Source organism: Microcaecilia unicolor, chromosome 1, assembly GCF_901765095.1.
Source record: "Microcaecilia unicolor chromosome 1, aMicUni1.1, whole genome shotgun sequence".
Classification (NCBI taxonomy): domain Eukaryota; kingdom Metazoa; phylum Chordata; class Amphibia; order Gymnophiona; family Siphonopidae; genus Microcaecilia; species Microcaecilia unicolor.
Genome location: NC_044031.1, coordinates 169872796 through 170095010, shown reverse-complemented (window position 1 = coordinate 170095010; position 222215 = coordinate 169872796). Strand labels below are relative to the sequence as shown.

The 222215-nt window shown below is 43.1% G+C and overlaps 1 protein-coding gene across 1 annotated transcript; it reads right to left on the bottom strand.

Annotated features, from left to right (window-relative positions):
• Positions 1 to 6548: 6548 nt before the first annotated feature.
• On the bottom strand, positions 6549 to 221713 carry TAX1BP1 (Tax1 binding protein 1). Its single transcript, XM_030202462.1, is given in 18 exon segments — positions 6549 to 7691; positions 8490 to 8575; positions 23688 to 23836; positions 27905 to 28088; positions 58808 to 58903; positions 76336 to 76461; positions 79597 to 79691; positions 86414 to 86483; positions 114791 to 114940; positions 115646 to 115900; positions 123934 to 124119; positions 135284 to 135374; positions 140636 to 140784; positions 154214 to 154372; positions 156659 to 156846; positions 166983 to 167085; positions 201033 to 201213; positions 221594 to 221713. Coding segments are annotated over 17 exon segments (2475 nt in total). The 5' UTR covers positions 201207 to 201213; positions 221594 to 221713; the 3' UTR covers positions 6549 to 7477.
• Between the last annotated feature and the right edge of the window lie 502 nt (positions 221714 to 222215).

Below are 222215 nucleotides of genomic sequence, written 5' to 3'. Positions count from 1 at the left end.
GCTCCATTTCCTAGGAGGAAGATTCACGCCACAGAACCTTTGTTTACACATTTCCAACCTTGTTCTCTCACCCATTTTCTGCTTCCCTCTGGGCAGAAGGGAATGCAATTTTGACATTGTGATGGTAAAAAAAAAAAATGTCTTGCCTTCAATGACATCTTCATACATTAAAAACCATTTGGGATATTACAGTCCAGTCCTAAACTACAGTAGTAGGTGGGTGTGTCTGTTACGATTTATTTACTTAATCTCACATCTTACTGTAGGTGCTTCAGGTGAGTTACAAAGCAAATACACCAACAAAATGCTAGTGTATCTGCTTAAAAAAAGATAAACATTAACTTAAAGGGCATCTCTTTCATTTCCTCACAATGTCCATCAGTCAAAAAATGTCCACCAATTCAACTCAATTTTAAACAGTCCTACTCCTGCCTGGGAAAATCTAGGCTTTTCAATGCTCAGAGAGCAAGTCTGGGTGACTCTCTGGCTTGGGATGTGGTTTTATAATAATTTTTTTTATGAATGCGTAAAATAAATGAGCTTGCTGTTGGAAAAACATGATCAATTAAGACACATGATGGTGTGTACCAAGTTACCCCTTTTAATATACAAAGCAAATCTTCAGGGGAGAATAAGAAGTCTGCTGGCACTTTGATAGGTCTGCTTGTAATTTCCACAACTACAGGTTTAAGAGCTCATCGTTTTAGGGCCTATCCAACCACCCAGCTACAATATGCTCCAAAAAGAAAGCTTTTAAACCCCCATTTTGATATATGTTATTTGTATACCGCCAAATCCCACCCGATGGTAGTTCAAAGTTAAAGCATTACTGAGAATTAAGCATAAAATTTCTTGAATAGAAATGGCTTTAGTTCTTTTCTAAAAGAACTATAAGTAATAGCATGTGACATAGCAGGTAATGAAAGCAAAAACTGTACAGCTTGAAAACAAAATGAGTTCTCTAAAATTTTCTTAAAGCTAATCCCCACAAATGATGGAAATAAAAGGAGAAACAGATCTCTGGCTATAGAAGACCTTCTAAGAAAAGGTAAAACAACCAAATTTAACAGATAGACTGGGGACAAGCCATTAAACATTTTAAACATAAAACAAGTTAAAAAAAATTCTGTCCTGTGCAGTAAAGCCAGTGTAAAGAAATCAGGGCAGGGTTCACTCTATCAAACCTTTTCATATGAAAAGTAAGTATAGCGGCTATTATTCTGAAGAATCTGAAGCTTGGTGCATAATTTAACTAATAGAATACAGACTATTACAGTAGTTTAAATGAGTTAATGCCAATGCTTGGACCAGAATCGAAAAGTGGTTATCAAAATAAGGACGTGCATTACGTAGCTGTCGAAGTTTAAAAACTGTCTTAATGTGGTTGACTTGAGGGGAGGGGGCAAGAGAGAGAGAGGAGTCCAAAATAAAACCCAGCACCTTAGATGTTTGCTCCACTTTTAACAAAAGATCATTAGTAATCATAAGTGTGTTTGGAATAGAGACAATAGAAGTATCTATCCAAAGAAGTTTAGTTTTATCCTTGTTTAATTTAAATCCATGGATAGAATTAAAGTATCTAATAGTGGATATACAGGAGGCAATATTAGATACCATAGTAGAATGACTATCAGCCACGGGACTCAGCAACAGCATGTCATCTGCATATGAATAAAACTTAACTTTCAAAGATGAAAAACCTAAATAAAAATATGCCATATAGACGTTAAACAGAATGGGAGATAAGGCGAGCCCTGTGGGACTCCACAAGGTAGGATCCAACTCTCTGAAAAGGCTTCCTTTATCTTCATAGTATAATATCTATTGGAAAGAAATTCTGACAGCCAAGACAGGACTTAATTTAAAAAGAAGAATCCCAAAAGCAGCCATCATATCAAACTGTAGCAAAACAAGAGAGACATCCTTTGATAAAAGGTATCTAGCATCAGATACCAATGCTAGTAAAGTCATCTCTGTGCTGTAGTATGCTCTAAAACCAAACTGAGAGGGGCTTAAACATTGATAAAAATCTAGAAACTGGGAAAGCTGTTCAACCACTATGGTCTCTGTCATCTTCGATAATAACAGAATACTAGCCTCTGGTCTATAGCACAAAGGTAAAAGGAGTCAATATTATCCCTCCCATACTTACTGAATTCCAACCCAAGTCCAGGAGTCTATTCAGAAATTTTATAGTTCAATCTAGCACCTAATCCGGAGGATCCTTCATAAAATATGATGGGCATCCATCCAGAAGACAAGCTGATACTGAAAATCTAACTAATAAAGATTTCATTTTATCCATTTCTATATAAGGAAAGGTGGTCCATAACCTGTCTGCAGCTGATCTGATCTCTGAAAAATAAATTTGCTAAACATTAGCTGATGGACTACATTCCTGACTTCCTGGACTGCATTCCAGTAGCTTTACGATTTTTATTTTTTATTTTATTTGTAGCATTTGTATCCCACATTTTCCCACCTATTTGCAGGCTCAATGTGGCTTACATTATGCCGTGATGGTGATGGTGATGGCGATCGCCATTTCCGGTTACAGAATTTCAAATGGTAATACATTTAGGTGTATACATACATGGTAAAGAGGATTGCATTATGGCATTGTATAGAGGTTTCTAAGTGATAAAATGAGTTGTAGCATAAGTTAAACAGTCAAGTGACAAGAGTTCGGCCTTGTCTAGTTCGTGTAAAGTCTATTTATTTTGTATTTAAGAAGGAACATTATGGTAAGCCTTCTTGAACAGGTTCGTTTTCAGTAGTCTACGGAAGATTGTTAGGTCATGTATTGATTTTATGGCCTTCGGTAATGCGTTCCATAGCTGCGTGCATACATAGGAGAAGCTGGATGCGTATGTGGATTTATATTTTAGTCCTTTGCAACTGGGATAATGGACATTGAGGAATGTTCCTGATGATCTTTTTGCGTTCCTAGTAGGCAAGTCTATGAGGTCTGACATATAGGTCGGGGCTTCCCCGTGTACGATTTTGTGGACCAGGGTGCAAACTTTGAACGCAATTAGTTCTCTTAAAGGGAGCCAGTGTAGTTTTTCTCTTAGGGGTTTGGCGCTTTCGTATTTCGCTTTCCCAAATATGTGATGATGAGGGTGAATTATCCAACTGAGAAGCAAAAGGTTTTTTTTTTTCTACACGAGTGGTTTAATTTATAAGCATTATGGGTCTTCTTGCATTCATTCTATGAATCTAAAAGGCTCTCCTGTTTGGTGTACATTACAGAGATGCCCAAGAGTTGTATACCACAGGCCACAAAGACACTTCTTAAGGAATTCTAAAATCATATGAAAGCCCTCATTAGAGGGCCCATTTATGACTCTGGCAAGAAAAGTTCTTCCAGTCTCATCAGCTGAAGGCACCATGAGACAAAGATACACATGCTCAGTATGGTCAGCTGGTGGGTTCTGTCTCTGAACAAACTTTCTTATTCATGCTTTTGTCTCTTTGCAAAAACAGAAGTGGAGTGGCCATGCTATCTCCTCCTGGAAAATTTGTATAGTTTTCCTCTCTTGGGTTTCAGATTTCAGGAATCAATTTATATTTCAAATATGCAAGCAACCAACATTCTTGTCTGCTGTGCTATTTTAATATTTATTTTGCCAAAATTATGATGTCAAACATCTACTTATACTTATGTTTTCCTTCTTATTGTTCCTGAGGTCATGAAATACTGCAAGCACTTGCTGTAATGTTTTCAGGCGGTGGCCCATAAACAAAATGGAAGCAATAGGATGTTTGCTTACCATGAGTATTAAGAGCCTGTTCAGGACCTGTTCCTTTTGGACTAGTGCTAGAACCACAGTGAGAGGGTTACATACAACTGTAATTCAGACAATTATGTGGTAGAAATTAGCACCATCTACTCTTCACTTGGAGAGAGGAGAACGGGAGAATCAATGGAAGAGTCTGCAGTGTCCTAATTTATACAACTTCTTTTTGGAGACTTGCCTGAATACTGAAGAACAATCTGCCTCAAAAGACACGTTTTTGGGGCAGGCAAGACAAAGTTGAAGCCGAATGGATAAGCAAATGCATTAGGAACAGCTGATTCGTTTTCTACAACAGCAGCTGAAAATGTAGATAGCCTTAATGTTAAGACTTGTGGGGTACGGCAACAGCCTTGGAAACCTGTCTGACATACAATTGATAAGAATGGTGAAATGGAGTCACATTGGCCAAGCAGCTCTGCTACATAGGATAGTGATTTTATGTTTGGACTTCATACCCTAGTACAGTTGGGCAAACCAGAATCTGGAGCTGTAAAACTCAACTAGTCCAGGCCTATGAGTCACTCATATCAGCAGGCAGCAAATATCTACCAATTCTACTAGACATTATAGAACACAACTTCAACTTTTCAATCCTGGATAGGGGAAGAAGCTAGCAACAAACTCATCTCCAAGATGCAGCTGACCTAGGAAAGAATGACTTTGCCCAGGTAGCAGTTGATAAGATGGTGGACCAGTGGCCAGGGTGGCACTGTACTACCCCTTCTAGTGTACGGGTAGTCCAACAGCATTTAGCTATGGAGATTTACAAACCATCAACTTAACTGGAAAACACAGTAGGGGTCTGGTTAATAGATTTGATAGCCTACAGGAACCAACTAAACTAGTATTAAAAAAAATAAAAGCTTAAATCAATGAAGATCACAAAACAAATAATTCTCAAAACAAATGAGTTGTGACAGTTTTAAATTTATTCCAGAGATCACAATTTGCTCTTTCGCTGGCTTGTCTTATGGAGAGCATAGCAGATAAAGAATAGCCTATGTAGATGATGCCATGGGGAATCAGATGGATGGAAGAGTTTCTAATAACTTGGGCCCATACAAAGACCTGTAAATAAAGCTGCAGTCTTATTATAACCTAACACTTAGTTGGTCTCCCACTTTTGTGAATTAGTTTAGGGAGGGATATGCTAGGTTTTACACTGCCTATATTTATAGCCCAATCATTAAAACTAGATCTGTTATTTGAAGCCCCTAAACCTGATAGTCTACACTGAAAACACTATTTTCCTGCTATTTCTTAAGATAGAAATTGTTTCTATTGTATTTTTGCTGCCACAAAGCATTAATTTCCCTACAAAAGAGCTAATGCCATACAGGAGAAAAACAGAACAGACAAGGTAAGTTGTGGTTCATCTAAACTGGTTCATTTGCCTGTCAATCATTCTGTAACCAGCTGGGGAACAGGATAGGAAATCAAATAGTAATAGGTACAATCAGTTAAAAGAACAGTTTCTATTGCTGACAAATGCTGACATCAATGGCTCTTTCCATATACACAAATCTACGGGTACATCAACATTCACACAGCTGGAAGTGACCAAAAGTAGGTAAATTAATACTCAAACAATAGTTGATAACAGCAGCTATACTCTCTTCAATCAAGTTAAATCAAAATGAGGAGCTCAGTGCACCAGATGATGTTCTCCAAATAGAAAAGCAAATCGCAGGCTGTAGAAGCTGTGAAATGAGAATATATAGTTCTGAGCACGCAAATTCCCCTGATGAAGCTTTTAAGTGAAACAGGAACTCTGTCAGGATTTGTGAAGATAAGTAGTGCTTTTGAACATATCATACATTGATTTTTTGAATTCACTAGCCGTACGTATCATTTACTTTTTGGATAAAGTGGAGGTGTTTTTTTCAAGAAAGTTACACAGAATCATTGTACTTTGCATGAGAGATTGAAAGTGCACAAGATGTTTGAGGTATTTTCCTCCTTTTTTGCACTTTTTATTCATTCATTTCTACCTGTTAGTGTGTTACTACTGATACATTGGATGAAACCCTGAATTTGATTATATCGTGTTACACCGGTGGACAGATAGCAGAAATAGGTCTAGAAATGGTAACAAAACCCATGCTCCTATAAAGTCCTTTTCTGTTTCTTCTGAAATGTTTGATCATTTTAGTTTTCAATGTTTTTAATTTCTGAACAGTTCTGATGTTTATTTCTGTATCCCGATTGCACAATTATTGCTTCAGTGATCTTGATCAATAAAAATATTCCCCCCTTGTGGCGTTACCAAGTTCTGGGTAACGTTTTTATATAGGTTTTGTCTTATGGTTTAGAGGAGCATACAGAATGAAAACGTTGGAGCATGATGAACACATCGGGATAATTCCACAATAAGCTACCAACCTGTAAAAACAGATTCTAGTTCTTAAGCTGCTAATGGAACTTCGGTCTTCGGTCTTTTCCAGTAATCTCATCTAATCTATTTTGTTAAAAGAGGAGAAAACAGACTATTAAAACAGCTACAATTAACAAAAAATCTAGGATGAAGGTAAAAAAATTATTACAAGCACAAAGAACAATAGAAGCTAAACATCTTCACAAAGAAAGGATCTCCATTCCAAAAGAGAAGAGTGTATAAATAGCAGAAAGAATAATTATCTTCCAACGTAATGGAAAGAATTATAAGCTGGTACACAGAAGAAAAACAGACCTTTGGAGAAGATGACAGGATTCAGTAAGCAATACAGAAAATACACTCAGACACTTAAATCACTGGTTTGTCTTTAATGCAGCAGGTCTACATTCAATCAAAAATAAAATCCAACCTTTTGCTCACATAATAGAGATTTTAAACAAATATTCAAAAGAATGTGTGATACACAGCCATCAGGTAGAAGAGATGCAGAAGACTGAGAAACTTTATTCAAACAAAGAAACAGTCATCCCACTGTGCAATTCAGTATGAAGTCGGCAATATAGGCTGATAATGCATTTGTCAATGTTTTGCATCAAGCACAAAAGCAGCTCAGTGATTTTAAATACTTTTCCTGGTATTTGTCAGGATAGCAATTTCTCATAAGTCCACACAAAATTATTATATTTTAGGTTTCATATACCATAAAGAAAATAAACCAAAGACCCTTAATAAACTGAATTAAAGCATACTATACTTTTAAAGATCTGTACTAAAATGTAAGTAATCTTGTAATATATGCAGTTGGGCTGTTGAAATGGATTATACATTCGTATACAGAACTGATTACTTGACTTTCTGGAGTTGCAGAGAGCTATAAACTAACTTACTACACAAGAAAAGGATGAGAAACTCCTTTTATTACTTAAGTGTTCACACTTATTATGCTTCAGTCAATCAACAGGGTTGACAGAATTCTGCACAATTTTGTTGAAACCCACAGCATTGATAAACTGAATGTTGGTGATGTTTTTCACAGCTGTAACGTTAAAAATATGCCTCTAATCTTATTCATGGAATTTACAGATCCAGCAGAATAAATACAGATACACGCATAAGAAATGAAATCTCCAAATGTTAATTTATAAGAGACTTAAGTGTTACCTGCTGAACAAGCCAGAGACTTATCCTAACTCCAATTATAGTGCAGTGCATTCTAAACTAAAATCTCTTTTAATCAGAAAACTGAATTACATTTGCTTGTAAGCTATTTGCAAGGAATTTTTCACTGAGCAGAATAATTAAAATTTAACACGTGACTATCAAAATGTGTCTGAACATGCCTCTCAAAGACTTGCTGATCGTAGTCAGGAGCGAACTGTTCATGGCACATTGGGCACACTTTCCAGTGACTCTCAACATGTTCTTCAAACTTGCTCTGATCGTAGTTAGGTGGAAACATCACCTCACAAAGTGGACACTTCTTCTGCAGCTCAAAACTAGAAATTAAAAAAAAAAAGTATGAGAATTTTACAACTGAAAATGAACTAAGCAACTTTAAAAGGAATGGATTAAACATTCACAGTGAGTTGCAACTGTTTAACAACGGAGGAAAAAAGAAACTGGGCCATATTGATGGGTCAGTATGGGGAATTCAGGCTTGATTCCCAAACCTGACTTCTGCTCCAGAAGTCAGGGATCTCAGTGATCATGTGACAGCAACATCGAATGACTGCATCTGTGTTGACAGCCCTAAAGTCTTTGCACCTGTGTCAAAGGACTGTTGTGGCAATGACTAGGCTCGATGGGAAGGGGCTAAATGGAAGAAGAAAGAGAAACTCCCGAAGAGTTGCAGGTACAGGTTGATGCTACTTTAGCTTCTGTAGACACTGCTCCTTCTGGGAAGTGTGAGAGGTTTTTTTTTTTGTTTTGTTTTTGGGAGGGGGGTTGAGTTTGCAGTTCTGAAGTATCTCAGTATAAGTGGGGAGCCACTACTCATAAATGCTTGATTTTGAGAAGTCTCAACAGGTTTATAAAAGACAAAGCTTATTGTTCAATACTAGGCTGCCAATTTTATTTTATTCAAATTCCAGGAAAAAAAACAAAACAAAACATTCTGTTATAGTAACAACTAAAAACCATTGGTAGAATAGAAAAAAATATATACCACCAACCCTTTTCGGGATCTAAGAATCATCAAAAAAAAAAAGTGGATTTCTCTTTTTCTAAAAGTAAGAGAATGCAACATGAGCAGTTTTTTTTTGTTTTTTAGTTACAATAAACAATGTGCAAATTACCTAGAATCAAAGCAGAAACCTGTACCACGCTCCTGTAAGAGGAAACTCTGAGGATCCTGGGCCACAAGTACATTCTCAGATGGGTCCTAGATAAAGAAGAAGCTCTGATCAAACAAAGAAAATTAAAATTCCTCAAAAAACAAAAATTTACTCTCTCTCCCCAACTGCTCTGCTGTTTTTCATGGGTTACACATTAGCTCTTATTAAAACGCAAAATGTTTGCAGATTGTCCTTTTCCCTAAGCCTGAACACATATACCATATATACTCGACTATAAGTTGAGCTTATGAATAAGTTCAGGTCAGTTTTGTGCCAAAACTGGGGTGACTTGTGTATACAAGTTGAGGCCATAAACAAAGGAAAGAATAACACCTTCCTCTACACACACACACTGAGTAGTGAATGCATAGGAAGTGCTGTACAGATAGTCCATGATGTTTCATTCACTGTCTTATCAGTGTTGGAAAGTGTGTGGATGTGTGGGTACCTACATACATGTCTGGTAAGGCAGACCAATTCTTCTGGGATAAATTTACACTTTTTTTAAAACTAAATTATCAGGGATGCAAGTAGAAAGTGTGCCACAACTTTACTATTGCAATGTATGCCCCAGAGGCTTAGAAGGAATACATATTCCTTGTTGGCGAGCTGTGCAGCTGCAGCAAGGTGTGAAATAGCACATGTAGGAGCCCACAGTGGGCTCCCTCATCCTGAGGATCTGAAATATTTACATTTTAGTTGAGTAATTGAGATGTGGAGGAATCAACTTGGGAACTTTTATAGAGTATGGGACTCCTTTCTGAGATGGGCCCAGAAGCAGCTGGACTGTGCCACCACAGCAGGAATATGCATTACCTAAATTTGGTATGTGCACATTTGCTGAGCAACCTGGTGGGGTTGGGGGGGGGGGGTATTGTGATTTGATATACCACCTCTCTGTGGTACAATCAAAGCAGTTTACATTTATAAAATACAAGTACTTTTCTCTGTCCCTAGTGGGCTCACAATCTAAATTTTTGTAGGCTCTTTAGCAGCTTATGCAATGTTATACATCATTTCTGGAAGGACAGTGTTTAGTGAGATAAATACTGAGTTACCTAGGTATATCATCTGGGGTGAAACTTGTACCCAACATATCAACTAAAAATACCTGTGTGCTTTTAAAGTTAAGCTGAATGTCCGCACAGTGCATGCCCTCTCTAGTGCCCCCCCCCCCCCCCATGGTACAAGTGGCATCACAATCTTTACCTTTAATTCACAACTGTTCCTTACAGCACCAGCAGTGCAGAGATACACCGCTTGAGGTCCTGTTCCAGAGCATGCCCTCTTACTCATCCAGCCCCCTTTGACAACTTCCTGTTACAGCATGGGCGGGATAGTTGAGAATTGAAGGTACATGGCTGGGGGGGGGGGGGGGGGGGGGGATTGTGATGCCATTTGTGCCACCGAGAGGGATGTGTGTGGGGGAAGGGGGTTACTGTTCTGGGGGGATTTTGCTTCTATGGGTGTTACCCATAGATAAGACAACCCCAGGTTTTTGAGAGTTTTTAACCTACATTTCTTGACTTATAGTCGAGTATATATGGTACTCATGTAATCAATAAGCACTTATTTTTAATACTTTATTATGGGAAATACAGATCTCATACAGGGAGGGGGCCGGCTCCAAAGAAGAAATCTAAAATGAACTGCAAGTATATGTAAAGCAACATTTTATAAAGACTGAAATTCAAAATCAAGATAATAGATTGTCAAGACAAGCTCTTAAACCGTCAATCTGAATTTCATCAAGAAACAAATACACACAGATTTGGACATAAAAGCTCATTTCCCCAACAGCCAAGCATCTTACAAATACCACACTGCAGTCAGCCATATCAACTAAATTGCCTTGATGGGCTACTTCTTTTCATCAACTCTGTCAGTGTTACTCTTATTTCATAAAGGGCAACAGTAAATAAACAGCTTCAACAGACACTGTGCTGCTTGAAGCCTCCTACCCTTAGTTACAGCCAAGCACATCTGCCACTAAACCAAAACAGACCAGTGATTTGAACTTGCTGATAGACAAGTGTTCTAAAACCTAATGCTTAGTTCCAACATATATTTTTTTTAAAGGAATTTTTTTGTCTTATTTTAATAAATTTATAATACAAGAAAGTTACTATATAGAAATGACCAAAGCTAAGGCCAATGAAAACATGAGGCTGATGACTCACCAAATGGTACTACTTACAAGGTTAAAAAACTGCATTAAAGAAGCAACGAGGGAAATGCGATTAGCAAAAGCACAGGAAGAAGAAAAGATGGCTAAAGAAATTGAAGAGGTGAAAAGATTTTTTTCAGATATGTTGGGGAAAGGAGGAAGACTAGAAATGGAATGGTTAGACTGAAAGCTGCCGACTCCCGTTATGTAGAAAGAGATGAGGAGAAAGCAGATGTGCTAAATAAATACCTCTGTTCTGTGTTCACGGAGGAAAATCCTGGAGAAGGGCCATGGCTTGCTGCCAGGGGTATAAATAGGAATGGAGTACATGTTGCACCGTTCACAGAAGAAAATGTTTATGTACAGCTAGAAAAACTGAAGCAGACAAAGCCATAGGGCTGGATGGGATACATGCAAGAATATTAAGGGAAAGAAATCCTGGCAGTGTATTGAATTCAGTGCCCTTGTAATAAAGTATATATAGGGCAAACGTCATGTTCTTTTAAAATCTGAATGATGGAATACAAGAGTACCATTGTTACACAAAAGAATACATGTTTGGTGAATCATTGCAGACAATTTCATCGTGATTTTCATTTTTTGAAATGTATGATTTTAGATCATGTGACACCGCATAAGAGAGGTGGAGACAGACGGAAACGCCTGATACAATTAGAGCAGTAGTGGATTCACAAACGAAACACTTTTGAACCTAATGGTATAAATGGTAAAGTTGAATGGCACCACTTTTTTTTTTTTTGTTACATTTGTACCCCGCATTTTCTCATTCATAGCAGGTTCAATGCGGCTTACATATTATATACAGGTACTTATTTGTACCTGGGGCAATGGAGGGTTAAGTGACTTGCCCAGAGTCACAAGGAGCTGCCTGTGCCTGCAGTGGGAATCAAACCCAGTTCCCCAGGACCAAAGTCCACCACGCTAACCACTAGGCCACTCCTCCACTTGATACAAGTGCTGTGACCCCCGCCTTCTTTGATGATTGGTAGATTCTCTGTTGACATCTGTTTGAAATTTTGGGCACCATCTTTGAGACTTTAGCCCATATGCAACAGCGAAGCAGTGCTGAGCAAGTTAAAGTTAAAGTATGTATTAATATGATAATTAGTGTGCGCTTGGAATATGTTAAAAAAAAATTTTTTTTAAGGTGTTCCAATTCATTCCGCTATTCTCTGACGCAGTGAAACGCTGGCCATCATCGGTGGCAGATTTGATTTTTCCAACGTTGTATAGAAGAGGGGCATTTATACACTAAGCTATGTGCTGTTTCTTTAACATTTTCTAAAAAAAGTATTTAAAAGTTGTTGAAAGTTATAATAAATTATCACTGGAGGCTTTTTATGCCCATGATTGCATCTAAACCCAGGATTGACCGAATGATAAAATGATCGGGGTTTTGCAGAGGATTCTTCCTCCATGTGATTTTGCACTACTGTAGTTAATATATACTTGTTTTGAGTTTGGTGAGGATTTTTTGATGTTTCAGTGATAGTAAATATCACATCAGAACATGCCAGGGAGGGTAAGTTTGTAGTTGAAACGGATGGCTGCTTCATCGAACAGCTGATTTAGGAGATGCTATTGAAGGGGAGAAGATGAGCTGGGAAGAGTGTGTTGTCCATGGTTTTTCACCATTACCCCATCTCTTCAACAGAGGCAACAGGGCGATGGGAAAAGAGATGGATGGCTGGAAAGAAATAAAATACAGCAGACACAAGTTCATACAAATAATGTTTAATCCAGCAAATTAAAATTAATTTGCCACAAAATTTTCACACACTGCAATAAAAGATCTTCTTCTTCTAGACTGATACGTGTGTGTCAAGTCACCATGCTAGATGCAGAATTTTCATGGCAGCCATCTGTGTTTTTGCATGTATAAGCAAGAGATTTAAAGGGAGTTGCCCAAGGTGTTATTTGAAATAAGCTCTCTTATACAGTACATATTTCTATGAATGCTGAAATACAGTTCTTGGAACCAAAGCTTAGCGGTGATTAGATGGCAACACCAGTAATTGAGAAACAAAGCCATTCTAGGCAGACTTCTACAGTCTGTGCCCTGACAAGGACAAATCAAGATAAAGTATATATATGTAGTATCAAATCATACCTTATGCTATGAGTTCATCTTGTTGGGCAGACTGGATGGACCATACAGGTCTTTATCTTCCGTCATCTACTATGTTACTATGTTCAATGCATTGTGTTAAACATTACAGGGTGTACCTTGCAGTGTAGTAAAATGGGGCAAACTGATAATTTTCTGCCATACTTTACCATGTTTTATGTTTTAAATGATAGCAGTTTGTCAGATAGCAAAGATCTGTTTGTTATGAAACTACTTTTTTTTTTTTGTTACATTTGTACCCCGCGCTTTTCCACTCATGGCAGGCTCAATGCGGCTTACATGGGGCAATGGAGGGTTAAGTGACTTGCCCAGAGTCACAAGGAGCTGCCTGTGCCTGAAGTGGGAATCGAACTTCAGTTCTGAAACTGACTCTGGAGTAGCAGCATTAAGGGGGGAAGTTATCAGTGTGGGCTACCGTTGACCCAACTTGTAGTAAAACAACCCGACTTATTTCAGCAAACAGTCTAATTGAACAAAATGGTATCCTGAGCTAAAATAACCTGACTTAACAGTAGCCCACATGGATAACTTCTCCCCCATATTACAATACTGTGAAAGTTATGCATGTAATTTTGTTAACTGTGGCCATAGGTGCCTGGTATAAGAGGATTGGGGAGGCTAAGCCCACCCAGCCACAAACAGACCTGACAATCCTTCTCAGGTTATCATGCAACATTGCGCAGCACAACACAACAGGAAAGACAGAGCAAGAATCCATTAGTGCTGCAGCCTGTGAAACCTATCATCTTCGGATTTCTGTACCGCCGTGTTCCCCCCCCCCCCCCCCCCCCACACACACAATGCAGCAGTCCGCACTCTAATGATCATGGTAGGCCTGCCTTGGGGACTCGGCCTTCCAACCATGACAAGTCCCACCTCCTCTGACACAACTTCCTGCTTCCATGAGGGCGGGATGCCTCACAGGAAGAAGTCTGAGTCCTTGAGGCAGGTCTGCTGCAATCGTTAGGTCATAGACTGCTACCAGAAGAATGCACATTGCAGCATGAAGACATCCAAGATAAATGTAGGACCGCTTCTTTGGGGGAGGGGGAGGAAAGAGTAGGACTAGAGAGAGACTGGAACTGGGAAGCCTGGGGCGGGGGGCAAGAAAGGAGACAGGGAAAGATGCTGGATGGAATGGACACTGACCTTGCGGGGAGGGATGCAAGTGCTGGTCTGATGGCCCAGAGTGGAGAAGGGACAGGAAAAAAGGCTGGACTAGGAGAGAAGAGACAGGAAAAGATGCTGGATGGAATGGAAGAGAGGGACAGACAGAAGAGGTGCTGAACTTAGTTGGGAAAGTGGACTCAGGTGGACTAGCAGGGGAAAGGGAAAGCGAGACACACACACACACAAACTGGAGTAGGGAAGGGGAACAGAGGGGAAAAGATGCTAGATAGAAAAGAGGGGGAGACACACTGAATGCAGGAGGGAGAAATACTGGACTATGAAGGGGTGGTAGTAATTGAGAGGGAGAGATACCGGCCCCAGAGTAGGGGATGCAGGAGAAAGAGTAGAGTCACAGAAACAGAGAAGAGATGCTGGGCATGGAGGGAGCATAGGGTCAGGGACACAGAAGGGCAATACTGCTGGATATGGGAGGGAATAGGGACACGGGCAAATTGCTGATCACAGGGAGAGGGAGGGACAGGGGGGAATGCAGGGCAGATCAAGGTAGGCACACAGAGGGGGAAATGCTGAACACAGGAGAGGATAGGGACACACTAAGAGGGCAGATTCTGAACATGGAGGAAGGGATAGGGACAGGGACAGAGAAGGAAGATATGGAACAGGACAGAGACGCAGAGGGAACATATGGAACAGGACAGAGACGCAGAGGGAAGATGAATGGTTGACAGAGAGAAAGGAAATGTCAAATGGATAGAAAACCCAAGACAGGAGAAAACAGAAAAGCAGGAAAGAGACCCTGGGACTAAAGCGAATAGAAAAATGAAATGCTCAGACAACCAAGATAGAAAAAAGTATTTTATTTAGAATTTATTAATTGGAATAGGTTAGCTTTGGGAAATGTAGACAAAACAAGAAGAACAAAGTCCACATAAAGTAATCAATATTAAAATAAAAAACAGGGAGGATGACAGTCAGGGTAATCCGAGGATGAGTGCCCAAAACTTCTAGTTGAAAAAAATGTGCTTTATTAATACACACAAGTCCATAAAGCTACAATCATGTGGTCATAAAGTGCAAACATCCAATGACTGCAGAACAGGGACTCAATTACATAAGTATAAAGTGCAAACATCCAATGACTGCAGAACAGGGACTCAATTACATAAGTATTGCCATACTGGGACAGACCAAAGGTCCATCAAGCCCAGCATCCTGTTTCCAACAGTAGCCAATCCAGGTCACAAATACCTGGCAAGATCCCAAAAAAGTACAAAACATACTGCTTATCCCAGAAATAGTGGATTTTCCCCAAGTCCAATTTAATAATGGTCTATGGACTTTTCCTTTAGGAAGCAGTCCAAACCTTTTTTAAACTCTGCTAAGCTAACCGCCTTTACCACATTCTCTGGCAACGAATTCCAGAGTTTAATTACACGTTGCGTGAAGAAACGTTTTCTCCGATTCGTTTTAAATTTACTACTTTGAAGCTTCATTGCAAGCTCCCCTATTCCTAGTATTTTTGGAAAGCATAAACAGACGCTTCACGTCTACCCGTTTCACTCCACTCATTATTTTATAGACCTATCATATCTCCCCCTCTGCCATCTTTCCTCCAAGCTGAAGAGATCAAAGACTTGTCATGGCTGTATTTCAGCAAAAATGTCAGAGTTAAGATTCATATAATCCAATTGAAAATCTCGATGTCACATTTTCATGAACTTCAATAGAGTAAGTGAAGGTAATTGCACTGTTTTGCGACTGTCACAGTGCCAGGGGGAACACCATGTGTGAGTGTTGACGATGCTGGGCCCTGCCTCTGCCGTGTTGAGTCTTTGCTCTCCTATTAGACCACTGTTTTGCAATCACTGGATGTTTGCACTTTGAAATGTAGTAAACATTAATAAAGTACATTTTTTCAACTAGAAGTACAAGGTTCTTTGCACTCATCCTTGGACTACTCTGACTCTTTCTAGGTCATCCTCGCTGTTTTGTTATATTAGCTTTTGGAAATGTGCATTCTAATCTTTTGGATTTCAGTTTCTGTATCTGTAGTATTGCTGTATGAAGTGTGATTTCATGACGTTTCCCAGTTCAGTGTTTTTGCTTTCATATTGTTGATAGTCTGTCTGTGTTTTGTGTATGTGACCAAGGTGCTGTATTCTGCTAGCATGTATGTATGTATGTATGTAGAGATCTTGTTGGAGTCCTGTTTTCTGATTGGGTGGTGTATTGGTATATTAGGGCCCGCCCAGTGTAATATTTACAGTGCTGCCTTTCCATGTATGAGGGTTGTTGCTCTTTGAGTCCTAGGAGTTAGTGCTGTTATGGTACAGTAAGGTTCTGAGTGTGTGTTTGCCCAAGTTTGTGCAGTGTTTTGCAGTGGAGAGATTATGTGTTGGCCTTACTGAGGTGACATCAACACTAATTTAATTTTAGTTTGTCATAATATCAGACATGGTTTTAGAATATTTTGCAGGATCTGATGCTGAATTGTTCCATACATATGTTTGTGGTTTAGTGTTGGTAAGTGCTTGAAAAATTTGACTTTAAAATATGATGTCATTTATGATATATAAATCCATTTTTACATGCACATGAAGCCATTACTTGTCAATAACCAGCAGCCCTTCCTTAGGACTCGGTCTAATCTCCACCATGACACATTGTGTACACTGAATGTACTGCAAGATAAACTTAACTTGCTAGCCTTCAATCTCACTAATTAGGGTGGTACTTTTCACTGTTTGGGATGGACCACCCTTAGCATCTTTGCACTCTAGTCCAGCATCTTCCTTCCCGCCCCTTTTACTTACTCTTTTTTTCTGCATGTTGTCAGACAATTATGGATATAGGACCTGCCCCTGGCTCCACCCCCTTTAGACTCATCAAACAGCTGGGCCACTGAACGCCTGTGACTGTGACACATACTCATGACTACCCAAATTATGTATGTAGAATAAACAACAGTATCCCCAGTTTTCCACAACCATGTTGCCTCAACTGCTACAGAAAACCCTGACTGCTCAGGTCTGCCACCATCCTGCCTCTGTTCTCTTATTCAGTACTCTTTAGTTCTCCTGGTGCTCTACCCTTATTGGATGACTCCTCCGCCCTTCCCTATCTGGCTGCAGCTCTCAAGCCCTTTTCACTGCTGTTTTTGGAAACAGGTGGTGGTAGCTACAATCCGTATTTATAATGTTTAGAAGAGAAAAAAAAGGGAGAACTGAGGCATGTACAGAGGAAGAGAAAAGGGCCTGTCGACAGAGTGTGGACAAGTGAAGAGAACATGGAGGAAAACAGGAAGCAAATGAAGGGTAGAAAGAAGGGAGAAAACACACAGGGAAAAGGAGACTGGGAGGGAGAGAGAAAAAGATGGTGTGGAGGAAAGGTGCTATTGAAACAGTGAGGCATGCAAGGGGAAAGAAAATGTAATGAAAACCCAAAATACTAAAAAGAAAAACAATGGAATTAGATAATTACGCACAAGAAAGGCTGAAAAACATTTTTCATATTAAATAATGTACACTACACAGAAATGTATGCAAATGTGCCCAGAAAAGTTTAAAGCTATATCACAGAATCTACCCTTAATCTGCAGAAGGATCCCAGGAATCTTTGTTTAAAAAAAAAAAAAACCTCTATCCACTTAAGAGTTTTCTTTTTTTTTTTTTTTTTAACCAAGATTCCTGGGATCCTTCTGCGGATTAAGGGTAGATTCTGTGATATAGCTTCCCTATGAAATAGAGGCATGTTCTTCATCCCAACTTCTATTTGCCTGTGGGCTCTCATTGTAGTATCCTGTACTGTTTTGAAAAATTGTGTGGTCAGGTTACAGACGATGCTTAGACAATCTTATATTTGTTCCATGCTCAACCTGAAACTCAGGTTTAAAATCAGATTCGTTTATTCAAGAAAGTAACCTCAAAGAGGACAGCAGCACTTTGGAAAAAAGAATATACAGGAAACCGAATAAAAATCTGGACTCATTCAGAACCATCCTCTATACATGCCGTGCTTATTTTCTATCAAAAGTATGAACCACCCACGAAGGCTTGCATTACAAGCCAAGGTAAAAGATCAGGGAAAACAATACTGCTGAGTTAATCCAGCTCAAATCTCAACATGCTTTTCAGATATTCTAAAATCTTCAAAACTGTCCAATACAATTTGACATGTCAAGTGCCTTTGATATGGTAGACCACGAAATCCTATTACACATTCTCGAATACTTTGGCATCGGAGGTAATGTTCTAAACTGGTTCAAGGGGTTCTTAACCTCACGTTCAGATCAAGTCACATCAAACTCAACTACGTCAGCTGCATGGACACCTGATTGTGGAGTACCGCAAGGATCCCCCCTCTCACCAACTATTTTCAATCTAATGATGACCCCCCTGGCAAAACTTTTATCTAACCATAACCTTAATCCACATATATATGCCGATGATGTAACGATATATATTCCATTCAAAAAAGACATCAATGAAATCTCTAACGAAATCAGCCAAAGTCTACACATCATGAACACCTGGGCAGATGCATTCCGACTGAAACTGAATACAGAAAAAACTAAATGCCTCATACTTACCTCCCAATACAACACGAATAAATTTACCACCATCAACACACCTAAACTAAATCTGCCAATCTCAGAAACGTTAAAAATCCTTGGAGTCACTATCGACCGCCATCTAACTCTTGAGACTCATGCGAACACCACAACAAAAAAAATGTTCTACTCCATGTGGAAACTGAAAAGAATTAAACCATTCTTTCCAAGATCTGTCTTCCGCAGTCTAGTGCAATCACTCGTACTCAGTCACCTGGACTATTGCAACTCATTATACGCAGGATGCAAGGAACAAATACTGAAGAAACTTCAAACAGTCCAGAATACAGCAGCCAGACTAATCTTCGGAAAACCAAAATACGAAAGTGCAAAACCCTTACGGGAGAAACTACACTGGCTACCACTCAAGGAACGCATCACTTTTAAAGTATGCACCTTAGTCCACAAAATCATTCACGGTGAAGCCCCTGCATACATGTCCGACCTAATTGACCTGCCACCCAGAAACGCTAAAAGATCGTCCCAAACCTTCCTCAATCTCCATTTCCCTAAGTGCAAAGGCATAAAATACAAAGTACTGCACGGATCAACTTTCACATACATGAGCACACAATTCTGGAATACACTACCACGCAGCCTGAAAACGACCTACGAACTGACCGACTTCCGCAAACTACTAAAGACTTATCTCTTCGAGAAAATCTACGGCAAGGATCAAAACACATGAAGCCCATACAATCTCAGACACGCACCAATACACGCACCAATACACTCTCTGAAATCTCTTCTCCTGCGCTCTCACCATTCTTAAACCCTACCCACAGATAAAATTGTCAGACCTCCCTGTTCCCTCGATACTGTTTTGTCCCCCTCTCAACTCACCACTGTTTTATATTCCACTGTTCTATCCCCTAATAATATCCTGAATTTACTCTGTCTTATATAACTCTTCACAATGTAACCCATAATAGTACTGCAACCAATTGCACTTCCATCATTTACAATGTATTGTAAGCCACACTGAGCCCGCAAATAGGTGGGAAAATGTGGGATACAAATGCAAATAAATAAATAAATAAAAATACCTTCTGCATACAATATTACACTCGCCAATTAGTTTTCATTTTCTTATCGGCCAGCTTTCTTTTAAAAAATATTTTCCTATGTCTTAAAATTCCTCTACATATGAAAAGCAGATGAGAAACAAAGTAAATCTTCCTGAAGAGAAACAGAGTCACTCAAGGTTAGCTTTTTTATCTGAGCATATTAAAAAGTCCTTCCATCTCATTACAAAATCTAAGCTGTGTCAGCAAATGAGCACAAGACTCTAGCATACTTTCTCTTGGGTTTGCAGAAGGACAAAGCACATAGATCAGAAAGAACACTCTGCTAATTAAACTGCAGCAGATGACTAGAGAAGAGAAGGGCTTGTCATGTGTAAATGGCTGCGCCAAGAGTGGTCAGATTAGAAATGCAGAATGTGAAGTAAAGGTGAATAACATCAGTAAGCTAATACTCTAGACCTTAAATCCGCAGCAAAAGTTCTGACAGCTTTCCTAATTATTCTTCACATAACAGACATAGTGGGCCAGAAGGCAGGAGGAAGGGATACATTTTTCTCCATTACTGGTGCTGAGCACCAGGGCTAAAATCATTCCTGTCTGAACACTGATCAGTTTCTGCAAAGGTTAATAGCAATTAAATGCAGCAAACTAGACTAAATGAGAAACAGGTCATGATACCACTGTACTTGCAAAGAGCACAATACTTTACAGATAAGTACTTCTCATCAACTGCTTCTCAAGGCACTAAGACCAAGGACCACGCACTGAGAAACTGACATAAAAGCAGCAAAACCAACTTCTGACATTAAAGTGCAATTTAGAAAATAAATCCATTTTAACAGAATCAAATAGAACTTAAAGTTCTGCAAGAACCAGGTTGCCATTAAAATTTCTGTCTTAATGCCAAGAGACTAGCATTGCTTTTTTTTCATTGCTATGTAAAACAGAAAATTAAGAACGCCGACATATCTGAGAGGGTATGAAACCCTACATTGAAAATGATCAAGCATGACCAATTTCACTTCTCTCCAATCTGGCTGTGAAGAAAAACTAAAAACGAAGGACTTCTTTTACAAAGCAGCGCTACCGATTAGTGTGCACTGAATACGAAGAAGCCCTTGAGAACTGAATAGGCTTCTTTGCCTTCAGCACGCAGCTAAACGGTAGCACTGCTTTATAAAAGGAACTCCAGCCCCCTTCCCCAGCCTTCATCCAGATTCTCTCCCCCTCCTCCCGCTTTTACCTCTACAGCAGAGCTCCTGCAGTCCTTCCTTGGCACTCCTTTATCACTGACCCGCTCCCCGCTTTTACCTCTACAGCAGGACTCCTTTTCACCTTCCTCGGCGCTTCTGGTCTCCCCCTGCATGGTCAGGCTCTGCAGATACTCGAGCCGCACGGTGCAGGAAGTTGGGAAAAGTCTTGCGATTTCAAGTCCAGCAAGACTTTCAACTTTCTGCACTGTGGCAGCTTAAGTATCTACAGAGTCCAGCCGTGCAAAGGAGTAAAGGAGCCCTGCTTTTGAAGTAAAAGCGGGTTGCGGGTCAGCATGTCTGCGTAAAACAAAATTGGCCCACGTTAAAATACACAGCCTACATTAAAATATTAACATGATAATAGCGTTATTAACATGTTAATTGCCCACCCCTATTTAAAAGCCAAGATACTTTTCTGTAGCGAGTGGATGATGTCATCCAGTAGCCCGGTGCAGACACTATCATAATGCACTGTCACTTTAAGACTGTGCATTCCCACCAGACATTCAAGCATGGGACAAGCAGTGCAGTACTAAAAATAAGAAAACAACTTCAAGGGGAGGCGTGAGGGATTGAGAATATTTGCCTGCTGTCCTGCTACAGGTAAGTAACTTAGAGTCGAAAAAGGATCTAACCTCATTGGTTCTTTGGACAATAACTCTAGAACAGGGAACCAGATTTGACAAGGCCAGTAAGGAGCAATTAGAATCATGGTCCCTTGTCTCAACGCAGTTTGAGAAGGGTTTTCCCTATGAGAGGTAGTGGGAGAAAGGCATATAGAAGGTCCGTTCCCCTGTGCAGCAAGAAGGTATCTGGGGCTATATGGTTGGAAGCGTATATCCTGGAACAAAAGCAGGGACATTTGTTGTTCTCAGAAGCGAAGAGGTCTACCGCTGGAGTTCCCCGCTGCTGGAACATTTGATGTACTACAGAGATGCTGAGGGACCATTCGTGAGGCTGAAGGACTCAATTTGTATGCCACAGTATTCTACTGGCTAGGAAAACAGCTCTTAGAAAGAGGTTTTGAGAAGCTTTCCATATCTGTATGGCAAGCCGACAGAGATGTTAGGAACCTGTTCCCCCTTGTTTGTTCAGGTAATACATTGCAACCTGGTTGTGAATGAGTACTGTATTACCTGATCAACAATGCAGTCTTGAGAAGTCTTTAGAGCATTCCAGACTACTCACAATTCCATGAGGTTGATATGATGTTGTTTCTCCTGTGGGAGACCAAGAACCTTGGGGGGGGGGGGGGGGGGGGGGGGGGGGAGGACCATCGATATGAGCGCCCCAACCTACCATGGAAGCATCTGTGGCGAGGATCTTATGATGTGGACGGGGGTGAAATAGAAGACCCCGGGTGAGATCTGGGTTACCATCCACTACTTTACAGAGTGATATAGCTGTGAAGTGACACAAATATGAGCTCAAAGCAATCCATGGCTTGGGACCACTGAGAGGAGTGTGTCCACCAAGGAATTCGGAAATGGAGTCGAGCCAATAATGTTACATGGATTGTTGAAGCCATGTGATCGAGTAGGCAGAGCATCTGATGAGCAGATGGGTGGATCTGGACACCTGAGTAGTGAGATGCAATATGTTTGCTCTCGGTTGAGGAAGGAAGGCCTGGCCCCGAGTAGTATCGAGGAGAGTCCCTATGAGCTCTAGTCTGAACCAGCTGAAGATGTGATTTGAGGTAATTGATCACAACCCCGAGGAGTTCTAGGAGCTTTATGGTTGATAGAATGGAGGTGTGCCCCGACTCCCAGGAGACTGCCTTGATTAACCAGTTATCCAGGTAGGGGAAGAAGAGTATGCCCCACCTGTGAAGTTTTGCAGCTACCACTATCAGGCCTTCATGAAGACTCGAGGAACCAAAGCCAAGCCAAACAGTAAGACCTTGTATTGGTAGTGCAGAGTCCTACAGCAGAAACGGAGGAACTTTCTGTGTGTAGGAAGAATAAGTATGTGTGTGTATGCCTCCTTGAGATCTAAAGAGCAAAGTGAATCGTTGAGTTTTATCATGGGGTGATCCCAGGAAAACCATGCTAAATTCTTCTTTGCATAGAAACTTGTTTAAGTCTCCCAGATCGAGAATTGGTCATACTCCACCCATCTTTTTTGGTATGAGAAAATATCTGGAAAAGAACCCTTGACCCCTGTCTGGCAGAAGAACTGCTTCTACTGTATTCTGCAGAAGGAGGGCAGAGAGCTCTTCTTGAGGTTTGCTGGAAGGAGTTGAAATGAGACTTTCTTGGTAGATGGAGGACTTTTTTCCCCAACGTAGAGCATAACCGTGCTGTATGATACTTAGCAACCATGGTTGGAGGTTATGAGTGGCCACCTCTGATGAAAGAGGATGACTCTTCTCAGCAATAGGTCACTTGGCATGGACAACTAATGGTGGCAATGCTCTCTAGGAAGGAGTCAAAAACTGGGTTGTTGTTTAGACTGAAGAATCAGAGATTTTTTGACCCTGCCTTTCTTATATGTCATCATATGATGCTGTTTCTTGATTTAAAACACACAGACAAAAAATTAAAATGCTATGCTCATTTATAAATTGTAAGTTATTCAGCTTTAAACTCATGGTTTCTAAGTAGCAAACCCCCTTTGGTGATTTATATATTATTTCAATGAGTAATCTGAAGCATAAAGAAAGACCAAACTATTTTTTTTTCATGAAATGCACACTTCCAAACTTTTAGAAATGCTGAGTGCATTAGGAACTTTATAAGCAGAATGAACATAAGCATGCCAAATTCAGATACTCACTTGTAAATAAAGCAGACAAGGAGGAAAAGAAATGGAAAAACCCAGCTTACATTGTTTTCATCAGGATCTTCCAGACCATCAGGCAGGCTGAGATTGCGAGCAGGCTGACTGCGCACTACATTTTCTTCCAGCCCCCAAGAGGCTGTTCTTACAGGTGGCCTCTGAATCTCATCTGGGTAAACAGCACCATCTGCACCATCTGAATTCAAAGAGGACCAGAAAACACAGAGTCTTTACAAAAAACATAAATGAAGTCTGTGTTTCAGAATTTTAAACAGTCACTCTGCCATCTCTATTACTAAAAATATTCATACTACTATCTATTATTAAATATGCTAGATTTCCAAATGCCTTCAGCCAAGCAATCTTGATCTTTACAGCATGGAGTGGAGGAGTGGCCTAGTGGTTAGCGTGGTGGACTTTGGTCCTGGGGAACTGGGTTCGATTCCCACTGCAGGCACAGGCAGCTCCTTGTGACTCTGGGCAAGTCACTTAACCCTCCATTGCCCCAGGTACAAATAAGTACCTGTATATAATATGTAAGCCGCATTGAGCCTGCCATAAGTGGGAAAGCGCGGGGTACAAATGTAGGGAGAAAAAAAAACAGGAAAGTGTAGTTACTGCAGACACACACAGCCTGCCAACACATATATGGCATCTGGATGCATGGGAGCCCCAGTAAGAGAAGGTGGTTTATTATTATACAATTTTACTTTTATGCATTACATCTTGGGCGGTTTACATTTTTCTTTCTATACAGTGGATAGCAGGCCACCTCAGCAATTACCAGGCATGAACTTATTTAAAGCAATTAAAAACTATCAGAGACAAATTTATAATTGGTGGTCCAGTCAACTCCTATAAGATTTCAAAGATGAGACCTTCAGTAATGGAAAACATATAACAAATGTACTTCCTATATATTTATATTTTAAAGAATCACAGACTATTTCAGGCAGTGGGACACTAGAGAATGTTTGATTATACATTATATACACACACTTTTTTCTAACTTAAATATTTTCCTTTATTGTGCTAAGATTTTGTAATGTAATCTGAACTTTGTGTAGTTACAGAACACTAAAGACATACTCTGTTTAAAACCAGAGACTCAGATGTAATATGAAGATATCACATAGCTAACAATGTAATCTAAATACCTAACCCCCCCCCCCCCCCCCTTACACACACACAAAAAAAAAAAAAGAAATAGAGGTGATTGATGCTGTATCTAGATTTTATTTATCTGCTTTAAACAAAATATTGGCCTTATTAGTTTGCATCTCATTGCAGATCTTGACCTAATGAGAACAGAAGAGTTAACATGCATGATGCAACATTCAGACACTGCTGAAAGGCAGAAAGCATCAATGTCCATGCTAAAAATAGAACTACTGTACTAGCTTGCAATTTGACATCTGTACAATAATGCAAACTGCTGCTGGATTGTAGGTACTTCAACTTTTCAATTTTCATAGTTACTAACAGGATTGAAATATTCACGTAAGAGAAACAACAGAACATTTGTTTACTGTATTTTTGGTAGACTTTTTTTGTTTAACGTATATATCCATATAGCATTTTTAACCAAAGTAATACATAATCACAGGACAGCTTTGATGTGAAGGGTACATCAAGCTCAAAGCTGGAATTCCAAATTCAGAAACAGAGGAAGATAAAGTGACTTGTCCAAGGTCACATACTCAGAAGCAGACATGAATCAAACTCATGCTTCAGGACATCTGGTAAACCTTTGCCTAATACTGTAGCCACTACACTAGAAATAAAAATACTGAAAAAGTATCTGTTCTGTCCTCCGACAGCCTTGCACTAGTTCGTAATGTGATCCTAAAATGTGTTTAATGCCTTTACTGTTAGTCTCATGTCTAAGGACTTTCATGGTTGCAGTTCTCACTGCAAGATTACGTGAGCAATGCATTGTGTGTAATGTAGTTCGCAGGTAAACGCAGTCACACTTGCCTATTTGTATAAGAACTGTTACCACTGGTTTGTGTCTCTGCCTAGACCTCCTCTCTTTCTCAGCCAAGCTTGGCTTCTTTGTCTAACTGCTGTCATTTCCTGCTCATTCTTACTAACTCTGTCCTGAGAGGTCAGCTAGGCATGACCTTTCCCTCCAATCGATGGCTGTCCTCCTGGACCACCCTTGCCACCCTAAAGCAGGCTCTGTCCCGATTGGTCTTTAACTCCTCCTCACTGGGCTTGTGAGCCTTCTTGACCCCCCCCCCCCCCACGAAGCATTCACCATCTTGCTTCTGACCAGTACTTGTCCTGCTCCCTACTCCCTGGAACAAACCTGTTTTTTACCTTGACTATATCTCCTCCCTAATGAGATATTGCACATTCCAGGCTCCCAGGTTTGAACCACTTCTATCTGCTCAACTATTTCTCACCTGCAGTAAAGCTACCTCTCTTCAAATCTCACCTCCAACCACTGAAACAGCTCCCAGAACTGCGGAGTTTCTGTGTCCTGGGGCAGCACTTCTGAACACCTGACTGTGAGTAAATTATCTGTGATTTATTCAATAAAAGAGACTTCATAAAAATAATAGAGACTCCAGGTGTGACTGCTGTGCCAAGGTTATACTCTAAGATATCATGACCTTACAAGTAATAAGTCTATGAGAGTCTTAATAGTATCTATACCTGTGTCTTATGTTAAATTTTGTAATATGCATCTCTAAGACCTCTATGCAATTTAAGCCACACTTGCTTGGTTTATAGCTCCCCTTAAATAAAACTAAGGGCTTGATTAATGAAAGCTAAATTGGTGGCCTAATTCAAATTATGTTTATGCGTATTTTCAAAGTACTCAGACTTACATAGTAACCTATGGAAAACTCTAAGTCTCTAACATACAGATGATCAGAAGCAAACGCCAGCACTAGAAGCTGTTAGCGCCACAGTAGCACCTGCGTTTGCTACCGCCCCATGATCAGAGTCCCCGAGCGCGTGAAACATGCTTGCAGGCTCTGAACGCAACTAGCATGCAAAACAGAGGTCTTAGCACAAATAGCATGTAAATGCATGCTAAAATTATTCATCCCCAATGATCAGCGACCAGAGCCCCAAAGATTGGCTTGCTGGTTGCGGCAAACCCTACGCCAGTTCCGAGCTAGCGTTAAGGTTTGCAGACCATTGGGGAGGAATGGTGAGCCCTGTGCAGCATACATTTCCATGCTAGCAGGCCCCCATTCCCCCCAACGAAGCAACCCTCCTAGGAACCGACGACCCCTTCCCCCAGGCAACAGGAGGTCCTGCGGACCTCAGGTCCACCGGTACCCCCGCCAACACAGTTCAGGGAGGGCTGGAGATCCAGTGGGTCTCCAGCCCCCCTACCCCCTCCCCCAGCATTAGCAAGGGGTCCCTGGTGGTCCAGTGGGCTGCTGTCAATCCCCTTGAGTTGGAGGAGGGAGGTAGCCTGCCTCCCTCCTCTTCCTTTGACGTCGCCCGCAAAACGGCGGAGCCCAGCCCTGCCCAGTTTATCCTGGGATGCGCTGGGCGGGGGTTGGGGGACTGAAGACACACTGGATCTCCAGCCCTCCCTGAACCTGTGTCGGGAGAGGGGGACCGGAAGCCCTCCCTGCCCATCTTCAAGTCCTTACTCAAAGCCCATCTCTTCTCCCTTGCCTTTGGCGCCTAACCACCTTCCCCTTTCATGTTACATTCACTGACTACATAGTTTGTAACCTCTAGATTGTAAGCTATTTAGTTATAACCTTTAGATTGTAAGCTACCTACACTGACTACATAGTTTGTAACCTTTAGATTGTAAGCACTCCTGAGCAGGGACTGTCCTTCCCCATGTGAAACTTGTACAGCGCTGCGTAACCCTGGCAGCGCTATAGAAATGCTAAGTAGTAGTAGTAGTACCTCCAGCCCCTATTTTGCCTTGCTCAGAGCAGGGGTAGTTGGGGACTGGTGGTCCCATGGATCTCCAAGCCCCTGTGTTTAACAGGTCTGGGCTTTTGACAGCCTAGACCTGTCAAACAAATGCGGGAGGATTGTGCCTGAGCATATGCTCAGGTACAATCCTCCTGCACTTTTACCCCATGATCAGAGATAATTGCGTGCTTAAATTTGCATGTCATTTTCTCTCATCTTAGGTCCAGTAACGCCCCGCACTGTTCCAGTGCTATTTTTAGAGCACTGTTTGGAACAGCACGGGGCTTTTGATCATTTGCTTGTAAGTGCTTTGAAAACGAGCCCCTTAAGATCCTACAGGTAAGTCAAAATCAGTGTTACCAACCTCTTGTCTCCTGAGCTGCATAGGGGTTGCCATACTGCAGTACAGGAAGTCTACTGGGCACCACAGGAAGTGTTCCTTTCTCCTCTGTAAAAGGGTCCAGTATATTGAATGTTGGAGGTGGATCCTGGCAACTCTGCCCTTCAGTAACTCTTTCTTCTATAGTTGTCAGTCTTCTTTCCAGTTCCTCAAGAAAAGTGAAGAAAATGTAAATGTGCAAACAACTATGAAAAAAGAATCTGTGGAAATTTCTTTTCTGCAAAATCTTAAAATGTTGGAAAAATTGTTTAACACAAATTCAACTCTATTCTTAAGTAATAAGTAGGAAACTCAGTAACACATTCTTGGCTCAGATTTCTGCACCTCATGACTGCTGTGGATATGAGCTTCAGAGATAGGTAAATCATCCATGTATATGGGACGGTGAAATGACAATGAGAAAAACAATAGATTTAAGACAGGAAAGCAACAAATAGTCATAAATGAAAAACCACTGTGTCCCCACTGAAAAATGTCTCTGCTGCAGGCAGGATTTTCAGGGAGGTCACTTAGGGGCCCTTTTACTAAGTTGCAGAAAAAGGCCCTGCACTAGCAGTGGGGGAGTTTTTGTTGCGCAGTGAGGCCCTTTTAACCGAAGGGTAAAAAGGCTGAAAAACAGCATGCCTATGTGGTAAGATTGCTCTTACCCGTGGCCATGCGGGGGGGGGGGGGGGGGGGGGGGAGAGAGGGGAAGCACTTACCACCACTCGCTGAGGTGGCAATAAGGGCTCTCGTGCTAACCTGGCAGTAACTGGTTAGCGCGCAGCGCTATCCAGTTATCGCTTGGTAACCCCCTGCAGAAATATTTTTTGAATATTTCCACTAGTGCTGGAAATGCCACACTGGGGTTGGAACTATTGCCAGCACCCACATTGGACCGGTGGTAGCTGCAGATTAGCATGCGGTAAGCTCATGATGGGCTTACCGCTGCTTAGTAAAAGGGGCCCTAAGACAACAGGGCTGGGCCTGCCAGCCTGGAGAGTGGATATGGGAAGAGCCGGCCCTGGTGGGTTGGGACAGGAGTTAATAATAGAGGATGCATTAAGAAAATTCTGGTCTTTGGTTGCCCTCCCCCACTGAAACCCAAGCAGCAAGAGGGAGGGGGGGGGGGAGTCCTGGACACTAAAAGGAGGACTTCTGCAAGATCCAGTGGATGAAGCCCTTGCTATAGGGCAAAGTGTCTGTAGGAAGTTCCCAACTTGGGAACAAGAAAGTGCCCAGCGGTAAAGACACCCTACCCTGGGTAGGAAAAGTGAAAGCAAAGGAGCATCACTTCCGGCAGGACATTCAACAGATGTTCGGAGGGGAATCCTGAACCACGATGGGACAGAAGTAAAAGATGAAATCGTGCTGCTGATGTATGACGACTGTTCGTGTTATTTTTGGAAAGTAAAGGAGACTGTGTCTGAAGTTATATAAGTACATAAGTAATGCCATACTGGGAAAAGACCAAGGGTCCATCGAGCCCAGCATCCTGTCCACGACAGCGGCCAATCCAGGCCAAGGGCACCTGGCAAGCTTCCCAAACGTACAAACATTCTATACATGTTATTCCTGGAATTTTGGATTTTTCCAAGTCCGTTTAGTAGCGGTTTATGGACTTGTCCTTTAGGAAACCATCCAACCCCTTTTTAAACTCTGCTAAGCTAACCGCCTTCACCACTTTCTCCAGCAACGAATTCCAGAGTTTAATTACACGTTGGGTGAAGAAATATTTTCTCCGATTTGGAACTACTATTTGCCCTGACTGTACATATCAATTTACGCTTTGAACTGTTTTCCAGTTGTTAAGTAAATACCAGTTTGAAGTTTAAGCCAACAACAGCTGTTTTTTCTTTGAATGAGTATGGACTTGAGAGTACCCAGAGAAGATTACCCTTCGGACTACCGGGATTTTGCCCAGCCACAGCCTGCATCCAGATTGCTTGAAGCCCCCATCTGTTTTATGACCCCCTGGTCCCAGGTACATGGCTTGGGTGGGCTTAGCCAGTGGCCCTGAGGTGTGAAGCAAAGGGTTATACCATGGTACCTCAACTTCACAGCACCCCAATCCACATGGTATGTGATGATGGATTTGGTTCTAACTTAAGTGAAAGAAGAGTGGCTTGATTAAAATAAAAATGTCATCCCATATCTGTGTAAAGCAAAACATTTGATTTGTGTTGCTTATGAGAACTTCCTATCAATAGAATAAGACTTCTGGAAAACTGTGAGCTTGCCAATTATTTGTAAAGGTTTTTTATTTTTTCCTTCTATTTTGCATCTATGAGAAAAGTCTTTGGTACGAATGTACACTTTTGATTCTTGGTAACTATGCCTACTGTTGAAATGTCTTAATTTTAGTTCAGGTCTAAGATGCTACCAAGATAGGACAATGAGTTACATACAGCAGAAGGACCATAGTTCATACTGCCTAAATCTTTGCTTAGTGTTTTTAAAGTCAATTCAGGTACAGCTTATGCCATAGAACCTTTCATTCAATGTTTGGTTCCCACCCACCAGAGTCTCTCTTTGATTTATAGGCTGTAGTTATCAACACGGGCTACCATTAAGATGCGTTATTTTACCATTAACTCATGCTATTTTAGCACAGGACCCATTTTATGCAATGAAACCTAGTTACTAATAATTGGGGTTAACAATAAAGTAACATCTCAATAGTAGGCCACACTGCTAACTTCCCCTCTTAATTCAGCATCTTCATTGACAATTTTTAGGTCCTTGCAGTTCATATTGATGCAAACAAATAAACAGAACACAACATATCTAATAGCTTAAGGGACTAAGTATCCCTACTCCCTTAGCAACTTTAAATAACTAACCAACCTAAAATTGCAGACATAAAGGGAGCTTTTTAGTCTTTAGTAACGAATGCCACATGTATGATTATCTCCCTGTTGGCGTGATTATCTCCCTGTTGGCGAGAGGTTGATGTGTGCACTTGGTGTAAAGAGTTCTTAGCTATCAGGGAATGAGTGTGATCTCTGGAGGCCAGAGTAGTAGACTTGAAGGAAGTACAGAAGACAGAGTGTAGGCTTTTAAGTTGAAATCTAGTGCTCCCCATTCTCTATACAGGACCAAAGAGGCAGCAGAGCTCCAGTCTCAATGTATGGATGAGACAATGGTGCAAGGAAGAGGGATTTAGATTTATTAGGAACTGGGCAAGATTCTGGGGAGGGATATTCTGAAAAGAAGGGCTCTGCCTTAACTTGGGTGGAACCAGACTGCTGACACTAATGTTTAAAAATGAGATAGGACAGCTTTTAAATTTGAACCAGAAAAAAGCAGACAGTCACGCAACAGCACATGGTCCAGAGTGAGGTATCTTTGAAAGATACCATCAAAACAGGAAGTTAGAACATCCTGATAAAGAGGCTACAATGAAGGCAAAACTAGCCAAGATGCCTTTTAACAGAGGAGAGAGTTTAAATTGCAAATTATCCTTTTCAGCTAAGTAGGTTACACATGTAAACAAGAAACATATTAAACCATCTGTATACAAAAAAAGATGGGAGAGTCAGAATATATTCACAAAATAAAGAGTAGTGGGCCCAAATAACTGTCAAAGTAACAGACTGCTTGATGGTGGATGTTTGGTGCTGAGATAGGGGTAGGTGTAATTTTTATGAACATCTCTTAAATTTAGCCTAAGGCAAGGTTTTTGAAGAGCTCTAATTTCAAAGCACTTTTGATTTTAGAGTGCCTTTGCCAGGTTCTATGCAGCTTTGCTTGATGTAGTTTCTGTTAGTTCCAGCTTTTTATTAAAGTTCTTTTATTTTTGAAGCAGGCTGTTAGGTTTCTATAGTGTCATTTTAATTGTCTTTCCCGATGGTTTTGCATCCTGATTCTAAATTCGGGGAGGAGGTGCATATCTGGTGGCAGGATTACAAATTCCATAATGGGCAACATGAGCAGGACTCCGTCCTCTACCGGGAATTTGCAAAAGCTGTGTTACAAGGCCACAAAATCAGCTATGATAGTCACTGTAAGAAGGTAAGAGACCGCTTGGAACAGTCCTTACAGCGGTTGCATAGAAAGTTTGGCCGCACTCATGACCAGGTTGACTGTCAACAGCTGTTAGAAGTCCAGACAGCTTTGAATGAACTTCTCCGTGAAGGGGTGAGTAAATCTTTGAATTATTTTCAATATTGACTACACAAATTCCTTTATTGCCAAGTTACTGTCTCATAGTCAAGGATCTCGACTGACACTTTGAGATGGAACAGGTCATCAGATCAGGAGAGACTAGCCTATTAGTAAAATATTCGAGACCTACTACAAGCGTGTATATGCACGACTGGCTGAAGAGGGTCTTCCAGGTAAGTTATATCTCTCTGGGCTATCTTTTTCTTTCCTGCAGGCATCAGACCTGGCCCGCTTGAATGGCCCAACGCAGGAGGTGGAGTCGTAAGACACTATCAACCATACTCCCTTGTTGAAAGCTCCTGGATCTGACGGGTTTAGGGCAGAGTTCTATAAGTTCATGAGAAAGGCAGCGGTGAAGCCTCTCACTAATATGTTTAATGTCATAGTTGATGTGGAGGCATCCTCCCCCCCCCCCCCAATTGCGTAACCAGGCAAAGATTATAGTACTTCCCAAACCAGGGAGGGATCAGTCTTTACCTGAATCATACCGACTGATTTTGCTGCTAAATTTTGAACCAAGTTATTGGCCAAAATTATGGCAAACAGATTAGCCAAGGTGTTGCCTGAGTTGCTTCATGAGTCTCAAGTAGGTTTTGTCCAATGCTGCTCCATCATTAAAAATCTGTACAAGATACTTTTCATTGGAGCAGACAGCGCGGGATAAGGGTGTATCTTTATTGGTTAGCTTCGACGCAGAGAAAGTGTTTGACAAGGTACGGTGGGATTTCATGTATGCTACATTAGAAGCCTATGACTTCCAGGGCCAATTTGTATCGGCGATACGGCCACTATAGTCTGATCCTTGTGCATTAGTTTCAGCAGATATTCCTATTTTACGAGGTACTCGGCAAGGCTGCCCACTCTCCCCACTGCTTTTTGTGTTGACATTGGACCCTCTGTTGAGAGACCTTCACGAGAGACCAGACATTCGAGGGATTCAGATCAGTGCAGTCTGTTTTAAGGTGGCAGCCTTTGCGGATGATATCTTGGTCCACCTGTCACAACCCAGGGAATTTCTAGATATGCTATTGGAACGTTTTTGGGAATATGGTGATTATGCAGGGTTTAGCCTTACTTAAACCAAATCAGAGGCACTGGCATCCTCAGAACAGGCACGCAACCTCTGGGGAACTCAGTTTCCCCTCCGTTGGGCAGAGAGCTCCTTTAAATACCTAGGCATTCTCTTACCCATGGATGTTTCCATTTTATATTCTATCACTCATGGATGCTTCTATATTATATTCTATCACTGTTGCACGAATGATGGAAGCGGCATGCTCACAACTAGAGAGGTGGTGGGATTTACCTCTGTCCCTCTTGGGCCACATTCACTTTATTTGTATGATTATATTTCCCAGGTAGTTCTATTCGAGGCAGATTCTTCCCCGCAGTCTGAAACGTAAGGATTTGGATTGTTTATACCGTAGCATCAGTCACTTCTGTTGGTGGGGTAGGAGGCCGAGGATCACGTTACCTGATGCTAGGGTCCACCTTGGGGGTCAGTGCTGAAGAAAAAGATCTGGGTGTCGTTGTAGATAATATGATGAAATCTTCTACTCAGTGTGTGGTGGCGGCCAAAAAAGCAAACAGGATGCTATGAATTATTAGGAAAGGAATGGTAAATAAGACTGAAAATACTATAATGCATTTGTGTTGCTCCATGGTGCATCCACACCTTGAGTATTGTGCTCAGTTCTGGTCACAGTATTTCAAAAAAGATATAGCGAAATTAGAAAAGGTTCAAAGAACAGGGACTAAAATGATAAAGGGGATGGAACTCCTCTCGTATGAGGAAAGGCTAAAGAGGTTAGGGCTCTTCAGCTTGGAAAAGAGACGGATGAGGGGAGATATGATTGAGGTCTACAAAATCCTGAGTGGTGTAGAACGAATAGAAGTAAATCAATTTTTTACTCGTTCCAAAAGTACAGAGGACACTCGAGGAAGTTCCTGCCAATCTCTGGTTTCGCAAAAACACAAAAAGTGAAGCACTTAAATACAGCTTGCATTTTTTGTAAGGCAATTAAAAACCAAAAAATTGCATACTGAACCAAATACTGTATACTGAATACAAATTATTTATTTGCATGTACATTAAAGCACTAACAGTACTAAAAGAAAACTGCATAGAAAACAGTGAAGGAAAAAAACAGCATTATATATCAACAACTGCAGGACAGGGAATAGTTCGTACCTCCTGCACAATAGAAGACAATGAAGACGTTGACCTCGAGAGGTTTGCATCTCCTGCAAAGTTGAAAACGATGAAGATGGCAAAGCTGGAAGATTAACCTCTGTAGCCTGGCTTTCACAACATGCTGACTGGAAGAACTGTGTCAGCTTTGTCTGCTTGGCTTTCCTCCTTAAGTCCTTAAGCATCTCAGTGTAAGGGGCAAATACAGAGTTTACAACATGCTTAAATTTTAGACTTCCGAATCTAGCATGAGATCATGTTCCTCCATGCTGCTGAACACTGTATCCAACTTTCACGCCCATTCTGTAATTTTTGCTGCTGTGAAGCACAGAATTTTTGAAGTCTTAGGCTGATCTTCCTCTTCATTGTCATCATCGCTGCCTCCGATGCCTTGTTGTGCCATCTTGTCTAGGTCTTCATTGGTGGGTTCTATTGTAGTCTCAGCCAAAATTTCATCCACATCTTCTTGTATCATGTTCTCAATGCCCATTCCACTGATTCTTCATGCAAAGTGCATCATGTTTTCCACACCTTTTTTCACGCTCTCTGCAACACCTTCAAAAGCCCTCTAAGTTTGTTATGCAGTTAGGCTATGTTCTTTTCCCAACAATGCTTTATAGTAGCCTGCGTTACGCTGTCCCAGACTATGCCAACATAGACAATTATGTTGTGTATCATCATAGTCTTTCAGGAAGCAATCATGGCCGTTTCACTGTCAGCATCTAAAGCTTCAAAGGCTTTGAAGTAAAGCTCCTGCATGTAGTGGCACTTGAAAGCCTTTATAATTCCATGATAGAGGAGCTGGATAACAGAAGCACTGTTTGGGGCATAAAAAAGGACTTCTACATTTGAGTGAGCATTTTCAAGGACTTTGTTACAGTGTACTGGGGCATTATTAAAAATAAACAAAACCTGAAAGGTTAGGATTTTGCAGTGGAGACAGCGTTCAACTTCTGAGATGAAACAGTTGTTGAACCAATCCCAGAATATTTCAGATGTCATCCAAGCTTTGTGGTTCCATCTGCAATGGAGTTCTTCCTTTAAGTGCACAAGAATTTTGTGTTCTGTAGACCATGAGAGGCTTGCATTTGAAATCACCCTCGGCACTGGCACACAATAGAAGGGTAGCATGGTCTTTAAATGATTTAAAGACAGGGGCTTTGGCTGCCATTTTCATTATATATGTCCATGTCTCAGTCTGTTTGCAAAACAAGCCAGTTTCACTGATGTTGAATAACTGTTCTGACACATAATCCTTTTCTTCTATCATAGCAAGTATTTTAAAAATTCTTCGGCAGTTTCATTGTTGGCAGAACCTGCCTCGCTGGAAAGCTTTACATTTTTAAGTGCATAACACCCTTTAAAATACACAAACCAGCTAGAACTAGCAGAAACAGGTTTCAGGTTTTCCTGGCTTTATATGACGTGTTTACTAATTTCTTTGGCTGTCATCCTCACAACAATGTCAACCACTGTGCTTTTTTATCATCCACCATTTGCTTAATCCACAAATTTAGCCACTTTTTCATTGACTGATCATGAACCACAGATGATGTTTTAGCACTTTCCAGCGCAGCCTCAAGACCAAACCAGCGAATATCTTCTTCCTTTAGCTGAATGTGTTGGCTTGTTCGTCAGGGCCAACAGCAATAACAGACATGCCAGAATGAAGCTTATCTAAAACACGTATTTTATCATTAAGACATATCACAGATTTCTTGCGCTTATGAATGCTAGCTTGAGACTCGTTTGTAGGCTGCGTATGTGCCATTTTCAGCTCCAATATATACACCAGTAGTAAAGCTGACCACTTCCTCTGCAAACTAGTGCCACCAGTGACTCCATTCCTTTTAGATCAGATATAAATGCCAGCAGAGTGAAAATGAAAGAATGAATTGTTGTAAAATGCACATGTCCATGAACAGCCAAAAATGGTGTGAAAGTCGAAAATGAAAGAACTTGTTTTAAAATGCACATGTTCACGAATAGCAGGGAACGAACAGCAAAAGGCAATTTGTTGGTTAGATATAGATGCCCACGAATGTGGAAAACTGCAAATCTTGAACACACGAATACCGAGAATGCACTGTATTGTGAGCAATTCTGGTCATCACATCTAAAAAGAGATATAGTGGAATTAGAAAGGTACAGAGGGGCAACCAAAATGATAGTGTGGATGGAACAACTGTATAAGAGAGGTTAGGGCTCTTCAACTTGCAGAACAAACAGTTGAGGGGAGATATGATAGAGGCCTATAAAATAGTAAGTGGAGTGGAATGGATAAACGCAAATTGTTTACTCTTAAAAAAATACAAAAATATGCCATGAAGTTACAAAGTAGTGCACTTAAAACAAATAGGAGAAAATATGCTTTCACTCAATGCAAACTTTGAAACTCGCTGCCAGAGAATGTGGTAAAAGCAGTTAGCTGAGTTTAAAGAAAGGTTTCGACAAGTTCCTGGAGAACATGTCCATAAACCATTAAGGTAGATGTGAGGAAACCTAACGTTTATCCCTGGGGGAATATAACAGTCTAGCTACTTTTTGGGATCCTTCCAGGTACTTGTGACCTGGATTGACCACTGCGGGAAACAGGACACTGGGCTTGATGGACCTTTGGTCTGACCCTGTAGAATTCCCAGGTAAATGGAGAAAAATACATCTTTTCTCTATCTTATTTCCTCCTCATCAATATGACTGCCCCACGGCACAGAAGCAGATTACAATAGTATGACTAGTATGATTTAAGTGAGTTGGTGTCAGAATCCAGTATGGACACAGCAGTTTTTAACTTTGTTTGTCAGTCTGAATTGTATTGTTTGTTCACTTATAAAAATAATCTTTCACACAATAGGACAACCTTGACCAGTATATAAATATTTAAAATTACATTATGCTACTAGGAGACAGAATGTGTGTCACACTAATAAAATGAACTGCATCTCAGAAGGAATGTTTTTGAGACACTTCAGTCATCTTTCTCTCTCTGCCACTATCAGCATTACAATAAAATACTCATTGATTCTGTTAACTAGATTTCATTTGTATGACAGTACAAGCAACAATTTCTAGATAATTTTATAGAGGCAACTTTTATAGTTCTGAATTATTAGACACATCTTTGTTTACTGAAACACAGGTTCATCGCTCATCAAAAATACTCTTGCTGTTTATTTTACTTAGTAAACAAAGTAAATATTCCACATTCTTTTGTAATGTTTCCGCTTTAAGCTCTGGACACTGATCAGCAGTTTATACAGAAGAACAGCATGAACAGTTTTAATAAGAAAGAATTCCTTCTATGTTTGGCAGTAATTCAGGGTCATTCATTTAGTCCAACCACTCCACATATCAGAATGATTCTCTAAACTCAGTTACTATCTGAGGCAAAATGAGGCTCAGTACTACCTTGAGAGATCATTACTTATCTGCAAGTTATTCTCCCAAGGTAGTACTTTCATGAATTCACATGACTCATTCGTATGAGACCATGGAAAATAGTTATGGAGATAAATGGGTCCTTTTCTCATTAATAGAAAGTAATAAGGAGCATTTTCGATATGTTGTCAATCTGATTTTGGATATTTTGTGAAAAATCTCCAAAAACCCAGTAGCAAATGCGGCCATTTTCAAACAGAAAAATATCCAACATTTTGTTTAGAAAATGGACATTTGCTAGACATTGCTGTGATCAGTGTGTATTTTTTTTTTTCACAAATGGTTCTAAAAGATAAAAGGCCAAGGGAAAACCACACAAAACTAGCCATTGGGATGTATGGGGGGTAGACTGGCCACACAGACATCCCAGCAGAACAGTGGGCACTGCAGTGGAATTCACAAGAAATGTCCCAGGTACACATCTCACTATTACCCCCTTATATTGTATGGTGAACCTTACAAAACTCACCAAAAACCTACTGTACCCAACTGTACACCACTACAGTAGCCCTTATGCCTGCAGGTGTCACCTCTATATAGTTAAAATAGGTATTTAGTGCTTTTTTTTTTAGAGGACTCACACATTCCACCACAAGTGTACTACTTAAGTAGGATATGGGCCTAGGTCCCCTTCTCTACAGTCCACTGAACTGACCACTAGGCTGCTCCTAGGAACTTTGCTGATCTAATAGAAATGGCCATCATATCTGAAGCTGTCATAAAGCCTGGTATGTACTGTCACATCTTAGGGAGCTGGGAGGGGGTCAATGACGACAGGGGGAGCAAGGGGGCTTATGCTTTAATTCCTTCAGTGGTCATTTAGAGCACCTTTTGGTCATTTAGTTGTGATCAAAACAGGTCTAGCCAAAAACATCTTCATTTTGGCCCTAGACATTTCCATTTTGTTCCATTATTGCAGAAAAACATCTATTTTTTTGTGCCACCCATGTCCTGCCCAAAACTCGCCCCCTTGAAATTAGACAAACTATGAAGCAAAACATCTAAAATCGAGATGTTGAAAATTGCAACTTGGATGTTTTTGAGAGAAAGAAATGTCCTTCTGCCACCTTATGAATTTTTTTCAAAATTGTTGTATTGAAAATGAGCCCCAGGATGCCTCTTATCCAACTACTTTCTTCTGTAGTGCTACTAGATGTATACAGCACTTTACAAGTCTCATCAACAGGCCAGTGGTAGAGTGGCTTGATGCCATGCAGGCAATAACTTAGAAGTGCTACTTAAATGAATTGGGACGAACACATTGTTGGCTCCCATCCATAAAGAGAATATCCCCATCTCAGCCAGCATCACTTGTCATTCATTATTTAGAACAGTACTTCTTTGACTCAAGTGTCTGGGTGTGTTTTGATCAATGGCATCTTGTTTCTAAGAAACTACAAGTAGAAGAAAAAATAAAAAATGAGGAACCACTCATATAAAAGTTCTGTTCAAGAGGCCAGGCCTCCAATTTTATCAGTCTACGTCCACTAGCTGTTGCAAGATGCCAGGATAGATCAATCATGGAACTGATCTGCAATCATGAACTACTCCGCCTTTTTGTCTACTACCATTCAGATCTTTTCAGCCCTACTCGGAAGAGACTGAATACAGAGAATTATAGGACAAAGGGTATATTTAGATTAGGAACAGAACACGGGAACAACAGGCTGAAAGAGATTACTAGTTAGCCCTCGGTACAGTATCCATTTTTTTCATCTGATTGTTCCCACTGCTTGTTACCAGTTTTGTCTAACTTCCTGAATACTCACAGATGAATAAACACATTTTATAACTTTGATGTTTAATGAATCACAAAGTAAAACCAAACATTTCTCAGCTATGGTTTTCTTTCCAGCCATGCTAATTATATTTAAAAGTACTGAACAAATCTACATGAAAACTGTTTTGAAAACTACAGCACCAAACTAGGTTTTCCTTTCTCCAATCTTCCAGATCCGCCTTTCCTCAAAAAAGTATTCTGAGCCAAGGGAGTGCAATCAAACAACAGTCTGCACTGGAGACAAGAACAGTGCATGAGAACCAGTGTACCTGAATGTAACTCACCTTGAGCTACTACTGAAAAAGGTGTGAACACAATCCAAATAAATAATAATCTACTATAATAAAACGCGCCCTCAACGTTCTGAGGACAAAGGTTCTCAACTCACAGCACAACGATAAAGGGTTCGTAAGTTCATGGTGGTGAAGCCATCCCACTATGACTTTGTGCCCCGCCCTCGCGTCAAACGTCATGGTGGAGGAGTGGCCTAGTGGTTAGGGTGGTGGACTTTGGTCCTGGGGAACTGAGGAACTGAGTTCAATTCCCACTTCAGGCACAGGCAGCTCCTTGTGACTGGGCAAGTCACTTAACCCTCCATTGCCCCATGTAAGCCGCATTGAGCCTGCCATGAGTGGGAAAGTGCGGGGTACAAAAATAAATAAAATAAATAAATGACGTCAAACGAACCCTTTAACGTTGTGCTGTGACTTCAGAACCTTTGCCCACAAAACGTTAAGGGTGACAACGAACGAAACGCAAACAAGCAGGGGAGGTGTTTCCCTACACTTCCCCCTGGATGTCCAACAATGCCCCCCCCCGCGCCGCCCCCCCCCCAAATCCACCCACGAGAAACCACAAAAAAAAAGAAGCCCCGCTTCCACATACTGGAGGTGCAACAACCAACCCCAAGCCGCCCCCTCCCCCACCAACCCACCCACGAAAAACCAGGCAACAAAATAAGCCCCGCAACAACATGAAGATGAAGCAACACCCACCCCCACCCCTACCCACCCACTGACGCGTAGCTTGGACGCCGGGGAACCCAAAACCCCGTAAGAACAAGTCCTGTCTTCTGACTCCGGCGTGATCTTCAGCATTACTAGCCTCTGCAGGCAGGGCTTCTGTGCGTCTGACGTCCTGCACGTGCAGGACGTCAGACGCACAGAACCCCGTCCTGCACAGGCTACCAATGCTGAAGATCACGTCGGAGTCAGCACAGCAAACAGAGGACTTCTGCTGGCGGAATTTTGGGTCCCCCGCAAGCAAAACTACGAGACGGTAGGGTGGGATGGCGGCGGGAGGGGGGGAGCATCGCGCGGAGGAGAACACTCCGAGGAAAACCTTGCTAGCGCCCGTTTCATATGTGTCACAAACGGGCCTTTTTTTTTTTACTAGTAATAAATAATAATATCTCAAAATATGAGGATTTTTTAAAAAGATTGCTGTGCCAGTCTGATCTCATTCATTCCCCTTTCAAACATCTTTGCTGCCAAACAGGAATCTGACAAGGGGGTTTTTCATACAAGGACTATTGTCCTTTCTTAGGTGTTATAATCTCAAACAAAATTATCATTTTTACTACATTTTCAGTGGAACTTTTATTAAGCAGAGTTAATATTTTAGTTAAGACCTTAAAGGAAACTAATCTTTGCTCAAACTTATCTTGTGTGAGCCAAGAAATGAGAGGATGCAACAGAGATACACAGAACAGCTGTTTTATGTCAGAAGCAAGGAGTTCACCCAGTATCAACAAAGATTAAACTGATTTAGAAGTGCAACCATGGACATTTTAATTTAACTGAAGCAAACTACGCGGCTCTGAGAAATCTATCCTCTCAATGAACTGTACACAGCAGTCCATCCTCTTAGAGGCTGTTCTCTTAACAAGGTGACATCCAAGCAAGGGTATGGTTTTATCATCTTTGTTCTTTCTTCCAGTAAAAACACATTACATTAGTTCTTGCTAAGCATCATTAAGAGGTAAAATTTGGCTGAAAGATATTTCATGAGGTGGAAATGTTATTAGCAAAAAGAAGGAGCAGACCTAAAACTGTAGCTTGCTACATGAACCACATAAAAGCTTCTAATGTAAATATCTATAAATGTGTTTGGCCCTTGTCCAAAGGGGAATCATATGTACTATCTCTGCTAACCAGGGACCATGATTTAAAAGGTTAAGTACACTCTAGTAAACAGCTTTTCAATTTATATCCCATTATCAATGTTTGTTTATAAGTTAAAATAACTATCTAGGAAACAGGAGAGACAATGGTAGAAAGATAAATCAGGCTCTAATAGGTTGCTTTGGAGGAAAACCATATCAGAATGAAAAAGGAAATTAAAGGATGTCAAAATAAAATATTATAACAATTTGATCATTAAGGATATATCAGAATTGAAAAAACTATTTCTTAGATATTAATGATAAGTACATAAGTATTGCCATACTGGGAAAGACCAAAGGTCCATCGAGCCCAGCATCCTGTTTCCAGGTCACAAATACCCGGCAAGATCCTAAAAATGTACAGAACATTTTATACTGCTTATCCCAGAAATAGTGGATTTTCCCCAAGTCCATTTAATAACGGTCTATGGACTTTTCCTTTAGGAAGCCGTCCAAACCTTTTTTAAACTCCGCTAAGCTAACTGCCTTTACCACATTCTCTGGCAACGAATTCCAGAGTTTAATTACACGTTGAGTGAAGAAACATTTTCTCCAATTCGTTTTAAATTTACTACATTGTAGCTTCATCGCATACCCCCTAGTTCTAATATTTTTGGAAAGCGTAAACAGACGCTTCACATCTACCCGTTCAACTCCACTCGCTATTTTATAGACCTCTATCATATCTCCCCTCCGCCACCTTTTCTCCAAGCTGAAAAGCCCTAGCCACTTTAGCCTTTCCTCATAGGGAAGTCGTCCCATCCCCTTTATCATTTTCGTCACCCTTCTCTGCACCTTTTCTAATTCCACTATATCTTTTTTGAGATGCGGCAACCAGAATTGAACACAATATTCGAGGTGTGGTCGCACCATGGAGCGATACAAAGGCATTATAACATCCTCATTTTTGTTTTCCAATCCTTTCCTAATAATACATAACATTCTATTTGCTTTCTTAGCCACAGTAGCTCACTGATCAGAAGACATATCACCTACTGAACAATTAAGAACTTACTTACTTAGGGAAAAAACGGATTAGATCAGAAGTAATTTTGCATCAGAACAGTAAGGGCCCGATACTTATATGAAGCATTTGCAGTACTCTGGAATTATAGTGGATAATTGTTGGTTAAGATTTCCATTAGGTTAAATGATCTGACATGGAAATACAAATGAATAGATTTGCAATATCTTACAGTCTCCTAGATCACTGTCTTTATGTATTTTATGAAAACTACCCCTCTTAATTTTAAACAAAAGTTAATTGAATGGCTAAGAGCTTCACTTGCATTGGGCAGGTTTCCTGGGTCTATGGGAGATATTATTCTCACCCTTGGTGTCCAATTACAGACTGGTTGCGTCTATTCCTTTTTTGGCAAGGTTGATGGAAGGTTTGGTTTCTCTACAGTTAAGGGATCATCTGGACAAATTTGATATTCTACATAGTTTGCAATCAGGATTTCAAAGTAATTTTAGCACAGAGTAATTAGGAGCATGGTTATCTGTAATTACATGTTTGCTAGCTACAGGTCAACAGGCACTTGTTTTACAACTCCATTTATCAAGTGCTTTTGACCTGGTAGACCATGCTTTACTAACGCATCTAATACTGATATTGGTCTAACCAAGAGAGTGTTGTCCTAGTTTCAGGGCTGACAATGCAATCTTATAGAGTTAAAATGGATGGCTTCTTCTCTGGTAACTGGTATGCAAGATGTGGTGTACCACAGGGATCTCCATTATCACCTATTTTATTTAACATTCTGTTGGTCTCTCTAGGGAGGCTACTTGAATCTGAAGATTTTAAAACTTTTAAATACACTGATGATATTACTATCATAATTCCCGTCCCTTCAAGCTTAGCAAATGTGGTTCCTAGGGCTCAACACTATTTAATTAATTGCTAAATGGATATCAGACAGTTTACTAAAACTAGACAAGGATAACACAAGGATAACACTACATTTCTTCTGCAAGCAGTAGTAGTAGTATAGGATGAAAAGACAAGATTGATTGCATTGTTATTGAGAAGGCCAGTTAAAAATTACAATCCACCTTGAAAATACTAGAAATAATTTTAGACTGAAATCTAACATCAGAATCATATCTACATCAACTAATAAGAAATTGTCTCTGGATAATAAGAAAACAGATAGAACATTTTTGACAAAAGAACATTTTAGATTGTGCAGGCCTTGATTTTCTCTAAATTAGAATACTGCAATAGTATGTATACAGGATGTACAAAGACCCTGTTAAAAAAATGCACAGTGCATAATGCTGCACTTAGATTGATTTACTTTGCAAGCTCAGCTTCATTGGTTGCCTATAGAGGTCACAGCATTATTTAAATTATACAGCATGATTTTCGATATTCGACAAGGAATAGCTCCCGTTTATATAGTTCATTTAGTTCATTTTTTAAATGTACCTTACGCAAACATTCTTTATGATGTTTGAACGAACTGTTTTCCAGATCTTAAAAGGATAAGATCAAAAGACTTTTTAATTCTCTCTTATCAGGCAGCTAAAGCTTGGAATACACTATCAGAGAATTTAAGAAAGGATATTTTATGCTATTTAGGAAACTGTTAAAAACTACTCTTTTCTTGTGAATAGGTCACTTCTAAATTGCTGTAATCTAGATTTTATTTGCAGAAGTCTTTTTGTTTTGTGTTTTGTATTTTTTAAATATGGTTTTAGGCATTTTACCTAGTTTCTTTTGTTTTTGACCTGCTTTGAACTCATTGGGTATTAGCAGCATACAAGAACAGATTGAAATGTAAAGTAAATGCTACCAAACAAAATATGCCAGAGAGGCTCATTTGTAGCCCTCTCTAAAACATACAATTATATCATTTTAATTTATTTACATACTTTTGTGGTCTTCAGGGTGTGTTTTTGAATTACAATCCAAATTAACACCTTGTCTTAAAGGGGAAAAACTACCACCACAGCCTTTTTCACAGTCATTGTGACATTCTCATTTTTAAACAAATAAAAATGCAGACATAAAAGGTTTATTTATGTTGCCTTAAAAAAGAAATGCCTATGAACAAAAACAATATTTCTTCCAAAAGGCAGGGGGGAAAAGAATGGTCTTCTGTACAATAGCGTTTTATTTTCTTACTTGTGCACAATTTCTTTTTTGTGTGTATAAACTAACCATACATATTTCTCGCTCTGAACAAGAAGTTACATCATTTCCCTCAGTCATTATATGATGTGAATTGTGGAAAAAAAAATCTTACTTCCAAAACTTGGTCCTGGAGAAAATTGGATTAACCCTGCAAGCTGTCCTACTTTATAAAGCATTCATAGAAAAAGAAATAGTTCTGTGTGATGCATTGAAGGGAGAGGACGTGTACCTTTTCTCTCCGGGATTCTCGTGTGCTCCCATCCCCCTTACCGAGGAGTGGTTTATTTATTTGTAAGGGATTCAACGCTCCTCTCACAACTACTTGGAATGTTGTGTTCAGTTCTGGAGGCTGTATCTATGTAAAACGACTGGAAGCGGAGCAAAGAAAAGCTACAAAAGTGGTATGGGATCTGCGTTGCAAACCGTACGAGGAGAGACTTGCTGATCTGAACATGTATACCTTGGAGGAAAGGAGAAACAGGGGTGACGTGATACAGACGTTCAAATATTTGAAAGGTATTAATTCGCAAATAAACCTTTTCTGTAGATGGGAAGGTGGTAGAACTAGAGGACATGAATTGAGGTTGAAGGGGGGCAGACTCAGGAGTAATGTCAGGAAGTAATTTTTTTCATGGAGAGGGTGGTGGATACATGGAATACCCTTCCGTGGGAGGTGGAGATGAAAACTGTAATGGAATTCAAACATGCATGGGATAAACACAAAGGAATCCTGTTTAGAAGGAATGGATCCACGAAATCTTAGCAGAGATTGGGTGGTGACGCCGGTAATTGGGAAGCAAAACTGGTGCTGGGCAGACTTCTAGGGTCTATGCTCTGATCGTGACTGAATAGATATGGATGGGCTTGTGTGTAAATTTTAAGGGGCTTCGACATTAGCTTCAGAACTTTTAGTACAAGAACAGTGCTGGGCAGACTTCTACAGTCTGTGCCCAGAGAATGGCAAGGATAAATCAAACTCGGGTATACATATAAAGTATCGCATACCATGTACAATGAGTTTATCTTGTTAGGCAGACTGGATGGACCGTACAGGTCTTTATCTGCCGTCATTTACTATGTTACTATGTAGATGAGATTTCAAGACTACACTGTTTCACAATAAACTAGTCGCTATCCAAATAGAATAAACTACTTCAGAACTGTAATGATTTCATTATATCATGGCTGTGAAGGTGAAGGTGAAGCCAGAGTCAGAAGCAATTTTGGGTAGAGTCAGAGATGTAAAAATGTACCGACTTCAAAATAAAAACTTACAACATTATAAGATATGGTAAAGTTATTTTAGATATATCTATCAAACATATAAACGGCGAGTGACCGTACTCACTCGCAAATGCGCAGTAGAAACTTCCCTGTCTGTCCTGCCCCTGCGTCAATACGTGATGACGGGGGGGGGGGGGGGGGGGGGGGGACAGAGAGGGAAACTGCGCGAAGGGGAGGGAACCGCCGAGGTCGCCACCGCAAACCCCCCCCTGAGGTTGCCGCCACTGGTACCCCCCCCCCCCCCGGAGTCGCCGCTGCCGCCACCCCTCACCCGGCCGTCTCTTCACTATTCAACTTCCATCTCCGCAGCAGGCAGATCAGCTGAGCTGCCGTTGGCCTTCCTTCCCTGCCTGTGTCCCGCCCTCGCTGACGTTACGCAGCTGATCTCTGCCTGCTGCGGAGACGTAAGATGAATAGCGAAGAGATGGGCCGGGTGGAGGGGCGACCCACCAGCCCGTTTTAACGGGCTCAACTGCTAGTACATACATATAATCTATCTATCCACCTAAATATTTGTTCTGGATCTAAAGTACTTTAGATACAAAAAAAAATGTAAAGCCTAATATCAATGGGAGTAGAAATTGGAGCTGGAGTCAGACAGTAGAAAAACAGTTATTCAAGTCAAAGAGCTGGTGTACCGACTCCACAGCCCTGTTTTCCCATCATTCAACCAGGCAAGTGGCTGGCTATTTCTAGGATTCAGAGGTGAGGGTGCATGGGGGTAGGCCAGCTACTACTTCAATAGAAAATTTTTTTTAACAAACTAACTTAGAAATCTGTGCAGGAACACCAGCTTCCGAGGCTACTCAATCTCTGCAAAGACAGAGGGGGGCCTTCTGAATGTCTACAAAAGGTGGAAAAAATGGACAGCAACAGGATATGCATTCCTGATAACGTATCCTTACAACCTGTCATAATAATTTAATTTGCAGAAAAGATTTTAAAACATATCGCTCATGAAGGCAAATCTGTTAGACTTTAAAGACAGTAGGTTACTATAGTATATTGATATTTCTGTCATGTAAAACAAACTTTTCTTTTAAAGCAGATAAGTCTGCTGTCCATTATTTTAGGAAGAATTATGCCATTTTCTTACATCATATTCTACCTCTTTTTCAAAACATATTGTTGGATATATTTTTTTTATTTTAAATGTTTCTAAAATTCTATTGTGGTTTTTAAAATTATATAGAAAAGTACACAAAGGGCACACAGCACATGAAATCTGTTTACTTGAATCTAGTGTGGGACATGTGTGCAGTAATACCAATTAACTGAATCATCTGCTCAACATATTTTCATATGTAATTGAGTGAACTCTGAAAAACAGAAAGTGAGAAATTTAACTACCCGAGTTACCCACAACCACAAGAAAGTGACTGATGTGGTGGCGAAGCGTAAAAACACCACCAGTGTCCCAGCTAAGCTAACACAGAGGCCCGATGCAGTAACACTGCTGTGCACTGAGCTATAGCGTGTGGCTTTATCACAAGTGTAAAGAAAAAAAATTTTGCTCCCCAATGCATTACGCAAATAGTATATAAATAAGCTGTGCACAAAAATGTACACTAACATGGGCAAGCACACCAGACATATGCACATACAGGTCTGTAAAACAGCAGGTATACCTTGCACATAAAAACATCTTATCTGCACTCAGAGTTGCATGTGTGCTGGAATGCTTTTCTATGCATATAATTTTACAATACCAAAATTATTTATGCACAGAATAGGATTCCAGAACAAATGCAGATGGCTGTAACGCATATCTGGGTGCCGATACAATATTTGCAACACCAACATTATTTGTCAGTATGTAGGGATCTGCATTCACATACATTATGGGCATGTACTGGAATGCTATTTCATATATAACATTTTTATTGTACAGATTTCTCGACAGTCCAGCACTTTACTTTGTCCCAGCACACTTCCTTCCCCCCCCCCCCCCCCCCCCCCCCCTCAGTGCCTCATCCCTGCGAGTTTTCTTTGACCCATTTCCTTCGAAGAAACCAGAAATAAATGTTGCAGGACCTATATACTCACAGAAAAGAGAAGAAATTGGCATGAAATCCTCACTAACGCTGACTGTGGAGAACAAACTAAACATGCAGTCCTCCTCAGACCTTGCATTAAAGCTCCAGCACTAGAAAACCCTGCACTCAACCTTTTGGTCTTCTGTGCACATCTCTGTATTAATAGCTAATGTCTTCATTACTGTGGGATTTAAATGAGCTGTGCACTGATTAAGCATACAGCGCCCACAGTAGTGCACAAAATTGTGCACAAAGCCTGGTGCACTTTATTGCATCAGTCCCACAGATGGTAACGATTCCCTAAGAAGCCCAAGTGGGGATGTTTCATATACAACTGATGAATGCATTAAACAACTTAAGAGTCAGATTTAAAAAAAAAAACACAAAAGGTGTAAAGAGCGAAAGAGCAAAAAGAAAACACACAAAAGGTGCGAAGAGCAGAAAAAACACAACAGGCGTGAAGAGCAAAAAAAACACAACAGGCGTGAAGAGCAAAAAAAACACAAAAGGCGTGAACAGCAAAAAAAAAATAAAAAAAACACAAAAGGTGTGAAGAGCAGTCACCAGGCAGCAAACTCATAAAACAGTGGCTGGAATTCCTAAAGTTTCAAAAAGGTACGAAAGAGGTACCACTGCCCAACAGAACCACCCACAAAATTGTACAAATAGTAGAGACACTGGATATTTCTCCTGTGTTTTTATACCATGCATTAAAATGAGCTGCAAATGGTATATCCTGTGGCTCCGTGCAACAGCACATCTTTCAAAGATCTTCCTAAACTCCAGCTAGAATTTTAGAAGCTGGGTCTACAGCTGGTTTCCTTTATTATTTCATGGCCTGTTTTAAATTAACACTGTTCTTTAGAAACTTTATTTTAGGTCCTGTCATTTTCTGGGCAGTTTCAAACTCAATGAGAATTCTATCTTTGCCACAACTATGTGGCTTTTAATATAACAATATTCTAGCTAGAAGCTTTCCCTTTAAGACTTTGCATTTTCCTCCCAGTATAATTATTTCTGAGGGCAAGATTTACAATCTAACTTTGTTCATACAAAAATCGCTTCTTAATATTTTAGTTATAAAATGTGTGGCAGTAAACATATTTTAAGAAAAACTTACACTCTACTCACAGGGTAAAACTAAGACACTAAGCAAGATTTAAACATTCCAACTAAAACATGACAAAGCATTACACAGCTAGTTGTAAGGATTGTTCCAGGAACTTTGTTGAAAGACAAAACACCTTGAAATAATTCTAGGCTTCCTACAGAAATTTCCATACTCAAATCTTTAAAGAAATTAGAAAAAAAAAAAGCACAACCCCTACTACAGGATTTAGTCAAAGTTATGTATGTCATCATGCACTAACCACTAGGTATGGAGGGATCTGTATCAGATATATAAAGAGATTTTCACCACTAACTCTATGGGGAAAGCTTAGCACATCTAGTCTTTAAAATGACTCATCAGATATCTCTCAGGGTATTAACTGACCAGTAATTCTAACACCCATACAGAACAGCAAAATTGTCACATCGGACCATAGACTATTGCTATGATATGTTAACAGAGGGTCTTCACTAAGAGAGCTCCCCTAATATGAAATCAGTAAAAGCATACATAAAAACAAAGTGAAACCGATGTTCAAAGGGTTTAGGCTCCTAACTTTGAAAGTCAGGCTCTTAAATTGTTCTTTGAATACCTATGTTCCTAGTTTTAATATGGTCCTAAAATTAGGTGTGATGGGTGACAAAAAGGTGGGGGAAAGAAAGTTATGAGCTTAGTATTGACAATCAGTACTAGGCATCAAAATAAGGTTCCTAAATCTAGGGAAATTAAAAGCAGGTGTACACTTACAAGCATAACTTTTAGGATCCTAAATTTAGGTGAAATTTCAGATGGAAAATTAAGAACCTAAAAGGTCCATGGAGTGATGCGGAAGGAGCAATCCCCACTGACTCCTGCCCCAGAAGCTGTCTCTTAAAATGGTATTGCATGACCCCCTAATGGCAGTAATGTAACCAAAATAAATAAATAAAATTCTCACAAAAAGAGGAAGGGAAAGCCTTAAAGTCGCTTCAAACACAGATTTTAAAGACCTAAAGCAGTCTAAAAAGACTACATCATTAGCAAAAACCTTCCCAAAAAAACCAGTGTCTACATTACATAAGTATTGCCACACTGGGACAGACCAAAAGCCCAGCATCCTGTTTCCAACAGTGGCCAATCCAGGCCACAAATACCTGGCAAGTTCCCAAAAAAGTTCAACACATTTTATGCTGCTTATCCCAGAAATACTCTCAAACAATAAATGGCCAGGTACCACCTATATGCAATTGAACAATACACAACTTCATTAATTGACAGCACTGTGTTACAGGTTCCACCACTACTAGGTTGTGTATTATCCCAGAAATAAGCAGTGGATTTTCCCCAAGTCAATTTAATAATGGTCTATGGACTTTTCCTTTAGGAAGCCATCCAGACCTTTTTTAAACCCCACTAAGCTAACCACCTTTACCACTTTCTCTGGCAACAAATTCCAGAGTTTAATTACACAAAATGACTTATCTCAGAACGAACATGTAGCATTCAAAACGCATCTGGTGGAAGTCTTAGGATGCGGACATGCCCCCGGGCCAGTGTTGGCTAACGTTTTGTAAAAACTGCTTCAGGGTTCTAGTAGGCAAAAAGATTCCATAACTTGACAATTGAAAGGTCTGTACAGATTACTATTTGTTTTTGCTTAAATATTATAGTAGAACATAAAATGTGTAATAATCAAAAGTTTCATTCAACCTTTATTTCAGTTTTGATTATAGGAGTGTAATCTCTTCCCATCCACTTTCACTCTCCCAGTTCTACTTCCCATTCAACCCAAGGTCAGGTTGTATCTCAACATTATCTTCTAAGTGAATAACTTTTCCCTCTGCTAATTCAAATGCAAACCAAAATGAAGAAAGAAATGCAAACGCTTGCAAGGCAAGCATAGGGGCTGCTGGGCAAGCATATGTCTCAATAAGAGCATGTTTGAATCAACAGGGATCAGGTGCAGCACTAAGTGGCATTTTCAAGTTTGGGAATGGAGGGTGGAACGCTGCCCCTACTGCAACCACACATCACCACTAACTGATATTCCCAAGGAAGGCTTTTCTTCAGCCTTTAGGGACGTTTAAGGCACTTGAGACCCTGGGCACACCATCTGGAAGGCAACAACCCACACCTTTAAAAATAAGGGGAGGTGGGGAGATAAGGAAGAACAAAAAATATAGGTTCTATAACTTTCCTCCTCAAGTCCAAACATAAAATAACTTGTGTGGTTGCTACTTAGTCTACTGACAAAACAGTTCCATAAAACAGAGCTTAGCCACAAAGTAAGACTACAAGCTTACTCACTATCCAGCTTATTTTCGAAGGAGATGGCCGGCGATCTCCTGAACCCAGCCAAATCAGTATAATCGAAAGCTGATCTTGGCCGGAGCCTTCTGCTTTCTGTCGCGGAGCCGGCCAAACTTCAAGGGGGCGTGTCGGTAGGGTAGCGAAGGCGGGACGGGGGCATGCTCACGAGATGGCCGGTAATGGAAAAAAGAAAACCAGCCCTGACGAGCATTTTGCCGGCTTCACTTGGTCCCTATTTTTCAGGACCAAGCTTCAAAAAGGTTAAAGCTGTACAAAAACTCAACATGGAGCCATCTTCTCACCACATCACTCTCTTCATGACTTTCTTTCATTGCACTCGTGCACCTTTTAAAGGCGCCCCGCTTATGGCTTTAACCCAAGTCCCTGATGAAAGATTTCTTGAAACCCGCAGTCGGGCATTTCCAGGGGAAGCCGGTCTAATGGTCGAAGTAATTCACGATCAGATGAATGTGAAGTGATAGTCATCAAAAATATTTTTCAGATAAGTTTATTTTGTTTCATTTATTTGTGTAGTAGCACTAAGCACATTAATTATAGCACAACTGTAAAAATATGAGAGCAGCCCGATGAAAGAGGTGCTATGTCACTTGGCAATAAAACTATGTTGCCTAAAAAATAGCGGTTTTTGCTGAGGGCACTCTTAAAAAAGTTTATATTATTTTCTAGACAAAATCATCTTTAAAAATTTAGACACATTCGTAGTGCACATGTGTGGGCTGATATCACTGAGAAATGTGTTTTAGTAGCAGCAATTAGTCTTGGTTCCTACCTGTTGTTTGACATTGTGAGCCATATGTCCCTCTACGGCCAGCTCAGCTTAAGCATAAGTGAAGGAAATGCAATCTGACAGCCAATTAGAAATGGAGCGATTCCCGATTGCGACCCCCCCATCCTGTTAGGATCAAAAGAAATAAAAAGTTGAGCGGACTGCCTGCGGGGCCTGGTCCGCAACATGTAGTAGGCCAATGCTCGCTTGCAATCGAAGGTGTGCAAGCTGCGATCACCAGGATGGGCATGAGGTCGGGAAAAGAACATTTGCAAGACAATCGACTAATTCAGATGGAACTCAGACACCACTTTTGGCAAGAACTTAGGAAGCATGTGGACTATTCTGTTGTGATGAAAGTTAAGGTGCATCCACCACTAAGGCCAAAAGCTCACTGACTGTACGAGCTGAAGTAACAGCCACCAAGAAAACGTACTTCCAGGTCGTACTTCAGATGGCAGGAATTCAGTGGCTCAAAAGGAGCTTTCATCAGCTGGGTGAGAATGATGTTGAGATCCCATGACACTGGTGGAGGTTTGACAGGGAGGTTTGACAAAAGCAAACCTCTTATGAACAACTAGAGGCCGTCCAGAGATGGACTTACCTTCTACACGTTGATGATACATGCTAATTGCACTAAGGTGAACCCTTACAGAGTTGGTCTTCAGACCAGACTCGGTGTAGAAGATATTCAAGCAGGGTCTGTGTACGGCAAGCAAGGGGATCTAGGGTCTTACTCTCACAGCAGACAGCAAACCTCCTCCATTTGAAAGAATAGCAACTCTTAGTGAAGAATCTTTCCTGCAAGTCATCAAGACCTGAGACACACCCTCTGAAAGACCCAAGGAAGCAAATTCTAGGCTCTCAAAATCTAAGCTGTGAAAGCCATAGACTGGAAGTTGGGATGTAGAAGAGACCCCTTGTTCTGTGTGCCGAGAGTCAGAAAATACTCCAATCTCCACGGATTTTCAGAGGATAACTCCAGAAGTAGAAGGAACCATATCTGACAGGATAGTATAGCACAATCAGAACCATTGTTCCGCAGTCTTGCTTGAGTTTCAATCGAGCTTTCCCCACTAGAGGTATGGGAGGATATGTATACAGATGACCTGTCTCCCAATTGAGGAGGAAGGCATCTGACGCTAGGCTGTCGCGGGCCTGAAGCCTGGAAGAGAACTGAGGGACCTTGTGATTGATCTGAGTGGCATAAAGATCTACCAAGGGGATGCCCCATGCTTGGAAGATCTTGCAGGCTATGTCCATATTGACAGACCACACGTGCAGTTGCATTATCCTGCTCAGTCTGTCGGCCAGGGTATTGTTTTTGCCTGCCAGACAAGTGGCTCGAAGGAACATGCCATGGTTGTGCGCCCAATGCCACATCCAGATGGCCTCCTGACAGAGGGTGTTATCCGGTGCCCCTCTTCCAAACAGACAACCTGTTTGGAAGAGCACAATTTGATGATATAAACAATGTCTGAAAGCCTTTCAAGCGTTCCACATCACCCGGAGCTCCAGGAGATCGATCTGAAGTTTCATTTCCTGGGTGGACCAAACACCCTGGGCGTGAAGCCCATCTACATGCCCCCCCCCCCCCCCATCCCAGGAGAGATGCATCCATTGTCAGCACATTTTCTGGCTGAGAAATTTGGCATGGAAGTCCCAGAGTCAATTTGGATCGGATGGTCCACCACCGAAGGGAGCGTACAAGCTCCAGGGACACTTGGATGAAATCTTCCAGGCTCCCCGTGGCTTGATACCACTGAGAAACCAGGGTCCACTGAGCTGTGATCTCATGTTAAAATGTATCATGGGTGTAACATACACTGTGGAAGCCATGTGGCCCAACAATATCAACATCTGTCAAGCTATGACCTGTTGAAAGGCTCGAACCCTGGAAGCAAGTGTGACAAGAGTGTCCGCTCTCATCTCCAGAAGGTAGGCTCGAACCTTGAGTGTATCGAGCAGGGCTCCTATGAACTCCAATCGCTGGACAAGGCAATATTTGGAACTTGGGGTAGTTTAAAACGAACCCTAGTAACTCGAGCAGCAAATAGTCATCCGCATGAACTCTCAGCCAACTGTCGAGATATGAGAGCATATGGACTCTCTGTCTGCGTAGCGATGCTGGAACTATCACTAGACATTTGGAGAAGAACTGGGAGCTGATGCGAGGCCAAAACGCAATACACGGTACTGAAAGTGATGTGTTCCCAGTCGAAATCGAAGATACTTTCAAAGGGCTGGAAATATCAGGATGTGAGTATATGTATCCTTTAAGTCCAGAGAGCATAGCCAATAGTTTTCCTGAATCAATGGGAGAAGGGTGCCCAGGGAATCCATCCTGAACTTTTCTCGGACTAGAAATTTGTTCAGGGCCCTTAGATCTAGGATGGGATGCATTCCCTCATTTTCTTTTCCACAAAGAAGTACCTGGAATAGAATTCCTGCCCTTCCTCCCTTGGTGGAACAGGCTTGACCACATGGGCCTTCAGAAGGGCTGAGAGTTTCTCTGCAAGTACATGCCTGTGCTGAGAGCTAAACGAATGCACTCTCGTTGGGCAATTTGGCGGTTTTAGATACCAATTGAGTGTGTATCTGAGACGGACTATTTGAAGAACCCACCTGTCAGAGGTTATAAGGGGCCATCTTCCTTGAAAAAATATCAGCCTCCCCCCTGACCGGCAAGTCGTTGGGGACGGGCACTCTTACTGTGGCTATGTTCTGCTAGAGCCAGTCAAAAGCTCGTCCCTTGCTTTGCTGGGGAGAACCAGGGTCCTTAGGTGCACGCTATTGACGTGAACGAGTGCACTGGTATGGAGCCTGAACAGGCTGGCAAAAAGAGGGGTTGTATTTACACCTCTGATAGTAATAGGTATTCCTCCTTGTATTGCCAAAAGTCCTCCTAGCTGAGGAGGTAGATGCAGAAAGTGCTCGGAAGGAGAGAGAAGAGCTGGTATCAGTATGTTTCTTGATTTGGTCAGTGACCTCCTCAACCTTCTCTCCAAAAAGATTCTCTCTCCCCCCTCCCAACATGGGGCATCCACCAACCTCTGCTGAACAGAATGTTCCAAGTCAGAAACACACAGCCATGAGAGTCTGCGCACTGCTATACTTTGGGCAGAAATCCTGGATGCCATATCAAAGGTGTAGTAAGTGCCCCTGGCCAAGAACTTTTGACACCCCTTCTGCTGCCTGACCAACTGGCACTCAGCCTGGCTGCGTCTCAGCCAGGTCCAACAACTTGTGCACCAAGTTTCGCAAGTAGACGCTCGTGAAGAGCTGGTAGGACTGTATTCGAGAAATGAGCAATGAAGCCTGGAACATCTCTCTCCCAAAAGAATCCAGGGTTCTAGCTTCTCTACCTGGGGGCGCCAAGGCATAGTCCCTGGAACTCCTGGTTCTTTTGAGAGCGGATTCCACCACAATGGAATTGTGAGACAACTGAGGCTTACCAAAACCAGGTGTACTGTGGATCAAGTACTCAGTATCAATCTTCTTGGGCATGACCAGGACAAACAGAGGACTCCCAGTTCCTAACAAGGACTTCCTGGAGTACCTCATGGAGGACAGTCACAGACTCCCTAGGATGAGATATGTAGTCCAGGACCTTGAGCATCTTAGCCCTGGGCTCGTCCTCCACTTCCAAGGAAACGGAATGGCATCAGCCATTTCCTTGACAAAAGAAGGGAAGGAAAGGCTCTCCAGAGACTTTCTCCTTTCAGGTGAAGGGGAGGGTCCAGAGGGAATTCCACAGGACTCATCCGAGGAAAAGTGTCTTGGATCTTCCTCGGAATCCCATGAGCACTCCTCTTCAGTGTAAAGATAATACACCCTGGTGCGAGTGTCGAGACCGAACCTGCCTCAACGTAGAGGAGCCATGTCCTTGAGAACTATCGTTGAAAAGTTGGTTCCTGCCTCGACTCTGCCGAAGCTTCCTCCACAGACATCAAGGGAGTGCCGGCTTGGGTGGCAGTCAACACTGGAGCCACATGCGGCGTCAGTGTCGGAGACCACACCGCAGGCTGAGTGCCAAGCAGGGACACAATGGGAGACAGGTAGGCACAAGCACCCCTGATGCTGATGCACACCATTGCAGAAGGCCACCCAGCAAGGCCTGGATGCACTCGAGGGCCAACACACTGGGAATGGCTGGGGTGCCAGTTCAGGCGCAGGTTGAAGAGTTGCCAGGGTCAATGAGAGAGCTGAGTCTTTGGCTGCTAAGAGATCGATGCACTGGTACCTCCTGTATGGAGGGAGAACGATCCTTCCGGGGCTGATGTTTCTCGGGTGCTGAATTATTCGACACCCCGGAGTTCCTGGCACCATGCAAAGGGCAATCAATGTCGATGCTTCTTGGCCTTTGCCTGAAGCTTTTCATCAAAGCTCCTTGGTGCCAAGAACAATGTCAAATCCACACGTTGCCTCGCGTCAGGTCCGACAATGGACAGTCCCAGGGACCCTGCACAGCAGGACGCCTCAAGGCAGGTGGTGACCCACTCAAAACTTCACTGCTCCCAGTGTCCAAAGGTCTAGCAGCAGCCATGCTTACCAATGCTCCCTATGTCGATGCAATGCTCGACGTCAATGCTGACATCGAGGAACCGGACATGGCTCCAAAAATCCTCTGAGCCTCTCTGGAAACCTGGGTCCTCTTCATATGAAGGCAGAGAACTCAGTTAGTTGGGCTATGGTCGGGCCCGAGACACTGAAGACTCCAAGAATGGGTGTCTTTCCTAGAGATCGTCCAATTGCACCGGGTACAGTATTTAAAGCCACTGGGAACCTTTGTGGATATAGAAGGAAAAACTTCCTCAGCTACATTAAATGAAGCGATGGTGCCTGAAAAAGAGGCAAGGCATGCAATAAGGAAGGGAAAATTCCTGTCCGAAGTCAAGGTCTAAAAACAGCCGAATGACGACAAAAAGAAAAAGGAAACTTAAAACCAGTCAAAATAAACTATAATATAAAGGAAAAGGCAAAACAAAGCGGGGTTCCACAAACAGAAACACAAAAAAAGGACGAAAAAAATTGCTGAAAGGCACAAAACAGCTCTTTGGACCGAGTGAAGTGAGAAGATGGTGTAAAAAACAAAAAAACACAACACACCACCCTCTCCTCACCACAGTAGAAAAAGAACTGAGGAGACCGCGCTCCAGCGGCAGGCGGGAAGGCATTTGCGCGTAAGCTGGAGTGTATCTCGCGCTCCTCAAAGCTCTACTTATGCTAATCATCGCCCACTTGTGAGAACAGATAAGCCTGCTTGTCCTCTGAGAATTTATTTTACAGAGACTTGATATACCACAATGTAATGACATCTATGTGGTTTACAAAGTAAAAGGCTGAAGTGAGAAGAGGAAATAGAAGGAGAAGAGAAGACAACAGGCAGGGCTATAGTGGACTGTCCAAAGGTGTCTAGGAAAAGGTGAGTTTTGAATCTGCAGTAGAAAGATTCTTGTCCGAGGTTAGGGCAAGAAAATTCAGTGCTTAGGACCGCTTTAGCAAAAAGTGGAGTCATGGGAGATGTCCAAATGCAAGGGAAAAGGGGAAGGGAAGTGAAAAAGTCCAATGTGTGAGGAGCGGAGGAGTGGGCTGATGTAATCATAGGGGACATGGCCCTTGAACACCAAGATCAAGATCTTGAATTTTATATGGGCGAAAATGGAGAGCCAGAATTCAGATTGTAGAAGTGACTGAATCAGTTGTAGGCATTTCAGAGCATGACCTGCATAGAAGGAGTTGCAGTAGTCTAGGTGAGTAATGACCAGGCTGAGATGAAAAGAGAGGGAGAAAGTGTCTAACAGCAAAGACCTGATAAAGGGAAAAGGGAAGGGAAATGGGACCATATACCGCCTTTGAGGTTTTTGCAACTACATTCAAAGTGGTTTACATATATTCAGGTACTTATTTTGTACCAGGGGCAACGGAGGGTTAAGTGACTTGCCCAGAGTCACAAGGAGCTGCAGTGGGAATCGAACTCAGTTCCCCAGGATCAAAGTCCACTGCACTAACCACTAGGCTACTCCTCCACTCTGGACTGGAGTACCGAGTCGATTTTTAGAATTGAAAGTGAATGTAAAATTTTAATGGAATAGCTTAAGGACAGAGGTTGTCCAAATCATTTATCCCAGACTCTGCACAAAGTCCTCAGCTGGGGTCAAACATCAGAGCATCTTCCAAGATCATCACAATCACTGGTTCTAAATCTGGCTACTAGATGTTGCCATGGTATTTAGACTGGGTGTTCCTCCCTTAAGAGCTATGAACACTACCCTCCACTGCATCTCCAGTCCTGGCCAGCCCAGTGAGCAATACTTTCTTCACTTGGCAGTGTGCAGAACTGCTACAGAGGCAATAAACCAGCTCATCTCTATTCTAGTCAGATTTTTTTAAATTCAACAACTATTATGTTTTACATCTGACTTTTTAAATTTATGCTCACATTTCACATAAAATCCACCCATTAATCCAGAATGTACACATTCAGTGAACTAGCACATACCTTATTTTTGTCCTCCACTTGTTCTTTCTCAATGATAAGTTTTTCCAACTTCAACTTCAGCTCCTGCATTTCCCTTTCCAGATCTGCTAAATGGATCTTCAGAAAAGACATTAATTAGGAGAGCGCAATTGTCACATAAAAATACTACTTCTTTCAGAGGCCATTCAAAAATAAAATACTTATACCACTTGTGAAATGCTGCAAGATACTGCAATTAAGGGGGACAGTCAGCTGGTCTCATTGTGGGCTTGCCTCCCTTTTCAGAAGCAGCTTGTTCTCGTTCTCTGTACACATCTTTCGGACTCAGTGTCTCTATTTTAGAATTCACCAGCTACATTTTATTGCTACTATTTTTTGCGATACTTCTCATTTAAAACAGGTTTCCAATAACTTGTATGTGGGTCACAAACAAAGCAAACAAGCGTGCAGTTAAAACTGGACAACAAATTGAAACATTTTTGTTGTGTGTTAAGAGGCCATTTCATCTGTTTTTTCAACAGTATGGCATTCAGTATATACAATTTAGCTTTGGGCCTTTGCTATACACATCATTCTGAATACATAAAAATCCCAATCACTACATCTAGTTTTCTTACATTTCATTCAAATAGAACTTTCACTTGGCAGAAGAGTAATTTTCAACAAAATCCCATCAATTTACATATTACAGTGCCTATAGCGCTGCACATTTTACATGAGGTTAGAAGGGACATCAAAACTAGCAATAATATTGCAGGCATTAATTTTACAGTAGCTCCAAAGCTAAGTTGCTTTTCTTTATTTTTCGCATATCACATTATTGGGCTAACAGTTGACAAGTGCCTTGCACCAAAATTTTAATGCTTCATTATCGGAGGTATTTTTATGCCAATGACTGAAACATACACTTTCTGTAGTGATAAGACAATAAGGGTAAGCAGGGTTCTGAGGCTTTTTCCTCCTATTTTAGAATAATCTGCTGCAACATCTACTGCGTATTAAGTATAAACTGGCTAACTGAAGAAGAGTTTGTGTATGAGACTGTAATAGTCTCTTCTTTCCTCTATTTTTTGAAGTCAGATCCACATCATGACGGTCTTCCAACACTAGAGGTAGGATCATGTTTCTTCCCTGCTTTTGACTACCTGATTTTCAATCTGAATGAGAATAATTTTGTTGACCAACTAATACTTGAATGCCTTTAGAATGTCCCATATTGCTCTTAGCTCCAGGAAATTTATGTGGTGAGGTCTGTAAGTTTCTCAGGATCATAATCCTTGAGTGTGGAGTCCATTTATACGAGCTCCCGAGCCTAGTTTCACTGCAACTGTCATTAACAGAATTTAAAAATAGGAAATCTGGAAGGGGACTCTTTCTGCCAGATTGGATAGAACTGCCCACCATGGCAGAGCGTCTCAGAGAAGTGTGTGACAGAACTGACAACTTTTTAAGCTCCTTTTTCCTGTATTTACTGGTAGATAATGATCATACAGTTTGTCTCAAATACAGGCATGCCAAGGGTGTGACATACATTGTTGATGCCATATGGCACAACATCCTCAAAATTTGCCCAGATGACACCTACTGACTCATTTGAACTTCCTGCAATATGGATACCAAGTTGGTCATCTTGTTGTAGAAGAAAGACAGCTGACCAAGTCATGTCTAGCAGGAATCCTATGAAGTCCAATGAATCTGAGATACCTCCTATGATGGGGATATAGCTCTACGTGGGGGAAAGCATCTTTCGAGGAGGTAGTTAGTCTCCTTTTTGTAGATATAAAATGAAGGAGCCTTGGGAAACCATCCTGAACTTTTCTCTGACTAGTTATTTGCTCAGAGCCCTTAGGTCTAGAATGGGATTAAAATCCCCCTCATCCCCCCCTTCTGACCAGGAAACACTTGGAATAAAACCCTGTCCTCTTTCCCCTGGTATAACAGGTTCTATAGCATTAGCTTCTATGCGGGAATAGAATGCCTTTGTAAGTATTTCCTGATGCAGAGAGTTTGACCATGATGTTATCAGTGGGCAATTTGGAGGCAAGCTGAATAGATGATGCTATCCCACCCAGATAACTTTTAGAACTCATTGATCAGAGGTTATAAGGGACCAGCATTTTATAAAGAAGACTTCTCCAACCAGTAGGCTGTCCAAAGGACATGGGAATTCCGGGTATGTTCTCATGGAGGCTGTCAAAACACCATCTCCAGTCTTGGCTACAGAGCTGACTAGGAGTTTTGGGTCTGCTGGCCAGGGTGAGAAACCTGTGTTGTCTGGGATGAACAGGAGGGAGTAGGATACCTACATTTTTAAGAGTAGTATCATCTCCGTTTCCCTCCACTTTGATACCTCCTAGAAGAGAAGACCAGGTTGAAAGTGGGCCTGGAGATTCACTATACTGTTTAATTAGTATAACAGACTCTTGCACCTTACCTCTGAAGATATTCTCTGCAAGGCAAGCTTTGCTGCACTTCATATTTTAGATCTGAAGTTTGGAGTCAGGTGAATCTCTGGGAGCAATACCCATTGCAGAAGCTCAGTGTAGTATTGAATATATCACAGGTGGTAGGGACCGTGCATTTTTCATACTCCTTCACTTTAGTAATGAGCACAGTTCTTTGGCCTTCTCTCTAAAATGTTGGCAAACTGTACCTACCTTACACAATGTCTCACACAAGCAGCACTTCTGATTTCTAGCACAGAAAAAAAAAAAAGACTGACTACATTGTCAGTGAGGCGGGAGAAGTACACAGAGCATCACGTGTTAAAATTTTTAACAACAAGCTAGAGAGAGGACAGCTCCATACAGACAATTTAAGGAAGACTTAACCATGTCTGAAAATATTTTCTCCAATGTCCCAGCCTCCCTCCACGTGTGTGTGTGGGGGGGGGGGGGGGGGGTGAGGGTAAGGCAAGAAATGAACCTTGGAGCTTCTGGCTCTTTTGAGAGCAGATTTGACCACCATGGAATAATGAAGAAGCTGTTGCTTCTCAAAGCTGGAAGCACTTGAAGTTCTAGTACAGAGACCAAGTGATGCTCAATTTCCACAGTGATGCTCAGTTTACACACTGTAAGAGCTAGCACTTTGAGAGTAGGATGAATAAGGCAGGTCTTATTCTATGTTATTAATGATGAATATACTGGAAACCTGCACAGTGGTCAGACTGCACACAATTTTAGCAAAGGAAAGAAGATGTGGTGATGACAATCACTGCATCAGACCTCTGAAGAAGTTGTGTAGAAATTTTTTTTTGATTGGCAGAGGAAACAAGTATAGAGCCGAGGCCAGTCCCAGGGAATTACTAAAGCAGGCTTGCCCACCCTTTTTCTATCAGTGGTCACATTTTATCTTTTATAATATTTAGAGGACCAAAATATGCACTATCGTATTTTGCCCCATGTTTTGTCAAACAGTGGCAAAATAAGACAGTGCATCATCCTTTCCCCAAGTTTCACCCAGTCTCTTCACTCATGTAACACCCCTCCCCCTCACCAGCCTTCACTCAGTTTCTTTTCCCTCACCTGACTTTGGCTGAGAGAAGAACAGCAGGGTTCCTGCTTCCCCACAATGACTTGGCTCTCTGCAAGCTTGAGCCACGTGCTGCTGGACATTTGGGTTGGACTCGTGGTTTTAAGTCTCACAAGACTTGAAAATATGAGAACAACCCAAACTTCTGCCACCACATGGCTCATGCTTTCAGAAAACTGAATCAAGGCAAGGAAGCAGGAATCCTGCTGTAAGCACCACAAGAACTGCCAAGCTTTTGAGGGTCAGAAAAAAAGCACTTGGGTGAGCTTGGTTATGGCCCACAGGCAATAGGTTGGACAAGCCTGTGCTACAGCATTCTTCACCAGAAAATCTGTGTATGGTCAGCCTGAACAGTAATGCAGCAGAGCTCTGCTAGCAAACAGATGTATCTGAGATGTTCCCCAAGCTCAGAAGATAGGGTACAGGACCACATGGGTGACTGAAAGACTCTGAGGTCTGGGTCACAATCCTGGATACTTTGGAAGGCGGGGGGAGTGAAGCTCTTTGTATTTGGATGCAATTTGCTAAAGGAAAAAAATAAATGCAAGATCTTTGCTGCTTCTCTGAGTAAGGTGGGAACAAAGTAGGCTGCCTATACAGTGTTGGAGGAATCTGTTGTCAGGAGACATATTCCAGTTGAATGAAGGGGACATCTAGAGTGAGGTGGTTGTCAGATATCCACCACTGCAGCATAGTTCATAACCAAGACAATGGAGGAAGCAAGGGGGATAGAGGTTGTGTACACGGGATCCATTAAAATGATTCCATTGAGGTTCTCTCATTTTCAGACAAGTAAACAAAACTATATGCACTGCAGAAAATATTTGATCTAAGATTTGAAAGCAAGCCCTGACTTTGTTTTTCATAAAAGTCTGTATATTGCAAACACGGGGCATCAATGGTTAGCACAGTGGGCTGAGAACCTGGGGACCTGGGTTTGATTCCCACTGTGGTTCCTTGTGATATTGGGCAGGTCACTTAACCCTTCATTGCCCCAGGTACAAAAACGTAAGATTATGAGCCCACTAGAGACAGAGAAAGTACCTGAATATAATTAAAATATGTCAACTGGTTTGGTTGTACCACAGAAAAGCACTATATCAAACTCATGACCCTTTATCAAGGAGTGCATTATGTCCAGTGGCAAAAATGCCTTTGTATTGTGTGTACATTGGACTCCTATGAATGAAATTCTGTGTGTAGTAAGTTTGATTCCTGGATGTTGATGAAACATCCTGGACTCTGGAGTAGGCAACTGTCTCATTCCTAAGAGTAAGGCAAATTTCTCTGAGTTTGCTGCTAGAAAACCATCATTGAGGTAGGCCTTGTTTGTGAAGATACGTTATCACAGTCACCAGGCATCAGAGGAAAACTCAAGCCTAAAGGGAGAAGCTTGTACCTATAGTGGTGCTTGCAGGGCAGAAACTGAAGATATTGTCTGAAGCAGGGATGGATAAGGATGTGAACATAAAAAAATCTTTTAATCAATGGCTATTCACTTGATGCCTCTTATCATATTCTGGATTTTGTTATAGTCACAATATCAAATTAATCCAGTGATCAACAATAATCCAAGAGCATGGTGTAAAGATCTCATAAGTGTCAAGCTGTGGTGTTACACTTTTGCCACTGAGAATTACACACCAACCTTGTCACTGATCTGCACCACCTCCCTACCACTTTTCAACTAACTTTAACCTTGTTTGAAATACAGCAAAAGTTTTACTCATCTTTAACACTGGCATTTTTCCTCCAGTGTCGGCTTTGGGGAATTTAGATCCAACATGGCACATGTTTCGCTGATCGCTTTTTCAAGGATATCCCCTTATATTAGCCCTCACTATTACCCTTGAAAAAGCAATCACCAAAACATGTGCCATGTTGGATCTAAATGCCCCTAAGCTGACACTGGAGGAAAAACGCCAATGTTAAAGATGAGTAAAAATTTTGCTATATTTCAAACAAGTTTAACGTTAGTAGAAAAGTGATAGGGAGGCGGTGCAGACCACAGACGAGGTAGGTGTGTAATTCGCAGTGACAAAAGTGTAACACCACAGCATGACACTTCTGAGGTCTTTACATCACACTCTTGGATTAGATTAATTGGGTATTGTGACTATAAAAATCTTTTGACATCCATGGTGCACAGCAGTCTTCCCTTATGCAGTAAAGGTAAAAAGGGAGGCGTGATCATTTTTGAATTTCCCTATGTAGAGAAAACAAATGTTGAGATTCCTAGGGTGCAGGATGGGGAGTAAGCTTCCTGTCCTCTTGAGAATCACCTGGAATAGAAGCCTTGGTTCTGTCCATTGATCAACACTGGTTCTATCGCACTGAAGTATAACATAAAATTGGCCTCTTTCTGTGACTGATGGGTGCTGTCATGAAACAGAAGAGACAATCCTAATGATCAACTTGGTTTTTCATAAAATACTCAGGTGGCAGCCTGCCCATATTAATCTGAAGATCTAGAAATTGATGGTGAAGTGCCAAGAGAAGAAGCAATCTTGACCTTGTACAATTAAGGAAAGATGTAGGTTTTGAAGAAACACTTGATGGGGATAAGTTGCTTGAGTCAAAAAGAAGCTGTTGCTTCAAATGAGCAGCTGTGGTCTGGTTTAGCTGGCTCCTGTCACACTGATACACAGGACAATAAATTTGTTGTGGCTGCCTCTGAAATGGATAGAAGAAGACTCTTATATTAATATCTTCATGGATACTGGGAAGTACTGATACAGCTCAGAGAAGATGAAGTGACAGGATGAAATACATATGCGCAGTAAGTTGGAAAAATGGTCAGTTATATCAATAGTCTCCTTTACTTACTCTCCATATAAGGCGTCATCAGTATATGGTACAAATATTCACATATAAACTGGAGGAACATAATGAAGCTAGGCACCAGGTGACTAACACAGAAACTGAAAATCTTGAAGATGTACCATAAACACCACATGCAGCTGGACCTGCTACAGGCATTTCGTTTTAATAGTTTTTCTGATAAAGAACCACATTTACTACTTCATTTAGGGAAGATGGTCTACAAGCCCATACTGTATTCAGCCACCATAGTACAATATATAGGTACCATCATTCCTTGACGAAATCAAGGACAGCTCTATGGAATAGCCGATACAGGAGCCAACAAGAGGAGGAAAAATTCTAGACCTAGTCATTAGCGTATGACAGAGGTAATGGTGCTGGGGCCGCTCGATAACACTGATCATAACATGATCAGATTTGATATTGGATTTGGAGTAAGTACACACAGGAAATCCAATACATTAGCATTTAACTTTCAAAAAGGAGACTGTGATAAAATCAAAAGAAAGTTGGGGAAAAAAAAAAAAAAGAGGAGCAGCTGCCCAGGCCAAATATATTCCGTGTATTAAAAAAGGAGGACGGAAGGAGGACCAAATGACAGCCAGCATAGTTAAAAAGTGAGGTGAAGGAAGTTATTAGAGCTAAAAGAAAATTCTTCAGAAAATGGAAGGATCCGACTGAAAATAATAAGCAGCATAAGGAATTGCAAGTAAAAATGCAAAACGCTGACAGAGAAGCCAACGAGGGACTTAAGACTGTATTGGAGACAAAAAACACATAGTAAACATTTTTTTAGGTATATTAAAAGCGAGAAGCCAGCAAAAGAATCAGTTGGACAGTTAGATGACCGAAGGGAAAAAAGGGCACTCAGGGAATACAAAGCCATAGAGGAGACATTAAATGAATTCTTTACTTCAGTCTTCACCGAGGAAGACTTGGGAGAGATACTGGTGCCAGAAATGGTATTCAAAGAGATACTGAATGAAATCTCTATGAACCTGGAGGATGTAATGGGGCAATTTGACAAACTGAAGGGTAGCAAATCTGCTAAACCAGACGGTATTCAACCCAGAGTACTGATAGAATTGAAAAATGAACTTGCAGAACTATTGTTAGTAATATGTAATTTAATCATTAACATCAAGCATGGTACTGGAAGATTGGAGGGTGGCCAATGTAGTGCCAATTTTTAAAAAAAGGTTCCAGAACAGATGCAGGAAATTATAAACCACTGAGCTCGACACTGGTGTAAGGCAAAATGGTAGAGACTATTAAAAAGAAAAAAATTACAGCGCATATTCAAAAGCATAGATTAATGAGACAAAGCCTACATGGATTTAGTGTAGGGAAATCTTGCCTCACCAATTGGTTACATTTCTTTGAAGGGGTGAACAAATGTGGATAAAGGTGAGCTGGTCACTATTGTGTATCTGGATATTCAAAAGGCATTTGAAAAAGTACCTCATGAAAGACTGCAGAGGAAACTGGAGAGTCATGGGATAAGAGATATTGTCCTATTGTGGATTAAAAACTGGTTAAAAGATAGAAAACAAGAAGTACGGTTAAATGGTCAGTATTCTAAATGCAGAAGGGTAGATAGTGGGGTTCCCCAGGGATATGTGCTGGGACCGCTGTTTTTAACATATTTATAAATGATCTAGAGATGGGAGTAACTAGTGAGGTAATTAAATCTGCTGACGACATGAAGTTATTAAATCGCAAGACGATTGTAAAAATTACTTTATGGGACTGAGATACTGGCCTTCTAAATGGCAGACATTTAATGTGAACAAGTGCAAAGTGATGCAATTACGAAAGAGGAACCTGAGTTATAGCTATGTAAGGCGAAGATACTTACCTTTAGAGGTATTCTCCAAGAGCAGCAGGCTTTATATTCTCACAAGTGGGTGATGCCAATCCGAGTCGCCCGGTTCAGCATTTTACCAAAGCTAAAAAAAAAGAGAGCTTTGTAGAGTGCAAACTGCGCTCCAGCGAGCATGCGCAAGTGCCTTCTCGCCCGTCAGGCGAACACAGTCTCCTCAGTTTAATACTATAGCAAAAAATAAAAATAAAGGTAACAAAGGAGACAACTCCAAGGGGAGGTGGGAAAGATTCTGAGAATATGAAGCCTGCTGTCCTCGGAGAATACCTGCTACAGGTAAGTATCTTAGTTTTCCCCGAGGATAAGCAGGTATATTTAGTGTCCAGGCTCACTAAAAACAACAAGCATTGCTCAACTGGGCCTCGCAACAGCAAGCACATCATGTAGATTAACCTGAAACTATATAAAATCTGAATGAGTGTGCAGCCTGTAACAGAATAAAACAGGCCTAGGAGGGTGGAGTTGGATTCTAGACCCCAAACAGATTCTGCAACACTGCCCGAACTGACTTTCACGTCGGGTATCCTGCTCAAAGCAGCAGTGTGATCTGAATGTGTGGACTGAAAACCACATCACAGCATCGCAAATTTCTCAAGTGCACTACCAACGCAGCCATGGCTTTGACATTGTGAGCCATGATATGACCCTCTAGGTCCAGCCCAGCCTGGGCATAAGTGAAGGAAATGCAATCTGCCAGCAAAATTGAATTACTGCATTTCCCAATGGCGACCCCCATCCTGTTGCGATCAAAAGAAACAAAAAGCTAGGTGGACTGTCTGTGGGGCCATGTCCGCTCTATGTTGTAGGCCAATGCTCTCTTGCAATCGAAGGTGTGCAAGCTGCTTTCAGCAGGATGGGCATGAGGTTGGGGAAAGAATGTTGGCAAGCCAATCGACTGGTTCAGATGGAACTCAGAGACCACTTTCAACAGGAACTTAGGGTGCGTGAGGAGGACTACACAGTTGTGACGAAACTTAGCATAAGGTGCATCCACCACTAAAGCCTGAAGCTCACCGACACTATGAACTGAAGTAACAGCCAGCAAGAAAATGACCTTCCAGGTCAAGTACTTCAGAAGGCACAAGTACTTCAGTGGCTCAAAAGGAGCTTTCATCAGCTGGTGAGAACGACGTTGAGATCCCATGACACTAGTGGAGGTCTGAGAGGGGGCTTTGACAAAAGCAAACCTCTCATGAAGCGAGAAACTAGAGGCCATCCAGAGATGGGCTTACCTTCTACACGGTGAAGATAAGCACTAATTGCACTAAGGTGACCCCTTATGGATTTGGTCTTGAGACCAGACTCTGATAGGTGTAGAAGGTATTCAAGCAGGTTCTGTGTAGAGCAAGTAAGGAGATCTAAGGCATTGCTCTCAGACAAGATGACAAACCTCCTCCATATAAGAAAGTAACACCTCTTAGTGGAATCTTTCCTAGAAGCCAGTAAGATCCTGCAGCCACCCTGCGAAAGACCTAAGGAAGCAAATTCTAGGCTCTCAACATCCAAGCTGCGAAAGCCAGAGACTGAAGGGTGGGATGTAGAAGAGACCCTTCATCCTGTGTGATAAGTCAGAAAACACTCCAATCTCCATGGTTTTTCAGAGGATAATTCCAGAAGAAGAGGGAACCATATCTGCCACTGCTAGTACGGCACGATCAGACTCATGATTCCGCAGTCTTGCTTGAGTTTCAACAAAGTTTTTCCCACTAGAGGTATAAAAGAATGTACATACAGAAGACCCGTCCCTCAACTGAAGGGAAAGGCATCTGATGCTAGGCTGTTATGGAATAGAACTGAGGGGCCTTGTGGTTGATCTGAGTGGCAAAAACATCCACAGAGGGGGTGCCCCACACTCGGAATATCTTGCGGACTACGTCTATGTTGAGAGACACTTGTGAGGTTGCATTATCCTGCTCAGTCTGTCAACCAGATAGGTGGCGTGAAGAAACATGCCATGGTGGAGAGCCCAATGCCATACCCGGACAGCATCCTGTCACAGAAGATCCGGAGCTCCCCTGCTTGTTGTATAATACATTGCAACCTGTCTGTTTGGATGAGAAATATTTTGTGAGATAGCCGATCTTTGAAGCCTTTAGAGCATTCCAGATCGACCGTAGCTCCAGGAAATTGATCAGATTCATTTCCTGAGAGGACAAAGCTCCTTGAGTATGAAGCCCATCTACATGAGCTCCCCTTCCTCAGAGAGATACATCCATCATCAACATTTTTGTGGCTGAGGAATTTGTAATGGAAGTCCCAGAATCAAACTAGATCGAATTGGCCACCATTCAAGGGAGCAATACAAGCTCTGGGGACACTCAGATGACATCTTCCAGACTTCCCTTAGCTTGATACCACTGAGAAGCTAGGGTCCATTGAGCCGATCTCATGTGAAGATGTGTCATGGGTGTAGCGTACACTGTGCAAGCCATGTGGCCCAACAATCTCAACATCTGCCAAGCTGTGACATGCTGAGAGGTTCGAACCTTGGACACAAGTGCAACTAGATTGTCCACTGCCGTGTCCGTGAGGAAGGCTCAAACCCTCTAAGTATCAAGCAGGGTGCCGATGAACTCCAATCTCTGAACAGGGGGAAGATGGGACTTGGGGTAGTTTAAAATGAACCCTAGTAGTTCGAGCACCCGAATAGTCATCTGCATGGACTCCAGAGCGTCGTCCAGAGAGGTACTCTTCACCAGTCAAATCATCTAGATATGAGAACACATGGACTCCCAGTGTTCCCAGCTGAAATCGAAGATACTTCCAGTGGGCTGGAAGTATTGGGATGCAATTATATGCATCCTTTAAGTCCAGAGAGCATAGTGAATCATCTTTCTAAATCATTGTGAGAAGGGTGCCCAGGGAAAACAGTTTGAACTTTTCTCGGACTAGGAATTTATTCAGGACCCTTAGGTCTAGAATGGGATGCAATCCCCTGTTTTCTATTGCACAAGGAAGTACCTGGAATAGAATCCCTGTCCTTCTTCCCCTGGTGGAATGGGTTTGACCGCACGGGCCATCAGAAAGGTGGAAAGTTCCTCTGCAAGTACCTGCCTCTGCTGACAGCTGAATGAATGAGCTTTCAGGGGCAATTTGGAGATCTGAGATGCAAATTCAGGGCGTACAGGAGACAGACTATTTGAAGAACCCACTGGATGGAGGTTATAAGAGGCCACCTTGGGTGAAAAAAATTTTAACCTTCCCCCGACAGGTCATCCGAGACTGATACTTTTACCCCGTCCCTTGTTTTGCCTGGGGAGCAGCAGGGTTCACACTGTTGATGTGAACGAGCATTCTGGGGTTGAGCCTGAATAGGCTGGCGAGCCGCAGGATTGTACCTACACCTAGGATAGTAGTAGAAACTGCTCCTGCGCTTGCCAAAAGTCCTCCTATCTGAGGAGGATGCAGAAGGCGCCCAGCAGGAGAGGGAAGAGATAGAACCACTGGAGTTGACACAGGAGTAGGATCTTGGATGTTTGGAAACAGGTGCATCGTCACCTCCTGTATGGAGGGAGCACGATCCTCCCGGTGCCAACGAGAACAATGTTGCATCCTCATGTCGCCTCGGGGTCAGGTCCGATAATGGCTGGTCCTGGGGACCCTGACCATCAGGAGGCCTCGAGACTGGTGGATACCTAGTATTCATTTATGAACTAATTAACTTTCGTAAGTCTCTGAAGACCTATCTCTTCAAAAAGGCATACCACAATGATCAATAACTGTAAATGTAACATCACCACTTTACCTTATATTCTGAACTGCTCTCTTCCGATATCTATTTGCTTAATTCTATTATGTCATCCATGTCATTTATGTAACTCCTATTGTTATCTTTTACTCTGGTATGGCGAACACCATAACGGAACATTGTAAGCCACATTGAGCCTGCAAATAGGTGGGAAAATGTGGGATACAAGTACAACAAATAAATAAATAAAATAAAACCACCAATGTGATACCCACCCCCCGATTGGAACCTTAATTTGCTTTTCATCCTTTATGTCTTCTCCACTGGAACTATGAATTCAGTGCACTTCAGTTCCTCACTTGTAAAAAAAAAAATCTTTCTAGTAACCTTAACATCTGTAAGAAGAATCAGCCCACTAGGGGCAAAGTACTTGCATATAATATAGGTAAACTGCTTTGGTTGTAGTAACAAACAAAAAAAAAAAAAGAGGAAAAAACCTCACGGATATCGGACAAAAAACCAATGTGAGGTCCAAAGAAAGGAATCCAAATAAACAAATCCTTGAGAACTATACATGAGTAGCAACCATGTGAAATAAAGTGAGTTTATCATCAAGGAATTGTTTCCTTGGATTCCTTTCTTTGGACCTCACTCTTTTTTGTTTCTTAACTACTTCTTGGTTGTACCACAGAAGGTGGTATATCAAATACATAACATGAAAATTCAACCAGTGGTCTGTTATCCTCCATATACTAAACTCTTTGCTTCCAAAGTTATGCTTCACACTCATCTGAAATTTGTGCCAAAAGTTGTATCTTTCACTTGAATCAGGAAATCTGCCAGTATTTTTTTCCAAAACCTCACTCACATGCTTCACAGCAAAAATTACATACTCTAGATTGTCGTCTAACATTGCTTCATTAATTAGACTGTACAAAGAACTTTCACTGTTCTTTTCAAAAAGATACTGGGAGAAGAATCAATTGATTAAACAATCTTGAAGAACTGAATAAAGAATTTGAAACTGTACTTATCGAAAGACAGAAAGTAATGCCGTAAAGAAATTTGATACAGTATACACAGAGCTTTGAAGAAAACTTGCTCTTGTACTGGTAACCAATGTAACTTCATCAAGCAGCTTGAAACACTAGTATATCTATTTTGAAAATTAATCATGCAGCTATATTGTGAATAAACTGTAATTTATGTAGCTATTGGGATCATATCCCCAGATACAATACATTACATTACAACAAGACCAGAACACCAGATTCCACATCAAAGAACAAAGTCCTACCATGCATCCAATCATCAGAACACGGTCTTATTAGTAGCCCACAGTGAATTGAACCCAAAATGAATACCCTCAAACTACTCCTAATAACCTACTCCTAACACTGATCCACTTAACACTATCCACCCTGCTTGCAGAAATTAACACTATACCTATATTACACAATCATCAAAGATTGATCATACCTCATCAAACTGACAACAACTTAAACAAAGGAAGAACATCAACATGCAGACAACCACAACAGAAGGGAAAGAAGGGCCCAAACAAACTCACCTTAACAAAAAAAAACGACAACTAATAAAAGTCCACACAACACCAAACGAAGAAGACCCATACCAAACAATTCTAGTGGGCTATATCAACGCCAGATGCGCTGTAAACAAAAAAGCAATACTAATAAACTGGATGTCAGAAAATCTTGACCTACTTTTTATCAATGAAACCTGGATCCATGACCAAAAAGACCCTATAATCCTAGACCTGTGCCCTCCAGGATACAAAATCACACATTGGACCAGAAAAGAAAGAGGCGGAGGCATAGCACTAATCTATCGATCCAACTTTACCACCGAAACCATTGCCGAGTCCATAACACCTCGACTTGAAATTACCTCAATCAGAATCCACAACAAAACCCTACGCAATCATTTGAATTGTGTCCTGTTTTACAGACCTCCAGGTAACTGGAACGAAAGCCAGACCAACTTCATGGACTTCATTTCAAACACATGTGTAACCAACTCCAATATACTAGTATTAGGAGACATCACCCTTCACCTAGAAGACTCAACACACGAGAATGTAAGGAATTCCTCCAATTATGGGATCTCAAATGGCCACAAATGCAAGCAACCCACGTCAAAGGGCATACACTCGATCTCATCTCACACAAACTTTCATCAGACCAAAACTTAATAACAACAGATATTAAATGGACAGAAATACCCTGGACCAATCACTACAAACTAAACTTATCCCTACACTTGCAGAAGAGGGGTTTACACCAAATACAAGAACACACATCCTACAGCACAAGAGGTCAAGTAGACACAAAAACATTCTGGCAACTGATATACAATAACGATTGGACAGCACAAACGGACTCCATGTACTACCTCTTAGAATGGGATAAAGATGCAGAAGCATACTAGATAAAATAGCACCCTTTCGAACAAGAATCTCACATAAGCATAGCTCAATACCATGGTTCAACGATGAACTGAAAAAGCTAAAAACACAATCCAGGAAACTCGAACGAGCATGGAAAAAAACAAAAGATGAACCTACACTCAATGCATGGAAATAAATACAAAGAAAATACAAATACACAATAAGACAGACCAAAAGATCATACTATAAAACTAAAATAGGGACAGATTACAAAGACACGAAGAAATTATACCAACTCATGAACAAACTCCTAGACACCAACCTGGTCACTACAACGAATACAGACATCCCATCTGCTGATAAACTTGCCAAGTATTTCAATGAAAAAATTGTAAACCTACGTAACACACTACCTCAAGACAACACTGAAAACTTCCTTAATGAGTTGGACCCAACCTTTGGAGAATACCCGGCTGACCGAACCTGGTCAAACTTTGCCCTCCTTACCGCTGAAACAGTTACCCAGGCAATTAGCAGGTTCTCCAACACTCACTGTAAACTAGAAACCTGCCCCAGCTATCTAATGAAATCCCCCACTGACTGCTTCATAACAAACCTTACATCCCACCTAAATTACATGCTTCAGCAAGGTCTCTTCCTTAAGGAAAATGGCAATATCCTACTCACCCCGAAATCAAAAGAGACCAAGAAAAATACAAATGAAATCACTAACTACCGTCCAGTAGCATCTACCCCGTTGGTAGTCAAATTGATGGAAAGCATGGTAACCAAACAACGTACAGATTATATAAACAAATTCTCAATATTACATGAATCGCAGTCAGGATTTCGTACCCTCCACAGCACAGAAACAGTACTACTCACTCTCCTAGCCAAATTCAAGCCAGAAATAGCAATAGGCAATATACATCCTTCTCCTTCAATTCGACATGTCTAGGTCATTCGACATGGTAAACCATAATATACTAATAAGATTACTAGACAACTTCGGGATTGGTGGAAATATACTTAGCTGGATCAAGGGTTTCCTAACCACAAGAACATATCAAGTAAAATCAAAATAAAACATATCACCATGGAAAGCAGAATGTGGAGTACCACAAGGATCACCGCTATCACCGATCCTCTTCAACCTAATGATGACCCCACTAGCCAAGTCCTTATCCAACCAAGGCCTTAACCCTTTCATCTATGCGGACGATGTCACAATATACATTCCTTACAAAACTAAACTGACAGAAATCACCAACAAAATCAAGCTCAGCTTGAACATCATGGACTCATGGGCAAATGCATTTCAACTAAAACTCAATAAAAAAAAAACTCATTGCCTCATCCTCTCATCCCAGCACAACGCAGACAACCCCACAACTATCAACACCCCAGATTACACCCTCCCCATCTCAGAAAATCCTCGGTGTTACAATGGACTGCAACCTAACACTAGAGAGCCAAGTGAAATCCACAACAAAGAAAATGTTCCACTCAATGTGGAAACTCAAACGTGTGAAACAATTCTTCCCAAGGGAAACATTTCACAACCTGATACAATCAATGGTACTAAGCCACGTCGATTACTGCAATGAAATCTATGCGGGATGCAAAGAACAAAACTTAAAGAAACTTCAGACTGCTCAAAACACAGCAGCTAGGCTTATATTTTGAAAAACGTGATACAAAAGCGCAAAAACCCTCCGCGAAAAACTACACTGGCTCCCAATCAAAGAACGCATTGCTTTCAAATCTGCACTCTGGTTCACAAAAGCGCAAAACCCCTCCACGAAAAACTACACTGGCTCCCAATCAAAGAATGCATTGCTTTCAAAATCTGCACTCTGGGTCACAAAATTATCTACGGTGAAGCCCCGGGATACATGACAGACTTGATCGACCTACCAACTAGAAACACATGCGAATCAACACGAACATATCTGAATCTGCACTATCCAAGCTGCAAAGAACTTAAGTACATATCAGCTTACACATCCAGCTTTTCCTACATAAGCACACAACTGTGGAGCGCATTACCAAAAGCCTTGAAAACGACATATGACCACCTAAACTTCCGGAAAACATTAAGAACTAACCTGTTTAAAAAGGCATACCCTACCGATCCAACTTAAATGCCTGATCTCTGCAACACAACAAAACTAAAGTACAGAATGGACATAACACAACTCTTCCACTGTACGATTCCCTAATGTGGCTATGCCACATGAACTTTATCTTACCACAACATCACTTTGTATTTGTTCATACCGGTACTATGTAAGCCACATTGAGCCTACAAATAGGTGGAAAAATGTGGGATACAAATGTAACAAATAAAATAAATAAAAACAATTGATTTGAGGAAGTATCACAGTCTGAACTAGAAGAGCAAATATTTACTCCGTAAAGAATGATCTTATCAACTTCAATTGCCTTAATTTAAACATGGTCTTCCTCCAAAGAGAATTAACATGTGGGCCACGCGTCAGAGAGGAATCTAAAATCACTTCAACTACCCGAGATTCGGTTTCTATTGGTAAAGTTCTCTCTTCTGATAACCTGATAGAAGAAATTACCATATCAGATTTGTTAAACCAATCAGACTTTTGTCTTATTAGATCAATTTCAATCTATTTGACAAGGACCATTCCAGAAAAGAGGAGGTCAGCTGAATACCATTAAGTGATCTCTATGAATTTCTGAGTACTTCTTTGGATTCATCTTAATATCTTCAAAGTCCAACAAGATGCTTCCTATGCAGATAAAGGGACATGTGGTACAGAAGATGGCAGCCCAGGTTGTGACAGATGTCCAGAGAAGGCAGACAGATTGAGAATGTGTATTCTGGAAGTTTCTTCCACACTGTGGGCATGAATGAACTACAAAAAAGTAAACCAACCAAGAACACAAGATGCAGAAACATTTCAAATGGGATAGCTTTGTTTTTGTGTCTAATCAACAGAGTGGAATAAACAAAACTGAGCAGCTGAGCCACTGTGTATGGGAAGGGCCACAGATGCACAGAACTTTACATCCCAGTGAAGACTGATGACTTCATCCACTTGTGTGCTAGCTTGTCAAAAAAAAAATGTTTGACACATATAGTACTAAACATGGTCAGTGGCTTCCCACAGTGAAACTGGTAAATTTATTGATAAAAACATAGATACTCAAATAGCTGCGATATCTGGTAACAGCAGACATACTTTATATTGGTCTTCTGCAGTAGTTAGCTGTAGTTTCATACTGTCATTGACTTTCAGCTGCTCCTTCCACTTCAGCTCTACCTTGGCCAACTCTTCAGCATATGCGCTGCATTTTGTTTTCTCATCCTAGAACACAAGGGATAGAAATAAGTTTATGTTTGAACAATTTTTATTGAAAATAAACCATAATAAAACAACCAAACACATAGAACGTTCTTACTATTATAAATACAAAATTCATTTCCATCCACACTCACTCAAAACACACATTTAGAATCGTACCCACAAATATATAGTAATCCAAATACTCTCCCCCCCATCATCCACCACATTCAAAATAAGTACAATAAAGGTCAGCTACAGAAGGTCTGGATTCTTATGATCCTCTGAGCCTATACTAAAAAAAAAAAAAAAAGGAAAGAAAAGAAAAGTATTCTTCACCCCTCCTTTCACCCAATCCTTGGTTGATTGAAAGGAGCTTCTGATTCATTCAGCAGGCGCTGACGACATTGATTTTCCTCTCTATAGCTGTTAGGGAGCAAACTACGTCCTCGTAGGCTAATTGCCTGTATGTATGAATCCCTAATCAGCATAAATTGCTTTTTACGTTTGGGCAAACCCCTAAAATCTCTAGCTTCCTGCATAGCCAATAAGTGCATGAAAGACTCCAAAGGAAATTAGAGAGAGAGAGAGAGAGAGAGAGAGAGAGAGAGAGAGAGAGAGAGATGCTTTTCTTCTCCTCCCCCCCCCCCCCCCACACTTCAAAAGGGGGAAGTCATATTCTTATGTATACTCTATAGAGATCTGGCCCTATTGGCATTGTGAGCAGCAGTAGTATCGTCACTTAACTGTTACCGATTTATTCAGATCAGTTTTATTTCTGGGTCTCTACTTTATAAGATTAATCCTTTGAATTAGGCCTACAACCAAACACACTACACATCAGATTAAAAACAAAAATCCTAAACCTTGAAAGGGATAAGCTAAATCATTGTATATCCCAATAATAGGCAAGGAAGTACACTGAACTAGACCCACAGAGTAAATTTGAACAAGTTCTTAGATCTTACAGTAAAACTACCTGCTTCCTGTAACTTACAGAACAAAACTTACAGAAGGAAAAAAATAGGGTTGGGACTTTGGTAGGCCTTTTTCTTTTTATTCACAGGTACAAAAAGCTTCTACGCTTGAAGTATGGCAAAAAAAAACAAACAAAAAAAACCAACATTGTGCCCCTAAAGCTGCTGCTCTCATTACAGCTTCTGCCTCTGTCCAGACTGAATGCTTGGTCAAAGGCAAGGATCTGTTTTCAAGTGATAAAATAATGCACATTGAATCCCTCATGAAAGAAGTACAAGAACTAAGAGAGGAGGTGGCAAGACTAAGAAGCATCTGACAGCTAGAAATTCATCCCTGAGATAAATGTCAATCTTTTTGGGAATGACAGGGACTGACAGAGGGGACTCCCAGTTCTTGATGAGGACTTCCTTGAGCACCTCTGGAGAGGTGCAGTCACAGCCTCCTTAGGAGGAGATGTTTAGGCTAGGACATCGAGCATCATGGTCCTGGGCTCATCCTCTACTTTGAAAGGAAATGGAATGGCATCAGCATTTCCCTTACAAAAGATGGAAAGGAAAGGAAAAGCTCTCGAGTGGAGGGTTCAGAGGGAATCCCATAGGACATGTCTGAAGAAAAGTACCTGGGATCCTCCTCTGAATCTCAAGAGTGCTCCTCTTCAATGTCACACAATATCTCCTGATGGGATTGTCAAGACCGAACCTGTCTTGGTGCCAAGGATCCATGTCCCCAAGAGTGGCATCGAGGTCGACTCTCGTCTCAACTCTGGTGAAGTTTCCTCCACCACCATCGAGGGAGTGCCGGCTTGGGTGGAGTAGGGTAGGTGCAAGCACACCCAATACCGATTAACACCGCTGCATAAGGCCATCCAGCAGCACACGGAGCAAGGCCCGGATGCACTCATTGACACCGGGAAAAGATGGGATGTCGGCTGAGGTGCAAATTGCAGAACCGCTGGGGATCAATGCAAGAGCTAGAAGACAGGAACATCGGTATCTCCTGTATGGAGGGGCGGCAGTCCTCCTGGCATCAACGCTTCTCAGGTGCCGGCTCCTTCAATGCTCCAGAGCTCCCGGCAGCATTCGTTGTGGGTGATCGATGACTATGCTTCTTGGCCATCGCCCAAAGTGTGTCACCGAGGCTCCTCGGTGCCAACGAGGACAACGTTGAATTCTCAAGTTGCCTCAGTGTCAGGTCTGACGATACACGGTCCCGGGGGCCCTGCACAGCAGGAGGCCTCGAGGCAGGTGTAGACCCACTTGATGCTTCACTGCTCCCAGTATCTAAGGATCTAGTAGCAGAAAATGACTGATGCTCCCAATGCTGGTGTGATGCTTGACATCGATGCCGACATCTCCGACCTCAATGCCGAGGGACTGGACTTTCCTCCAAAAAGCCTCTCTCGTTGAGCCCTTTGAAAACCTGGGTCCTCTTCTTCATGAAAAGACACAGCAGGGCTATGGTCGGGCCCCAGACAAAGGAGACACCAAGAATGGGTGTCTTTTCTCGAGATAGTCTGATTGCAAAGAATGGGTGTCTTTTCCCGAGATAGTGTGATTGCAAAGGGTACAGCGCTTGAAGCCACTGGGAATCTTCATGGACATGGACGGAAAAAACATAGTCGTCTAAATTAAATGGTACAATGGTGCCTGAAAAGAGGATATGACACAGTAAAAAGTAAAGAGAAAGAACCGGCCAAAGTTAAGGCCTGAAAGCTGCCCATTGACAGAAAAACAATAAAACTTACAAAAAGGGCAAAACAAAACTAAAGAAATTAAAGGAAAGGAAAATAGGTTTAAAAAAATAGGAGTCCAATTGTAAGGATGGAAAAAACAGCCGGAAAACACAAAAAACAGCTAAGACTGAGCGAATGAGGAGAGGACAAGAAAAACAACTTTTCACATGGAAAAGAAGAACTGAGGAATCCGCATTTGTGTGATGGGATGGAAGGCGCTCGTGCTCCACAAAGTACTCATTTTTAGCTTTGGCAAACAACGGACCAGGCAACACGGATTGGTGTCACCCACTTGGAGAACATAGAAGCCTGCTTGTCCTTGGAGAATGTGGAATATAAATTTTGCAAATAAAATTAATAACCAATGGGACACTGATACCAGGGTACAAATTATACTGCAATGATATCTTGTGAAAATAGATCACTAGTTAGAGTAATTATTTACTTACTAGCAACTTCTGCTTGCACTTCATGTACATCTCCTTCTTTTCACAAATTTCCTTATTCATTTCACGAACTACTTCTTCTATCATTACCTTGGAAACTGCATCAGACAAAAACAGAACTATAATTTCTACAGATAACTCATATAAATCAAGTCGCTTTCTTGAGTATGATCCAAAGTCAAGGAAAACAATCAGGCCCATTCAAAAAAAATGGATCCCATAGAAATGAAATGGGGGGGGGGGGGGGGCCCTCTTCAGAAAACAATGCTCTCAGGTTTCATTTCTGGCTGAATTCTTTTTCTTTTCATGCTGACAGGAATAGTTTTACAAATCAGGCCACAGGTATTCTAACACTGTACTATTTTTGTTAGCAAAAAACATATGAATTCTGCAGTCAAAAATTTGATATTTTTATAGCATGTCTTCACTAAAAAACACATTCATATACAGTAACCTCTAGAATAGTTATAAAATCAGCACATACGGAAAAGGGCTTGTTATATTGTTAAGATACTGAAAAGTATGCTATTACAACTAGTTAACCACAACCGTTATAAGATCAAGCCATCTGACTTCTCTAAAGCTCCTTTAGATTTCAATTTTTTGGGGCAGGTAACAGAAGGATATCTGGCAGTGGCAATCCATATTCATTGTGTGTTAAAGTTCAGTTTTAAGGTGAATTCATATATAAAACAATGCTTAATTTCAAATTTTCTCTTCATCTACAGTGAAGTTGCTATGTATAACAGTTCTCTGCAGACAGCAGTTGTCACACACACAGGTCATTTGACTGTGTTCAATGCAAATTGACAGATTCTAGAAAGGGCAAAAGATTTTCACTATCCATGCACTGCAGTTCCTACACTGGAAAGAAAGCAACTTTAAAAGGATGGCATATTTGTGTGATAAATACCATATTCAAAAAATACCTATTACAGTAAGTGTCCTTTTATGATATCAAGGAGTTCACTGAATCATATTTCAAAATCCTTAGTTAATGGTTTAACTTCAATAAAAGGGGGCATAGCAACGAGATCCTTCAGCAGGTATATTTCTAATGGGAAATAATTTTCATGTATATTTTTTTAAACATTTCAAACCAACTGATGTCACCTACATAGCCCTTTTCCAGCCTTTGCACTCTTTCAGAAGCTTTTGAGAAGCCTCATCTTGTATGTATATCACTTTCTGCCTATTGCTGTCACATGGGGACCACTCAGTCTATTATAGCTGAGAATAAAATACAACTCCTTTGGGAGGCGGTTGGGTATGTGAGGACTTATATCCTGCTGTTCAAAGAGAACACTTGATACAGGCAAGTAACTTGGATTTCACCAAAGACAAGCAGGTTAGCAATTCCTCACAGATGGCACACTCTAGTTACGGGTTGCCTACAACAGAAATGGGAAATAATACAAAGGTGCAATGTTCCCTATTTGCTGTGCAGGACTTCACCATCTACATTCCTGCCAGAGGTGGTGCTGTTTTATTATATTTTCAAATAACAAAGTCTGTCCGTAGTAACTGAAAACACTCTATTGAAGCACTACCAGCCCCCAGCAAAAATACAATTGGAGGACTCCTGTGCAGCTTAGAACAAACATTGCAAAGGTGCTGCAATGAGCAGATACAAAAATATTTTTGATGGCAACTAGTCCTTTATACTTTTCCCTCTTCTTTTTTTAAGTAGAGATCTAGAAATTAAGAAAATAGAGGGTATGGAGTTATATTCCTAATCCTCAAAGAGATTCTGTTAGATGGACTTGTCAGACCTACTGTCACACTGGGAATCCTTTTCCAGGTAGGAGTAAGATGTGAATGTATGTCCATGTTGCAGCTCTGCAAATTTTCTCTATTGATGCTTTCCTCAAGGGGGATTATCAACACAGCAACAGCTCTGATATTATGAGCCTTGGCATGTCCTCAATAGTCAAAACTGCCTGCATTTGGTAACAGCAGTTCCCAATTTACTGGGGGTCAAAAGAAAAAAAAAAGTTGGGGGAGGGGACTTTCCAAGGGATTTAGTTCACTTAAAGTAGAAGGTTAAGGCTCTTTTACAATCCAATCTTTGTGGGCATATGGCCATGGGAAAAATATTGGTAGCATGGCTTCCGTGACTAAAGTGGAAAACCAACATCACCTTGTGAAGGAACTTTGAATAAGTGAGCACAACCACCCTGTTGTTGAAAAACTTAGTGCAGGATGGATAAGTCACTAGGATCTTGACACTCACAGAATCTGCAAGCTAAAGTTACCACCACCACCACCACCAAAAAACAGGACCTTCGAAGTCAGGTATGTCAGATCACAGAAATCTAGTGGCTCAAAAGTAGCTTTCATCAAATGAATTAAGATACTGAGGACCCAAGATGCTACAGATAGCATGATGAAAGACTTCATTAGAAGCAAGCCCCACATAAAGGGGGCCTTTTATTAAAGCTTAGTGTGCTCTAGATGCCAAGAAGACCATTTTTTAAGAGCGCAATTAAGCTTTAGTAAAATGGCCCCAAAATAAACTACTAGAGGCTGGACAAAGATGGGTTTACTCTCTCTATGATGGTGATACGTGCCAGTTGCTGGGTTTATAATAATAAAACTTCTCACAAATAAGATAGCTACAAAACGATCATGCAAATATGTGATAAATATATTTTGTAAATTTCACATAAAAGTACTTCAAAATGTCACAGAAATAAATGAAAATGATAAATGTGAACACTAGACAATATGCTCAAAAACAATTACTATACAAACATTTGACAAATTTAAGTTATTTGGACTGACAGTTTAAAGTGCACGTTCAAAATGTCCACCACCTGCTGTGATGTATGCACGAAGATGATTATGCCACTGCTTAACAATGTCATCAATGAGGGCTGTTCCAAGTACTTCCACTCCTCCAGGATATGTTTCAAAATATCTTTATTATTTGAAGTTTACAAAGAACACTAATCATACTAAGTATTTCATTAATTAATCATTTTATAGTGCTATCATAAGCCTATTTGTGAGCTAAGTTTTATTATCGTATACCCATATATTTATTTCTTGGAGAGAGAAAATAAGTGTCCCTTTATTTTGAAATATGGTGTAAAAGGAACTGTGGCCTCCAAACTGAATATGTGACATATCTTAAGTATCTCTGTCATTTTCTAGCGCAACAGCAGCTTATTATGATCATGTTTATTTCTATTTTCTATACTGCCTTTCAATAAATGTCAATGCGATAAATTAAATCGTTAAAAGAAAGGAACTTCATTGTAACGAGAGGAACGCAAGAGGCAAGTGAAAGATTACTACCACAGAAACATCAAAAGTTTGTGTCTCGCAGGCCACGCCTAACAAACAGACAGTGTTCAAGGCTTCACCTGGATTAGATCCCAAAGAAGAAATTCTACAACTGGACACTTCCAACTAAGCACCCAGAGGGATCTGTTCTATAATGGAAAGTAGGCACTTAAGTTCTGCTATAGAATACTAAGTGTAACTCGGTATTACTGTCTCTAACATTTAGGCACTCACACTTATGTCAACCGTAGACCTGGTATAAGCGTGAACACCTAAGTGTAGCAGGGATGCATGTAACTTACAGGATTCTGCACGTTTCACACCTAAATGGGAGCTCCACCTCTGTCTTTATATATGTTCCTTACAAATACACACAAGGTTAAGTTAAGCAGAAACTATCCTAAGTCCCAACTAAAATTAAAACTGTAATTGTAAGCCATCACTATAAGCCTCAACTGCACTGTAAAATGTAAAGCAATACTGTAACTGTAAACCAGAATGTAATTTGTAAACTACTTTGAACTGAAACTTGTTTTTGGATAACAGTGGAATACAAGAATGCACAAATAAAATAAATTAATTAAGCAGGTATTTGCAGAATAGCACTTACATGCTAGTATTCTAAACATTTACATGTGTAAATGTGAACACCTAGGCCAGTGATTACCAAACCTGGTCTGGGGGAACCCCAACCAGTCAGAATATTCACAATGAATATGTATGAAATACATTTACATACCAAGGAAGAAGTGCATGCAAATCGGGTTTCATGAATATTTATTGTGGATATCTTGAAAATCTTACTAGCTGGGGTTCCTCCAGGGGGGCAGGTTTGGGAATCACTAAACTGGGTTACAGAATTGCCCCATATACACCAAACCATCTGACCAATAAGATACAGGGGCTGATGCAGAAAGTCATGTAATACAGCCAGCTCAGTATGCAGCTTCTATTGCGAAATTAGCGAAAAAAATAAATAAAATAAAATGCAGTATGCCATATGCAATGAGCGAGCAAATTACTGCCTCGTTAAAAACCAAGCCATACTGGGTCAGACCAATGGTCCATCAAGCCCAGTATTCTGCTTCCAATCAATTCAGGTCACAAGTAACTGTCAGAATCCCAGGTAGTAGCAACATTCCATGCTACTGATCCCAGGGACAAGCAGTGACTTTCTCCATGTCTATTCTCAATAGCAGTCTATGGACCTTTACTCCAGCAACTTGTCCAAACCTTTTTTAAAACCAGATACACTAGCCACTGATACTACATCCTCTGGCAACAAGTTCCAGAGCTTAACTATTCATCGAGTAAAAATAATTTCCTCCTGCTCATTTTAAAAGTAGTATCATGTAGCTTCTTTAAGTGTCCCCGAGTCTTTATACTTTTTTAAAGAGTAAAAAAAAAACAATTTACGTTTACCCATTCTACACCACTCAGTATTTTGTAGACCTCTATCATACCCCCCCCCCCCCAGCTGTCTTTTCCAAGCTGAACAGTCCTAACCTCAAGCCTTTCCTCATATGAGAGGAGTTCTATACCCTTAATCATTTTGGTCATCCTTCTTTGAACCTTTTCTAAGTCTGCTATATTATTTTTAATAAGAACCAGAATTGCACACAATACCCAAGATGAGGTCGCACCATGGAGCAATACAGAGGCATTATTAAAGTATTCTCAGTCGTATTTAACATCCCTTTCTTAATAATTCCTAGCATTCTTTTTTTTTTGCCCGCTAACACGCACTGAGCAGCTCACTTCAAAAACTCACCCTTCCTGTAGGGTGTGAGTGACAACAGCTCATGCACTGACAGCTAGAGTGTCAATTTAAGAAAAATTATTTTAAAAGCAGGCTATGGCCAATCTGCATCAGCTCCCTTCCATCCCCTCCCCTCGAACTGATGCATGACAATGGATACCCACTATCCCCCTTCGACCAGACCCTCCCCTCCAATATATAAAAGAAATTTCCCTGATGTCTAGATACTCACCCCTCCCTCCCTCCCTTCCATCCCTCCTTCGCCCCAACTGTAAGAAAAGATCTCATGTTTCTCTCCTTAAACCCTCCCCCCCAGGCTCTCCAAACACCCTTACCTTTGAAAGAGGTAGGAGCGATGCCCACTTGCTCCCATCTTAGTGCCACCATTTCTGAAAATGGCAGCGCCTGACCCCACAACTGAGTGGTGTGTCTGCCAAATAAAGGAGTGAACCATGTGGAGTCTGGTGCCACCATTTTCAAAGATGGCAGTGCCAAGGCAGAAGTGAGTGGGCAAGCCTCATGCTTCTTTCAAAGCTATGGGGATTTGAAGGATCTGGGGAGGTGTCAGGGTGGAGGATGCCACTAGACACCAGGGATTTATTTATTTTACATTCTATTTATTTTACTGTTTCCGGGGGGCAGGGGGGGGAGATGGGTGCTACTGGACAACAGGAATTTTTTTTAAATAACCAGGAAAGGAGGTGTGGGAGAGGCGGCACCAGACTACCACGGTTGGGGGGGGGGGGGGTATTAGCTTTTCTGCTCCACGCAGAAAGGGGTGGCAAAGCCCTTCTATTCAACTTCAGACCTGGCAGCAATTTTCTTACATTGTGCTGGCATTGTGCTCCCTTCAAAACTTCTCTGCATTAGGGTGAAATTGCTAATATTCTATTCACCATTGATTTAAATATGCTGTGCAACCTTGCGAGCTAACTTCTGCACCTGACCCATTAATGTGTCACAGGCCTACATATACCTTGTAGTACATGCACAATGCTACCCAAAAGTTTTCTGCATCAGCTCCATAAGTAGCTATACCTCTTTTGTTTAACAATGCTAATCCCAGGGGAATCCTTGATTTAAGCCACCTTCAATTAGACACTGGTACTGTTGAACTGTCTACATTAAAAAAATATATTTTATCTTTATATAGGCTCTATCCCCAAGATTACAGACACAATAGAATGTAATTGTTAAAGGTATCAAAGGTAGATAAAACAACCATTAGAACACCCCCCCCCCCCCCCCCCCCCCCCCCCCCCCCCCAAAAAAAAAATAAATAAATAAACCAAAAGCAAGCTTTTACCATTCTGCTCCTGACAAACAGTCTGTATCATTCAGGGACTTCTTGAAATGTCTCACAATCACCTATCAACAAGGTATGACAACAGCCTTTGATTTTTTCCCGTGTTCCAGTGAAGAGAGCCATTCAAATGAAAAACAGTAAGTTTTAACTGCTTACTGGAACTTTATAAATAATTTACGAATGTCAGTGGAAATCTCTATAGTGGTATGCCACTATTAATCTGCTTTTCTCTTGTGTCAACATATATTGTCCTCTCTATCATAAAATTTTTATTTGTGTCTATTTGCAAGGAAGCAATTTCTTTAAAAAGATGTTTGCTGTACCCTTGCACTTCATTTAGCCATAAATTTCTGTGAAATTTACTAAATATGTCTTGACACTTTTATAGCCCCGCCTATACTATTTGCAGTACATTACAAGAACTTTTTGCTGAAATCTAGTCCAGAAACAAACAAATTGGTTAATACCTGGAGATTGTTGTGTATCAGCAGCCACTGATGGATTGGTGTCATTGTTTGTTGAGGGGTCCGCCACTTTCTGAATAAGAAAATTTAAATATATTAGGGATGCTAATTAAAATTACATGATCCCTAAATCAACACTTCTACATATCATATGTGGAATATGAAAGGAACTGATGAAGAAGGTGTCTATATTGGTGAGGTGGGTCCCTGCAGTCCATGCATGAACAGTTGTCTCTGTAATTTCATGGACCTGCAATCTTTTCTTTTGGGATGGAAACAGGGAGATAGTGAAAGGTTATGTTCATTTTATTTTTCACCCTGCAAGTTCCTACTTGCCAAACCTCAAGCTTGGCTTGGTAAGAAATATTAAGATATCCACAGCATAAGGCTGTCAGCACTCAGAGACTTAATACATCGCTTATATGACATGGTCAACTGACAAGCCAAGAGTAACAATTACTCAAAAAGAAACCATTCAGCCCTTAAAAAAAAAACCCCATCTGAAACCTGCAGTTAAAGAATGTGAATAAACGATATGATTTACTTATAGAAGATCATTTCAATAGAATATTTAAAATATACCTATTTAGAAATTCAAATTTAGTTATTCTGGAATTGATGTGCATTTCTTTTAATTTTAGTTTTTACCAGCTCACATGGATATTTACCCAGTTACATCAATGATAATTCTTACTATTTGTAGCATACAAAATAATATATCTAGTTATTTCAATATTAATAAACATCTCATACTTACCCTCTCAGTTCCACACCCAGTTTATATAACAGCATGCTCCTATTTACACACTCACTAGCATGCTCCTACTTCTAAGACTTTTACCAAAGTTATCATCTACCAGTTATGCCCATTTTCCCTACGAATCCCAAACTAGTGTAAAATGGTTTGCCCCTTCACAACTTTAATTTAGTAATGGGCATTCCACATTTCATCACTGGAAGGAAAATAGAGGGGGATATACAGTTTTAGTATTGTTTCTTATGTCCATCAGGTGTTTTCTGTGGACAGCACCACTGATCAAGCACAGAAGTGGGTGACACTGAGCACAGAATGCAACAACTCTCCCTGAGCACTGTGCAAAGGCCCTTCCTGTGCATGCTAGTCTCCTCTGCACCACAGTTATTTCCATAGCTTTAAGAAGGAATTCACTTCTCAAGAAGTGGAAGGGATTATATGCCTGATTGTTTCTGTTGTCTACAGAAAACACGTGTTACAGGTAAGAAACAAAGACGACATTTCCATCAAGAAGTAGGGTTGAATCAGGCACATAAGTGCGTGATTCCCAAGCTCAAGGCTGCTCATTCATCTATGAAATGTCTGTGCAGGATCATCCTCATTATAAAGAAAGATACAAAACCTGACAACATAGGAGCCAGCTCTGTAGGTGCTTGAGCACCCCTAATACTGAGAAAATTCCCTGTATGTGTCCAGGGAGAGGTTATTTCCATTGGACTTAGCACTCCCAATAATTTTGAAATGTTGGCTCCTATGCCTGTCAATGATACAAAGACAAATTGGCCTGCACAGATCAACCAAATACCTTCTCACTTATTGTGGACTAGTCTAAGCAATAAATGTGAAGTGATGGCATGATCAAGTTGCTGCTTCACATATGACATCTAATAAAGCAGATTTCATGAAAACCTTAGTAGAAGCAGCGATTCCAATCTGATGAGGTTACACTTTACTGGATAATTGGAGTACCATCTTGGTTTAACTACCTTTGACAGCGCAGGATAAGTACAAAGAATTATGTTACTGTATATGATACGGAGATGACTTAGGCCTTTAGTTCAGCTATTTTATTCTTCTAACCAAAATAACTGCTATGGGAAAGCACTTTCCAGGTAACATGATTAAAGGAAACAGACAGCACTAGTTCAAAAATCAGTTTTAAATACAAGACTAAGGTCCCAACAACAAGGACGGTTTCTGCAATGTTTGACATGAAGACAACCCTTGAATGAATCAAGAAATAACTGGACATTGTTAAGCCGAGAGTCTATTGATGGGGACATCATAGACTGAGAGAATGTCAAAATAAACGGAAAATGTCTGTAGACCCAGTTGACAGAGAAGTACAGGTAGTGCAGTAATGGCATCATGAGGACACCAAATAAGGTCATAACTATAAAACACCAGATGGAAAACCACATAAATACATAAATGCACAGAACTACCTTGTAGATAGTTTTCTTGTAGTAACTAATATATCTTACATAAGTGTTGAGCAATGTTTCCTCTAAGCTATGCGGCTGCACTCCTTTTAAGAGGCTGTGCAGCAGCTCTTGCCTGCCACACAGTAGGAGCACCAAGCCTATCTACCTCATGCTGCACCCCCACCCCCATCCCTCTTTTCCCAGACCAGCATCAGCAGTGACAAAACAAAATACATAGGAGGCTCTTGAATAAACTTGAAAGGCTGAAGTTAGGACTCAAAAGTGGTGAACCATCATTTTGCACTTCTTTGCATTAAATTTTAACTGACAAAACATTAGACCAGTGGTTTTCAACCAAGTCCTCAGGGACCACTTGGCCAGTCAGGTTTCAGAATATCTACAATGAATATGCATGACACAGATCTGCATACCAAGAAGGTAGCGCATGCAAATCTCTCTCATCATATTCATTGTGGATATTTGAAAACCTGACTGGTGAAGTGGTCCCCAAGAACTGGGTTAAAAACCGCTGGTCTAATGTTTTGTCAGTTAAAGTTCAATGCAAAGAAATACAGAATGATGCACTTGGGGAATAAAAATCCTAGGGAGCTGTATACATTGGGATGTAAGTGGTTGATATGCACAGAAAGGGACTTGACAATATTCCAAAAGATCTGTTTTACAGATTTTAAAAGGAGAAGCTTAATTATTCTAACTCTGGTTTTCCACCTCTACATAAGATTTACTATCTCCCAGTTCCTAGAAAACATTGAAGCTCTCCAACTGCTAATTTAGTTATGGAGGTTTCTTCTGACAGCTTAAATATAACTCAAATTTTGGATAGGTTTCCACATCAACACTATTGGTAACTTTTGTTTTCTTGCAGGACAAAAAGGCATTATTGCTCCTCTTTTTCAGATTTATGGATTTTTTTTTTAAAGAGAGAAACTTTCTATTTTTCCTGATATATCTAAGTGGACTCAAACACGTAGGAAGAAGTTCTTAGCATATAAGCCTTATGTAGCACCCTTGGGAGCTAGGTTTCAATTGAGATTTCCTTGTGAATGTTTAACTTTCCTGAATTAGTGTTTCATGAACCCTCCTAATTACAATTTTTCTTAGAGGGTACAGGGATTTCATTGTGAACTCCTCTGGCATCTCAAGCCACTTAAAGAACCATCATTGATCATGTTACAGATCAATACTCTATAATTTCTTTGTTAATTATTTTTCTTATTTAGACTAACTTCCTCTGGTTTTATGGGTCGGAATCCCTCCCTTTATGAGGTCTAATCTAATTTGATAATATTTTCTAGATTCCTAGATTGTCTTCCTATAATCATGCTTGACGTGCTTCAAGATTTTCTTGATATATACTGCAAAATTTATTTAAAAAATAAAAATAATTTAGGAAAAGAAAAGGGACCATGAGAGAGACTGTTTGAGGATCTCAAAAATGACAAAATAGTGTGACAAGGTAGTGGCTGGACTGAGAAGTATACTGGACTGCATAAAGAGAGGAATAACTAGCAGAAGAAAGTAGGTATTGATACCATTGTACCAGTCTGGTGAGGCCCCACTTGGAGTATTGTCTTCAATTTTGGCGGCTGTACCTTGCTAAGGACATAAAAAGACGAAGCATTTCAGAGGAAAGTGATGAAAATAGTATGGTGCTTGCGTCAAAAGACGTATGAAAAGAGACTGGAAGAACTGAATATGTAAACCCCAGAAAGAAAGGAGAGATAGGGAAGATATGATACAGATTTTTAAATACTTGAAAGTATTACTACACAAACAGATTTTTTCCAGAGATGGGGAAATGGTAAAACTAGAGGACATGAATTGAGGAGGTGGAGTGCTAGACTTAGGAGTAACAGCAGAAAATACTTTTTCACAGAGAGGATGGCTGACACCTGGAATACCCTCCCTAGGGAGGTGATGGAGACAAAAATGGTGATCGAATTCCAAAAAAGCATGGGATGAACAGAGGATCCCTAATTAGAAAGAGGATGGTATAAAAATATATATATATATATGACTGTATAGAGTGAGGCAAAAAAAAAGTAACCTCCTAAAGCTTTTTGCTATTTTCTCAGCAACCGCTTTGAATTTCAATGAGAAAATTTACATTCTTAGTCATACTTACTACTAGACAACATTTTATTATCTTATGTTGCTGACATTTTAACATTACTACCTAGCGATTTTTACATGTTAAAATGTTAGAACTAAATCACAGTAAAATAATGTCTTTCAAACAACATTAACAACGTGTCAGAATTTCAGTCACTGTGAATGCTCAAAATGTCCACCCCCAGCTTTAACACAGGCTTTCAGTCTCTTTGGTAAGTTTTTTTTTCATTATCAAATTATCTTACAAGTCAAATTATTTGTTACAGAAAAATGGAAGGAAGCAAACAATCCTTCTTAGGCTACTATATCCAAGGAAGGAGTTGCAATTTAACACGGAGGTCAATTAAAGAGGAAAACTCAAAAGACTAAAGTAAGGCTAATAACATGAGAAACCCCACAGTATAACTATATCACTTGCTAAAGCAATCCAGTAATAATTTTCTCCATATCCACGAAAGTCTTCAACTGTTCTGGTTGAAAGTATATTTCATTCCCATATACTTTACTAAACACTTGCAGGGATAAGCTAGCAAAAGTGATGCCCCCAATGACAATATATCTTAATGCAATGGCTAAAAATGCTTTCCTGCAATCTTAAGTCTGTTTAGTCACATCCAGGTAAATCCAGACCTTCTTCCCACACAAAAAAAAGTTTGAGAGTTATGAAAATAACCTCATGACAGCATTAAGATGTTGTTTGAAAACAATGAGGCAATCAGTCACACACTCAGAGTTTTCATTCAAAAAAACTTCCAACAAAGCTGACACATTCAAATTCCCTTGTTGTTCTTTTTGTAACACAGCCTCACTTGGGTCACCAGGAGACTTAAAAGGTATATATTTTATTCAACGAAGGTATAGATTCTGAGGAAAACATCAAAACTTCCAGTCAATACTTTCTGAAGCAATCAACTGGTGAAATCCCAGGGGCTTTAGGGAAGTTCAGTAGACTCAAATTCAATCTGCTCGATCTTTCTATGGATCACACTTTTATCTTTAAGACTAATGAAATATCTTGCAAAGCTTTGACATCGGTCTTAACAGAGCAAATCTGATCCAGTAGCGTAGGAAGGGGGGGTGGGAGGGGCGGTCCGCCCCGGGTGCACGCGCTCAGGAGGGGTGCTGGCCCTGCTGGTTCCCTGCTCCCTCTGCCCCGGAACAAGTTACTTCCTGTTCTGGGGCAGAGAGAACAGGGAACCAGCGGGGCCGATGCAGCTCTGAGTGACGTGCATTCGGGGCGGATCGGCCCTCCTGCAGGTAAGAATGCGGTCCGGGGGGGGGGGGGTGCGCCGCAGAGACCCGCCCCGGGTGCCATTAGCCCTCGCTACGGCACTGATCTGATCAGAAAACTCTTTTCTTGCATCAACCATAGTCTTAAGTTCAAACTTCCTCACTAAAGCAGATATTTCTCCTGTGGATTTTTCAACATTTGCATCCAACTTCTGGAGAACTCTCCAAATGCTCTCCAGCAACAGCACAGTCAAGGGCTCAGCTGATGTTTCCACAGCCAGCCAGTCTCCGATATTACTCCCTTCCTGATTAAATTCAGAAGCAAATCCACCCTCAACATGGAGCTGCCCACAAGCGACTTCCGCAGGGGAAGAATCCATCGTCACTGTCGGTTCAGGAGGCGGAAGTGGTCGAGCAAGTTCCAGAGGCGACAAGTTAACATCCAGCCCAAAAGTGGAGAGTGCTCCTTCACTCACCGCTAATGCCGGGCCCAGCTCTCCAGTTCAAAATATGGGGGTCTTCGTTGCATACCGCATAATCAACTGTTGCACTGGAGAGGCAGTCTGGGTGGCTGAGGGAACTTCTTGGACAACACCCTTTCATTTAGTATATGGCATCTTCAAGGAAAAGAAATAATATTGTCAACAGGTAAGAAGTGTGGCTGCAGCTCAGCCTCACGCCGCCATCTTAGCCACTCCCCCTGCTTTGGTAAGTTCTCAACAGCCTTGTCAACTGGTCCCTGTGGCAAGCTATCCCAGATCATCTGCAGCGCTTCCTTCAGTTTCGCGATTTATGTGGCTTTGGGAACTTGCGACAGGCCTCCAACATTGCTCTCCAGACAAAAGTCTACATCGCTGTGATGTCGTAAACTGGTACCCCTTTTTTCCCCCCCAAATAATGGTAGTTTTACAGTGCAAACATTTTTGAACACACAAAAACTGCTGAGTGGTTACACTGAAAAGTCTGTAACTTCACCATGTTTAAAGATAATCTCATTCCACTCGGCCCATAAACAAATAGTAACAAAATAAAGCTGTACAATTTCACATTGAAATTCCAAGCGATTGCTGAGAAAACAGGAAAAACTCTAGGGGATTACTTTTTTTTTGCCTCACCCTGTATGCATGTTGATGTATTGAGTGGTACTTTGACAGAGACTCTGGCTGTGAGAAACTAAGGCCAGTACCAGGCAGACTTCAACAGTCTGTCCCTCCCCCCCCCCCCCCCCCCCCCCCAATACCTCCCGTATGTGGCAAGACAGATTAGCAAGTGCTGGAGAGGGGTCTGAAAGCAACTCCAATAGTTGAGAGATAAGGCCAGTGCTAGGTGAATTTCTACGGTCTGTGTCCCAAAAATGGCAGACAGAGATCAGGATCAAGTTGAAACATGAATTGATGGGAAGACTGGATGGAGCATTCAGGTATTTATCTGTTGTCATCTACTATGATACCTGACATACTGCTCTTGCTGACTCACAGATCAAAGCAGTTTATAAATAAAATACATAAGAATGAAAACTGAAAAAGAACTACATACAATCAGGAAAGTAACTCCATTCACACAGGGAGTAAGAAAAGCACTATAACAAGAAAGGGACCAGGTAAACAGCTGCACTCCCATAATCTCAAAGGTCAATTGAAACAGGTGGGTCCTTAAGATTTAATTTAAAATTCTGAATAGACGTTTCTGCTCTTAATTGCAAGAGAGGAATATTCCAATTTGATGTGACTAGAAAGAAAAATGCATGCTGCCTTGTAGATTCTAAGCAGGCAATGGCAGGGGAAGAAGGAAGAACCAAATAGTGGTCATTAAGTGATCTTAGACAGCAGAAGAGAACACAGGAAAGGACTACTGATGTCAGGATACTAGGGGGAATCCTCATGAAGAGCCATGAAGGCTAAACGGATTTTAAACTACACACAAAATGAGACAGAAGTCAATGAAGATGAAACAATAATGGACTAACGTAATCAAATCTGTATACATGGCGTAAGAAATGAGCAGTTGTATTTTGTGACAGCAAAACCAGAGAGGGTCCAAACGTACACTGAACATAGCAATACAAAAGAAAGCACAAAAGGGCCCCCAGAACTGGAACAATGGTACAATCTTTAATGGATCTTGTCCATTAAAGATTGTACCATTGTTCCAGTTCTGGGGGCCCTTTTGTGCTTTCTTTTGTATTCTGTTGTATTTTGTACCATCTAAAGGTATTTTAGCTGATAGTGAGACCCCTGCATAGGCTACTCTGCAGTAGTCTAGCTTAGAAAACAAGAATGCATGTATGTATGAAGAATATCACTGTTAAAATAGCCACAGACTACACTGACAAAGAGGGGCATTTTCGATATGACATCTAAGCCTGACTTTGGACGTTTTACACAAAATGTCCAAAATCCGAATAGGAAAGAAGGTCATTTTCGAAAAAGAAACTTTTTTTTTTTTTTTTTTTTTTTTTTAAATACTGTTTCGAACAAGGTTTTGTGAATTGGACATTTTGTTTTTTTGGTCTATTAAAAAAAAAAAGAAGAAGAAAAAAAAGAAAGTGCAAAATGTAGAGATTCAAGTCATTCGGATATAGAAGGATCCAGCAGTTTTAGCAGATTGGTCCCCCAGACATCCCAGGAGAGCAATGGGGCACCCTAGGGGGCACTTGTGTGCACTTCATGAAAATGCTCCCAGGTACACATCTCACCTTTGCTCCCTTACCTTGTCCCCTGAGCCCTCCAAAATTCACCCAAAATACACTATCCCCCACTACAATAGCCCTTATGGGGCACTTATATGTGGGTACAGTAGGGTTTTGGTGACTTTGGGAGGGGGCCACAGTTCCACCACAAGTGTGACAAGTAGAGGGAGATAGGGACCTGGGCCCCTACTTCATAGTGCACTAAACCGACCATTATACTACTCCAGGAACCTACATACTGCTGACATTTAAAATATCTGAGGCTGTCATAGAGGCTGGTAAGACAATTTTAGTCAAGTCATTTAGGGCACCTTTTTCTGCCTTATTCATTCTGAAAACAGGTCTAGACCAGAACGTCTTAGTTTTAGTCCTGGACATTTTGTTTTGTTCCATTATGGATGTAAAACATCCAGTGTTAGGAACACCCTAATCCCAGTTTTTGAAATGCTGACACACCCCCTTGTTATTTGGACGCATGCATAGATCAATGTCTGCAAAATAGGTTTTGAAAATACCGATTTGGATATTTTGAGAAGAAAAATGTCCAAATGGTGCTTTATGTCACTTTCTGGATGTTTTTCTCTTTCGAAAATGAGCCACAAAGTGTACAACAACTGACTTCATAGTATTAGGAATATGAGGTATAAAAGTTCTGAAATAACTACAACCCTAAGATACCTAAATGAGGTAACAGGTTGTATAAAGGGAACCACAGAGGAGGCATTTATTCTGGCCAATAAGCCAACATACAGTTGTCTTAAATTGATTTATTGGTGAGTAGACAGCCAAATGGCCACAGAAGTCAAGCAATTTAATGATGGTGATAAATTTGGATTCTTAAAGGATGTGGATATTAGTAAAATATAGTGCTGCACATCAATCAAAAATTTTAATCGAAAGATTAATTGCCTAAAGTACCTCTCTCACATTTCTTCCTATATAGTGTAATATATAGATATAAATTCTGAAAACTGACATATTTCAATTACTAAACTAAATCTAAAATCACTCATCTTATCCTTGTTGTCTGGTGATTTTATCTTTCTAATCATCTCGTTCCCTATCTCCAGTTCTGCTTCCCTGTGCACAGTTCTGTCTCTGAGTTCTGTTTCCGGGCCTCCTGTCTATTCACAATTTCTTTTTCTGTTTTTCCTCCTCCACTTCCTGCCCTAAATCCATCTTTCACATTCAACTTTCTTCCATTTTTTGTCCTCCTTTTCAAATCTGTTTAGCTTCCATCGCCTCCCTTCCCCCTCCATTCATGTGCACCATCTCTTCCCTTCCCCCTCCATTCATGAGCACCATCTCCTCTCTTCTGTTCCTCTCTTCCCTCTCCCATCTCCTCCCTCCCTTTCCATAAGCACTGTCTCCTCCTCTCTTCTATCCCCTCCACTTCCCCTCCATGGGCATCATCTCTTCCCTTCTCTCTTCCCTCCCCTCCCTCTCCCCGCCACTCTATCACCATTTCTCCTCTCCTCTTCACAGACACCATCTTCCTTTGTTTTTACCATCCCTTATTTCCAGCATCTGTCATTCTCAAACATCTCCCACCCCGATCTGCATCTCTCTCTCTTTCTCCCAGCAAATCTTCCTGTACTGCTGAAACCTACCCACCCACCCCCACCCCCGCGATCCGCACTCTCACGCGCTTCTTCTACTTGACCCTCTCAGCCCTCCAACTTTGCCTTTAGCACTAAAGGCATGCTGCTTCTTTCTATAGAAAGTTGTACAAGTACTTTGGTAGTATTGTGAGGCTGCCTGCAGAGGTAGTGGCAGCCATTTTGTAAAGCCGGCTGCTTGGGTAGGAGCGAGTGGGGTTTGCTCCTGCCCTCATCACCTCAACTGGACCACCAGAGACTTCAGGTAGGCCCAGAGGGAGGGGGCCTATACTGAGCTGGGGGAGGGATGGGAGGGGGTATGGACCTCAATGGGGGGTGGGGGGTTCAGAGGGGAACTTGACAATTTTTTTATTTTCCTATCTGTGCAGATCCCAGCCAATATTCAGTGCCAAGGACCACATAGCTGTCCTAAATTTGCCTGGTTAGCTATATGGATGCCGGCACTGAATACTTTGTTTTGGTGTGGTTTGGAATGAAGCTGCTGTCGAAAAATGCTCAAATGGAGACCATTTGGTGTATTTTAACTTGACGTTGAAGGCTGAATTACTGCAACTGTGTTTTTGGATAGCATTTTTAGATCAAGTGGAGTTTTCTATACAGACCCCTGATCAGCTCACTTTTAACATGGCCATTTTGTGTCGATATTCAACAACATTACCCAGTTAAGTCCCATTGAATATCAGTGGCTAGTTGGCCACAGGTGATTTAAGTGGGCAGGACACATTTACTGCCGCTATGCTCTGCTGGAGCCAGTCAAGAGCTCATCCCTTGCTTTGCCTGGGAGCAGTAGGAGCCTTTGGCACACGCTGTTGACTTGAACAAGCATGCTGGGGTTGAGCCGAGGGATTGTACCTATGCCTTTGATAGTAACAGGCACTCCACCTTAGCTTGACAAAAGTCCTCCTAGTTGAGGAGATAGATGCAGAAGGCGCCTGGCAGGAGAGAGAAAAGATGGTATCTGTATGTTTTTTGATTTGGTCAGCAACCTCCTCAACCTTCTCTCCTCTGCTGAACAGAATGCTCCAATTCACAAAGATCCAGCCACGAGAGTCTACGTATTGCTATACTCTGAGCAGAGATCCTGGATGCCACATCAAAAGTGTCATAAGTGCCCTTGACAAAGAACTTTCAACACCCCTTCTGCTGCTTGGCCAACTGGCATACTGACTCAGCCTGCTCCAGATGGAGCGTTTCAGCCAGGTCCAACAACTTGGGCACCGAGTTTATTCAGGAGATGAGCATTGAAGCCTGGTACATCTTCCTCCCAACAGAATCCAGGGTTCTAGCTTCTCTACCCGGAGGTGCCGAGGAATAGTCTCTGAAGCTCCTGGCCCTTTTGAGAGTGGATTCCACCACCATGGAATTGTGAGGCAACTGAAGCTTATCAAAACCAGGTGTCAATCTTCTTGGGAATCAGCGAGACCGACAGAGGGAACTTCCAGTTCCTAACAAGGACTTCCTGGAGTACCTCATAGACAGAGGCAATCACAGCCTCTCTAGGAGGAGATGTGTAGTCCAGGACCTCGAGCATCTTGGCCCTGGGCTCGTCCTCCACTTCCAAAGGAAATGGGCTAGCATCAGCCATTTTCTTAACAAAAGAAGGGAATGAAAGGCTCTCCAGAGACTTTCTCCTTTCAGGTGGAGGGGAGGGTTCAGAGGGAATTCTATAGGACTCACCCGAGGAAAAGTACCTTGGATTCTCCTCTGAATCCCATGAGCGTTCCTCTTCGGTGTCAGACAACACCTCCTGATGGGAGTGTCGACACCGAACCTGCCTTGATGTGGAGGAAACATGCTCTCAAGAATGGTGTTGAGAAGTTGGTTCCCGCCTCGACTCCGGCGAAGCGTCCTCCATCGACGTCAAGGAAGTGCCGGTTGGGTGTCAGTCAACACCGGAGCCGCATGCGGCATTGGTGTTGTAGGCCACACCACAGGCTGAGGGCCAAGTGGTGCCACAACGGTAGGCAGGACAGGTGCAAGCACCCCCGATGTCAATGCACACCGTTGCAGAAGGCAATCCAGCAGCTCAGGGAGCAAGGCCGGGATGGCCTCATCGAGGGCTGACACTAGGAAAATCTAGGGTGCCGGTTCAGGCTCAGGTTGCAGAGCTGCTTGGGTTGATGCAGGAGCTGGGTCTTCACTGCTGGGAGACCAACGCATCGGCACCTCCTGTATGGAGGGGGAGTGGTCCTCCCAGCGTCGACGCTTCTCGGATGCTGAATCCTTCAACTCCATGGAACTCGTGGCACCATGCATCGAGAGTGACCGATGATGATGCTTCTTGGCCTTCACCCGAAGCATGTCACCAAGGCTCCTCGGTGCTGATGGCGACGTTGAATCCACACTTTGCCTCAGGGTCAGATCTGACAATGGATGGTCCTGGGGGGCCTTGCACAGCAGGAGGCCTCGAGGCAGGTGGAGACCCATTTGATACTTCACTGCTCCCAGTGTGTAAGGGTCTAGCAGCATCCATGCTTACCAACACTCCCGATGCAATACTCAACATCGATGCCGAAGTCAAGGAACCAGACTTTGCTCCAAAAATCCTCTCTCGTTGAGCCTCTCTGGAAACCTAGGTTCTCCTCTTCATGCGAAGAGAGAGAACACAGTTAGAGGGGCTATGGTCAGGCTCAAGACACTGAAGACACCAGGAATGGGTGTCCTTCCCAGAGATTGTCCGAATAAACTGGGTACAGCGCTTAAAGCCACTGGGAACTTTTGTGAACATGGAAGGAAAAAAAAAACTTTCTTGGCTAAATTAAACGAAGCAATGGTGCCTGAAAAAGGGGACAGGCACCGCAAAAAAACGAAAGGAAAATTCCCAGCAGAAGTCAAGGCCTAAAAGCGGCCGAATGACGACGAAAAACAAAAGGAAACTTAAGACCAGGCAAAATCCTACTACATAAGAGTGGCTGACGTGCCACGCATGTGCAGAACAGCGCAGCTGTTCTGCGCATGCGTGGCACGTCACAAATATCTTCCAACGTTGTTAGAGGAGGCAGGAACAGAGCTACGGGTGACCGGCGAGCACTGGGCGAGGATCATCCGACAGCAGCTCCAAGGCGCACTCAGACAGGTCCAGTGAGCTGCTGCAGCTGTGACCCGGGCGCTTTCCTCTGCCACCATCTCCCGGGGCGGCTTTCCTGGGCGGGGGCTTGGCTGGACCCGGCGGGGCTCTGATCGCTTTCTTGCCCGTTTTAATGGGCTCAATGGCTTGTAAATAAGGGAAAGTTTTTAAAAAGGGGGGGGGAGGGGGTTCCACAACTGGGAACACAAGATTAGACGAACAAAAATCCCTGAAAGGCATGAAAAAGCTGTTTACGACCGAGTGCTGTGAGGAGACTGTAAAAAAAACACGCCCTCTCCTCACCGCAGTAGAAAAAGAACTGAGGAGACCATGTTCTTGCGGCGGGCAGGAAGGCACTAGGGAATGCACGGTGGAGCACGTCTTGCGCGCCATAAAGCTTTACTTATACTGGTTATAAGTTCTGGACCGGGCAATATGGGTCGGTGTCACCCACTTGTGAGAACAGATAAGCCTGCTTGTCCTCTGAAAAAGATTAGTTTCAAGTGACCCTTTACAAGGCTGAATTTATAGAGGATCATCTAATATTAGGATCTGCAATATTGCATAATCCATGGCCTCTCAAAATGAACTGAAGTGAGTGAGCTCCTCTCAACTAAATCTCAAAGTTACTTCCCTAGCCTCACCCCCATTGACTTTTCTGCTTCCTCTGAAATCAGTGACCATCCTTTGCTGCTCAGCATATTTTGTTCTCTTGAACTGTACAACTCTTTTCTATCATCTTTCGGAATTTGAAGATTGGGGTTTAAAGGAGGAACTGTAAGTTAGTGATAGGCTGATATCCTTAATACTTTAGCAAGTTTTAAATTACGGAAAAACTCAAAAAACACTAAGATGGAGTCAGCAGTCCAGCAGCGAGAGGGGTGCTATCCAGTCTTTTGCATTGAGTGTCACATGTATGATTATCTCCCAATTGGTGAGGTGTCATATGTGTGTGCCCGATGCAAAGAGCTCCTAGCTCTCAGAGAACGTGTCCGTTCCCTTGAGGCTAGAGTAGCAGACTTGATGGAGCTGAGGGAGACAGAGAGGTACATAGAGGAGACCTACAGGGATGTTGTAGAGAAGTCCCACCTCCAGTCAGGTAGCCCCTGTGCTACCTTGGAGGAGGGAGGTCTCCTAGAAGGAGAGCATCACCCTGGTGAAGTAGGAAGTACTCCTGTAGCCAGGACCTGCCCACCAGGGGATGTATTATCCTTTCGCACCGAGGATATATCTCCAAATGTTGCCCGGGAGGGAAAGGTTAGGACAGCTGTTGTACTTGGTGATTCGATCATTAGGCATATAGATAGCTGGGTGGCTGGTGGACGTGAGGATCGCCTGGTGACTTGCCTGCCTGGTGCGAAGGTGGCGGACCTCACGTGTCACCTAGATAGGATTCTAGATAGTGCTGGGGAGGAGTCCGCTGTCTTGGTACATGTGGGTACCAATGACATAGGAAAATGTGGGAGAGAGGTTCTGGAAGCAAAATTTAGGCTCTTAGGTAGAAAGCTGAAATCCAGATCCTCCAGGGTAGCATTTTCTGAAATGCTACCTGTGCCACGCGCAGGGCCCAAGAGACAGGCAGAGCTCCAGAGTCTCAATGCGTGGATGAGACGATGGTGCAGGGAGGAGGGCTTTAGATTTGTTAGGAACTGGGCAACATTCTGGGGAAGGGGGAGCCTATTCCGAAAGGATGGGCTCCATCTTAACCAGAGTGGGACCAGGCTGCTGGCATCGGCGTTTAAGAAGGAGATAGAGCAGCTTTTAAACTAGAAATGGGGGGAAGGCCGACAGTCGCTCAAAAGAGCATGGTTCGGGATAAGGTATCTTTCAAAGATATCACCATAACAGGGAAGATAGAGTATCCTGATAGTGAGGTAGCAAAAGAGATTGTAGTAGATCGGGTATCTTTAAATAACAATAAAAATCAGACAAAAGATTGCCAATTAATACTGTCAAGTACTAAGCATGATGTACTTAGGAACAACAAACATAGTTTGAAATGTCTATATGCGAATGCCAGGAGCCTAAGAAATAAGATGGGGGAGTTAGAATATATTGCACTAAATGAAAAATTAGATATAATAGGCATCTCTGAGACCTGGTGGAAGGAGGATAACCAGTGGGACACTGTCATACCGGGGTACAAATTATATCGTAGTGATAGGGTGAATCGGATTGGTGGAGGGGTAGCATTGTATATTAACGAGAGCCTTGAATCAAATAGATTGAAAATTCTGCAGGAAGCAAAACACTCCTTGGAATCACTGTGGATTGAAATTCCATGTGCAAAGGGGAAAAGGATAGTGATAGGAGTGTACTACCGTCCGCCTGGCCAGGACGAACAGACGGATGCGGAAATGTTAAAGGAAATCAGGGACGCAAACAAACTGGGCAACACAATAATAATGGGGGATTTCAATTACCCGCATATAGACTGGGGTAATGTAACATCTGTACACGCAAGGGACATAAGATTTCTTGATGAAATCAAGGACAGCTTCATGGAACAGCTAGTTCAGGAGCCGACAAGAGAAGGAAAAATACTAGACTTAGTCCTTAGTGGTGCTCATGATCTAGTGCAGGGGGTAACGATACGAGGGCCGCTTGATAACAGTGATCATAATATGATCGGTTTTGATATTGGCATTGAAGGAAGTGAAACTAGGAAATCAAGTACGCTAGCGTTTAACTATAGAAAAGGTGATTACGACAAAATGAGAAAAATGGTGAAAAAAAGACTGAAAGGAGCAGCTCGCAGAGTAAAAAACTTGCATCAGGCGTGGATGCTGTTTAAAAACGCCATCCTGGAGGTTCAGGACAAATATATTCCACGTATTAGAAAAAAGGGAAAAAAGACTAAACGTCAGCCGGCGTGGCTAAACAGTAAGATAAAGGAAATCATTAGAGCCAAAAAACAATCCTTCAGAAAGTGGAGAAGAGAACCAACTGAAAGTAACAGGATAGATCATAAGGAATGCCAAGCCAAATGCAAAGCGGAGATAAGGAGGGCAAAAAAGGACTTTGAGAAGAAATTAGCGTTGGAAGCAAAAATACATAGTAAAAACTTTTTTAGATACATTAAAAGCAGGAAACCGGCCAAAGAGTCGGTTGGGCCGCTGGACGAAAATGGTGTTAAAGGGGCGATCAAGGAGGACAAAGCCGTAGCGGAGAAATTAAACGAATTCTTTGCTTCGGTCTTCACCGAGGAGGATTTGGGGGGGACACCGGTGCCGGAAAGAATATTTGAAGCGGGGGAATCGGAGAAACTAAACAAATTCTCTGTAACCTTGGAGGATGTAATGGGTCAGTTCAGCAAGCTGAAGAGTAGTAAATCACCGGGACCTGATGGTATTCATCCCAGAGTATTAATAGAACTAAAAAATGAACTTGCGGAGCTACTGTTAGAAATATGCAATCTGTCCCTAAAATCGAGTGTAATACCGGAAGACTGGAGGGTAGCCAATGTTACTCCGATTTTTAAGAAGGGTTCCAGAGGAGATCCGGGAAATTATAGACCGGTGAGTCTGACGTCGGTGCCGGGCAAGATGGTGGAGGCTATTATTAAGAATAAAATTGCAGAGCATATACAAAAACATGGACTGATGAGACAAAGTCAGCACGGATTTAGTGAAGGGAAGTCTTGCCTCACCAATCTAATGCATTTTTTTGAGGGGGTAAGCAAACATGTGGACAATGGGGAGCCGGTTGATATTGTATATCTGGATTTTCAGAAGGCGTTTGACAAAGTGCCGCACGAAAGACTCCTGAAGAAATTGCAGAGTCATGGAATCGGAGGTAGGGTATTATTATGGATTAAGAACTGGTTGAAAGATAGGAAGCAGAGAGTAGGATTGCGTGGCCAGTATTCTCAGTGGAGGAGGGTAGTTAGTGGGGTCCCGCAGGGGTCTGTGCTGGGTCCGTTGCTTTTTAATGTATTTATAAATGACCTAGAGATGGGAATAACTAGTGAGGTAATTAAATTCGCCGATGACACAAAATTATTCAGGGTCGTCAAGTCGCAGGAGGAATGTGAACGATTACAGGAGGACCTTGCGAGACTGGGAGAATGGGCGTGCAAGTGGCAGATGAAGTTCAATGTTGACAAGTGCAAAGTGATGCATGTGGGTAAGAGGAACCCGAATTATAGCTACGTCTTGCAAGGTTCCGCGTTAGGAGTTACGGATCAAGAAAGGGATCTGGGTGTCGTCGTCGATGATACGCTGAAACCTTCTGCTCAGTGTGCTGCTGCGGCTAGGAAAGCGAATAGAATGTTGGGTGTTATTAGGAAGGGTATGGAGTCCAGGTGTGCGGATGTTATAATGCCGTTGTATCGCTCCATGGTGCGACCGCACCTGGAGTATTGTGTTCAGTACTGGTCTCCGTATCTCAAAAAAGATATAGTAGAATTGGAAAAGGTACAGCGAAGGGCGACGAAAATGATAGTGGGGATGGGACGACTTTCCTATGAAGAGAGGCTGAGAAGGCTAGGGCTTTTCAGCTTGGAGAAGAGACGGCTGAGGGGAGATATGATAGAAGTGTATAAAATAATGAGTGGAATGGATCGGGTGGATGTGAAGCGACTGTTCACGCTATCCAAAAATACTAGGACTAGAGGGCATGAGTTGAAGCTACAGTGTGGTAAATTTAAAACGAATCGGAGAAAATTTTTCTTCACCCAACGTGTAATTAGACTCTGGAATTCATTGCCGGAGAACGTGGTACGGGCGGTTAGCTTGACGGAGTTTAAAAAGGGGTTAGATAGATTCCTAAAGGACAAGTCCATAGACCGCTATTAAATGGACTGGAAAAATTCCTCATTTTTAGGTACAACTTGTCTGGAATGTTTTTACGTTTGGGGAGCGTGCCAGGTGCCCTTGACCTGGATTGGCCACTGTCGGTGACAGGATGCTGGGCTAGATGGACCTTTGGTCTTTCCCAGTATGGCACTACTTATGTACTTATGTACTTATCTCTCCACTGCTGCTTGTATGGTGTCCCTGCCAGATCCTTCTTATCCACATTTTCACTGCTACAAATTTCCAAAAGCTTGATTTCATATCTGTACCTTAATAAAATGTATAACCTTTTACTCATTAGGCACTGCACTTCTCTACCAGTCACTGTTCTTACACCCCCATTCCATACATCCTGAACTCTGTACAGATCGCTAGAAAACTAAAAATTGATGACAAGTAAAGCCTGAACAGCTCATCAAGTTTGCCCAAATTACATTTTCAAAGCATAGCTATGAACCCCAGTTAATATCTGTTTTTCCTTTCATTTCTTTGCCTCTAGAGATCCCCCTGGCAGATACCATATTTTCTAGCAACAAATTCCAGAGTTTGATTGCACATTGAGTGAATAAATATTTTCTTTCATTTGTTTTAAATTTACTACTTAGTAGCTTCATTGTGTGCCCCCCTAGCCCTTGTATTTTTGAAAAGAATAAACAAGTGATTCATGTCTATCTATTCCACTCAGTATTTTATAGACCTCTATCATATCTCTTCTCAGTTGTCTCTTCTCCAAGCTAAAGAGCCCTATCCTCTAGCCTTTTCCTTCATCATTTTTGTTGCCCTCCTTTATACCATTTCTAATTCTGCTATATCTTTTTCGAGATGCAGTGACCAAAATTGCACACAATATTCGAGGTGTGGTTACATAGTCTAGTGATACAAAGGAATTATAATATTTTCCGTTTTGTTCTCCATTCCTTTCCTAATAACTCCTAACAATCTGTTTGCTTCCTTAGCTGCTGCTGCTACTGCACACTGAGCAGATGATTTTAATACATCAATGACAACACCTAAATCCTTTTCCTGGGTGGTGACTCCTAATGTGGAACCTTGCATCATGCAACTATAGTTTGGATTCCTTCCCTACATGCACCATTTTACACTTGCTCACATTAAATGTCATATGTCATTTGAATGTCGAGTCTCATAAGGTCCTCTTGCAATTTTTCACACTCTTCTTGTGATTTAACAAATTTGAATAATTTTGTGTCATCTGAAAATTGGATTAACTTCAGTCAATATTCCTGTTTCCAGATCATTTATAAATATGTTACAAAGCAGCAGTTCCAGCACAGATCCCTGGAGCACCCCACTATTTACCAGTACCCCTTCTACACTGAGAATATAGCGAATGCTACATACCTGTAGAAGGTATTCTCCGAGGACAGCAGGCTGATTGTTCTCACTGATGGGTGACGTCCACGGCAGCCCCTCCAATCGGAATCTTCACTAGCAAAGTCCTTTGCTAGCCCTCGCGCGCCCGCGCGCACCGCGCATGCGCGGCCGTCTTCCCGCCCGAAACCGGCTCGAGCCGGCCAGTCCAGTATGTAGCAAGACAAACTCTTAAGGGAAGACACAACTCCAAAGGGGAGGCGGGCGGGTTTGTGAGAACAATCAGCCTGCTGTCCTCGGAGAATACCTTCTACAGGTATGTAGCATTCGCTTTCTCCGAGGACAAGCAGGCTGCTTGTTCTCACTGATGGGGTATCCCTAGCCCCCAGGCTCACTCAAAACAACAACCATGGTCAATTGGGCCTCGCAACGGCGAGGACATAACAGAAATTGACCTAAAAAAATTTACCAACTAACTGAGAGTGTAGCCTGGAACAGAACAAACAGGGCCCTCGGGGGGTGGAGTTGGATCCTAAAGCCCAAACAGGTTCTGAAGAACTGACTGCCCGAACCGACTGTCGCGTCGGGTATCCTGCTGCAGGCAGTAATGGGATGTGAATGTGTGGACAGAAGCCCACGTCGCAGCTTTGCAAATTTCTTCAATGGAGGCTGACTTCAAGTGGGCTACCGACGCAGCCATGGCTCTAACATTATGAGCCGTGACATGACCCTCAAGAGCCAGCCCCGCCTGGGCGTAAGTGAAGGAAATGCAATCTGCTAGCCAATTGGATATGGTGCGTTTCCCTACAGCCACTCCCCTCCTATTGGGATCAAAAGAAACAAACAATTGGGCGGACTGTCTGTGGGGCTGTGTCCGCTCCAGGTAGAAGGCCTATGCTCTCTTGCAGTCCAATGTGTGCAGCTGACGTTCAGCAGGGCAGGAATGAGGACGGGGAAAGAATGTTGGCAAGACAATTGACTGGTTCAGATGGAACTCCGACACGACCTTTGGCAGGAACTTAGGGTGAGTGCGGAGGACTACTCTGTTATGATGAAATTTGGTGTAAGGGGACTGGGCTACCAGGGCCTGAAGCTCACTGACTCTACGAGCTGAAGTAACTGCCACCAAGAAAATGACCTTCCAGGTCAAGTACTTCAGATGGCAGGAATTCAGTGGCTCAAAAGGAGGTTTCATCAGCTGGGTGAGAACGACATTGAGATCCCATGACACTGTAGGAGGCTTGACAGGGGGCTTTGACAAAAGCAAACCTCTCATGAAGCGAACAACTAAAGGCTGTCCTGAGATCGGCTTACCTTCCACTTGGTAATGGTATGCACTGATTGCACTAAGATGAACCCTTACGGAGTTGGTCTTAAGACCAGACTCAGACAAGTGCAGAAGGTATTCAAGCAGGGTCTGTGTAGGACAAGAGCGAGGATCTAGGGCCTTGCTGTCACACCAGACGGCAAACCTCCTCCAATGAAAGAAGTAACTTCTCTTAGTGGAGTCTTTCCTGGAAGCAAGCAAGATACGGGAGACACCCTCTGGCAGACCCAAAGAGGCAAAATCTACGCCCTCAACATCCAGGCCGTGAGAGCCAGGGACCGGAGGTTGGGATGCAGAAGAGCCCCTTCGTCCTGCGTGATGAGGGTCGGAAAACACTCCAATCTCCACGGTTCTTCGGAGGATAACTCCAGAAGAAGAGGGAACCAGATCTGACGCGGCCAAAAAGGAGCAATCAGGATCATGGTGCCTCGGTCTTGCTTGAGTTTCAACAAAGTCTTCCCCACCAGAGGAATGGGAGGATAAGCATACAGCAGGCCCTCCCCCCAATCGAGGAGGAAGGCATCCGACGCCAGTCTGCCGGTGGCCTGAAGCCTGGAACAGAACTGAGGGACTTTGTGGTTTGCTCGAGATGCAAAGAGATCCACCAAGGGGGTGCCCCACGCTTGGAAGATCTGGCGCACCACTCGGGAGCTGAGCGACCACTCGTGAGGTTGCATAATCCTGCTCAACCTGTCGGCCAGACTGTTGTTTACGCCTGCCAGATATGCGGCTTGGAGCACCATGCCGTACCGGCGAGCCCAGGTCCACATGCTGACGGCTTCCTGACACAGGGGGCGAGATCCGGTGCCCCCCTGCTTGTTTACATAGTACATGGCAACCTGGTTGTCTGTCTGAATTTGAATAATTTGGTGGGACAGCCGATCTCTGAAAGCCTTCAGAGCGTTCCAGATCGCTCGTAACTCCAGAAGATTGATCTGTAGATCGCGTTCTTGGAGGGACCAGCTTCCTTGGGTGTGAAGCCCATCGACATGAGCTCCCCATCCCAGGAGAGACGCATCCGTGGTCAGCACTTTTTGTGGCTGAGGAATTTGGAAGGGACGTCCCAGAGTCAAATTGGTCCAAATCGTCCACCAATACAGGGATTCGAGAAAACTCGTGGACAGGTGGATCACGTCCTCTAGACCTCCAGCGGCCTGATACCACTGGGAGGCTAGGGTCCATTGAGCAGATCTCATGTGAAGGCGGGCCATGGGAGTCACATGAACTGTGGAGGCCATATGGCCCAGCAATCTCAACATCTGCCGAGCTGTGATCTGCTGGGACGCCCGCACCCGGGAGACGAGGGACAACAAGTTGTTGGCTCTCGTCTCTGGGAGATAGGCGCGAGTCGTCCGAGAATCCAGCAGGGCTCCTATGAATTCGAGGTTCTGCACTGGAAGAAGATGGGACTTTGGGTAATTTATCACAAACCCCAGTAGCTCCAGAAGGCGAATAGTCATCTGCATGGACTGCAGGGCTCCTGCCTCGGACGTGTTCTTTACCAGCCAATCGTCGAGATATGGGAACACGTGTACTCCCAGCCTGCGAAGTGCCGCTGCTACCACAGCTAGGCACTTTGTGAACACCCTGGGCGCAGAGGCGAGCCCAAAGGGTAGCACACAGTACTGGAAGTGGCGTGTGCCCAACTGAAATCGCAGATACTGTCTGTGAGCTGGCAGTATCGGGATATGTGTGTAGGCATCCTTCAAGTCCAGAGAGCATAGCCAATCGTTTTGCTGAATCATGGGGAGAAGGGTGCCCAGGGAAAGCATCCTGAACTTTTCTTTTACGAGATATTTGTTCAGGGCCCTTAGGTCTAGGATGGGACGCATCCCCCCTGTTTTCTTTTCCACAAGGAAGTACCTGGAATAGAATCCCAGCCCTTCTTGCCCGGATGGCACGGGCTCGACCGCATTGGCGCTGAGAAGGGCGGAGAGTTCCTCTGCAAGTACCCTCTTGTGCTGGAAGCTGTAAGATTGAGCTCCCGGTGGACAATTTGGAGGTTTTGAGGTCAAATTGAGGGTGTACCCCTGCCGGACTATTTGCAGAACCCACTGATCGGAGGTTATGAGAGGCCACCTTCGGTGAAAAGCTTTCAACCTCCCTCCGACTGGCAGGTCGCCCGGCACGGACACTTGGATGTCGGCTATGCTCTGCTGGAGCCAGTCAAAAGCTCGCCCCTTGCTTTTGCTGGGGAGCCGCGGGGCCTTGCTGAGTCGCACGCTGCTGACGAGAGCGAGCGCGCTGGGGCTTAGCCTGGGCCGCAGGCTGTCGGGAAGGAGGATTGTACCTACGCTTGCCAGAAGAGTAGGGAACAGTCTTCCTTCCCCCGAAAAATCGTCTACCTGTAGAGGTAGAAGCTGAAGGCTGCCGGCGGGCGAATTTGTCGAATGCGGTGTCCCGCTGGTGGAGAGACTCTACCACCTGTTCGACTTTTTCACCAAAAATATTGTCCGCACGGCAAGGCGAGTCCGCAATCCGCTGCTGGATTCTATTCTCCAGGTCGGCGGCACGCAGCCATGAGAGCCTGCGCATCACCATACCTTGAGCAGCGGCCCTGGACGCAACATCAAAAGTGTCATAAACTCCTCTGGCCAGGAATTTTCTGCACGCCTTCAGCTGCCTGACCACCTCCTGAAAAGGCTTGGCTTGCTCAGGGGGAAGAGCATCAACCAAGCCCGCCAACTGCCGCACATTGTTCCGCATGTGTATGCTCGTGTAGAGCTGGTAAGACTGGATCTTGGACACGAGCATAGAGGAATGGTAGGCCTTCCTCCCAAAGGAGTCTAAGGTTCTAGCGTCCTTGCCCGGGGGCGCCGAAGCATGTTCCCTAGAACTCTTAGCCTTCTTTAGGGCCAAATCCACAACTCCAGAGTCATGAGGCAACTGAGTGCGCATCAGCTCTGGGTCCCCATGGATCCGGTACTGGGACTCGATCTTCTTGGGAATGTGGGGATTAGTTAATGGCTTGGTCCAGTTCGCAAGCAATGTCTTTTTCAGGACATGGTGCAAGGGAACAGTGGACGCTTCCTTAGGTGGAGAAGGATAGTCCAGGAGCTCAAACATTTCAGCCCTGGGCTCGTCCTCCACAACCACCGGGAAGGGGATGGCCGTAGACATCTCCCGGACAAAGGAAGCAAAAGACAGACTCTCGGGAGGAGAAAGCTGTCTTTCAGGAGAGGGAGTGGGATCAGAAGGAAGACCCTCAGACTCCTCGTCAGAGAAATATCTAGGATCTTCCTCTTCCTCCCACGAGGCCTCACCCTCGGTGTCAGACACAAGTTCACGAACCTGTGTCTGCAACCTCGCCCTGCTCGACTCAGTGGAGCCACGTCCACGATGGGGGCGTCGAGAGGTAGACTCCCTCGCCCGCATCGGCGAAGCTCCCTCCGCCGACGTAGTCGGGGAGCCTTCCTGGGAGGTGGCCGCTGCCGGCACCGCGCGCGGTACCGACGTCGGGGACCTCAACCTGGGCGATGGGCCAGCCGGCGCCACGCTCGACGGTACCGGAGGCGCAAGCACCGCCGGTACCGGAGGGGTAGGGCGCAACAGCTCTCCCAGAATCTCTGGGAGAACGGCCCGGAGGCTCTCGTTTAGAGCGGCTGCAGAGAAAGGCTGTGAGGTCGATGCAGGCGTCGACGTCAGGACCTGTTCCGGGCGAGGAGGCTGTTCCGGGCTGTCCAGAGTGGAGCGCATCGACACCTCTTGGACAGAGGGTGAGCGGTCCTCTCGGTGCCGATGCCTGCTGGGTGCCGAATCCCTCGGCGACCCAGAGCTCTCGGTGCCGACGCGGGGAGGAGACCGGTGTCGATGCTTCTTCGACTTCTTCCGAAGCATGTCACCGGAGCTCCCCGGCACCGACGAGGAGGACGTAGAATCCATCCGTCGCTTCCTCGGGGCCGAGGCCGAAGAAGGTCGGTCTCGGGGGGGCTGTACCGCAGGAGCCCTCAGGGTGGGAGGAGACCCACCCGAAGGCTCACCGCCACCAGCAGGGGAATGGACAGCCCTCACCTGCACTCCTGACGATGCACCACCGTCCGACGACATCAGTAGACGAGGTCCCGGTACCACCGACGTCGATGCAGCTATCCGATGTCTCGGCGCCGATGCAGAGGCCCGATGCCTCGATGCACTCGATGCAAGGGCGGCCGAGGAAGATGGTCTGGACGCTGACGACGTCGATGCACTCGAAGATCCCGGTGCCGATGCCGACGAAGAGCCCGAGAACAAAACGTTCCACTGGGCTAGTCTCGCTACCTGAGTCCGCCTTTGAAGCAGGGAACACAGACTACAGTTCTGAGGGCGGTGCTCGGCCCCCAGACACTGAAGACACGACGAGTGTCGATCAGTGAGCGAGATAACCCGGGCGCACTGGGTGCACTTCTTGAAGCCGCTGGAAGGCTTCGATGTCATGGGCGGAAAAATCACGCCGGCGAAATCAAAGTCCGAAATGACGGAAAAGAGCACCAAAAACTTTAGAGGGAGAAAATCTCGACCGAGGCCGAAAAGAGGCCTACCCCGACGACGAAAGAAAACTTATCAGGGCCAAAAGCTGGAAATACGGGGAGGATTGAAACGAAACCCGGTGGAGGGGTTCCGGAGCACTTCCCGAGTACAAGAAAAGCTTTTCCGAAGAAAAAACACGTTCAACAATATGGACGCGCGAGGTCGACTCTCCGGGGCTCGACACGGCGAAAAATACGACCGTACCGAGTGCGGACAAAAGAAGACTGGCCGGCTCGAGCCGGTTTCGGGCGGGAAGACGGCCGCGCATGCGCGGTGCGCGCGGGCGCGCGAGGGCTAGCAAAGGACTTTGCTAGTGAAGATTCCGATTGGAGGGGCTGCCGTGGACGTCACCCATCAGTGAGAACAAGCAGCCTGCTTGTCCTCGGAGAATGACCATTTAACCCTAATCTATCTTTTAACCAGTTCTTAAAATCTATCAGGTCACTGCCTCCTATCTCAAGACTTTCTAACTTCCTTAGCAGTTGTTTATGAGGTACTTTGTCAAATGCCTTCTGAAAATCCAAATATACAATATCTACTGGTTCACCTTTATCCACCCCTTCAAAGAAATGCAGCAGATTGGTAAGGCAAAATGTCCCTTGGCTAAATCCATGTTGGCTTTGTCCAACCAATCCAACCCTACATATATGCTCAGTAATTTTATTTATAATATTCTTTACCATTTTGCCTGGCACCAACATTTGGCTCACTGGTCTATAATTTTCCAGGTCATCCTTAGAACCATTTTTTTTGCTCAGTTTATTTGCACATTTGAACTATAACAAAGAATATCAAGGAACACAAACAGTTCGTAAACTTAATAAATGGGATAAAAAATAAATAAAAAGTGAAATTGTAGCAAGTGTTGCGTTACATTGGCCACTCTCCAATCTTCCAGTACAACGCTTAATTTTAAGGATAAATTATAAATTGCAGTACTAGTAATAGCTCTGCAAATTCAATTTTTTAGTTCTACCTGTACTCTGGAATGTATGCCATCCAGTCAGGCAATTTGCTATTCTTTAGTTTGTCAAATAGCTCCATTACATCTTTCAGGTTTACAGAGATTTGTTTTAGTTCTGACTCATCACCATTAAACACTATTTGTAGCACAGAGATCTCCCCACATCTTTCTCAACTGAAGCAAAGAATTCATTTAGTAATCTCTCTTCCATGTTCTCCCCGAGGGTCCCTTTTATCCCTCGCTAGTGGCCCAACTGATTCTTTTATCAGCTTCGGCTTCAAATGTACCTTAAAAAGTTTTTGTGTTTTTGCCTCCAATGCATGCCTTCCATATCAGCACTTTACATTTTAGTTGCCATTCCTTATACTGTTTCCTTTCATCTTCAGATGGATTTTTTTTCCAAAACATGTTCTTTCATCTCCAATAGCTTCTTTCACCTCACTTTTTAACCACGCCAGGAATCATTTGGCCTTCCTTTCACCTTTTCTAGTATGTGGAAAATATCTGGTATAGGCTTCCAGGAAGGTATTTTTGAACATCTATGCCTGATGTAAACTTTTGACCACTGAAGCTGTTCCTCTTAAAGTTTGGGTTTTTTTTACCATTTTCCTCATTTTATTATAGTCTCCTTTTTTGAAAGTTAAACGCTAACATAGCAGATTTTCTATTCATACTTTCCAGTTATTAAACCAAATCTGATCAGGTCATGATCACTGTTGTCAAGCGGCCCCAGCAGTTACCTCTTGCACCGTATCACACGATCCACTAAGGACTTGATCTAGAATTGCTCTTCCTCTTGTTGGCTCCCAAACCAGCTACCTCATAAAGCAGTCCTTGATTTCATGCAGGAACTTTACCTCCCTAGCACGCCCTAATATATTAATCCAGTCAATACTGAAGCAACTGAAATCACTCATTATTATTGTGTTACCTAGGGGTCACTTTACTAAAGGCACACTAACAGATTTAGTGCACACTAAATAAGACAACCATTATCTTCCTATGGGCGTTTTATCACTGAGCGCGCTCTGTTAGCGTGCCTTAGTAAAAAGACCCCCTAGTAGTGCACTATCACTATCCTCTTCCCTTTGCACATGGAATTCTATCCATAAAGACTCCAAGGTGTATTCTGTATCTAGCAGAGAATTTAGTCTAATTGAGTGAAGGCCCTCTAACATACAACAAATAACCTTAGATTGTGAGCCCATTATGGACAGAAATGTACCTGTAAAATAGTATATGTAAACCACTTTGACACTAACGGCGGCATAGCAAGTGTGGAATAAACATATAGCACTACCACTCCACCATTTTGATCCATCCTATCACTGCAATATAATTTTGTACCCTGGTACGACAGCATCCAATTAGTTATCTTCCTTCCATTAGGTCTCAGACATGCCTATTATATGTATTTTTTCATTTAGTGCTATATATTCTAATTCTCCCATCTTATTTTAAAGGCTTCTAGTATTTGTATACACATACACTTCAAACAATGTTTTTTTCATCTAATTAACAACTTGCTCAGCAGTTGACTGTGATAAATTGCACTTTTTCAGGTCTGTCTGCTTTTTATTTAAAGGTATCTAGTCTACTAAGGTCATTATTGCAATCTCACTATCAGGATGCCCTACCTTCCTTGTTTTGGTGAAATCCTTCAACGATACCTTGTTTCAAATCATGTGCTTCTGAGCAACTGTTGGCCTTCCCCCAATTTCTAGTTTAAAACTACGCTCTCTCATTTTAAAATGTTGATGCCAGCTGCCTGGTTCCACCCTAGTTAAGGTGGTACCCATCTTTCCAAAATAGGCTCTCCCTTCCCCAGAATGTTGCCCAGTTCCTAACAAATCTAAAACCCACCCCCTCCCTCCCTGCACCGTTTCATCCACACATTGAAACTCCGGACCTTGACAAACTGTGTATTGTAAATTCACTGGAGGACAGCTCCCCTCCAATACCGATTGACCCCAGCACATTTCCCCCACTTCCACCCATCCCTGCCTAACCTCACTCTGTAGCCATGTCTCCTCTGGGTCGATGGAAGCATTAGAGGCAGTGGTTCTGTCTACCAGCCTGCAATGCTCTGAGGAAAGACTGCAAGACTCGGTTATCTCGAGGGCTTCCAATGAGGTACACACATATGCACCCCACTTGCCTCCAAAAGTCCAAAAGACAGATACCAAGTTTCTGACACTAAGCATATTATATAGGTTAAGTTTCCTTTTGGTTAATAGTTGCAAGTTTAAAACTAGAAAAAAAAAAAGGAATTCACAGAATACATCACACATTAAGAGACCAGTTTTTTTTTTATATCACCCACACCAATTACTCCATCAGTCTTTCGTGCTACACAGATTTTCATTTTGCTTGCTAACTTCCAGTCTCTCATTAATATAATAAAAGGGATGACTTTTTTTTTTTTTAAGGATTTCTAGGAGTGTTTCTCTGCAACACAAAACAAAATCAGCTTTTTTTCCCCCTTCTCTCTCTTCCCATAACAAAAAGAAGCCTTAAGATTGTATACAGAAATACTCACAGACTGCTCAGTCAGTTTCATCACTTGTTTTTGGAGCTTTTGACATTCTTTAAATTTTTCCTTGTAATGATCCGCAGCCATCTGAAGTCTGAGTTTGAGATCTTCTACCTCCTTGCGAAGCTCCTGCTCAGTGGTACTATTTACCATTTCCTTTAAAGAAAAGGTCAACTGTGGTTTAAAACAAATATTGGAATGTATCTACTGTAGCTGCACAAAGGACAATATGACTTTTATGTTTCTCATTCAGGAAGACAGATGTTTGTGAACTAAAATTCAAGCCCTTTCATCTCTCCTAAAAGGTACTTACAAAGAGGGCCTTTCCTCTTCCTGGTCAGGCTAAAAACACTTGCAAGAAGCTATCTAGTATGGCAACCGTTAGTACAGAGCTGCTGCTTCTAAACAGGTTTGTAATATGCATGCTGAGCTTGTGGCCTTGCAACTCTCCTAAGACAATGAAGGACATTTTATTTTAATTGTGACTGACAAGTTCCATCACAAGTAGCAGAATATCCTCTATGACAGACATATCTCAAGGAGAACAAGGGAAATATCTCAAAGAAGGCATGTCAGTCACTAGCATCAGTTGCATATCTGCTCTAATTCACAGAGTTGTAGCTTAGGACCTTCTGAAACTTTTTAAGCCCTGTCAAATGAACTAACAAGAAGTTATAACTCGCATAACATTCTACATTATCTCCTCAGATTTATTTTGTGTGAACATGGTGGTACTTTCTACTAGGTTGTACATTTGGCACGCTTTGGATCACTATGACACAGGATGTTCTTCAGTGCTAAGTGCTGGATTTTTGTATGCAGTGCTTGGTAGTTCACCTTTAAATGGCAGACACCACATACCTGTTCATTTTTCACAGCAGTGGTTTGTGCCTTCTGTAACTGAGACTCGCGTAATTTTAGTTCAGTCAGAGCATCGGCTAGCTGCTTCTTCACATTTTCATTTTCTAGTCGGGCATTATGCAGGTCTGCCATGGTCTTATCTCTCACATTTACTGCATCACTGAGTTCTTGTGTCAGCAACACAGTTTCCTGCCTGTTGGCCTGAATCTGATCCTCAGCTTTGCGGAGCTGTTCTTTCAGAAGACCTTGATCCTCCTAACAAAAATTATAAAAACAGGACTAAATTGAACCACCTGTTATGTGCTTACATTCGCTTCCACACACACACACACACATATATATACAAAAAAGCATGCGCACACATAATAGAAGAAGAACAATTTCCTTTGGAACTATGGATCATAAATTCCAGAAACTCAACTTAAGAATGCAATTTTATCTTGTAATGTCAGTTATATGCAATCAGCTGAATGCTTGAACATATAGTTCCAATTACAATATTTGTTCACATCCTTTCAACCATCTGTTTCCTGCTGTTTCTGAACTCTTACCAGTAGTTTTCACCAACTGTTTCACTCTAGGAAACTTGACTTCAGGTCCTACAGAGCTCAACAAATCTTTTGTTGAAAAGAAAAGAATTTCATGCAGAAATCACAACTGACACAAAACAGGTTTACTTTGATCCTATGTTTACATATTACTTTAATGAGAATATACTTTTATTGATATTTGACATGTTTTCATTTTTCCAGAAAAAATTTCAGTTCAGGTTCTTTTTAAATCTTCTTACAGAAACATGCTATTCCTATGCTAGTTCAGATCCATTCATATGCTTTCAATAATAGAATATTAAATTATTTCCAAGAAGGCATATGAATGCATTCTCAATATACTGTATTTTTTATTTTGCAATTTTATATAATTGCATCCCAAAAAGAAACAGTAGTACTTGGGTGAAAGATAAGGAAAGAGAGAGAGATCAGGACATGCAAGTTTGAAAAGGTAGGAACAGAAGAGAGGTAAATGAGAGATCATCAAACATCAGAGTATGCTGCAAACAGTCGGTGCTTAAGCAGAACAGGTATGGAAATAGGAGAGAACTGGCTTGGTGGAGAGGGAACTGATGAAGGTGCACAACTAGGAGTGAAGATAAATAAAACTGGAACAACTAATGAGAACAGAGAACCAAGATAAGGCCAACTCATGTAAGCACCTATAAGCTATATCCTAATCTTAGAATTTGATGGGGCGCTAATAAAAGAAGGCATAGCAATAATAGAGTGGAACTGTAACATTCAAATATCAGAATTCTGTATGGGATATATAAGGAGTCAAAGATACCAAGGCAACTGCTGCAGTACAGACAAGCCAGAAACACAGCTGAAGGAGTAACAGGCATGAAACAATAAAGAGGGATGAATTTGATGATTATTAAGTTGGTGCCAGAGAACGAAGCAAGGAGAGAAGGGTGAACAAAGGGTTGACAATAACATTAAAATTCTTAGTGGAATCATAGGAGAAAAGCATGACAGTATTAAAAGAGTGCAGACTAGGTGGTAGACAGAAAACATCGTTGGACAAATGGAGAAAAGTTCAAAATGTTAATGTACAGACAAACACCCAACAGGGAATGTGCTGAACATTCGTCATCAGGGGTATAACTGCAAAGAGTACAAAAATAAAATAATATCAATACCAAAATATACATAAGTTAAAATTAAAATACCAAAAAGGTCATTTACATAAACCATTTTGATATACCCAAAAAATGTCATACAGCTGCTTGATAAAATTACAGTAGAGCAATGGTCATTTACAACCAAGCAGGATTTTGGACTGGTTTGGCTGGACTCAAGAAAAGAATCAGCAAGAGAGAAATATTTCCTTCCCAATTATCTTCCATACCAGTCCTGAAAGAATGGGATGTACCAAAGCCCCACTAATCTGGGCGGGACCTGACCACCCTTGTTTTGACCCGAAAGTAGTATCATCTCTGGTGAGGACATCCAACCTGTTGTATTTAGAAAAGAAACACGATGATGTCACCACTTTGCAGTTTTCTGCTGTTGAAACCAAGTGAACGTAGGCTCACAATGCTGACATTTCCTTAGCAGAATTGGCCCTCAAGCCCCCAACAAGAAATTAGTCCTTTCAGCAGATCTACTAAGGAAACCACTTCCTTAAGCCACTGTGTAATCGTGGCCTTTGTAGCAGCCTCAACCTTCCTTGTACCAGTAAACAGGTCAATTGGGCCTCGCAACGGCGAGGACATAAAGATTGACCTGAAACCAAAACCAACTAACAGAGTGCAGCCTGGAACAGAATCAAAATGGGCCTAGGGGGGTGGAGTTGGATTCCAAACCCTGAACAGGTCCTGCAGCACCGCCTGCCCAAAACCGACTGTCGCGTCAGGTATCTTGCTGAAGGCAGTAGTGAGATGTGAATGTGTGGACTGATGACCACGTCGCAGCCTTGCAAATCTCTTCAATGGAGGCCAAGTTTAAGTGGGCCACTGACGCAGCCATGGCTCTAACATTTTGCGCCGTGACGTGACCCTGTAGAGTCAGCCCAACTTGGGCATGTGAAAGAAATGCAATCCGCTAGCCAATTGGAGATTGTGCGTTTTCTGATGGCAACTCCCCTCCTGTTGGGATTGAAAGAAACAAACAACTGGGTAGACTGTCTGAAGGGCTTCGTCCGCTCCACGTAAAAAGCCAATGCTCTCTTGCAGTTCAAGGTATGCAAACTGCTTTTGTTAGGGCAGGTATGAGGACGGGGAAAAATGTTGGCAAGACAATTGACTGGTTCAGATGGAACTCCAACACCACCTTTGGCAGGAACTTAGGGTACATGTGGAGGACTACTCTGTTGTGATGAAATTTGATATAAGGTGCATGAACTACCAAGGCCTGAAGCTCACTGACTCTACGAAGTGAAGTAACAGCCACCAAGAAAACAACCTTCCAGGTCAAGTACTTCAGATGGCAGGAAGTCAGTGGCTCAAAGGGAGTTTTCATCAGCTGGGTGAGAATGACGTTGAGATCCCATGACACTGGAGGAGGTTTAACTGGGGGCTTTGACAAAAGGAAACCTCCCATGAAGCGAACAACTAAAGGCTGTCCACAGATAGGCTTACCCTCTACACGGCGATGATAGGCACTAATAGCACTAAGGTGAACTCTTACGGAGTTGGTCTTGAGACCAGACTCTGATAAGTGTAGAAGGTATTCAAGCAGGGTCTGTGTAGGACAAGAAAAAGGATCTAGGGCCTTGCTGTCACACCAGACGGCAAACCTCCTCCATTTGAAAGAGTAACACCTCTTCATGGAATCTTTCCTGGAAGCAAGCAAGACTCAGGAGACACCCTCTGAAAGACCAAAGGAGGCGAATTCTAAGCCCTCAACATCCAGGCCATGAAAGCCAGAGACTGGAGGTTGGGATGTAGAAGCGACCCCTCATTCTGAGTGATGAGGGTTGGAAAACACTCCAATCTCCAGGGTTCTTCGGAGGACAACTCCAGAAGAAGAGGGAACCAAATCTGGCATGGCCAGAAGGGTGCAATCAGGATCATGGTTCCGCAGTCTTGCTTGAGTTTCAGCAAAGTCTTCCCTACTAGAGGTATAGGAGGATACACATACAGAAGGCCTATTCCCCAATGTAGAAGAAAGACATCTGACGATAGTCTGTCATGGGCCTGGAGCCTGGAACAAAACTGAGGGACTTTGTGATTGATCTGAGTGGCAAAAAGATCCAACGAGGGGGTGCCCCACGCTCCGAAGATCTTGCGGACTACGCCCATGTTCAGTGACCACTCATGAGGCTGAATTATTCTGCTCAGCCTATCGGCCAGACTGTTGTTTACGCCTGCCAGATAAGTGGTTTGGAGAAACATGCCGTGATGGCGTGCCCAAAGCCACATCTGGACGGTTTCCTGACACAGAGGGCGAGATCCAGTGCCCAACTGCTTGTTGGTGTAGTACATGGCAACCTGATTGTCTGTCTGAATTAAGATGGCTTGGTTGGACAGTCGATCTCTGAAAGCCTTTAGAGTGTTCCAGATCGCTCTTAATTCCAGGAGGTTGATCTGCAGATCTTTTTCCTGAAAGGACCAAGCTCCTTGAGTGTGAAGCCCATCTACATGAGCTCCCCACCCCAAGAGGGATGCATCTGTCGTCAGAACTTTTTGTGGCTGAGGAATTTGGAATGGACGTCCCAAGGTCAAATTGGGCCGAATCGTCCACCACTGCAAGGAATTCCAAAAGTCGGTGGACAGTTGGATCACATCCTCTAGACTGCCTGCAGCTTGATACCACTGGGAAGCTAGGGTACATTGAGCTGATCTCATGTGTAAACGTGCAATGGGAGTCACGTGAACTGTGGAGGCCATGTGACCCAGAAGTCTCAACATCTGCTGAGCCGTGATCTGTTGAGACGCTCGAACCGTAGACACTAGGGACAGGAGATTGTCTGCCCTCGCCTCGGGGAGACAAGCTCGAACTGTGTTCAATAGTGCTCCAATGAACTCCAATTTTTGAACTGGGGTGAGATTGGACTTGGTATAATTGATCACGAACCCCAGTAGTTCTAGCACCTGAATAGTCATTCGCATGGACTGCAGAGCACCCACCTCCGATGTGCTCTTCACCAGCCAATCATTGAGATAAGGGAAGACATGCACTCCCAGCGACTACAGCCAGACACTTGGTAAACACTCTGAGCGCAGAAGCCAGACCAAAGGGCAGTACATAGTACCGAAAGTGCTGCGTTCCTAGCCGAAACCGAAGATACTTCCTGTGAGCTGGGAGTATCGAGATATGGGTATAAGCATCCTTTAAGTCCACAGAGAATAGCCAATCATTTTCTTGAATCATGGGAAGAAGGGTGCCCAGAGAAACCATCCTGAACTTTTCTCGGACTAGATAATTGTTCAGGCCCCTTAGGTCTAGGATGGGACGCATCCCCCCTGTTTTCTTTTGCACAAGGAAGTGCCTGGAATAGAATCCCAGCCCTTCTTCCCCTGGTGGAACGAGTTCGACCGCATTGGCCTTTAGAAGGGCGGAGAGTTCCTCTACAAGTACCTGCCTGTGCTGGGAACTATAAGAATGAGCTCCCGGTGGGCAATTTGGAGGTTTGGATATCAGATTGAGGGTGTATCCTAACTGGACTATCTGAAGAACTCACCGGTCGGAGGTTATGAGAGGCCACCTTTGGTGAAAAAACATCAACCTCCCTCCTACCAGCAAGTCGTCCGGCAAGGACACTTTGACAGAGGCTATGCTGAACTGGAGCCAGTCAAAAGTCCGTCCCTTGCTTTTGCTTTGGAGCAGAATGGACCTTAGACGCATGCTGTTGACGAGAACGAGCGCACTGAGGCTGAGCCTGGGCAGGACGCCAAGAAGCAGGAGTGTACCTACGCCTAGAGTAGGAATAGGGAGCACTTCTCTTTCCTCCAAAAAACCTCCTAGATGAGGCTGTAGCAGAAGGCGCCCGATGGGAGAGAGAATCCATAGCATCATTATGCTTTTTAATCTGATTAACCCGATCTCTACTTTTTCTCCAAAAAGTTTGTCCCCCCCCCCCCCCCCCCCGGCAAGAAACATCCACCATCCGCTGCTGGACCGAATGATCCAGGTCAGAGACACGCAGCCATGAGAGTTTGCGCATCACTATACCTTGAGCAGCGATCCTGGATATAACGTCAAAAGTACCCCTTGCCAGGAACTTGCAACACGCCTTCTGCTTCCTGACCACCTGGCGAAAAGGCTCGGCCAACTCTACAGGGAGTGCATCAAGCAAGCTGGACAGCTGAGTTATCGAGTCCCGCAAGTGTATGCTCATGAAGAGCTGGTATGATTGGATCTTGGACGCGAGCATAACGGCCTGATACGCCTTTCTCCCAAAAGAATCAAAAGTCCTAGCTTCTCTGACTGGGGGCGCCGAAGCATAGTCCCTAGTACTCCTGGCTCTCTTGAGAGCGGAATCCACCACCATGAAATTGTGGGGTAATTGGGACCGCATCATTCCAGGTTCACCGTGGATCCGATATTGGGATTCTGCTTTCTTGGGAACCACAGGGCCAGACAGAGGGGCAGACCAGTTTCTCATAAGGACTTCCTTCAGTACCTTATGGAGAGGGACTGTCACAGCCACTTTAGGTGGAGAAGAATAATCCAGGACTTCCAGCATGTCAGAACTGGGCTCACCCTCAGCCTCCATAGGGAAAGGAATAGCCGTAGCCATTTCCCGGACAAAAGAAGAAAAAGAAAGACTCTCTGGTGGAGATAATCCTCTTTCCAGCGGAGGAGAAGGGTCAGAGGAAATAACAAAAGACTCATCGGAAGAGAAGTACCTGGGATCTTCCTCTGATTCCCACGAGCGTTCCTGCTCAGCGTCAGACTCAACTTGAGTGAAAATACTCTGACACTGGACCTGTCTTGACGCCGAGGAATGATGTTCTCTGTGGCGATGTCGAGAAGTCGACGCCTGATTCAACTGCGGCAAAGTTCCCTTAACCGAAGTCGAAGGGGAGTCGACCTGGGTGGCAGCCGACGCAGATGCCGCAGGCGGCACCGGAGTCGGAGTCCTCATCACAGGTGAAGGGCCAGGCACCGCTACAGCAGATGACAGAGGACGCAAACACCCCCCAACATCGCAGCTGATTGTCACAGTAAGCCTTCCAGAAGTTCTGGAAACAAGGCCCGGATATGCTCGTTGAGAGCCGCCATCGGAAAAGACTGTGGAGCCGGTGGAACAGGCGGTGTCAGAATCCGTGGAGGCTCGGGAGCGGACACCGGGCTGCTAGGAGACCAACGCACATCGGCACCTCCTGTATCTAGGGGGAGCGGTCCTCTCGGTGCCGACGCATCTCGGGTGCCAACTCCCTCGACGCCCCGGAGCTCCCGGTACCGTGTGTCGAAGGAGAACGATGACGGTGCTTCTTAGCCTTCGCTCGATGCCCGTCATCAAGACTCCTCGGTACCGATGAGGAAGACGTGGAATCCTTACGTCTCCTCGGGGCTGGGTCCAACGAAGGTCAGTTCCAGGGGGCCTGCATAGCAGGAGGCCTCGAGACAAGTGGAGACCCATTCGACGTCTCACTTCTCCCAGCGCGAATTGGTCTCCCAGCAGCCATTACCTTGCTCCCCGACGTCGATGCTCCTGTCGATGTCAACACCGATGACGCAGTCCTCGGTACCAATGTCGATGAACCGGACCAGGCTCCAAAAAGCTTTTCCCGCTGGGCCTCACGAGACGCTTGGGTCCGTTTCTTCATACGAAGACACAGACTACAAGCGGCTGGGCTATGGTTGGGCCCAAGGCACTGGATACACCAAGCATGGGTATCGGTACCTGAGATGGTCCGGTTGCACCGAGTACAACGTTTGAAGCCGCTGGGTGTCTTCGATGATATGGAAGAAAACACAGCCTCGGCGAAATCAAACGACGCGATTGTGTCAAAAAGGAAGGGCACAAAAAGGGGAAAACCCAGCTGCGTCGAAAAGTAAAGGAAACTTTAAAATGGACAAAAAAATATAAGAAAACTACAGGAAACTAAATTTTTTTTTTTTTTAATCCTGAAATAAAAGAAAAAGAAAGCGAACAAGAATCGCGTAGAAGTCTTCGTCCTGGGCCTTACGGAGCGGAACAAAAAAAAACACAGCCGCACCTAACCGCGGAGAAAAAAAGACGAAGGAGACACGCTTGTGCGGCGGACGGGAAGTCGTTCGCGCATGCGCGGTCCGCCCTGCTCACGCGACGGAACGTTCCCGAAAGTCTATTTTTCCTGGCAAAATTTCTTTCCGGTTCCTGGGCCACCATGGCCGACGACCCAATTGTGAGAACAATCAGCCTGCTTGTCCTTGGAGAATGTCAAAATTCAGTTAAGGCACAGATATTGAAGTGGCATAGCTGAAAACTATAGAAGTAAGTATAGGATTGGTCTTAATGAGCTTGGAAGCTCATTTGTGTATTGTTACTCGTATCTGTTGTTCATCATGTATTACACTATGAATTCCTAACCAGATGAATTTTATTTGATCACTTCTTTCTGAAAGGCAAGCCTTCTAATCCCAATGCTACTTTATCATGGGAATAAGTTTCTATTTTAAAGGCCCAATTATGGAACCAAGTTTTAGTCCCACTGTTCTCAAATATACAAGCAACACTACAGGTTCACTTAAGGCCTCTGAATCATTTCCATATACTTAAGTTATAAATCTCCTGTTATTCTATAAACTGCTCAGTGCTTAAGAAAAGCCTTATAAGATTCAGACGTGAATAGCTCCTACCTTGTTTGAGGAATTAAGCAGGAGATCCCTCTGCAGTTTTTCTTTATCAGCCAGACAGAGCTGCAGCCTTCCAACCTCATCTTCATAAAGGGTTATCTTGTTTTCTTTGCTTGCATCCAAGTTCTTTAATGTCTGCCCCATCAGTGACTAGCTTGGTGTTCTCTATTCTGTGTTTTTCAGGTGGATCTATAACAATACTCATAAGTTTCAGACATTACAGCCTAAACAGTATTTGCCTGATCATGCATACCATAATATCTACTGAAATCTCAAGATAGCTTTTTTTTTTCTGAAACTGTACAATAGCTATCCCTTAACTCATAAAAGTTTTGCAGTTGCATTCAATTAACCATATTTTTGCAACACCTTGCTCTGTTTTAGCTAACTATACAGAAACAAAGATAACTCCGGTATCTACGAGATTCAGCACAGAAATCAAGTGACCAGATGCGGGGAAACTTAAAAACTAATTTGGCTGCCAGTTTTTAACCAGTGAACACTCAACTATCAAGCTAAAGATCAGTAAAGAAAAAGGAGATTAAAAACTATACAGCCACTGAACAAATATCTGCCCCCAATTACAGAGTGAACTACCATGAGGTAATAAAACTAAAGATATAGCAGACTAATATACACTTGCATTAGTCTGTATTGTAAACTCTAAGATGACCACCTGTCCTTTTTATATATGCTCTTTGTACTCTTCGAAGAATGCTCCCCATTCTTACCATAAATGCATCTCTCTACATGTAAAGCACTAAGTATTTTGTAGGTGCTTTATGAAAAAGGTCTATGAGAAGAAAGGAGAATGAAGACTACTGAACAAATTCATCTTGACCCTTTTCCCAAAAAGATTTATTTTTCACAACTGGCAAATTAGGCACTGATTGAAAGTCAGCTGCTTTCTGCAATTTTGATATATGGCAAAGACTGTATCCTACCAATATGGAAAAAAAAATCTCCTTTCCCACAGTAACACTCTTCCAGTTGTATTTTTATAGTAATAAAACTATTTTAGAAAGGCCATGAAGACAGTAAACAAGTTTTCACTGGCAAATCAGACAGATGTCATATTTGTAAAGAATCACCCCAAATGAACTGAACATACCAAGTTATCTGCACATAGATTTATACTACCCTATTTATGTAACTAGGTGCATGTAATACACAGAAAAGTAGCACTTCTACACACAAATCACTCTTAAGTGCTATTCTATTATAACAGAACTCGTAAGTGAAATTGGGGTATAAACGCAGCACAGAATGGACACTGGTGGAGCTCCCGCTTATGAACATAACTTACAGAAAACTAAGTTACGCACGTTTCAGTTACATTTAACACTCTCAGTTACACCAGGTCTAGAGCTGGTGTAACTACAGACATCTAAATGTAAAGCATGCCAATACTGGGTTATGCTCTCATCACACGCTGTCACAGTGCTTACAAGGGGCACACCTACTTATAAAATTGCCACCTACGTGACTGGACTTTCAAAATCAAGTTTCCTAATACTAAAATATAACAATACTGCTTTTAATTTCCAGGAACAGGTAATACTGATTCTTTTTTATGCTGTAGCAAAGCCAGTAGGGATAAGAACGGGCAAAACGATTGAGAGTACACAATTAAGTGAAATTCAGTGCCAATTCATAAATTATTAATCTCATAAAAATTTGTTCAAATTTGTATCTACTAAGGAATTTGTCCAAATCTTTCAAATACATGAAGTATGCACATGGGTCTCTAACAAATAGCACCTGTGTTTCAGGTCTTAAAGCAAATGCTTGAATACTGAAAGGGGTAGACTTCTCAAACTACTAAACGTTCAAACAGCCACTGTGTAATATACTTCTCCAAATTATAGCTATATCCTCAAATTTATTTGCAAATGAAGGGGTCCTTTTACTAAGGAGCGCTAAAGGTGGCCCACACTACCTTTAGCTTGTGGTTTTCCCACTCACTGTGGCCATCTTCAGCACACCAGTAAAATGGACGCATTTGTGGTGTTTTTTTGTAATGGCCACACGCTAATTTCCCCATTAGCGCATGGCCATTACTGCAGGAGCCCACATTACCCAATTAGTGCAGGAATGCCAACCATCATGGGCATGCCTTCCGCAAAAAATAATTTTTTTTTCAGTGCGGGACTAGTGTGTGCTAAGTGGAACACTACCATGGGATGCCTCAATGTATCCCACAGTAGTGCTCTTTTACACCACAGTAGGCCTACCATGCCTTAATAAAAGGGCCCCTAAATTTGTTGGTATTCAGGCCTTTGTGTTCTAGAAAAGGACTATTTTCCCATTCCTCTAGATCTGCCATATGGCAGATGCAGGGCAAAATATTTTCCTGAGAATGATGGAAGCTGTGTTGCTTCTAATGGGACAATAATCTTGAGCAAGAAAACCCTCCTTTACTGATTTCATACTTATCAGTTAGTCGTTTTCCCACTGGAACATTTACTTATTTAAATTTCTGAACAGCTTCATATTCACCAACCCAAAGTTATTTTATAGACAGCCATTTTAATAATAAAACTCACCCTCCTAAGCAGTATGCTTCCTATATCTGTCTCAGTTTTAGATCTTATCTGGTAAGACTGCATCAGTATTGTTCTTCAGCTTCTACTAAGCACCTAAACACATCATCTTCTGTAGTTTGATCCATATGAAAGAACCCTCTACTTTAATGTTAAACTAAACCTTTCACCCACTCAATTTTAAGTCTCTGTTGCAACAACTGTTTTGCCTTTTAATCCATTGCGCATTAGAAATATTATATTCTATCTTTTGAAGATTATGCCTAACAAGTTGTCATGTGTCTTGTATGATATACAATATTTCTGTGGTACACCCAAAGTAGTTTACATATTATATACAGATACTTTTTCTGTCCCTGGTGGGCTCACAATCAAAGTTTTGTACCAGGGACAATGAAGGATTAAGTGACTTGCCCAGGGTCACAAGGAGCTACAGTGGAAATTGAACCCTGGTTCTCAGCCCACTGCTCTAACCATTAGGCTACGCCTCAATATGCTGAACATTATTCTAAATGGCCTCATAACCTTTAACCTTTTTATGAAAAATGAAAATCAGTCCCAGAAATGCTGAGAATATCCTCTCTCCTTACCCTTTGCCCTGTTACGTCATTGTCTACGATTACTGCTCTTTTCTCTAAATATGCAGTGTTTCAGTTAGGCCTCTATACAATGAGGTACCAATATCAGGAATAAAGTTGTCCATTCGTATTTACAATCTCTTATTGATGAGTTATCTGCTGCTATGAGACATGAACCTTGACAATGGTGTAACTTTTTGTAGACAGGGTTTTGCTATTACTCACTAGCTGCAGCTGCTTATCCAAAAGTTATATACTGTATGGTAATCTACAACTTGTCAATCATCTTTCATTATATATGTGATATGAAAATAATATTTTCTGAATATTGGATCTATATTACTAGAAAGTGAGACTGCACCCTTTGTTCCTCATGATCTTAGGCATAACCATTCCTTTTGAGGATTGTCAGTGGCGTATCACTGATTAGTTTTCTCCATGAGGTAGCAATAGAGTTAACACTTTTGACCACTCGCAAACAATTCTGAATATTTGTTAAATCTCAGGGCTAAACAAACACTTTTATTGAATTTATTACTTTATTTTGAGTTTCAACAACGTCATCATGTTGCATGCTGCCATTGGCAATATTGGAGGTATTCGTAAATTGAAGCTAAAGTATGGCATATCTTTACGGAGATCTGTTATTTTAGCCGTTTACCTTGTCTGAAGAACATCAGTCATGCCTATGCAACTGTCAGCCCCTAGTGCAGCCTCCAATAGAACTTGGCACAGAACTGGACCAGATCTTTTAAGAGGGTGTGCAGCTGGATGTCAACATTTGAGTCATCAGTATCTGAGAGAAGCACTTTTTAGCTTTTCATTAACAGGACAGACAACTTGCACCAAGATATAATGCCTCCCATTTGTATAGATAAGCCATAGAAGCAACAAGAATTTTACTTGCCTTTAAGTGTCCAATGTTCCCATAATAAGCCTTCTGTGAACAGCCATATGAGAACAGACTGAAGGGAACATTGGACACTAATGGGTTAATAAAACGTTTTTGAAAAACCTAAGAATTGGACTTGTTGCTGGGACTGATGATTGATACATAAAATTCCTGAAAGACTTATGGAAATTTTGCTTATGAGAGCTTGGAGGTCTGATGGTCCTTTAGCCACCATTTAATTTGTAGCAGGGTTTTCATTTATGAAGCATTTCTTTTATTTATATTGTAGATAGTTAGATTACATAAAGTAGCACTTAAGAAATCTTAAAAGATACTACTTTATGTATTCTAACATTCTAACTACAGTTAGACTAAGTTGGGATCTAATTTATTGATTGCCAGAGACTGGCAATCAATAAATTAGTGAATATCTTTATTTATGGTTATTGAAAGGACCTTTTTTTGTATACAAATCTTCTTTATTAATTCAAAAAATACGTAATTTCAACAAATCCACAGCCACTGTAAAACACAATATTTCACTTTTCATTTAGACCCTTCTCCTGATAACCCTCGTCTCTCTTACATCTGCTAGATCCTGCTATCTCAAATTTACACATGCCTCAGTATGTATGGTTCCTATACAACCCAGGCTTACAAATAAAACCCACCTCCCATCAACACATAGATAAAAGGTAGTAGTTTGTCATTCACAGACTGTTAGCACCCTACCCCTCACATTAGGTGGAAAACTTTGAATATATGGCAGAGCTGTGAAGTTGGGGGATAGGATAGATAGATTAGATAGATACATTAGATAGATAAAAAAAGATAGATACTGCAGGTGTTCAAGCAGTTTTTGTATAATGCAAGACAGGATCTACAGCCCTCACACCAGACGGCAAATTTTATCTATTTAAAAGAACACCACCTCTTACAAACAAGATTTTGGAAACACCTTCAGGCAGATTCAAGGACTGAAGTTCTACGCTCTCAACATATAGACCATGAAGGCCAGGGAATAAGGCTGAGACGCAGAAGGGTTGAAAAGTACTCTAATTTCCACAGCAACTTGGAGGCCAATTCCAGAAGGAGAGGGAACCAGATTCTCAGTCAGAATGAAGCAATCTGGATCACTGCTCCTTGACCTTGCCCGAGTTTCAGGAAAGCCTTCTCTATGAAAGGAATCAGAGAATACGCTTACAAAAGGCCTTCCCCCCCAATGGAGGAGAAAGGAATCCGACATTAATCTGCTGTGTGATCTGAGAATGGAGATGAACTGAGGGACCTTGTTGTTGAAATAAGGGATGGAAGGATCCACAAAGGAGGTGCCCCACTCTTGGAAGATCTTGCGGGCTATGTCCATATTGAGAGACCACTCATAAGGTTGTATTACCCTGCTCAGTCTGTCTGCATTATCCTGCTCAGTCTGCCAGGCATGTTGCTCATAGTACCATTCAGTGAAGGAGGGCCCACTGCCACATCCATACCACCTCCTGACAAAAGAGGCAAGATCCCATACCCCTCCCCCGCTTGTTCACATAATACATTGCAACCTGATGCATTTCAAATAGCCCTTATCTCCAGAAGGTTGATGTGGAGGTCTGTTTCCTGAACAGACCACGCTCCCTGGGTATGAAACCCATCCACATAAGCACCCCCCCCCCCATCCCAAGTTGGATGCATCTGTTTTCAACACCTTTTAGGGAGGTGGAATTTGGAATAGGAGTCCCAGTCAAATTGGGCCGAATCATCCACCAGAGAAGGGACTGAACAAGCTCTGGAGGAACTGGAATGACATCTGCTGGGTTCCCTGGAGCTTGAGACCACTGGGAAGCCAGAGTCCATTGGGCACCTCTCAAATGGAGATGAGCCACTGAGTAACATGCATTGTGGAGGGATGTGGCCTAACAATCCCAACATCTGCCAAGCTGTGACCTGCCTGCTGCTCTGGGCCTGCAAGACAAGCGCTATCAAGGTATCTGCTCTCATCAGGGGAATAAAGACCCGAGCTTGCACCGAACCTAGCAGGGCTCCCATGTATTCAAATCGCTGAGTTAGAACATGGGACGGGGTAGTTTATGATGAGCCCTAGGAGATCCAGCACCTGAATAGTTCTCCACACCGACTCGTGCACTACTTTCTTGACCAGCCAATTATCAAGGTAGGGAAACACAAACTCCCAGTCTGCGCACTGATGTTGCATCTACTGCTACACATTTGGTGAAGACCCTGGGAGCTGATGCAAGGCCAAAAGACAGAACACAGTATTAGTAACAGCGTTTCCCTATTCGAAATCTGAGATACATCGTGTGACTGGGAAGCATCGAAATGTAACACGCATCCTTCAAGTCCAGACAGCATAGCTAATCTTGTTCCAGAATCATGGGGAGAACGGCACCCAGAGAAATCATCCTGAACTTTTCTTTGACTAGAAATTTGTTCAGAGCTCTTAAGTCTAGGACAGGACAACCCCCCTCCTCTTCTTGTGGGGAGGGGGGGATAGAATCCCTTCCTTTCTCTCCCGACTTGGATTCAACCACATTGGCCTGTAGAAGGGCAGAGATTTTCTCTACAAGTATATGCTTATGCTAAGAGCTGATGTAATATGTTCTAGGTGGAAAATTTATCTGACACCAATAAAGTGCATAATTGAAGTGGACTATCTGAAGAACCCAACAGTCGGTGGTTATAAGGGGCCACCCTTAATAATAAAAATTGAGCCTCTCTCCCACCAGTAGGCCATTCGGGACGGTTACTTGGATAGCGGCTATGCTCTCCTGGAGTCATTCAAAAGCCCATCCTTTGCTTTGACTGGGGAGCCGGCTCGGCCTTCTGGTGTCAGGACCGATGTGGCCAGGAGTGTTGGGGGTTGGGGTTGCTGGGTAGAACAGAAAGGCAGTGAAAACCTACACCTTTCAGAGTAACAGGTTCACCACCTAGGCTCAGCTGAAAACCTCCTAGTAGAGGATGACAAAACTGGAGACTGCAGAGAGAGGGACTGAATTGTGTCACTATGTTTCTTGATGAGGTCTGCAAACTCCTCCACCTTGTCCTCAAAAAGATTATCTTCTCAGCACGGTATGAACACTAATCTTTAAAGACACACAGTTATGACAGTCTGCGCATCCCTACACCCACAGCAGAGAGTCTGCATGCAATATCAAAGGTGTCATAAGTGTCCCTGGCCAGATATTTGCTGCACTCCAACTGCTTGTTGGCCAACTAGCAAAGATCCGCGAACTGATCTTGAGGGAGCGAGTTCGGGAGACTGAGCATACTGCGCACCGAAGACTTCAAATATATGCTCATGTAGAACTGGTAGGATTGGGCACGGTTAATGAGCATCAAGGTCTGAGAAACCTTTCTCTCAAACGAATCCAGAGTCTAAGCCTCTCTACCTGGGGGAGCCAAGGAACGAGTCCTGGAACTTCTCACTCATTTGTGAGAGGATTGGAACAACGGAGAGTGGCGGGGCAATTGTGTACTCTCGAATCCGGGAGCCTTTCGGATAAAATATGAGTATCCACCTTCTTTGGTACAACATTCACTGAGAGTGAATGCACAATTCTTTGTCAGTGCATCTTTATATTTAAATCTGTTTATTATAAAATAAATAAAACAGTTACATCTTAAACAGAGATATGAACAAATAAGACATCTCACATGAATGTATATTATAAGACTGAAAGGGCATAAGTGAAAGAAATGCAATCTGCCATCCAGTTAGAGATAGTGCATTTCCACGATGGTGACCCCCATCCTGTTGGGATCAAAAGAAACAAAAGACTGGGCAGACTGTCTGAGGAGCATTGCCCGCTCCACATAATAGGCAAATGCTCACTTGCAGTTCAAGGTCTGCAAGGTACTCACTAGGATGGGCATGAGGTTGGGGAAAGAATGTTAGCAAGACAATCGACTGGTTCAGATGGAACTTCGACACAACCTTTGGCAGGAACTTAAGGTGCGAATGGAGGACTACGCTGTTGTGGTGAAAGTTAGTATAAGTTGCATCCACCAATAAAGCATGAAGCTCACTGACCACACGAGATGAAATGTCACCAAAAATATGACCTTCCAGGAAAAGTACTTCAGATGACAAGAATTTAGTGGCTCGAAAAGAGCTTTCATCAGCTGGGTGAGAAAGGCAACATGCGGTACTGAAAGTGATGTGCTCCCAGCCGAAATCGAAGATGCTTCCTGTTCACCAGAAGAATTAGAATGTGTGTATATGCATCCTTTAAGTCCAGAGAACACAGTCAATCATTTTCCTGAATCATCAGTAGAATGGTGCCTAGGGAAACCATGCTGAACATTTCTTTGACCAGGAATTTGTTCAGGGACCTTAGGTATACAATGGGACGCATCCCCCTGACTTCTTTTGCACGAGTAAGTACTTGGAGAAGAATCTCAGACCCTCTTCCCCTGGAGGAATGGGCTCAACCACATGGGCCTCGAGAAGGGCGGAGAGTTCCTCTGCAAGTACCTGCTCATGCTGAGAGCTGAAGTAATGATTTCTTAGTGGGAAATTTGGAGGTTTTCGAAGCCAATTGAGTGCATATCCGAGTCGGACTATTTGGAGAACCCACCGGTCAGAGGTTATAATGCACCACCTTTCATAGAAAAACTTTAGCCTCCCTCCAACTGGCAGGTCGACAGGTTGGGATACTTTGGCAGTGGCTATGCTCTACTGGAGCCAGTCAAAAGCTTGTCCCTTGCTTTGACTAGGGAGCAGCAGGGGCCTTTGGCGCACGCTGTTGATGAGAACAAGCGTGCTGGGGTTGAGCCTGGACAGGCTGGTAAGAGGAGGTGGCATACTTACACCTCACAGTAGTAGGCACGCTCCTTGACTTGCCAAAAGACCTCCTAGATGAGGAGGCTCATACAGAAGGCACCCGGTGGGAGAGAGAAGAGATGGTATCAGTGTTTCTTGATTTGGTCAGCGACCTCAACCTTCTCTCCAAAAAGGTTATCCCCCACGGCATGCGGCACCCGCAAACCTCTACTGTTCCAAGTCAGAAACACACAGCCATGAGAGTCTGCACATTGCTATACTAGAAGCAGAGGATCCTGGATGCCACGTCAACGGTGTCATAAGCGGCCCTGGCCAAGAACTTAAGACACCTTCTGCTGCTTGACCAACTGGCACACAGACCTCAGCCTTCTCCGGTGGGAGTCTGCCAAGTCTAGCAACTTGAGTACAGAGTCCTGCAAGTACATGCTTGTGAAGAGCTGGTAAAACTGGATAAGGGACACGAGAACTGAATCCTGAAAACATCTTCCTCACAAAAGAGTCCAAGGTACGAGCTTCCGTGCCTGGGGATGCCGAGGCATAGTCTCTAGAACTCTTGACTCTGTTGAGGGTGGATTCCACCACCATGGAATTGTGAGGCAACTAAGGCCTATCAAAAACAGGTGTGCTGTGGATCCAATACATCATGTCGATCTTCTTGGAAATGACAGGGTCCAACAGAGGGGACTCCCAATTCCGATTAAGGACTTCCTTGAGTACCTCGTGGAGAGGGACAATCACAGACTCCCTAGGAGGGCATTCATAGTCCAGGATCTCTAGCACCTTAGCCCTGGGCTCATCCTCCACTTACAAATGAAATGGAAAAACCTCAGCATTTCCTTCATAAAAGATGGGAACGAAAGGCTCTCTGGTGGAGATTTTCTCCTTTCCAGTGGAGGGGAGGGTTCATAGGGGATGCCATAAGACTTATCCTCCAAAATGTACCTTGGATCCTCCTCTGACTCCCATGAATGATCCTCATCGGTGTCAGTCAGCAACATGAGTTGGCTGAGAACAAGCCTTCCTCGACCTTCAGGAGCCATGTCCTTGAGAGGAGTGTTGAGTAGTCAGCTCCTGACTCAACTCTGGCTAAGCTTCTTCCACCAACATTGAGGAGGTACCGGATCAGGTGGCTGGCGACACAGATGCTGCATGCAACACCGGTGTCAGAGGCCTCACCACAGGCTGAGGGCCAAGCAAGGCTGTAACAGGCACCAGGGTAGGTGCAAGCACACCCGATGCAGATGCACACCATTGCAAAAGGCCATCCAACAGCTCAGGAAGCAAGGCCCGGATACATTCATGGAGGGAAGATACTAGGAAAGACTGGGGCACCAGCTTCGAGACAGGCTGCACAACAGCCAAGGTCGATACAGGAGTCCGGGTACTGGCTGCTAGGGGACCGACACATTGGCACCTCCTGGATAGAGTGGGAGAAGTCCTCCATGCACCTACCCTTCTCGGGAGCCGAATCCCTCGGCGTCCGGGAGCTCCCAGCACCGCGCATCGAGGAAGACCGATGTTGATGCTTCTTGGCCTTTGCTCGATGCTCGGAATCAAGACTCTTTGGTTCCGAGGATGAAGTCGAATCCTCATGTTGCCTCGGGGTCAGGTCTAAAGCTGGATGGTCCCAGGGGCCCTGCATAGCAAGTGGCATCAAGATAGGTGGAGACCCACTTGATGCACTACTGCTCCCAGTGTCACGAGGTCCAGTAGCAGCCATGTGGACTGATGCTCCAAATGCAGACCTCGACATCGATGCCTACACCAACACCCTGAAGTCAATGTATCGGAATTGGCTCCAAAAATCTTTGCGCGTTGAGTCTCTCTGGCAAGCTGGGTACATTTCTTCATCTGAAGACAGAGGGCACAGCAGAGCTATGGTCAGGCCCTAAACACTGAGTGTCCTTACTAGAGACTGTCCGATTGCACTGGATACAGCACTTGAATACACTAGGAACATGAGTGGACATGGAAGGAAAAACTTATGCAGCCAAATCAAATGAAGCGATGGTGCCGAAAAAAGGGGGAGGGAACCAGAAAAAAAGAAAGGAAAAAAACCCAGCCGGTCAAGGCCTAAATGCGGCCTAGTGACTCGGAAAACAAAGGAAACATAAAAACTGGACAAAAAAATCTAAAAATATAAGGGAAGAGGAAAAAGAGGACCCGAACATGGGCACAAGAAAAATGTTCTTTAAAAAAAAAAAAAAAAAAAAAAAAAGGACACAAAAAAGCTCTTCCAGACCAGACCCTTGAAGAGACACTGAAAAAAACAGCCTCTTCACCGTGATAGAAAAAGAACTGTGGTAACCGTGCTCTCGTGGCGGGCGGGAAGGCACTCCCTCATGTGCTATTTCCAAGCACCAAGCTCAATACCAGGCTATTTCTCAACCTCAGTGGTAGTTTCCTCAGGTCTAAATACAACATAAAAGATAATGGACAAGCCACCGTTTTTTCCCCATCTAAGAGGGGTATAATAACCAGAGTCGCAAAACTAATCTCTAAGGGGTCCACACAAAAACGTTTCAGAATTCAATCACAAAATTACCTTGTATAGTTCCTTTTCATCCTTCTCATTCTTCAGCTGGCATTCTAGTTGTTCCTTCTCAAGAGTTACTTTTTTCAGCTTGTCTTTTAGACTGATGAATATAAAGAAAATTTCATTTTAAAAGTCAATGCAGGTACTTATCACCCCATCTAGTCACAAAACAAATATGATACAAATCACATACACTAAAAAAAAAAAAACCTAAACATATTCACAACAGTATTCAAAAACAATTATACAGTGGGTGCGCATCATCCAGTTTGCCCAACAGTCACACATTATCAATTTATGATTAAATCAACAATGAACGCTGATATTATATACTTGATTATGGTCTTTCTTTGGTGTTTGTGGGACATAGACCACAGAAGTCTGACTGGCCCTATCCTTATGTTCCAACTGCTGGAGTTGCTGCTGAAGCTCACTCCAGCCTATTCGTCTTCTCATTTGTGGGACACAGACCGTAAAAGTCTGTCCACCACAGTCCTCATGTTGCAGCCACTGAAGTTGCTGTCTAAACCCTTTCAAGCCCATCCTAAACCAAACTGCCATATATGAGACACAGATCATACAAGTCTGCCCAGTATCGGCCCTAGTTTATCACAGCTGGAACCGCCATCTAAGGGACACATTCACACACATGCAGCCATTTAAGATTAGGGTTTTTTTTTTTTTATACCTTCCATTTTCTAATTAGAGATCCTCTGTGTTCATCCTACACCTTTTTGAATTCTGTCACCATTTGTGTCTCTACTATCTCCTTAATGGAAGATTTTCTGCATCTGTGCTATTAAAGCAAGGAGAAGGTGACAGCACTCAAAGAACTTGGTACTCAGGAGGTGAAAGGCTGGCACAAGTGCACTTACACTTCCATGGGAACCCTGCAGGAACTGGTTCCCTCCCCGTGGGAACCCCACAAGAACTGTTTCCGCCCCTGCATGAACCCCGCAAGAACTGCTTCCGTCCCTACGGGATTCCCATAGAGGTCTCTAATCCAGGTAAGGGAATGAAGTGGGCCATTTTAGAGAACCGATCCACAATGACACATATGGTAGTGAATCCATCAGACTCCAGACAGTCTGTGATGAAATCCATGGTTATACGAGTCCAGGGTGCTGAAAGTGGTTGGAGGAGCGCCCACGGGTGAGAGTGAGGTGACTTGTGACGGGCACAGATGGGGCATGAAGTCACACAGTTGCATACATCTCTCTAACCAAGGTCACCAATACATTCAAGAAATGAGTTCTCTAATGTTCCCTGAACTCCAGGGTGACCGGCAATCTTTGATTCATGCCCCCACCTCAGTACTTGTCCTGAAGTTGCTTGGGCACAACCATCTTGCCCTGGGGCGGGGAGGGGGGGCCACGATAGAAACAGCTGCCTGGATCTTGTGGGGTCTAAGATGGTCTGAAGGTCGGGGCTCTGTTCGACAACTTCCGCAGATCAGGAGAGGGCATTAGCCAGTGCATGCTTCTCAGCTGGATGGAAGATTCGACGAAAGTCGAACCGGAAGAAAACACTGGGCCTGGTGGGGTTTGAGTCTATGGGCCTCCTGTATGTACAGAAGGTTCTTGTGATCTGTAGTCATAGTGAATGGATATTTAGCTCCCTCAAGAAGATGGCACCACTCCTCCAGTGTGACCAACAAAATGCTTCCAAAAACCATGAGGGAGACTAAGGAAATCAAACACAGTATTTATTCATGAAAAACTTGACAGAACCATGTTTTAGGAGTCTGAAGATAAAATACATAAAGTGCATAAAAACAATGATTGAGTAAATAGAGTCAAAAAGACAATACATTTTAAGATAAAAGAAACATTTTAAAAAGATAAATAATAATAAATTCAAATGTATCATGGGTTTTACATTGAGAGCACTAAAATATAAAACAAATGGATGTGCATTAAAAATAGATACTTAAAACAATATTATAATTACATTGTTCTTTAAAAGACTAAGAGGAAATGCATAGTACAATGTATACCTTAAAAAACTCACAGGTCTTTTTTAAGGTAACAGCACAATTGTCTTGTTGATGAGTACTGCGAGTAATCTGTTCTTCTCTTCTTGTGTTTTTTTTTCTGCCATTGGCACACACCAGCGGTTCCTTCAAGGCTTTTTATCTTCCTCTACTACATTAGGTCCCTTTTTTTTAATACACTGTGAAGGCTGACTAGACATGGTCTTCTGTTTATAGACTGCTTCACAACTATTCCAAACACTTTTTTGAAAAGCTTTCTGGCAATCTTGTGTACTCATTTGTATAAGGTCAGTGTTTTTTGTCATCACTTTCTGCTCCTTCCGAGTTTGTCCTCAGCTATAAGAACTAATGGAATATTTTACGATATATGCTCTCTTAACAACGTGCAACACAATCCATGATCATATTATGGATGTTTTAAAGCATTTTTTGTACTAGGCATTCTCTCCTTGTCTTTTTAAAGCACAATGTATTTATAATATTGTTTTATGCATCCATTTTTTAATGTTTGTCATCACTTTCTGCTCCTTCAGAGTTTGCTCTTAGCTAGTACCGTATTTTTCGGACTATAAGACGCACCGGACCATAAGACGCACCTAGGTTTTAGAGGAGGGAAATAGGAAAAAAAAGTTTTTCCTTTTTCCCTCCTCTAAAACCTAGGTGCTCCGGTGTGTCTTGTCCGAGTTCGGGATCGCCCTCCCCTACTCACGTCAGCGATGTTCCCTGGTGGTCTAGTGACGTCGGGGCAGGAAAGAGCCCCCTCTTTCCTGCCCAGCGCGCTGCTCTCCGTCCTCCTCCGTCCTCCTGTATGCTGCCTGACGGTCTCGGCGAGATTCAAAATGGCCGCCGAGACTCTCGGCGGCCATTTTGAATCTCGCCGAGACCGTCAGGCAGCATACAGGAGGACGGAGGAGGACGGAGAGCAGCGCGCTGGGCAGGAAAGAGGGGGCTCTTTCCTGCCCCGACGTCACTAGACCACCAGGGAACATCGCTGACGTGAGTAGGGGAGGGCGATCCCGAACTCAGGGGGAGGGCGATCCGGAATCGCTACCTTCGGACTATAAGACGCACCCCCCATTTTCCTCCCAAATTCTGGGGGGAAAAAGTGCGTCTTATAGTCCGAAAAATACGGTATACATTGTACTATGCATTTCCTCCTGGTCTTTTAAAGTACAATGTAATTATAGTATTGTTTTAAATATCTATTTTTTAATGCACATCCATTTGTTATATATTATTTTTATATTTTTGTGCTCTCAATGTAAAACCCATGATGAATTTGAATTTATTATTATTTATCTTTTTAAATATACGTTTCTTTTATCTTAAATGTATTGTCTTTTAGACTCTATTCACTCAATCATTGTTTTTATGCACTCTGTGTATTTTATCTTCATAATCCTGAAGCAGGCACTTTTGCTAAAACATAGTGCCGTGTCGAGTCTTTCATGAATAAATACTGTGTTTGATTCCCTTCATCTCCCCTCATGGTTTTATGGAAGCATTTTATTGGTCACACTACTTCCTCGACTTTGTCTACTGTCCGTAGTGTTTCACATTCCTCCACCTTGGTGATTGATCTTTACATGCCACTCCTCCAGTGCCATCTTGATAGCCAATAGTTCCCGATCACCAATGGTATAATTTTTCTCAGTGGACGAGAATTTCTTACAGAAGAAGTACAAGGTAACAATTTACTTTTAGTGTTCAACTGAGGAAGGATAGTGCCCGCCCCTGTAGAAGACGCATCAACTTCCATGAACGGCTTCTCTGGATCTGGATGATGATGGAGTACTGGGGCTGTCATGAACACTTGTTTCAGGAGATCGAAGGCCGATACTGCCTCGTCAGGAGAGTCCTAGGTATAAGTTTCCCTTTCAGACAAGGTATTAAGGGGAGCGGCTATAGAAGAACAGTCCTTGACAAACTGACAATAGTAATTTGCGAAGCCCAGGAACCACTGTAAGTCTCATCGCCCCTGGAGGCAAGGCCAGTCACGAATGGCTGAGAGCTTAGCAGGATTCATCCTCAGGCCCCAGTCAGATATAATATAGACCAAGAAAGGTAGTTAGCTCACTTTGCTCAAAGATGTACCTCTCTAATTTGGTGTACAGGTGATCATCCTGCAGGCATTGCAGGACCTGTTTAACATGTTCCCAGAGTTGAGCAAGCGTCTTGGAGAATATCAAAGATGTCATCTAAATACACCAGGACACAATTTTGTAACAAATTCTGGAAGATGTCATTCACAAAATTTGGGAAAACTGTTGGGGTGCCTGAATCCAAATGGCATAATAGATATTTGTAGTGTCCATCCCTGGTGTTAAAGGCCATTTTCAATTCATCTCCCTCTAAAATGCAGATCAGGTTGTACGCCCCCCTCAAGTCCAGCTTGCTGAAAATGTGGGCTCCTTGTCGGCAATCGAACATTTCAGAGATCAGAGGGAACGGGTATTATTCTTGATCGTGATGGAATTGAATCCACGATAGTCGATGCAAGGACATAGGGTGCTATCCTTTTTCCCCTCAAAGAAGCAGCCTGTTCTGGCCAGGGAAGTGGATGGACAAATGAAACCCCTCTGCAGATTATCAGCAATATAAGCAGATGTGGCTTGGGTCTCCGGAACGGCAAGTGGGTAAACCTGTCCCCGAGGCAGCATCTTGCCTGGTTGAAGCTCAATAGGACAGTCATACTCCCAATGTAGGGAACGAATCCGGGCTTGTTTTTTGAAACATACATTGGCGTAGGCCACATATACCTGAAGTAGTCCTTGCAGAGCCTCCATCTCCGTGACAGCCACAGTCATGGCTGAAAGCATGGGATCAAGACAGTGGTGTTGGCAACACTCACTCCAGGCAGTGAGCTCCCCGTTGCCCCAGTCTATTCCCAGGTTGTGTTCTTGTAGTCAGGGAAACTCTAAAATAATGGGATTGATAGACATCTGAAGGATGTTATATAATTTATCACTATGAGGATTCCTCCATCACAATAAAATTTATTATTATTATATATTTATCTAATCACCTCACATCATCACAGATTAATAGTGGGTTTTGGATTGTGGTGTTTTAGCTATAACATGTATGTATTCTGCAATTCTTTTACTGTAAACCACCTTCATATACTTCAGTTCAAAGGGTAGATAAGGAAATAGGCTGCAGAAAATGCCAAAATTGTCATTTTTCAAATAAAACTTGTATAGCTTACTTTGGCCACAGATACAGAGGGTATAACTAATTGGATCTTTTATCCATTTAAATTTAAATGTAATGTGATTATTCAACCACCTTATACATTTCAGTCAACTGAATATATGTAACTTTATACAGTAAGTTAGCTGTCCCACTGAATATCTACCTTACTGTACCTGTCTAATTCTGTTTCCTTTGTTATTGCTTTCTGAGTGACAGTCATAATATCTTCTTCCAGCTGAAGAACTTTGGAAGTCATCTCTTTATGCTCTTTCTTGAGTTCATCACCCTCAGTCTTTATAGTTTCTGAAGCATCAAGAAGCACCTTAAGAAGACATTGATAAATAGTTAGTGAAAATACAAAAAAGAGTGGCTTAATTTTTCAATAATGTAGATCTTTAAACATGCTTATCTTCTGTACCGACTACCTATAAACCTCACTCCCCCCCCCCCTTTTATCTATGTACCAGGAACACAAAACCATAAAGTTTGCCACCATTTCTTTTCTTGAAAAATGACTTTTGAAGCCATCCTAAACACATTCTGCTGTAAGTTAAGATAGCAGATGGATTGATATTACTTGCCATTAACTGAGTGACAGCTCTTACCTTCATTTAACAGCTTATGCACATCATTAGATCTCATGGTAGATGGTCACTAAAGTGTACTAGGGAGAGTGCTCTTCTGCAGAGACGTTATGTAAGGCACACAAAAGCAGAATACCAGTAAGAAGCACCAATCCCAACACATTTACTGTAACGCAACTGTAAATTTTATGTTAAGATATTTTATGTTATTGGGCTTCCTTTGGTTGGTTTTTGTCCTAAACACATTATCCAAGGTTCACAGCAGAATGTAAAACAAAACAAAAAGGAGGTAAAATCCTCACGGAACCGTGAGATATAAAAACAAAAAGAGAGGAGAGTGGACGAGGATACCAATTAGTTTATTCATTCACATAAAAAATAACGTAATATTAATTACGTTATTTTTTATGTGAATGAATAAACTAATTGGTATCCTCGTCCACTCTCCTCACTTTTTGTTTTTATATCTCACAGCAGAATGTAACATTAAAAGCCCCTCATACAAATACCTTTAATTCTACTCTGCCTTCTGCACACACCATCTTTTATGCTTATTAGTATAATCCTGCAACAGTTTATCAGACACTAAAAGAAGGTAATATTCTTCAAGGCTGTCACTCCAGTCTTTATTTTCCTTTTTATTTTTTTTTCTATTTAGTTCTACGCAGTACACTTACTGCTTATGAAATATTAACCACAAAATAACACACAAAACTACGCCACAAAATGACAACAAGCAGCTTGTACGGAAAAGATGTAATTTGCCTATCCCTGCTCTGACCAACTCATCATCAAAAATTATTTAACTGAATAAATAGTGTTTCACTGCTGTATATCATCGAACGCCTGACATCACTGACCTTTGATATGAGCTAGGATAACTACAGCATCCTTTCTCTGATCTCCGCCACACAAGCAGGTCAAAAAATAAAACAGCACCCAGTTACTGCCATGAGCTTGGAAGGAGACCCAGCTGCTGTTGCACGGGCTAAAAAGGGCATCTGCCCCAAGGCAGAAAAAGAAGGTTGTGGTAACTGATATCTTGGACTGGAGGATAGAAGAAACCTCAGAAGTGAGTGAGTGTGCGGACTGTGCTTGTTTTTTTAATTATACTTCAAACTAAATACAGCCCAGGGAATTATAGATCAAAAAAATCTCTGTGATGAAAAAAAATCTAAATTATGCAAAATTATTTAACAGTGGTTGCTTGTATTTTTACACAATGTATATTAAAAATAATAGTATTTAGACATATATTAGAAGTATATGCAATTACAACAGTGTAATAATGCTAATATAATTCCAAAGAATACTTTTGGGACCAGACATCCCAAGTCAGCTCTCTGCACGCACACAGCTATAGCAAATATGAAATTCTAAATCCAACATGGTATTGCAATATTCAATTATGACAACACAAACTACATGAACTTCCACTGGCACCCACACAGCCTCGGAATGGACACTGCCCAGAGTTCAGAAGATTCTTGAAGCTTTTGGCAGGCTTGACTGTGCATATGAGCATGCCTTCCCAACTCGAGCAGGACCCGCAGTTGTATAAAAAAGCAAAGAGAATCCAACTCCAAAAGGAAAGTGGGAGGGATGTGGTAATCTGTGTCCTGCTGACCTCGGAGAATATCTGCTAAAGGTGAGTACCTTCATTTTCTCAAAGGACAACTGATTACCACGAACAGGAATCCCTCGCTACCAGACTCACCGAAAATAATGGTCAACAGGGTCTTGCAACAGCAAGGCCAACTAGAACTAAACTCTAGATAATTACAAATTTTCTGTTGTAAAGGTGCAGCATGGAACAGAAACAAAATGAAGCTAGGAGGGTGGAACTGGATTCTAGATTCCAAACAAATTCTGCAGAACTGTATGATCAAGCTGAACCATTGGACATTCTGCTCAAATCAGTAATAAGATGTAAATGTGCGGACTGAAGATCACGTCACAGCTCTGCAAATCTCCTCAATGGAAGCTGACCTTAAGTGGGCAACTGACACTGCCATAACTGACATTGTAAGTCATGACACAACCCCCCAGAGTCAGCCCAGAACAGAATAGCCATATTGGGTCAGACCAATGGTTCGTTTAGCCCAGTATCTTACTTCCAACAGTGGCCAATCCAGGACCAAGTACCTGGCAGAAACCCAAATAGTAGCAACATTCCATGTTACCAATCCCAGGGCAAGCAGTGGCTTCCCCATGTCTGTCTCGACAGCAGACTATGGACGATTTCCTCCAGGAACTTGTCCAAACCTTTTTTAAACCCAGATATATTAACTGCTGTTACCACAGTCTCCGGCAACAAGTTCCAAAACTTAACTATTTGCTCAGTGAAAAAATATTTCCTCCTATTTGTTTTAAAAGTATTTCCATGCAGTTTCATTAAGTGTCCCCTGGTCTTTGTACTTTTTGAGAGAGTAAAAAATAGATTCATTTTTACTCATCCTACACTACGCAGAATTTTATAGACCTCGACAATGCTCCCCTCCCCCAAACCCCAGTCTTCTCTTTTCCAAACTGAAGAGCCCTAACCTCTTCAGCCTTTCCTAATATGAGGTGTTCCATCCCTTTATCATTTTGGTTGTTCTTTGAACCTTTTCTAATTCCACTATATCTTTTTTGGGATACAGCGACCAGAATTGAATGCAATTCTCAAGATGAGGTCGCACCATGGAACAACACAGAGGCATTATAATGTTCTTGGTCTTATTTTGCATCCCTTTCCTAACAATTTCTAGCATCCTGTTTGTTCTTTTGGCTGCTGCTGCACAATAGGCAGAAGATTTCAGCGTACTGTCAATGACACCCAGATCTTTTTCTTGAGTGCTAACTCCTAAGGTGGACCCTAGCATCAGCTAACTACGATTTAGATTCCAGCAAATCGTCAGCCATAATAGCATTCAGCACATCTATGATTAACATGAAGGTGTACCACCACCACAGGTGCAACCCACTAAGCCCAGTAACACTTCTGTGCACATCTCCACCAGTATTTACTTTCCCAGCACCAGAAAATATTCTTCACAAAACAGCAGCAACACAAGGCACAGTGACAAACTGGGAGTGAACAAAGAAGAACAATGAAAGACCAAGACAAGCAGGTTGAGAGGTAGAATAAGAGGTGTGGGGGTTTGGCGACTGTAAGGGTTTGGTAGGTGAAGGGGCCAAGATACAGAGCAAGGGATGGGTATTGCTGGAGGGGGCTGGCAGGTGTGGGCAAGGACTTGAAGAGGTGAGACACAGAGGAGGCAAGGCAGGAATATGAGGGTCAAAAGGTTCAGACTGGGGCAAACGAACAGAAGGTAACACACCACTCAGTGACTCTCCACTCTTTTACAAACCAACAATTCCCCCTCTCCAACTCAGCTAAATCACAAGTGGGTACCAAAGACAGCTTGGTCTTGAGTTAGTCACTTTTAAAGTAGGTCTAAATCATGACGTTTTTCTTTCCGACAAAAAGAAATTGTTTTGCTATTCATTTATCACAAAAAAAAAATCCCCACAATACATCAAGTAATACCGTCCATGTCATGCCCACAACACGCCCACTCTCAAAACATTTTTCTTTCAGTAAATATTGACTTCAGCAGGTGTTTTTTGTTTGATTATATGGTTTAAATGTTTTCATGTGAGAAACACTACCCCTTATGTCATTTTTTGCAGGTTTTTTTTCCTTTTGATTATGAGCCCCCATGTGTTCTGTAAGGTCTGGAATAAGCAGAACAATGCAGTGCAACACCTATTAAACTGCTTGCTAGAAAGTGGGTTTTTTTTTTGTACCCCGCGCTTTCCCACTCATGGCAGGCTCAATGCGGCAGGCAATAGAGGGTTAAGTGACTTGCCCAGAGTCACAAGGAGCTGCCTGTGCCGGGAATCGAACTCAGTTCCTCAGGACCAAAGTCCACAACCCTAACCACTAGGCCACTCCTCCACTGCCAGAAGTTCAGCCCTGAGGAGGAAAGTCAGCACTTCCTTAAGTAACTGGAATGTTGTTCATCATACCAGCTCATTTCTTGATGTCACCCTATAAAAATATTCATTCACTATCCTAGTGAAGACAACAGTACAGACACGTGTAGTATGCAGTTATGGATGAGCCAACAGATTGGGGGAGAGGAAAGAGGAAGGGGACAGATTACATGGTATAAACAAAACAGGTATCTCAAAAGAACAGTGATAGAAATCTAGTGATGATTATTTACATTTAATCTTACCAGGAATAATGTCTAGGATAATTATGGTTAAAAATAGTCAATTATTTATCGACCCAAGCCTATAATCAAGAGTAATTTTTTTCATGAGGATAGTAAAGGATGCTCTTGTATATGTTAATTCATCTAAATTAAACCCTTTAACTTAAAAATAAACTACAGATAAGTATATAGTTCTTTTCTAACACAGTTTATAAGCTGGATGAAATCAAGGGAACAAGAAATAGCTGCTGTTCTTGATAATGGGCTGATTGATATCTTAAAGGATAGGTAGGATGGTTTCTCATTTACATGTGTTTTTGGTTTTATTTGAATCGTTATCTAGGCAATCACAATTAGGTGAAAAACCCTGAAATCAAACACTGTATATTTTGTCTAAGCAATACACTACACACAGCTGTATCTATGCATAACTCTTGCTTTAACGACACAGCAGCATCCGACTTTTAAGTCACTTGTGCCTGAAGCATCTGCAAAAACACAGCTCTGCTAAGGATAGGGAGGAGACTGGATGTGACTTAAGCACAAAAGGTCAAGTGACTTGCTCTAGGTCAAGCAGCAGCAATGGAATTTGAACTTGGGAATGAAATATTAGGTTTCACAGCAATGGACTTTAATCTCTAACCACACGACCAAATATTACAATGTGCTCTTTAAGAGCCAAAATCAAACATACAAGTACAAAAATATTCACATGTAAGTTCTTCAAATAGAATTTAATTTCTTTCCAAATTTAACTTGGAGTAAATATAATCAGCCTATTTGTTCCAGCAGATCCCCCACTGCAGGTATTGTTTAGGGAAAAGGACTGTTCTTAACTAAGGCTCTGTCTGGTTAAGAAGGGATATTAACAGCAACTTCAAAGACAAGAAGATTAAAGCAACTCTCCCCAACAAAAAAAGTTAACTAAACAGATACAAATAAATATTTAAGGCTCTGTACAGGTCATGATCTCAGAAGTATGACTGCTATAAGAACTTGAGAAAGACTGTTGGCCCTATAACATTCTGTGCTCAGTTTTGCACAGGGAAGTAAAAATAATCACACATTTATATGTGCAATATACACATATATATGTATACACCTGCCATTTCTGAGTGTACACAAGAATCTGTCTGTCTTTAATTTTAAAGTTGGAGGGTCAAGGTAGGAGTAAAGTCAGATGGGAATAGGCAAGAGAAACTAAAAAGAAAAAAACAGCTACCTATCAGTTTCATGAAGTATTTAAAATCTATCAAAACAATTCCTTAATTTGCAAACAGGATTCTTTTTATTTCACACAACACTTCTAGACTATTTTGAGCTTCTTGCAGGCATCTGTATATGAATAACAAAATATCTGTATGCTGATATCTGCACTGACTGGCGTAGGAAAATACAAAAGCAGCACCAATAGAAAAGAATGCATCAAGGCTACTCAGATTTTTACACTAAGTACACTAGAATCTGGGCTTGATGTATTGAAATGCAGAATTTTACCGTGCGCTAAGCCCAGATTTAGTGTCGCAAATTTTGGAGGCACTCCTTTTTTTTATTGCAGGTCGTACGTTAATACCACCATTATTAGCGTATGGAACCTGCAGAGAGTTCACGCTGCGGCACACACAACATCCTATTTAGGAGGTGCTATGTGGTCCTGTGTTAACAGCGTTGTTAGCCAATCAGCACACAGTAAGTGTAATAACGTAGATGGCTAACACTTCTCTGCCCATGCTTCGCCCACTAAAAGAAAATTTCCAAAAAAATTCAGCAACATGCTGTTTAACGAGCAGAAACAGGGAACTACTTCAAAAACCCCATGAATAAGTCATATGATAGCCTATTTTCACACATTAAACTACACATTAAATACTTTACATAGTTTAGTAAAAGGGCCCCTTAGTGTTTTAATCACCTCCAGGGCATCTGAACTGAAGTTTTCAGAAACTGCTTGATCTCATCTGTTGGAAGTAGAAATGCTTTTGGTATTCCCATGACATGAAGAATAACGTCTTGCAAATAAGCTACAGGGAAGCCCACTTAAAAGAAATGGCACTGGCATAGACGATTTTCCCATTCAAATAAACACCTAGTGGAAAAGAAAACTACGTCACAGAAAAAAAAAACCTCACAAATCAAACAAAACAAAATAGTGGTCAGATCTGCTAAAAGAACAAATTAATTAAAATTAATAAATCTACCTGCATGCCAATTTATGTCAGGGTTATTATACAATAAAGCCCACTGCAGACTAGCAAGGTAATGGGGAGCTGAAAGGTATATATTTGCTTAACAAAGAGGTCACCGTGTACATTACTATAAGAACAGATACAATTTGAGCAGCACTGTACAGTGGGTTCATATAGTGAGACCACTGGAGGGAAACATATGTTTGGAAAAAAAAGGAAACATTTTCCCATCAGACATTAATAAAGGTGGTAACTTTCTACCTTGCAATTTATTCTGATCAGACACGAACACAAACTCATTTCATATTCCTTATCACCTGTTACATCACTTAACTAAAATAAAAATATGCAGTTCTTTGAAAGATACTGCCACTGTTAATAACATTTATTTTTTTTTATGATAATCTACAGCTTAAAGAATTCTACAACAAAAAGCAGACATTTGCAGCTCAAGCATTTGTGGTTTTCCCTTCCCTCTCACCTGTTTTGCACATTAAAAACAAATCACACACTAATGATAAGACTAAGTAGGAACAAGTCAGGTGATTTGCAAGACAGAAAACTAGCTACCCTTAGGATGAAATACATATTATATTAAGAAGTTTTCTAAAAAAAAATATACCAACCATCCACATTCACCTGACAGATGCTACCAATGTATACATATATTAAGAGCAAACTGCTATTTCTATGGCTTTCATTATCAATGAAATGAGACTGCAGCTCAAAGTAGTATTTTTTTTCCATTATGTAGCAGAGTGGTCTAAATGGCGATGCAATGAAGTGCGAGTATGAATGATTCAATATTGCTCTCCACTACCAACTCCAAGCTTGGGCCTCCAGGATCTGGCTGAAAAAATCTCAATCTGGCTTTTACAGTTAATATGCTAGATTAGCAAATCTACATACATCATAACACTGATACAACAAACAATTAATCAAGATCAAGCACATACAGCAGGCAACGAAGTGCTTGGCACCAAACAGTTTACAATATTAGGGGTAGATATCCAGCCCGCAGCAGCTTGTTCATAAACATGGGCCATGGCTGGCTGAATTAGACCTGGATATTCAGTGCCAAGCCATATCAGGCACCACCGATTATTATCTGGGACACCAGCCAAATATTCAGTGCCAGCATCTGGATAACTATGAACCATAGCAGGACAGCCATTTGTGCGATCCTACATGGCTGGACAGTTATCTGAACACCAGCAACAAATATCAATGGTGGCCAGGTAACTTCTGAGTCTACCCTCAGACCACCCTAGCACTAAGAAGAGGGTACCATGGTAGTCTGCACTGAAATTCAGCAGCACTCTCTGGTTAAGTGCACCTGCATATCAGAGACTGAGACAGAGCGATTTAAAAGGGGATCAGCCTCTCATGCTCGGTTAAATAGCTCTGAATAGTAGCCGCTTAGTGGAAAGGGAGACTTGAATGAACAGTATCTCTCTATATAAAACGCACCTCCAACGTTCGAATGAAGCCTCTGTTAGCCAAAAGTGAAGGGGGTGAGATCGCATTGTGTCTGCCCCGCCCACGCGTCAAACGTGATGACGTCGAGGGCGGAGCAATGACACTCATCCAATCGCAACGCTCGGCAGCGAAGCGTCAGGGAAGGAGGCGGCGCTCTCAACGTCTAGCCTTCCCTTCGCTGTGTTCCGCCTTCTTTTGACGTCAAGGATGACGTCAAAAGAAGGCGGAACACAGCGAAGGGAAACCTAGACGTCGGGAGCACCGCCTCCTTCCCTGACGCTTCGCTGCCGGAACCACCGAGGTACATTTAAAAACAAGAAAAAAAAATAAAAACCATGTTGGGGGGAGCGAAGAGGGTGGCCACAAAAGAAAAACAATGGGAGCGGGAGGGCAGGGGAGAAACGACACCATGGATGCGAAGGGGGGGGGGGGGGGAAGAAGAGGGCGGCCCAGGCTGGGACATGGGAGAGAGAGGAGCATGGATGCAAGGGGGGGTCATGGAAGGGAGACAGGGGACTTGCTGGAAAAGGATGAATGGAGGCGGCAGGGGACAGAGGAGCATGGATGGGCATGGATTGGGAGGGCAAGGCTCAGGGAGAGAGGGCAATTGCTGGAAAGGGATGAATGGAGGGGGCAGGGGACAGAGGAGCATGGATGGGCATGGATTGGGAGGGCAGGACTCAGGGAGAGAGGGAAATTGCTGGATAGGGATGAATAGAGGGGACAGATGGGCATGGATGGATATGGATTGCAGGGCAGGCCTCAGGCAGAGAGGGGAAATGCTGGATAGGGAAAAATGGAGGGGCCAGGTGACAGACGAGCATGGATGGGCATGGATTGGAAGGGCAGGACTCAGGGAGAGGGGAATTGCTGGATAGGGATGAATGGAGGGCACAGATGGGCATGGATGCATATGGATTGCAGGGCAGGCCTCAGGCAGAGAGGGGAATTGCTGGATAGGGATGAATGGAGGGGCCAGGTGAAAGAGGAGCATGGATTGGAAGGGCAGGACTCAGGGAGAGGGGAATTGCTGGATAGGGATGAATGGAGGGGACAGATGGCCATGGATGGATATGGATTGCAGGGCAGGCCTCAGGCAGAGAGGGGAAATGCTGGATAGGGAAAACTGGAGGGGCCAGGTGACAAAGGAGCATGGATTGGAAGGGCAGGACTCATGGAGAGGGGAATTGCTGGATACGGATGAATGGAAGGGACAGATGGCCATGGATGCATATGGATTGCAGGGCAGGCCTCAGGGAGACAGCGGAATTGCTGGATAGGGATGAATGGAGGGGCCAGGTGACAGAGGAGCATGGATTGGACTCACACTTTCACTCTGACTCTCAAACACTCACTCTCACATACACTCTCCCAAACACACACACTCCGAGGAAAACCTTGCTAGCGCCCGTTTCATTTGTGTCAGAAACGGGCCTTTTTTACTAGTATCTATATAAATTGTACAAAAGCATTCAAAATAAGAAAGCAGTGAACATGGCAGGTGCAAATGTTTAGACATCCTTTCAATCAGTTCTTCGTGAAATCTTGTTTGGCAAAAACAGCTTTCCAAATGTTTTGCGAATTTTTCACCACCTTCCTTGAAGAACTCTTTTAGTTCAAGGTTATTCTTAGATTTCGTTGCAAACACTGCATGTTTGAGATCTCCCACTGACTTTCAACAACAAGTCTGGGAATTGTGAAAACCATTCCAAAACCTTCACCTTTCTTTTCTGAAGTATCGTACTTCATAGTTGGTTGGAGGTATGTTTAAGATCCTTGTCTTGCCTAAACATTAAGTGTTTTTTAAGCTTCAAATTTCTTCACTGACTGTGGGACATTAGCTTCTGGATATGTGGTTAGGGCTCTTCAGTCTGGTGAAGAGACGGCTGAGGGGAGATATGATAGAGGTCTATAAAATTCTGAGTGGAGTGGGCAGACGTCAATTGCTTGATTACTCTTTCCAAAAATACTATTTTTTTTTATTTGCATGAAGTCTTTATTAACAGGTTAAACATACAATAAAAAGAAGTAAGGCACCAAACCAGTGTGCATCACTCAACGTTCACCTTAACTGGTTGGTACATAATAACAATAACAATCTGTTTTAACCCTCCACTGTAAGGCTCAAATCACTCCAAACTTTATAATACAGTTTTATAGTGAACCAACCCCCCACCCCACCCACCCCCGGTTAGGTCCCCACCGCCCCCATTAACACCTGGTCTCCCCTATGCCTCAGTAATTTGTTGCAAAACTGGTAAAAGGGACCCATATTGAGTGCCACCTTTGCTGTTGATTACGCCTTTCCGCTAGAAGCCTTTCCATTTCACAAACATGCCTCAGTTTACTAAGCCATCTCGCTATAGGAGGCAAGGGCTTCTTCCAAAAAGCTGCTACCACCACGCTAGCTGCACTTATAGCATGTCTCATAAATGTCTGTTGAGCCTGCGAAAGGCCCACAACCTTTGCAGAAAAAAGAAAAAGAGTTGGGCTCCATGGGACCACACATCCCATCCACTTCTGCAACCTACTATGTACCGATTTCCAGTAGGCCCGTATTTTCCTACAGGTCCACCAGACATGTCCTATTGTGCCCTTAACCCCACAGCCCCTCCAGCACACTCCCGACGAGGCAGGGTATATGCGCTGAAGGCGCTCAGGCGTCAAGTACCAATGGAACATCACCTTCACCGCATTCTCCCTAAAAGGTACATATGAAGACACCCTCGCCGTAGCTCGCTCCAACCTCTCCCACTCCGCCTCCACCATGGTTATACCCAGCTCCCTCTGTCAGCTCCTCCTATGAAGAGTGTAACTAGGCTTCCGTAAGTTGATGATAAGCGCGATATTAAACCACTAGTTGGAGGAAAAATTTCCTCCTAAGTGTTTTTTTCCCTGGTTATCACCTCTCGAACTGCTCGTGTGTTAAGAAAGTGTGACAATTGGCGATAAGCAAAATCATCACCCTTCAACTTTGGTAAGGTCCCCACCACAGCACTGAAAGGTAATAGAGCATCTCCTTCAAACATTTGACCCCACATTCTTAAACCTTCCTCGTGCCACCTCTTGAATACCTCCTTCTCTGTCCCAGGATAAAATAGTGGATTAAAGGCTATAGGGGATAAGCGCGACAACAAACACTTCCTATTGGGAAACAGACTATCCCAGTCCAAAAATACTATTTAAAACATTTATATTCCGCATAGTCCACAATTCCCATTGGATTACAATATTATATACGTAATCAAAATATCTAATACTAACAATAATACTAGGACTGGGGGGCATGCCATGAAGCTACTAAATTTAAAACAAATCGGAGAAAATCGCATGGGCCTTGAGAAGGGTGGAGAGTTCCTCTGCAAGTATCTGCGTGTGCTGAGAGCTGAAAGAATGAGCTCTCAGTGGACAATTTGGAGGTTGTATCCGAGCCAGACTATTTGAAGAATCCACCAGTCAGAGGTTATGAGAGGCCACCTTTGATGAAAATACTTTAACCTCCCCCCAAACGGCAAGTCATCTGGGACGGACACTTGGGACTGTGGCTATGCTCTGCTGGAGCCAGTCAAAAGCTTGCCCCTTGCTTTTGCTAGGGAGAGGCAGGGGCCTTAGGCACACGCTGTTGATGAGAACAAGCGCGCTGGGGTTCAGTCTGAGCAAGCTGGCGGGCCGGAGTGTACCTACGCCTAGAGTAGTAATATGAAGCACTCCTCAACTTGCCAAAATACCTCCTGGATGAGCAGGTAGTTGCAGAAGATGCCTGGTGGGAGAGAGAAGACATAGCAACCTCCTCGACCTTCTCTCCAAAAAGGTTATCCTTCCGGCAAGGGGCATCCATTAACCTCTGCTGAACAGAATGTTCCAGGTCAGAAACACGCAGTCACGAGAGTCTGCGAAATGCTATACCTTGGGCAGAGATCCCTCGGTGCACCGGAGCTCCTGGCACCAAAGTGTCTGTAGAGATCAGTAACAGTGCTTCTTGGCCTTCGCCCTATGCACATCACCCATGCTCCTCGATGCCAACGTTGAATCCTCCCGTTGCCTCGTGGTCATGTCCAACAATGGACGGTCCTGGGGAGCCTGCTACAGTAGGCCTCGAAACAGGTGGAGACCCCCTCGATGCCTCACTGCTCCCAGTGTCTCAGGGTCTCGAAGCAGCCATCCCTACCGTGATTCCCGATGCCAGTGCAACACAATGTCAACGCTGACGCCTCCGATGCAAAGAACTGGATCGGGCTCCAAAAATCTTTTCATGTGGAGCCTCTTGGGAATCCTGGGTCCTCTTCTTCATATGAAGACAAAGGACACAGTTGGCAGGGCTATGGTCAGGCCCAAGGCACTGAATACACCAAGAATGGGTGTCTTTTCCCGATATGGTCCTGTTGCACCAGTTACAATGCTTGAAACCACTGTGGACATGGAAGGAAAAATGACTTTGGTTAAATTAAATGTCGCGATGGTGCCTAAAAAGGGGAAAGGAACGGAAAAAGAGAGAGACCCAACCGGGCAGACCTAAAAACAGCCCGCGTCGAAAACAAAAGGAAACGTAGACACGGGGCAAACAACTAGAAAATAAAGGGATATATATATTTGGTTGTTTAAAAAAAAAAAAACAGTAAGTGCTGGTTGTTTCTGTGTTAATGTTCCATATATGCACTAGTACACCACTTTTTTTGTAACTAATGCAACTCTGTTTTGTATAATTGTTTAATAAAGACTTCATGCAAATACAAAAAAAAAAAACAAGAAGAAGAAAAAGGAATAAGAAGAAAAAGGAAAAAGAAGGCAAGCGGGAACGAAAAACCGCTGAAAGGTACTCAAAAATTCACTCTACCAGGCGTGTAAGAAGTGAGCAAAAAAAAAAAAAAAAAAAAAGACAGCTGCTTCTCACACAGAAAAAACAAAACTGAAGTGGCATGTTCACTCATCGGGCGGGAAGGCATTTTTAAATAAATAAAAACCAAAAAGGGTCTGCAGAGTTACAGAAGGTAAGGGAAAATGGGCAAATTTAATAGTACCTGGAAACTTTTGTCTGCCATCAATTTCCCATTTATAAATAAATAAATAAATGATGGAAATTAACTTAAATATTAACTGTCTTTCCCAACTTAAAATACTGCAGTTATCAGCAAAACATCTGGGAAGGACTGACCCAAATTCATCATCAAACTTGGAAAAATCCTTTAATCCTTTACAGGTGCTGTACCAGAGAGAACAAAAGTTAATACAACTGATCTTCTGGTTTCTTTTTGTCATCTAAAAACTTACTTGCATTCAAATTGAATTTAATCACCAACCTTTTGCTCTGTTTGGAGTTGTTCATATTTCTCTCTCTCATGACTCAGTTCCTTTTCCAGTCTCCCGATTTGTTGTCTAAGTTGTGTAGTTTCTTTCTCCAATGAAGTTGTGATCTTTAAGAGCTCTTCTTTTTCTTTCAGGGTCTTCTCAATTTTTAACTATAACAACAAAATACAAACTAGAATTCAGTGATGAACCTTTTAAAAGAAAAGAAGGGGCAGAACAGAAGAAATGCACTTCTGGTGTCAACACATTCTGCTTTCAAACTTTATAAAAAGCTAAGAAGAAAATAGTACTGATTGATGAGCTGAGCAAATTCACCCATTTTTGCAGACTTAAGCTACCTTTCTATTTAATTTTAATATGCCGTCAAAACAGAGGATGACTGATCTATGTTTTATTTTATGGCAGCCTTGCCGGGTTTCTCCCCAAGTTTCAGTTTCAGTTTTAACACAGTAAAAAGGAACAAATGGTGCAAAACAAAAAAAAATTCTAGGTGCTGGTATTCAGGACAGAAAACTGAGCATGACTAAATGTGCATCTGCCTATACATTGTTTCATAAACACTAAGCAGTATAGGCTTCTTTGTTTTTGCACAATTTTAGTCTAAGATTTGGGAACATCTAAAAGCAGATTCTGTGCATATATTATTCTGCTTAAACCAGTACTCCGACTTTATCTTAAAAATCAGTTTTCCAATCCACCCCTAAAAGTAATTAAAAAATATTTTTTAGTACATATTACTTAAGTGCTACTTTGTGTGTATGCAAGCAGGATGTAAACTTTTCGGTCATGGCTCAACACTGGTGACTGAAAATTCAAGGTAGGTAGGATGTGACTTGCTAGAATTCATGCGTAAGCAGGCCAAAAGTACTAAGAAACAACTTCCCTCTTGCCTTCTTCTCCAGTTTATTTTTCATCAGTAAAGTGCATAACTCATAGTCCATGGAGGAAGCAGCAGCACCCTAAGAAGCACTTGCTCCTGGCCTGCTGCAGTCCACTCTGCTAGGACAGCTTCGTGCCTTGAGCTGCTCCTCTAATTGGACAGAGTGCACTTCCTGGGGCACTATGGTGCAGTGTGTGGCTTTTTGGGTCTCCTGCTTGGGACACTGTGGCGGATTTTCAACCAGACTGCCTTTTTTAAGAAGATCTCCGTTTTGCACTTGGGCGGGACAGAGGGTTTTTTTTTTTTCTTTCCTCTCTCCATGCCTTATGCTCCCTGGTGATGACTGTACACTGTTTTGATTGTTGAGTGTAATAGTGACCTACAGTTGTAGTCTGTCCGTCTGAGGTTCTGACTGTAGAGTGGCACTGGCGTGCTGGAGCAGCATAGGGGGAGCAGTGTTTCCGTATGGCTGCCCGTAGTTCCAGTAAAGATGTGGAGAAGAATCTTGGAGGAGGATTAAAGATGGCGAAGAAAAATACCCCTCCCACTCTCCGCCTGGGCATCGAAAATAGTTGCAGATGTCCGCCAGGCCGTGGAATAGGCCATGGGAACACAGTTGTAACAAATTCTTGATAAACTAGATGGCATGGAACACTGATTTCCTACCTTCACTAAAGATCTTCAGGAGGTACAACAGAGAGTAGGAGAGGTAGAAACCGACTCAAGAGCTTTCAAGATAAGGTTGCTTCTTTGGAAGGTTGATGACTTGGAAAACCGCTCTCGTCAGAACAATTTGAGACCGGTTGGATTGCCAGAATCAGCACATGATGCAGAACTGCACAGTTTTCTGGAAGCCTAGTTTCCCAGATTTTTGCAACATCAATGTATGGCTGGCCCTTTGACACAGAACGGGCACATCACTTGGGTCCCAAAAGATCATCTACAGAACATCCCAGGATAGTTATTTGCAGACTACTTCATTATCATCATAAGATGGAAATCCTGTCTGCTCTCTGCAGCAGAAAAACACTGGATTATGAAGGCCATAATATCTTGGATTTCGTAAGGCTATTCAACCAAAGTCTCTTCTACGCAAGCAGTTTTCTCCGCTTTGTGGCCGTCTACACAAGTTGCAAGTGCATTTTAGAAGGGCTCAGGGGTCCACACCATTGTCCACAGCTCGCCACTTGAGTAGCCCTGTCCTAACATTTTCAATAATGGACTGAAGGAGACCTGAATGCAAAACTGTAACCTTGGTAGAATTGTTTAGTACAAGAGGGAGTCAAACAAGGCGAAATGTAGCATCAGTCAAAATTCACCTTGCTTTGAGTCTTCCTTGTATATTTCTGCTTCAGTTACCATTTAGATTATATGCCGGGGAAAAAAGGTACCAAAAGATGTCAAAAGTAAACAAATACACATGCACATACGTAATTATAAAAGAATAACTGAAATCACATTTATTTTATTTCTATTCCTTTGTTTATAGGTAGCCTCATCTCAAGAATGCCTGCAAAAGTTAAAAAAATTGAAAGGATTGAAAGCTTTAGAACCTCACCTCAAGAAGGCCAGCTTTTGTGGTCACCACTAACATGTCTGAATGACCTTCATCTTCCATAGTCAGCAGCTCTTCCACTGGTGATGAGGTTCGAAACTGGAAAGGGGTACTTGCCCCGCGGATCTCCCCTTTGTGTGTAACATAGCAGAACTGGTAAAATTCCCCATCGTCATTTGGGAGATAATATCCTAAAACCAAAAGCCAAGTCAAAACAAAAGCCAAGTCAGTTAATCACCTAAGTGTCAAATACTTCAGACTGAGCCCAGGCAAATAGTGGCTACTTAAGTATACAGAATGATGAAATAAGTCAATGGTATTGCATCAGTTCAGTTTGCACATTATACCCAGCTCTTTCAAAAAAAGAATGTTTGAATTAGAATGCACAGGACTCTCATAAGGCCATATCATTAGGTACATAATTCTAGAAGCTATTATTAATCCTGGAGTAAGCTGGAGTTTTTGCAGCATTTTACTGAATCCATGTAAGAATGATCTAAAGATTATGCATGTATGTTCTAGAGCATACAGATCTGAAAAAGTGATAATCTTCAAAGCTCATGAACACAATATTTTTGTATAATGCTTTTGCCAGTCTAATAAAAGGTATCATAGCCAAACAACACAGTGAACAATTCTCACAATTTTATAAGAAAGCATTTCAAAACTTGTATCTATATTTCAGTGATAATTAAGGACAGACCAGAAAAGAGGGTTCTGTGTTCTAAAAAAACTCACAAACAGTCCTGAAAAATATTTAATTTTTCGCTAGGTGCCCAAATAGCTGGATAGAGGTACAACGTATGATATACTCAGATTTCAGTAAAGCCTTTGACACAGTTCCACATAGGCAACTGATTAAAAAAAATAAACTAAGTGCCCTCGATATTGGCCCTAAAGTGACTGAGTTAGAAACTGGTGATGACAAAAGGTAATGGTACATGGAGTTCACTCCAAGGAAAAGGCCATCGCTGTTGGTGTGCTACAGGATCGGTTCTTTGTCTGGTTCTCTTCAACACTTCTTTTAAACGTAAGGCCTGTCTGCTAAGGTTTGCCAATACCAAATCTGCAATAGGGTACACACTCTGGATAATATGGATAACATAAGGAAGAATCTAGAATAAGAACATAAGAATAGCCATACTGGGTCAGACCAATGGTCCATCTAGCCCAGTATCCTGATTCCAACAGTGGCCAATCCAGGTCACAAGTACCTGGCAGAAACCCAAACAGCAACATTCCATACTACCAATCCTAGGGCAAACAGAAGCTTCCCCATGTCTATCTCAATAGACGACTATGGACTGTTCCTCCAGGAACTTGCCCAACATTTTTTAAACCCAAGTACCCTAACCTCTATAACCACATCCTTCAACAGCGAGTTCCAGAGCTTAACTATTCTTTGAGTGAAACAAAAATATTTCCTACTATTTGTTTTAAAAGTATTTCCATGTTTAGTTCATGCATGAACTCAGCATACTCGGAAAGTGCCGGCATCGGCAGCTGGGAGCATCCTGCTGACTTCCTCACTCCTGAGGCAGTACAAGCAGGAAGGGGGCAGCTTTGGCACTGGATTTCAACTGGCGGGGCTTCGGAATCCGCACCAGCAAAAGGTATGATACCTAATGTGGGGGGGGGAGAGAGATAGAGAGGGAATTCATGCCCCCCCCCCCCCCCCCCCCAATGGACTGCTGGCTATGCCTCACTTTTAATCTTGCAATTAATCACAATTTACAACTTTTCAATCAACACACAGCCCTAATAATTTTGCTTGCCTACTTCGTCACTTGGAGTAGAAGAATAGCCTAGTGGTTAGTGCAGTGGACTTTGATCCTGGGGAACTGAGTTTGATTCCCACTGCAGCTCCTTGTGACTCCGGGCAAGTCACTTAACCCTCCATTGCCCCTGGTACAAAATAAGTACCTGAATATACAGTGGGGGAAATAAGTATTTGATCCCTTGCTGATTTTGTAAGTTTGCCCACTGACAAAGACATGAGCAGCCCATAATTGAAGGGTAGGTTATTGGTAACAGTGAGAGATAGCACATCACAAATTAAATCCGGAAAATCACATTGTGGAAAGTATATGAATTTATTTGCATTCTGCAGAGGGAAATAAGTATTTAATCCCTCTGGCAAACAAGACCTAATACTTGGTGGCAAAACCCTTGTTGGCAAGCACAGCGGTCAGACGTCTTCTGTAGTTGATGATGAGGTTTGCACACATGTCAGGAGGAATTTTGGTCCACTCCTCTTTGCAGATCATCTCTAAATCATTAAGAGTTCTGGGCTGTCGCTTGGCAACTCGCAGCTTCAGCTCCCTCCATAAGTTTTCAATGGGATTAAGGTCTGGTGACTGGCTAGGCCACTCCATGACCCTAATGTGCTTCTTCCTGAGCCACTCCTTTGTTGCCTTGGCTGTATGTTTTGGGTCATTGTCGTGCTGGAAGACCCAGCCACGACCCATTTTTAAGGCCCTGGCGGAGGGAAGGAGGTTGTCACTCAGAATTGTACGGTACATGGCCCCATCCATTCTCCCATTGATGCGGTGAAGTAGTCCTGTGCCCTTAGCAGAGAAACACCCCCAAAACATAACATTTCCACCTCCATGCTTGACAGTGGGGACGGTGTTCTTTGGGTCATAGGCAGCATTTCTCTTCCTCCAAACACGGCGAGTTGAGTTCATGCCAAAGAGCTCAATTTTGTCTCATCTGACCACAGCACCTTCTCCCAATCACTCTCGGCATCATCCAGGTGTTCACTGGCAAACTTCAGACGGGCCGTCACATGTGCCTTCCGGAGCAGGGGGACCTTGCGGGCACTGCAGGATTGCAATCCGTTATGTCGTAATGTGTTACCAATGGTTTTCGTGGTGACAGTGGTCCCAGCTGCCTTGAGATCATTGACAAGTTTCCCCATTGGAGTTGTAGTCTGAATTTCTAACCTCCTCAATGATCAGGATACCCCACGAGGTGAGATTTTGCGTGGAGCCGCAGGGGGGGAAAATCTTGTGTCAGTTGAACAGTCTTTTGGTACTTTTCTTCCATTTTCTTACTAGGGCACCAACAGTTGTCTCCTTCTCGGCCCAGCGTCTTACTTGATGGTTTTGGTAGCCCATTCCAGCCCTTGTGCAGGGTATGATCTTGGGCCTGACATCCTTAGACAGCTCCTTGCTCTTGGCCATTTGTAGAGGTTAGAGTCTGACTGATTCACTGAGTCTGGTGTACAGGTGTCTTTCATACAGGTGACCATTGCCGACAGCTGTCTGTCATGCAGGTAACGAGTTGATTTGGAGCATCTACCTGGTCTGTAGGGGCCAGATCTCTTACTGGTTTGGTGGGGGGATCAAATATTATTTCCCTCTGCAGAATGCAAATAAATTCATATACTTTCCACAATGTGATTTTCCGGATTTAATTTGTGATGTGCTATCTCTCACTGTTACCAATAACCTACCCTTCAATTATGGGCTGCTCATGTCTTTGTCAGTGGGCAAACTTACAAAATCAGCAAGGGATCAAATACTTATTTCCCCCACTGTATGTAAGCCGCTTTGAATGTAGTTGTAAAAACCTCAGAAAGGCAGTATATCAATATCCTTTCCCTTCCCACTTGGGTGATTGCTTTATGAATGTTGCCTGTCCAAAAATCAATGGAGTACAAAAAGAATATATAGTGCCTTGGCACATAAATTTTATTTTATTGCATTTGCCAGTAAAAGTTGCCACACTTTTTGAAAACTAGTCTCTAAGGGGGTCTTTTAAAAAGGCGTGGTTGCATTTTTAGCATGCGCTAAACACTAAATATGCCCGGAGTATATGGATGTCTCTAGTGTTTAGCAAACGCTTATTTTTAGCGTGCGCTAAAAATGCTAGCGTGCCTTTGTAAAAGGACCCCTTAGTGTGTTCCCTAAGGGATATGGCACGCTGTTGGGGCAGTGATCAACAGGTATCAGATTTACTTCCATTAAGGGGTAATACAATGTTCCTAACAGGATTAGATTTGGCAACATTTACCTGCTGACATAATAGAGGTTTATCTCTGGTGGAACATGTCTTACATCTTGATGGCAAACAAATCAAAACAAACAAACAAAAACAAAGATTCAAATATGCTGCAAATAAGTCACAGAGCAGCAACAGTGAGACAGTTATTTTTTATAAAAATCTTTAATGTTCCCAAAATAACCTATGACAAGTGGAAATATTAGATCCAAAATACTTTTGGTTAATTCGTTAGCCCAACATGTTTCAGCTTACTGCCTGCTTCAGGAGCAAATTAAAAAATAAACTGGATCAACATACCACCTAATAAACAAAAAGAACAGAGGATAAGAACTTTGAGGAATACCCAGCATCACATAAAAAGATCCCCCAACTAGCCTATAAAAAAATACAAAATATTGTATATTTACCTAGGCCAACATCTATAACAATGTTTCCCTTGTCCGGTCCTGGAGTACCCCTTGCCAGTCAGGTTTTCAGGATATTCACAATAAATATGCATAAAAGAGATTTGCATATAACTGAGGCAGTGTATGAAATCTGATTCATGCATATTTATTGTGGATATCCTGAAAACCTGACTGGCAAGGGGTACTCCAAGACTGGACTTGGTAAACACTGGCCTATACCTCATAAGGTTGTCAAAGATGCTCAGCTCACAAAGTAAACAGTAACTGAAAAAAAAAAATGATATTTTTAAAAAGGTTACACATTACTGCTACCGATGCACTTACATACCCCAGTTGCAACCAAACAGGAAAAAAAAACTCTCCTCACCGGAGCTCCTTTAAACCGTCATTGGGTATCAAACTTATGAAAAAAAGCGCATCTTTGTATAATATTGCCAAACCCATTCAAAAAATCTTATACAAACTTACAAAAATCAATTAAAAAAAGGCACAGACAATTCAATGCCATCTTTGTATATACATAAAAACAGAGACAACCAACCTAAACCACAAAAAAAAAAAGGGAAGAAACATTAAAACCATGGTTCCTTACCTTAAGAGGTGAAGAAATACAAAATTAAAAATAGGTTCAAAATTAAAAGACTGCTAAAAACATTAAAAATAGGACTGCCTTTCTGTGGTTTTTGCAACTATATTCAAAGCGGATTACATAGAATATACAAGTACTTATTTGTACCTGAGCAATGGAAGATTAAGTGACTTGCCCAGCCACAAGGAGCTGCAGGGGCCCTATTTAAAAAAAAAAATACATTCAAAATAGGCTCAAAGCAGCTCTTTATTTATTTTTTCTTAAAGCGGGCTCTCTTTTTAAAAATAAGTTGTTTTGAACCTATTTTTAATGTTTTTAGCAATCTTTTAATTTTTGACCTTTGGTGACCACATTGTGATTTTTTTTTAGCACCATGATTTAAACGCTAGCAATCGAGGCCGAGTGTTTTTCAAAGCTCCTGTGGCCGATTTTGAATGTTGTATCTCTGTTGACCTTTTAAGAGGAACCATGGTTTTAATGTTTTCTCAGTCTGTTTTTCTAGCAGTTTAGGTCGGGTTGTCTCTTTTTATATATAGATACAAAAATGGCAACTGAATTATTTGTTTGTGCCTTAGGGCATTCTTTTTTTTAATTGATTTTTGCAAGTTTATATAAGATTTTTTGAACAGGTTTGGCAATATTATGCTAAGTTAGATATGCTTTTCTTTGTAAGTTTGTTACCCATACTGTTTTTAAGGCGCTCCTTTTAGGAGAGTTTTTTTTCTCTACTTTTTCCTGTTTGGTTGCAGCTGGGGTATGTAATTAAATTGGTAGCAGTAATGTGTAACCTGAATTTTAAATATTATATCCTTTTTTTGTAGTTACTATTCATTTTGTGAGCTGAACATCTCTGACAAACTTATGAGTTGTTATAGGCGGTGACCTAGGTAAATATACACTATTTTGTATTTTTCTATATGCCAGAGGATCTTATGTGATGATGTATGTTCCTCAAAGTTCTTATCTACTGTTCTTTTCGTTTATAGGTGATGTGTTGATCTAATTTATATTTTAAATTTGTCCCTGAAGAAGGCAGTAGCAAAAACATGTTGGGCTGATGATTTAACCAAAAGTATTTTGAATTCAGTATTTCCACTTGTCACAAGGTTGTTTTGGAAATAGTAAAGATTTAAAAATAACAACTGTCTCACTGTTGCTGCTCTGTTTGTTATACCCCAGTGGGGCATTGCTTATGTTAGCAGAAACAGAGACAGGTACAGAGAAACCCCAGTGATGCTTTTCCATATTGTCAATTATAACATTATGGCATCCCTGGATAAAAACAATTTGATGACTCACTGCGGTGATTAAGGAATTTTTGTGAGCAAATAAAGAGTGTAATACAATATCTGTCTCTGAATTATGTGCTGGACTATACCAAATATCTCCTGCCAAAGATTTTGAACCACTGTGCACTTGGAAGTACAAATCTTGGAATAATGCCAGAAGCGCTTGAAATTTACCAATTAATAAAACAGATCCCTGAACTCTTAGTGAACGTGACATTGCAGGAATGCAAATTTTGAATATTATTCCAAGCTTATTTTACCCAGCAACAGGCCTATTTTTCAGGGAAAGAGTGTAATATCTGAAATCCTGTGCGCCCATGCTGACTTCATACATTTCAAATTCTTGCTGACCTCCTTACAAGTCTGCTCTTTCACTTGCCAAACAGGACTACTACACCCACTTGACAAATTCTCTTGGCTCAAACCCTCATCACTTTGCCACACTGAACTCTCTCCTCAAAGTGCCTTCACCTCCAAATCCCCCTTCACTTTCTCCCCAGACTCTGGGGCCGAGTACTTTCATGATAAAGGTTCACAAGATTAAACGTGAATTCTCAATCAAGTCACCTCCACCTCTCCTTCTCTTCTCTTAGTCCATTCTCTCAACCCTCCTTCAACCCTGCCTCCTTTTCTTCATTTTCTGAAATCACTGAAGAGGAAACTGCACATTTTCTTTCCTCCTCAAAACTAACTACCTGTTCCTCTCATCCTATTCTTACTCATCTACTTAGCACTCTCTCCCCTACTGTCATCCCTTTTATCTCTCATATCCTCAAGCTTTCACTTTCCACTGTGATTGTTCCTGATGCCTTGAAACATGCAGTACTCACATCACTCCTCAAAAAACCTTCATTGGACTCTACCTGTCTTTCCAACTATCAACCCATCTCCCTCCTCCCTTTCCTATCCAAGATACTTGAACATGCTGTTCACCGCCATTTGTCTTGACTTTCTTTCATCTCAAGTTATTCTTGTTCTACTTCAATCTGGCTTTTGCCCTCTTCATTCAACCGAAACAGTGCTTGCTAAAGTCTCCAATGATCTGTTCCTGGCCAGATCCAAAAGTCTCTATTCTATCCTCATCCCTCTCAATCTATCTACTGCTTTTGACACTATTGATCATTGCCTACTCCTTGATACGCTGTCCTCACTTGGATTTCAGAGCTCTGTTCTTTTCCTGGTTTTCTTCTTAACCCTCCTATCGTACTTTTAGTGTATACTCTGGTGGATCCTCCTCCACTTCTATCCCACTATCAGTTTGTGTATCTCGGGGATCTGTCCTCGGACCTCTTCTTTTCTCCATCTATTCTTCTTCCCTTAGTACTCTGATCTTATTCCACGGTTTTCAGTATCACCTTTATGCTGATGACTCCCAGATCTACCTCTGCACACCAGTAATTTCAGCAGAAATTCAGGCCAAAGTATCAGCCTGCCTGTCTGACATTGCTGCCTGTATGTCTCACCACCATCTAAAATTAAACAAGACCAAGACTGACCTTCTTATCCTTCCCCCTAAACCAACTTCTCCTCTTCCCCATTCTCTATTTCTGTGATTAACACTCTCATCCTCCCTGTCTCATCAGCTCGAAACCTTGGGAGTCATCTTCAACTCCTCTCTCTCCTTCTCTGCACATATTTAACAGACTGCTAAACCCTCTATAATGTCACCAAAACTTGTCCTTTCCTTTCTGAGCACACTACCAGAACCCTCATCCACAATCTTATCACCTCTCGCTTAGACTATTGTAACTTGCTTCTTGCAGGTCTCCCACTAAGCCATCTGTCTCCCCTTCAACCTGTTCAAAATTCTGCTGCACGACTTATATTCCGTCAGTGTCGCTATACTCATATTAGCCCTCTCCTCAAATCACTTTATTGGCTCCCTATCTTGTTTCCGCATACAGTTCAAACTCCTTTTATTGGACTTATAAGTGTATTCACTCTGCAGCTCGTCAGTACATCTCCACTCTTCTCTCTCCTTACACTCCTCCCCAGAACTCCATTCACCTGGTAAATCTCTCTTAACTGCACCCTTCCCCTCCACTGCTAACGCCAGACTCCGTTCCTTTTATATTACTGCACCATATGCCTGGAATAGACTTCTTGAGCCAGTATGTCAAGCTTCATCTCTGGCCATCTTCAAATCTAGGCTAAAAGCCCATCTTTTTGATGCTGCTTTTAACTCCTAACCCTTACTCATGTGTTCAGTACCCATGTTTTATCATTCCCATCTTAGTAATTCCCTTATCCCTTACTTGTCCTAATTAGATTGTAAGCTCTCCTAATTAGACTGTAAACTCTGTCGAGCAGGGACTGTCTCTTCAGGACCAGTAGCGCTAAGTAGTAGTAGTTCTCCACCCTTGCCTGCTGTGCTTTTTCCTTTTTTTTTTTTCTTTTAGTGTCGCATATTAATGTTACTTTCTATAGCGGTGCGTTATTAAATGGTCAGTTATTATAGAGGGTGGGGAAGAGACAATGGGATTAAGATTTTGTTGACTGCAGTCCGGAGGGCTATAAGAGTCCAAGCCCTTCAGATTCAATGTGCTGATTGGCTTCGGGGAAGGTTGGAGGGGGGTGGGAGAGTGATGTGGGTTTGGACTTGCTGGAAAAATTGAACTAATATGTACTGATTGCTATGTATTTCTATTCATTTGTTCAATAAAACTTGTTTAAAGATAATAATAATAAAAAAACAAACTGAGCGGAAGATTAGCCCAGTGGTTAGTGCAGTGGGCTTTGATCCTGATGAACTGGATTTGAGTCCCACTGCAGCTCCTTGTGACTTTGGGCAAGTCACTTAACCCTCCATTGCTCCAAGTCCAAAAATAAGTACATCAAGTCCCATCCCTCTTCCCCCTACTAATAAGACAATGTATTATCCTTAAAAAGTATTAAAATCATGTGGACTGCTGTACCATACTGTATGATAAAAGTATTGGAGTGTGAAGAATTTCATGACAATATACTTAGAACCCATTTTGAATGCTACATAACATATGATGAAATATATTTAGTATTTGGGAATGAACATCAGGATATAAACTCCAGATATTTTAAATGGATTGGTATACTTCAACATCATGCTTAATCTTAAAAGCTATGCCACTATGTTAGGAATACACACTGAGGTTAACAGCACTGGTTGACAATATCACACTGAGTATATAGAAAGAAATACAAGGATGCCACCGTGAACAGAAATTCTAGTTTGTTTAATGTGTTGATAAAATTATATAAGCCGTGAAGAGGATTCCACGCATGAATTCAAAATATTGGTTTCTAGGTACAGAAATTGAACAACTTACAATTTGGACCAAAAAGTTGGTGGTGTCTGTATCTCTTCTTACTTGTAAGGATCTGAGATGGTATGTGTTCTGCCAGTAGTATCCAAATCCTAAGCATAACTTATTTATAGAACGGGCCCAGTGGTTCCCAAATGGGGTCGCATCATCATTGGATGGGGTCAAACAGGGTTGCTCCCCCTCTCTAGACCTCCACTGTGACCTATTACCAATAGTGGCAGTTAGAATGGAGCCTGCGATTCATTAAATATTCACAGACCAGGATCCCTCTGGTGTTTCAGCTTCCTGTTAGACTAGAAGCCATACAGAGTACTGGTGGTCTGTTAGTATACAACCCTGTGCTGACTGCTGCTAAAGCTACTACAGTTTGGTTAAGGGAGGGAGAAGGAGGAGGAAGTAGATGAAAAAGGAAAGAGTAGGCTTGTTATTTTGTTTCCATCTTCTGGAGGTCACATGAATTTTTAAGTGTTAAAATGGGAATCCCCTGCAAACTTTATGATGATTCCTGAACTAACAGTACTATTAATAAACCCACTGAGGGAACCGTTTTTGACCCCAAAAAACATCTTAAATGCCAGCACGTACCTTCAGATGCAAGAACAATACCATGCATTCTATTACTGAAAACAGACATCAGGATTTGCTTAAAATGATTTCTTCAGCTAATGCATAACATTACAATACCTTATATGGCAGGCATGAAACACATGGAAAAATCTATGATGCACTTACCCTGAAAAGATAACACACAGTTAACTGTCGATCCTTCCACATAATTTTCAGGCACAGGTGACCACAGAAATGTGTAATAGTCCCGAGCAGTGCTCCAGCCAACCTGTAAAAATTAATAAAAATGTTATTAAAATATATAAAAATTAATAAGCTTTTAGCACACGCCTTTCTACTTGTGGCAAGATTGAAATCTATGCAAGTAGAAAAACCATCTGATGGGTGGACTGGATAGGCCTTATGGTCTCTTTCTGCCATCATTTTCTATGTTCCTACGTTTCTATTAGACATGAAAAAATAGGAATACCTGGGTGAAAAGTTAAAACTAATTTACTAACTTGTAGCAAGTGTCCTTCGTGGACAGTAATATAGAAGTCCCTTATAAATTAGTAACATTAGCCAGAACCTATTCAGAAATGCTGCCTGCCCCCCCCCCCCCCCCCAGTTTTTCAAATCTGAAGAACTTTACATTTCACTGCATGTGCTATATATCCCACACTGTATCACCACAAGGGCCACTTTCATTCTTTATGCAGCTTACATTAGAATACAACTCCATGGAGAGGTGGGGTTGGTTACATAAGGACTTCTTCGTGGACAGCAAAGCTAGCACATCTGCTACCAGGCTAAATAAACTTGGCTTTCTCCGAGTAAATTAGGTCTGATGAACGGCTCCTTCTGACTCTGAGCAAGTCACTTAATCGCCCTTTGCCCCAGGTACCCAAAAAAAAACCCCACCTTTGATTTATCTGTCCCTAGTGGGTTCACAAAGTACCTGCATATACTAAATGTAAACTGCTTTGACTGTATCGCAGAAAAGCAGTATATCAGATCCATGACCCTTTACAAGCAAACAAGAATGTCATCACAAATGGGACTCCCTAGCTATAAGCTGCCTTTAATATAAAAGGATGAACATAGGGGGAAAAAAAGACTGACCCCACAAACGTTTTTTTTTTGTCAGCAACAGGTCTTTTTCTTTTTTAAAAGGTAACCTGGAAATCATAAAACTGGGCCCTAGTGGGGGATGAAATCGCTTTGCATACATTAAAGAGATTACACAGAATAACCAAACCTAGGGATCTGTTTACTAAGCAGTGCTAGTGGCTTCCGAGAGGCATTGCCGACAGCCCATTCAAAGTGAATGGGCTGTGTTGGCACTAGCGCACAGCCAGACATGCTAGCGGTTTAGTAAACCCCAGCGCTACTGTCTCGTTGGGAATCCCACTCCAAACAATAATGAAATGGGACTATATGGCCTGAAGTCTGTGCTGCAGCCTTGTAAATTTCCATAGACGCCAGTCTTAAGTGAGCTATCAAAACTTCCATTACTCTTCAAGAACATAATAGCCATACTGGGTCCTTTTTTAAACCCAAATATGCTAACCGCTGTTACCACATTCTCCGGCAGCGAGTTCCAGAGTTTAACTATACTTTCAGTGAAAAAAATATATTTCCTCCTATTTGTTTTAAAAGTATTTTCATGGAATTTCATTGAGTGTCCCCTGGTCTTTTTACTTTTTGAACTTCTATGATTAGGCCTGCTCGGGCATAAGCAAAGATAATAGAGTCCACTAGTTAGTTTAAGGCAATGGAATTAACAAGGTCACAAGAGTTTGTTGTGTAGTAGTTTTCTCTGACAACTTGGAGGGGTGGCGCCATCCAAAGGTGGAAGTGGTGACCTCAAGCTATTTGTGGGGGGGGGGGGGGGAAGAGGTGCCAAGTACAAATCCACAATGTCCAAATCCACAGCTTCAAACCCTATGGCTGGCCCAAGGCCACAAACTGGGCAGGAAGGAAGCAGTCCAATATGAAGCGGACATGAAAGCACGAGGTGCTGCATGTACATGGCATTTTGCCTTGCTACTGGGTCAACTGCTGGTCATAAATTTATGGTCCTGGTGTCACTAGTGGTGATCTGGAAGCCAAAGCAGGAACAGGCAGCACAAAAATCAAGAGGGAAGTTCCAGAGCATACCTTCACTGTTCTGAAAAAGAGGGTTGAGAACGTAAAAAAAATTAATTTAGTAGACTATGTAAAACAGAGGCGTTCAGTAAGTGGCTTAAAACTTAGTGTAAAGAAGGTGGTTTTAGAATACATAGGAGGATGGGGCAGTACATGGAAAAATAGCAGGCTGTACTGTAATGATAGGTTACAGCTTTCTGTAACAGGAAAAAGTATCCTTGGTGAGAAATTCAGACAGTATGGCATCAATGCTCAAAGGTTACCGTGCTTTCAACATTTGATTTACACTGGTTGTAAGTCTAGCTTGCACATTATTCAGTATCTAATACACAAAGGGGTTCTGCATAGCTAAATTACCATTTGCCATAGCAGCTGATAATCTTATGCAAATACACTACAATCAGCTCATTAGCATTAAAATGAGCATTCTGTGTGATGCACAGGAAGGAGCACCTACCTTTAAATATGCAAAATTTTCCAACAGGTGGAGCAGTCTGCTTGCATTTTTTTTTTTAATAGTACCTGTACATGTGTGTGAAAGGTGCCATGTGTGCATATATTTTGTGTGTTTGTGTGTCCAGTACATAACAGTGTTAAACGTTATTGTGGAACAAAAAAAAAAAAAAGGAAACTTCAAATTTGATGTCACTGGACACATGCCTTTTTCCTGGGCATGCGCAGAACATGCAACGCTTATCAAGAGACTGTTCTGTGCATGTGATAGGCGCTTTCCCTACCGAGCTGCTTGTAGAATAGTTGGTGGAGTGGCTCGCTTTGACGGTCAGCAATGGCCCACTGCATCTGGAGCGAGCTCATCGGGTTGGTCACAATTGCAAGGGAGCAGTTAGCTCGAGAGCAGTGGTGGAGGAAGTTCTCAACTGCATCCACAAAGTGGAATTGTTCAGGGCTTACAAGCATCAGAAGGAGCAGCTGCAACATGAGGAACAGGTACTGTTATTTCAAGATTATTCGCCCTGACTTGCAATTCCCTGTATGAGCGGAAAGTGTGCTTTCAATTTTTTTGTATCCTGCTGTCCTTAACGTTAATGTGGATGGCACCTGGAAGACATTTGACTTTACAAGTTGAACAGTCTTGTTCATGTTACATCATAATAACTGGGCTATGAGTGATGCACATGAGATCAGGTTGTTATGGGGCTTATCAGAGGATCACTTTTCCTGAGGGTCACATGGTACTTTCCCTTTCTCCACGATAATTGGGAGTTTTGGCACCCCTGCACACGTTGTATATGGGAGCAATTTCTAGTTATTGCATAAGGGGGAAAGGTGGGGGTTGGGATGAGGTTCTGGGAGGTTTGGGAGGTGGGGTGGGTTTATCTGGAGCACTGCAAAGAGTTGGGTCTGAGTGTTTGGTTTGAAGGTGTGGTTATGTGTGAACCTAATTTGTGGTTTGCCTTGGGATGAGAGCTGGGCACCTTGGGGCTTTCTGTGGAATGTGTGCGTTCTTTGGCTGGGCTGTATGCTCTTTAGTTTGTATGAGTTCTTCACGAAATAAATCTGTCCACTTGTTTCAGGGAAAGTGTATGGGATTTCTTCCCCCATAAAGTGCAACAAGATTTTAGCATTTCTGAATCACCATACGGCGACACAGTTTGTCTCCAGGAGCACTTGAAGCTGTGTCAACATTGGGTGGGAATGGTTCATGGCTCTCCAGCCTCCAGTCGTCGTGGGAGTGTGGCAATTCTAGTGCATAAATCCCTGGCTTGTACGTCTAAATTTTCATTTAAGGATCATGATGGCCACTAGGTAGGGGTGCGGATTAATTTCCAGGGATGGGAGATCATTTTAGTGGGGGTAAATGGCCCAGTGAATTCCGATCTATTTTTTTTTTATCTAAATTGTTACAGGTCTGTCATCCCTATGTCCACCAATCGTTGTTCATAATGGGGTATATGAATTTAGTGCTTGATGTTGGGATGGATCGCTCCTCCGCGGGGTTGTATAGATGCAGGGGTTTGGAGAATGCCCTTTTAGTTTTGCCCTTTTAGTTTTGTACTGAACTGCATCTTGTTGACCCTTGGAGCTTACTTCATCCAGATGAGAGAGACTTTACTCATACGTCTTTGGCACATCGTACTCTATCCAGTCTTGATTATCTTTGTCAGCACAGCTCTTTTTCCACAGGTGCTTTCTACAACATCTGAAGGCAGAACCTTATTTTTGTCAATGCTCAAGGTGACGCTTTCCAGCCTACCTCTACTTCCCCTGATTTTGGTCATTAACTACAAACTAGGTGGGAGGAGTTTGTCTCTCATAATAAGCAGCATATGGATAACCCCTGCTTGTTCTGGCCCAAGGCAAAGGCGGTTTTATGTGGAGACATTATTGCCTATGTTAGTGAACGTAACAGACACATTGCTCAAGGTATTATAGCTCTGGAGAGGAAGCTGTGAGGGTTAAAGCGTCAATATTTGGTTCGGCCTACACCCGCCCTATTTGAAACCTTAACTGGCATCTAATTTTTTCTGAATTCTATGCTTCATTAGCGTGCTTCACGCATGCTGTTTTACCACAAATACAATCTTTTTTTTAAGTTTGGTAACAGAGCGGGTAAGCTTTTAGCACAGGTAGTAAAAGCTGGGCATTGTTCTCGCTACTTTCTTACCCTCCAACGGCCAGGAAGTGGCTTGACAGCTAAGATGAAGGAGATTTTGAAAATTTTTACGACCCACTTTAGACATCAGTATGCTACAGTCGAGGAGGACATGGGGAGGGTAGTGCGAACAGCAAATTATTATTACAATACTGTGGTCACATTGATAAGTGAGATCAGAGACTGTGGTCTGGGTACATGTTCGAGGGTGGACCTGAAGGTACTGGCGTATGCCAATGATTTGCTGTTGATACTGTGGGATCCCAGGGCTTCGTTGCCTGTGCTGCTCAGTCTTATTTTAGCTTATGGGGATTTGGCAGATTTTCGACTTAATCTACAGAAATCCCAGGCTTTGCTCACGGACTTTATGCTACATACACAGTCGGGAGAGGACTTTCCTCTTACGTAGGCCGAGGGACCTCTTAAGTACTTAGGTATTTTCATTCCCCCTGATCTTTTCTGTTTGTATGCCTGCAATGTGTGCTCTTTTGCAAGACATGAAACATACGTTGTCTCTCTTGTGCGCCCACCCTGTCTCTTTGATGGGGAGAATTTAGCTGTTTCAATATGATGCTGGCTCCCCAACTGTTATGATGCTGCCCTTGTATTTTACTATCAGAGATGAGAGGCAGCTGGGGGCTGTACTTCAAGCATTTTTATGGCAGGATCAGCATGCTCAATTGCCCCTGTGGATTCTTCAGAAGCCTAGGGCGCATGGGGGCCTGGGGTTATTAAATGTGCATTATTTGACAGTGGCAAGCCTTATGCATCATATTATTGGCTGGTTTAGGGGCACGGCAGATTATTCAGCAACTTCTTTGGAAATCTTTTTTTCCTCTTCTGAACATTTTAGTTGACAACTTCATACCATGCCTCGGAGCCTGCCTCAAGACTTGCGAGGTAATTTCAAGCTCCAGTCCTTGAGGGCTGCCTGGAGATAGCTTTGTAGATGTCTCCACTCCTCAGCTGCTTCCTCGCCATTCCTGGTTCTCCAGAAAAACCCGGTCTTCCTAGCTGGCTCTAACTCCAGGGATTTTGCTCGTTGGCACTCAAAGGGCATATAATATCTCTACTAACTTCTCACAGATGATGGCAAGCTGAAATCCTTTGAGGAGTTACAAAATGAGTATTCTTTTCCTGCTATGGACTACTTTGCTTATGTGCAGCTGCATCATTATGCATGAAGCCTTGGATGGGGAAACCTAAGTGAGGATGTTCAGGATATGCTTAGCACAGCTCTCACACTGAGCGTTGGGTGCACAAGTTTCTTCAGTCAGTGCTGAGCCTGCTAAACGCAGCTAAGTATTCATTTGATTGTTGCATTACCTGTTTCATGTACTTGAGTTTACACTGATAGCATTTATTGTCGATTTGGTGATTTTTTGCCAACATGAGAATAAAAAATAAATAAATTCAATGCTAGAAACATGAAGGGGTTTGGGAGCTATGAATACAAATGATTGATGACATGCAGTAGGCTCAAGGATTTGTAATAGCATTGTGCTATAGGAGATCCAATAGCCTAACCACTGATTAACATCTGATGTTTCCTTGCTCCTCTTTTCCAGTTTTTTTGAATAATACTTCTTGAGGTATTGAATGTCATGATAAGCAGAGCTCCTCCTTTCTGTACATTTACTCTTGTGGAGTTTTGTTATTTATTTTTCCCCTTTTTGTAGTTTTGTAAAACTGAAATCAGTGGCAACAAATTTTTCAATCTCCATACACTGAGTGCTGAGCCAGGTTTTAATAGAAATTTTTTTCATCTGCTAGCTAATATCAGTGAAGACTTGTTGGCTGATGTCATTCAAGTTTTGGAACCAGTTGATGTGGCCACACAATGCCTCTCTGAGAAAAGCCCTTCATTGCATCTGGTGTTACCTACAAAAGTAAAGCTGTAAAAGAACTTCACTGAAAAGGTTTCTGACAGTAGCATCATCTTACAACTGAAAACCCATCTGCTTAACATGTTGAATAAATACTTCACAGTTAATCAGTTGAACTGTACCACTGTTTGCTGGATTCATGGTTTAAAAACAACTTGGGAACATTAGTGCCAACTGACTATGCACAGGAACTGTCAAACTTGAAAGAGATGGTGGATAGGCTGCCAACAGCAGACACTCCAGATCAAGGAGATTTGATTGAGAATAGAGATGGCATGATGTCAAAAAGCACCCCAATATGCCAACCTCTTTATGGCTGAGCTGGAAGAGACATTTCTGAATACATACCAGACCAAACCCCTAAAATACTACCGGTACATCGATGACATTTTTATGATTTGGACTGAGGGGGAAGAAACTCTGAAATAATTTTACAATTCCTTCAATACATACCATCCTACAATCAGATTCAAAATTGACTACTCCCCAGAAAAAGTCAATTTTTTGGACACCACAGTCTCAATCAGTGATGGCTGTATACAAACATCTATATACAAGAAACCCACAGACAGATGCAGCTACCTCCACAACTCCAGCTTCCACCCTTCACATACAAAAAGATCCATTATTTACAGCCAAGCCACAAGATACCACCGTATCTGCTCGGACCCAGAGGATAGAGACAGACACCTTGAAACCCTGAATGCATCCTTCAAACAGAAAGGCTACAACCCCAAAATAATCTCCAAGAATATTGCCTCCTCCCTCAAAACACCCAGGGAAAATCTGCTACAGTACAAAGAAAAAAAAGCCACAGACAGAATCCCCCTTATAGTGACATACAACCCAGAGCTGGAAAAATTAAGAAAAATCATAAAAGATCTGCAGCCTCTACTCCAGGAAGATGAATTACTGAAATAGATACTCCCATCCCCACCAGTGCTGGCTTTCCAACAGCCACCCAACTTAAAACACAAGCTAATCAGAAGTAAGCTCCCAACACAGACTCAAAAAGAAGAGAATGGCACACATCCTTGCAATATATCCAGCTGCAAACTATGCCAAAACATTTCACAGGACCCCACAGTCATTCACAAAGGAATAATATTCAACATAAAGAAATCCTTTACATGCTCATCTTCCAATGTGGTATACATCATTCAGTGTAAAAAATGTGACGAAGGGTGCTATATTGGAGAAACAAGCCAGATGCTAAAGACAAGATTTAATTTATATAGACCTCATATGAAAAATGCCAGTGCCAGCCAGGATGTCACGCCTGTGGGGCAGCACTTTACAAAACCAGAACACTGTACCAGTGATTTCAAAGTAAGAATCCTGAAAGGTAACTTTAAAACAATACAGGAATGTAAGACCTTTGAAGTCAGAATGTTTACATATTTTGACACCCACCAGACAAGACTTAAAGATCTGGGGTTTCTAGCCCATTATAAACCATAAAAATGTACTGCTTTGTTTGTCACCCTCCTGTCTCCATGCATATCTCCCTGTCTCTCACCTAACCACCCCCAACCTGTTAAGACTGCCACAGAAATGCTTTGATGTTTCTCTTATATATATACTGTCATCTACCAACATTTGCTTATTTCCGATCTGATGAAGAAGGGCAACCTTTGAAAGCTAATCAAGAAATGTATTAAGTTATGTCCAATAAAAAAGGTATCATCTTATTTTCTTTTCCATGTTTTATTTTGTTTTATTTCTATTGTATTAATATACAACCCAACCTTTTCCAGAGGAGGGAAAGTGGTAGGTCATGAATTTAGGTTGCTGGGGCGCCAACTCAGGAATAACGTCAGGAAGTAATTTTTCACAGCAAGGGTGGTAGATGCCGGGAATGTCCTCCCGCAGGAGGTGGTGGAGATGAAACATTAACAGAATTCAAAAATGCATGGGATAAACGCAAAGGAATCCTGTATGGAAGGCATGGAACCAAATAAGCTTAGCAGTGATTAGATGGCAAAACCAGTAACTGAGAAGCAAAACCAGCCCTGAGCAGACTTCTACGGTCTGTACTCTGATCATGGCTGGACAGATTCAGCTTCAGTAGTTGGAAAACAAGGCCAGTGTCAGACAGACGTCTATGGTCTGTGACCTGAAAACGTGGCAAGGACAAAATCAAGATCAAATATGCAGATGTAGTATCACATCATACCTTATGCTATGAGTTTGATGGGCAAACTGGATGGACTGTACGGGTCTTCATCTACAGTCATCTACTATGTTATTATGTAAAATAAAAAGACTACATACCGGCCAAGGTGTAAACAAATGGTGCACAAGTAGAGAAGCAATGAGAGATGCCCAAAGGGGCAATGCAGGAGGTAATGGTAGAGAAGATTCTGCCCCTTCCTTGGCCACCTTTAAATCTAGACTGAAAGCTCACCTCTTTAACATTGCTTTTGACTCGTAACCACTTGTAACCACCTGCCTCCACCTAACCTCCTCCTTCCTGTACACAATAATTGATTTGATTACTTTATTTTTTGTCTATTAGATAGTAAGCTCTTTGAGCAGGGACTGTCTTTCTTCTATGCTTGTGCAGCGCTGCGTATGCCTTGTAGCGCTATAGAAATGCTAAATAGTAGTAGTAGTAGTAGACAATCCTAAACAGCACTGCTGCTAGGATTTCTAAGGGCACTAGTGTGACTCCAGTAAGCCTGATAGAAAGTATGAGACAGCCCAATGGGACTTATAATACTGCCACTGGAAGTAGGAGGCAAAGGAAAGAAGAAAACAAAAGCTAACTGATCAAAGGGCGTGGGGGGAGGGAGATGAAGTCCCAAAAAGCAATTAAACCACAAGAGGAATGTAATAACAGCTTCCATAGCAATGCAGCTTACCTCTAATGACAAGAAAGCAACTGTTACTCTACTTAGCAGTCATCTAGAACCTAAGCAAATAGCCAGGACTGGTAAGAGTGAGAAAGCAGGGGCAGACCTGAATCCTATACATTCAAAAAGATTCGTAAGGGTGGCCAGGGCTCAATAGAGATTACACCCCTCACTTACGGCATCCACTTGGGCACAGTGACTTCAGTGCACAAGGAACAGGAGAAAGATGATAATAGCAAATCACACAAACACCAGCATATTCAGAACACTATATATTATTGCACAGCATGGAGTTAAAACAACCAAAAAGGGACGGAGGAGGGACAGCATACCTGGCAGGAGATAAGAGCGCCTGAAGAGTTGCTGGGCTTTCCCCCGATGCAGAGAGACTAGTTCCGGCCCCTTTGATGTCACTCTGGCGGGCCAGCTTCAGCGACAAGAGCCAGCAGCTCCCTGCGGTGTAGCCGTAGGACGAGGGCAAAGGAGCGTGCCAATTGCAACAATAAATAGTGTTTTTACACATTAGATATATGCTAGTGAAACATTAGTGGTAGAAAGTTTTAAATTAGTGGAAAATTGGTCTAATTCCAAGATTTTAAAACTGAACAAGAGTAAAACCAAAATGTTCTGGGTCAGTTCTTCTATAGATCTTGGACAAAATTTGAAAATAAATATATTTCAGTTTGAAACAACTTTTAAAAAAATACTTGGAATCATTTTAGATTCTATGTTTACTACAGAAACCCAGATCAATTCTATGGTTAGTAAGACCCTCTGGAAATTAAGGCAATTGAGATGAATATATCCTTGGTTTCATTGAGAACAATTTCAGAATAAACTTCAATTGATTCAGAACATTGCACTGAGACTGATTTAGGAACAACAAAAATTTGATAGAGACACTGCTTTTCCATTACTTACACTGGCCTCTGAAAAATTATTGTATAGTCTTTAAGATTAAATGTCTGTTTCCACTCCTTCTTACACGTTTCATTTGATTATATTACTGTCTGCTTTAAAGACCTTAAAATATCAAAACAGAATGTTGTTGTATTTTCCAGATGCTAGGAATTTGAAATCTAAACTCCACCTTGGTTTTATCTTTTCTCTATCAAGCTGAAAAGATATGAAGCAATTTATCAAATAATTTGAGACGTATTATTTCAGTGGAAGGACTACAAAATATTAGTGGTGTAGAACGGGTAAATGTAAATCAATTTTTTACTCTTTCAAAAAAGTACAAAGACTACGGGCACTCAAGGAAGTTATATGGTACTACTTTTAAAACGAACAGGAGGAAATATTTTTTTCACTCAACGAATAATTAAGCTCTGGAACTCGTTGCCAGAGGATGCGGTATCAGTGGTTAGTGCATCTGGGTTTAAAAAAAGGTCTGGACAAGTTCCTGGAGGAAAAATCCATAGTCTGCTTTTGAGATGGACATGGGGAAAGCCACTGCTTGTCCCTGGGATCAGATGCATGAATATTGCTTCTATCTGGGATGCTGTCAGGTACTTGTGACCTGAACTGGCCACTGCTGGAAGCAGTCTGATCCAGTACAACTATTCTTATGTTCCTATGATTTAATATACCGCCTTCCTGTGATACAATCAAAGCAATTTACATATTATAGACAGGTACAAAGATGGCATTTTAAAAATATTTAAAAAAAAACAAAAACCTCGAGTGTTCAATATGCTTGTAATGATCTATATACGTTAACTAGTAATGCGTGAAAATTTATTGTAAATCTTCAGTTTTGTTTGGTTAGCTTCTTTTGGATTCTACTCTGAACCAAAACAGATTTAGAGGCGTATTTTCAAAGCACTTAGCCTTACAAAGTTACATAGAAACCTATGGAACTTTGTAAAGTCTAAATGCTTTGAAAATGAGCTCCTCAGTGAAATATATATAAAAAAAGAAATAGAAATTGTACCCAGTTTCAGGCTTGGCATACCTACAGGGATTCATGGGTCCCAAATATGTTTCTGGGGTGTGAGTGAACTAGCCTGAAGACTGAAGCCATTTGTAGGTTTTTAAATAAAAGTATTTAAGAAGGGGAATTCCATCACCCTTTGTTCTTTTAGTTTTGACCCCTAACTCAGCCTGAGGGCGAAACGTGGCCATGTCGGGTTTGTTTTTTGATTCACACCAATAAATTATTTCATGTGTTAATGTTTTCTATCAGTCTACCTTTTTTATTATTATTATATTAAATATTCAATACGACAGTCTAAACGGCACTACTATAAGACCAAAATAGGTCCAAACTTCAGAGACTTGAAGAAACTATTTTACTTTGTCAATAAATTAACAGATACTAATTTACTGACCACCACTTGCAAAGATATTCCACCTGCTGGCAACCTTGCTAGATACTTTCAGGAAAAAATAACTAATTTGCAGAAAACAATCCCTCAGAACACTTCTGACATTGATTACTTTCTCAACTGTCTCGCCCCTATCCCAGGTGAAAATCCTGCAGACCGTTTCTTGTCTAACTTGGCCCCACTCTCCTTGGATGCTGTCATCCAGGGGTTTCACAAATTTTCCAAAAGTACTGTAGGCTGAATCCTTGCCCTAATTACTTACTCAATCAGCACCTTCCTGCTTTCTTGCAGACCTCACTGATTACCTCAACTTTATGCTCAAACGCGGTCTATTCCCTGTAGCACACAGCAACATATTACTTACGCCAATTCCAAAGGACTCCAAGAAAAAAATGGTGGCCTTACCAATTATCGCCCTATTGCATCAATCCCACTTTTTGTAAAAATGATGGCGAGCATGGTGACGAAACAACTTACTATCTTGACAAGTTTTCTATTTTTCACGAATCCCAGTCTGGGTTTCGTCCCCTTCACAGTACCGAAACCGTGCTCGTCACTATACTAACAGCTTTCTGCAGGAAATAGCTCTAGGCAAAAGTATATTGTTATTACAGTTAGACATATCAAGTGCTTTTGACATGGTCGATCACACCATTCTATTGAACCTCCTCGACAACATAGGAATCTGCGGACATGTTCATAGCTGGATTAAGGGTTTTCTCTCTTCTAGAACTTACCAAGTAATCGCTAACTCAGATTTATCGCTGTCGTGGAAAGCTGTTTGTGGAGTCCCTCAAGGCTCTGCACTATCGCCCACACTCTTCAATATTATGATTCCACTGGCCAAGACTTTTAAGTAAGTTAGGACTTAACCCGCATATTTATGCTGATGATGTTACAATTTATATTCCCTTCAGAAATGATTTGTCTGAGATCTCTAGTGAACTCAACCGCTATCTTAATACGATGTACTTTTGGGCAACTTCTTTCCAACTAAAACTGAATGCTGACAAAACACACTGCCTTATATTATCATCTCAACACAAGTACAAACCTTCAGCCTTAATCACCCCCACCCTTAACCTCCCCATCTTAGAAAGCCTCAAAATTTTAGGAGTCACCCTTAACCACTCCCTTTCACTCGAACAACACATAAATGCCACCACAAAGATGTTCTTCTTGCTGTGGAAACTAAAATGAATAAAATCTTTTTACCCTAGAGAGGTCTTTCGTAACCTCATACAGTCCGTCGTTCTCTGCCATCTGGATTATTGTAACGGAGTTTACGCTGGATGTAAAGAGCAGCTAATTAAGAAACTGCAGACGGCCCAAAATACAGCGGCCAGATTAATTTATAGAAAGTCAAAATTTGAAAGTGCCGCGCCCCTCCGAGAGAAACTGCATTGGCTTCCTGTCAAAGATCAAATCACCTTTAAAATGGGCTCTCTTAGTTCACAAAATCCTATATGGCGAAGTTCTTGGCTACATGATTGATCTCATCAAGCTACCTCCCAGGAATACATTTAGACTCTCCTGTTCATATCTAAACCTTCATTATCCAAGCTGCAACGGCATAAAGTACAAATCCACGTATGCTACATCCTTCTCCTTCATCAACACTCAGCTTTGGAACTCTTTGCCAAAAACCATAAAAACCATCACCAACCACCTAACCTTCAGGAAATCACTAAAGACCATGTTATTTGGAAACGCTTATCCCACGGTCTCTGCATGTGTCTCCACTGTTGGATGCGCATCAATCTAGAGACAATTTTGGACACATTCCCCTTCCCTCCTCTCTTCTGGTTTCCCTACTCCTTCCGTCCCTTCCTCTTCCTCCCCATTATCTCGTGTAGGTTTTTCTGCTATATTAGCTTCATTTTACGGCATTGGCGTCTGCCTCTGTGATGCACTGTAAGCCACATTGAGCCTGACACTGTTGGGAAACTGTGGGGTACAAATGAGATAAATAAATAAATAAATATTGACAGGTCATGGCAAAGGCGGGTGTGCAATTCTTCATACACTGGGATAGATCTCTCTTACATGATTTCAGTTCAAAACCATATTTCAAGAGGGTGCTCATAGCACTTGAGGTACTCCAAGCAACTCAGGCATTCACTCCTTTCATACTGGAGCAACCACAGAACATGTGGAATCAAGGATCTTACCTCCTCGGTTAGCTGCTTGCTGACAAAGGAGGTAAGATCTGGTTTCTCCCTGTCCAGGTAATACATCGCTACCTGTGCATACTAATATTACCTGGTTGAGAAGTCGATTTTAGAAGGTCTTCAGAGCTCTCAATTCCAGTAGATTGATATGATATTGTTCTTGCGAAGACCAAGAACCCTGTCATAGAAGAATTTGTGGCAAGAACCTTGTGATGTCGAAGGGACTGGAATAGGAGGCCTCATGTTAGACTGTGCAACACCATCCACCACAGAAGAGTGGCGGAGCCGTGGAGTTACCTGGATACGGACAGAAAGGAGCCCCGTGTCCAGAGTCCATTGCAAAGAGAGCGCTCATTGAGGAATTTGAAAGTGAAGGTTAGAAAATGGTTTTACATTAACTGTTGAGGCTATGTGACCGAGGAGGCGAAGCATCTGACATGCCGATATACGAGTCACCTAGGATACCTGAATGGCGAGATGTATTATATTGTTTGCCTTCTGCTGAGGAAAGAACGTTCCACCTTGAGTTTCGTTGACAAGAACCCCTATGAATTCCAAAGTCTGTATCAGTTGAAGATGTGATTTAGGGTAGCTGACTACAAATCCGAGGAGTTCTAGGAGTTGTATTGTTTGCTTCATGGAAGTGGCGGTGGATTTCTGAGTGGCTGCCCTGATTAACTAGTTGTCTCGTAAGGGAAGACATAGATGCCCCATTTCTGAACTGCTGCAGTTACTACTACGACACTTTGCGAATACTCAAGGTGCCGAGGCAAAGCCAAACGGTAAGACCTTGTACTGATAGTGTAGAGACCCACAGCGAAGATATTTTCTGTGAGTGAGTAGAATAGGTATGTGGGTATATGCCTCCTTGAGGTCTAGAGAGAAAAGCCAATCGTTGAGCTGGGGAGTAGTGACCCCAGAGATATCATGCAAAAAACTTTTCTTTGTGGAAAAATTTGTTTAAGTCTCGTAGATTGAGGATTGGACGTATTCTGTCTTTTTGGGAATCAGAAAATATCTGGTGGGACCCGGGTATAAGGATACTCAGATAAAAGTGGCCTAAATTTTTCGTCCCAACTGAAAGAACCCATATATTTCAGTTCTGTTACAGTGGACTCTGTTATAATGGACTTCTGGTTATAAGAGACTGTTTTACACAGTCCCAAGGCTTCATTGAATCATGTATATAAGAAACTGACATGTTGGTTACGCTACAAGTGAATTGACTAATGGCTATTCCTAACACAGGTATACAGAACAATGTCTGACAAACAAACGAACTGCGCTAGATTTGGAAGCGAAAATTGCTATAATAAATGACATTGAAAATGGTCAGTCAGTCAGTCATATGTGCTAGAGTTAACCTTGCAGAACAAACAGTAAATGAGATATAGAAGGAAAGAGAAAAGCTAAAGCAAGTGCCTAAAGCATCAGCAACTGCATTAATGCACAGTTTGGATATAAGGGACATTTTTTATCAGTCCCCCAAATTCCCTTATAATGAAGTTCTACTGTATATTAAAAATATATATATATGCGAGTACATGCATTGGGTCACAGGTGCACATTTATTACATGGTTTTAATTTGTGTATGAGAATTTGCATGCTATTGAAGGTGGCCCTAATGGAATATTTTATAAAAAGCACATAGGTATCTGTTGCCTTTATAAAATGGGTGACTTTATCCCTATTCTATTCACAGTGAGAATTTAGAGTTAAATATTTTCCCATAAATATATATGGTCAGTACATTCTCACTCTGTTCAACATCAAAGATAGTCTCACTTCAAAAGACATACACTAGCGTTTGATGATTTTAGCACAAGGGTCTTCTTTTAATCTTCACTCTGACTAATGCACTTTTCAATTTTGGTTTCTTTGCTCTGTGGCAGTTTTACTACTTCAGCACCTAAATAAAAGTACAATAAACTCATATGAAGCCACACAATCAGTTTCTTGGAACATTGCCATTTTTATATGCACCAAATAAAATGTAGAGAATTTCTTTTTGGTGGGGTGCAAAATAGACAAATGGTCTCTCGTAAATATCCAGCAACTATGGCTCCATTTTGTTTCCAATTTTTTTCCCCTTTACTACCCACCCTTTAAAAAAAAAAAAAACAATATCCACATTTCCTTCACATTCCACTCCAGCTTTCCTCCCATCCAGGAACTCTGTACCATCCTAATGAAATCCAAATTCCCCACTTTGAGGCAAAGTGCCTCACTTTTAAACTATCCTCCATTTTAATTAGCAGGTCTCTCACTGCCTGACCCTTTTTTTTTCATTGGAGAAGGAAGCAAATATTTATGAGCAATAACAGAATGAAATAACATCCGATGTGCGTGGTATGGCACAACATTAAGCAACAACCCTAATCTCAGTGGGACACCAACACTTTAGGATATAACAATTTTAAATAAAATTCTTAAGAATTGCTTTATCAAAATCACCATAAAGGTTATAAATGTATACATTTTCCAGAAAATCTTATATGCTTTAAATACACCTCTGCCCAGTGCTTGCTTGCTTTTTTTTTTTTTTTAAAGAATGTATTCACATAATGCCTAGCAATGACCACACCCATCTCAGGAAATCAAGTCTTTTAGTCTGACCTCTGTGGAGAATAAATTAAAGGAAACACTGCTTAAAGAGAGGGTAGTGCAATTTCTGCAATCAAACAGATTAGGATCTAAGCAGCATTTTACTACAGTTAGATCTTGTCAGATTAATATGATCAGTTCCTTTTATTGGGCTATCACAGAATTGGATATGGGCAGCTCTGGGGCAGTGCGTGAAGCAGATTGGTACACAGGTGGTTTTACTGTCAATCCTCCCTGATGAAGGTAAAGGCCAAGGCAGAGATATTCATATTCTGGGGATGAATGTGCCAAGAGTGTTAGAGAGCATTTTGGTTTCCCAGAACACTAGATATTTTTCCAGGGGCTGCTGAACAGATATGGCAACCACCTGTCAAAGAAGGGATGAGGCATCTACTGCAGCAAACTGGCTTACCTACTGAAGGAGGCATTAAACTAAGATGGAAATGTGGCCAAAAAGCTAGATAAGACAATGATAAAAATGGTCAGCAACAAAAAGGAGGCGATAGTACCTCTGTATAAGTCTGTAATGAGACCTAATTTGGAGTTCCATCTTCCATTTTGAAGAGCACATCTTCAAAAAGATACATGAAGATGCTAAACATAGTAACACAGTAGATGTCAAGTGGTCAGTTGTCTTTGTTATAAAGCACACTTTGAAAGAAAGCTGGGAGGAATGGTAGAGCAGGGGTGGGCAACCACAGGCCTCAACCCAGTCGGGTTTTTAAGATTTCCACAAAATGAATATACATGAGAATGATTTACATGTACTGAACCCACTATATGCAAACCGATCTCATGCATATTCATTTTGTGGAAATCTTGAAAACCCAACTGGGTTGTGGTGCTTGAGGACCGTGGTTGCCCATAACAGAGAGACAATACCTCAAACGGCAAAAATGCACAGGAGGTGGGCCTCTTTCAAGTGAAAGAAAGCTCTAGAAAAAGGGGAAATCAGGGAGCAATTTAATGAAATATTTCTTTACAGGAAGGGTGGTGGAAGCACGCAACAACCTCCCAATAGAAGCAATTGAGATGAAGACCATAACTGAATTCAAGAAATGAAAGACAAGCAGAGGATCTCTAATGGAAAGGAGAGGACTGGGGTGTTTAAGCATCCCCAATATTCTGGTCTTGTACTTTTGTTGATTGAAAAGCTGAGAGCTGGCCCAAAGGAAAAAGCAAGAACAAAGTAGCCTAGGAGATATAAGCACTACTCCCATCCTCCCCTGCAGAGCAGAGAACAGCTGAAATGTAGACCACACAGATTCCCTGCCTTTGGTCTGCTACAGAGAGAGGGAGAAGTGCTAAGAAAGGTACTGGAAAAGATAGTGCTGGGCAGACTTATACGGTCTGTGCCAGAACCGGTGGTGGGAGGCGGGGCTGGTGGTTGGGAGGTGGGGATAGTGCTGGGCAGACTTATACGGTCTGTGCCCTGAAAAGGACAGGTGTAAATCAAGGTAAGGTATACACAAAAAGTAGCACATATGAGTTTATCTTGTTGGGCAGACTGGATGGATCGTGCAGGTCTTTTTTCTGCCGTCATCTACTATACAGGAGCAAGAGAAAGAAGACCAGGGCTGAGAGTGTGGCAGAAGACCAATAATGCAGACCCTGATGTCCTTACTAGACTACTACGCTTATGAGTAAAAAGCTACACACTTTCTGGTCAACCCAAATCAAATGGAATTTTTCTAGGCAAATTGTTGTATTTTACCAATCAATTGATCCCAAAATAAAGACGTTTTATATACAACCTTTGCATTTCCTGCTTTTAGTTTTGCGAACATAGTCTCCCATGCCACTGTCTTTAGGATTGCTAGAATACCCAGGTTTAGGTTGTCTCAAATGACCTCCTATTTTCTATGTTCCTCAATCGCAGATGTGCTGCCAAGGTAGCCTTTATCCCCTGTTTTTTAATCCAGAAATTAAGTTTCTGGCCCAGTCAAGGAGGAGTCATCCTCCTTATCATGGATTTGATATACCGCCTTTCTGTGGTACAAATAAGGAAAAGTTAGTTCTTACCTGATAATTTTCTTTCCATTTGTCCCAACAGATCAATCCAGAGACTTTTGGGTTATGTCCCTCTACCAGCAGATGGAGAAAGAGAACTTCAGAGATAGCTATATGTGGTCATGTGCAGCCAGCTTCTCTTCAGTATGTTCAATACCAAAGCAGTGAACCTTCAGACTTCCCAATAATACTCTCCTGCCTCGGTAATCAAATTTGGAGCCTCAACCGTCAAAGGAGGGAAGCGGCAGCGCCCACAGGAATGGGTACTGCTATAATCCGTGTTCTAGCCATTTTGTCACCTGCTCATAACTTTTTTTTTTTTTTAAGAAAGAGAATCATATGCAGGAACCCTGCCAGAACTGAACAATGTAAACTCTGACTCGACCCAACTGCAGAAATATATCTTATAAAGGGCAGGCCTCTGGATTGATCTCTTGGGACTAATGGAAAGAAAATGATCAGGTAAGAACTAATTTTTCCTTCCACAGCGTCCCCAGATCAATCCAAAGACTATGGGACGTACCAAAGCAGTCTTCAAAAACGGCTGAAAAAATCCAAACACGAAAAGAGGCCAAAAGCCCCGAATGCCACATCCTGATGTGGTGCCACATCCAGATGGTAATGTTTAGTAAAAGAATGGACCAAAGCCCATGTGGCAGTCCTGCAAATGTCCTCTAGAGAGACCAAACCAACCTCCGCATGGGAAGCCACCTGTGCTCTTGTGGAGTGTGCCCATACCTGCAAGGGAAGAGAACAACCAACACCTAAGTAAGCCAAAGCTATTGCCTCTCGCAACCTACGAGCCACTGTTACCTTAGCTGCCATATCTCCTTTCTTGTGACCCGCATGAAGAACAAAGAGATGATCAGATCGGCAGAACTCCAGGCACCACAGCGCCCGAAACTCAAAAGGATAATCCTCCCATTGAAACACTGGTAACTCCAGCAGCTGGTTCAAATGAAAACGGGATACCACCCTGGCCAAAAAGGATGGCACCGTCTGAATGCAAATTCCCACTTTCGTAAAGCGCAAAAAGGGGCTGTTGCATCACCTGTAAAATGAGGTTCAAGTTCCAGGAACACCAGCTGCCGAGGCAGCTGCAATAGTTTCGTCCCTCTGAGGAAGCATATGACATCCGGATGCATGGTGTGATAGCTGCGTGGCTTATGCTATTCTCTCAGAAAGACAAGACAAAGACCAAAAGACAGGAAAAGGGAGGTTTTTATTAGCCACTATAAAAGTAGCTGGTATCTCTAGCAGACATTAGTAATCTCACAAAACCTAACATCGGCTAACAGGGAGCCATGAAGGCAACCCCGAAAACAGGCCAAAGCTGCTACCTGAACCTTTAAGGTACTCAAGGACAGAAACTTCTCCAGACCTTCCTGTAAGAAAGCCAGAATGACAGACACAGAAGCCAAGACTACAGATACGCCTGACGAAGAACACGCTTCAAACGTACGCCAAACCCTAGCGTACCCAGTGGAAGTGGAATGCTTTCTGGCCTACAGCATTGTAGCGATAACTGATTCCGGATAACCTTTCTTCCTCAACAACGCCCTATCAAGAGACAGGCCATAAGATCAAGGGGGGAGTGATCCTCCATTCAAACGGATAACCTTTCTTCCTCAAGCGCGCTCGCTCAACTGCCAGGCCATACGACCAAAGGGGGAGGGATCCTCCAATCGAATAGGACCCTGAATCAGGAGACCGTACTGGCTGCCCATGCGCAGAGGCTGATCTGTCAGCAGATGGACCAGGTCCGTATACCATGGGAGGCGGGGCCGATCCAGTGTTACTAGTATCAGTGGCTCGGGATGCCTCGCAATCCGGCCCACTACCCATCCCATCATGGGAAAAGTGGGGAAACAAAGGCGGCCCAGGGACCACACTGGAGCAAGGCATCGATCCCCTCTGAACTCTCGTCCTCTGCTGAAGAAGTGGGGGACCCTTGCATTGGCTCTGGTCTCCCCTAGTGGTCCATGATCCATTCAAACGCTTGCAACAAAAATTTCCCATTCGCCTGGGTTTAGACTGTTCTGGCTGAGAAAGTCCACCTGCACATTTGCGGACCCCGCAATGTGCACCACGGATAGAAGGACCAGGTACATTTACGCCCAACTGCATAGGAGTTCCACCTCCCTCGCCAGGGATGTAGTTTTGTGCCTCCTTGTCTGTTCATGTAAGCGACTGCTGTAGCATTGTCCGAGAGGACCCACATGGGACACCCCCAGAGGATGCTCAAATTCCTGGAGCGCTAAGCAAATTGACTACAGTTGCAGCCGGTTGATGGACCAATATGCTTCCACCGAAGACCAGGTCCCCTGTGCAGTCCAACTGAGGCAGAGAGCTCCCCAACCGAACAGGCAGGCATCCGTGGTAACTACCACTCAGTCCAACAATGCCAAGGGAAAGCCCTGTTGCAGATTCACCAGAGAAAAGCACCATTGCATCGCTGATCACATGGGGCAACCATGGGACCCTGACTTGATAGTCTCCCGAGAGGGGCAACCACCAGATGAGCAGTAGTAGTAGTAGTACAGCAATTTTTGAGAGGTAATTGTATAAAGGCACATATGTTGCCTTTATAAAAGGGGCAAAATACATGTGCATATATGCCTTCCCTGCCAAGAGACCTAGTTGTAAAATTACCCTCCTTGTGAACTAACCCAATAGCATGTGTTGCTGATTGAGCCTTTCAAGGCATAAATGCAACCAAATTATGTCAAGCACTCATGAGGCATTGAGGCACAGATGTCCCAACTCACTGGAATCTTACAGGCAACAGAAAAAGCACTGAGAAACCAAGGTTGCACCCAATGTTCTGCTGCACTCTCAAAGCACATAACCAGATGTGAAAAGTACACAACGTATGAATATGCAGTGTATTACTTTCAAGACCTGAGAACAATGAAATACAAACAACTTTGGTGCACTGAAATACACTGACACTTGTACACATCATTCCAACCCTTATACAAAATGTAAAATATGCCATATAGATTGCAAGATCTTTGTTTGATATTAGCAGATTATTATAAGCTCCTTTTACTAAGATGCGCTAATGGATTTAGTGTTAACTAAATGCTAAGAAGTCCATTTTATTCTTACTGGCTTCTTAGCAGTTAGGGTAAAATTATGTATCATACCTGATAATTTTCTTTCCATTAATCATAGCAGATCAATCCATAAGACTGGTGGGTTGTGTCCATCTACCAGCAGGTGGAGATAGAGAGCAATCCTTTTGCCTCCCTATATGTGGTCATGTGCTGCAGGAAACTCCTCAGTATGTCGATATCAAAACTCCATCCGCAGGACTCAGCACTTAGTTAATTCTCTAATTACACCCACAAAGGGACACTCTGCCCAGCTCACCACCGCCGAAACGGGGGAGGGGAATCAACCCAGCTCACCACCGCCGAAATGGGGGAGGGGAACCCACGCCCGCCGACGCAGGGGGGACTGGCTTATAGTGAATGATACATACCTGTAGCAGGTGTTCTCCGAGGACAGCAAGCTGATTGTTCTCACGACTGGGTGACGTCCGCGTCAGCCCCCCACCAACCGGAAGAAGCTTTGCGGGCGGTCCGCACGCAGGGCACGCCCACCGCGCATGCGCGGCCGTCTTCCCGCCCGTGCGCGACCGCTCCCGCCAGTTGAATGACAAGCAAAATTATGAAACGCAACTCCAAAGGGGAGGAGGGAGGGTAGGTGAGAACAATCAGCCTGCTGTCCTCGGAGAACACCTGCTACAGGTATGTATCATTCACTTTCTCAGAGGACAAGCAGGCTGCTTGTTCTCACGACTGGGGTATCCCTAGCTCTCAGGCTCACTCAAAACAAGAACCCAGGTCAATGGAACCTCGCAACGGCGAGGATATAACAGAAATTGACCTACGAAGAACAACTAACTGAGAGTGCAGCCTGACCAGAATAAATTCGGGTCCTGGAGGGTGGAGTTGGATTTACACCCCAAACAGATTCTGCAGCACCGACTGCCCAAACCGACTGTCGCGTCGGGTATCCTGCTGGAGGCAGTAATGTGATGTGAATGTGTGGACAGATGACCACGTCGCAGCCTTGCAAATCTCTTCAATAGTGGCTGACTTCAAGTGGGCCACTGACGCTGCCATGGCTCTAAGACTATGAGCCGTGACATGACCCTCAAGAGCCAGCCCAGCCTGGGCGTAAGTGAAGGAAATGCAATCTGCTAGCCAATTGGAGATGGTGCGTTTCCCAACAGCGACCCCTAGCCTGTTAGGGTCGAAAGAAACAAACAATTGGGCGGACTGTCTGTGGGGCTGTGTCCGCTCCAAGTAGAAGGCCAATGCTCTCTTGCAGTCCAATGTGTGCAACTGACGTTCAGCAGGGCGGGTATGCGGCCTGGGGAAGAATGTTGGCAAGACAATTGACTGGTTAAGATGGAACTCCGACACCACCTTCGGCAGGAACTTTGGGTGGGTGCGGAGCACTACTCTGTTGTGATGAAATTTGGTATATGGAGCATGAGCTACCAGGGCTTGAAGCTCACTGACCCTACGAGCTGAAGTAACTGCCACCAAGAAAATGACCTTCCAGGTCAAGTACTTCAGATGGCAGGTATTCAGTGGCTCAAAAGGAGGTTTCATCAGCTGGGTGAGGACGACGTTGAGATCCCATGACACTGTAGGAGGCTTGATAGGGGGCTTTGACAAAAGCAAGCCTCTCATGAATCGAACGACTAAAGGCTCTCCAGAGATGGCTTTACCTTCCACACGATAATGGTAAGCACTAATCGCACTAAGGTGATTCCTTACTGAGTTGGTCTTGAGGCCAGACTCTGATAAGTGCAGAAGGTATTCAAGCAGGTTCTGTGCAGGGCAAGAACGAGGTTCTAGGGCCTTGCTCTCACACCAAACGACAAACCTCCTACACTTGAAAAAGTAACTCTTTTTAGTGGAATCCTTCCTAGAGGCAAGCAAGACACGGGAGACACCCTCAGACAGACCCAACGCAGTGAAGTCTACGCCCTCAACATCCAGGCCGTGAGAGCCAGGGACTGAAGGTTGGGGTGCAGCAACGCTCCGTCGTTCTGCGAAATGAGAGTCGGAAAACACTCCAATCTCCACGGTTCTTCTGAGGACAACTCCAGAAGAAGAGGGAACCAGATCTGACGGGGCCAAAAGGGCGCTATCAGAATCATGGTGCCGTGGTCTTGCTTGAGCTTCAGTAAGGTCTTCCCCACCAAAGGTATGGGAGGATAAGCATACAGGAGGCCGGTTCCCCAATGGAGGAGAAAGGCATCAGACGCTAGCCTGCCGTGTGCCTGTAGTCTGGAACAGAACAGAGGCAGCTTGTGGTTGGTCTGAGAGGCGAAAAGGTCCACCGAGGGGGTGCCCCACTCTCGGAAGATCTTGCGTACCACTCTGGAATGAAGCGACCACTCGTGCGGTTGCATGACTCTGCTCAGTCTGTCGGCCAGATTGTTGTTTACGCCTGCCAGGTATGTGGCTTGGAGAAGCATGCCGAACCGGCTGGCCCAACGCCACATCCCGAAGGCTTCCTGGCACAGGGGGCGAGATCCGGTGCCCCCCTGCTTGTTGGTGTAATACATTGCAACCTGATTGTCTGTCCAAATTTGGATAATTTGGCAGGACAGCCGATCTCTGAAAGCCTTCAGTGCGTTCCAGATCGCTCGGAGCTCCAGGAGGTTGATCTGCAGATCCTTTTCCTGGAGGGACCACAGACCCTGGGTGTGTAGCCCATCGACCTGAGCTCCCCATCCCAGGCGAGATGCATCCGTCGTCAGCACTTTCGTGGGCTGCGGAATTTGGAATGGACGTCCCAGAGTCAAATTGGTCCGAATGGTCCACCAGAGCAGTGAAGTGCGGCAACTGGTGGAGAGGCGGATGACATCTTCTAGATTCCCGGTGGCTTGGAACCACTGGGAAGCTAGGGTCCATTGAGCAGATCTCATGTGAAGACGAGCCATGGGAGTCACATGAACTGTGGAGGCCATGTGACCCAGAAGTCTCAACATCTGCCGAGCTGTGACCTGCTGAGACGCTCTGGTCCGCGAAGCCAGGGACAGGAGGTTGTTGGCCCTCGCTTCGGGAAGGAAGGCCTGAGCCGTCTGGGTATTCAGCAGAGCTCCTATGAATTCCAGAGACTGGGTTGGCTGGAGATGGGACTTTGGGTAATTTATCACAAACCCCAGCAGCTCCAGGAGTTGAGTAGTGCACTGCATGGACCAGAGGGCTCCTGCCTCCGAGGTGTTCTTGACCAGCCAATCGTCGAGATATGGGAACACGTGCACTCCCAGCTTGTGTAGATACGCCGCCACCACCACGAGGCACTTTGTAAACACTCGTGGGGCAGAGGCGAGCCCAAAGGGCAGCACACAATACTGAAAGTGCCGTGCGTCCAGGCGGAATCTGAGATACTGTCTGTGAGCTGGCAGTATCGGGATGTGAGTGTATGCGTCCTTTAAATCCATGGAACATAGCCAATCGTTTTTCTGAATCATTGGCAGAAGGGTGCCCAAGGAAAGCATCCTGAACTTCTCTTTGACCAGGAATTTGTTCAGGCCTCTCAGGTCTAGGATGGGGCGCATCCCCCCTGTTTTCTTTTCCACAAGGAAGTACCTGGAATAGAATCCCTGCCCTTCCTGCCCGGGTGGTACGGGCTCGACCGCATTGGCGCTGAGAAGGGCGGAGAGTTCCTCTGCAAGTACCTGCTTGTGATGGGAGCTGAAGGATTGAGCTCCCGGAGGACAATTTGGTGGCAGGGAGGCCAAATTCAGGGCGTATCCGCACCGCACTATTTGGAGAACCCACTGGTCGGAGGTTATGAGAGGACACCTTTGGTGAAAAAATTTTAACCTCCCCCCGACCGGCAGATCGTCCGGTACGGACACTTTGAGGGCGGCTATGTTCCCGTGGATCCAGTCAAAAGCCCGTCCCCGGCTTTTGCTGTGGAGGCGCAGGGGGCTGCTTAGGCGCACGCTGTTGACGAGAACGAGCGCGCTGGGGCTGTCCCTGTGCCTGACGAGGCCTTCGGGCCGGCTGGGTGTACCTACGCTTTGCAAAAGAATAGGGTGCAGCCTGCCGGGCCCGGGAAAAACGTCCACCTGCTGAGGTGGATGCTGAAGGCGCCCGGTGGGAGAACTTGTCGAGGGCGGTTTCCCGCTGATGCAGTTGGTCCACCAGCTGCTCGACCTTCTCACCAAAAATGTTATCCCCCCGGCAAGGGACGTCGGCCAGTCTCTGCTGGGTGCGGTTGTCCAGGTCAGAGGCACGCAGCCATGAGAGCCTGCGCATCACTATACCTTGGGCCGCAGCACGAGATGCCACGTCACAGGTGTCATAGATACCCCTGGACAGGAACTTTCTGCACGTCTTCAGCTGCCTGACCACCTCCTGATAAGGCCTGGACTGCTCCGGCGGGAGCTTATCGACCAGGTCCGCCAGTTGCTTCACATTGTTCCGCATGTGGATGCTCGTATAGAGCTGGTATGACTGGATGCGGGTCACGAGCATGAAGGATTGGTAGGCCTTCCTCCCAAACGAGTCCAGAGTGCGAGACTCCCGCCCCGGGGGCGCCGAGGCGGTATCCCTCAAACTCCGTGCCCTCTTGAGAGCAGAATCCACAACCGCCGAGTCATGGGGCAACTGGGGCCGCATTAACTCTGGGTCAGAGTGGATTCTGTACTGGGATTCCGCTTTCTTGGGGATGATGGGATTAGTTAGCGGTCTCATCCAGTTCCGAAGCAGTGTCTCTTTGAGGACATTGTGCAACGGCACCGTGGAGGACTCTCTAGGTGGTGATGGATAGTCGAGGACCTCGAGCATCTCAGCCCTCAGCTCATCCACAGAGACCACGGGGAAGGGAATGCAAATCGACATGTCCCTTACAAAGGAGAGGCTCTCCGGGGGTGAGAGTTTCCTCTCCGGTGAAGGCGTGGGGTCAGAGGGAAGACCCGCAGACTCCTCTGAGGAGAAATATCTGGGGTCCTCCTCTTCCCCCCACGAGGCCTCTTCCTCGGTATCGGACATGAGCTCATGTAGCTGAGTCCTTAACCGGGCCCGGCTCGACGTCGAGGCACCGAGGCCTCGGTGTCGTCGAGCGGTGGACTCCCGCGCCAGCGGGGACGAAGCTCCCTCCATCGACGTCGACGGCCTCGGCACCGGGCTAGAGCTCGCCGGCGCCACAGTCATCGGCGCCGAGGGCGCAAGCACCCCCGGCGCCGGCACAGCCTGGCGCATCAGCCCTTCCAGGATCCCCGGAAGGATGGCTCGGAGGCACTCGTCCAGGCCCGCTGTCGGGAAAGACGTGGGGGCCGGTAGAGGCGTCGGTGCCGGAAGCTGCTCAGGTCCAGGAGACTGCACCGAAGTGCTGGGACCCTGCCGTGTCAGTACCTCCACCACCGAGGGGGACCTGTCCTCTCGACGCGGACGCTTCGGCATAGACTCCTCCCCGGTACCGAGTGTCGAGGGCGACCGGTGACGGTGCTTCTTAGTCTTCTTGCGGTGCCCGTCACCGGTGCCGGGCGGTATGGAGGAGGAGGAGGTCGATCCCCCTCGGTCCCGAGGAACCGGATCAGACAGGGTTCGGTCCCGAGGGCCGCGGGCTGAGGGAGTGACCGGGGCCGACTGCCCACGCGGCCTCTCACCCCTACCCTCACCGGAGGACCGGCGGGCCGACGGGACCTGTTCTCCTGGGGTCGATGCCATCGGTGCCGATGTCTCGGGCGTCGATACCGGTACCGAAGGACCGGGCGTCGATACCGATGCCGTCGAGGTCGACGTCGAGGGGCCGGCGCAAGTTACAAAAAGACAGTCCCGCAGAACTTGCCTCGCAACCTGAGTCCGTTTCCGGAGACCGAGACACAGAGAACACGACTTGATATTGTGCTCTGGCCCGAGGCACTGGAGGCACCAAGCGTGGGTGTCGGTCTGCGAGATCGGCCGGCCGCACCGACCACACTTTTTAAATCCACTCGGGACCTTCGAGGACATCGACGGAAAAATCGCGTCGGCGAAGTTAAAGTCGTCGATGGTGGCGGAAATCACACCTCGAAAAAATAAATCGATCGCACGGCCACAAGGCCGCAACGCGACGCCCTCGCTAGAAAACGAGGGAAAAGGAGCGTGTGCTCTCTTTTTTTTTTTTTTTTTTTTTTGGAAAAAAGAAAACTGGAGCGCGCGGCAACCAAAACTAAACGAAAAAATCAACAAAATCGCGTAAACGCGACGGTCTTTCCGGGGCTGCGAAGAGAGAGCGGCGATGGCATGACTCTCTCCAGGCGCGGAAAAGAAAAGACTGGCGGGAGCGGTCGCGCACGGGCGGGAAGACGGCCGCGCATGCGCGGTGGGCTTGCCCTGCGGGCGGACCGCCCGCGAAGCTTCTTCCGGTTGGTGGGGGGCTGACGCGGACGTCACCCAGTCGTGAAAACAAGCAGCCTGCTTGTCCTCGGAGAACCTGCTACCGCAACCGCGGGAGGAGCTGGCTGACCCTAACACCGCCGAAGCGGGAGGGATACAAAGCTACCCTACTGCCGCTCAAAGCGGGAGGGAGCGCCGGCAGAATTTAGTAATCAATCCAGCCACTGCCGAAACGGGGGGAGAGGAAGGCAGCAGCTCACTGTAACACAAAATCATTCCAACTCAAAGAAAATCCAACTGGAAGAACTTGAACACGAAGTCCTTCTGAAAAGGAACTGAAGACTAAACTTGAACCTGAAATATAACCAGAACAAAGAAACAATACAGATGTCTGGGAGGGGCTATGGATTGATCCGCTATGATTAATGGAAAGAAAATTATCAGATATGATACATAATTTTACCTTCCATATCATCAAGCAGATCAATCCATAGACTGGTGGGATGTACCAAAGCAGTACTCACCCAGGGCAGGACATGGAAATCCCTGCACGCAACACTGAAGCTCCAAACTGGGCCTCGGCCCGAGCAGCCACATCCAAGCGGTAATGTCGTGAGAAGGTATGAACAGACGCCCAAGATGCCTCTCTACAAATCTCTTCCAAGGAGATGGATCTGGACTCTGCCATCGAGGCCACCTGCGCTCTAGTAGAATGCGCCTTCAGCTGAATAGGCAGAATCTTCCCTGCAGCCACATAAGCTGCCGCAATCGTCTCCTTGACCCAACGTGCCACAGTAGGCTTAGATGCCTGCAGACACTTACAAGGGCCTGCGAACAGCACGAACAGGTGATCCGACTTTCGGAAATCACTGGTCACTTCCAAGTATCTGATGATGACTCGTCTAACATCCAGACATTTGAGAGCAGGGTACTCCTCTGGGTAATCCTCCTTATGAAAGGAGGGTAGACAAAGCTGCTGATTCACATGGAAGCAAGAAACAATCTTGGGCAGGAAGGAAGGCACTGGGCGAATAGACACTCCTGCCTCAGTGAACCGCAAAAACGGCTCTCGACACGAGAGTGCCTGGAGCTCGGAAACTCTTCTGGCTGAAGTGATAGCCACCAAAAAGACCGCTTTCAACGTCAGGTCCTTCCGCAATGCCCTCGACAAGCGCTCAAAGGGCGGCTTCTGCAAGGTCCGTAGCACTAGATTGAGATTCCACGTAGGCACTATCGAGTGCAGAGGAGGGCGCAGGTGATTAACTCCTTTGAGAAAGCGCACCACATCTGGCTGCGAAGCCAGGGAAGCACCCTTCAGACGGCTCCTGAAGCAAGCGAGGGCCGCCACCTGGACTTTCAGCGAACTGAGCGACAGGCCTTTCTCCAGACCCTCTTGCAGGAATGCCAACACTGAAGATATTGGAACAGTGAAGGGCGATAGAGAGACTGCCTCGCACCATGATGCAAAGGTACGCCAAACCCTGGCGTAAGTAGTAGAAGTAGAGCGCTTCCTCGCTCTCAGCATAGTGGCGATGACTTTGTCTGAGAAGCCCTTCTTCCTCAGCCGCTTCCGCTCAAGAGCCAGGCCGTAAGACCAAAGGTGGAGGGATCCTCCATCACCACGGGACCCTGATGCAAGAGGCCCCGCTCCGCTGGCAGCCTCAGAGGGCCGTCCACTGAGACCCTGATTAAGTCCGCATACCAAGGACGTCTGGGCCAATCCGGACCCACCAGGATCACCCGGCCCGGATGCTTTGCCACCCGGCCTAGAACTCTACCCATCATGGGCCAGGGCGGGAACACGTAGAGAAGCTCCTGTGTCGGCCACTGCTGGAGAAGAGCATCGACTCCCAGAGATCGAGGGTCCCGTCCTCTGCTGAAAAAACGCGGTACTTGGCTATTGGCCAAGGACGCCATCAGATCCAGGCTCGGCTGGCCCCAGCGCTTCGTGATGTCCAAGAACGCACGAGCAGACAGCTGCCACTTTTCGGGATCCAAAGTATGGCGACTGAGAAAGTCCGCCTTGACATTCATGACTCCGGCAATGTGGGCCGCCGACAGCTGTTCCAGATTCGCTTCCGCCCACAGGCATAGCTTCATGGCCTCCTTGGCTAGAGAGACACTCCTGGTACCTCCCTGGCGATTGACATAGGCCACAGCCGTGGCATTGTCCGACAGGACCCGTACTGGCCTCAGCACCAGGACCGGGAGAAACTCTAGAAGCGCCAACCGAATGGCTCAGAGTTCCAGGAGGTTGACAGACCACTTCGCCTCTGCAGGGGACCAGAGCCCCTGTGCTGTCCTTCCCAGGCAGTGGGCTCCCCAGCCCGTCAAACAGGCGTCTGTCGTGACGACAACCCACTCCGGGGTCGTGAGAGGCATTCCTGCGGACAGCTTGTCTGGCCTCAGCCACCAACTCAGCGCCTTGCGCACCGCTGGCTCCAAGGGAAGGCGTACAGCGTAATCCTCCGAAACTGGAGTCCACCACCGCAGAAGAGAGTGCTGTAGTGGTCTCATATGGGCCCTGGCCCAGGGCACTACCTCCATCGTAGCCGTCATGGAGCCCAACAGCTGCACATAGTCCCAAGCCCGAAGAGTCGAGGATGCTAGGAACTCGAACCCGAAGTGGAGGAGTGGCCTAGTGGTTAGGATGGTGGACTTTGGTCCTGGGGAACTGAGGAACTGAGTTCGATTCCCAGCACAGGCAGCTCCTTGTGACTCTGGGCAAGACACTTAACCCTCCATTGCCTGCCACATTGAGCCTGCCATGAGTGGGAAAGCACGGGGGTACAAATGTAACAAAACAAAAAAAAAAAAAAAACTGGTCCACCTGGGCCCGAAGCTTGACGCTCCGGTTGTCTGGCAGGAACACTCTGCCCACTTGGGTGTCGACTCGAACTCCCAGATACTCCAGGGACTGAGTCAGGCGCAGCTGACTTTTCTCCCAGTTGACGATCCATCCCAGGGAGCTCAGAAGAGCAATAACCCTGTCCGTAGCTCTCCCATACTCTGCATAAGAGGGGGCTCGAATCAGCCAGTCATCCAGATAGGGATGGACTTGCACTCCTTCCTTGCAAAGGAAAGCCGTGATGACCACTATTACTTTGGAGAAGGTCCGCGGAGCAGTAGCCAACCCGAACGGGAGGGCTCTGAACTGGAAGTGTTGGCCCAGGACTGCAAAACACAGGAAGCGCTGATGAGGCGGCCAGATGGGAATATGTAAGTAAGCTTCCTTGATGTCCAAAAATGCCAGGAATTCTCCTTTTTTTCACCGCAGCTATTACAGAGCGGAGAGTCTCCATCTGGAAGTGCCGTATTTTCAAGGCCCGATTGACTCCCTTGAGGTCAAGAATAGGTCGAACAGAACCTCCCTTCTTTGGCACCACAAATGGAGTAACGTCCCTTGCCAAGTTGATCTACTGGCATTGGGACCACCGCGCCCAGGCGGATCAGGTTGTCTAAAGTCTGCTGCACTGCCGCTGCTTTGACTGAAGACTTGCAGGGAGAGTTTACGAACCCGTCTCTCAAGGGCCGGCAGAACTTCAACTTGTAGCCGTCTCTCATGACTTCCAGAACCCAAGCGTCTAAAGTTATCCTGGTCCACTCTCCCAGAAACAAGGATAGCCTTCCTCCTATCTGCTCTGGGCCATGGACCAGGGCCCCGTCATTGGGTACTTGACCCTGGGGGAGGGCCGGAGGATGAACCTCCGGGACGGCGGTCCCTGCGAAAGGAATGCTGCTTGGGGAGAAGTTCCGCTTGAAGGAAGAGGAGGAAGAGGAGGTCGACTTGCCCGGGCGATACCGGCGGGCTTCCTGAAATCGACCCTTGGAGGAACCAGGGCGAGCACTGCCGGCCCGTGCCCTGACCTCCGGCAACCTCTTGCCCTTAGACGTGCCAAGCTCCGTCACGATCTTGTCCAGCTCGGCCCCAAAGAGCAGCTTGCCTTTAAAAGGCAACTTGGCTAGGTGAGATTTTGAGGCATGGTCAGCCGACCAGTGCTTAAGCCATAGCCACCGCCGAGCCGAGACTGTCTGAGCCATACCTTTAGCCGAGGCTCTCAAGACATCGTACAGCAAGTCTGCTAAGTAGGCCAAGCCCAATTCCAGGGCTGGCCAATCCGCCCTCAAGGACGAATTCGAGGGGCAAGTCCGCAGCAAAACAGTCAGGCATGCCCTGACCACATAGGAGCCGCAAACCGAGGCTTGCAAACTCAGGGCGGCCGCCTCAAAGGCCAAATTTAAGGCCGCCTCCAATCTCCTGTCCTGAGCGTTCTTCAGGGCAGTGCCACCTTCCACCGGCAGAGCCGTCCTCTTAGTCACCGCAGTGATTAAAGAGTCCACTGTAGGCCAGAGAAAGGCCTCCCGTTCACCCTCAGGCAGAGGGTACAGACGGGACATGGCCCTGACTACTTTAAGGCTCGCTTCAGGGGCATCCCATTGAGCCGAAATCAAAGTCTGCATGGCTTCATGAACGTGGAAGGTTCTAGGCGGGCACTTAGTTCCCAGCATAATGGCAGAGCCAACTGAGGCTGAGAGAGGGCCTTCCTCCGGAGAGGAAATTTTCAAAATGCTCATGGCCTGCACTAACAGGTTGGGCAAATCCTCTGAGCGAAAAAGCAGAGAGGTCATCCGCTCCATCCGAGCGAGGATCAGTCTCCTCCATAGAATCCGCTAAGGACCTCTGGGAGAACTCAGACAAGCTGCCCTCATCCACATCAGAGGAGACAGAGTCCCCTAGGGCCTGGAGATCCACCCGAGGGCATTTGATCATAGAAGCCTCATCACCCTTATCAGACAGGCGAGCAGGGGCAACGTTTTGCATAAGAAAAGCCTGATGCAGCAGCAAAATGAACTCAGGGGAGAAACCCCCCAGTCTGTGCACTTCTACAGCTAGGCCACGGCCCTAGAGGCACTCTCAACCTGCGCTCCCAAGAGCGGCAAAGAGGCGTGCTGCGCATCCAAAATGGCGTCCGTTGCGACATTCCGCGAAGGAGCCGCGCGGGAAGAATGGCGCTTTAATTTTGCCGACTTTTTACCGTCGCCCGAGTCAAGGGCGACCATACTATTAACGTCTCCCACCTCGAGGGCGGCCCAAGAAGCCGTCCGAGCAGCGTGGTCGGCCACAACTGGGAGGGCGGCCAGCGGGGGATGGGTGCCTAAGGCGGGAAAAACCACCGCACCGGAGGAAAAACTGGAGAACTCTCCAGACTCCGAAAAGGCGCCCAAAAAAGGCGACTCTGCCTTCGGACCCCGGCTAGACGTGCATATGCATTCCGGGGAGCATCTTTTCACGCCGTTGCCATCCAACGACATTAGCCACGTGGAGACCGTTCGGGGAACCCCCTACCTGCTAGTAAAAGGTAAAATTACCTGCTTCTTGCTCCGAGCTGCAACGATTTGGAGTCCCAGTGAGCAGCTGCAAACAAGAGACGCTTTTCTCTCAAAGTCGTCTATTTTGCTGGGGGGTTTTTTTGTTTTTTTTTTTTAAACAGAGCCAGCGGGAGGGAGGAGAAAAGGAGGGACCTGGCACCACCAGGTTTACACTTGCTCACGAAGAGCCCTCAACCCCAGGTACTCAACAAAACCTAAACAATTAGGCTTGGAGACCTAGCCAGAGCTGCTGCTGTGTGTGACCACCACCTGCTGAGATAGAGAACATACTGAGGAGTTTCTGGCAGCACAGGACCACATATAGGGAGGCAAAAGGATTGCTCTCTATCTCCACCTGCTGGTAGATGGACACAACCCACCAGTCTATGGATTGATCTGCTTGATGATATGGAATATGCACTAAATCCATTAGCGCACCTTAGTAAAAGGAACCCTGTATTTGTAACAGTGTATTTTGGGTGGACCTGAGCCCAAATTGGGTGGGCACACAATTCCTTCCCCTATCAAATAAAAATATTTGAGCTGGCGGGGATCTGGAAGCTCAGTCTGCTGGAACAGGTTCTCCGGTGGCCAGAACAGGTCATTCTCATACTTGCTGCAGCTGAGGGCACTGTCCATGCACTACTGCTGCGTCAGCCTCCCCCCTTCCCCCCACAGCATATGCTCGGTTTTCATGCATGCTGCAACAAGTAGGGGAATGACCTGTTCCAGCTAGCGGGGCTTGGAGATCCCCACCAGCCATATCAAAGGAACCAGAATTTTGAGTGGGTACAGGCCCCATGGCTACTACAGTGCTTTGTAATCTGCATAATTATATATCATAGCAGCTACTAGCAAAATGAAAAGTAGCTGATGTTTACTCACCTTGAAAATGCCAACCCAATCCTTTTGGTGTGGGTGGATATACTGGGTCAAAGTGTAATGGCACTCAAGGGGAACATGGGGAAGATAACTTTTTGCAACGTTTTGAAAGATCACATGTGCAAAGTTGGAGGTCTGCATTGTATGGGCTGGAGATGGAACCTCTTCCAATGACATTGTAAGCCTGTAATATAAACAGAAGAATTATAGACCATTCCCACTATACCTCATTTCTTTTCACTTTAATCATCCTCAGAAAGGCTACACCTTTTACTCACTCGAATTTGAATCTCAGAAATCCATCATTTATAGCCTTTAATGTTTCCTATTATTCACCTCTACAAGCAAAGCACAGAAGACAGAACTGGATTCAGACCTCAAAAGAGAATATTCTACTACTGTACTCTGACCAACCAATAAGTGTCCTCTTCAGTGCAATACCTGACCTTGCTATCTCAGGGGGCTGTTACTATATATCTTTACATAAAATTTAGTCATAAAATATTGATATACTAAGAATCACATAAAATAATGAAAAAAAAAAACCTACATCACGTAAGAGGGCAGACTGAGGAAATACAGTGAAAGAGATGGGGAAAGAGAAAGGGCCGAGAAGTAAAATATAATGAACGTAGTGGGAGGACGGGACAGTGGACTTAAGATTGACCACACATGCTAAAGGTTTGACTGAAAAGCAATGGCACTCAAGGGGAACTTTTGAATGAGATAAGAAGATTCAGTTTTAATCGCACTTTGTGGTGTTCCAGGGTTTAGGTCCTGCATAGGCAAATGCTGTTTCCCTGGTTTATGTCCAAATGTAAACAGGAGGAATGAGGACGTTTTAGAAGTGCATTCTGAAAGGACCGAAGTGTACAGGTGGGAGTGTAGGGGACTAGCAAATTGGCAATGTAATCTAGAGCCAAAGGATGAAGACCTTTGTACACCAGTCAGTAATTTAAATTGTATGCAGGTGTAAACTGGAAGCCTGAGGCAGATAACATACAACAAACAGGGTTAAGCAAGGGTATGAAAATCAAATCAACAAGAAGTTTTACAGCTGTGGATTGCAATCTATTTTGAGGAGGAAGAGAAGGCATCCCAAAATAAGGAACTGCAATAATCTAAATGTGTAATGACTAGAGAAAGAATAAGCATTCAGATACATGCTATAGGCAAACAGGGTCTAACTGAAGGAAATGGGTTGTAACGCAAAGAAAGAGGATTGTACTACTACTACTACAAATCATTACTACTTTATCTATGTGCCATTTAAATGTTTGTTTGTTTTGGGGGAGGGGTTAAATAAAAAACTACACCTAGAATCCTGACCCTGTCTGAATTATTTAAGGTGTGTTCCATAATGATGGGTACCAGAAGAACTAACAAAATGGGTTTGGAAACTAGATGGATTCACATTTAAGCACATTAAGGAATAGTATGTCATCACTGAGACAAGATGATACTTGATCTAAACAGCAATTGGAGTGTCAATATCAGTAAAACTGTAGACAATTTGAATATCGTCTGCATGCCAGCATGCACTATAGCCATACGACAATTAAAATCAGCTGATAAATTAAATTATTAAATAAATGGGGGCAAGGATAGACCCTTAATGCACCCTGCATTGTGAAAAATATTTTAGTTGAGATGGCATTCTTAATAATTTCACTAATTTACGTATTTTTAAACAAGTTGACCATGTGACATGTATTTGCCAATGAGGATGCAACTATCCTAAAAACCTTTTCAACTTATTACACTCTAATTATTAACCAACAATACAGATACTAATATCTTATCAAATATTATATTACTTCAAAACTAGCTATAGAAAAGAATAGAATCTTAGAAACAAAAACAACACTCTCCTCTTCCAAAACTGTTTGTAGGTGAAGTGTTGATCATAAAATTGTATTTATTTCTACGTATACCCTGCTATTTCAATGCAAGCTTAAACTGGTACAATGGCTGACTCCTGCAGCAATGCTGAAGGACATTAAAAGAAGAGTTTTCACTTGCTTAGCATGCAATAGCAAAATGGGATATTTCAGAAAGTATGCCTCTGCACCTCAGTTTCAGCCTTCAAAGTATCCTGCTGTTTGAAGTGAAGCTGTAGCATTATGATAAGGACCTCTACCCTGATGCAGTGTTTGAAACCTGGCCATGTTGACAGAGGGTCTGATTTGTAACAGGAATTGAATATTTTTGAAAGCTAAGTAATTAATTTGATTTTTAACGAACGTTATGCAAAAAATTGAAAAAATAAATAAATAAGAAATGGGCAGCAATGCATTAGAAAATGTTACATGTATTTGGCTAGACATCATTTTGAGGATTCAAAAACATTTATTCAAAAAAGTGTATTTATGATTAAGGTTATCAAGAACGGTGACTGACTAATTACCTTTGGCTGCTGGGATTTTATGGATTAAACATTACTGATCGCCCCTTGTCCTTTCAAGTGGATTCAAAGTATCCTAGACATTTATTGACAGCACCAATCTTCATTGTTTGTCTCTTGTTTTAAATCTCTGGTGAACATCTCCAATTAGATTACATAGGGCCAGATGCACTAAACTTAACGAGCCATTAACAAGTCATTAACGAGCTAGTAAACCATGGCATGCACTAAATGCTTCTCCGAGCCATTTTCCGATCATGGTAGCACCTAACGAAAACGGAATGCAGATGAGCAAATTAGTATTATAATGTGTAGAAATCGTATTGTAATGAGATGCACTACGGTTTACCGATTGCCTAACTGTGAAAAATCTAACGGGAGGTCTGTACACCTCTCGTTGGGGCTGCGCAGCCTCTAAAAACTTCTATAAATGTAACCACAAAAAAAAAAAAATCAGGAAAAAAAATGTCCAAGCGCTCATCAGGGCCGTCCTTCTAAAGCGCCTAACATGGACGTCCTTCACTGAAACTATTAAAAAAAAAAAAAAAAAAAAAAGGACGGCCCTGACAAGCAATTGGACGTTTATCCCCAAATTTTTTTTTGTGATGGGTGTTCTGCTGTGAGGACGTCCAAATTAAAAAACTATTTGGACGTCCCTTTCAATTATGCCCCACTCCAGGTCTCTCTCCGCCAATCACAGCGCGTTTAGCTGACACCGGTGAGCGCTAAACGCGCTGTGATTGGCAGAGAGAGACCTGAAGTGGGGCATAATCGAAAGGGACGTCCAAATAGTTTTTTTATTTGGACGTCCTCGCAGAAGAACACCCATCACAAAAAAATCTGGGCAATAACGTCCAATTGCTCGTCAGGGCCGTCCTTTTTTTTATATATGTTTCAGTGAAAGGACGTCCATGTTAGGCGTCCTCGCTCGTCCCAATGCCGGTGGTGGTAATTTGCAACTCTCAACCCCCAGAGCCGCGCGTTCCCGGGGAGGAGGGTCTGCACGGTCAGCCGCAATCCACCCCCTTCTTCCGAGAGTGGGGCGGCAGGGATCACCGGCTGTATCAGCGGCTGCAGTTTGCGCTCCGGCCTGCGGCTCTAACAAGTGCTCATCAGGGACGTCCTTGGCATGTGCAGAACAACAAGCATAACGCTTGGCTGCTCTGCGCATGCTCGACCAGCCAACTGGCCGACTATTTTCCGAGGAAATAGAAAATGCAAGTGAGCTACAATGAGCATCTCATTTGCATTCCATTTCCTTGATGCATGGCCGTTCCCTACTGATTCGCTATGGAATTGGTTAGGGAACGGCTCTTCGAAGGACTTTAGTGCATCTAGCCCTTAGTGTACAGTTCCATGGCTTTATTTCTACCAGACAAGGGTATAGATACCATTGAGTGAACTTGGAAAAATGCCCAGGGCTGCCCAATGGCAGGGGCCACCTGAAGCTGCCATTAGATCCATTCCAGGAGTCGTCCATTTGGCACAAATCTGAAGAAAAACTTCTTCTGCCAGTTCCCATTCCACCGGGTCAATTTGATGCCTACTGAGAAAATCAGCTTGCATGTTGCTCTGACCTGCTATGTGAGCTGCCGACAGAAGCTGCAGGTGTAGCTCAGCCCAGTGGCAAATCTGAGCGGACTCCGCAGCCAGGGCCCTGCACTGAGTGCCTCCCTGACGATTTATGTATGCCACCGCTATCGTGTTGTCTGACAGAACCCGGACAGCAAGCCCCTTCAGAGTCTTTTGAAAGGCCATAAGAGCCTGGAATATCGCTCTCAGCTCCAAGCGATTGATGGACCACCCCGCTTCCACGGGTGTCCACAGACCCTGAGAATAGTTTCCCTGGCAATGCGCTCCCCAGCCTAGAAGGCTGTCATCTGTTATTATCAGGCACCAAGATACAACCCATCAGTTAATGGATTCATCTGCTACTGATGACAAGGAAGGTGTCATTGTTGACAATACATTGAAACCCTCTGCTCAGTGTGCAGCAGTGGTGAAGAAAGCAAATAGAATGTTAGGAATTATTAGGAAAAGAATGGAAAACAAAAATGAGGATGTTATAATCACTCCATGGTGCAACCACACTTTGAATAATGTGTGCAATTCTGGTCACCGCATCTCAAAAAAGATATAGTGGAATTAGAAAAGGTACAGAGAAGGGCAACAAAAACAATAAAGCAGATAGAACAACGTCCCTATGAGGAAAGGCTGAAGCGGCTAGGGACCTTCAGCTTGGAGAAGAGACGGCTGAGGGGAGATATGATAGAGGTCTATAAAATGATGAGTGGAATGGAATGGGTAGATGTGAATCACCTATTTACTTTTTCCAAAAATACTAGGAGGACTAGGTGGCACACAAAGTAGTAAATTTAAAATTAATCAGAGAAAATATTTCTTCACTCAACATGTAATTAATCTTTGGAATTCGTTGCCAGATGTGGTTAAAGAAGTTAGCTTAGCAGGGTTTAAAAAAGGTTTGGATAACTTCCTAAAAGAAAAGTCCATAAGCCATTATTAAGATGGAATTCAGGAAAATCCACTGCTTATTTCTAAAATAAGCAGCATAAAATCTATTGTAATGGCACTCCCTCACAGTATCAGAGCCACCTTAAACCCGCCCAAGGGGGGTGGTGAAGTGACATGGAAGGGGTGAAGCCAGGAGGGCATGGTCCAGAAGTATATAAGCTGAAGCCATAGCTAGGTTAAGGCGGCCTAGTACTGTCTTGGGATCTTGCCAGGTACTTGTGAACTGGATTGGTCATTGTTGGAAACAGGATGCTGGGCTTGATGGACCTTTGGTTTGTCCCAATATGGCAACGCCTGTTCTCATGTTCCCAGTTTGAGAAAAAAATTTGCTAATTATGAGTGTCCCTTATGCTAATATTTCAAGACGACTAATCAAAAATATATGAAACTAAATATCAATAAATTCTATGTAGTAAGTAATTGATCCCTGAAAAAAATATTACATTTAACAGACTAGGCTACTAATTTTGTATGAAAATATTAAATTAGTAGCCCACTCAGTGAGCATATAGGAATAAACAAGCTCCATGGCATGAGGTAAGATAAACAGAACATAAACTGGGTGAAAAGTTCAATAAAATTGTTCTTCAAAGCTGTGTACACTTGGGTTATTACTGTCTAGGCACACCCTTCCAGTAACGTCCCCACATTTGCAGGCAAAGCAAAGATTGGTAAATATTTAACAAGTGATCATATATTTAGACTCCTCTGCAGAGCATTCAAAATATGTTCTTGCCTGTTTTTCAAGCTAACCAGAACACTAAAAAGACTTTGAATATCATCGGCTCAGAAAAGGCTGAATAGAACTGGAGAGGGGTTGGTAAAAGCATTTAAATAAATTACAAAAATACAGAACTGCATATATTGTAGTAACCATATTTTCACTATTAATGAGACATTAAAAACACACCCAAAAACATTTTTAAAGCTATTTTCAATAATCACCTTCTATGATTAGAATATTAACACAAATATTACTTAATGAAAAAAAATCATCCGATTTGAAGAGACAGGAGTTTCATATCTGTCATCAAAAACTTCAATCCAGTAAAAATGAGACAATCACAGACCCTGGTCTCCTGTGGCAGATAACATTGCATTATTCTATGCAACACTCGCATACATTTGTAGACGAGCACACTGATGCACACAGAAAAGCCAATTTCTCTTTCTTAAAATCTTTCAAAGTTGTACATGCTTCATTAAAAATCTTTTTACATTTGTGATATAATTAGAAACAAAAACTTCAGAAATATTCTCCCCATTTACTTTTCATTCCTTATTTTCACTCCCCCATTATTTTTTCATCGTCTCTTTCCTCTCATCTAAATCTGCTCCCTACAGCTATCCTCCACTACTTCCCTTCATCCCTCTGTCCCCTCCTCATCTACCCCCTCAAGCCCACCACTATCACTGCCTAAAATGCATACTTCTTGCTGTTGGAGCCATATGATTGTGCTTATTTTAACACATACAGTAAGGAGAGACACAAAACAGCAGCCCTGGAAGAAAGAGAGATGCAGAGGTGCAAGAGAAAAGCAGTTTGTCACTTATTCATCAGCCAGAAACAAATTTGTATAGCCACTTCAAACTAGGGAACTTGGCCATGAGATAAACATGTTCATTTGATAAGATCACAGACATATTAACCAAAGTCATGAAGAAAAAAAATGCCTGAAAGAAGTATAAGAAACATGTATGCAATACCCTAGCCCGATTCTTACAAAATCTTTTTGAAGCCCCTGATGGTGTAGATAGCATAAAGACAGATCTAGCAAAACCGAAAGAGTGGTCTAGAATTTGGCAGCTAAAATATGATGCTAAAAAATTAAGGGTCATGCATCTGGGCTGCAAAAACCCAAAGGATCAGTACAGTATAAGGGGTGAAGTACTTCTATGTACAAAAGAGGGGTGAGACTTCAGGAGTGATCATAGCTGATGGTCTAAAGCTGGCCAAACAGGTAGAAAAGTGAGGACTTCCGGTGACGTCACGATCAGCAATGGCGATCTGAAGACGGAGCTCCCGGTTGCCAGCTGAAAAACTAGCTAAAAAATAGAGTCACCGCGGCCCGAAGCGAAAAGCAAGTAGCAGTGCGGGCAGTGAAAGGAACGTGAGCTTACAAATGGCGAACTCGAAGCTCAAGACGGCAGATTTAACTGCATTCGGATTCCGCCAGCGGGACCACGTGGCAGGGAAACAGGCCGACGATCAGGGCGGCCAGGGAAGCTCTGTAAACCCGCGTTCTCCAAACGCTCAGAGAGCACACGACGAAAATAGTGAGAGCGAGATAGCGACAGATAAATGGGAGCAATTAAGCACGTGGTTGCTAGATATAAAAAAGGACATCAAAGAGATGCGGCGAGATTTTGCACAACTAAGTGCGGACCTAAGAGAAGAGATTAAAGACTTGGGGAACCGAGTCAATGAGACGGAGGCTGGACTAGAGGAGCATGCAGAAACTCTGACAATGGTCGAACAACAAATTACGGACCAACAAGCAGACATGAAATTTCTCACGGACAAGGTGGAAGACCTTGAAAATAGAAGTCGGCGATCCAATATCCGGGTGCGGGGCCTACCGGAGTTACCAGAATTTAACAACTGCGAGAAGGTAGTGCAAGATATAGCAGCCCACCTTTTATCTTCCCCGGATCATACAATAGCGCCAGACACAATCCGGATAGAGCGCGCACATCGGGCACTAGGATCAAGAAAGGCCAATGTCCCTAAAGACATAGTGGCCTGCTTTACAGAGTTTAAAATCAAAGAGGAGATCATGCGTCAAGCGAGAGCAGCTAGTCCTATCACATGGGAGACATACCCCATTGAACTGTTCCAGGATCTGGCGGCCACCACTTTAAAGAGACGAGGAGCTTTGCGCCCACTAACGGAAAAGCTTCGAGAAGAGGGCATTAAATATAAATGGCAACACCCATTTGCCCTAGTGTTTTATAAAGAGGGCAAACAGCGCCGGGTGATATCGCCTGAGGAGGCCCAAGAATTTTTGGGGCAGGATAAGTCGGGAACAGAGACCATCATACGAAGATCGACAGGCCCCCCAAGACAGAATAAGCAGAAATGGCAGCGAGTATCGCAGGGGCGGGGACGGCTGAGACGCCAGGCATCAGATCGTACACTGGCAGCTGGAAAAGGCCCATGAGAAAAAAGAAAAAAAAAAACATCCCATTTTGGAATATAAAATCTACAGGATAAAGACCTGCCCACCTAGAAAACCGGGCCAAGCGGAACTTTATTAGTATACGACAAAAGCCTTGAGCAACTGAGCAGGCTAGTAACGAATAAGGAAACGGAAGTCCACATCCTTATAGGCATGCCCTCACAGGAGAGGGGGGCATGTTATTTCAGGTTATGGGGGGGGAGGGGGGATAAGGGGAAATGGTGGTGGATATATAGCAAACTGTTTATGTGGTATTGGGTGATAAGATGTTAAAATGTGTAACCTTTAATGTGCGGGGTCTCAATTCGCCTATGAAGCGCCAGCTAGCATTCAAAGAAATGGTACGCCTGCGAGCTGACATGGTGCTCTGGCAGGAGACACATCTAAAAAAATGTCATGAAAAGCTGGTGTGTCATAAGCAATACCCCACTATATTGTTCTCATGGAGTATGGATAACTCGAAACAGAGAGGGGTATTGATAGCGCTGTCGGGGTCTCTCCCATGGCAGGTACACCGTACCATAACAGATAAAGAGGGTAGATTTCTGATGATATTAATCTCATTGTTTAATGTTCAGTATACAATTGTGAACCTGTATGCACCAAACACAGGACAGGGAATGTTCATCGAGGAAGTAGAACAAAAATTGCAAAGACATCAACAGGGGCATCTTTTGCTAGGAGGAGATTTTAATGTCACGATACACCCCCCATTAGATAACTCTGCGGGCCAGGCAGTGTATGCTAAATTAGAAAGGGATTCCTGGCAAGGTGGGGACTGATGGACCTATGGCGGGCTAAACACGGGGAGGAGCGAGACTATACCTACTACTCTTCCAAATATGGGTCATATTCCAGAATAGATGGATGGATGGGAGATGTGGCAATTGCAAACAAGGTGCATGAGACACATATTGAACCACGCATCTGGTCGGATCATGCCCCGGTGGTATTAGAATTACACACAGGAACACGGCAGGTAGGCACACGATATTGGAGATTAAATGAGGCAATCCTACTAGACACTAAAAATATCCCAATGATAGAAAAATATATCAAGGAATACCTTGAATTTAACGATGTAGGAGAGACCCTCCCGGAACACTTGTGGGAGGGCCTCAAAGCAGTCCTACGTGGACAACTGATTGCATTGGGGGCACATATAACTAAGACACGAATAGAGCAGGAAGATAACATCAGAGCAGAGATACTAAGATTGGAACAGGAACACAAAAAAGACCCCAAAGATACCCAGAGACAGGCAAAAATACAGGAGTTGCGATCCAAACTTAACGAACTACAACTGGCAGAACTAGCTGCCAAACTGCAAATGACACAACAAGAATATTTTGAATTTGGAGATAAGGCAGGCAGACTGCTAGCATGCAAACTCAAAAAGTTAGCGCAACGAAACCATATAGGAAGTATACAAATAGCAGGGGGGAACACAGTCACACAGGTGGAGCAAGTTCAAGAGGCATTCCTTGAATATTATACAACTTTATATGGATCAGAACAGACCCTAGAGGAAGACAGAATGGAGCAATACCTGCGAGAAGCGGATCTCCCGCGGGTGGGGAAGAAGGGGTCTGAACAGATGTCCGCCCCCATCTCATTAGAGGAGATCATGTGGGCCATAACAGATATGGCGAGTGGTAAAGCCCCAGGCCCAGATGGGTTTCCCCCCAGATTTTATAAAATGTATAGTAAACTCCTAGCACCAGTTTTACAGAGAGTGTTTAATGCACTGGCTGACTCGCAGGAATTACCTTATACCTGGAGATTGGCAGCGATAACCCTATTACCAAAGCCAGGGAAAAACCCACAGCTATGTAGCTCTTACAGGCCGATCTCGCTCCTGAACGTAGATTACAAGATATTCACAAAACTCCTGGCCCGCAGATTACAAAAACAGATACCAGATATAGTACATGAAGATCAGGCGGGGTTCATAGCGGGACGCCAGACGTTTGATAATATCAGATGCCTGATGCATGTCATCCAACAGGTGAGAGACGACCAGACCCCAGCGATATTGCTTTCGATTGATGCAGAAAAGGCATTTGATCGTGTGGACTGGTCGTTTCTGTTCACGGTGCTACAGTGGATAGGGATAGAAGGGAGGTATCTGAAATGGTTACAGCTACTATATCAGGCCCCACTGGCAACATTAAAAATTAATGGGATGTACACAAAAACATTTAAATTACAACGAGGGACTAGACAGGGATGTGCGCTGTCTCCACTCCTTTTTGCTCTATCTTTAGAACCTTTAGCCTGTATGCTTCGAAAGGATCAGGAGGTAAGGGGAGTGGTGAGAGGCTGGAGGGAACATAAACTGATGCTGTTTGCCGATGATATATTGCTGACTATTACGAAACCAGACACATCGGTGAAGAGGGTAGTGGAACATCTCACGCAATATGAACAATTATCAGGATTTAAGCCTAACTTGGAGAAATCAACTTTTTTAAATCTCACAGTGCCTCCCACTGAGCTGTCGACTCTTCAGACAGAGTTCCCCTTTGTGTGGGCGAGCAAATCTATTAAATACGTAGGTATTCAGATAACGCCGCAGTTAGAGGGGCTCTTTGCAGCTAACTTCCCCCAGAAAGCAGAAGAGCTATTTAGAGAGTTGGATAGATGGGAAGGGCTTAATGTATCCTGGAAAGGGCATATAAACGCCATCAAGATGATGCTACTCCCAAAACTATTATATCTATTTATGGCAATCCCGATACCAATTCCTACTAGTTTTTTTGCAAACCTGAATCGCAAAATGTTTACATACATATGGAGGAAATGTCCACTAACAGTGAGACGCTCAATGATGTTTCAAACATGGGAGAGAGGAGGTATGGGGGTCCCTAATTTATATCTGTATTACCAGGCGGCCCAAATTTGCGTTCTGGCGGAGTGGGCCCCTGGGGCATCCAAGAAATGGCTTCACTGGGAGAGAGCCTGGCTAGGTAGACGTGAAATAGAGGATATTCTGTGGATTCCAGGGGATGAGCTGGTGCCTATAATCAAAAAAATGCCCCTAGGGTTGAGACACTCTATGTGGACATGGTACCAATTGAGAAGGCGGCTGTTTCCGGAGAGGCGATATTATCGGCAAACAGCAATACGTTGGGCAAAGGGATTTCCCTTGGGGAGAACCGAGAAAGTGTTCGATACATGGGCTCAAGCGGGGTTGCGCACGCTGGGTCAGCTATGGAAAGATGGGGTAATGATACACTTTACAGACCTGCAGGAGGAATATGGCCTGGGGGAGACAGATCTTACATATTACTGCAACCTGCGCAGCTTCATTAAAAAGAAAGCGCAAGATGAGTTGGACCTAGCTGAAACAGCCCTAGAACTAGCGATAAATAGAGGGGGAGGCAGGGGAGGAATCACCAGGATATATTTAGCCTTGTTGGGAAGGACAGATCCTCAGGTACTTTACCAAGCTAAATGGGAGAAGGTGCTACAAACCACCTACCCTGAAACAATATGGAAGGGGAATTATAAATATTTGCTTAAGCCATCCCTGGCTCAAACGGTAAATGAAAATGGTTTTAAGATGTTTTATTGGTGGTACTACACCCCCGACCGGCTACAAAAGCTGTACCCAGAAATGTCGGGGCAATGCTGGCGGGAGTGTGGTCACAGAGGCACATTCTATCATATTTGGTGGTCCTGTGAGAAAGTTGAAATGTATTGGAAACATGTAATGCAACTGGTTAATACAGTTCTACAGAGGACACACTTATGGAAGGCAGAACACTGCCTACTACACTTCAGACCAGCAGCAATACCGAGCTGGCAGCATAGGTTGGCGATTCAATATTTTGTAGCGGCAAGACTGGGACTGGCTCGCGCCTGGTGGCAAGTGGAGCCACCATCACTTCAGGCGGTCAGTAGGAAAGTGGAGCCCCTCTATCGGATGTCAAAACTTAACAGCTATGCGAAGAGGATCCATGCTAGTCTTTAACAAAATTTGGACACTTTATGAACGTATAAGGAACAGCAGCACTCACCACCGGGATAGGGAGGGAAGGGAGGGAAACTACAGTCGGGGATAGGCATAGATTGATGTAAGAAGCAAGATGTCAATGTGTAGTTGAATATCTGTTAAGATGTATCTGTGAAACTTTAATAAAAAAATTAAAAAAAAAAAAAAAACAGGTAGAAAAGTGATGACAAAAGCCAGAAGGATGCTTGGGTGCACAACGAAAGGAATGGCCATCAGGAAAAAGGAAGTGAAAGGTGAGACCCCATTTAGAGTACTGTGTACAGTTCTGGAGACATCTTCAAAAGGAGATGAACAGGATGTAGTTGGTCCAGAGGGTGGGTACTAAAATGGTCAGTAGTCTCCATCATAAAGTGTATAGGGACAAAATATGATATACATTTAAATACTTCAGTGGCACAAATCCACAGGAGACAGGTCTCTTTCAAATGAAAGGAAGCTCGGGAATAAGGGGGCATGGGATGAAGGGGAAAGGAAATAGACTGATAAATAATCTATGGAAATACTTCTTTACGGACAGGGTGGTGGAACCATGAAATAGAGTCCCACTAGAGGTGTGGTGGAGACAAGACTGTATTCTAATTCAAGAAAGCATGGGGCAAATACATTGGATCTCTAAGGGAGAGACAGAGATAAAGGATGGTACAAGATCTCTGAAGGACAGGAAGATGGAAAAACTGTGTCTTACCCGATAATTTTCTTTCCTTTAGTCCTACCAGACCAGTCCAGAAAGAATGGGTTATGTCCGACAGAGAAAACAGTTCCAAGTAATCCGCTCCTTAAGGGTATCGTACAGCCTGGAATGTTCAGTATTTCGAATAGCCAAACAATGGTGACTGACATTTATAACAAAGAACAGTGACATTCACTAGGCAATCAAACCACTCGGTCTTAGCTGGAATAAGCAGTGTGGTGTACACTCAACTGGCAGAGATACTTCCTTAAGTCATGAGATGTGGCCTGAGAAGTCAGGTAGTGAGGTTTGTACACAGATGACATGATACGTACGACAAGGAAATGGAAAGGTGAAATGAAATCTGCAAAGAAATATCGCACAACGAAACGCACACAGATTTTTTTAAAGGGTTCTAGCGATGATCCAGAAAATTACAGACTAGCAAGCCTGACGTCAGTACCAGGTAAAATAGTTGAAACTACTACAAAGAATAGAATGATGGAACATGTAGACAAATATGGTTTAATGGGAGAGTCAGCATGGGTTCAGCCAAGGGAAGTCTTGCCTCATCAATTTGCTTCACTTCTTTGAAGGCATAAACAAACATGGATAAAAATGAGCCAGTTGATGTAGTGTATCTAGATTTTCAGAAAGCTTTTGACAAAGTTCCTCATGAGAGACTCCTGAGAAAATGAAAAAGTCATGGGATAGGAGGCAATGTCCTTCCGTGGATTAGGAATTGGTTATTGGACAAAAAACAGAGGGTAGGGTTAAATAGTAATTTCGCTCAATGGAGGAGGGTGAATAGTGGAGTGCCGCAGGGATCAGTATTGGGACCGATGCTATTTAAAATATTTATAAACGATCTGGAAATGGGAATGACAAGTGAGGTGATTAAATCTGCAGATGACACAAAACTACTGAAGATTGTTAAAACACATGCGGACTGTAAAAAAATATGCAAAGTGATGCACATTGGAAAGGTTTAGTTGATTTCTTCTTGAGGTCATATGTTCCCAAAATTGAATCATATGTCTTATGAATTGTTGCCATATTTTATAAAGATCTTTAAAGTCCAACTCTGTATTTTGCCCAACAAATCAATGATTTTATTTACAATATCTTTATTAAATCACCAACAGGGCATACATTGTAATGAAAACCAGAACATGGCTTCTGACAACCATCATACCGAACAGTGCAATAAACAAGGTGATATTAATATGAAAGAATAACACCCCTCAATCTGAGACCTCCTCCCCCAAACCCCTTCCCCCCCATGAGTATGCTGTAAATTAACATACAAAAATACACAACAGATCACCCCTACCCTCTCCCCCCTTCCATAACACAAAAAGGGCCCCACCTGAAGAAATAAATAGCCTGCCACATCTCCAATGTATTCAGAAATTGAGAGCAGAGTCTCATAGATAATGTACTCAGGGTGTCCACAACTTAAAAAAAATCTTTGTTCAGCCTTAAGCTCTCTAGTGTCCATGGTATGTTTCTCTATGAGCAAATGTTTGTGCATCTGGTTCCTCCAGAAACAGCATTCTGCAATTAACGTAGCTTTAAGGAGGAACAAAGTTGAAATCTGCGTATCCTCTACAACATATATGATCCAGAAGATGGCAAGATGAAGACGCTTCCCAAGAATGATCATGCATGTGGCTAAGATGCAGCCACACAGACATTCAGAACTGGCCAATCGGAGGGCAATCCCAAATGCAATGTTTATATGTTGCATCCCTTTGAATGGGAGACCCATCTTTTTAGCCCGAGATGGATGGATATAGATGTGCATAAGAAATTTGTAATGCAATTCCTGAAGTTGGATGCTCTCTGCCAATTTAGGCCCTTCTTTCAAGCTAACCATACAATCATCCATGGAATGCTACCCAAAGTCCATTTATCCAGTACTGCTGATAGGGATGTCACACCAAGGGGCTTTTTCAGAACATAAAAATAGCCATACTGGATCAGACCAATGGTCCATATAGTCCAGTATCCTGTTTCCATCAGTGGCCAAGCCAGGTCATAAGTACCTGACAGAAACCCAAACCGTGGCAACACTCCATACTACAAATCCTAGGGCAAGCAGTTGTTTCCCATGTCTGTCTCAATAACAGACTATGGACTTTTCCTCCATGAATCTGTCCAAACCTTTTCTAAACCCAGATACGCTAACCGCCGTTACCACATCCTCCAGCAAAAAGTTCCAGAGCTTAACTATTCACTGAGCGAAAAAAATATTTCCTCCTATTTGTTTTTAAAGTATTTCCACGTAACTTCGAGTGTCCCCTAGTCTTTGTACTTTCAGAACAAGTTTTAAAAAAATCGATTTACTTCTACTCGTTCTACAGCACTCAGAATTTTGTAGACCTCAATCATATCTCCCCTCATCCATCTCTTTTCCAAGCTGAAGAGCCCTAACCGCCTTTCCTCATATGAGAGCCGTTCCATCCCCTTTATCATTTTGGTCGCTCTTCTTTGAACCTTTTCTAATTCAGCTATATCTTTTTTTGAGATATGGCGACCAGAACTGAACTAAAGGTGCAGACACACCATGGAGCGATACAAAGGCATTATAGTATTTTCAGTCTTATTCGCCATCCCTTTCCTAATAATTTCTAGCATCCTGCTTGCTCTTTTTTGGCAGCCGCCACCATACACTGAGCAGAAGATTTCAGCATATTATCTACAACTACACCCAGATCTTTTTCTTGAGCGCAGCAGACTTTGATCCGGGGGAACTGGATTTGATTCCCACTGCAACTCCTTGTGACTCTGGGCAAGTCACTTAACCCAGGTACAAATAAGTACCTGTATATACTACGTAAACCATTGCAAAAACCACAGGAAGGCAGTATAAGAAGTCCCTTTCCCTTTATTCAATACATTTGTGAGTGACATTGCTGAAGGATAAGAAGGGAAAAAGTTGGGGGGGGGGGGGGGGAGGTTTGCAGATTACATGAAAATTTGCAACAGCATGGAAACCCTAAAGGTAGACAACATGAGAAGTGATCTACAAAAGTAGAAGAATGGTCTAATGTTGGCAGATAAATATAAGGCAAAGAAATGCACAGTGATGCACGGGGTGTAGAAATCCAAAGGAGATGTATGTGATAGGGAAAGAAACTGATATGCATGGACAAAGAGAAGGCCCTTGGGGTGTTACTGTCTGAGCATCTCAAGATGACAAAACAATGTAGCAAGGCAGTGAACATGCCAGAAAGATGCTAGAATGCATAAAGAGGCAAACCCAGCGGAAGAAAGGAGGCGTTAATGCCCTATACCAGTGGTTCCCAAACCTGATCCTGGAGGCACCACCGCCAGTCAGGTTTTCAGGATATACATTTACACCATAGCTGCAGCTTCTACATACAGCCCAACAGTTGCTTCATTCTGCCCTGAGCTTGCCTAGAGTTCCCATGCCTAATGGCAAGATTTCAGAGCTACTGGAGAACCTTCTTGGAAGGAGGTCCAATCTTTTCAACTCCCCACCATGTAACATCACACTAGCACCTAGCTTGCTACAATTCAGAAAACTAACAAAAACCTTGACGCTTTGAAGCAGCCTTGGACTAGAAATTGAAAGAGAGCCCTACCTCTCTGGCTGCATTCTCTGCTCCCTAGAATTAATGCCTGAATACCCAGAACCAAGATCTAGACCCTAAGACATTGGTTCCCAAACCTGGTCCTGGAGGCACCCCAGCCATTTAGGTTTTCAGGATACCCACAACGAACATTTATGAGAGAGATTTGCATGCACTGTCTCCACTGACTCTGGGCAAGTCACTTAACCCTCCATTGCCCCAGGTACCAATAATTACCTGTATACAATATGTAAGCAGCATTGAGCCTGCCATGAGTGGGAACGCGCGGGGTACAAATGTAACAAAAACAAAACAAACACTGCATGCAAATCTCATGAATATTTGTTGTGGGTATCCTGAAAACCTGACTGGCTGGGGTGCCTCCAGGACCAGGTTTGGGAACCACTGCCCTAGAATTACAGAGAGCAAAAAAGGGATCACCTGGGACATTACCATTCCAACTAATAAGTGGCTCAATACAACAGTGAAGAAGGGGATTAGCCTAATATAGAGGCTGACCAAAACTGGGTTTCTTCCAATTTCAGCCAAAACTGCTACTGAAACTGTCTAACCACTTTTGGCTGAAGCCAAAACCAAAAACTAGCTAGTGTGAATGTGAACCAATGAGGTCTACTGAGTATTTGTCAGAGCTTGCAGTCAGTAGCCCAATTACCACCCTCCAGTCCAAGGAATTGGACGCACAGGCTGACAACTTCTCAACAAGTCTGGCACGTTTAGGTTCCCAAGTCAATGCAGATATAATTAAATATCCTCATGATTACCTTTTTATGTTTACCCAAACTGTGGGCAGTAACAAGAGAAAGTAGCACTGAGATGCTTCCCGTTTTGTATTTTGTTATAAAACTGAATAAAGACAAACATGTTACCAGCCTGATGCACAATTCAGAATAAAACAAAAAGAATTTTGATGTTACTGAATATGAGGACTATATGCTCTAAAAAATTAAAATCAAGGGCAAAACATTTCTCAAATTTTCTAATATATAAACTTCATTTCATTATATTATTTTCCTAACACTATAACTGACCAGTACTTGTATTTAAAAACCAATGACTACATGCTCCTCTCATAGAATCTAGCTTCTGCACATCACAAGTTTGATTAAGACACTGCATCTCCATCATACCCAACAGAGCCTGGAAACTCTTTAGAATCACCTAAATTGTATCCAAGCTAGAATATATGAAAGACTACATTTTATCTCCAAGGTAAGTAGCCTCCACACACATGGACCTCAACTAATGAAAACAAACTAAAAGCTACAGTACTTTTACAATGGCCGACTCTGCACCATATTTAGAGGGATAGCTAATGTCCCCACAGAGGCTGATTCCCAAGGAGCTTATCCCAAAGTTACAGGCTTAAATTCCTGCTAAACTTTTGTATCAAAAGCATTTATTTAGAGCACTCTATTTACCATATAATCTAGTACACAAGATCATAACTGCATTACTTGCATTGGGTTTTTTTTTTTTCTTTTCTTTAATGCGATTGCAAGGTAGTCGTGGGGAGGGGCTAATCTTTGCAATCCCTTGCCATCCAGTGGTGTAGTAAGGGAAGGAGCGATCCCCAGTCGTTCTTGCTCATGTAGCTCTATTCTCAAAACGACTGCTGTAACCTCTTGCGGCAGTCTTGCGAGATTGCCACTAGAGGTTATGGCAGCCATTTTGAGAGAACAGCCAGCATGGGTAGGAGCAACTGAGGATCATTCCTGTCATGACTACACCCCTTGACTGCCAGGGATTGTAAGACAGGCCTGGGGGGGGGGCACCTACAAGTGGGAAGACAACTCCTGTTCAGAGAAGGGGAAAGGAGACAAAACAGGACAAAGCACACATTTTTCCGCTTCCATCTAAAACACAAAGTCAGTTTTGGCCAAAACCATGGCTGTATCCTTTTGACAGAGACTGGGCAGAAAAAGGATTTTGGTCCAGTTTCAGCACTGTAACCAACAGAAATCAAACAAAATTAAAACATGGAAAAGAAAATAAGATGATACCTTTTTTATTGGACATAACTTAATACATTTCTTGATTAGCTTTCGAAGGTTGCCCTTCTTCATCAGATCAGAAATAAGCAAATGTGTTAGCTGACAGTGTAGTGACATACAATCCAGAGCTGGAAAAACTGAGGAAAATCATAAGAGATCTACAACCTTTGCTCCAGGAGGGTTAATTACTGAAGGAAATATTCCCATCCCCACCAGTACTGGCCTTCCGACAGCCACCCAACTTAAAACACAAGCTTATCAGAAGTAAACTGCCAACACAGACTGAAAGTGAACAGAAAGGCACACGTCCTTGTAATATATCTAGCTGCAAACTATGCCAAAACATTTCACAGAACCCACAGTCATGCACAAAGGAAAGATATTCAACATAAAGGAATCTTTCACATGCTCATCTTCCAATGTGGTATATATCATTCAGTGTAAAAAATGCAACGAAGGTTGTTATATTGGAGAAACAGGCCAGATGCTTAAGACAAGATTCAATTTACATAGACATCACATGAACAATACTGCCAGTAGGGCGTTGGGACAGCACTTTACAGAACCAGGACACCGTGCCAGTGATTTCACAGTGAGAATACTGAAAGGTAACTTTAAAACAATTCAGGAACATAAAACCTTTGAAATCAGAATGATTGAATATTTTGACACCCAACGGACAGGACTTAACAAGGATCTGGGTTTTCTAGCCCACTATAAACCATAAGTTGTATTTCACTGCTTATCACCCTCCCCTCCCCACAAACATCCTGCTAGACTATGGCATGCTTTGAAGTCCCCATACACATCTCCTACCCACCCTGCTAGACCATCTATGAAGGACTGGTATATACACTGTCTGCTAACACATTTGCTTATTTCTGATCTGATGAAGAAGGGCAACCTTCGAAAGCTAATCAAGAAATGTATTAAGTTATGTCCAATAAAAAAGGTATCATCTTATTTTCTTTTCCATGTTTTAATTTTGTTTGATTTCTATTGATTACCTTTAAGAGTGGACTAACACGGCTAACACACCTCTTTACTTAGCACTGTAATCAAAACCAAAATCCAGTCAGCCTAATTGTTTGAGCAGTAGGCTCAGAACCTCAAAGAATCAGGGTGCAAATCTCAGTGCTGCTCCTTGGGATCATGGACAAGTCACTTAACAATCCAGTGCCTAGGGTACAAACAACTGTAAGCCCTCAAGGGACAAATATCTACAGTACCTGAATATAATTTGCCTTGCGCAATTAATTACAAGGCATGAGCTAAATCCAAGAAAACTTTACACAATGGTAAAGAACACAAGAAAATGTGGCAGAAAGATAAAATATTATCTATTGTGCTTGGTGGCACAGGTTTAATTCAAAGCAGTTTCCAGAAATACTTATAAGTTATATCTTATGAATGCTGAAGGATGTGGTAACAGCAGTTAGTGTGTCCGGTTTTAAAGAGGGTTTGGACAAGCTCCTGGAGGAAAAGTCTATAATCTGTTATTGAGATGGACACAGAAAGCCACTGCTTGCCCCTGGATTGGTAGCATGGAATGTTGCTACTAATTGGGTTTCCGCCAAGTACTTATGACCTGGATTGGCCACTATTGGGAAGCCAGATGCTGGGCTAGATGGACCACTGGTCTGACCCAGTATGGCCATTCTTATGTCACAAGTAAACTCTCCTTAGCATGACCTCAGTATTAATGTAAACATTTAGCAGTGCATTTGAGAGACAGAGCTACCGGTCCGTGTGGCAGACCAGCGTTTTCGTTTATCTTTTACGTTTCTTACAGCGCCTCACACTTAGATGTTACTCCTCGGCTGCCTTCACACTCTCTTACGCATTCGAGACCGGTCTCCCCTCCCCGTAGTCTGTCATGTCTCCCTCTCTCTTCCGCTATCCTCCCTGTTCACGATCCAACACTTCTCCCTCAAAAAAAAAAAACCACAGCCCAAACTCATACCAGATATTGCCCACCAACAATCCCGCAGCTTTCCTTCTCCAGTGCCCCGTCCTCTATGACATAACTTCTCTTCCTCTAAGGCGCCCCGCCTTCCCGGAAATAGGAAGTTGCGTCAGAGGAGGGCGGGACACCAAAAACTGGAGTTTGCTCCTGTGAGAGTACACGACGAGCCTCTCGGTGATCATACCCAGGATTTTCAAGATGTCCAGGTATCGCGTCCTCCTCCGTTCAATAATTCAGCGCAGCTACACTTGCTTTCTGCCCGGCCAGATGCAGTGGGCTCACACTGACACATACACGAACCAATAGCGTCAGAGGTCACCTGCCCTATTGGCGCATGCGTGCGGAGATTTTTCCACATTCCAGTAGATCAGGTGATGATCTCCCCGTGCGTACTCTGCATAACGTGAGTCAGTGTCAACAAGGTTGAAGAACGCAGAAGGCATGACGTCAAAACGTTGAAGCCAATTAGGTAACTGTGTTTCTCCTCCGCACAACCGTCATCTAGTACACTCAAACAAAGCTAGCAAACCAATGAGCTGCTGCATCATTCTTTGTTGTTGTTGGCAGCATTTTTATTTAATCTCACTTATATTTTCAAACGTCCTGGCTTGTTCAGCATACGGATGTACACAGAGGAAGTGTTGGTTTCGCGTATGACTTGTAGCGCTATAGAATGATAAGTAGTAGTAGTTTCATCGGTTTGAGTACTATCAGTGGCGTAGCCAGAAGGCAGTTTTTGGGTGGGCCAGTGGGCAGGTTGGGTGGGCATGCTTTTCCTCTTCCCTTTCCCCCCCCCCCCAACCATG